The sequence below is a fragment of the Struthio camelus genome, chromosome 12, assembly GCF_040807025.1.
Source record: "Struthio camelus isolate bStrCam1 chromosome 12, bStrCam1.hap1, whole genome shotgun sequence".
Classification (NCBI taxonomy): Eukaryota; Metazoa; Chordata; class Aves; order Struthioniformes; family Struthionidae; genus Struthio; species Struthio camelus.
In genome coordinates this window covers 19,244,543-19,514,796 of record NC_090953.1, presented here as the reverse complement: position 1 = coordinate 19,514,796, position 270,254 = coordinate 19,244,543, and the positions used below count along the sequence as shown (strand labels likewise).

The 270,254-nt window shown below is 38.8% G+C and overlaps 2 protein-coding genes across 5 annotated transcripts; one reads left to right on the top strand and one right to left on the bottom strand.

Moving 5' to 3' along the window:
* Positions 1 to 6,875: 6,875 nt before the first annotated feature.
* Positions 6,876 to 8,436, bottom strand: GCNT3 (glucosaminyl (N-acetyl) transferase 3, mucin type). Its single transcript, XM_009681626.2, has one exon. The coding sequence runs from the start codon at positions 8,330 to 8,332 to the stop codon at positions 7,016 to 7,018; it is 1,317 nt and encodes a 438-aa protein (XP_009679921.2). The 5' UTR covers positions 8,333 to 8,436; the 3' UTR covers positions 6,876 to 7,015.
* A 70,968-nt stretch (positions 8,437 to 79,404) lies between these two features.
* Positions 79,405 to 251,131, top strand: OTUD7A (OTU deubiquitinase 7A). 4 transcript variants are annotated; one of them, XM_068958342.1, is made up of 16 exons: positions 79,405 to 79,710; positions 132,831 to 132,903; positions 133,473 to 133,578; positions 156,026 to 156,162; positions 174,015 to 174,169; positions 198,871 to 199,053; positions 205,637 to 205,855; positions 217,470 to 217,571; positions 219,134 to 219,261; positions 221,171 to 221,283; positions 230,792 to 230,919; positions 232,054 to 232,203; positions 243,260 to 243,374; positions 243,637 to 243,721; positions 246,739 to 248,209; positions 251,008 to 251,131. In XM_068958342.1, the coding sequence occupies exons 5-15, from the start codon at positions 174,019 to 174,021 to the stop codon at positions 248,161 to 248,163; spliced, it is 2,799 nt and encodes a 932-aa protein (XP_068814443.1). In that variant the 5' UTR covers positions 79,405 to 79,710; positions 132,831 to 132,903; positions 133,473 to 133,578; positions 156,026 to 156,162; positions 174,015 to 174,018; the 3' UTR covers positions 248,164 to 248,209; positions 251,008 to 251,131. The 4 variants fall into 4 exon arrangements, with proteins under 4 accessions (XP_068814443.1, XP_068814442.1, XP_068814444.1 ...); XM_068958341.1 differs by lacking the exon at positions 251,008 to 251,131 and having other exon boundaries at positions 246,739 to 248,918; XM_068958343.1 differs by lacking the exons at positions 156,026 to 156,162; positions 251,008 to 251,131 and having other exon boundaries at positions 79,478 to 79,710; positions 246,739 to 248,918.
* Positions 251,132 to 270,254: the final 19,123 nt, after the last annotated feature.

The window sequence follows — 270,254 nt, the reverse complement described above, 5'->3', positions numbered from 1 at the left end:
AACTTTTTGTCTTCTGGAATTGCTCCATTGATGCCTTGGGGGAGTATCTGCTTATGGGACAGAAATGGCTGCTTGCTCACTGCAGAAGAGAAGCTTGCCCGTGTGCCTGAAAGAATTAATTCCTGCAGACCCCACAGTTGGCAACACAAGCTCTGACACTGGCCTGGCAACACACATTCTCCTCTACTCGAATCGTTTTCTGGGACTTTGTTTGTCCAGGCCCTTTCACTGGTGGAAGCTGTTTCAGTTCACCGGAGTAGAGAAGTGAAGAGGGAAGGGAGTCAGTATTCTTATTTTTATTGCTTTATTCCCCTTTGACCTTTTCTTGCCATTTGCTGTTTCTTGCATTTGAATTTCATCTGCTCCCTCCTTGTTCATAAGATTAGTGTACTTTGTGATCTTGGGAGATTTGTTGAACTTAAACCTAAAATCGTTAACTGTATGTGTTATAGAAAGCCATTTTAACAGCCAGCTAAAGATAAGATATTCTCCATGAAAACATGTCAAGCCATCTCACTTGCTACAGCATCAGCATGCTTGCTGCTGCCTATTAGGTTTCTCCTTGCTTGTAGTGTTGTTGAAGTGAATTTATTCATTTATTTGTTGAATTACCTTAGAAAGGCCACAGTGGCACCTACAAGTAGTGGGGAGAAAGTAAAAGACACTTTTGCACCTTGACCTTAAGCTACAATGGATGTGTGTGTTTAGAAAGGACCTTGACAAAAATAGAAAGGGAAGAAAATAAAAGAATAAACCCTGATACAAAAGGTTAACTTTGGCTGTCAGTGACTGCCTGTGTTCAATTATGATTCCGAAAAAAAAAGATTTTGTGAATTCCTTCAGTGGACAAAATAGGATGTTATCTAAAGCAAGCTGTTTGCTCAGTCTAAGTTATGATTATCTCATTTTCAGTGTTATCAGGTGAGACAAATTGCAGGAAAAGGTAGTAGGGTTTAACCGTAAATGCAGAGCAGGAAGAATTTATGATGAGTTCCCAGAATTCTAGGATGTAAATAAGAGAACTAAGAATGTTTAACCAGGATATTAAAGGGTAACTTGACACAATGAAATGGTGAAATGAGGAAGGTGAGAGTTCATGTAAAACAGAGATAAAGCTTTGAGGATCTTCAACGGCTTAAGAAGTAGAATTTCAATTCAAATACTAATGACTTGGATTTGCTATTCCATATTCTAAAAGTTACTGGGGAAAAAAGAAAAAAGAAAAGGAGGAGCAAGGTACAGAGCATTTTAGTTATAAAACTGTATTGAGAGATCTGGACTTTTCCTTTACTGTAATTTAAAGGGTGACCCTTGTTAGGAACCTCTTTGCTCAAAGATATTTTGATGGTCATAGAAAGGTACGTTTACCTTGTAAGTTAGCCACTTGCAGAGTTTGAGTAGTAATATTGCATTATTAGAAACTGTCCTATTTGGTTTTTCATTTTGCACTTACATAAAAGTAGTTAATAAGCAGGTTCCAAATTTGACTACCTCTGCCCCCTCCACCCCCTACAGGTGATATAGCATTTACTCCCTCACTAGCTACTTTTTGTTGGATTTTTGCTCTCAGAATTTTTTAAAACTATGTTATCCCCAGTAGGAACCCCAAAGATGGAGAAACACCCATGATACCTTAGTGTCCCATGAATCTCTGTTGGTACTGCTGTCCCTCACCTGACCCTTCTCGTTCTTTTTCTGGGAATCATGCTAACCTAATTTCTTAGGAGATAAGCCTTCAGCAGTGATGGGGAGTATCTTCCTTCCTCTTCACCAGGAACTTTTTAACAAACTGGCCAGTTCCAGCTAAACTTGATGAAGTTTTAAAAAGTTCCTGTGAGTTCTCCAGAAAGAGATAAGAGGGGAAAGCAAGCAAGCAAGCAAGCGAATAAGCCCCCTCAGAGAACGGTTGTGTGCAAATTCTTCCCTTCCTACAAATCAACAAATCCTTTTTTCCTCTCACAAGCATGAGATTCCAGGCCATAGGAAATCAGAGTCTGTTGATTCTATTGCTCACAAAAATGCCTTTTATTATTTTCTGGAAGAAAGCCTATCCCTAACGTATTTCTGCAGTCAGTACAATGAATTCAAAGGGTCCATACAAAGGATCCCCTGACAAGAGTAGGGGTGAGACCTCCCGATTTTTACAGCTGCATACTGTAGTGAGTGACTGGCAATGTGCAAGTGCCCTTCACAAGGACACAGCTGAAGCTTGCTGGCCATGATTTCCTCAGAAATATGGGATGCAGTGGTTTGCAAAAAAGCTTGCAACTGTGTGGAAGTTAAGTAAATGGTTAGGCTTATTCTGAAAGAGTAGTTGCACTTCAGCTTTGTATCAAGGCTTTGAGTAGGACAAGATTCTTCTTGGGGTTTCACCTGGTGCTGAAAGAACCTGCACCCTATAAGCAAGTGAGAAACAGTTCACCAAGAATCTAGTCTGTGTTTAATGGTCAATGTGCTCTCAATGCTTTTGCAGTCAGAAGAAAATGGAGACTCTAGCACTGTTTCCCAAATCAATTCTACCCCGACTGCCAAGACTTTACTGATATTTGTTCTTGCAGCTCATGCTTGCTTTTAGTTTGTTCAGAATTTATTAGCTGTTTTCCTCTGAATTTATTTCAGTTGACCCATCTCATTATGAGGGTGACAGAGCATTGGATCAGGTTGCCCAGAGAGGTAGTGGAGTCTCCTTCCCTGGAGATATTCAAAAGCCGTCTGGATGTGATCCTGGGCAATATGCTCTAGGTGACCCTGCTTGAACAGGGAGGTTGGTCTAGATGATCTCCAGAGGTCCCTTCCAACCTAAATGATTCTGTGATTCTGTGATTATAGGACATTTCAGAGAAGATCATATGAAGGATAGAAACACAAAAGAAAAAGAAAATAATCCTTACTGACTAGAGTTAAGAAGAGTTGTTCATGGATCCTGTGTTTAAATATCTATTATGCCAGTTTCAGCTTACATATTTTTCCTGTAAAAATAAGGGAGACCCACTTGGAAATAAAATATAAATTGAAGGCCAGGTGAGTTTGGGGGGGGGGGAATCTGTCATTTTGGATTTCAGATTTATAGTTTCACCTTCCTCCTCTGCATATCTTGAAAGGTAAATGGCAAATTTGCAACATATTTTCTCCTAAACAACTGGCAGTTAACTTAAAAGTTCAGGTTATTAGTTAACAACTGATTGTAGACAAAAGTCTCAGAAGTAATTTTCATGCTCTGACTAGACAAAGTTAACAGTAAGATTTCTGATTTGGCTACATTTCCAATTTAGATGGTCCAGAATTTTATTAATGAAGATCATATGAGGTTTGACCTTTTTTTTTTTTTGGAGGTGATCCTATAATCTAAATACATCAATGTTACCTTTGGGCTAGAGCTTGTTCTAGCCCAAAGAGAGATTCTTTTTTTCAGTTCTGCAACTAACCTTGGCAATTTGCATCATTTCTTTGTGCCCCATTGCCAATTTTCTAAGATGATATTGATTTTTATCTCCAAGATGGATGCCTTGAGGAGACTGCCTGGAGAAAAGACAGGAGGAGGAATCTTATCAATGCTTTAAATATCTGAAGGAAGGGTGTCAAGAGGATGGGGCCAGACTCTTTTCAGTGGTGCCCAGTGATCGGATGAGAGGCAATAGGCACAAACTGAAACAGAGGAAGCTCCATCTGAACATAAGGAAAAACTTTTTGACTGTGAGGGTGACTGAGCACTGGAACAGGTTGCCTGGAGAGGTTGTGAAGTCTCCGTCCTTGGAGATATTCAAAAGCTGTCTGGACACAATCCTGGGCAACCTGCTGTAGGTGACCTTGCTTGAGCAGAGGGTAGGACTAGATGATCTGTAAAATTCCCTTTCAGCCTCAACCATTCTGTGACTCTGTGTGGCCTCTGGAATACAAAGTTCTATGAGAGCTGGGTGGTATTATACATTGTACTTTGTAATGGTAAGGAGACATATGATAAGTAGCTCTTTTTTTTTTTATTATTGCTGAATCATTGCTTTGACATATGTGACTAAACTCATAAATCTATTATTTATAATGTCTTTTGAAGTAGAAACGTTGAGAACATTCCTGGGCCAGAATCTTTTTGTCTCATTCACCTTCTGAATTTGGGAGCTGTCTCATGTTCTTTCAGAAGAAATTAAGTCACTTGTGAAAGGAGAGGGTGAGGTGAAAACAAGTTTGCACAAGAGAGGCTTGCTTTTGGAACCAAATAGTCTAGATAAATTGTGAGTAATAAAACCAAGAGAAACTGAACTTTTTCTTTGAATCTTAAAGCAAATTGGTTGTGGAAATTTAGAAGTTGTTTACATCTCCAAATGATAACATGAGACTGCTCATTTGCATAGAAATCAGTGATCACTTTATATGGAGAAAGCTGTTTAAGTTATGTAATTAGGTAACTAGATTTTTCTTAATAAGTGTTACCAAGCTTAAACTATTTCCCCTTACCTTGGAACAGATTTGAAGTAGCTTTCTTTTTTCAGACCTACACAGTTGTCTCTGTCTCTCCCCATCTGTAATATTTTTGTCAGGGCGGTCTCTGTCAATAATATATGAAATGCTTACTGTTATTCAAATAGCCTCTAGAAGGAACACTTTATATATCTGAGAGAAAGAATAGCTGAAAAAGTTAAACATGTTTACAGAGTAACAGGGATTAAAAAAAATACTTAAACAAATCTGTAAGTATACATCTTTCTTTGCAGGTACGTGTGGAAAATAATAGAGGTCCTTCCTTCAAGAACCTTTCAGTCTATTTTGGGCTGAGTTGTTTTTTTTTCCCCTGCAAGCACCTTTTCACTCTTTGTAGGTGCTCAGAAAGGTTGAGAAATAAATTATTTAGACATCATAGACATCCATTCCATGGGATGGTTTTGGTTTTGAAGCAATTCCCTAGAATAGAAAAGTGTGGGTTGTTTCTTCTCTCCATAAATATGCACCTTTGATCTCCATTTTCTGAGGGAAAGGAAGACATACAAAACACCTTCCCATATTCAAACACATTGACTCTGCTCTACCTGATTTAATCCAAAGCCTTGAGCATACCCCACGCCCCCAGTGAACCACTGGCATTAGTCTACTAGTTTGGGCTAGTGAATAGTCATTTACAGTAAATGAAACAGCACAACCAGAATTGGCAGCAATGGTTAGGTTTCAGTCTTCTGTGGTAGGAGATTTGCGTTCATACCCTAAAGCAGCAGATGTACTAAACATGGGTTGATTTGCTATTTAATGCTGAATTGACTACTGAAACCATTTTTAAACTTTAGAATTTAAATTAAGCTTAGCATACGATAACGTAAAACTTTAATCTCTATTGTAACAAACATCTTGTTCACGTAACCTGTAAACAGTTTCCCACAGGCCACACAGGTCAGCAATCATGCTACTTTATTTGCGTTTTTGGGGCAAATAACTACATAATAATGTGGTTGGGCACTTATGGTTAAGGATGAGAGTTGTACTTGTCAGTATTTGAGGGTTTTTTTTTTTTTTGCCTATAACAATGGCTGAGAAATTGTGTGTCACTTTAAAAAACAGCATTTTATTACCAAGTTTATTTTAAAACATCCAACAAAATTGCAACAACGTACCTTTTCAACTTAGTTATTCAATCTCCTATTCCTAATTTAAATCAATGTTTTAAAGAACCGTGTGATTTCAGTCATAAATTAAATGAACTTGATCTAAATGTAGACTGGTGCTGTGGAATAGCTTCAGATGTTCATTGGATAACGCTAGTTTGCCGCAGGAGACTTTGAAATTATAAGGGTAAGAGCGTTTACTGAACAGAAAACGTAAAAATTTTTTTGTTGTACAAAGACAATTGAATTAAGCCCTCAGCGTTATAGGGAGTGAAGAGCTGCTGAGTCTATGGAAAGCAGCTGGCTTTAATACGAGGAGGTGGGTAAAATATAGAAGTTCATCTAAAAGCTGTAGAGAAATGAAATATTCAATACACTCTTTTTATTTAAAAGGCCAAATAACATACTAGATGTGAAAATTATATTTTTGAGAGCACCCCTCTCAATAATCTCTTTGCAGGTAAGGAAAGAGAGAGGGAGATCATTGAAAACTTAGGTTTGCACACTATTAAATATGTAAACATCACTGCCCCTGCATTATAGAGAGAGAAATGGGGTTAAATGGCTTAACTGCTGTGCCTGGGAGTACAGCCAAGTCTCCTCAGAGGGCTGTAGAAGACGTAGAATACCAAGGGGCCATGTGTTTCAGCATTTTTTTTTTTTAATTGAAGCATGGAGATTGTCATGGTTTATGGCTTTTATGGCTTTTGATGGAAATTAACAAGGAACTTGACATGACTAGAGGCAGCCAAATGTCAAGCTGAGCTGTGCAGCAGGTGTCTGCCATGGGTGGCACGGCAGGTGCTTTTTTAGCAAAGCAAATGAAGTACATAAAGTTTCAGCTCCACTTGTACCTGGGTGTGGGTCACCCCGGAGCACAGCCTGGCTCTGCCTGCCTAGGACAGAAAAAAAAATCTTGGAGGTTCCTTCTGAGAACAGACTGTAGATACAGCATGGAAAAAAAATTAAATAATTAAAATACCAGTTCCTTCAGGGTGGTTTGATAGAAAGCTGCCTGGGAGCCCGACCGGGAAGCCAGCCCAGCGGGCTTTACGCAGGCGTCCCCCGGGGCTGAGGCTGGGGCCGCCCGTCCCGACGCGCCGCGCCTCAGCGGACCCTGCGACCGTTACCCCCGCGCGCGCGCGGCCGTTGCGACCGTTACCCCCGCGCGGGCGGCCCCGCCCTCTCGGCCCCCCGCGCGCGGGCCCCCGCCCAGCCGCTTCTCCTCAGGACGCCGCGGGGGCTGCGTGCCCGCCCCGCCTCCCCCCCCCACCTCCACCCCGGGGGCCCCATCGCCAGCGCCGCCGCCCGGCCCCTCCTCACGGCAAGGGTCTGCAGCGCCTCCGCCGCCCCGGAGACGCCGCCTGCGCGGGGAGGCAAGTGCGGGGCTCGGTCTCCTCAGCGCCGCGCCGCGCCGCGCCGCCCCCTCATAGCCCCCGGCCGTAGAGGGCCCTGTGGCGCAGGTGCACCTCGAGGCACTGGATGGCGGCCTCGTCCACCAGGGGGTCGAACTTGTTGGCCAAGAGATGGTGCTGCTGGAGCATCCAGGGCAGGTCGCCGGCGCCGTAGACGCAGACGGCGCGCTGGTGCAGGCCGGTGCAGGGTGGGTAGGGCGCGCCCTTGCTGGTGTCGCCCTCCAGGTACTGCCACTTGACCAGGCGGGCCATGGCGTTCATGTCCGAGAGCTCGAACTTGTCGTTGTGCGGCACAGCCCCCGGCACACCGGGCATGCGGTTGAGGGTGGCCCAGACGTGCTCGTCGGGGCTGTAGGTGTCCTTGGCCCACTCGAGGAACTGCTGCACCGTGGGGCTCTGGAAGACGTGCTCCACAAAGGCCCGCGTGGCCACGATGTACGCGTTGCCCGTGAACATGGGGGAGCCGTGTGGCGGCGGCTCTTTCTGCGTGGTCGTCCGGAAGATGAACTGTGTCACTTTGTGGTGGTACCGCCACCGCTCCTGCTTGAGGGCTGAGGGCCTCTCCGATTCGATGCTGTTCCGCCCCTGCAGCACCTTCAGGGTGCGGACGATCTCGGCGTTGGTCTTAATGGGGAAGTCGGTGCCGCAAGTGTTGAGGAGGTAGCGCCAGGGCACCGGACTCTGGAGCAGGTCCTGCATACAGTTCAGATCAGCCTGCAGCCGGGACCAGGAGGCGTAGACCACGTTCTCCAGGCGGCTGGCCACAAAGACGTTGGGGAAGCAGGCAGCGATGGCTCGCACAGCCTCCTGGAAGGAGGCTGGGGACTTGCTGTCCATGTGGACGCAGTAGAGGTTCTGGGGGGCATAGATGGACCGCAGGAGCCTCTCGAACATCTCGATTTTGTCGTGGATGACCATGGAGTAGGCGATGGGGAACTCGGCCTCCTCCTGGCTCAGCGGGAACTCGATGAACTGCCGCGTCGCCTTGAAGCGGCTGCAGTCCTTCGTCAGGTTCAGGTACTCCTCGGGCGCCGCCAGGGAGACCTTTTTGTTGGCGACCTCCAGCCTGCGGAGGGCGGCCTCCTGGATGGCCGTCGCATCCCCGCGGATGATCCCCGAGCAGTTGATCTTGCTGTCGGAGGAGAGGGTGAGCGCCCGGTAGAGGCGGTCGCGGCAGCGGGGGTGGTCGCCGGCGCCCGGGCGGGTGTCGCGGCAGGGCCCGGCGGCGCCGCGCAGCGCCACGGAGGCGGCCAGCAGCAGGGAGCCCAGCAGCAGCAGCGCCGCCCGGCGGAGTCGCGCCGGCGGCGGCTTCCTGCCGCACAGCTGCATGGCGGCCCCGGCCCGCGGCCCTCGGCCACGTGCAGCCTGCGCTCCCCGCGGATCGGGGCGAGGAGCCGCCCGGCGGACCGGCCCGGCCCGCGCAGCCCCCGCGCTGCCCGCTCTGCCGCCCGCGGTGCCTTTCCTGGCTCTGCCTGCCCGCGCCTCCTGCGCGAACTTTTACCTGGGCACTGCTCAGCCGGTGTGGTGGAAAGAGTAACCTGTCAGTAGGCGTGCTTCTTGGGAACCGGTGAAATCGTGGCAGGGCAATCTCAGCGTAACCACAGGTGATTAGTAAAAGGAAGTCTCCTCCCTCTTCATGGCGTTACTGCGTTTGGTTTTGTCAATACTGTAGGTGCTTGTGTATCTTGGTATGTTGAAAAAAATTATTTCATCTTACCGCTGTCCCTTGTGGAAATGAGCACGGAAAATCCTCTGAAACGCAACTCTGCACAGCACACTTTTAAAAGAGACTTCACTAGCTCACTTTGGGATCTGATTTGTTTTTTTCAGTGCTCAGAGCATGTCATCTTACAGGTCAAATGAGTGACAGCAATAACACACTATTGTTTGTCAGCCTGAGCTGCAACAGGCTTTCTACTGGTCTAGAGCATTTGGAGCCTTGGTCGAGGACTATTGCAAAAGGGTGTTTGCTAACTGGCCAAGGTGGAACCTCTGCTTCTAAAATGGGAGCAGAGGGTGAAATCAGAGGCTATGGCTTAGGAATAATTTGCCACAAGGTGCTCACTTGAAGGAATTAGTGAGAGGATTTCCTTGGAGGGCATCAGGACCTCCTATGGGACCTGCATGCACCTCCTGGCTGAGTGAAAGCAATTTATCAATTACTGGAAAAAAATGGGATGCCTATCAATGACTAAAATACACCTTGTGTTGAGGTGAACAAAGTAATGCCTCTTGGGTTTTGCAGTCATCTTGAGCAACAAAGTAGGTAGCTTTTTTAACAGCAGTCTTTGCTACCTTATTTGTAAAGCAGTGCTTATGTCCTTAGTTTCAATGGTGAGTCGATATCTCCATGCTAACAAAAGTGGGACTGGGAAAGAATTGGAAACTTTGTGTAAGGCTACTGAAAAAATAAGCACATAGGTAGTTAAAATTTCACATTCATAACGGAAAGGAGAAAGGCACAGGTTTGCTAAGATACGTACAGAGGTGGTTTTTTTTTTTTCCTTTGGCTGCAGATGTATCAAGGAATCAAACACACAGAACTTGCAGCTGGACTGAGAACAATTGATTTAAGTGCCCTTCACTGCAGTTTCTGCACTGCAGTTTCACTGCATGGGTTCTCCAAAAGAGCAGTAGTTTTCCCCTAATTTCAAAACTGCTGTTGTTGGTTGAATTATTAGCTTTATGCAATTCAGTAAATGTCTCTTACGTCTGAGGTCCAGCAATTCTAATGGGCATTATGGAAGGCAATAATGTGATATACATAATATTTCCCTTATGCACTGCTCTGGGTTTTCCTGTGCTAAGTACCAAAGTGAATGTGCTTGGGAGGAACACGGGAATCAGATATGGGAAATGCAACCAAGACCCTAGATATTCAAATTGCTTTCTTGTGGCAAGGAAGAAACATGTCCTGTTATATATGTTCTTTGCTCCTGAAATTTATTTGTAAGCTCTTTTAGGCTTGCGGTAGACTTCATCTAGACAATTTGAAAGAGTCAGAAGAAAGATACTTTTGAAGAAAGTCTTGGAACAGGACAAAAGTATTCCTCTCAGTGCGTTTTTCTGCACTTCCAGGTGGCTCTTCCTCTCCGGATCACCTCTGCTAGACTATATCCTTGCCGTGTTGTATGGAGGGATGGCGAGTCTTATATGCTTGGGGTTTTTGTTTGTTTGTTGGTTTGTTTTCCTAAAGTAAGTATCTTTAGATTGATCCCCTACTCTGATTACAGTATTCAAATTTCTTCCTTCATACAGCTATTACTTGTGGACTAGGAAAACAAGAGCATATTGTACGTATTGTATGGCATTGTGGATGATCTTTTCTGCTTTAAGATTCTAGTTGTACTGTACGTGTTGTGCCTTGTAACAGTGTGGTGGGTGGAAGAAATCCTCAAATTCTTAATCCCAGAGGAAATACTGAGAAAGTGGTGACTCCACATGAGAGCTCTTTAATGATCTTTCATAGTTAATTCCTTTATGTCCATTTTTATATGATTTTTCAAAAATTATGGTGATGTAGTTCAGAAACACTATGGAAAGTAGTATCTGAACCAACTTCTCTTTTAAGTGAGATTATTGCTGATCAGGTTACATGGGAACAGAGTGGGATCCCCTCTGAAATATTTGTAGCCCACAATGAACTTACTGGCTGAGAAAAGGATGCAGGAACATGTGGAAAACAGTAGTTCCTTGGGCTGTGTGTAGGCTAATAGGCTACTCCATTTAAAAATACTGCAGTCAGTTAACGCTTGACAGGATAGACGGTCATCTGAGTGTATAGTTTTGCCTTGCTTGGCACTTGGTTCCTGTCTGCGTCTATGCACTCTATGCAAGAAGCCTGCAAAAAATATAGGAGTAGTTCCTTTTCTGATGCCTGACTTTTTTCCCTCAGCAGACTATGTCCTCTCCCAGCCAGCCTGGTCATTCTTTGGTAGCACTTCTGTTCTTGTGAATGATCTAGTTTTTTTTTTTTTTTTGCCTAGCTGCATCCCAGGAACGTTGGAATCTACTTTTTGAAATAAACGTCAGCTCTTTTGGCAGCCCAGTCATTTAGAAATTGCTAGATCTCAGTGCTCCTATGCAGCAAAGCTTCCTCATGAGGTACCTTAGTGAGGAACTGTGAGAGCAACTCAAGGCTTTCTTAGTAGTTGAGGGAATGTTTTTCCTAAGCAGCCAGTTTTAACTGAGGAAAATTTAGCATTACTACTCCAGCTGTTGTTGAAATGGCAGTGTGCCATTAAAACCTAAAGATAAGGTCCTCAGAAAATAATTTAACTTGGCCTGTCTTGAAGAAGGTTACACTGATCAGAGGTATTTTTCAGGAGTTTGAAAAGAAACTGTAACTCTTTAATCACATTTTTACATAAAAAACCAAACATAGTTCTTTTTTAAGAGTCAAGAGTTGATGAGTCTAACTTGAGACTTGAAATATGTATTTTCAATGTTCTCAGGCGTACTCTTAAAGTCAACAGTGTATTTGGTCTCTGAACAGTGCCAAAGGCTAAAAAACAGTGTGTGAAATGACAGACGATTGCTGCAGTGTTTCTTTTCATACTGGCCAATGACAGGCCATATGAATGCACTGGTACGGAATAGGCTGTAGGAGTAACATACTGCTTGGAAATGCTGTTATACCCATTGACAAATATCAGACACATGGAAAATTATCTTTGGACAAGTTATCTTTGTTGATAACTTTATCTGGCAGTAAATATTTTTTTTAAGGAAAGCCTGATACTGAATAAGGAAAAAATGATTTTGCATGAATTTGTCAACACTCTGTGAATTTAGTCACAACTGCATGGATATGAAAATGTTTTGAACAAGGGGAAATTATTTGAATGTTTTTCAGCTTATGCAGCAGGAAGTAGACGATCGCTTAGGTAACTTTATAAGCTGCTGCACCCCTTCTTTATTACAAAAACAACCACCCTGCCTCTGGTCTGCTCTGTACTGCGTCATTCTGCCATCTGTTTTGCTAGTTTAACAGAGCAATGCTTCAAGGGGTTATGTGAGTATTCAGATTCAGATTTGGGTTTAAGGCCTGTTAGTCTTCATGGTTAGTACAATCAGAAAAAGAAAAGAAAAAAAAAAGCATGTGGTTGTTTGCTGATGGTCCCACACCTGATGAAGCAGCTGGTAGGCATTTAGATTGTGGTAACGAGCCTCATAATCTCTACAGGTTCACCTGTACACAGTTAACTTGTAGAAGGAATGGGGTTTTCCCTGGGAAAGCAGTCTCAATAAGGAAGGAAAAGCTGGCTTGGAAGAGTCAGCCTGATGTGATGGTTGCTAAAATGTGTTAAGGAAAGGATTTTTATATTTAGACATAATAGCAGCCTCTTTAGTATGACTGATGTAGAGGTAATGGATTTTGTTAATTTAATCAAGCAGTAATTTGAGGCCAAGCTTGTAAACACTATAAACAATTCTTGTGTGTTATACTCCATTGCTTATATGGGTTGAAAGTTTTTTTTAGCTTCCCGGTCACAAGTGGCTGGATAATATTCTTTTTTTAAAAGTTAGAATTTGTGCATTCTGTTACAGACTAATCTATAGAGAGTTTTGAAGGACTCTGCTTTAAGCATCTCTTTTAAATTATCAGGGCATTGTTGTCTTTATAGTTCTGCTGTTTTAATATTCTATATCCTTTCTGTTTTCAGAAGAGAAACTTGTTTTCTGATGACTAATTTAGAGGCATAATATGCATTGTGGTCTGGGTTCTGTGTGCTGGATGACTGCTTTTAAGCGTTGCTAGCTCACAGTGAACTTCTGTGCCCTGTTGGGGTGTCGTGTCAACAGGAGTAATTTGATATTCACAGTGCAAAGATACCCTTCGTAGGTGATAATTGTTTGTTTTTTGTGTGGTGTATAGATAGCAAAGTTAGGCAGAGGAAAGTACCTGCACGAGCCATAATTGTAGGCCGAAAGCAACTTAAAAATATGTACAATATCAGTGAGGTGAAATGTTAAATAATTGTTTCAATATTTTTATTTTTTTAACGTATGAGCAGGAGATACAGGTTTTCCTCCTCTTTTTTTTGTCTTGCTTGAATGGGAGGCAATACAGGTGGTCTCTCATCAAAAGTACCATTCCTTTGCAGTATGACCCTTCTAGCCTGAAAAGAGTGGGCGCACGGCTGCTTTCCATTTCCTTTTACATTGTACTGTGTCTCATAGAGCAGCTTATTGAGTTGTAGCTCACTGAGACAGCGAGAAGTCTTGTTCCCTGTCCCTTCCACTCTCTCCCCCCGCCCCCCCCTCCTCCCCCCCCCCCCCCACTCCCCAGAGAGACTTCTGATGGAGCTCTGCTTACTGATCCTTTGGCTCTTCAAACTCTGGAGCATCTAACAGACAGGTTCAAAGCTGCTCTTAGATACTTACAGAAAACCTGTTAAGACTAATTAAGACTCTCTGAAATTATATTTTTGGTCAAAATTTGTCCCCTTGCCAGTTATTCACAATCTTCAAGTCCTCAAAGCTAGAGAAAACAAGGTTTCCTGAACCAGTATTGTCCATGGAATGTGCTCTGTTGCTGAGGCAAATTCAGTGCCTCCTGTGAAGGAAGTCTACAAATTCGTTCAGTGTTAACAAACTGGTCACTTCCCTCCCCTTCTTTTGGGAGAGCTCAGTGCTTCTAATTGTTTTAGGCTCTTGTGAAACCGGCAGTGAACTGGACTGGAGAACAGATATTTGACTGAAGGAAAAGAAAACACCAACATCCAAAGTTTTAGCTTTGTATACATATGTTACTTCTTGGTTTGAGTGGTTCTCAAACCAAGTTTCTCTCAGTAAAAGATGATCAAAGCATTCATTTAGCAGAAATGCCTGATTGATGTCTGCATAGGAGTGGAGTGTTAGCATTTATGGACTTCCTGGAGCACAGAAGGATGAATTAGTCATTGCAAGCGAAGGTGTGGCAAGGGATACCAGGAGATCAGCTTCGTGCACCTGAGTAGCAGTTGAGCTGCCATATGTCTCTCAAAAGCCCTAGTAAAAAGATAGTATGTTTCATACATAGTTTTTTCCTGTATGCATTTTTAGCCAGCACTAGATTCTTGAAGCATATAGAATAGTATTCTTGAGTGTATGTATAGTTCTATGTTTTAAAATAGTTCCTGGAATGATATTCCCCAAGGTTTTTGGAATCTTAATTTAGTTTCCTCCTTGATCCTAGAACCCTTGTTCATAAATTGATCCTTTTTTGCTAATGGCTTTTTGGGAGGGAGATCTGTGATAAGGATGTGAGTGATACAAGGAAAAAGAGGGGTGTGTGTATGTATGTATTTACATGTTTGTATAATTTTCTTCTTTTCTTGCTTTTGTCTTCCATTTATTCCGTCTCCCACCATCAGCTGGCGATATATTTGTATAGGGAGGGTGGTGGTTCTAGTCTTGCTGGTGTTCACTGGAAAGTTTTAATACTATAAATTATGATATGTTATAACTTATGATATAGTTCATGCGTCGGAGACACACAGATGATTACAGGCTATCTATAAGCCTAGGTAAGCTTAAAAAAGTGGAGAACTGTCTTGTTCATTGGGTATGTGAGAAACACTTACCTGCATAAGGCCTTAAAACTTATTTTGCAGGTCCACCTAAAAATACTTACAGCCAGCTCTGGTCCTGCTATAACTTTTGGTTAGGTATTAATGTATCATTAAACAAAATGAATGATACTCCCACTGACTGCTAAATTAAGCAAATTAAGCTAAATTAAGCAAAATTGTTCCTAAATGTACTCTATGCATAATTTGCTGTTCTTAAGTACACGCCTTCTGTTAAAATATAGTAGTCGTTGTATTGCAACGCATTATATTCCACTTTCTTCGTGTGCCTTCAGGTAAGGAAATGTCTTATTTACTTTATATGAAATGGGAATGGACATTTCCATATTTTCTGAAAGAACTGTTCTTTTTGTTTTTAAACAATATTCCTTTGAACTATGTTGATAAGAAACTGGATTTCTGTCATCTTAGCTGTCCAGACCTCTTGTTTTTTAACTCACTGCCTTGGTGTTGTGATACTTACTGTGATACTTATCATAGAATCAGGTTTACCTCCATGGCCTTCAAGTTTTAGACTTACTGCCATGTGCTTAGAAAACCGTATAACCTTGCCATCGTATGTCATAAGAGAGCAGAAGTTCAGTGTTGTTTTTATACAGAACATTTGGCATATGTTACTTTTTTAATGAGTGGAAAAACTGAACAAAGGTCTTGAAGTTTCAAAGTGAATATAATTTATATCATATAAATTATATAATATACTTGAACATGATTAACTCTAGATGGACTCATGCAGGTTTAGCTTTTTGGAACTGAAAACTGTAATTATAAACCTTAGCTTGGGTTTTCTTCCATTTAACGTCAACTGAATTATGTGGCTCAGTCCTCTATTCCATGACAGGTTCACCTGTCTCTTTACTAGGTACTAAAACTACGTCCTTTGTAGCATCACCTTTTGTTGTTTCAATAACTAATTAGAGACGAAGTCAATCTTTGAGAAAATTATTGGATGTAAATTTTCTTAAAGTTTTACTTCCCTGCAGTTTTGTGACAAATGGCACTATATGCAATAGCTCTGAGTCCGCCACTACATGGATATGAGGCAGAAAGAACGTGAAAGCAGAGCACAAACTTTAAAAAAAACAAAAAAAAGCAGCATGCGTAGCAGTTTGTTTATTGGAACTGAGCACTGCTGATGTTAATCACCTTACAATTACAGGCTCAGTGCTCCACTGTTTCTGGACCTCTGTGGTGGAAATCTTACTAAAGGGGAAGGATTTCAGCATTCATCCAAGGCAAAATAGCTAGACTGCAAGGAATAAAAGTGAATGTGGCTTTGGAGAAAGTCTAAGGAAACAATTGTAGTCAATATATAGGCAACAGACTATTTTTCACTACTTAATGTTATATACAAAAGATGAACTCTGCTGATAAGGTATAACTAGTTTTCTAAATCGTATGTTGTATATTACAGCAAAGTGGGGGAATAAGTCACTACTCACCTTAGGTAGATTGCTGAAGAGACAGGCAAATTGTGGGAAGGGGCTGGTAAAGGTGTAAAAGCCTTTTCAACCGCTCTTAAAACCGGTACTGTTTCTCACTGCCGTATCCAACACTAGAAACTTGGTGGTTTCCTGCAGGGAATAAAAAACCTGATTTTTTCTTGAAGGATATAACACAAAGAAAACACAGTGATACTGGGGATAATAAATACATTAGCTCATGGCTCATTGTTTCTAGAAAATGATTGCTTCATACAGCATGGGAAATAAAGGCAAAACAGCAAACAACTACTTTAGGCAGAAAAGAAGGGCATTCAGGGCTATAGGAATAAAGAATCAAAAAGAATGACATTAACTTTCTCCATTTGTAACGATGGAGAAGACAAATGATAACTAACTAACAGAGATTATTTCTTAAAGGAGGTCCTGAAATAATCTTATTGAGAAAGAATTTGTGTTTGAACAAAAAAACCCCATAAAAGTATGTTAGCTTTATTCCTTGGTTCCTATTGGCAGCTCTCTAAGGAATATTTTGAACTTTAAGGATTTCCCTTCTGTGGTAGAACTGCGTTAATTTATCAATGATCTGTGTAGTTTGTTTTAGTGATAACTAAAGTATTGGCCATCATGATATCTAAGTACAGAGCAAGGGCTAATATGCAGATAGTGCACAAAATTTCTGTGTAACATAATTTATTTCCTTCATATCTCCGTGGCTGCCTAGAAATAAATCTGCGTGTGGTTAGAACTACAGTTAGTCTGATTGTCTTTCTGTGTCCCGCAGCTGGGTTGGAAACTCTGGGCAAGGACTTTGTCTAATTGTTGAATGGGGTTGTGTTCTTTTGGGCTTCATGAGTGAGGTCAACTTTCTTTGAATGTGTGTTAGATTCATACAGAGCGCTTCTTGCATTCACACTCATAAAATGCAGAATAGGCAAACCCACAGGGGGAAGGTGACTATTAATCTGGAACGGTTGTCATAGGCTAAACTCCATCTGAGGTTCCTGCAGCGTGCTGTCCTTGTTTTGGCTGCTATTTTGTGAAGAACCCCAAGTATTTCATGATAGCTCGACCACCCCTGCCTCCTCCCTATACATGCTGCTACATAGCAGCTATCAAATATAAAGCTTCTCTGTAGGAGGGAAAAAAGAGGTGATGGGGGAGTGTTCTGCTCTTTTTGTCCCTTATTATAGACGATATACTTGTTTCTTATAGAGCTCTCATTCCTTCTTTAAAAATCTCTCTTACATGCTTTGCCCACTTGCTTCCTCTCATGCAAAGCTAGAAGAGAAGTCAGCTGCAGTGAATTCCATGCCTGCAAAAATCCTTATGGCTCCTACTGGTTATTATTTCATTCCCTCCACATCCATGGTGTCTCTCAGTAGTATTTCTGTATCCACAGACACTGTTCCATGCTGCTGTGAACTAACAAAAGGTATGGTACCATAAAATAAATTTTCAGTATGGTAGGTAAGCCACTGAGGTCTAGAGTGTTTGAGCATCCCGCTTAAAAATAGTGGGAAGTTAAGCCCCTGAATATGCTGGACCTGGATTGTGGAACTCTTCTGTACAATTAGTATTAATCAGGCAGGTAGATAATAGATGCCAGAAGAGACATAAAATTGCTATCAGTATCCTCTGTGCTGTCTCTCGCCCCTTCAGAAGGAGCCCAAGACAAGACTAGTTATTTGAGAGTGCTCAGCAGCTATTAATATTCCAGTCTTTCAAAGATAGCTAAAGATTGTGTTTGTCAGTGCTCGCAGGTGAGCATACTGGGGATATCTTTATGTGAACAAATTAATTTATGGTCATGCTAGACATCAGTATTTCCTGACTCATAAATCAAAAAAATAGCATGTGTGTTTTTATTTAGTAAGGTTTTTTTTAAGCTTATGACATATATTTGTGGTATTAAGAAAAACACTTTCTTACAGGTAATAGATTTTTGGCACTTGATTTAGGTCAATAGGCAGCACTGCTTGATTGGAAACATCTTCACAGAATCGTTTAAGTTGGAAGGGACCTCTGGAGATCATCTAGTCCAACCTCCCTGCTCAAGCAGGGTCCTCTAGAGCACACTGCACAGGATCACCTCCAGGCGGGTTTTGAATATCTCCAGGGAAGGAGACGCCACTACCTCTCTGGGCAACCTGTTCCAATGCTCTGTCACCCTCACAGCCAAGAAGTTTTTTCTCAGGTTTAGGTGGAACTTCCTGTGGTTCAGTTTCTGCCCGTTGCCTCTTGTCCTGTTGCTGGGCACCACGGAGAAGAGGCTGGCCTCATCCTCTTGACACTCCCCCTTCAGATACTTTGTACATGTTTATGAGATCGCCTCTCAGTCTTCTCTTCTCCAGGCTGAACAGGCCCAGCTCTTGCAGTCTTTCTTCAGAGGAGAGGTGCTCCAGCCCTCTAATCATCTTTGTGGCCCTCCGCTGGACTCTCTCCAGTAGTGCCATGTCTCTCTTGTCCTGGGGAGCCCAGAACTGGACACAGTACTCCAGGTGAGGCCTCCCCAGGGCTGAGGAGAGGGGCAGGATCACCTCCCTCGACCTGCTGGCAACACTCTGCCTAATGCACCCCAGGAGACCATTGGCCTTCTTGGCCACAAGGGCACACTGCTGGCTCATGGTCAACTTGTTGTCCACCAGCACTCCCAGGTCCTTCTCTGCAGAGCTCCTTTCCAGCAGGTCAACCCCCAGCCTGTACTGGTGCCTGGGATTATTTCTCCCTAGGTGCAGGACCTTGCACTTGCCTTTATTGAACTTCATGAGGTTCCTCTCCGCCCATCTCTCCAGCCTGTCCAGGTCCCTCTGCATGGCAGCACAGTCTTCTGGTGTGTCAGCTACTCCCCCCAGTTTAGTATCATCAGCAAACTTGCTGAGGGTGCACCCTGTGCCTTCATCCACGTCCTCCATGAATACGTTGAACAAGACTGGACCCAGGACCGACCCCTGGGTACAAATTCAAAGGGAGGAGCAAACTCAAAGGGAGTTCATTCTTTAAAAGACATGACGTTAGCATGCACCTATCTTCGTGTTATTTTCTGTTCTAAACTTGAAGAAAGCTCTTTTCTGTGCTTCTGTTTTCAGCAGCAATGGTGTTGCAGAGAGACCTGTATACAAGATAGTGACAATAAATCAGAGTCTCTGTAGAAAAGACTTGGGGTTTCATTAAAATCCTGAATTGAAGGTCTTAAGTTAATAAGGTCTGTGAACTGAAGAGCTCTTTTTCACTGGAGATTTGCAGGGCAGGAGATGTTTTCCTTTTTTACTTTAAACAGAGCAAAATTCAGGGGCTTATGCCTGAACCTCAAGTTCTAGCTTGCTCAATCATAAGTTAGCTAATAAATGCACAGCGTCTCAACTTCTCTTGTTGAAATAGTCCATATAAATAAAAGAAAGAATTGACTAGCTATCTCTGCTGTTTTTAGATCATTTAAATGATTTTAATGTCAGCAATGAACAGTATTTCCAGGTCACTTCACCCATCTATTTCAAACAATTGTGCTGTTGTCATGAGTAGCAATTAATCACTTTATCTCTGGACTGTATCATGGCAAGTCATACTAAAGAGCCAAAGTCTTTGAGATTATTAAAAATATGAGATTATAAAAATATGTATTTCAAAAAGTATTAGCAATTCTAGTTACTAGGCAGCTTGCAGAAGAGTGAGTTGGTATCATAGAATGTGTTTTCAGTTAAAAATCCATTCACATCAGTTAACACTGGCTGGCCACCTAATTAACACCTTAGTCATAATTGAGATGACACTTTATGAGCTGTTTTCAGAGCTACTAAAATAGTTACTTAAACCAACCTCTTTCCCCCTCTTTTTCCTAAGAGATTGCAGTTGAAGATCAGAGGCATATATATTAACGTTTAGAATAGAAAGAATCATTTTGAAATACGTAAGCACCTAGGACATAAGAATGAGGAAGTGTGTGTTTGACCAGTCAGAGAAATTCTTGGGCAATAAAGGCTGGCTTGAGCCAAGGTCTTAAGTTTGTCTTTTTTTTTTCTTTTTTTCTTTTCTTTTTTTTTTCTTTCTTTTTTTTTTTTTTTTTGCTGTGGTTGGAGTTACCAAAAGACCCACCCCACTTTGCAAGGGTATGTTTTAGCAAACAGTAGATTACAAATTGAAACAATGTGTTCTTTAGGAGTAGGAATGTTCCTTTATTCCAGGAAGGTCATGGCTCATGATCTTTTAGAGACTACTTTGAAAATAACATAGCAAAAAGGCCTACAGTGTTCTACATTTAAAATGGTGGGATCGAAACACTATTGTACAAGTGCTGACGAATGCTATGACATGATGCCTTTTGCCATGCTGCTGCAAGACAGAGCTGCTAAAGTACCGGTAGTGTTGTCCATCTGCTGCTGACACACAGTATTAAGCATTGTAAAAGTAGTGCTAAGGACAGGGAGAGATGGAGAGTATCAGCTGTCAACAGCTCTTTGTTCTTATGCACCTTTTTGTGTAGTTTCTTTTAAGAGTGTTAGTGTAATTGAAACCCTAAGTTTAAGTAGTAACACGTTCATGGTTTTACTGTGGAGGCTTGACAGGCATATTTGTGTTTACTAGCATAGATATTGAGTATGTAACAGGAACCTAGAGCAGTAAATGTGCTGTCTGTGATTGTGTTTATTTGAATAAAGATACATATCGCAGACTCATCTCTTTCAAAGGCAAGGAAAAACCTTATCTCACATAAAGGAGGATATGAAGTACTGTCTTAGTATCTGAGGTAGTTTTGCTGTTTTAATAATCTTTTTCTTCCTGGAGCATGTTGTAGATATACGTGATTGTAGCAGAAACTAAAATGACACAATTGTTACCAACCTGTCAGAGCATGAGAAATGTCTTCCTTTTTAGCTGAACTTTTTTAATTTTTTTTTTTTTTAAACTCAATGTGTAGAGGGCTTTTCTTTGTGACCAAATGTAACATTTGTAACAAATGTAATAACAGATGCTTGCCAGAGCCTGGGATAAAGATGCACCAAAAACAGAAAACTGGGATTGAGGAATTTCAGAAGAGACTTTGTGTGTCTGAATGATCAGGTTTTAGGTGGAATATGAATTATGGTGCATGCTTCTAGGCTTTAAGGAGTCACACATGCTTTTAATAACTGTGTGTTCTCACCTCAGGTTGACAGGGAATGATAGGTCACAGTGATGCACTTTTTCCTTTATGATTGCCATATCTGTGCTATTATAACAGCTGAGTATGTTGGTAGTATTAGGGAATGGACCGCAGAAGGTAGCCAGTATTGTGTGCTGTCCCTGAACAGCATCTCCTATTGCTAAGAATAGTGTGTTAGATGGACCATTGATCTGACTCAAACAGACGTTCTTATGTTCTTACATGTCAGTAAATAGCATTTGTGAGTAAATGTAGCTTTAGGACATGTCAAAGCTTAGAAATTGAGGAATGGAAGGCAATTCTTATCATCTTTTGTCAAGCAGTATGCTGCTGTCTCAGAAAAGCAGAAATGTGGGGTAATGCTCACACACGCACACCCCTACTGGTTGCTCAAACTAGACACTGGTGCCTGATTAGAAGTCTTGGGGAGCTGTCCTTCATAGAGTTTTCAGCACCAGAAAGATTTCTCCAGTACAGAGCCCCTTTCCCAGGAAATAGGTAGCAAACGTTTCCATGGCTAGAGAGAATTGGTCCCAGATATGCATTACAGACCCTGTTTCTGTGAGGGAAATTCTCTGAAGGTAGGACTTGCACTAGAAAAAACTCCCTCTGAAGTGTTTAATACAGTGATTCTTTCACATGTCCCTTGCATAAGGAAAAAAACCTCCATGGCAGTGGGAGTGAGATCTCAGAATACAAGTCTAGCTAGCCCAGTTTCTTGTCTGCACAGTTAAGAGTCTTAGTCCTCAGTTCTGGGGGTTCTGGAGATGGTGTTCCTTGATTTAACAGCACAGGATGGATTTTTCTTCAAATAATTCAGTTAACTGGGTTTTTATGTGTGTTTTGGTTGTTTCCTCATTGAAGATTTATTTATTTGGTACATGGCCGAGTTTCACAGTTGAGCTGCATGTTATAGAAAATGGTGTTTTCTTAGTTTTGAATTTGTCACCTGCTAGTTACACCTGGGAACCCTTTGCCCTCGCTTAGTGAGGGCAAAGTGATCAGCCTCTAGTCAAGCAGTAATCAGGAAAATTTGCAACTGGGACTGTACAAGAACATCAGAAGAATATAAAGCAATACACAACAGTTGAACTTTTGAGAAGAGAATATTGCTTAGACACACACTGAGTTTGGAGTATTCTAACATTTCTCTGGTCTTGTCCAGCTTCCTCTTAACACAGTTTCTGTGGGTAGTGATTTCATCAGTGTTTGCTTGCATTGTGCAACTATAGGTGTGTAAGCGGGAGGAATCAAATCCTGCTTTCTTTTGTTTAAACACTAAGCTGAGTCTTCGTGACTGGGATACAGCCCAATAGGATATTGTCTCTGAAAGGAGTTCTAAAGGGAAAAAAAGAGTAACTCGTTATTGGCCCCTTACAGCAAGAAGCCTGTTTTTTGCTGACATGCATTATGGGTTTTTTTTTTACCTTCTTCTGAGATGAACTACATCACTAATATTCTACCACTGGATTTGATAAGTGCCTCTTCATGTGCAATAAATATATATTCACTGGAAAAGCTTATGTTATGAAGGAATGAATTGCAAAAAACCGTGAAGTAGCATGTGTATGCCTTCAGGTACTTGATGTACAAGAAGGGTGCAGCTGAAGAAGGGAAGGATAACGACTATTATGACTATACAAAGTGGTGGAAAAATAAAAATTGTGCGTTTGCTTCTCAGATGGATGATGTTTCTGTGAAAAATTTGAGGGTATTGTGTCGTTCAACTTTTATCAAAGCAGACACTGAAATATGTTATGTTCTTGAGACATCTGTGGTTGGTTGTGTCTTTTTCTTTTTTCTTTTTTTTCTTTTTTTTTTTTTTAAACCTTGCATTTAAAATCTTATTTTTAGCTTGATTATCTTGGAGAAAGCTGATGGAGTGCAAGAAAAGAAACAGAAGTGTCAAGCAGGTATAGTCTGTGAGCGGTATCTTTGAGTGTTTCAGAGTCAGATCAGGCTCTTACACGAGTCCAGAAATGGGACTTTCTTGTTAGAAATCAAACAGTAAAAATGTTTGAGTACAGCTTTCCAAAAAAACTTGACCATGGCTCATACCTCACTTGAGCAATATGAGAGTTCTTGTTTCATGGGATCAGGATGACAGCAGAAGATAGTCAAGAACACTAGAAGTCCGTTCTAATCTGTGTATGTTGCCTACAGATATAGTGAAACGGAACGAGTTGCGAGCAGGTTGATAATCCCATCGATGACAAATATGCCTTCTGGTGGATTCATCTGAAAGAAAACAACACTAAATTGTAACTACAAGTGCTGAAATAGTCACTGAAATCTTTTCTTACTGACTTTCAGTATTAAAAGAGGTTGGATAGGGTGGCCTGTCTGTGTCCGGGCAGGCAAGGGAAAGATTGAAGATTCAGAGCTGGGAGAACAGGAGACTTGCCCTTCCCTATCAGATTTCTATTACGGATGTGCTATTCCTGGCACAAAATGCTATTTCCTCTTATGACATACAGTCCCTATAGGAAGAGTGCTATAGTATAGTCAGCTATTTTCATATTGAGAAAAGCTTCAAAATTCTTCTTTTATGCACATACAGAAACTAAGGTGTGGAGAGGTACTAGTTACAGAGAAATGAGATATAGTTGCATGTGGAAAGATGATCAGATTGCTTATCTATTATTCTCATTACAGCTGTGGTGAGCTGCATGCTAGATTAGGGAAAAAAGGTATTTTTTTTTTTCTTCTGTTTTATTTTTCTTTCAAGTAAGGTACTATAAATACTAAATAGAGTCAGGAATCTACAGTTTTCATGGTAAACTTGAGCATGAGATTTTCTGCTCAAGGACGGTAGCAAAAAGTCTGTTTCTCTCCTTGATTTTCCTCCCCCCCTTTATAGAGGGATCAATGTAAGTTGCTTGTCCAAATATTTAGCTTCCAGGTGTATTTTGAGGTTCCATTAATGAATTATGATTAATCTTGGATTATCTATATGTCATCAGTTTTCTGTTTGCTACCAAATTTTTGTCTGTGTCTAAGGCTGCAGGTGTGGTGAAAACCACTATTAGCTGGAATGCTAGGTTATAAACATGGATTTAAATAATATGTGCAAAGTATATTTGTCGCGCCTTACAACTGTTTCCTTTTTCTCTAGCGTTCTTATCGCAAGGTGAATAAAGCTGAGAGGAGGATATAAATCTTGTTTGCGTTTCCTTTTAACTTTAGGAGCCATGGAAAAACTGGCAGAGTTCCAGCATCAGTGAATAGCTCAGGAACCCTCTACTCCAAATAAATGGGCTTAATTTTGGGATGAACTTGGATAAAGGTGCCTTTGAAGTAGATGCAGCATTTCCACTTTACTGGCTTTATCATCAAACTGCTTCTGTTTGCCAGATGAATTAGGGAATCAGGCAAATCCAATGCATATTGCAGGATCTGCCTCCTAATGTCAATTCCACTGTTAGCGCATACGTTTAATTAAACTGAAGTTAGTTTACAGCTCAGGGAGCTAGCTACCTTCCTTTGACTAGCCCTGTTCTTCAACTTCAGGTAAAGAATTCAACTGTAGTTGAAAACTCTTCTGTTTCCTGGTAGATGATTCAAATAATAAGCATGTGGCATTCTGTTAATTGCTAATTCTGAACTTCAATTAAATAATTTCTCTATTTCTCTGTATATATATTTAATATACAGATAATATGCCTCTTTCAAGCAATGCCGGATATAATAGCCAATAATATTGCACTTGGTAACGGTGAAAAAAACTGGAATCTGATCAGTTAATGCAAATGTAACCTTCCCCCCCCCCCCTTACATTCTGTTGTAGCTGGTAAAGAGTTTCAGTATGCTATTGAATAGCATGAGCGCAAAAGTATTATAAGAGGTAACTTCCATCCGTAGTCAACAAATCCTGTCATCTCTCTCAGTGGATGTTTGAACAAACTAGACGCTTGTCTATACGAGAGAAAATAGGTACAACATAATGTCTGTTCTGTGTTTCTCCTTGAATTTTCCCCCTCAGCTAGGACTGTACTTTCTGTATACACTCACTCTCAGTCCAAATCCATATCCTACTGAGGCACAGGACTTTAGCTAGATAATTGCATGGGGTAATTTCTGAGTTTGAGTTAGTTCTGCTGGAAACAAAATGAAATTGTCTTCATTAGGGGGGAAAAATAAATAATGCCTGGTCATAATAATGACAAAGACTGGTACTGCTGGCTAGACAGAAATAAAAACTTTGTCTCAAAACTCCTCTCAAACTCTACAGATTCTGAATGAATTCATTTGCCTTGTGCACCACTGTTTTTGGAAAAAAAAAATTAAGAAGATTTATTTCTTTTGTTCAAGATAAAAGCTACAGTTAATTGTACACATGTGGCTCTTAAGTGTCCCTAAATCTGCTTGATTTGTTGCTTTTAACAACATCCCCTAACTGTAGAATACACTGTTTTTAATGTAATCTTTCCAAGAAAAGCCAGGTGTATTTTCTATTTTTTGCAGATTTCTGATTCATTCTATGAAACGAGTAGACAAAGCCTGATTAGTTTTTGTCACTTTGCAGGATCATAAAATATTGCAGAACAAATTTTGTGTTTTAAAATATGTGAATACAATGTTCTTGGGCAAATGCCTGTTAGATAATGCTGTAATAACCTTAATTTCTGCTTTTCTGAAGAACACCATGGCTTTTAGAATAGCATTTATCTGGATTAAATAAATCCACTGGATTGTTAATTAAAGCAATTGGTAGAACTCTTGGTTCTCTGTTCTCTTAACTAAGCTAGCAGTGGAAAAGATGGCTGTAACAATAGCAGATTTACCAGAAAATGAGTCAAAATTTCAACCTGGTGAAGAAACCAGTAAGCAGCTATGGACTAAATTCTTCGTGTATTCACTGACCTCTGTATGTCTGTATGACCTGCATTAGATTACTTCAGTCACCTGGAAGTCAAAGACTTGCATGGGATTTTCTCTGCTTTCCAGATGCTTTCTTGCACAATAATGTAACTGAATTTCAGAAAGGAATACTCTAGGAATGCTCTTCCTCATGCGAGCTCATCAGTTCATGCCCAAATCTACTTATAGAATCTTAAAGTTATTCGAACAACTAAAATGAAGTTATTTTGAGACAAATCATACTTTCTTTCAATTCTTTCTTTTTTTCTTATTTTTGTGATAGTTTTATTAACAGCTAAGCAATTTTTGTATTAAAGAAACAAGTTTTGGAGGAGAGAGGTAAGGGAAGCTTTTCAATTGCCTCATCTGATGTCTGTTTAAATAGCAGTTACAATTCCACAGCTGTGATCAGCAAAACACAAGTGTGCTAAAGTCTCAATTTATAACAATAGTCTAAAAGTTGCCTATTTTTCAGTTATAGGGAATATGTTTGCCATTTTTTTTTATAGTGATATTGTCTGATTAATGGTTGACATAAATTTGGGTCATGCCAACTTCCAATTTAGTGTTCTCTGAGATCTGTGGTATATTTGCTTGGAAGCTAGTATTGTGAGGAAGAAGGCGTAGTTTGGGTACAATTTGTGCGTAATTCTGGTATTCCCCGAATACTATTATTCTCTCTAGCAATAAAGAGATAAGGTAAGCAAAAAAAATGTCTTTTTCAGTCTCAGAGAAGACAAGGATGTTCAGAGTGCTAGACTGGGACTTCAGAGAGTAGGATTCAGTTTCATAGTCTGCCACAGACTTTACTGTGGCAGACAGTTAAGTCATTGAAATCAAGTATTTCATTTTTATGCTCCTTCCACTGAACTGATCCTCCATATCTCACAGGACTTTTCTGAAGTTAAATATTTTCACTGTATACTCTCTGATGTTACAGTACAAGATGCCATGCGAGTACCTAAGCCTCAACTGTGAAGATAATCTTCATCATTTTGATCAGCATTTTGGCTACTGAATGTTCTCTGGTACCTGGATTCATCAGGGCTGCAGCTATAAGAGACCTAACTGAAAAACGTGCAGTCATAACTTCTCTGACTGGGGCCTGTGAACCTGATCAGAAGTTTGCAGATGCAGACGTACAAATGCAGACTTTCAAATTATGTCCCTCCTTCAGAACCCCTTGCGATCTGTATTGTGACCCTTCTCCTCCCTTCATTTCTGCCTTCTACAAAGAACAGATTTCCATGAAACTTGCCTCTCATCTGAAGTTTCCTTGGTTGCTTTTGTGTGACACCACACTTCTCAGCAGTGGCCTGTATGTAATGAAGACAGCAGAATTATTATCCTGCTTTATCCTCTGTGTGTGCATGGTTTTTTGGGGGTGTGTGTTTGGGGTAGGATGTCTGGTAGAAGCACAAGTGCTACATTCTGGCCTCCAATCTCTCTTTGGTCTAATATGCTAGATGTAGTTTCCTATCGGTTGACCTGGGGGATCATGAAACAGGTTTTAGTATGGTTTCTGTTAGGTTGCAAGACTAGGTCACAGCTGGATTCATGCTGCTGCCTGGAATGGCCAAAAATAGCACCCTGTCTGTGGTGGGGCACTTTCAAGTTTTGTAAAGTGTAGGCTGATCTTCACAGTGGCAGGCTGCGATTTGAGAACTGCCTGGAGTCGCACTCGTAGTGCAGCAAAGATAACCTCTCACAACAGATTGCAGAGGTCGGCTTGAGCCTGGGCTCCAGAGTGGTCTGGAGTCACCTGCTCCTTCTCTCTTCCTTGATCTCCCACTCCCTGCTCTCAGCGGTGTGGCCCTTGCTGCTGTGAGAATGGGTTGCCCCCCAATGTGTGGAGCAGTTTTAGAACAAAGGAAGGAGGTCTACCTGTAACTAAGTGGCAGCAGCTTTATTAGGAAAGGAAGGAGCCTAATCAGAACTGGGCTCTCATCTAATTTAGCATCGAAAGTATCTAACATCTTACCAAGGACAGATCTTGCTGAGATGGCTTCGCCTCCATCTCAGAGGAAGTGATTTGTACTGAAGTAGGGAGGTGGTTTTTGGCATGCCTTGTAGTACTTCAGGACAAAGATATTGAACGTGGCACTTTGTTACACTATAGTATGTTCTTTAGCTCCCTGAGAGTGGATGACCTAAGCAATGTGACTGCATTTGTGTGAACCTTAGGTAACACTAATTCTTTTCCACAGAGTGATTTAAGTTTAGGCTTGGCCTGGCAAAATCCCCAGGTTGGCAAACCCTCCAGTATAAACATAATTTTGCCAACATAAACATGTGTGACTGTATCAGCTCTGCTTATGATACTTAAGAAGGTAGCATAATAGTTCATTTCAGGATAAATTGTCTCCCAGTACAGGAGTTAGCCAACATCTCTTCTAATTTACAGTGATATGCACCTGTGTGTGTGTATATATATGTGTGTGTGTGTGTGTGTGTGTATATATATAAAAATAAAATAGTGACATAGGCCACTTGCTATGCTGGCAAAGGCCTTGCAGTATAGATATGCCCTCCTTTAATATTTGTATTGTTTTCTGAACATCCTTAAAGGAGAGGTGCTTTTCTACTTAAATCTTAAATACCTAATTCCTAATAAATCCTGTTGCACCTCTCTGAGGTTGCCAGTTCTGTTTCCCCCCGATAATCTGGTAGAGTTACAGGCCTGATAATTGATTTTTAAGAACAGTAAATGCATTTGAAGTAACAAAAGGCATTTGCTTAACGCTGTGTGTGTCCTAAGAGTGTTCTTTCCTGTAGTGCAAGTCACAAGACTGATTCTCCTGCATCCCACTCTGGCACCCTGCCGATATTTCCACCAAAGTTATGCTTAGCTTAGGAGAGGCCCTGTTGTCTACTGGAGGAATTCCATCTGCGTATGTGTCCAGAGTGGTAGGAGCCTTTTCATTTATCTTTGGTTTTCAGGTCTTAGGTATCAATGTATTAGGCACTGTCTCATTTCTTTTTCAAACCTATTTTCTAAACTAGTATTCTTCCTCTCTGTTGTATGTTCTGTAGGGGATTTCTCATAGTTCCTGCAGCAGTTCCTGGTCTGTTTCATACGTGTATGTGTTCCTCAGCAATTTTTTTTCTTTTATGTTCTGGTGGAGGGTAATTATGGCTGGGTGGAGGTTTCTTCCCCGTGAAATGAAGGTGTATGCTTTCTGTGCGTTATCTCGCATACCTTGTTAATTAAATAATCAAAGTTTGACGTCTACTAGCTGCAAGAAAATTTACCTTGTCCACGTGACTTATTTCTAACATTAGCTACCCAAGATTTTACTTTCCTTTTTCTTGTAGGCTAAAATGCACTTTATTCATTACTTTGATTATAATCTGTATACTGATGATCATAGTGTATTTTGGAGTAACAGACACTGCATGCTTCTAGTTCTGCTGGATGTGAGCACAGTAAGCTTAGAACTTCCTATCCCATTCCACTAGCACTGGCAAAATTGCTTTCTTATTTACCTAGTTACTTAAGTTAATTTGTAGTAAATGCTTCCCGGAACTATGATAAATATCTCGACAGAATTATTAAAATAAAAATCCAGCCATGCTTGACCACCAGGATAGGCACAATTAACGAATAAGAAATTTAAGCTGCAGAGTAATATATATGACCCACAAGATTTTCGTCAAAACCCAAAGTTTCAAAAGATGAAAAAGTAGAGCCTAAAAGAAAATGTAGGGGCACAGCAGAAGCATCTCCTGAGTAACTGAGTCTGATCCCCTACAGTAGCAGGTAAGAACCTTCTGAAAGTCATTACAGCTCATTATAAAACTAATCAAGATATGCCTGCCTGTTCAAGGTACTGTAGGCCAAAGGGAAAGTTAATGCCAAGGTCAGCTTTCTGTATGTGTCTGTCAAAGCTCTACTAAAATACATCAGTGCTAGAATATGACATAAAATTCAAATGCATTTATGCTTCCAGCATCCCTTTGAGAGTGCAAGTACTCCAGCATTTTATTTCCAGATGAGAACTGAGGTGCAATGGGGTTAAGAGAGTTGTTATAGGATGTGCCTAGTTAGCCTCTCTAGCAGAAGAGGGAGCTGAATTTGGGTTTCCTGGGTCCAAGAATATTGTTCTTGGTGTCCTGATCTGCAGTGATCAGTCACTGTTGTTCCGTCTTGTTTAAAAGAAGTGTCAAAGAAGGGGAGTGAACTATTATGTCTAAATGAACTAGCCTATTCTGAGAAATATAAATTATAGATGGTAAGTTTGCTTCCTGGGTCTGTGTCTCCAGCTGTGTGTTGTCTCTTGTTGTTGCCAAGTGTGTGTGGTGTAGTTGATTTGGGGGCCGGGGGGTGGGAAGGGAGGGGAGGAAGGAATGGAACACTGTAGATTTGCAAATTACATATGTGCTTGCACCATCTAGTGGTGCAAAAAAGACTATCCAATCATATAATAATGTATAGGTAGATAACATATTGAAATTTTCTTTCAAATTTCAATTGTCTATATAATTAAAAGCAAGTAGCTATGTTAGGGGGACCATAAAAGCATCATCTTTCCCGTAAGGAAGTCTAATGTTAGTGCCTTCTTAATGTCCGTTACATCTCTATTGCAGGTGACATAACTTGGTTTTTGCTTTGCATGAAAGACATTTTCCTATTTGCAGAAAAGGTGGCTTTTCAGGGAAGTAAAAGAAAATTATTTTGTTGTAAAAAAAAAAAATAAAATAAAATAAAATAAAATGCATGCAATAGTGTTCATTCTTATTTCAAATGGTGAAGCATTCTCTTTAAAAGTATGACTTTTAAGAGAAGCTGGATTAGTGTTCCTGAAAAGCAAGAATATTCACTGAATAGATAGGGCAGTGAAAGTGGCATTCTATATTTTTCTGTGTAAAACTACTGATGTGCTTTACATCTGCTCTGGAGAGATTCCAGTAGAAAGTCAACCATGAGCAATCAATACCTTGTTTAGCTCCTACCGCTCAAGGAATCAGCTCAGAAATCATGAGCTTTTAAAAAAGAACAAGACTAAATTTCCTTTATTCTTTCTAGTTTTTCAGCCTGTAGGGTGCACTTGTCTCACATTTTCAGGCTTCTGTTAGGATGCTGGGGAGTGCAAAACTTTTCTTTTAAAATGAATGCTAAATTTCGCAGGCATGATTCCAGCAGCAAAGACTTTAAGAAAAGCACTAAAAATAGTGAGACTCATGATAAAATTGCAAGAGCAGGAAATTTTGCTGCTAGGAGAGAAGTAGGGAGGAATCTCAGTTTGTGTGCGTTTGTTACTTGTCTTCTCTAGTTAGCTGACTTCTTTCAGGATGTTGCATTTTTCATTGCTGAAGGAATTCTAAAAACTATTCACAAGTCACAAGCCAACTCTTTGGCTGAATGCTAATAGATGATTTATAACCAGAACAATTTGCAAGTTGCAATTTATTACTGCAGATCTAACATGTATTTCAGTTTACTTATTACTTACTGGAGGGCTTTGTTTTCGTAGCTAGATTGATGCTGTTAGCATGTTTGACATCTCATGGGTGCTAGTCTCTGTTAGTGATAACCTGGAGGATTGAAAAATATCCATGTGCAAGGACTACAGTATCATTGAAATTAATGATCATACTGGTTTGTCTCCTTTGTAATACCTATAACTGTTTTTTTTAATATGTTATAATAGTATTTGTGTATTGAGAATGCTGGCTCTGTACCTTGCAGAAGGTTCTACTTAAGTGCAGCTATCTATGCTTTCATTTGTTTCATTAACATATAAAAGCTTTATGATCACTGACAGGTGTAATGCGAATAAAATGCAGTTACTTCTCACTTGGAGGGAAGGAGAGCATAGAGGTGCTCAAAACTCTGCAAAACAATGATGTGAGAGAAGATACAGAAACAAATCTGGCCAGCAGCATGTTGATTTGGGGATTTATTCCACCCAGGGACCTTAGATGTGTAAGGCTGAGGACTGAGCCAAGTCCTTTTTGCTCAAGAGCAGGAATGTTTTGATATGATACTTTTTATTTCAGGTTGACAGCCTGGTATGACTTTTAGATTTACATACACCTCATAAAGGCAATACTCTTGAAAGAGAGTAAATGGTTGTTTCAAAGGTTATGATACTGGGTATTCAAACAATAACATGTGATCGACTTTGCTGTTATTGCCAGCTGTTTAGTAACCACGAAAAGAAACTCTTCTGGTTATAATGCATGGAAACTTCTGCTCCAGATCAAAAACAGGCAAGTTATATTTTTAGAACAGCAAAACCATATCCAAATTTCAGTTTTCATTGAAGAGTGATTTGTGGGATGTCAGCTAGAAAGTGTTTTTTCATATTTACCATTGTCCACTTTGATGCGTAACCTTTCATATTCTTACTTCACTGTACAACACAAGAAAGATGGTTCCCAAGGCTATTTTATTTTATTTCCCCTCTCCAGTTTTTTAACTTGATATGGTTTTTACTTCTTGCCTTCATTTTCATTGATACTTATATCTGCTCTTGTTGTCTCGGTAATGGCTATATGTAGAATGCTATCATTTGTCTTAATGTTTGCTAAGTAAATTCTGGCACTAAACTATGGGGCTTAAGTAATGTGACTTTCCTGTTTGCCATATTTCAAATTTTGCTAGCAACTGATGTAGCTTTGCTAGAATTTGTAGTGCAGTGCCTTGTTAGTGGTAAGGTTTTCAAGGAAATTCCTGCCTTTTTCGGCAGGTCCATCCTTTTGTTAGGTAATACTGAGTTTCTGAGTATACTAATCATCACAGTCCTTTCTTTACGCGTCAAAATTACAGTCTTGCTCTTTTAAGTGTTGCAAAACTGATTGGTTAGAGTTATTTTCTTTTCCTTTGTGTACATGAGAGAGACACGCAAGCAAGGAAAAAACAGAATCTAACCAATCACATTTCAAACCTCAAAAAGCAATCCACATAGTGTTGCAATTATATTCAGATTTCTTGAATTATGATTAATTTCTATAACCACCTGATGAAATATTGTCTGTAATTAACATTTCCATTCCCTCTTGATACTAGTTTTGAATTTGATGTGTTACTTATTTGAGTCTTTAAGCAGATGAAAATTCTGTTGCAGTTTGGAAAATTTCTAGCTGCTATACTTTTACAGCAGTCCTTGGAAACCAGACCCCTCTAGTAACAATGGGCATCATACTAGAAAAGTTCCGCTCTGAAAGCAAGTAATGGAATGGAATAGATCATAAAAATCTTTACAGTGTTTCTATTTACCGTTCTTTGGACGAATTTGGATACTCCTCCATCTCTTTCTTTTCCTAGCTTTTTTTCACTCCATATTAGCTGGTTAAGAAGTCAAATAACATTAACCAAATATGTTAGCTATCTAGTGGCATCAGTTTTTCTGAAATAGCATGATCTATTTTGAGTAGACTCCCAGTTACATAAATGATTTGGTGAAGTAATGCAAATTGGACATTCTGTTTCCTAGGGGGTTTCAAGGGAGGAAGCAAAGGAGTTAGGAATGAAAATATTCCTGAAATTGATTGGAAATTGTGAGAAGTGAGAAATTCCAGTGAGAACTGGGTAGCAACATTCAGTTTTCATTTAGTTCTCTGGAATTCAACCAACCCTAACAGTAAAACTATTATTGAGTGGAGGAATGAAACAACCTGAGATTTAGAATTATGGTTTTGCTCTGAGAAATACCAGATTCAGCATCTAGTTTTCTTGTTCTTTATATCTGTCATTTTCAGAGTTGAATGTATGCTTCTACAGCTTCTAGTAATAATGGGAACACCATCTGTTTGTTCAAATGTTTTCTCATAGGTGAAATATGGTAGCTAAATATAGCTTGACAGTTACCTGACATTTTCAAGCAGCATGTTGGAAAACAAGACTTTAATTTGACTGACCATTGTCAGAAACCAATTATATTGCATGTAACATTTTGCAAAACCAAATCCTATGTTCTATGAAGAAATGCTATTCTTACCTTCTAACTTCACTGATAACCTTGTTACTGTAGGTAACTATATGATATAGACCTTTCAAGAAGTTTACCGATAGGGAGTATACAGTATTCATAAATGCTGAAGCACCTGGAACAGCTGGGTTCGGTTTACTTTCAAAAGACACATACCATACACTAATATATCATGTACCCAGTTTTCCCCTGTCACATTTACATGGGTGAAGGAGAAGAGAACTGGGTTCATATTGCAATTATAGTTATATGTTCATCAATTATAGTTGTATGTTCATAGGTCACAGTAAGTCTGCAGATGTCAGAGAACATCAGCCAGCATGAGAGTAAGTTTCAGATGCCAGCACGTCCCCAACTAGCTGCCTGACGTGTACGGTATCTGGTTCAGCATTATTAGGCCTGAAAGAAAGGCACTTTCTAGGAATTTTCAAGGTTACTTAAGTACCCAAACCCAGACTGAGTCAGAGGCAGCTGCAGATGACTGATAACCATTCAAATGCTCAGCCTTATAGAGAGTCAGGATGTTAAATTTTAGCGTGTACTGAACTTGCTTGGAGGTGCGTTAGACTGCATTGCATCTCCATTTGTATAGCAGAAATGTCTTCTCTATGCAAGATGAGTCTAAGTCTCTGCCAGAACACATGGCAAGATAAAGCTGGACTGACCTTCAAATGACTTGCTTTAAACACAGTAGTGGGAAAAAAAGACTATTGTGCCTTTCTTTAAGTTTTCCTGAGTGAGTAACAGTAACTGTAAGTGATAGAGCAACCGTAATTGTGACCACAAGTAAATGTAGTCATTCTGTTTAAGCAGGCAACTCGAAAACCACGATGTCAAGCGCTCAAAGGTCTTAGACTTGAATATGTGTTTTGGTTCTGTTTAATGTACCACTTAAAATGGAGAAAGCTATTTCCTATCTCATTTCTACAGACTTGAGCATTAATAGGGAAGGATGCAGGAGGAGAGAGGAAACGGGATACTTGCTTCATCTTAAACCTTGCTACTGTTTGGCAAGTGGAGTGGTATTATTGAATTGTTCCTGGCTGTATGTTCCTTTTGTTTAAGCTCTAGGGAAATGCTCTTACAAATTGTTAAAGCTTCCTATCACAACAGTACGAATGCTGCTGGTGATGGTCAGCGTAGGCTTTCCTCACTTGTCCTACTTAGTCTTAAGTACATGAGAGAAGGTAAAGGAACAATCTCTAAAGGAATTATAAGATTTCAGGTTCTCAACATGAAAGGAAAGTAAATTAAAATAAGTAGACAGTAGAAGTAAGACACATGAGTCATCAAACTGGCATGCACCACTGGATTTAGCACCCAGTTGTAGTAGGATTTTCTGTAGGAAAACTTGTGATATTTTTAGCTGTTGCTGTCAGTGGCTGTCAGAAAAGTTGGCTTGAGCAAAATGAGGTAAAAAGGAAGATTATAATACAACAGGAAAATTAAAAAATATATATAATCTGCTTAATTAATTGCAGCCTACTTAAGTCTTCATTAACTGCTATTATAAGATTCAATTTTTCTCTGCTTCAAATTCCCATTTTGAAGTTATAAGTTGTAGAACAAAGGAGCTGTTCTTCAGGGACTTCCTGATACTGTGTTTCAAGTTTTGTATCATGTTTGTATGCTTCTGACTTAAGTAGTGTGATACAATTTTAAGTGTCTAAGGAGTTCTGGTGGGAGAAATATGACTGTATGGTGTTTATACAAGGAGAAGCTTAAGAACTGTAGCTGAGACTCATGAAGTCATGATTAAATGGACTTTCTTTGATCCCACTTTTAAAAACAACTGTCCATTTATGAATGACCCTGTAATAGAAACTATTAGAGCTGGCTGGGAGAAGTCAAGACAGAGAATAGTGTGTGTATGTTTCTATGAAGTTTCTTTTTGATTGTCAAATGACATTTTAATTAGTTCTTTTGCTAAATGTTGAAATAACTGTTTCTAAAACTTCTACCCATTTTTCACTGTTTTGGAATACTTAAATAGGTCTCTTATGGCTTGTCAAATTGAGGTAAAGTTCAGATGGCACTTTAGCTTGTCTTTGCAAGCTATAATGCAAAACTCTTACTAAAATAGTATTTTCCTTATTTTATATTGCTTCCTTTGGAAAAAGATCTGTCTTTCATCTACTTTAATGTAGTTGTCCTAACCAATTCCAGTGTTCTCCTGCAGAACATATGCTTAAAAAGCTAGCATAGTATCTGTTAAATGTCTATGCTGTAAACTGCTTAAAGCTTTTTCCTTTAGGATAAAGTAGGATTATTCTATGCTTAGAAAATAAAGATCAGGGTAACAGAGGCCCACATTCCTTTTCCAAGGAAGGCAGAATAGGTGTTTATTTACTTCATCAAGTGCTGTGTATGTGAAGCAGAACAGAAGGTCTATTGAAATATTCACAAATGTTTCCAGACGCCTGAAGAAAAGCTTTTGGCTGGGAAGGACATTCAGGACCTCAAATGCAGTGTATATAGCAACTGTTAGGGTCCTCCATCATTTCATACCAGCACTGGCTGTAATTTGTTGCAACAAAATGCAGCAATGATAAACCTTCATTGGGAAAATAGTCATAAGCTATGTACCTTTTAAAATTTTATGTTCAGTTCCAGTCACTCTTCAATTTCTTATCTGCTGTTACCTACTTCCCCCATAGTTTTTTCCAGCTGAAACATCCTTAGAGTAGAGATGATACAGCAGTCTTCCCCACAGAAGAATATGCAGTTGTTGGCTTATTAGGGAACAGCATGCGCCTGAAGCAACACCAACTGTCAGAACATCTTTCTACTCTTCTTTATCCTGCTTCAGGGAAGTCCTTAATCCTGACAGACAGATATAACTCTGATCACCCATGTTCAAAGCTCTAGTGGCCCCTTGGTGAGCGTGAAACATTTGACCTTTCATCTTGGACAAAACCAACTTGTGTACCTGGTGGCTTATGTGAACTTCCCTCTCAGGTTGTTAAATATCTTTTCTTTCTTCAGTTGCGATGTTGTTGGCTGCCTAACAACTATTGCTTTCCACTTAAGAAATGTTTGCGTATGGTGCTATGAACATATGGTTAGTTATCGTGTGATCATCCCGTTGTCCATATATGAATAACTTTCTTCCTAAACTACTGCTTGTTGCAGGATAATGCCTTCTTTGTATTATTCTGTTCAAGATTCTAAGAACTTCAAAAACTAGGGTGGGAAATATATATCAAGCTAGAATTATGGATGCGCTTAGGAATTGCAGGAGCATCACTGAACAAAAGCGGTTGAATGGAGACTTAGAGTAATCATCTGTATTTCCTTTTTTTTTTTTTAATTTATTGAGTAGACTTACAGGAGAGTAAATTAAAATAAACTGAAGAATGATGCAAAGTTGTTTTTTGGGCAGAGTAATAAGTTATACATGCCAGAAAACAGGGGATTAAAAAAGTAAAATGAACTAACATTCTAATGGCTAGCTTCAGGTGGCTGAAACTTAGCCTAGTTAATACTGCAAGAAAGAATACAATCATAGTAGGAGAAATAGGGAAGGCAGATGATGGAGGGAGTGTCTGCTGCTTTTTGGTGTGTTTTCTCAGTGTAGAAATGGATAGAATTCTGCCTCCTCTTTAAGGCACAGGGGTTTTCTTCTGTTGCATGGCCTTGGAAAGTAGCCTCCCTTCCTTTCAGAAGGAAACAGTTGCTATGGCCTGGTCAAGGCAGTTCTTAGAGTGGGGACATCCCACACTAGAACTCTGACAGTGATCACTTCGGTAAAATCTTTGTGAGTTATTTTCCATCTTTTGCTAAGCACTGATGGGGGTGGTGACAGGCAGCAGCACGCATGCCAGCACAAACCCAGCACTGCAAGCCATAGGAAGAGGAAGTATCTTGTACCTGCCTTTTGAGATCTCTACCAGGAAAAACAATTTTGGAGTTGACAGTGGGGTTAGGCTCTGAAAAAGAGAGAGCTAAGGCATATAGTAATAAAAGGGCTGAAATGGGTGTCCCAGGTCATTTTGGAGACCGCTAGTGGATTTCTCCCCTCAGCATTAGTTAGCATGGACATGTGGCTGAGGTTTCTGGCCTAGGATTAAGGTTCTACACGTGAGATGAGAAGCCCCAAGCATGCAGTAACCGTGGTTCTCAAACTGGGTTGCTAAAGCGAAGTGAGGGCTGCTGCGAGCTCTCTTCTAAGGGCAGATTTTAGCCTGAGGGCTCAGCATTTCCCACTGTGTATGTATTGTGTATTGTGAGGTTTAGGGTTAGGCAAGGCTGATCCTTACGTAAGGAAGAGTGAGCCTAATCTCCACCAGAACCATGTACCTCTGTGACCTGGAAGTTCTGTATCTCTTCTGCGCTAAATGCAGTGGTGCCCATGCCAGTACCTTGACCAGGATAACAGCACAGCAGAAGAGGAAGCATGCACTGAACAGAAAGTACGCTGCTGTACTCCTCTGTGGAGGATCCCTCAGCTAAAAAGTGTGGGAGGTGCCACTTGTTTCGGTTATCAGTGTCTTCCCTATTAGCATTTGATTGCTCTGCAAGACTTTGATCTATTCATTACCTTTAAAGCTGTGGAAGTGCAAAATGTGATTGCTCTGCTTTCTGAGGGAATCATACGGTAAGATGGAGAGGGTCTCTGGTTGGGAAAACATAGTGACTTTCCCAATTCTGCTGTTGACAGAATTCTTCACAGAGCATTTTTGTACTGCTTTTCCATTACGTAACAGGGAACAGCTAGTGATATGCAAACCCGGCTGTGTGTTTTATGAATCTATACAGGAAGAGCTGCCTAAACACCAAGTTTATATTTATGAAGCTAGATTTCTTAGAGGGACCACTTCACACCTGTGTTTCATCTTCATATACTATAAAGGTGTTTCCATCTTAGAATAGGGTTCCACAGTAGCTTATGTAGCTGTCAGTGTGAGTGCTGCAATTCTAGTTTTTCCCGCTCTGTTTTGTATGGACGTTACCATTACTACAATTATCATTAGCTAATTCAAAATGAGCATATCATTCATTGTAAATAAGAAGTATGGTGAAAACCTGATGCGCTTACAGACATGCACAAACATGTGGTATAGAGAAGCTAAGCTTTTCAGAAAGGCTGTTGGTTGTTAATTGTTGCCTTACCTCTATAGTTAGCTTTTCCTCCTTGCTGTCCACGCTTCAAATACACTTCAGCATGTTTTAATTTGTAATGGATGTAGAATGGACAAAATCTATATTCTATGTATGGCAATGAGAGAGCGCACACTTTATATTGTGTTGATGTAAGTTGATGAATAATGAAAATTGGAAATACAGATTCCAATTTAACTTTATGAAGTAAAGGAGTGAGAAATAGTTTTCATGGATTCTTTTTTCTAGTAAGATTTGATTATAAAGGTTGTGATTACACTTCAAACATACTGGATAAATGGAGATACTGTGTGCTATACTGGCAGCTGAAGAAACACCTTTTAGTACAGAAGGATACTGTGTTGATAAGGACTTGTTTGGGGGCCTCTGAAAGGATTTGATTCAGGTTTCCAGCTAAGTTCATGGGAGTCTTTCCCTTTTCTGGACATGGGACACAATTATAATCATAGGCTGAAAGTATATGAAGGAAGACAGGCCAATACTGTTTTAATTTGTGTTGGACCCAGGTGCAAATCATGGCAGTCAGAGTAAATATCCTTGAGTATAGAGCACAGTTTAATAAAACAAACAAACAAAAAACTTTCAAGACTAAAGCCTTTTAAAAAGGCCTGCAATATACTTTAGGGGTTCTGCATGGTTATGGTGGTAGATGAGAAGAGGTTACCCAGCCTGTGTATAGTGGAGGTCAAGGGCAGTCTTGATGCTTTGAAAAATCCAGTATGTGAAAACAGTTATTGATCATGGCAAATGAAGAATAATAGTACTGGGAGGACAGGGAAAAAAAGTAACACAGAAGTTTGTAAAGGGAAGGAATAGAAAGCTCTGCTGCAAATAAGTTAGTGCAGGACTAAAATATCAGAGAGTAGTTTCTCTGTTTGTAATTTTGTCATTATAAAATCAGCTTTGAGTTGACAGTCACTACACAAAAGTATGTTTTGGAACTACTGGCAAATCCTCCCTGATTAGCATGTGATAAGGAACCAGAAAATCCACATAGAAACCAATTTTGAGGATTCTTTCTGGTTTTCATTTCCTCCTTTGAGCACCTTGAGTCACGGAAGGGAAGTTTGGTGTGGAGAATGCTACGTTAATTCCCACACTGCTTCCTGTCTGAAAGCCGCCAGATCAGCCCCTAACATGCCTATGGCTTTATAAAGCTGCCAGCAGGGGCTTTATAAAGCTGCCAGCAGGTGGTTGCATTGCAAGCATGCAAAAGCTTGATTTCAATGCAGCATGATATATGAGCTGAACTCAAAACTCCTTCTTCTAAGAAGCAGGAATATAGTACTAAGTGAACCTGATGATGATTTACTATGAATCTTCAGAAATACTTTCTCCCACTCTTAACTGTTTCTGCAGTGATTGGTGTGCCATTATGAAACTGAAAATTCCCACTGGTCAGATACCTGCTTTCTGATGCAGCAAAGCTTTAAATAAATGAGTTAAAGAACCAAAACTAATCAAGGGCTCTTGAAGTGCTATCTTAAAGAAGAGAATAGAGTGCATCGTAACTGAAATGATTGGCCCAACTATAGCTTTTATATAGAAAAGCATCTCTGATTATTTGTCTATACTAATGAAGAACATCAGGTTGAAGCTCTGAGAATGTTACAAATAGTTTTCTGGCACAGAAACAAGAAGAAATTACTGCGACGCTTTGGGATAGAAGTGAGACTAAGAGGGTGTGCTTAAGAGAATGCATATTATAAAAGGGACACATGGTACAGTTTTAAAATAGGTGATAGATATTACAGCACTAAATTAAAACACTGGGAAGGGGTAGATGTCTAGGTTGGGGAGCTGGTGGTTGGGGGTTGTTGTTTGTGTCAGTTAATCATCTTCTCTGACTGTATGGCTTCCGTAGTATCTCTCCATCTAGCTTTTATACCAGCCTTTGGGTTAGGCTTTTTCATGTTGCTGTCCAGCAGAATTCAACTGTTGGGCTCATATAATTGAGAACCAGATGACTCCTATCATTTTTCTAAGAGTGCTATCAGAGACCTGTTAATGAGCTAGTGGCACAACGTTCTTATTTCTCCAGTCTTATCCCAAGGGCCCTTCATATACAGAGCCCAGTGAAAGGATTGTCCTGTAAGGCATTTCAGAGTTTGATGGGAGAGTTCCCTAACTCCTGTATCAGAAGTGGGTAGTTAAGATTAGCTTTATTGCTAACTAAATGAATATTATCCCATTCGTACAAAGAGATGGGATTTTTAGGGGATCATAGAGAGATGCCTATGCTTATGTATTAATATGTTTTTTGATCTAGGTCTCATTTTGTTGGATAGTCTCTTTTCATAGTGAAACAATACCATTGTACTTTTTTAGCTTAAAATTTGTGGCACAATTTTATTCATTGTCAGTTTCAGTAAATTCTTCAAGCTTTCTTTGACTATTTCACATTACCAGGGAAACTTAATTGAATTTTGTTATTGTCAAAGAATAACATTCCATCAAAAGCAAAAAGAGAAATGAGTGCTGTTGGGACGTGGAGTGTGATTGCCTGTAATCGTTAAAGATGCACATGAAGGTCTATACTTCAAAACTCCAAAGCTTTTGTTCCACGTTGCCTGATTTCAGGTAACTGCAATGACATCTCGCAATGCTTCTAGTACATAACTGTTTCCAAAATTTCTTCTTCCTGCTATCTTGAAACTTAGCACGTAAGAATCCTAGTTCGGACGCTTTTTTTTTTTTTTTGCGGAATTTTCAGAAAGCTTGACAATTTTGGATGTAGAAGTCATTAAATATGAGGAGGCATATAGCATCCTTTCTTCTTCCTAGGTTTAAGATTCTGGGATCTAGTTGGCCATACCAACAGTGGGTTTTCTAAATGGATTCGCTCTAATTATTTTTTTCTATACTCGATCAGAAAAAACATTTTCATAATGTAGTAATTTTGTTCATTACCTGTGGAACTAAGGTCATCTTAGCTTACTTGATGAACTTAGTAATGTCCTTAATATTCCTCGTGTGGTACTGGACTCCTTTTGCTTATATGCTTGAATTCTCAAGCTTCTGGGTGTGTGGTCGTTTCCCCCCCTTCCCTTCCCCCAGTGGTGCAAGCATTAGACGTGAGGTGTAATTGATGAGACAACAGTTGTGGATGGTTTTTTGGGGGGTGAGGGGGTTGCTGGTGGTGGTGCGTTGTGTGTGTGGGTTTTTCTTGTTTTTTTTTTTTTTTTTTGTGCTTGGGATTTACCCTAAGGTGTTAGATAAAATAATGAAACTTTTTTTGTCTTTACTAGCAGAGACCCTCATTGACTCATACTGCTTCCATATGTATTTTCTGTTTGTGAGAATCTGCAACAGGCAGCAGCATGCTCCTGAAGGAAGATGCCAAACGTAAAAGTGTGTTTGCAGATTTTTAATCAGAGCATCTTTCAGGAACGTGAACCATATTTGCAGGTATCTCCTTGCCTGGATAACACTTCAGGGAGCAATTAGGCAGGAAAGGAACAGGTCATCAGCCTGTAACATGCTTTGTTCCATTTTTCACCACAGGTCTGACGAGGACTGTTGAACTCTTTGGGTGTCTAAAGCACTGTCAGAGTAACCTCTTCAAAGGGGAACAAAAAATGTGAAAAGCATGTTGGGCGAGGGCAATTTTCATTAACAAATAGGTATCTTTGCAGACTCTAGATCTGCTGGGCTGGTTTTTGCATTTAGTAGTATAGCTGCTCCCTTTGAATGAAACCAGTCCCAGAGCTTGTGGAGTTTTTTATTATTCTTTTTACAGATGACTCGCTAGACTAGACTGGCAAAGTAGGACCAGCCACATACTCAGAAATCCATCCCCACATCTCAGAAATCAGCCAAAAACTTGCAGTGACTTTTCCATATTATAGTATTTCTCCTTTCAGAATCATGTGGTACTGGAGAATGCATAAAAGCATCGCAGAATTAAACACAAATATCTTACCAATTCAAATATTTTCTAGTCACCTGAAGTGGTCACTCATGTGGTAGGCAAAGATATGGTCCCTTTCTTACTTTATGACACTATTTACCATTGAGATCTAATTCTGCTCACAACAGTAAGTAGAATAATTGCATCAGGGCTTTTTGTACAATTAATAGCTACTTTTCATTTAGTCTGTAGAGGCTGTTGTTGGAATAACATTTATCTTTGAAACTGAGCTTGAATAATCAAATATTCAAACTTATGTCTGAGACAGCCAATAGAAAAACCCATCACCCCATAAAATGAGTTGTGAGACGGTAGTACCAAATTCCATTCAAATCAGTTACTTGTCTGCATTACATAATAGGTCATTATGGTTGTCAGGTGCTTCACATTGTAAAAACAGCTCTCCATGTGCTTACCAGTTTGAAACACTTTGGGCTGAAACACTGCGTTTTTGTGAGGTGCCTCACTTCACCTTTCTGGAAAATTTCAGCAAAAAATAGTATGAAAACCAGATTGTTTCTGCTAGCCCGTCCATTAGAGGCCCTAAGGAGGGAAGGCAAAGGCAATAATACTTTAGCGCAGATTTGAAGACTGGATAAATAGTGTAATTGTTCAATGGATGACAGAGTTAATGTTTTAGATAATCTACTCTTTAGAGTGTGTGTGTTTTCCCAAATGGGTAGATAAGTGTAAGCATATTCCTGGTCTGCTCACTAAATGCTTTGCATTTAGTGTTGTTTCAGGGACTGAGCAGCTCTTTTCCCTTCAGTACAATGTCTAGCAGCATTGTGCCTTAGAAGACAGCATGGCAACCTTGCCCAGGCTGTTCTTTAGTACTCTTGGGAGGCTGCTTGCCTTGCTGGATATTTTTATTGAGGCAGGCAAAATGACTTGTAATTCATCCAGGCTTTGACTGAGAACGAGAGTGAGGTGAAAGATTGCCCTGTCTCTCAAACACACAGAAATCATAGAAAGTTTTCTGTATTCATCAAGAGACAACTTACCATTTATCAACATCACTGCCCCAGGAAGTACATAGCATTTCCAGTAAATCCACTGGAAACCTATGAAATATTATGTTGAGATTTGTAATAGCCAGCAGGCCTAATAAGGTTGGGCTAGAGCTGGAGACGGGCTTGAAAATGCAAAGTTTGGCTCTTTTGTGCTGACCCAAGAAGCAGAACTCAGGACTGTTCACGTCAGAGGCCTGAGTCCTCCAGAGGGAAAATTAAACCATAAACAGAAGACAAGATGGATCCTCTAGGAAGAGTTGGGAGCTATACTGGAAGTAAGATTTTGCCTGTCTGAAGGTTTGTCATTTGTTGGTATTAATATATTAGTGAGGAGATTGAAGAGACAATAAAGTGCCACTTGTCCGAGGCAGAGCTGGTAGGATGCATCACAAAGATTTTTTTAATCATTATTGGCAATTACCAAAAAAAAAGAAAAAAAGCTTTTAAGATGTATTCCAGGCAGTTTAATTCATTTGGCCTCACCTGAGCACATACTTCCTCTAGCATATTTACAAGGCTCATCAGAGTTTGTGCATCTTTCCTCTTGGGAATATTTGTAGCAAGTTTTACCCTGAAGCAGTTACCTTGACATATTGGTCTGAATAGCTTGGTATTGGCAGAGTACTGTCTGTCTAATAATCTACTTGAATTCTAATGGTTCTATTGTTTGCTTTAAATGGTTCTAATATCTGCTTTTTTATCTATTATCTGTTTTAAAACTCAGACCTCGCTCTGGTAAAGTTGCTTTATAATATGTTCAATGCCTCTGGTTTCAACACCAAGACATGGCCAGCCTTGCTGATAAATGTGCAATAGGTTAAATGAGTTTCATGCTGGGATTTCTTCTCTGGATTAAACTTTCAAGATCACTGTGTTACATGGATATATATTCAAATTATTGTTTATTCCGTTGGGCTTGTGCTTCTGCACACTTTAGCAGTTGCCAAAATGTCTACCCTTAGTTAACAACACATTTTTGTGTACTGTATATACACTTGCAGATATATGAGGCTTCTTTTGTATCTGTATCTTCACTGTAGTTGGAGAAAAGGATATTTGCAGCATGTTTGTGAAGACCTAGCGGTTATCTCAATATGATGTGTAGTTATCTAGCAGTCTGCTCTGTGCAGAGAGAGCGCCCTTCTGAAGGAAATATTTGTCTTACCACAGTTCAAATATCTCACTAGGAAGTTGTGTTTTAAAATATGAATATACTGCATATTACTGCATTTAGTTCAATATTAGGATCTGTTTCAGATTGGAACAGTGATGAAAACCAGTATTTTGGGTGGGGGGGGAGATATGCAGAGAATGGGAGTGCCCTACAGGGAGCTTGTAGGGGAACTGCTTTAAAGCTAGAGATAATTAGTGCATCTGTTTTGTACCACAGAAGTACTTGAGAAAACTAGTTAGATATTCTATTATCCTTGATAACGGTGAGTAATTATTTGATTAATGAAAAGTTCAGTATTTCTCTTTTTCATAAAGGTAAATTCGTGTAACATGGAGAAATATTAGGTGGATAGTTGGAAACAAATTGCTTTAAAAGAATGCTGCTTGCTAATGTATTGCTTTGAAGGCTCATTAAATGAGTAAGATGGAGTTACCAGTGATGATTGCTGTGAGAGTAGAGGGAAGCTTATGAGAAACAGTGCAGTTGCCATATCCAGGTGGATGCATTTTTTCAGATGGTGAGCTGTAATAAGTAAATATTAATTCGTTAACTCTTAAACTTCTTATAAGGAGTCAGAATTCATCCGTGCAAGTCTGATTTCTCCCTCACTTTTTTCAGTAATTATTGGGAGAGGAGGAAAAAAAACTCTTTATGAAACACCGTTGTAGTCTTTGCTTTGAGGGTAGGATTTCAGTTGAGTTATGTAATGAAAGCATATATATATATGTATGTATGTATGAGAGGTAATAGTGTACTGTTTTGACCTTTATAATTGCCTAGTAAGTGTTTTATAGCCATTCCAATATTCTGTTCTGTTCAGTGTCATTAAATTGCAGGGGAATAAGGCCAGCCAATTAAGCTATACCCATTAAATACAAGTTTTGTATAGTTTTTTAAAAAATCCATGTTGTAGTACTGCGTTTCTCATCAGTATAGGAAAAATCTGCAGCTGTATTTCCTTTTACAGAGAATATACTCTTTAGAGGGCATCCCCTTGTATGTCTGTCATAAACTCTACCCCTCTTTTCATAAAGTACTTCCTGGTACTGGAAGGGAGTTTGATTCTGTCTTGATCATGGCACTCTTAAAAGTGAATATCCTTTCATTTCTAAGGTCCTTGTTGCCAGCAAATTTCAAAGAAACAATTCAAAGACCTTCCAGCAATATCCTGTACTTCTCTGCAACGTTTCACCAGGAGGCAAAGGGTAAATGTAAGATCAAGCATTTGGAACTTGCAATCGGCTAGATGGGCTTCAAGCATTTTGAGCCAAGAAAGTCAAGATCTGACACAGCTAAGGCTAAAATGCAGTAAGTCAATGGTAAAGTTGCATATATACACCTATGAGCATAATTTCAACTCTTGGTATTGACTGTGGAGCTGGAGACTGAGATGGCTTCAAGTCAGAACCCCCAGCTACTATTGAGTAATGGTTTGGGAAGGGAGAAGGATATAGGTCCTTTCCCCAGCCCTGGACTTTCCTTACAAAACTTCCACAGGGATTACTACCAGTGAAAACGTTTCACTTTATGGTTTTACCCTAGAAAGGAAAAACATTGGTGTAAGCACATGCTTCAATTGCCTTAGAGTCTCTGATAACTTTATCATAATATAAAGCTATCTTATGATAGCTTTGAAGTTAACCCTACTTTGAGCAGGAAGCTGGACTCGTGACCTTCCTTCCAACCTAAACTTTTATGTGCCTCTGTGATTTTTTTGAACATTTTTGAACATTTTTGAACATTTTGAACAGACTTATGTAAAAGAGACTCAGCTTGACAGAAGCAGTTATCTGTATTTATGCCCAGTTAGATTTTAGTTTTATTGCCACAAAGATAGTTTTCAGCAAAAGATTGCTGTTGTGAAACCACTTTTAGATGGGCTAGTGGTTATCTGAAGCCTTGAGCCACTTCTTCTAGAAGATGTGCTGTCTTTCCATAAGGAAACTCAAATAAAAAACTCAGACAAAAAAGTCAAAAGGAGATTTTATTTTAGCACCAGTTTTGCATTATTGAATAGCCCTGATTAACCACTGGAGGCCTGAGGTGCCTAAAAGTGTCATCTTTTACTTATCACAGGCTGAATGAAATATATTCAAATGCAGACTTTGTCTACTAGTAGCTCACAGTTCTGAACTCATTCCAAGAAGAAGCAGAAGCGTGCGCATTCGCCTTTGTTACAAGATCTGTAAACGTAGAGGCAACTTAATGTGATTTTCAGGCTCCTGGCAACATACCATGGGAGGGATCTTTAGGTTCTGTAATGTAGTCAGATATATTATGCAAATACTGTTTATATAGCATGCTCATGTGGGAAAGGAGAAATGGATGATTGTATACCTCTTTTAATCACAGATAATTTTTTTGCCTGTGTGCTGGAGATGCTTGCAATTTATTTTGCCACCTGCTCTGGCACTATACTTTAATTTTAAAGGGCAGTGATCATAAAGAACTTACTAACAAATTAACAGCCCTCTGAAAACGTCTTAGTGTGCCTTACTCTATACAAAGTTGATTTACCAGGAACGCAGCCTGCATAACTAGGTTGGTAGATCATTATAGATTTAGACAAAAAAGCATCAAATTTAGCATCTCTAACCAGCAGGAGCTTGGGAGATTCAGTTGGTATGGCTGCTTAAGCAGCTGAGTTGTAAAACAAACACAGAAAATCTTTACCTGGAACACCCCTCCTCTCTCAAAACAAAATCACAATCAGATAGTATAGCCAAGAAAATACCATTCCCCTCCCCCACAAAGTATTATTTATTTATCAAGTTGATATGCAGTATTTTTTAATGTCACATTGATTGGAGAAAAATGTTAGTGAGACTATATAACACATATAGAGAACAACAAAGGCTCTGCCTCAAGCCAGAGGGCTTAAACATATTGCTGTCCTAGTAAACAATAATAAAAACAAAAATCCAATTCAATGATTTTTTTGGCCATCTGAATCTTACTGCATATCAAAAACCCCACGTGCGTCATTTTATTCTTACGTTATAACAGATAGAACATATTCTCATTTTCTTCCCCCCCATCATTTTCTGGAAGCAACAAAAACTTCTACAGCCCATCTGATGATACCTGTGGGAGTTCAGTTCTGTATTATTTGTCATTTTATGTCAGTGAAACTAGAATTAGCTTTCCAAAAGTCTGAAAAGATCATGAGTAAATAATTATAGTCATATTAAGCAAATGTTTTATTCCAAGAGAAAACTCATTCTAATATAGAGGCTAGCTGTAAAAATCTTTCCTATTACAAGCCGCTTGAGATTCCAGAGTAGTGCAACAGGCAAGTTTCTGATAAGAACTCAGAAGCCTGCACGCTTATTTTGCTTGTGTGGGCCTTCACAGGGTAAATGACTGGGCTAGGAACTTGCAGGTGATTGCCTATTATGGAAGAATTTTCATGTCTCTTATCCAGTAGCAGGAGGAAGAAAATGTAGGTATGCGGAGGACTGAGAATCAATATGGGTGGACTCTAAGGAGCGCTAGAGTTGGAAGGGTTAAGGTCCGTCGTTTTAAGAAAGCTGATCCACTCAAGCTAAATAACTTTCTTATATTCATGGAAATGGCTATTCTAAACCTGTTAAATATAAAGGAGCATGTTAGGCATTTTCATTTCTGATGCTATAAGCACCAGAATATACAGAACAAAATACAACTTGGTTATATTCTTGTGTTTTTGTCCCTAACGCTCTTAGTGACTTCTGCTTTAGTGAGAAGCAATTTGCACTTAATTTGATACTTGTCACCATCAAAGCAATGAAATAAATAATGTTTGTCCAGTGCATCAGCTGTGTGGAGCAGATTGTTTGGATGCCTTCTATAGGATTTGATATTCACACTTTCTGTTCCCTCTGAGATGCAATCATTAAGGAGACAAACGTTATGACACTTGCTGTGCACCTTTAATTAGGCTATTCAAACATTTTGGAGTGAAGTGAGAAAAGAACCTGTTACTGTGGGTCCATTTTTTTCAGTCTCTAGTGTTAGTGGAACACTTTCTGTAGATTTTAGTGAGAATTAGAGAACATTATAATTTTAATGTATTTCTCCTTTTCTTATAAGAAGGCGTTAAAGTCTTATTGGTAATCTTTTTGCTGAGAGAGGGGGGAAGAGGGGATGCAGGTTCAGAAATAAAACATAAATATAACAATGCAGGCAAAAATAATAATAGACAGTTTACACAGCTGCTTACTGTGCAGTTTAATAAGTGCACCTCATGGACTGATGTCATTCTTCCTGCATGGTTCCCAGTTGATATGTGCAGTAGGTGTGTTTTGATACAACTAGTTGTAAACAACGTTGTTTTGTTTTCCTTTTGTTTAGTAACAAACACCTCTTGAGTGAGAGGGAGCCTCTGACCCACTGTACTAGAGTATCATGTAAAGCCCATTTTGTTGTTTCTCCTGTGACATGTGTTGCTTTCTAACCCTCCTCAGGCTCTGAGCAATGTGGAAGTCATTCTCAAAGGAGTTAAGGGTGGCAGTCCTGGACCCAGAAAAGCAAAGCTCAGGAAAGGCAGACTACTCAGCAAGTTGATTTTGTACTATTCTTTTGTGTGCTAACTGTAGTAGAACAGTGATCACAAATAATTAAGTCCCCATGGACAGCTATGACTACATCTCCAAATCTGTGATAGTGATATCTTTGGAATAAGTGTGCAGCATTCTGGCCAGTTCCCTGTGATGCTTTGTGCCAGTGTTGTGCCATGTGTGTTCTGGGACTTGTGCGATATAGCACATTGTGAGAAACTCGCAGTAAGACGGAAGAATTTGAGGGCCTGGGACGAAACCTTTTAAGTAGCTGAGATTTCTCTTTCTTGGAGTCACTCTAAAAGCCTGGATGTGTGCATGTGGAAGCTGTAGTCCCATCCCCCCAAAACTATGAGAAATAGCATTAGCCCCGCTAGCCTGTAGCGGGCTCAGAACTGCAAGCATCTTAGTCAGCATGGGCTAAATGCCGTTCCACGGGACAGAGCTGAGGTATATCCTGCTAATGCAAGTGCCACACACGCTATAATCAGCAGGCTGCTCTAATAGTAGGTAAAAGGGTTGATACATGTGAGAAAGCAATGGCAAAACAACACATTTGTAATATGAAAGGTTTAGTACTTGCTGACAATAATTGTTATAGGTTGGTGAATGAGTGTTCCTATTTTATTGTGGAGTTAAAATAATGGGTAAGGCAACAAAAAGTACTTTTGGCTTACTGTCAGCATAGGCTGGAGATGACCTGGGCAATTACACCGCATGAAATAGCATGCTGCGGACTAGAAGGGGAGAGAGCAATTTGGCTCAATCTTGTAATATTTTGGGCTATTTAACTTAATATTAACAAAATAAAATGACTGGCTCTACCTGAACTCATTTTGAGGAGGCTCAGCTGCAGATCTCACCTCACAGAGAAACAGTTTTCTACTGAACCAGCACAGAGCTGCAGAGTTCTTTTCTCTCTTGGGAGACCTTTCATTTCTGATGGCTGTTATCCAGAGTGCATGTCCAGGGGCGGAACTTGATCACAGCTGTGCCTTGCTGCATATGTGTACAGTAAGTAACATCCTTGCATGATACTGGAGGAGAAAACAAGAAACAGGATGTGCTGTCACTGCCTGGTGTGTGTGTGTGTATTTTGCTGTTGTTTGTTTAATTACAAAATTTTCAGACTTTCAGCCTAAATTCTGGCTGCAATGATAAGCATATGAAAGAACTATTTCTATGTCTATCTATCCATATATATGTCCTTTTTTTGTTGATTTAATTACAAAATTCTCAGGCTTGCCACCCTAAATTCTGGCTGCAGCAATAGCTATCATATGAAAGAACTCTAGCTGATGGCAAAAATATATTTATCAGAAGAAATATTTATTTTAAATGAAGTCAGTCTAAACAGATGTTGGAAAAACTGAAATCATAAAAAAAAAAAAAAAAAAGTCCAATTATATTTCATGGAAACATCATTTGTCCAAGCAGCTCAGTTCTGGCTATGTCTCATACAAATAACAACGCGAATGACTTGAAGTATAATAATACAAACCTGTGGAGGGACAAATAGCTTTTTCTGTAGTAATTAAAGAATTCTAAATGAATACATACAAGAAGTCCATTCATTTGAGAGCTTAATCCTGTGTCGTAGAAGTCCAAGGAAACTTTTCCCATTGACTTTATCAGGGTCAGGATCAGACATATCAATGTGTCGTTGACCCTGCAGATAGCCGCACATAGATTTGCCACTGATGTCTTTAGGTCCTACACTGCACTGACTTTCATGAAATTACTTTTAGTTTGCTTTTCTTTCCTGAGCTACTCTCCCATTTCTGTACCACCATCAGCAGAATGGCAAATGCCAATTTTGGTTTTCGGTACGTGATGGTTTTTACGTGGCTGCTTTAGGAAGGGTCAGATACACTCTTTAGGCTGAGCTGAGCTGCTGTGGGAGGAGAGAAACTTTAGATATGTTGCTGTCCTCTGTGACCACCTGACACCTCGAATATGTCCTGTGTTTCTCCCAGAAAGGTAGTGTTTGTAAAGACTTGGTACGCTTGTTCAGATTTCCAGACTGCTACGGCAGCCTGACTGGAGCCTGACTGGAGCTGGAACCTGGTCTGTACCTCATCTAGGAATATACTACATATTGACTGTGGATGTGCAAATGAAGTCCACAGCTTTGAGAGAAGTGACTCCAAGCCTGTTGAATATCTGCTTGGCAAAATCCCGTGCATTGCAAACACTTCGGAACTACTGCAGTGAGCTTCTCCTCATGTCTTCAAATCCTGGAATGAGATATGGCAACCATCCATCTGCCCAGAGAGTGCTTGTGTGTTCAGAAGTAACATCACTATATTAAGTCATAGCTGAGTGTCCTGGGGTAAATTCCAGTCGTGCAGTGTTCTCTGCTCTTCCTTGAAATTACAAAAGCTACATAAAAGGATAACTGTTGAAAGTCTTATCTACAGAGGCTAAAATCTTTTTTCAGGTTCACAGACCCCATAATACTCTTAGTTAACTATGTCTGCATTATGGATATAAGCAAAATGGACCAGTTCCGTAGTGCCATCATTAAACACTTTTTCTATTGGCAAACCTCTGACGGGACCTAACTCCGTGTTCCTTGCTGGGAAAAGAGCTAACAAACAAACAAACCCCCTATTTAATTAGATCTTTTATAATTTTGGCTGTAGCTGGAATTTTTTTCTGAGACTTTTGTCTAGGTAACACTCCCAGTAAATTCAGGACATTTCCAGTAAATTCTGGTGGCAAAAGCTGCCCTTCTCAGCCCCCATGTATCAACTGTGAAAGGTCTGCAGGATTTGTTTGGATTACACGGTATGGGAAATGAGTCTGATGTGGCGAATGCAGCCCATTCTGTGGAATCCGTAGCTCAGATTAGTCTGTGGATGCCTTTAGTCTGCATATAGCAGGATTAACAACTGAGAAATGTAAGAACAATAAAGACTACAGATTTTTCCACTTACTGCCCAATTTTCAGACTCAGGCAAAAAACTGGAAAGGTGGCTGGTTCGTTTATTAGCTGTATTAGAGTAAGCCCTGCAGCGAAAGGACTGACATTAGAAGGCAGCTTGTCCTTTTTTTTTTTGTTTTAAGATGTGTATCATTGTCTTTGAAAACCAATTCTGCCTCCTTTAAGACCAGGGACTTCCTAATTGTTGTTTCTGTACTTATGCAGTTCTTCCTTTCCTGTCAGGTGGGGAGCATCAGCCCTGTGCTGAACCAGAGCGGTTCAGCTTGTAATCAGGCTTGTAAAGACATAACCCAGGAGGTGTCAGGAACTAAATAGGGGTGCATTAAACTACCTGTTAGTACTGAGTAAGCTTATTATATGCCTAGGAGCAGTAGGAGAGGAGATGACTCTTATGTTCTGATTGGTACGGGGGAGAAAATTGGCAGGGATTTGGGGCAGGGCAGTGAAGCTGCCAATAGCCTACAACTGGACAGACAAGCCAAAGCACCCAAAACATTAATTGATAGCCATCTATAGGGATGGATAGCTGGAGGTGTTGTTCCCTGGCACTATGTCTGCATAAAGGTACTCATCCTGGTCTCCCGATATTGTGAACGATCAATGTTGATAGTAGCAAGTGTGTACTGATATCCATGCTTATTGAGAGGTAAGGAAATGGCTAGGCCTGGTTCCCAATCCAGATCGTTAAGAATCGATATATATTGATGGGGATAGCTTTCTATAGATGTTGTTGCCTAGCCATATATCTGGCAAATGATAGTCATGGAGGCCTGTCCAAACTAAGGATGGTCAATGTTTCAAGTCTGGTGCAAACCAAGAGCAAAACTGCTGGGAGAGTGAAAGCTATAGGTTCCAGGTGAGAGTGAGAAGAATTGCTGCCTATTGATAGGGATCGATATTGATACCGCTGATTGCCACTTACTGTGCCCCCCCCGCCACTCATCATGGCCCTTACCACCTATCATGCCCCTCACCAGTTAACACGCTCCTCTACACCACTTAATATATCCCTGCACTTATTACCCCCCCCCCACACTTATTACAACCTATCGATATTGATTGGAATGGAACTTGGTAGCTAGCGATGCCTCTTCATATAGAGAGCTTTCAGTGTTGATGAACGCTGATGCCTCAGTGAGAGTAAAACTAGTCAAGAGAGCAAAAGCTCTAGATGTGAGCCGAGATGGAGTCATTAGCTATCTATAGGGATGGATAGCTGGATATGTTGTTCCCTGGTGCTAAGTATGCATAGCAGTACTTTTCTCGGTCTCCTGGTATTGCGAATGGTCGATGTTGATAGCGGCCAGTGTGTCCCAAGGGTGAAAGTGGTCCAAAAGGAGAACTCTGGATGCCCCTTGAGATTGAGAATTATGGATGCCTCTAAGTTGGGATTATTCTCGATGGTTCTACATGACTGTTGATACATAGTGATAGCCATGCTTATCGAGAGGTAAGGAAATGGCTAGGCCTTGATCCTAGTCTAGATAATTTTATAAAACTGGGATAAAACTAGAAAATAGCTTTAATTTTTTCAACAGATATTTTTATTAAAAATGCTGATGACAAAGCTGTAATAAATGACTAGAGAAGTAGAACACGGATGCATACTGATATGTAGCTTAGGATGGGGATGATGTTTAATTTACGTGTGTTGGAGGTCATTCTCATAGATCTAGGGGAAATAACGGGATGATGAAAGAGATCCGGAATACCTTCCTTTTTGCTGAGAGCTTTACCCTCCATTTGTGCTCACAGTTTGAGATTGCTTTTGAAGTTTTGCCATATAGTGCTCTTTTAGTGTATGCGCATGATCAGAACAGTGCAAGTGTATCTTAAGCCTCCGCTGGTAAAAGACTTTGAAAAAGGATGAAAACCTTTGTGGAAAACTTGCAAAATCATGCCTATTCGAAGTGGATTTCTTTGTCCCTTCTTAACCTCTTCCTCTTTGTGCTTATTAGTTTCATCTTGGCATTTAAAGTGGTGGCTTTGATTTATAAACTTTAAATGGATTTAGATATTTTTGTGTTAGTGATTTTTCTCAAGATACTGTCACAGTACCCCTGCTAGAACCTACAGGTGCCCTTGGGTTTGCTTAATTCTTGAGTATATTTTCTTAAGAGCACTTTAGTTTGCAGTGCTCTGTCCCCTTCCAATATTGGGGGCCGCACGGTGCGTGGTCAGGTTGGTGAAATGCTCCTGCATTTGTGCAGGTACGCTTGGATGCCGAGATTGCTTCAAGCAGGATTTCTATCAAGTGGAAAATTATGATTTAAAAAATAGTCATGATCGCAGCAGGACTGGTGAGCTGAAATATTTTCTGAACTGCTTTTCAGGGGAAAATATTTTTTATTTTAAAAAGAAGAAAAACTTTTTCTGAAAATCCAATTTCCAGTTAAGAAAAAAAAAACCACCCTGAAAGTAATTGTTTTGGAAAATGGAAAGATTTGTCGAAAGTGGAAGGGGGTGATGAACAGGCATTCTGAAGATTTCTGAAACTTTGTGGAGGGAGGGAGAAGGTAAGGAAAGTAAGGCTTTAACAGTAATAATATATATGGTAATATTTTTGTGTATATCAGTTTGGGAGACTTGTCATGAGGCAGTTGTATACAGCTGAAAGAAGTAGAAGAAAGTTCTCAGACCAAGAAGATCACAGGCCCAGGTTATAGAAATCAGTATTACCCAGACAAACAGAAAGTACTTGTAATGCTGTCACTTGAAAACCTGGTCAGAAAGCATCTGTTTGCTCACACTCTGAGCTACATTGGGATTGAGGGACCTTTGTTTTTGTTCAATTGTTAGACTTTTTTTTTTTTTTTTTTTTGCAATCCATAGGAAATTAAAAATAATTCTCCAGTGAGTGACAATATCTCTTGGCCATGTGTTTCTGGGAACAGGGACAGGTCCAGGAAAAAAGTCTGAATTTCAGTTTGAAGGCTTCTTCAGTCTTTTTTGTATATGCAGAGTTTAGCAGATTTCATTTAATGTGCTGACATCAGGTTGGTTGGTTGGTTAAAATAAGCCATGAGATGGCTGTTAGAGAGATTATCAACTTAAAAGAATTACATGTATTCTTCATCTTAGGTGCTGCTGCAATATAAACACAATAAAAATAATCTACTTATTAAGTTCAAGCAGGTGATCTAAAAGGAAAGGGCACTTTTCCTTCCATCTTCAACAGCTGAACATGTAATTATGCAGACAACTGGGGAGACTGAAGAGGCATTTTGAAGTCCTATGTTCTAGGTAACCAGATTTTATTTTTCTGGGTAGTCTTCTAACTTACTGGTTGCATGACCTGATGTGAATATGAAGGAGTCTTTTCCTGAGGAGAACAGACTTAGCAGAGTGAGTGATCTTCAATTTCCCTATCTGCCTTGTAGCAGAGAGTGGCCTGTCGTGGAAGGATGGTGAGTGGATTTCCTTTCCAAGGTAAATGATGATCTTGCAGTCATTCAAGTTTTGTTACTGAAAATAAATTTCGATTATTCTCCTCTCCACGCAGAATGAACAGCATTGATTTGCTCCTGTCACCCTTGAGGCACAGTAGTTTTGCAAGTAAAGAGGCTGTAGGACTGTTTTCTGCTGTGGCGGGCATTGGCTGTGCTGGGAATGCAGTGGTGGCGGCAGCAGAGCTGAGCTGGCAGCTCTCTGAGCCTGCTTCGTGGTGTTCCCAGAGCTGGGCTGGCAGCTCAGAGCCAAGGGGAAGCCAAAGGTTCGTTGATCACCTAACATCTTCATAGCTGAGAGTGAAAATTTAGTCCAAAATAAATTTAACTGTTGCACATTGCCTGGTAACTTGGGGTTTGCCCCTCCATAACTGATGGGACATTCTGTTTTCCTCAATTAATTTCCAAATTACTTTCTTTCTTGGACGTAAAGTACTTACTTTAATGCTGTTTGTAGTAGTGAAGGTATATGTCATGTTCTTAAATGGATATTAATACTATATGAAATATTTTCATGCCTGAAAATAACTGTAAAACTACAAAGGACAGTGGAACCGTACAATTACTCCTGGGGATCCTGGGGCTGAATTAGTAACTCTTAGTGTTTCATTATAGGCCTGAACTAAATGCAAAGTTTGGGAAGCAATTAATATCAGTTGTTTATTTAAAAAAAAAAAAATTTTTTTTTGCAATACAGTATATTGCACTGACTTAATAAAAATTCATGTGACCAAGAAATTATCTGGTATAAGTAACCATTTCTGTTCTCATTTAAAAATATATTCCTTCCTGCAGTATTCCTTTGGATATTTTTTAGGACTGGTATAAAACTAGCATAGCTTTAATTTTGTCAACAGGTATTGTTATTAAAAATACTTAGGACAAATCTACAATAAATGACTAGAGAAGTAGAAACATGGATGAGGCACAGTTTAAAGTTTTGAAATAAAGCTATAGGAGTTGTGGTTAACTAGAGATTTCCTAAGAGTAATTGTTCTTTTTTTAATGGTTTAAATCTAGCTTAGAAAATGACATGGAAATCCCTTGACCTACAGGTGCAAAAATAAAAGGCATGAGATGTTGTGACAATAAGTTGTGCTTGAATTAGCCAGATTAATGTGCTGGGGTGGGGAGCGGAGGAAGGAACTGGGAGGAGAAGGGAGCCTGAAAAGCAATTGCACCATCTTTGTTAAAGGTGGTCTTTTTCCTGCATGCAGCTAGAAATTCCTATCTTTCTTTTCTTTTTCCTCCTTTTTTCCCCATCTGTTCAGAGGAAAGCTTATGTGATTTGCATTTCTTGAATGCCCATTCTTCCTAATTCATGTCCAGACAATTTGTTCCTACATTATGTAGCTTTGTTTGGAACAATGCTTAGAAGAATATTCAAGAATGAGTACGGAAAATGCTCCACAAAGTGAATGTCAAAGCAGGAACCCCTAAGAATGAATGGTATGTATGTTATATAAAGCTCCTCCATATGCTTGAAGTCTGTATATTGCAACAAGACTTACTACAATCCTATGAGCTAGTAGGTTGAATAAGAAAGGTGATACAACTCGCCTGGCTGGGATGGGAATGTGCATTCAAGCTACTGCATTTTCAGACTTCACCATGACCTTGGTTGCAGTTCTTCCTTATGATTGTCCAGACAGAGGGGTCAACCAGAAGTTACATTGCAAAGAGAGACAATATTTAAGAAATACGGGGGGGGGGGGGATTCCTGTGTGGTTTTTCATGCTGTTCCACAAATTGCAAGCAGAACGAGCCAGAGAGTGATTCTTCTTGAACTGTCGATAAAGAGGGGGTACTTTATTCTTCTGTCTCTTGTAAATCCAGTTTGTTTTTGGAACTGAGATGCTGTTTACCTGCCTAAAAATCTGACGCGGCTTTTCTAGTTGCCATAGGTTTTGCTTGTAAGAACAGAGGACATACTATATACTTTGCCAGGGATGGATCTCCTTGCAACAGAGTGGAAACATACATTAGTGAGACAAAGTCAAGACTTCACACTTCTGTTCTTTCTAGAGCACTTGTGTTTGAGATAAATGACGAACTTCAGGACACCAGTTCTCCTCTTCATTTACACTTTCTCGAGACACTGAGAAAAAGATTCAGGAGCCTAAAAATAGACATCTAATACCATTTTAGGTGCTTTGGGTACCTAAGGCAGTTGTCAGGACTAGCAAGCGTGACAGACAATTTAATGCCCTCGAAAACAGCAGCTGAAAGCCCAGATGGGATACCCTAAGGCATCTAAAAATAGCACCAGATGTCTATGTTTAGGTACCTCAGTTGCTCCCTCGTGCCCCGTTTGTAATGAAGGAAATCAGGTAAAGATGATTTAAACAATTGTATAGATATGTTCATGTGTACACATTTAAAACATTACTTTGCACCTTTAAATTTGGTAGTGGAAGATAGTGATAGAAATAAGATTTAAGCTAAAATCCCTTTTCTGTTAGTCTGAGTTGCTTTAGAAACTTGCTTTTAAGGACAGCCTCTACGCAAACTTGCAGTTGTATAACCAGTGAGGTGGGGACTTTTCTCTTTTAAATAATCAGTTTAAAAAGGTCTGCATCATCACTCATATTAAATCTCGTTTGTATTATTTTAGTCTGAACTACTGAATGTTTATAAGATAACCAGTCACATTCATGTTGCTAGATTCAGATAGATTTCCAGCAATTTGATTAGGAAATGACTATTTTCATTTACCTGGTGCCGTTGTGCAGATAAGAGTGTAGTTTGTGCAGTGCTGTGATTAGGCAGAGCCTTTGACCGCGAGAGCCTTTGGCAGTGAGGTTGTCTCAGTGGCAACGCTCTTGCTTTGCTATTAGAGTGCCTTTGTGTACCCAGACTGGCACCCATGTGCTGCTGTTATCCTTCAGCTTTTATCACAGGAAAAATGCAGGGATTTGGAAGGCGGAGACTGATATTCTGTCTTGTTTTACCCAAGTTCCCTGCTTTTCACCTGCCGCCTCGAGGGCTCTGCCCTGAACACACTGTTAGTTTAGAAGTACTGGCAGCATTTCTTATTTTGAGGTGGTAATGTACATATTTAAATAGGTTCAATAGATGATGTTCTGGAAGTGGTAGCTATCCATGAAGTTCTATGGTCAAAAAGAAGTTTTGAGTATTCCAGCAGTATGTTATGTATTTATGTATTTACATTCTCTGTAGTCAGTGTATGTATAAACAATAAAGCACAGCAGGGAGGATGTTTCAAAGGGATTAAGGCATATGTCAGAGGTATTGTTGGGAATGTGGCTGAAGAGTAAGCTACTTTAGCTACCTGAATGGTACAGTAATCATTTATAAATACATTACCTGAGGTGTCTCATTGCTATTATGAAATGGTAATTTCAAAAAAAAAAAAAAAAAAGTTGCTTTCAATTAACAGGGGATTTTAACAGAAGTTTGGCATTGCTGGTAGCTAGTAAGGAAGTTGCATTTTCGTGCTGCGTTTTGAAGCCGTTTGCTTCACTCATATCGTGTAGCACGCAGGGAGGTCAGAACTACTGAAACCGCAAAGTACACACGCGGCTGTAGTTGGTAGTCCCAATAAGTTTTCCTGTGCATGGTATCCATAAATTATTTCTGGCTTTGCTGAGAACAAATTATGTGCTGTAAAACAGCTAAACTGGCTGAAACCACAGTGCAGTACAAGCCTGGTTTCTTGTTAGAAAGAGTAAAAGCAAGTTGCATTAACAATTTCTTCTAATAGCACTTGACGCTTTCCAGTATGGAGCATCTAGTTAACCAGTGCATTATGACAAGATACAGGAGGAGCACACAGAAGTAGGAGCTGAGTTCTTGTTTCTCTTTTTGTCTAATATGCAGCCACGGTTAGTATGGGACTTCTTTATTTTAAAATATGGAAATGTATATATTCATAGGTTTTAACATCTGTTCTTTTCCAATTGTTTTCTTGCCAGCTACTCTTAAATATTTCAGAAAAAAACCCAAGGGCTTATTAAAATTTTAGTAAGAAAAAAAAATTTTTTTTTTTGGAAGGCAACATCTTGTGTGCCCTGAAAAAAAAAAAAGAACTAGTGAATTACTCCTTTCTTTTGACTGTAATGATTTTATAATTATGCTTTGGCAGAAAGAAGTCTACAAAGGTTCATTGTTTTTCATCTTTTTTTGGGTAAAAGCTCATCTTGCCCTAGAACGTGGACAGATGGAAATAAGCATCATAAGCATTAGTTGCAATGACTTCTGTGCCAAAATCATGGGGGGGGGGGGGGTTATGTTTGTTTTTAACATTGATTAAAAAGCACATCCCACCATGGTTTGGCCCCTCTCTGTGTGGTGGTAACTGGAGAAAAATGATACAGAAAACCTTCGTAAGCCAGAAGTGATGACTGCGTCAATGACATGGACAAAATAGTGTGCCAAATGACAGTTCTCCTGCCACTGTCTCTCTGGGGAGCAGAGAGAGAATAAACTTCTCCAGGTTCTTTGGCAGACATTTTAGTGGTAATTTTTGGTTGTCAGTGGTAATGCAGGTCAGTGTGATGGTAAAAGGGAATAAAGACATAAAGCAGGTGACCACAGAGACACTTAATTTATTTCCTGAGTTACAGAAAAATTTGATGCATTATTTTTTTGTCAAACCATAAAGAGAGAAAGATGGAGGGATCAGGAAAAAGATGTCATGCTTTCCTTTAATTATGTATCTTGGTAAAGGTGCAAGCATCCTTGTAGGTAGCAGCTGGATTTAGCACCAAAGAGGGGGTTGGACAACTTATGCACTGCCCTGGGGCTAAAAATGTTTTCTCATTGGTGTACACAACTAACTGAATCTAGCCGTATCAAAACAAAGGTAAACTTAAAATGAAATATTTCATTGTAACTAGGCTTAGAGAGCAGTAATGCTTGGATAATAACAATGGCAGCCCTTTGTTCCTTTTAGGTGCCTTGGCAATTGATTTCCTTTCCCACCCCCCGCCCCGAGTGATACTGAGATTAATCTTTTCCTGATCACAAGTTGGTGGTTGCTTAATTATCCTACTGGACAGTAACTACAGTGCATATCCTATAACTAAACTTAACACTAAAGCTTTCTCCGCTTGCTGGATTTGTAGTTTGACCTGAATTTTGGGGAGAAAAAAAAAAAAAAGACAGAAGACAGCTAAAGAATCAGGAAAATAACTTTTATTTTTGAGAAGAAATGAAGGTGAATGATTACTGAGCAGATATGTCTGCTTGTTGTTTTGTTGCTACAAGGCAGTGTGTTATGTTGAGGTAGCACATCCTCCATATTTCTGCTTTTAACTTACTTCTGCTGTTAGTGACCCTCTTGGGATTGTTCTCATCTCAAGACTAACAGTGAAGAACTGAAATAACCCTTTTCTTGTCCTGTCACCAGCTGGGTCCTCTGTACCAACATCCAGAGCAGGGATCTTTGCAGCAGACTGGGGGAGACAGAGTCTTATATCTGATCAAACAAAAAATTCCTTCAGAGGGAGAATATTCCTGTGGCTGGACTTGCAAAACCTTTTATTCCTGACTAATTTCGTGTTCCTATCTGGCTCTGTTCCTGACCAGTTCTGTATAGGGACTTTATTCTTGACCAGTCCCATTTAGTTAATTCTCAGTAAAGTCTGGAGCAGGTGTAAGTTGTTATCTGCTAATGGGTGTCAATGACTGGAGCAGTAGCCGGCGGCCTAAATAATAAGGAAGAGAAAAATATACACTTTCATAGAATAAATGCAAATAATGTCGCCCTTTTTCCTCCAGCCTGTCAGACTGGGTTTCTGGCCATCGGAGATGCAAAGCTCCAAAATCTGAACCAGCATAGTCAGCGTATAACAAACAGCTTTAATAATAAAAAAAAAAATCAAAAAAACCACCTTCTTCAAGTTATCCGCTTTTGTGTGTGTGTATGAGTGTGCTCACACTTGCTTATAATTATGAACACTGCAATCTTAACCTGAGTTTGGAGATTTTGAAAAGAAAGCTGTAGCCAGCCTACCAAAATGCTGCATCATTCCCTTTATTAAAGAGGGTCCGTTCCCTTTATATGTTTCTTACCTTTTCAGAGCAGCATGGAAAATCCACGCTATCTGCCCTTCTAGTCCAGATGCATTCTATATTTCTTGTTACCATTGTCTATTTTCTCTACATGAAAGCCTTTCAGATGCGAGAGCTGATTCTTCTATGCAAGCATATACCTTTAGGCCTTATTTTACTTCTGCGTGTGTTTGTTCTAGCCCTTCCTCGTTTAAAGGTCCCTCTCTATATCTTTCACAGTTTCCAGCCCTGCAGCTTACCTTGGGAGTTGAAGCCACTCTGTGCTTGCTACATATGGTCCTTTTTCAATCCTTCCTTACCTGAGGTGATCCTTGGCAGGATCAGTAACTTTAGAACTGCAAAGAATACTTTTGCATTTTTGAAGTCTTTTCTCCATGGATCAATTGAGTCTGTTTAAAGGATTAATGGAAGCAGGATCAGGCACTGAGTATGAACAAGTCACACACCTCCCTGTTCTAACAACGTACACCAACAAAGAAAAGAACTGTCCCTATAAAACGTCAAGTCAACATTAGAGCATGGGATTACTGCTGCATCGTAGAAGGAGAAATAGCAGGAGAGGCTGAGATGGTGTAACCATGAGAGTAGAAGGCTTGGGGGCAGGGGTGGTCATATCGACGTGTATGAATACTTGATGTGTGGGAGTAAAGAAGAGGGGGCCCGACTCTTCTCAGTGGACAGTAAAAGGGCCATAGGGAATGGCCACAAACTGAAGTACAGGAAATTCCACTTAAACATAAGAAAAAACTTTTTTTTACTGTAAGAGTGGTCAAACGCTGGAGCAGGTTGCCCAGAGAGGTTGTGGAGTCTCCCTCCCTGGAGATGCTCAGAACGTGACTGGCCACAGCCCTGGGCAACCTGCTGTAGTTGACTGTGCTCCGAATTGGGTTGCATATTAAGAGAAGAAAATATCCTCTACCCTCAGCTTCGCTGAAAGCATGGAAAGCCCTTTGGTGTTATGTGACTTGTCTAACTTCACGCTGTCAGCCAGTCAGAACCGGGATTAGACAGAATGTACTTCTTGTTCCTACCTGATTCACTAAACTACAGTAACTTTTCAGGCAAATCACAGCTCAGGTCTCCTACTATCTTATTAAACAACTGTCATACAGATGTGGGCCACCTTGTTCTTTCTACTTTTGAAAATCTCCCATACTATTACTACTGCTGGGCTAAAAGTTCGTATCAGATCACTTGCTTAATTTCATCTCTCATTTTCCATTCTGCATGCAACTTAATTGTGTTTTTTCCCTAATTGTATTTGTGATTTGCTAGCAACAATAATTGATGTTAATAACAAATGTATGACTTTATCAGATGTTGATAATGTTGTTGTTAAAATAATGCCCATTCTGACCAATAGTTGTACTAATAATTAATATCAGATAATTTTGATCAGTTTCATCTTTTATCTTCCATCCGTACACAGCCTAGTATTGTTCTTAATCTGTACATAGTCCCTTGGTCTGATATAGCCAATTATTAGATGATGCCTAGTCTCTCGTGCAGGTCATAGGAGTTTAATAAGGAGTTTAAGGAGTTTAATATCAAAAATTTGATCCATTTTCATCTATTATGTAGTTCCTGTAGTATACTCTGATCTTGGCTTGACAAAAACAACTCCTCAGTTTAAATCTGAAGTGTTAATAGTCACAATTATGACTTAGCTACAGAGACTTTCGAGGCTGGTACTAATGTCAACAGAAAAGACTGTAGCTAGGACCTAGTCTGGATTGAATATTTTTGCTGCTTCAGCCTGGTTAGTCTGCAGCCTTTGCTAGTCTGTTCACCAACCTGAGAGCTGAGTGTATAGTAAAATCTGAAAATATGTAAAGTAATTTGCTTGCAGGTGCTCAGATTTTGAAGCCCAGACTCAAATTCTCTCTTCTGATGCCTAAATGCAAAGGTTAAAGCGTTAATTTTTTTTTTTCAGATTATATCATGTGTGTTAGTTATCCTTTTAGTTATTACAGGATGGAAAGCTTGGTTAGGTCCTTGTTATCCCATTCATTATTAAATCAAAGTAGGCAAACTGTTTAAACTGTAAAGAATGAAGGTAGGGACTGATTTAGGGACTGATTACCACTGAATAGCAGTCTTACAGTATCTTTCATCTGAGTCAGGGAAATATGCTAGCATTTTTCATGGTTTTGGGCTGATCTTTTGATTGGCTGTTTGGGGGCAGGGAAACATAAAGGAAGAAAAATACTACATTTATCAACTGGTCTAGAAGTATGCAGTCTCCCTGCAACGCTGCTGGCCCTTGAGCTATCTTTTGCAAAACTTAAGTCAATGTACATCTAATTTTGCACTTTTTACTCAGGGTGCCATCACTTCTTCTGCAACTTTGATGGGAAGAAGAGCAAACCTACTATTCCAGTAGAAGTTGAATTTCTGGCTCCTTATCCATGCTGAGCACCCTTTGCTGGGGCACTACTGAATGTGGAAGTAGGTTCTCTAAGGAGAATCTCAAAATATAATGCACTGAGAAAGCGTCTGACTGCTGCAGTGCATAGTGCTGGAATATGCTGGGATATTAATGAGAAGCTTTCTTAATCCCACAAAATATTGCTAGTCTGTTTAGTAAAACGTAATTACATTCAGATTTCAAAATCTCTGTTCAGAAAGTTTGACTGGGAATTAGTCTTGAAAGAGCTTCCATGGAAACTTCAGGTGGGAGGAAGGGATGAGCCATAAATTAAATACCAGATAGATACATTAAGGTCAGTATTTTAGGCAAATAAGTTGTTTATCCCTCTGTAGATATGGGAAATTTACTCCTTGCTGCCAGTGGTTTAGAGCTGCTTTCCAGAAGCAGTAAGAAAAAGATAAAAACCCTGAAAAACAGTGCATGCTTCATACTCATAGATTCTCTAAGTCTGTACGGATAGGAGTTCATCATGTGAGTCAAAATCTTGTATCATTATATAGAAGACATTTTTTTCTGGCCTCTTATCACCTATTTCTGTGTATTATATGCAGTAATATGCAACAGTTTTTATCCTAAGAGGACAATTTTGCTGTCACATCACTATCCCTTCGTTATGCACATTTTGGAATACACTGTACTTTGTATTTTACAGCAGAATCATGAATCCAGGAAAAAGAAAAGTACTGCTACTGCTCTACTCCAGAAGTCTAAATGCTATATCGAAATGTGGATTATGGTCCTGATAAATTAGTATATATTAATTAATATACCTGCAAAATACATGGTGAAATTAATGGCTAGCTTAAAAGTAGCATAGAACAATGTCGGTCCATACTTTTATCTTATTTTTTCCAAAAATGCTGCATTCATGATATTCACTACTGGTGTGTTCTTGAAGATTAACAGAGGCATTTAAAGCATTTGATGATCCAAAACCTATCCTGTTTGAATAGAAAAAAGAGCCATCATGACTGAAAATGAAAATTAAGTCTAATCACATCTCTTATCATTCTTCAGTAAAGTTTCTGTAGCATTAGCAGGTAATAGCAAGCAATTGTTGAAGAAAAATCCGAGCTGATATCACTTTTTCCTGTAATCTGGCTAGATGTGAGGGAAGACAATGAGTCAAAACAGTTAAAGCTCCCGAAGGAGTTTGACCGGGTTTTTTTGAGGTGGTGGGCAGTGGTGTTTCTTTTGCCTTGTGACAAGATAAGCCAAAATTACATAATGGGGGGAAATTGTATGCAGTCCCCCACCCCGCAAACAAGTTAGGTATATTTTTCTATCCTCTCCATTTTATAGTTATTGTAGAAGTTACTACCTTTTAAATGACATGGAGGGGGACTGCAGTATTTCATCACTGTTGTATGCACACAAATTAGAAATTCTTAGCACTAGAGCTGTCACAGACCTGCATAGGACTAGTTCCGAGTGACACGTGTCCCTCTGCTGCTCCTTAGAAGATTTTTCCACAAGAATATCTTCCTTTTCTTGGATCCAGTCCTGTCACACATGGTGTGATGTACTTGTTGAGGTTTCCCCCAAACTCTAACATGACTGTAGTGCTTCCAAACGGTCATATTTTGCCTCTTAAGTGTGGCTGTGGATGTTAATGGTGGATGTCTCAGAAAGGCTGTGTGTGTGTGTGTGTGTGTGTGTGTGTGTGTATACACATACACACACACATATATATATATATATACACATACATATATATCTTCTGGCATCCTGCCCTTCAGATTTATGAATCTTCTGCCCTTGCTTTAACTCATACCTATGAAATCTGGTGGTGATATTATCTCTGAAGGTAACTTTCAGGGAATTATTCTTCCATTTTCAGTTTTATCTATTGAAAAGGGTGACTTTGGGTAACCTGGATGTCAGTATTGCAGTACTATGATGTTGTGCCATTACTCAAATGGGAAGTAGTATCTGGTTTCCATTTTATATTTTGTCAGAGTTTTTTTCATCTGGAGACTTAGAAAAGAAAGCCTGTATTTCTACTAGAAGTAAAACATAACTGTTTATCTTTAAGCATTTGCAATAGCAATCTGGGCTCCTTAAATACTCGAGAGAGAGAGAGAAAGAAAGAGAGAGAGAGAGAGAAAGAGAAGGATTCGTGAGCTCTCTCAAGGTTCCATTGACTGCATGGGGAGTGCAGGCTCCTAATTGAGACACCTGTAGGAGATGGCACCAGTATTCCCCAGAGAGATTATTTGTGTTTAATCACACGCGTATCTGTGGCAGAAGCTTGGATAAAGTCCAGGTCTTCTCATTCCCAGACCTGTAGTCCGTCCAAGCTCTGAAGGAGAAGTTTCTAGAGTATGGGATTGATCTCTGTAGCCCCTTGTTTCCAAAAACAAGCTTTCACTCTTTTCTGTGCTATGCATTCATGTAGTAGCAGTGTGCACTCTTACGTTCTTCAATGAATCAATGTGTTTAGAACTTCCATTCCATCTATCTAGCATGAAAATCCATTCATCTTTTCCAACAGTGTTCACATAACGGAGCCAGGTTTCCTCTCAATGTGTTTCGTAACCCCATTAATGTTAGTAGGAGTTACATGTGCGTACAGGGAATAATGGTCTCCAACATCCCTATGACAACTGCTAATTCAGTGTGATCATTGCATAATTTATCTATTTCAAGCCATAAGCAGTCTTTGAACCCTTAAGTTAGTCCTACAGCCATGTTCAGGAATTGCTTTGCTGCCAATTCAAATTACAACCTAGCAATTTTAGCAGGATTATATTTAGTTGGTTAAGAAATTAAAAGATCAAGATGGTAGTAAGAAACTGTTTGGATTTCATGTCCCATTTGCAACTCTTGAGTACATGAACTGAATATATGAATCTGAACTAAAGCAAACAGACTGATCAAAACTTTTAGCTTTCATTCCTAAGGCCTGATGGAGACCTATAAAGAATACTAAGCAGTGAAAACTTATGTCTGTGTTCAAAGTTATGACATAAACAATGCTGCACCTTATATTAAACACTTAAGACGGGTGTGCTGGGGAGATGTGAATGGGTTTCTTTTCTTGACAAGAATAACCATGCCAAGTCTTTTAACAGTTTGTAGTGTTTTTCTTTTATGGATGTTTATAATAATTCCTTTTATGAGCCAGTAGATAAAAATATTCCTTAATAATAATAATTTATTTTTATGTACGTTTTGGTGAGAATTGGGTACCTAATGTCAGTAGGCAATTCTGGGAATTGGAGAGCTGGCTGGTTGTCCCATCTTTGTATTAATCTTTGGTCTCAGGTGCGTTGTGAATTTGATTTCCAGTGGTTAATGCTTTGAAAGGGAGTAGGAAGTCTCATTGTTTTAATCTCTGGGGCTCGTTTTAATGGAACATTCCTTTGATTTTCTGTTGTGAGGGTAATAGAAGCCATGATTGACACCAACAACATTTCTTTTAGTGTCTCCTTGCTTCTCCTTTCTATGCTTTTAGTAGTTTTTATTACATGTTTCTGAGTCTCTTTAGTTTTTGCTGTGTTTCTTAGGTGGCCTTCTCGGGCTTAACACAATAGCCTAAAAGAAAGTTTTACCTTGATTTTCAGTGTTGAACTACTACTGACGTTATCTACACCTTCAAGAGACGTAAACATTTTTTTCCTTTGCAAACTTAGAAGAATGTATATCTCCACTTTAAATTTTTTATGAATTTATAACAGCTTTTAGTTATTAGAAGTAGTAGTTTGTTTCTTTTCAAATCGATTGAAATGTCCCAAGGTTACTACTCAGTTCTGTGATTTTTGGAACAGTATTGTTGTGCCTTTGAATATATGTGAAAAATATATTAGCAGCTTGCAATTCAGCAGAAATCAGGAATGCAGTCATGTATTCTTTCATTATTGTTGGTTCATTTGGTAAATGAACATGTTCTGTCTCAGAGCAGTAATGATAACATAAGGGTAATTCCTGCTTGAAGACAGCTCAGAAGAGACTTGCTACAAAATTATTGCCCCCTGTCCAGAATTGACTGTTCCAAGGGCTCATTTTCATTGCTTCATAACCAGTTATCTTCTTGCATGAATTTTAAATTTTATGCTAAAGACTGCCCTTCTGCTCTGTTCGGTAAGATCCCATGGATTAGAAAGGTGAGCCTTGACTCTTTTTTTTTTTTCATTTTCTTTTCTTTTAAGTATGGTTACTCTGCAAATCGGTCAGCTCCTCAAATGTCAGCCAAAAGTATGGTTACTGTCAAAAAGCAAAGCTTTCCCTCTAGGAAACCCTGATTATTATACATCAAGAACCACTACTGTGTCCTTTAGCTATAATAGCACTGATTCTTTTCCCATTCAAACTGATAGCAAATTGGAAAATCGTGTCACCTTAGTCTGTCACAAAAAACTTCCAGGCCTTCTCTACGTGCCATGACGGTTATTTAGAAGTGGGATATATTGCTTTTATGCACAGCTCTGTAAGTGGAGATCTGTACAGTATATGCAACTGTGCCAGGAACACTGTGCATTTATAGGTCTAGGCTGTTCACCAACAGCGTATAGTTTCACAATATTCTGTAATGCCTAACCTTGTCAATAGTAAGAGTATTTTGTTAGTAATGTGCAGCTGCAGTCATGTACTGCTGAAGTGTCCTAAATCAGCTATCCTGAAAGATATTTGAAGTGATCTTGTTTCTCTCCAGAAAGCACCAAAAGCATTGCAGGTTTCCTGTGGATTCCAGTACAGAAGTGTCCTGCCTTTGTGCATTAGCGATTCTGTTGTGTGCCAGTTCTCTACTGCAGAATTACCTCCAAAACATCCATATAAGAAATTTTCTTGCCTGCTGTGTAAAAAATGTGTTGCTAATTGTGTGGGTGGCATTTCTCAGTCTGCCTGGGAGCGCCAGGAACCATATTGTATTATTTTTAAAGTCTCTGCAGGGCTGATAACAATCTGTTCTGTAACTATAAAATAATAATCTGATTGTAATGACAGGAGAAATAAACTTCCCAGCTATCTTGATAGAAAAATGTGTTCTTATTGGGTAGATATTTCCAGAATTAACAAGTAATAAAAGCAATCAAGTGGTAAGAAGCACTGATAATTTCAGTGACATCTAACAAGAACAATTTTTAAAAATCAGTCAGTCAATCAAAGGTTGGAAACAGCCAACCTCTTCTGGGTACAAGACTCCCAGTCCAGAAGAAGGAGGTAGAGGTAACCAGACTGATTTTTCCCATTCTGCACCCCCCTATCCTGTACTGGCCAGCGGTATATATGGTTCAAACAGCATAGGATTCAGAAGTGAAAAGGTTGATGATTTAATCTGTATAAACATAGGTTGAAATTAGAGTTCCTGTGAGGTTGTTGCTTTTATTTTTCCTATTAGCTACAATTACTCGAGAACAGTAAAAAAGTGACTTCCCCTTAGTTCCAGTTCACATAACATCATCTAAGATATTCATGATTTGAGTATGTCCTACTTGTCTTTTCAGCTGGGATGTGTGTGAACCAGTGCTTGTATTCTGCAGAAACTAGTCATTTAATCTGAGCTTTCTTGGAATCAGCTTTCTGTTGGAGGAAAGAAAAGCAATTTGTTAGGGGACCCCAGTAGGAGGTTTGTAAATTTTCAAGGGGAAGGAGTGGAAGAAGGGTTAAGATTCCATTTATGTCTAGAGCTAAAGAAGATTTTTCTAGACTTTCAAGAAAAATCCTGAAACTGTTTCTGTGGATTGTAAATGTTAAATTATTTTGCCCAAATGGAATGGTCAAAAGAGATTTTTCATTAGAAACTCTGCTACAAAATCACCTTCAAAAAATCATTAGGAGCTATTACTCATGCAGCAAACTTGAAAGATGACCTGAGGAATTTTTCTCCTTAGTGATAATTGTCTCTGTCTACACTTACTTTACTAGGCAGAGGTAGAGCTTCTGAAAAGTTTTCTGTTGGTATATAAACATAAATGTCATATTAATATTTGTATGCCAAAATTAACTCAGTGTTGTCTGTCCATTCATATCCAGTCTCCGTAATGACCTCACAGACTGATATTGGCAGTGATAGGAACACTGTAAGTTGTGTTTACCATTTAGATTTAAGGTACATCATAACTTGTTGCTTTTTTTAAAAGACAGATTTATTAGATGGAATCCACTTTATACTACTGTTATATGTTGTTAAAATGGTGGTACATAACTCGTCTTTTATAGCTCTGCCCCAGTTTCCATGTTCTGTGAAGAGGGAGTTTAAATGGAGTGCTTCCTTGTATTAAAGACAAAATACATGGAACAGAAATAAAGTTCTTTTATACAGATGATACATATATGTGTATATATATATATATAATATAGACCAGTAGAGCCCTATTAGATACCTCATCACAATTTCTGTTTTGTCATATCTGTCTTTGTGTTAATTCCAGGATGTCTGTGATCTCTTAAGGAACTGTTTGCAATCAGTGAAGTACAGAAATGTGGACAGGCTGAAGGAAAAAGTGTGACTGATAAAAGAAATATCGCATTCATTCAAGGAGATGAGCATACAGCAAATATTGCACAGGAAATTATTCACTCCTGAAGTTAAAGATTCAACAAACTTTGATGTAAGCACATTTTGTCTACTAAATTGTATGAATTTTACATTTCACTAAATTTCTACAAAATAGCCCTTTTCTGACAAAACTTGTAAGGATTTTATTTGGGCTAGATTTGTGTGACCAGATGTGAGATAGAACTGTGCATCATTCAGCACATAGCACCCATAAAAACATGTTATAGAAAACATTAGAAGGATGATGGGCGGGTTCATTAGGAAGTTTAACCTAGAACCTTCTTTTATTATGCAATCTTTAGTTAGCTCTATGCGATCTTTAGTTAGCTCTTCTTTATAGAATTAAAATAAAGATGGCAGGTTTGGGTGTTTCTGAGAATTTGGTACATTATTGCTTTAACTTTTAATTGACATTAACTCCTTGGATTTCTTGTACCCTTCATACATTTTTTTTAAGGATTGCTTGGACTTCAGCTGCTTGATTTGTAGAATTTTTTTTTGCTATTTAAATGTAGTTATGTCCTACAAACTTTGCTCTACAGACCTTTTTAAGACTGAACTGAGAGTATATGTGAAGTTTGGAGACTTTAGATGTCTTTACAAAGTCATGAATGTCACACTATACTTTTATAAATCTTTTCATTGAAGCATTTAAAAAAAAAAAACCCTGTTGCTGGAGTCTCATAGAAAAAATAATTTTTTGCTCTCGTTTACAGTATGAGAGAGGGAGGAATGATTACTTGTAGAGTTTCATCTGCCAAACTTATTGTTTATCCAGAACTCTTTAAAAACACTCAGAAGGATAAAAGCTTTATTCTTACCTTTTTATGAACTTAACTGTAAGTCTATCTGCACTTGCTTTGAGCGTTCCATCTAGAACTCTTCTAAGTATTCCTTTTGGAATTGCCATAACTGCATGTTGGCTCGGAATGGATTGAGCAGTTGATCTGAAATTAGAGAGGATAGCATGCATTGTGGAGGGCTACTATATGCATTGATTCCTCATCATAAATACTTTTACGCCATAGGACGAGAGAAGATGGTAGTCAAGAAGGAAAGACAGACTTGATTTTCAAAGGACAGTATTTGTTTGTGAGGCTGATAATAAATCCCCAAAGAGGTGAGGCTTGAGGGATTGAGGCAGCTAAAGTCTATAATGGTTATAGCTGGTAATGACTTAGTGGTTGATGTTTCATTGACCATTTACTCCAGGTTTATAACAAGCTTATTATTGAGGGCTATTTTAGTCTCAGGTTTTCCTCTCTCTCTCGGTTTTTTTTTTTTTTTTTTTTACTTTTTCCTTTTAGCTGATCTAGTACTACAAATGGTGAGAGCCACAAGAATATGTACTTTGTTTGCTTGTTTGTTTTAAATACTCAAGAGTGATTTCACTAACTCTCATGGAGTCCTTTTGTCTGTCAGTACCAACAGCAGAATGTGTGAGAGATCATGATGATAGGTGCCGCACAGGCAACTGTGGGTCTCAGGATGGTGCAGCCCATAGAAGAGGGGTTTGCTCTGGGGTGCTCCCCAAGAGTTTAGGAACCCTGGGTGCACCACGGCCAGAGCGACCACGCTGTGGGGTTGCCATGGCCCTGCAGTGACCCCATGAGTGCGGAGCAAACCTAGTCAGCAAAGGAGAGGTGACACGGCAGACTCACACCATAGGCATCTAGGTACTGTGGCATTTTGTATGGGATTATCTGTTGAATATGCGTACTGTTAGCTGTTGAAGAGCTTACTGCAATTTATGTCAATGGAGTGGAAGGGTGGGAATGTGAGGGGATGCTCCCAGCTTCCCCCCCACCCCCCCCAGTCTGGTGCCACTTACAAGCAGTCTGCATTCCTGTGCCTCATACTCCAAAGGGGACTTGAGACTTTGAGATAAGGCCTACTTGGGCGTCAGGACCTTGAGGAACAAAGCCTCCTCTCACTGCTGTGTTAATTATTGCGGTCTGGAATTATCCTCTTCTGTCAGGACCCTGAGAGACAACACCTGCTTTCACTGCTGGGGCGAGTGTTAATCATTGCAGACTGGAATTAACTCCTCCTTCACCACTGCAAGAGTAAAGCAGTCATTAGCAGTCACTCAGCCTCCTCTTTAGTGCTGAAGAGCACTCAAGGCAGCCAACCTGCTGTTGGGAGTGTTTGGCCACCCTCCACCCCACCCTCCCATGACCATGGGTGCAATCGTCATAACAACAACAAAGGAGAGTTGAACCCTCCAGCAGCCAAAAAGCTAAGGACTATGAGTGGGTGAAGAGAACTGCAGTGGGCCTAGCGACTCCACTTTCCCCTGCAGGGTATAAATTGGTCAGCCCAGGAGGCTGTCTTTGGCTCTTGGCAGGTGACAGTGGGCCTGCTAACTTTACGGAGCCCCTTGGGGCAGGGACTCCCTCCTGCAGTTTCTTCCATAGGACTGAGTGTATGTTGGCTGCTGAAGTGCAGTGGGTAAGATCAACCAGAACTGGCTTACCTAGTTCATTCATTTAGGTAATTACAATTAGTATAAATTAGCTAACTTTTTCTATTTGCTAAGGAGTTACTGTTAGCATGATTTTTAGTGCAACTAGAAAATAAGTATTCTAGTTGAGCTAAGTTTCTGTTAATAAGAGTTGTTGCTTTGTACTGTTGTAATTTGTGTAGTAAATTTTGATCTTTGAAACAAGTCATGGAGCCGTGCAGTAAATCTCTGTCTCCCTTTCCTCCCCTCCCTCACACCACACAAACCCCACACGATCTGGGACTCTAAGGTAGTTGGTCATCCTGCGACACATGATAATTCAGATGGGTCAATATCCCTGCTTCAGCTGCTTGAAATGTTTATGATGGATAACATTATTTAGATGCTTATATTTAAATGCTATGTCTGAAGATTTTGTCCAAAAACTTTTTAATAATCATTAGCAGGCCCACTCTTAAATTTCACGTCGTCTTTATGCAGACTGGGAATGAAGTTCCTGTTGTTCAAATTATTTAACCTCTGTGTAATTACTGCATTTCTAAAATTGAAATTATAGAGCTATGTGAGATACAGTTTGCATACATATGTTTGTTGTTATTTTTACAGTACTCTGGGAAAGCAAAATGCTGCACTATAAAGAAACCTTGCTGAGAAAAAGCAACCTGGAGACTTATTCAGCTGCATCATACCAGGGGAAACAAGCATTTTTCCACCTCTGTCAAACTCCGCATTTTGAGAGCCAAAGGTATGTAGCCAAGATAAAATGACTGTGCCTTGAACTAGGGAACAAAGCAAGGTAAAGAGAATCTGGAGCTGAACTAGCAAGATGAGCTTTTTTTATGACTGAATATTGGTGAGTTTGGCCCTATTCCTAATTAAAATATTCCCCCATCTCTATTCTCTTTAAGCATGTGCATAACTCCTGAGTAAGTATTAGATTTTTATCTGAGACTTTTTGTTATTTGGAAGGCAGGAGGGTTGAACTAGTACCATTACAGAAACATACATATATTTTGAATTTAAATATTATAAAAAGAAAAAATGCAAGCTTAGAAAAAGTAAAATAGAGGGTTCATAAATCGTCAGCCATTAATTTTATGATTGTAATATATTTTAGGATAAATGCAAATAAATGAATTGAAATATATAAAATGCTCCCAAAAGGTCTGCATTTTGATTAATGTCAACATAACATGTCTAGTCTATGCTATTGTATGAAAGCAGTCCCCTTTAAAAAGTATTTCTCCTTCAGTTACCACACTGTCATTATTTTAGAGTATGTATATTAGAAAAAAAATTCTTATTTTTATATCCTTTTAATGATAAAAATGTGTTTTGCAGTAGTTTTGGTCAATCCTAGATGCATTTAACTACTGAACTGTAAATAGCTTTATTATCCCATAATGTCTGTGACAATGAAACTGAAAAGTAAACTAAACCTGCAACCCAAATATCATTCCCTTTAAAATAAGTGAAGTTCTGCCTTTAATGGAAACTGGATGTGTGGTTTCTGTGCTTTGGACTGTATTACATTAAAATATCGTAACTGCAAACTCCATAAATCTCTTGAAAGAAACCAGAATGCTGTACGCTAGCTCTTCAAAGTGTCATTCCAGGGTCCTCAGAAGTATAACACAGCTTTTAAGGAAGACTGCACTGCTATTGCTGTTCCATTATGACCTTGTTAGCTGGATTAAAGCTAACTCGGGTATGTCTGCATGTACTGCAGTCACGCTCTTAACTGTGACCTAAGCATACGTCAAATCCTAAATGTATTTGTAGCTGTCAGACTCGTATCTGCAGTTGTTATAATCTTACCATAAGAGAGTGAGTGATATCATCAAGAGGACTGTTTTTTTTTTTTTGTTGCTTTGGATGTTTACGTCTGTGCAAGGTCACCATTACAGCAGTATTTTGTGGACAGTCTGAAAAGCTATAATGATGTCGATCATACCTCACACTTCTTTTGTTTCTGGATTACAAAGCTCAGTACTCACATAATTTGTTTTCTGCTTAGATTCAACTAATCTCAAATCATTGTGCTCTTATCTCTGTCTTTGTTCAGCTAAGTATTCAGTTTTAACAGGAAACTTAACTCGGATGTCCTGTGGACTCATATCAGCTATATGTTTTTAGCAGCAGATAATTTATAGAACTGTATTTGGGTATGTTTTTCCCTCCCCAACTATAACAGCTTTGATTGTTGGAATTCAAGCCGTGCTGTAGAAGTACGTATATATATATGTGTGTGTGTGTGTGTATATATATATATATATAAGTGAAAGATAGGCAGTTGGCAGTTATAAATGCTTATTTAATTACTATTGCAGCATGCTTTCTTTTGACAAAATTTCAATCAAAATCTATGTTATTTGGAATACCATTTCTTTGCTTGAAGAGCACTGGTTACTCTGTGAGGTTACAATGCAAAATGTTCCCATGTTCTCTTTGGGTTTGGTAAGTTTACAACCCCCCTTCAATATATAAGTATTTCATGGGAGATGGACCCTTGGCACACAGTTTTGTTGTCTTTCCTCACTAAACATAGTAGAAAAGGGAAGGAAGGAGCCAGCCATCCTTCGTTCTTTCCTTTTTTAACTAGAAAAAACTGCTTCCTGTTCCATCCCTGCCTCTTTACCCTAAGGGGGTTTTTGTAATATGCTCTTTAACACGCAGTTGCTTGCAGTGTAGCTTTTAATATATCTACAAGTTAGGAATGAGGAATCTAGTCACAGTGAACTTACCTTAGATCCATGAGACTGGATTGTTCCTTTCAACCTTCTGTACAAGTATTTCCACGCATCAAGTTCATAGGACGCACCCAGGATGCTTAGTGGAGATAGGATATTTCCAGTATGATTTTCTTTTTTTTTGTCAGAGTTGTCATTTGCCACAAGAGCCTTCACTATGTGCATTCTGATAATAACACAAGGAAGCTCTTAAGGGATCAAGCTGTTGCAACAAGCTGATTCAGGGTTCTGTTCTTTATCAGATGATGGACAACAGCTCTTATACCCTTCTTATATCTTCCTTTAACTAGCACTCAGGATAATTAAAGGAACACTACCTTTAGTACCCTCCCAAAACCCAGCGTTTTTGAAGACACTTCTCAAGTATACAGCAAAACCCTTGGTCACATTGCATGAGATCACAATAGTGCTGTAAGTAATTTGAAGGCTGGTAGGTCAATAAGAACTCCAGCTGCCAGCTCAGTATGCAAAGAAAGCCAAAGTCTCTCTCTTTCCAAGCAAATGTATAAAACAAAAAAAACAAAAAACAAAACCCCCCCACCAAAATGCACACCAGTGATGTTCCCTGCTGGGATGTTTTGTCAGTATTAGATTAGCAGAAGAAGAATCACTACCACACATGCAGAGGAGTTGTGTTTCTGTATTTACTTACCTGCAAAAATAAGAGACATCTGCTTCCAACATTGGAGGGCAAGAATATATAAGTCAAAATTTTGATCTTACTGGAATATTTTTTTCAGCTCACAATAATTGGCTTAGTTTGTGATCAGTTCTGCCTGTGATCCAGAGCAATGCAAGACAGGTGATGAGAAACAACACTGTCACAATGCTTTGTGTGAACAGACAAGAAGCCAGATCATTTTCACTGTGACAGGAACCTGTCTGCTTATGGAGTCATGTTATGCTGACAGCCACTCAGCTACCAGGATTAATGAACACTGTAGAGCATCAGTTGTGAAAATATTCCCCCTCCTCTCTCCACATCCACGTATGGTCCCAGAAATGAGGCAGGAGATTTTGTAGGAGATGTCACAGTCATATACATTCTTGCCTTCTCTGAAAGCCTGAAAATTCAGGATCTCTGAATGATTTCTGATTTCCTAATCTGTGTGGACTGCTGCATACCTACCTCCTAATTGAAAGGAGAAGAGGGTGTTCAAACGGGAGGATGTACTACTCATTGCATCTCTTTAGACTAAAGAATTTTGGTTTTTGAATCTGTTAAGACTGCTGTTAGTGGAGATGTTACCATTCTCACTGAGGTGTTGAACATAATGTCCCCTAAGTATGTGAACAGTTCATCTAGATTCAGCCTGCCTATATTTTCACTTTTCATCTGGGTCATTGACTGTTGTTTTCCCACAACAGTGGCAGAAAATAAAGTTTTGTTAGTGGCAAGAAAAGGTGGAGAATAAGGGAATTTCAAGCCTCAGTAGAACATCTCACTTCATGTTATTAGACAGCCCTTTTCTTTGCTCAAGTAGAAGTGTCTTCAGTCTCAAAAGCTCTGGAGTAACCATCTGAGAATCTTTTCACGTGTACACAAACAGATTTCCTTCACAAGGTGAATAGGACAGATAGAGCTCTTTAGCAGAGCTCTACCAAAATTCTTGTTTGAACATCTATGTTTTAGCTTTGTAGAGTTTCACTGTTCAGGAATCACCAATAGTAGAAGACATATGGACAGTCACATCAAAGGGGAAAAGGTATTTCATTAACTGTGGTTCTTTTCAAATGTGTTGTCCACATGTTTCACAGTTTATCTTTTTTTTGCCACACACAAAAAAATTCTGGACTTTCCATTGGTGAAGGAACCAAGAAACTGTTCTGCTTATGCCTTTTATGCTTCTGAGAGGAGCTTGAGAGCACAGCTGAGGACTCAGCTGGCCTACAAATTCTTCAGTGATGACTGTGAAGAAATACTGTAAGAGAATGGAGGAGGGAGAGGCGAATAATGAGAGATCATCTTATGCGGGCCTAAAATATAGTACTGGGCAAAGTGGTTAAGTGGTTCTTTGCCTGTTATTGGATCTTTGCCAAAACTAGTAGTCCATTGCATTTGCAGCAAAAGGTTAGATATGGAGGCGTTGGGAAATTTTTTCCTATTGTTTTCATTTTTGTCTTCCTCATTAGCTGCAAAAATAAATGTTTACATTTTTCAAAAGTAAGATTTCTTTTGGGGGTTTCAACAGTATCCTCAATTGATGTTGGGGTTCTAGTAGAGACTTAAAATCTAAGTAATGGATCTGTTATTCATCCCTAACCATCAAACTTCACTTGCTTATGACGTGAAAGTGCTTATCTGCAGAGAAATGCCTTCGCACATGCCACCAGATGTACTGTGTTGGTGCAAAACATTTTATGACATTTCATTTACATCTGATGACTCCTTAAGACTTAGTGCTGCTACATCTGTCACTGATTGCAAGTCACCTGTAGCAGGCTAATTTCAGTTGAGAATTCTCAGTGTTTCTAGAAGAGGAGGCTTTTTCTTGACAGGTATGCCTGTACTTGTGATTTTTTTTTTTTTTTTTTACCCCACTCATTCTGCCTCATGTCTTGGTTTTGCAAGTTTTTGTTTTTCTTTGTGATCTTAAGTGGAAAAAGGGAAATGCTTGGGTCTGTCTGGAGGCATATGCTTTAATCCATTTTCCTTTCTAATCTAGGTGTTACTGGAAGAATGGAAGTGAAAGACAGCTTTGGGGTGCAAGGGCTTGTTTTGACTCAGTGAGATAGAATACACCTGGGTATATACTAGAGTAGCTGGGTACCAGGTTATGTGAGAAGCTGTTGTAGGCTGAAGTAAACTCTGTTGTCTTCCCTTGAGCAAATAATAATAGGAAGCCTCAAAATAGAGGGCATATGAAAAGCAGTAGCTTAGAGGTTAGTGCACAGGACAGGAATGGATGCGGGGCGGGGGAGAGGCACCTCCTTCCCGCCCGGCCCCGTCTCGCAGCTCGGCACAGTCCGCTGCGGAGCGCTCACGCTGCCGGAGGGGCCGCCGGCTGCGCCCGGCCGGCCGGGCCGTTCACCGGCTGGCGGCAGCGGGGCCGCGCCAGCCGACGGGGCGGGCGCGGGTACGGGTACGGCACCCGCCCCGGTGCCGCGGGGGCGGGCGCGGGGCGGAGCGCGGCGCGGCGCGGCGCTCCGGGCCGCTGCGGGCGGCGGAGGGGGGAGGGCCCTGCGGCCGGTGACTTCATGGGAAGAAGGCGGCGGTGGGAGGTGGGTCTCGTTTTCCGTCTCCCGAAGCTGTCTGCAAGGCGGGCGAGAGGCGGCCGCTCCGCCGGGCAGCGCGGGCGGGGAGACAGCGGTGACGGAAAGCAGCAGCTGAGGGCGGCAGCAGCGGCTGGGTTGGCTTCCTCCCCCCGCTCGGAGGAAGATGGAGCTCGGTTAGGAAGGGCTTGCGGGAGGTGCAGCGGGAGCAGGTAAGAGCTGCTTCTCCCTCCTCTTCCTCCTCCTCCGCCTCCTCCTCCTCCGCCTCCCGGCTGGGTGCATGGCAGGGGCGGGTCGGTGCGGCGGGTGGGCTGGTGTCATTGAGCGGGAGGTGGCACAGGTGCTCGCGGCCCGGCCCGCAGCGCTGCCCTTGCCTCCGGCTGCCCTTGCCTCCGGGCCACCCGCTCCGCCCCGGCTGCAGCGGTTCCCGCTGTGCGGGGCTGCGGGCAGCCCGGGAGTAAAGCCCTCAGCCGTAGCTGGTAAAGGCAAGGCCGGACGTTTAGGAACCCCTGCGTCCCGGGTCTTTGTGGCAGGGATTCAGGCAGGTCTCCCGGGTGTGCCCCCGCCCCATCTCCCCCAGCTCATTGATGAGCTCCGGGAAGGGCTTCTGCATTGCAGACTCTCTGCCCGGCTTCGCTCCGGCGTTCACGGCTTTATCTGATAAAAGGAGCCTGCTCTCTGGTTGAGTGGTCTGGTCCTCTTGGGCAGGAGGCTGGTTTGGGCAGATGATTGTTTCTTCCTGCGGTTCCTGGACCTTATCAGGATATCTAGAGGTTCAACCTCGTTCAGATTGATGTTAGATATATGTGTAATATCAGTTTTCTCTCTGAAAGAACTACAAAAGGGAATCCCTGTGAATAAGCATCCTTTAGAGTTTACAGTGTGCAATATTGTGCAGTGAGATATAATTATGCATATAAAACATAATGCAGAGAAGCGCACTACCTTACATAATCTTAATTCGAAAAGCTCATCACCCCTATGCTTACCCTGGAGGGAGGAATGTTTTTTTAAGGCCTTTTTGGAGCTTTGTTAAGTATCCCTATCAGAGCCTCTTATGACAGAGGGCTGAAAATGACAGAATAAAATGTTGACTACTTCTGCTGTAGTTCCGTCGTGATAAGTTCCTCTTCACTGCTCAGTGTCATGCACACACACCATTCTTCCGGCTATGAGGGCATGCACAGCTCCACACTGACAGAGGCAAATGGTCTCTTCTGTTGCCCCTTGGATATGTCTTTAAATTAGCTAACTATAATGATGCCATAATTTAACAGACTCTTGAGCCTCCTCTCCCAAGACCTGAATAGTGCTGTAATTTCTAATATGCTATACAGACATAAATTAGTATAACATGAATGGAAGGAAGCCTTTCCCATTTTTCATTTGACCTTCAGCACTTCAGACAAGTATTTGAAATGCATGATTAGGGCAAGTATTTTGGACTGAGCTGGTGGAAAATACGTTGCTCAACAGAACATGTATGACTTGAATCACATCTAGGATGAAACATAGTCAGTATTCTAAACTCCATATCCGAAGAAAACTAACGTCTGATAAATTTGGCCCACATTTTTATTTTAACTCAATCTTTATAGATGACATTGAACCTAGAAAAGGTTGGTATGGCACAGGTTTAAAGCAAAGCATATTTATATGGAGCTTCTGGAATTGGAAGTGCTATCAGTGGGCAAAGCGTTGTTTTGCTTTTTATGATCCATTATTAAAATACAAACGTGATAACAGTTGAGGCTGTATCTGGCTCCGTTTTCTGCTGTTGGCGTGCACTGACTAAACAGTCTCTCTGCTCCTGTGGATAAAGGCCAGATTTTGCCTAGGCATGCATGTGCTGCTCTCATAGGGATAAGCTGGAGTTTCCCCATGTGAATATGGAATATAGTTGAATAGCACCAGCTACCTTTTTCTGGGATACTTTCTGTTACAGGCCTATATCCTTTTGATAAGGCTGTAACATTGGTCATGGAGTAGAAAATAGAAACAAAATGATAATATAAAACCTTTGGATGATGTGGAATAGAAATGACACTTTCCTGAATCTCCCTCTTTCATGATACTGCATTTCTATGTTTGTAGTTTACAAGAAGCTCAATCATCTTCATGACAGGTTAATCTGTGTATAGTATAATAACTGTTGAGAGTATCAGATTGGTTAAGGATCAGGTGTAATAGACTAATAATTTGCTATGCATATAGCAAAAATAACTGATCGTTCACTAACTCATAATGCAGCATCCATTTTCAAAAAGGTGGGGTTTTTTTGGAGATGGAATCTAGAAGATTTTGGTCTTGGCTTACCAAATAAGAAAGATAACATCTGGATGTTATAGACTTTGAATACGTGTGGAATGAGCAGGTAGAAAGGGCCTTAGTCCTTTCTTAGTAAGCCTGCCTCTGCATCTTTCATCACTCCTGCTAGATCTCCCTGGTAGTCACATTGGCAGGCTCGGCAAAAAGGCAGGGACTTAACAGACTTTCAGTGGGCCTCCAGGTCAGGATTTTTAGTAGAGCCATATATGCGCAGGTGTATGAACATTCATTTGAATCTTACCAATGCAACCAGTGTGCTAATCATTGCCACAGTTTGTCTTGTTGCAATTATGTTATAACAATTAGAGAATCTGTTTTACATAGCCAAAATATTATGTGTAGAAAACATTTAATGCCTGAAAAGCATACCAAAGGCTTGATTTTTGGATTTTAGAAATAGATTTATGATGTAATTGATCATATTCCTCACTGAACTGTTTCTGTTAAATCTAATCACTGTGATGTTTTCCTCTGATTTAGTCTGGTTAGAGTTCTTCGGTATCATATCTTTATTGATTTAGGGTAAAAAATATATTTTTTATATATTTATTTTCTATATTTTCTATATATTTTACTTACCTCAAAGACACACAAGAACTTTTAAACACATCTATCATTTTGTTGTACCATGTTGTAATTTAGCTTATTATTGCCATAAGATGTAGTAACTTCTGTAGCCTTAACAGGTGGAGGAGGACACTATTTCTAGTGAGGCATATGTATTCTTGGAGAGAAAGTTGAAGCTGGAAGAGGGAGAGGATCAAGAGAGAACTTGCAGCATATTTTCACCAGACACTCAGACCACAAGTCTTACAGTGTTTGATAAAGTCGTCTTCTGTTTAATATATTCTACATTCCCAAAAACATACCATGAAATCTGAACCTCCTTTTGATTTGAATTTCATATAATATACTTGGACACATAGTAAGCAAAAATTAAACATAACGTTTTAATTAAGGAAATGGCAAGCTCTTAAAATATCAGATGCAGCTGTTGTTAAATTGAGGGCAGAAAGAAATAGAAAAGGCTTTTTTGGAAGTTTTTGTAGTCTGCTAGTTCATTTATAGTTGATATGCTTCTAGTATGCACTGCACAGCTATGCAAATACATTCATAGATATTTGCACCAAAGCATACAGCTAGATGGTACATGGACTTCCTGGACAAATTAATCAGTGTTGCTCTAATAGGAAATTTGGGCAATTAACCCAGCTATCTAGATAGCCTGCATAGTTAGATATCTGTCCTCTAAGAGCAGAAGTTTATCAGTTTAAGAAGAATACAAATGATGCATAGGTGTTATGCCACATCTCTCTGTATTTCCTTATTGTTGGTTTGGCACAAAACTGAGGAAGACAAATGTCCCCAGGTAAGATGGCAGAATTGTTCTCTACTCCTTGCTAGTAATTATTTTCTTATTTTAAAGGTAGATTAATTAGTATATGCTTGTAACAATACAACTATTTCACCATCAGATGTTTTCTAGTCTTTTTATTTAGCTGTTCTTCCCCAAATGCTGACCCAAGGGAATAGGACTGGAAACCTAATGACCATGCAGATACTGGAGATATAAAAGTTATGACTTGCAGCACTATTTTCCATTGTTCTCATAATGTTATCATATCACTGATGAGTATTTTTGGTTGAGTTTAAAGTATTTTGAAGAGATAAAGCTAATTGTGATGTGCTTCAAGTCTTATTTTTAGTTTGCTTTAGATTCTGGCTCTTCCTTTATGTGATGTAAATACTGTCTATTTTAGGTTATGGTTAAACCAGAGATTTTTAGTCGTAGGGCTTTGCTGTGGTGTTTTAGTGCAGAATACTGTTGATATTATCTGTTGATATTACCTTTTTAGATATTTCTTGGATGGACCCTTGTCAAATCTATTTGGCTGAAGTAGAGGAATGCTTGCATATTGAATTCAGTTCATAAATGCTTTATCTTTAAATAGTGTGTCAATTTAGGTTTTTTTTCATTGCTTTAAATTCAAGGTTTGTTTTTGAAGTAAACAATTCAGTGCTGGATTAACTTACTAGCTTTAATTAAAACTCTATAAATTTATGTAATATTTTATAGTCTCTCAGCATTTGAAATGCATTTTAATTTGAAAAAAAAATCTCAAATCCCAGGAAAAGAGTGTGAATTTACTTTAATATAGTTCAAAAATCAAACTTCTAATGTAATTTACAGAAGATATGGAGGGTTGCCACTTTTTTCACAAGGGATGAGTTTGTGTTTTCCCACCTTTCACTTACAGAATGTTATCAGTCCCCATATATGAAGTCCAGTAAGTCAAAGTGCCAAATATTGGCCCTGGACGTGCTGTCATTTCATTCTCATGGAGTTAAGAATGGCTCACTTTGCTTTTTAATCTGAAATTAGATTCTTTTTTCTCCCTATTTTTATTTCTGTATTTTAGACTAGCTACTTAAACTGTGCTATTGTTAAATACATATTGAAGTCTACCTTTAGCCTTCACTATTGGGTACAGCATTAAATATTGACATAAGAATGCTTTCCCACACCTTGTGCTTCATGACATTTAAGTCTTTCTGCAGTAGATCTTGATTTTAGGATTGGTTATTTTTAAATACAATGTATTTGGCTCAGCTCTTCTCAATGCAGTTAAGCTTGGTGAACTAGTTTACATACCATGTGCCTCACTTAGCTTTGGTTGCTTTAAAAGTTACATACAAAGATAGCAATTCTTCTTTCTTAGTTTAAATCAATCAAAGTTGCTTTTCAGTTTAAAAAGCTTCCCTAAAATCATCAATTATTGCTGTTGTACTCTGCCAGTAATAAACTGGCAAGCAGTTGTTTTAAGGAGTTGAAGTGTAGCGCTGATTACTTAAGGTAGAAAATACAAAAATTTGATTACTGAAAATATTTTTGAATACTTTCTGGGGCTTTTTTTTTCCGAATGAGTGTATCTACAAATAATTCCTGATATATTTAGCAAAATAAGTATGTTTCACATTCTATATTTAAAATTCCATCAGTCAAAATGCTGACTTATGCTCTCTGATCATAATTTCAATATTATATGCAATGCTTCAATGCTGTTTGACCTGTACAGACAATGGAGTATGGTTTCATATATTTATTTATTCATTTAGTTAAAGGGTAAAGTCGCCACTTTTTTTTTTTTTTTTAAATCTTAGTATTTTGCAGATCCTCAGTGCTATACAGTGATTTTTTTTTCCACTTGTATTCTCTTGGGAGCATGGCTATATAGTCGAGCTCTAGTACTATTCTACTAAGCAATAACATGTATTGACTACTTAATCAAAAAAGGGACAAAAGCTGTGTAGAAAGTGAGCAAGCTGTGAAAAAATTTTGATTCTCATTTTTGGTTACATTGGTGGTATTTCTACTATTATTATCAGAATTAAAGTAAGGAACAGTGCATTGCTTTATACCCTTTAAATAGGTGCTTGAAATATCACGTTTCTGATTGTGATGACTGCTGATGCCGTTAGTGACCTCAGTCATATGGAAACTTACAAAGCTGTTACTTCTGTATAGAACCAGGAGATGTAATATATTTCTAAGCCCTTGCTAAGATGTTATCAGAAATGTGTTCTACTGCCTGTGATTAAAATGGCTAGCTGCCATGGTGATAGTACCATAGAAACTGGTAAAATAATCATTGCCTATTAGGAAGTCAGGATGAACAATTTTTTCCTCTTTTTCTCTCTTTTACTTCTCAGCACCTTAGCAGGAATGAAATTCTGCTTATGTTATATTCCTGATGTACAAGCTATTTAATTTAACTTTGCTCTGTGTTACACAGCAGACCAAGCTAAGGCTATTGTATTCGTCCTATCTAAACATTAAACACGTGAGTGATTGAGAATTCGATCATTCCATGGGCTAATACTAGCCTCGGGAACAAGGGCATTGGATTAGAGGCCTTTCTTGCAGCACTGATTGCTGCAAGATTGTTAAGTTGCTTAACTGTAGTTTCTTTCAAAATAATACAGTAAGTATTATTTTACTGCAAAAACACTCTTTCAGCAAAGAAATGCAGTGAGTATGTCCATTAAGCAGTGTCTGTATAGCACTCAGAATAATAAGAGAACTTTAATTGGGGAGCCTGACATTGTGAAAGGGTTGTCTGCCTTGAATTATGCAAATTTTGAACTTAATCTTTCTTCAGTCTATAAAAAGGCTAGAATGTCACAGGAAGCTACTCAGGAAGGCCTAATACTTGGAGATTTTCCTGATTAAACATGTATCAAGGCCCAAGACTGCATAACTTTGTATACCTTTCAGAATTGCCTAGCAAGCCAGGGGATTGCTGGTAAATGCTAATTCTGAGCTGTAACTTGCAATACACTGCAGCTTTCTAAAACCTAAATCTTTATCTGAGATAATTTCTAAAAATGTTAAGATGTATCTTTTGCTTTAAGTCATAGACATGGCAAGCAGATTTGAGGTGAATTGTCAGCCACATCTAAATTATACATGTAGTTTGGAAGCTTCATCCAGCTATAAATGAGCAATGCACACTGTATCTTTCTATTAAATTGAGGAATGCCAACTAAGATCATATAGCAGGTAATATCTTTACTGGATAGGTTTCTAACTTCTCTTGCTCTCAGACCTACCGTAACTTACCAAAAACTTGCCTGTCTCTCACTTCAGAATATTTAGCGTCCCAGTAGCTTCTATTTTAGGTCTTAGAGCTGTTAAGATTGTTAGTTCTACAGAAAAGAAGGATATACACATATATTTAATAACACTGTGGTAATGGAAAGGGAAGATTTTAGTATAAAGAAAGCATTGATTTAGCAAATTATATTCAAGTATGAAGCCATGAAATGACCTAACCACCTCCCATGAATCTCTAAAGAAATCTTTCCATCTTCATCTCAGTAAGGGTTCAGGTGAATTAAAGGAAAGGCACAATTGGGGGGGGAAAAAAAAAAAAGACAGATGAAAATAATTTCAGTACGTGTAATAACAGAATAGGTACCACATAGGTAAAGTTGAAATGTGGGAAAGACTCGGGCAGGATCAAACATTCACTTATTCTACAAATACAGCAGTGCAAGAGTTGGAGAGAAACTTCCCTTCGGCACAAATTGACAGAAGTAGTATATAATGTAGTGGTTCGCAAAACAGAAGTCCATGAGGATAACGTGGAATGAACTCAGGTTGCTAAAAGTTATCTGCAGGTTGATAATTTAACACTGTTTGCTGGTAAAAATGTATCACTGAAAAGTAGTAACTTTTTCATGAGCCATGAGTACCAGGATGCCTGAGCGTTTATGAGTTGAGGATTAAATCCAGAGATTGGGAGGTCAACTTGAAATTTTGAAATGTAAAACAAAAATAACAACAGCTGAGATGCTGTATATGATATGCTATTTTTCTCTGTTTCATACTGTTTTGGTTTTTCAATAACCATAAAAGTGAGACTTCAAACAAAAGCGTGGGAAGGCATGTCAGTGCCAAGTTATTTTGAGGAAGCTTCAGGTCTGAGTGACAGTTTGCCACAATGATCCCAGGTCCTATGAGTTATTCTCACAGGCTCTTATAATATATTGTTTTGATGTCATAAGAGAAGACAAATTGGGTATTCTAACACATGGCTTGGTACAATGTCTCTTCTGTTGAAAGACCTACATGGCTCAAAAATGCGTTTTTGAGCCATGTATTTGTGGATAACTTTTACTGGATGAGGAGCACTTGAAAGGACAGGTCCTTTAGAAGTTGTGTATTTCTTGGCAATAGACAGTTTGTTCCTTCAGGCTGCTTCATATAAATGCACTGTGTTAGGGCCTCAGATGTACAGAACTTGCATATTTCTGTTCGTAATTGAAATTTTCTTCCATGTTTGTGCTATAGTAGAGTTTCTTTTTTTCTATTCATTGCTAAATATTTGGAGGCAGAGTTGCAAATAGGTTTGGAAAAGTTGTTTGTGCTCATATAGCATCCCTGCATACAGAAGACTCCCATAAGTGCTTTACTGATTTTCTCTCATGTTCTTGTATCTATAATCATACTTGCATCTCTCTGTTCTAAGATGTCAAACTGAATTTGCTTAATAGATAAGGATTGTACAACAGTTTTGGGAAGGAAATACATAGATAGATATTCATTAGTGCATAGGCAGACTGTAAATGCTGAGAAGAGAATTTAATCAGGATTAATAAAAGGCTGTCTATTTTTGGCAAGAATGAGGAGGAAACTAAATATTGTGAAAAAAGATGTTCTGTGTAAGCTACATAGGTTTTTTCCTCCTTCATTAAAGAAAGGCCTCTTGAAGAAGTCCCGCATAGAGGTCTGTAGTGCTTCCTGGTTAACATGGTTTACATTTTTTCTCATTCTGCATTATTAAAAATTTCTTACGACATTGATACATTAAAGCGTATAAAGAAGAAGGAGTAACACCATAAAGCCTAGAGTTATGCTATTTGCAATAAGAATCATTATTGTGTTGTCTCTGCCTGGGCTACGTCACCTGACATCCTCTTTCTATCACTGTATCCATCCACAAATAGTTTGCTCTGTTCCTTTACCCTTCAAAGGGAGAAGCTGTGTAACTGGCAAAGGAGGGTGGTTCAAACAGAGGCTGGTAGGTTGGGAGTTGAATCTCAGGACTTGTGACTGGGAGAACTAACAGCATATTTTTGCAGTGGGGTCCAAGTCTGTTTGAACTGCTTTGTTTATGATTATGTACACATGCCACAAATTCTTCAATATTCATTAAGCAAGCTGTCCTTGTGTGTTCTGAAGGCCCTGAGTTAGTGGCATGTGTGCCTCGCTGATATGATGTATTATTTATCTGCAGGCCTGGTAACACTATGACCTCAAAAAGATGATACGGTCATTTCAAGAGATAAACAATATATAGTCATACTGGAAAACCTGATCAATGTGTGTCCAGTTTCTAGATTGGCTGGTCTCCCTCAGTGCTAAAGCAGCTCGGGTGGCTGGACTATGCTATTATGAACAAAAAATGTTGTACTAGTGAAGTGTAGACCTCAATTAACATGGACATATAAATCACTGGCTTTTGCTGATGCAAAAGATAGATATTCATGCCTGAACAGCTCACTTGTAAGTATCTGTAGCTGATGAAATGTTTGCCTGTAGCTGATCATCTCTTGACTTTCTTTGATACAGAATTTGAGAAACGGATCCGCTGTCATTTTCCTTCTTCCAGTTTTGTCTTTTAAATTATAGTTTTAGTGAAAATAGGAGAAATGATTCCTTCAAGAACCATTCAGTTGTTAGCTTTCATTCCACATGTCTCTCATAGTTACTATAAAAATATTTTCCTATTTGTTATAAAAGAGGGGAATGTCCTCATGAAAGAAGATATCTCTGAGGCCAGTTGCCACTAGATCAAAGAAAATCAAAGAAAAATATGGAATATCCTTCTTTGGATTTTATAATAAAGTTTACTTCCCTAAAAAGATGCTTTATTTTTGTGAGGGAAGGTTTGAAGATCACATAATTTTATTCTGCATATTGTATGCCATTGTAGATAGAAAAGATACTGTGACTGTTTTTACCTCAATTATTATCTTACAGAAGTTATAGTGACATATAAAACAACTTGAAGAAGGTTTTGTGCACGTGTTTTTTCTGTGAACTTGTTTTCCTCTATAAAATCTGAGACTAAGCCATGAAGGAGAAAAAGATTCCGTCCATAATTTAAATTTGCCTAAAGAATAATTGACAGAGCTTGAGAATCGTGGTACTGGGGAACAGGAGAACAAGAGGTCTGGAACTTAGAACAAGCAAAACCCCACAGATCTCAATACCCGTCCCATTTGTGGAACAGAAGTTGACCTCCTTTCATAGCAAAGTGATGCTGAGAAGTATCCTTTACTGAGTTGTGGCGTTCTGAGTCTTTGGCAGAAGATATCCCCAGAGGGAATGGTTGTGCTGATAAACTACATTTTCTTGACATTAGTACTGTAGGAGTTGAAGCTGAATTGCTGAAGCAGTGAACGGCCAATAAGTGAGTTTAGCTCTCTACTGCTAGTCTGTTCACATACGGAAGAGCAAGATTTTTTGTTGTCAGAAAGCTTCAGATTAAGTCCCAGGTGTTTTAAAACACTTTTTGTGACAGATGTCTATGAAAAAGGTTTATATTGTGCCGCTTCAAATGATGCGCTATCGGTTTACTCACTTTTTTTTTTAATTTTTTAATTTTTTTTTTATAATTGTGCAAAATGGTTTGCCGTTTTGGGGGATGTTTTATTCTTTCCTGGATATGGCTATGGAAAATACACGTTGTTTAAAGGGAGAAAATAAATGAATAGATTTCTTTTGAACCTCTACCCTTCCCAATATTGCACAGTATATTTCATAGAGGGGGGTAATCTTATAGCTGATTCAGTGCTGGACAATAAAGTGCAGAGATCTAGAAGAAGAATGCCCCAATAAGTGAAACTCAAATTATGGTAACTTGTGGTTAGCTTATTTGTTTTAACCATCACACCATGAAAAATTTAATACAGGGTTAATTATAATTGCGTAATTTGAAATAAAAAAGTGTAACAGATTGTTTATAATTTTTATTTATTCTTTAAATGCGATAGTAAGAACAGGTTTTGCTAGTGTTATGAAGGTTAAACACCAAAGCAAAACCTATTTTCTGTACAGATGTTCATGCAAAGTATGACCTTTATTTGCTCTTCCAGCTTAAATAACAAAATGAAATACAATAACTGTATGCTTATTTTTAGTAGGCAGCTTACAGTGTTTTTGAAAGAAAGGAAAGAGGTTGTTGAAAACATAACTGAGGACTTACAGGCATGTGTTCTAGAAGTGAGTTATTGACAAATAGCAAAAACACTTATTCAAAAAAACTGTTCAAATCATTAAACCTCATACAATTGTTCTGAAGTAGGGATGGACTATTCACTGCTCTCTTGCAAAGAGAGGAACAGAGAGAGAAGTTAAGTGAAGTCTGCTATGTAACGGTTAATGTTCTTTAACGGGGTATGAACCCTGTCCTGTCATAGAAAAAACTACTCATATACCTTTGTTTTGAGAATGGCCAGAGCCTTTTAGAAAAGTGTTTGTTGGGGAGTCTCTTTGAACCCGTTTTTGCTAATTCTACCAGCATTTGCAAGAGAAGAGGTTGTTGTTGTTGTTTGTTTTTCAATTCCTGAGCAGCCAGATAACATACAAGCTTGTGATCTGATTAGTAAAATAACTGGACACAAAGAACTGCTAATAAGACAAGTTTCTTCTATGTTGCTTCTGCATGTTCCCACTGTCTGTGTGGCTGGAATGAAGTGATATTATATATTTATAGATTTAACAGCTCTTCTTTTCTTCAAGCCTTGCGCTGTTAAATTGGGTCACTGCATATAATGCATGTTAAATAAGACAAGAGGCTTTGTGGTATTTACAGAAAAAGTTACTGGCAGGATTTCACAGTATTACAGGAAACATTACAGTTAAGTATAAGCACATTTATTTTAAATATATTGCTAGTAGCTCACAAAGTACTGCGTTCTTCATGAATGTAATGTGTCTTCATATGTATGTAAATATCACAGGATTTGATAAAATTCACCAAATGTAACAGAAAGCAGAATGTAACCCTAAAGGTTCAGTGGTCTGATATGTCTTTGATCAGTGCTTTGTAACAGAACGGTAAAATCTTTTGTGTTAATACTTGGGATAATTCTACTTCTGGGGGGGGGGGGGGGGGCAGAGGGAGAGAGAGAGAGACTCCAGTGAATTATTTTGTAGGATCAATAGCTCATACAGAGCATTGTTTTAAAAGTTTCCAAAGTTCCTTGACTCACTAGAAAAGCAGACTACAGGTACTTAAGAGACTGAATAACTTCTCAGAATAAGATTTAGACTTCTGGGTCCTGTGAAGCGTTTTTTAAAAGTTTACTCTTGTCCTGATGAAACCCCAATTCAAAAGATTGCTTCCATGCCTGAAAAAGCAGAGCTGAACACCAGACCTCAAACCCTTGTTCTTCTGTACTTGCGAGTGTGAGGGGGGAAAGTGTCCTACTGTTAGCCATGTCCGTCTGAATCCAAACCTGCAGTTGTATCATCCTTCAAAAGCTATGGCAAATGCATTTTGCGCTCTCATATCCCTGTTAGGAATTCTTTCTACTGCTTTTTGCCATAGCAGTAGGAACTAAATACGGGAGAAAAAGTTTTATTATTTTTAGGGCATTTGACCAAAAACTGCTGTTCATAAATACATTTTTTAGAAAGAATTCATAAAATGCAAGGTAGCATTTTATGTCGCTCAGATGGCAGCCTAAAGTGACAAACGTTTTTAGCTGAAAGCTCACATGCTATTTGTGGTTTTTCTTTCTGTGGTTCTGAGTATCTTCCCTAGCTTTGAAAAAACGACTGGGTTCTGCAGAAATCCAAAAATGTTCCAAGTCTGGCAATAGTCAGTATTTTCATTAATGACTTAGACTGAGAGTACTTGGGTTACTTGCCCATGAAACTAGGTAGGAGATATTGCAAGAACTGTAGAGAGTAGAAATAGAGTGAAGCATTGTCTTGACAAATTGGATGTGTGTAATCTAAAATAAACAGCTTGTAATTCAGTATCTGTTACACTTTGGTAAGAGTAATAAACATTTATGACTACTAATCTGGGTTCCCTAGTCTGGGTGGGCTAGTTGATCATATGTGATGTTCTGTGATGTCCCTCCTTTTAATTTCGTGCAAGAGAAAATCTTTTGAAAGGCATCTATCATCCTTGCTGTATTTCCATCTATGCTTGTCCGAGAACCCAGTATACTCAGTAAGATTAAATACTCAGAAATATTAAGAGCGTCTATCTTTTCTGTGTGTTCCTGCCCTTTGGGTTTTAAAAATGTTTTGTTTAATAACACCTAACTTGTTTTGCAAATTTGTTTCCCTTTTCCATTCTATGTTAATTACATTTTGGATAATTTATTTACCTGATAATTGTTATATAGCAGAAGTACTTGCTTGGCTACCAGCCACACTTGGTTCTTAATGCTGTGAGTCTAAACCTATTACAGAACTATTATAAATTTATGTTGTCTTACAGATCCCATGCCTCTTTGTCATTGGGTTTACTTTCAATTATGAGTAATGGTCACGCATAGAACAAAGCATTTATTTTCAGCCCCTCTCTACAGATATTTGAAATGAGACTGAACAAAGAATGAGAAAATGCTAGTGAAAATAAAATTTGCTGTAGTGTTCAAAGGACTTAGGCTGAATGTCCAAAAAAGTAGTTTACCTTCTCTAATTGTTCTTATTCCAGAATATAGTTTCTGTATATTAATGAGTAAATTCCTAAGAGACTTTGCATCTCTTTTTGAGTGCAGCGGGGATTTAGTGTTCTGAGGAGATGCCTCAAATGTGATTCATCAGTTTTTCAAGTCAGGTGGGACCTCTGTGAAACTTCATGATCTGATCTCCTGTTATCCCTCAAGCTATAGAATTTTGTTGTGAAGTTTCTGCTTAAAAAATTTGAGCTGTAGTTGAACTACAACATATCCTTTCATAAAGGATACTCAATCATGATTTATAGACTCTTAATTCATTACCTAGATGTCAATCACTAATGCATACAAAGTGGCAGCTTTTGTCACATACCTCATATCTTTGTGATTTAAAGAAGCTCTTTTGTATTCTCTTTATCATGAATAAGAGTGAGGTCGAAATGGACAGCCCCTGTTAAAACGTGGTCAAAAGAACAATTTGCTTGTCCTGAGTGCAGCTGTCATTATACTTCTTAATTAAGTGGTAAATGTATGCAGGCTTCAGAATTTGGGATGAACTGAAACATGCAAAATACATACTATATTTGTAAACTTGGTAATATAGTAACTATGAGATTTATAAATATCTGCATGCTTATTTTGAAAGAAATCATTTTACATATATTTATATTTTGTAGATTTATCATATGAAAGAAAGCTCCTGATGGAACCTACTGACTAATGAGACCATAGGTCACTTCCGAGGCCTGCGTGTATAACTCGTATTAAAGACTCAAGGCTAGGATGAGGAAGCAGCTAGTGCGGTTGTACAAACTGGCACTTAAACTATTTTATATGTCTAGAGTTATGTACAGTGCCCAATGTAGCAAGTGTTTGGAATAAAATTCTTCTTTTGTAGCATCACAGGATAGGACCGTTGTTAAATTTCATGCTTGGCTTCAGAATTTATGTGAGCTCACTAAAGCCAAGTATCTCCCTTAAATAAAGAAGTATGTCATTAATCTTCTGCGAGCTGTTCATGCAGTCTTTGCAAATACACAAGGGTCTTGAGGATGACATAATTTCAACAGCAAAGCCTGGTAGCTCTTGCTGTGTCAGTGTGTTGTTAATTGAAAGCAAATGATAGTGTATTAATAAATATGCATGCTTGCAAGTTGAATTGTCACCAATCTATTTAAGATAGTTGCCATTCTCAGATCTTTACTGACAATTGAATTACCTCCTAAGATTTTGTGTATCTGAAAAGACGCAATAACAGTACCAGAAACTAAATTAATATGGCATGGGAGCTTTCTTAATGAAATTAATATTGCATTTATAACCTTTTTAGGGAGGCTTTTCGCCAATTGCAGCGTAAAATGAACTCCCAAGACACTAAGATGCTCTTTTTTGCCTGAGCTTTTATACTTCTGCCTGCTTCTTTTCATGATACATGAAATGAAAATTATGAGATAAAATAGTATTCTGGGATGCTCTTTCATGGATTCATAATATTTTTGGTATGTGTTATGAATTTTTATTTTAGATTAATGTTTCAGCTTTAATTTTAGTAGGCTGCATTTTGTGCGAGGTAGCAACTAGCACTATGAAATTCATTTTTCCTTTGAAAGAATTTTTCCTTCTTCTACCAAAGTGCTTTTGTGATTGCAACCCTAGTTATTTGAAGCCTGCAGTTATAAAATTTAACTGTGTAAATGTTTTCTGGGTTTTGGCTTTGATTTTATTGTTGTTTTTATGTTGTAAGTAATGAAAAAAGCATACTTAAACCTTGTAAGCAGGTAGTAATCTTTATAAGGTTGATCTCCTTCAGCATGCTGGGGAGATCTAACAGGAAGCTGAGTGTTTCAGTGGTCAAGGGCGAGATGGAGCAAATAGCAATCTGTAGTGGATCTGCATGTTGGGATTTATTTAAGAACCCATGACATTAGAGCTTTTACTCTCATGGATTATTTTGCACTCACTCTCTCACTGTGCCATCAGCACCATGTTTGCTAGGTCTCAACTTGCCCTCCCAGCAGGGAGGTGGCTGCTGATGTGAGAAGACCAGGCAGAAATTTGTGTCAGTTTGTGCTGTGCAGCTACTCATAGTTAGCAGTCTTGCAAGTTACCAGCTGAAGTGCCTGGGCACCCCCGACGATCATCGCCATGCATCTCTCTGATCCCTAGTTCCCCCCTCCCCCCCCAACCCCCTTCCAGGATATTTTCTGCAACCAAGATCTTCCTATTTTTCTTTCTAGGCCCCCTTCTTCTTTCCAAGAGTGCTACTACTTTCTAGGAACGCTTCTTTTCAGCCTCCTCTTCTTTCCAGGCTCCTAAGCCTCTGGTTTTCCCAGTCTAAATAGTCAACACACGACATGTGATCAGCCTCCTAAAAGATTCTGTGGTTCTGTCTCGGGTCTCTTTATTAGTTGGAGGATTCAGGACATGCCACTTCTGTTTAGTCCAGATGTTATCAAAATTTAAAACCAGCCTGTACAGGTTGCAGCTAACAAGTAGCAGGTTTGTACTTGAGAGTTCAAAAGTTCAGTTTTGGACATTCACCCACACAGACACATGCACTCAATTACCTGCTGCCTGTTAGCACTCACAGTTTAAGCTATTACTTTGTCTACAACTAATGTACTTATGCTAAAAGCTGTGGTTGATGCCATTTGGAAAATGTCATATCATCTGTGCTCACCTTGTCATACTCTCTAATCTTGAGTAACACGTGTATAGATAGAGCTTTTGTGTCTTCCTTATAGGAGCTAAATTTGTAAGAATGCTTTAAAAGGAAGGCTTGAATATGAATTGGTCCTGAAACAGGAGGGACAGCATATAACTGTCAGCTTGCAGCTCAAACAGTAATGACAACAACAGTTTCAATGTTTATTTTATTTGGAGGTGTTATATAATGTGCAAACTTTCACATGAGAAATTTGAAGCAGCAGTACCGCCCTTTAGCCAGTCAGGGAGTCCTTTGTGTGATTATGTGGTCAGAAACACACAAATGAAATTTAAAAAAGGAAGGTGGCTTGCATGAATACTTGCAAGAAAATGTCTTTATTCTCATTATGGGTTAAAAAAAAATTTTTTTTTTAACAGTTATCTGCTTTTCTGTTGATGACCTGTTTCCTAGGTTGTTAATGTGAGGGCACCCCTTCGCTGTGTTGGAGTTGTCAGTTTTCGCTGTGTTTGAGTTGTCAGTTTTCCCCTGAATTTTTGGATTCAGCAGTCTAGCAGAAATATTTGGAGGTAATTGACCTCAGAAGCAGAAGGCATTACTCTAATTGGGGGCTCAAGCTTCAAAAGCATTCCTCATGTGCATCTCAGTGTTGTCATCCAGAGGCTTATTTCTATAATTAAAGAGTTTGTATATTTGAAATAAATATTAATGGACTTTCTTAGCTTATGTTGTGGAAGCAGCACAATACTTCCTCCTGTTATTATTTCTGCAATTCATTGTATGTAAAGGAGAAAAGTTTTGGAATATGAAAAAGAGCTTCAGAGATGAGAAAGCGTCATTTCCTTATATCACAGGCCCTTCAAGGAGCATATACTCATCTCGCTTATAGTAGTCTTTTCTTGCACTCTTTCTGCACTTTTGTTTTTGCTGATTTATTTGAACCTGTGGTTTGTCTGCACCTCCAGAGTTCAAGAGGTGACCATTTGGAGGCTGTTTCTTGTCTTGGTTTAACATTCTTTGTGCTTCTGAGTATCTAATTGTGTTGAGAATTTTTTTCAAACAACCCCAAGTACTGTTCTGCTGACTGGCAAAATTTATGCTTTCCACAGTGCTGATTGAAAGGGCCTCTATTGGATTTTGAAGGAAATTCCTAAAGTACTTTTCAAGCAGTATGCTCCATTTCTGTGGCAGAACGAAGAGGGATGTTCTCTGAATGTTTATTTTTAAGAAAATAATGTAATCAATTAGAAAAATGGAGAGGGAACCCTAAGAGAAGTAAAATGTCACTCTTTATGCAAAGAATAAGCTTTCTCTGTATTTGTATTGGAGAGGGGTATTGGCCGCAGAGAGGTTATACGCTGTTAGGATATAATAATAATACAAATATGTGTCTGAATTCATATGCAGAAGGATATACAGATGTGTGTGTGTGTATGCATGCAAACAGGATAGCTTTGCTTTCCATGGTGTTCGTCTTAAGTTTTTTCCATAGGACCTTCCTTTGTCTTTCAAGGCACAAGAGCTATTATGTGAGATGATGCCCAGCTGTGTGTCCTAAGCTTGCAGCAGGGAATGCTGTGGGAACGTTGTGCATGGTTAAGACCTCCTTCTGGCCCTGCTGGCGATGGGACTTCCTGAGGAAAAAGAGATTTGGGAGAGGCGATTTCAGAGAGGATTTAGTGGAGGCAATGAGGTTTTAGGGAGGGAACGATGGTGAGCCTTTTTTATGCCCTTTGCTGTGAGTTTTGTCTGGTTTTGTTCTAGTGCTGTATCATCATTTTTCTTTTTTGCAAAAAACAACGTATGTGTAGAACCACTGTAGTGTTCTGGTATGTGAGTGCCATAATTGCCTTTCAATTTTTTCCCAAACTCTCAAGCCATTTTTGGATGGAATATTTTCAGTGTGGAATATCAGACAGCCAAGCCACAAACAGTCCATTTATTGTTGCAAATAAACGGCCTCTTTGCTGTTAGCACAACACAGCTTTAGCAGCTATCGTACATAGTTTGTCACGGTTGTAGTGATCTAAATGTCTAGGTTTTTATAAATGTTTTGGTGCCAGTGACTCTTTGCTTAGGATTCACATATGGTCTTAGAAACGAAGAAATAGAATCCAGCTGAAAGTTACAGCTGTACCAAAATGTTTTATTGATTTGATGTTCTATCAAGAGAAATCTGAAAATTGTGGGGTATGGTAACAGCTTGTCTAGACTACTACTTCGGTTAAAGAGAATATATTTACAGTAGCTACTTGCTACTGGTGAGTGGAATGCTTTTTAAATTATTTGCATAGTTTAGTACGTTAAACACAATACTAAATGGAAATCAAGCCCCATAATTTTATATTTTCAATAAAAGCTGCTTTCTGTAATGCTGAAAAGGCAAAGAAGCTAAACTGCAACTAATTATTCTCCTGTAAAACTATTTTGTTTTTTTGTAAGATGAGGAGTGACCTTTGCAAATACAAGCATAGGGCACTGAAGTTGTTTTTATAGGTGTGTGTGGGGGGGAGTTTATATCTCTCTTTTTTTTTTCTTGCATTTTACCTTTTCTCTGTGGGGAAAAAAATTCTCGAGAAGTAAGAAAACTATTGAAGTTATAGAACCTATATTCTGATAAAGGTGAGTTTTTCCATCCTTTTAAAATAGGAAAACATACTGTTTATAGGATTTGTTAGCAGTAAGGTCTGTCAATTTAATAAGCTAAAAAAAAATCCTCCTTCCCTCCTTTTTTTTTCATATATACAACCTGGAACGAAAAAACCCCACAGTCGTAAGATGCGATTGATTTATCACAGATTGTTTCATAGAAATAAAGACTAAGAATGGCGTATAACTATAGCAAACCTTGCATTGGAATGAGGATTCTACTCTCAGGTTTCCTGCTGAGCCGCAATGTGTTTATTGGCTTATCCTCTAAGATCTGCCTCATTATTATTAAAATGTTTCCTGCCTCACAAAAAATATTTGTAAAATGATACTACGATAATCACCATCTTGACTGATACATCAGGCGCTGAAGTGTAGACATGTAGTGCTAACAGCCCATCTCTCAGCTTCAGCTGTAGAGGCAGGTTCTGTAGCCAGGATATGTAAAAGGCCCACATCTTCTACAGGCAGATATAACACTGGTTATAATCCACTGGTGGACCAAGGGGTTGTATTTTGATGCGACTAGCAGCAATGGGATAGAAATAAAGTCCACTGATAGATTTCTCACCTAATCATGGATCTCTTCTTTCTAATCTGTCTCTGAGGCTGTTTCTTTCTCACTAGAGAAAGGCAACAAGATGCTTTCTATTTTGTGTTTCTATTAAAAATTTCCCAGAAGACTGAGAAAAGAAAAGAGCAGAGCAAAAGAAATAATAATTTTACTTTAAAATAGGATGCTTTTCTACCCTTTGCAATAGGATACTTTTCTAAATGTCTTCATCCTATTAACCTGTCTTTACATCTTCCTACAATGGCAGTTCTGCAACTTCCAATTATTCTCAAATGTAGTTTACTGAGAATTTGGAGGATTAACACTCAGATTGTGAATTCTACCTTCCTTACTCTTCCCTTGATAGATCACATAATTGGGGAGTGGAGAAGTGAATGGATAAGGGATAATCGACAAACTTATAAAAACTGGAAGAGAATAGCTGCTTAACAGATGCATTAATCTGTTGTGTTACTGTCCATGGTAAATGAAGACTCTTACTTGATAAGCCTGCATAGGCCTGCCCTCTTATTTCTGGAAGGAGGTATTTGATATTGAGAATACTATGCAGGGGGACTGCTGTATCTGAAGCAAAATTTTCAGCTTTGACAAATTTGATGCATGTAGTCCAGAGCATGGCTGAATCTGAAACCTGTGCCCTTAAAGTAAGGTTCTGTATGTAAACACGTAAAGTGATCTGTTTTTTTTTTTTTACACAGCTGAATGAATACTTATGCATTCTCTTAAATTAACTGGAAGATACAGACAGTTGACTGCTTAGATAGTCAATCCACACCTAAATTTAGCCTTTGGACCCCATTTAGAGCTCTGGGTTTGAAAAATTTGGACTGGAACCCAAGAGCTTAACTTTGTCCCTGCTTATATTACCATCACGTCAGATGAGCCTGTCTTCCACTGAAATTAATAGTACTTGTCTCCAGCTAGGTATTGTTGAGAAGTTCTCTAAACGCTTTATTAATTTTTCATTTGATTTATTTCAGAAAGTGCGTATGTTGCAGCTTCAGTAATTAAAATCTAAATCAAATGCAGAATGTGGAGTGTACTGTCTTGTAATCAGAAATTTACAACTGGCCCTCGATAATGAAGCTAACTGTAGATCCGTTCATTTAGTTGTGCCAAAATTTTCAGTGATAAAATAGGTAAAGGTCGGGGAGAATACCAGAAAGGGAAAACATGAATGTGAGATTTTGAGTATAACTGAAAATCCATTAGAATTCTTTCTTTTAGTGCTACCAATTTAAAACAATTTATTTTGATTATTTTAATTTAAAAGGTTATTTTTCCAAGTCAAAAGTTGTTTCAAATCAGGAAATCTTTTTGTTTCTTTTTTTTGTATGTGTCGAAATGATATATACAGATAATTTTGGAACTCTTATGAAATTTAAATCATGGTTAGCAGACCTGTTGTGTGATCACCATTGCCCATTATGAGAAGGAGCTCAGATTCTGAACTGAGAGCAACTGAGTCTGAGGAGGCTGTATAAAATCTGTTTTAGTCCTTAAAAATTTTTGTTGTAACATTTCTAAAACTGAACTGATGCATCTGTGTAGATGGGGCAATTTACTAGATCAAGCTTGATGTTACTGAAGGGAATTTGAATGTCTGATAGAAGTAAGATGTAGCGATTTTTATATTCAAAAGAACATGGGTAATGAAAATTAAAAATATTACCGTACATGCATGATTGCCAATACTCTGCAAAATTCTGAAATGATGCAAAGAAAGGTTACGCATTAGGTTTATTCTGAGTGTATATTTTGAGTTAGCTGTTGTGTTCCTTTTTTTGCTTGGGTCATAAAGTTAAAAAGTAGAGTATGTAGTCAGTCTCTGTGTTCTTAATATCAAGAAAACAGCCCTCAGTGAAAGAGAGAATATCTATCCAGAGGAGAGACTCATAGAAAAATGCATGTATTTTGGAAGGGAAAATACTCTTTTTCTTTTTTTTTATACTAATTTTTACCTGATAGCTCAGCACTGAAAATTGAAAACCAGTTCCAGCGCACGCTGTGCTGGAAAGTATTAAAATCGGAGGAGTGCAGGTGTGTATGAAACCAGTAGTTTTGAACTATATGGACAAATGTCCTTCAGTACAAACTACCAGCCAGCTTTCTGGGGTGGAGTATACCACAGCCGTATACTGAAATGTCCGAAATACATTAGGGATGCTAATCTATTATATGATTTCTAATATACCACAAAAATAGCATTTGAAGTGGCACTGTATTCCTTTAATCACCATCCTTTATTCTCAGCAGCTCAGTGGAACTAAGCTTCAGGTGAGACAACGATGACTAGAAGCAATTTATATAAGCTTTGCTGAAAGCAGCTATCATGAAATGGTCTTTTATTTTTACGTTTAATTTGGGAAGAGGGCAGTGTTATCTTCTTATGCCGTGAAGAAAGTTTCACAAACCATTTCTGTTTCGCATTTCAGTGCTATCCAATAGTAAATATCTGCAAAATCTGTCATCCCTCTTTTTTCCTCTGCTCCCTGAAGCCATAAACAGGCCCAGGAGTCTCAGTTCTTTCAGACATTTCTGTTACTAATGCACTATTTTTTTTATTGTACAAATCAGAGACCATGCAACAACTCTGCATAGCCATTAAGATACAAAAAGCAGTATATAACACAAGATAAAAGTATGTGGCATTTCCTGAGCCTTCTCTTGGGCAAGGCCTCTGATACGTGAAGCAGCAGTCACGTATCAGAAGAATGCAAGTGTAAGTAAGATCATCACAGCCAGCCTTTAGGCACATTGTGATGAACTCCATCGGTATGCGTTTCCCAGATCCTTAGAGAAGCAAGACTGTAAAAAAACATTTTTGTAATTCATGAGGAATAAAACGCTTTTTTTTTCTGATCGATCACTGGTGTAATTTACATTTCTTCCGGAATAGGAAAAGTACTAGAGTTGCTATATGTTCCGTCTTGTTTTCTCTCATACCGTTTTTAGTTTATCGTAATTCTGATGAATATGTTCACCAATCAAAAATAAAATACTTAATTTTTCTACCTTTTAGAAAGTCTGACGACAGGTGACTTACATGATTTGGATGCAACTGTTTATCTAAGGAATACATATTTCCTGTTCTTTTTCTGACCAGAAATACAGTGAGTGGCTACAGCTATTAGATGGCATTGGAAATATCCAACTTGGGTTGTATTCTAGATAAGGGAATAAATACTTATGCAGAAAATTGATTAGGACTAGATAAAAGGAAGGTCACAGTGTACGTTTTTCATCAATTTTATATATTGTGTGGATACATTAAGACTAGGTTCAAATAGTGAAATCTTCATCTTTTTGAATAAGCCAGATTATAAAATCTCAAAGAATCCGAAATACCGAGAATGTGTAAGGTTTTGAATTGGTTGCTGTGTTTTTGTTTTAGGAAGTGTTAACTTGGATGGTGTGTCTTTCTGGAAAAACAACCACCTTTGATGTAGGAAGTTCCATGTAATGAAAAATGAAATCTGCTAGTTAAGAAGGCTCAGAGTTTGAGATGCTGAGGGCTAAAGTGAGAGTTGAATTCAGTAGGTGTCTAAATAAGAAATCTCTAAATCAAACAAACTGCAAAATATGAACCTGACTAAGTTATTTTGTACTGTAATTTTTGAAAGGATGCCATACAAAAATAATTTTAAAATATATTTGTAACAGTGGGACATGGATGCTTCAAATCTGGAAATGCAAATATAAGATTGTATACTTCACCATCTCCTTTTTTATCCTACAGGTTTCAAAAAATATGAGCTCGCTTGATACATCGTCTATTTTTTTTTAAATGAATGTTATCATTCAAATAAGAATATTATTATAAATGACAGTTTAGATTGGGAGTTAGAACTGGACTTTCGGTCTCTATCTACTGGCTATACAATAATCCATAAAACTGGATAGTTAAATGAAAAGATGGTGTACAAATCTGATAATGAAATGATAAGGACTAATTTTAGTAAAAAAGACTGCTCCTCCATCAGAAATGTTTTTTTTTTTCTTTGCATGCATATACATTTTGTCTTCAGTGTTTGTGGGTCGTTTTTCTGTGGGTTTTTGTGAGAATGTGTTTTTGATTGATGAACTAAGCTGTTTTTTTCAGGTACTAAAGCAACTAACTATTGATGCAATACTGTGGAAATTGCTGTTCCTTAAGACAGAGAGGGAGAGAGATTCTGTTCCTACAGGGTGCTCCTGCTGTCTGACATTAAGGTTCGCTTTTGCCGAGCGGCTCTTGCCAAAAAACACATACAGCTTTCCACTCCTGGATCTGTAATTGCAATTTTCTCTCTCCAAAAGGTGAGCTACAACTGTTATCAGTGAAAGATGCACCTAACATTGAACTCAGGAGACTTAAAAATGTGATCTTGAAATTAGTGACTTACTGCCTAAATAAGAATTTATATAAATGCAGTAGCTATTAAGTTAATTCAGTTATTTTATTTAAATTAAAAAATTAATAAAAGAGCCTTCCCTGCTCTGTTTCCTGTATCCCAGAAAGAATATTCATCTTCTCAATAACTGGATTGATTGCACAGAGGTCAAGAAGCTTGTAGGACTTGTATGTTGATAGTTCGGTTTGCCAGCTTATCCTCCAGTAATTTTTTTTTACACCTCTGGCAGTATATTACCAATTGGTTCTACAGGAAGCACTGGCTCAACAAGACAGCAACTTGCTTTTTGTTTGTTTCTCTAGCTACGTTCATGTTAATTTTGGAAGGTGTTTTCTTAGATCTTCAAGCTTGGAACATATTTGGGCAATTAAAATCTCTGTAAAAGAGAAAGCAGACAACAGCTTAGAACATGACAAATAACATTGCTGTAGCACGGTGCAGTGTTTTGTGGAGTATCAAACTCAAAACAGCTTTTGACATGCTAGCTTCCTGAAGTGAAGGAAGAGAGGACTTCTGTTGAAGGATTAAATAACCACTGCTGTATATTTCTAAGGTTTTTGAACAAAGGATAAATTTAGGTATCTGAGTAGTTAAAGGCCTCCTTGTTAATTCCCTTTGCGCTGTCCTATGTATATGCATGCGCAGCCTTCTCAGGGTACAGAGCATTTGTTCTTAATACAAGGCAAAGTAAAGAATTATTTATGCAAGGCGTATCAGAGCTGTGGAGGCTCCATTTGTACCTTGCAGTGCAAACGTATTCATATTTGTAGAAGATTTATCCCATGGCCCAATTATCACTTAAAGAAAAATAATTTAAACCATCACTTCTGTGAGCTATGGTCATTAAACTTAAGTTGGAATACTAAAATATAAGTTTTCCTCCAGGCTGAGTGACAGTTGACTTCACAGCCTCTCCAGGAATCCATGTCTACTAGTAGAGAAATACCTGATTCTTTCAGATACAGGACAGTACACCAACTGTTTTGATACTATTTATGCAGTGGAAAAATCCTTGAACTTAAGTGCTCAGTTTACTGAAAGGCCACCTACTTGGCAAAAATCTTACAGCTTATACAGTGTCTGTGGTATCATGGTAGCAGCCATTTGCCCAATCAGAAGTCGTTCAGTAAGAAAGACCTTTGCAAAAGAGGCAGAAGCTACTATGCCTTCCATTTCACTGACACCCAGGGCATGATTGTTTTATTTCCTCTCACACCTCTGCTCCCGCTGCCTCTCTGTGCTTGTTTCTTCTTGCTAGCACTCAAGCTCCTCATTCTGTTCAGCTCATCTCCCTCCTGCCTGTTCTTGAAAGGGACTTGAAAATAAGGGAGATCAAAGCATTTCTACCTGAAGGTGAAATACTGCTTTCACTAGTTACTTTAAGGTATAAAGTATCTGTATTCAGCATTATATCTGTTGCAGTGCTCCAGCTGATGAGAGCTATTGAGAGCTACAATTTTTCCCCCTCCTTTTGAAGAGGGTGAAAATACACTGTAAAGGATAGCTGCAGCCTACAGCTAGCATTTTGGAGTGGTCAGACTGACTGGGACAGGGACTTGCCATGAGATGTGTATGTGGTGCCAGCTTCTTCAGTAAGTGAAATTCTCCTTGTGTTTTTGTCATCTCTCAGTTTTTGAAAGCCATGTAGCTTCTAGAGCCATGCTATCTTTCTTATACCTTCTGTATGCCAAAGGTTTTCTTTGCAAGTTCAGGATTGCAGCAGTGACGCAGTCGTCGAAAGACCTTTGTCTCTGGCATTGACGTATCTCTTCTAATGACCTCTCCAATTCTTGAAGAATTGGCCAGGGGTTGCTATATTCTGTACAGAAAGTCAGTGACCCTTTTCTCCTTTGTGGAAAGTGGTGGGCAAAATATCTAGGTTGATTTTGTAAGATGTCAGGATACATGCCTACTAGGATAGGTCTGCAGAAACAACTAGACTATACCAGGGTTTTCTTTCTGACACTTTGACTTCAGAGAGAAAAAAACATCCTGGGATCCATTTCATTCTTTGCTGGCCAACACACTACTGAATGTATGGAGCCTTTTTGGCTTCAAAACCCATTAAATGCAGCCCGTTATTAGTTTAAATGCCATTATCAATATAGTCCCTATATTCTAAATAAGACAAACTTTCTAGGGGCTTGGAAGAATCTTTTTTGAGGCCTAAGTATTAGGATATGGTTTTTCATCAAATTTTGTTGTTTTTATTGCAATAAAAACAATGAGAACTAGTTTATCTAGTTTCAGAACGTACACTGATTTTTTTTCATTATCAAGTATGTTTCCAAGGCAATCTGGAATTTTTTGAGTCAGGTTCTGCTGTTTGCCGCTCTTGAAGTTGCGAGGCAAGCCTCTATCATGAAGTAGTACTAATTCTTTGGATAATCAAAAATGAAGATACTAGGCAGATGTCTGCACAGTTAAAAATCCAGGGAGAACAAACTAAGCTCCCTGATTACTTTTTCCGTAGTTCTACTGGAATTTCTTGTGCTAATGATTCCAGTATTACTGGAACTAAATCGTTACTACTTTGGATATATGTATTTCTCCTACTAAAAGAAATGTCATGTGTTCTGCTGATCCCCGCATTTAATAAAGTGCTCTGTTACAAGTTATGTAACAAAATCCAGATGCAGTGCAGCCAGTTCTCCATGATATGTTCTTGTGCAAATTTATGAGCATGGAATAAAACGTTCTAAGAACTTATCACAGAAAATGAGTAAAAATACATTAGCTTAATAAAACCACAGAGCCAACTTGGAGAGCTGATTTTATTTTATATCAATAAATAGTATCACGGGGTGGTCCTAATTCCCTTACAGAACCACGCTGAAGCATATCTTGACGGTTAACTTGGACTGTTTCCTGCTGAAATGAATGCCAGTCCTTAGCAAAGCCTTGCCTTTGTGTCCACACATGTTCTGATCCGTTCCAGCTCTGCGTAGCCTTCAACACTGGATGATGACAGCAAAAGGTGGTGAGGCTGGAAGTCAAAACAGTTACCTCCCAATCTTTAAGTAATATTTTCTGTGAGCATCTGTTAAAGGAGCCCTGTGTAATCACAAAGCACAATCCCATTCTCTTACAGCTGTGGAGCTGAGACTTACCAAAGGGTGTTTTTGTAGTTCTTTTTAAAAAAAAAAAAAAAAAAAAAAAAAAAGCAACCCCCCCCCCCCAAAAAAAAAAAAACACAAAAAACCCCATGTTTTTGTGTGCATTATATTGTTTTAAATACTAGCTTTCTTTTTTCAAAGAGGATCTCTGAAGCAAATGAGGAATTAATTCTGACTGGCTTATTTGATGTGTATATTGTCTTAAAAGTTGTCGAATATATTCTTTGCTTGTTAGTGAGTTTATTTTGTAAAATCAAAGCAAAGATGTTTAAATCCTTTTAGAAGCTGTGAATGTACTAGGAAATATTTATGCTTTATATCCATTTGATACCTTGTTTTTAATAAAATGCATTGCATTGTTGGTAATAGTTTATAATTTCACCTTCTTTCTGGTTTATGAAGTACTGCCTGTCGTTTGCAGGAGCATCTTGTAAATTGTAACGTGACTCTGTGCTATAGTATTACTGTGCTACAATGTATGAAGGGCAGAATACCTAAGATCACCGAGTTCCCTCCTCTGCTGTCATAGACAAAGGTCATGTAATATGTTTCATGGACTTTCAAGTACTCCTGAAAACCAGTGAGTTCTTGTCCTCTTTGTACCTCTATTGAAATGCTGTTGCAGAACCTCACTTCTCTTTCCTGTTTTCCCCCCGCAGTTTAAACATAGACCGTGGATGGTTTTAGCACTGTAAGATAGAATTCAAACTACCTTATGTGGCGCTCTGTTCAGTTGTGCTCATTAACTAGTTCCCTTGTATTCTAAAAGTTTAAAGGTCCACTTCTATTTATCTTTGTATTTAATTAAAACTTGGTTCTTTACAACTAGCTAAATTCAAGAAAACTTTGTACCACCATTTTCTTTAATACTCTTACCGCATATCTAGACCAGCTCTAAAATAATAGTGGTGGTAATTGTTGTTTCAGTGACTTTTTTAACAGAGCCTGTTGTTTGCCATGGTTGGAAGTAATTAGATCTGCACTACCGTGAATAGCAATATAGCCGGATATAGGAAGATTTTTCAGATTGAGACTCTGATTATCAGTCAAAAGTTTGACTGAAAAAGGTATTCACAGTTATACACACAACACAGTATGGACTGTTCTATTGTTTTATAGCATAAAGATGAAAGGGTGCAATTTATTTTTTCTTAAGCAAATGGTACAAAAATCTGTATTTCAAAAACTACATTAGCAGACTATTATTGGATATTCAAGGACTGAGAAGTCAGGAAGTGATAAAAGAAAACATACCTGTAGTTTCATAGCTCAATCCCTTGTGTGTACTTATTACAATGCAGTCTTTTGTAATGAAGTGACTTCTTATTAGGTCCAAATTTCAAGATTATAACTTGAGCGTTTCCAATATCTCAGAAAGGCACTTCCCCAGAAGATTTTTCCCTCTATGTTCTTTAAGATTAATGGACTTCCTGTTTACTCGTTCCTTTTTCACTTCAGTACCTACATTTGTTTGTATTTTGCAGATACTATTTGAAAGTTTTGCTTGTATTATTGGCTTAAATAAGAAGCTACTCCACAACATTACTAGTACCTTAACCTATGAGATTTCTATCTTAGAAAGGTATGTATGCTGATTCACTGAGATCTGTGAAGGCTGACACCCACGCCACCTCCAGAGCCATGCAGATATGTGGAACAGTATTTTGCTGTTTTGGACAGGTCCTTTTTGTATTTATAATTGAAATGTTTCATATCAGCCTTGGGCTGCCCTTTATAAGTGAAAAAGAAATTATATCTTCTTATCAGGTGGATGTACCACTTCCTGGTAAGCAAAATGTCTTCAAATAAAAACCTGTAACTGTGCCTGATGGTCAGTCCACTGGTTAAAATAGACAAGATCAACATGTAACTTCATTTAATTGTGTCTTCAGCTGTCAGTGTGCAAATTACCCTTGAACACTTCAGAAGCAAAAAGAATGATTGCCACATATGACTTACTGGGGTCATCATTCTGAATGCCCAAATGTTCTGTCCTGTCGTGCATGATCTTGTTGACTGTTGCAAGGTGTGACTCCATAAGGATGCAAAAGTGTATTTTTGAAACATAAATGTTTTACTATTTATTTCTGAGATCTAGTTTTTAGTGTAGAAGCAGTGATCTGCAAATATGTGAGATGAGAGCTGAAACAGTAAGATTCTTTAAACTACCCTTACAAGAAGAGTTTTCCAAAACTCAAAATAATCTGTTTACTTTATGCGAAAGGAGGGTAAGAGGAGATTATAATTATAGTCTACAACTATCAGAACAGAAAAGAAGACTCCTGATAAGAGAATGTTGTCAAGTCTAGGGGAGGACTGCGTAATGAGATCCGTAACTTGGAAGCTGAAGCTAGATAAAAATGGACTGGAAGCAAGTCCTCCAAATTTTTATTGTCAGGTCAAATTAGCCATGGAATGGTTAATGGAATCTGATGGGTTAGCCATCAGTTGAAGTCTTTAAATTAGCGCTGATTTTCTTCCCGGAATTAATGATGTAGCTCAAATGTAAGTCATGAGCTTGATGTGGAGATGACAGGTTGAATTTCTTTGGCTTGCCTTACATAGGAGCTAGGTGATCAGAGTGCCCCCTACTGTCCTCCAAATTTTTACAGTCTAGGGAGCTGAAGAAACGGTAAATATTTAAGTTCATTTTTTATATAAGTTCAGCTGTACCTCTGTTCTGGTACAAGTTCAAAAAAAATTCAGAATAATAGTTCAGTATCAGTTCAGGGGAAAAACAATGACTTTTCCAAGTTTTCAATATGAATTCAGTGCAACTCTAGTTACAATTTTTAGTGTTACAGATCTTGGCAACTGAGAAAACAATTTTGCTGCTTTACAGAAATTTGGTATTCCTTTCATTATTACCTTTAATGATAAAATAAGATTGATTAAGAACAAATGCTTTCTCAGCATTCACATCAAGTTCAGTGTGACTAACTGGATAAATAAGGAAATTTGTGGATGTTTTTTTCAGAAGTCTTTATTCTATGATTTTGTACATGTTATGTATGAATCATAAGGTACTATCCTTCAAGGCAGCCCATCTGTATGGAAACCTATGACTACTGGAAGCCTATTACGGGACAATGGCTTTTGTAGTTTTTAAAGCCAATTTGAGAAATTTAATATTTAAAAAGTAGAGAATGTATTATGTATGTTAATTGTCTGGTTTTAACAGTAGTTCAAGGGTTCATTTCAGATCATCGCCGAGAAGCCACTTCAGCAGAACTTTCTTATATGAAATTTTACTGTGCTCACAAGCAGTTTGCTCAACTTAGTATTATCTGACTTGAGGAACTTCACTGTATCTGCATAGGTGAAAACTCCATCCTTTTTCATATGGCATGCTTTTCATTAGCCTAAGCCAAGAGAAGGAAGGAAGTGCAGGGTTGAGAGAAACTCTGTTTTTTTTTTTTTAATTTCTGTCATTTTCTGCTTAATTGTTTGACAAATTACTTGTTTTCCTTAGTTGCAGTATATTAAATTTCTTTAACAGTGGCTTTAGTTTAACCACGTAGTGAATGATCACCAGTTTTCAGGCAGTTGCTTTAGATAACCTGTCCCAGTCAGACAGCATTGCAATATTTAAAATAATGAGTGCTTACAGCCCTCAGCTGGGCCTGACAATTGTTTCCAAGGTCAAGAGAAGCATTGCTCAAGTAGATTCTCAGTCTACAAGCTGTTCTACTTGGCTTCAATTGTCTGTGCATTTGGAATAGTCCATGGGGGACAAGATTGCAATGGGAGTAAAATTCAGGCCTTTCCTTAGAGTGTAAATATTTATGTTATTAAGTATTTGCTATCTATGTTCACTCAGGAGCAAACACCTTGATGCAGCTGCTAGACAGTTCTCTGCTGTTTCATATTTGGTAATCATTTCGAAACATTTGCTTATTATGAAAACAAATTGAGACCCCAAATATACATAAAATGATGAAGTTGTGTGTGCTAGGCTAGACTTTAACAATGTGAGATTTCATTTTTTAGTCAGCTGCTCTAGTGGAAGCCTATAAGAATTCACACTGAACTGTGAGTATCAATCCTGGCTTTTAACCTTATGTTTAAAGTAAATAGTAATAGTTAGCTGAGCCTACTGAGCTATATTTATCCCTAATGAGGTCTGGGTAAGCTCAACGGGTTATACCAAGGATGAATTTGACCAATTTTACTTTGGTTTTTAAAAAAGTCTAACGCAGTGTACACCAACTCAGCAAGTTTAAAATTGTATTCTGTTCCCAAATAGAATTGCTGGCAATAAAATTAGTACAATTTTAATCATTCTTATCATACTTTGATGCCCAGGGATGTTTTGTATCTTAGTCCTTTTTTACTTCTTTTTTTTTTTTTTTTTTTTAAATCACTTTCTGCAGTGAAAGATCAAAACTATCTAAAGTGCCTTGGAGTTCTGTTAGCCATATTCTACTGATGAGCAGTATGTTAGTTTGCTGTTCGCCTGTCTGGTTGAACTTTGAACCAGAATTGTATAAGAGTCCAGGATTTTATAAATAACTCCAGCTATGTGCCGTGAAGAAAACACAATCACATAAAGGACAGAGATTTTCAGGTGGTTTTTTTGGTTGGTTGTTTTTTGTTTTTGTTTGTTTAAGCTCATCTTTTTATGGTTTGCATCAGACTGATTTTAATAAATTTTTTCAATACTGGGCATTAAAAAGCCATAAAAATGCTTTCCTTCTGAAAAAAAGAATGCTTGGTTATCCTTGCCTTGGGGATAGCAGCAGGAGGAATATGGGGATACTCTCTCTGCCCTATCATAGCACGTATAACCGTGTAACTGATTCAGATCACATCACTCATCCTGTGCTTTGTCTGTTGTTAATGTGGTGTTTTTAATGACTAAATATAACAAAAAGCTTCATAACAAAATAAAGAGCACCACTGTATGTGCACGTCAGTAAAATATATTTGCAATTAAACTGTTGTGAATGTCACGTTTCAAGGCAAAAGCACAAATGGTAACGAGAAGACTCTGAGAGGAGAAAAGCCATGGTGCTGAAGGTAAAAGCCTAGAGCATGAAAATGCAGCAGTAGCTCTGCTAAACCTGGTCTTGGCCTTAATAAATTAATTCATAGCAAAAATCTTGTTTCAGATTAGGTTTTTAAAGTTTCTCTCTGGTCACCTGCAGACATTTACATATTCTAGAGAGGAACTGATTACTGTTCAGTTAAATTTCTCCCTAAGCACTTAGTGTATCTTTTCAACACTTGTCCATAAGATAGACCCTTGCTCTTTTTAGGTTACAACAATGAGAGTCAGTGGGTTGGTCTCTTTGGCTTGTCTGATGTGATGCATAATATTTTTGCCCCTATCGACATTTGTATAATTTGAGGTGTTCTTTCTTTTTAACGTCTCAGGTGGAGCACACAATTATGGAAGCAGTGGGTTGGTTTTTTTTTTTTTTTATTGTGACATTTATTAAAAATAGTTGTAAAACCTGTATTACACAGACATAACAAAACCCTAAAGCTAATCTATTCAAGAAATTCTTCATGAAGGATAGTGTAGTTTTTTTTTTTTTTTTTTCTCCCCCTCCTCCAAGAAGTGGTGCCTTCATGTGATTAGGAAATGTTTTTACAAGGAAGAGAGAGAGAAATTTGAACAGGGAATTTGCTCTTTCTTGGGAAATAGTGGCTAATACCTGCTTCAGCAATAAAAAAACTTTTCTAGAGTGAGAATTTATAAAGGAAAACGCTGATTGCATTGTATCATTTATTTTTGAGAATGAAACCGTGTAGGAAAAGCCATTTTATTTTCAACTAATTGGTAAACACGGTTGGGCACAAATTGAAAAACAGCAAATTCCACCTGAATGTAAGAAAACACTTATTCACTCTGAAGGTGGTCAAACACTGGAACAGGTTGCCCAGAGAAGTTATGGAGTCTCCATCCTTGGAGATGTTCAGAAGCTGTCTGGACACAATCCTGGGCAGCCTGCTGTAGATGACCCTGCTTGAGCAGGGAAGTTGGACTCGATGCTCTCCAGAGGTTGGAAGGACCTCAGTAATTCTGTGAAACACACATAAGCTCTAAAGAATTCTATAAAGTTTTCAGTAAATTAAAACCCAATAAAAGCAATATTATAATGTATCAAATTGTCTTCTGTGTTATGAAGGTTTTAAAGTCCCCAGAGAGATACAATTTTCTGTTCTCCACATGTATACATATAAGCTTTTTCACAGCCCTCTGACTATTATAAAGCAGAGAACACAACTCTAGTATCCTTGAAGCTAATATCAGAAAGACTAGCTCTCATGAAGTTCAAGTTCCCCCTAGAAGGGCTGCTATGTTTTTTTTTCATGTTTCAGTGTTGTTTTCTCCGTGATTTTGTGGTGTAGGGTTTTGTTTGCTTGCTTGCTTGTTTGTTAGTTTTATGTCCGTAAATCCTGTCTGGGTGATTTGTGAGGCCTTTGGATGATTGCCTAGGAATTCCTGTAGTAGCTGTAATCAGGCTGGGGGACATTCAGTTGGAGTCATAGTTCCTCTGAAGCTACAGATGCCCAGAAATCCTAGACGTTTTGGCGGTATGTGTTCAGATCAGATGTACCATGTATATGCCACAGCAGTCATTTGCACATGGGTGGTAAATCCAGTTTGCATGAGACAGAGAACTTTGTGTCTTATCTGACCTACATAGCATATATTCTCCTGTCAGGGAAAATCCTAAATGGCAACGTAGGACCCTCTTGTAAAAATTTATTCCCGTGTTCAGTTTCCATTGCAGTAGCTTCTAGAGAATCTGACTGAAAATACAGGGGTTGAGGAAGGAACCATATTGCAGTAGGCAGCACGTGAACCAAGTCAATCTTCTCCTTGGTGACGGTAGGAATAAGACAACAAACGTTAGGGACATAAGCAGATAGATTTGTGAATGTGTAAGGTAACAATGAGGCTGCATCTGCTTGCAGAGGCAAATGGTTATTGGTGGCTGTCCACACATCCAGCCCGGGACCAGCGTCTCTTTTCAGAGAGACGCTCTTTTTTTGTCCGTCAGGTTTTATGGTTTTTAGGCTTTGGAATGCTCTGTTGGCTGAGGCTGAGTTTGGCTATCCTAATTTGTTGCCTTGAGGTTTTATAATGATTCTTGTTCTTTACTAGTTGCTTTGTAAATTTGGGGTTTTGCATTTGTAGGATACATCCATTAGGGATTTTGTAAGTGTGAGAGTATTCAGTAAAAATGATTGTGACTAGGAACTTATTTGATTATGAAAACCCACCCCCCGAAACAACCTCAGCTAAACTTCACCCTGTTACACGAGTAATTGAATTGTATTTTTCTCCCTGAAATTACACGTTAATCTAGAGATCTGTTTTCTCTGAAGAATTTGTGCAGATTTTTGAGAAGTATGGCACAAATTTTTTACACACTTAGGGATTCCTCCTCCTCTTATTTTTATTCTGAAATACTTCTGCTGCACTGAGCAGCACCAGCCATTGGGAGAACGTGGCAATCCTACACAAAGTACACTTTTGCTAGCACTTGGCTGAAGCTATTCATGGCTTCCTTAAATGCTATCCTGCCGATCTTCTATAGCAGGCCCTGAAGGCTGATCAAGAGTTAATAATTATTTCATATAGCGTATTAAAACCTTTTCTGTTCATTTTAAAGCTTTGTGAACCATAACTCGATCTTTAAGATGTGTCTCACATGTGAAGTAGGATATAAAGAAGAGGTTAGGATATGGCATCCCCTTTCTACTGTGTTGTTATTCTGGGATTCTGTCTGTGCTTGACACATTTGATAGATGAAAAATTGATAGAAGAGAGTGAAAGAGAAGAAATAGATTTTGTTTTCCTATCTTCTATTATAGATATCTCATCTTCTTCTTATTGATGTGTTTTTCTGTTTCACTTTATATTTCATCAGGAATTATTATAATAATCTTGTTTCGTAGATGGACCTACTTGAAGATTGGGCCTCATTTTGCAAGAGGCTATATTTGTTTTGTTATGTGGTAGATTATTTTAGAACACGATTGCAGTCTCTTTTGTGCTATTTGGCTTTTGTAAATTCTGAAATACTTGAAACTCTAAATAAATTCAATTATACCATTTTGACTGTAACCTATATCTTAATCTTCAGTAAGTGGCCCTAATATGTTTTCTGATTGCTGAAATTTTATCTGTTTTTCACTGTGCTGCCTAGTGTTGTTCTCCTCAGTAACACAGTTGCTCAGTTGGGGGTTTTAGGCCCTTCTGTTTGTGCCTAGAACTTATCTGAACGTCTGTACTGAGTGTTAGACTATGTAGGCTCTGGGTACCTTTTCATTTTATTTCTGTCAAGACTCTGCTGATGTCATGGAACACCTTCGCCTTTTCTGGAAGGATTACGTATTTGATTGGGTTTACAGATAATAGTCAAGTTATTGTATATGTGACTCTTAATCAAATGATAGTTTACCAAATTTAATTTTCTCCCAATGAAAAGGTGGGATTAATGAAATTTTGGGAATATTTTATCCTTAAGGATAATTCAGTCACTCATAGTCACAGTAAAGGCAATTACATTTTCTCACTCTAGATTATGGTAATATTTCTGTTATAAGGAAACTTTTCCTATCACACTGTTCTTTCTAAACAGCTCATAACTCATCACTCTGACTCTCTTGCTTACAGCGTGTTTCAGAAAGAAAGGATAAACAAAATGAAATCCTTAACAAACTGAAATGCAAAGAAGCTTGTATACCTGTCTTTGCTAATGCACACCATCATATTCAACTTAGTTTCTGATAGATTTCTGCTATTGACAGTTAAGTTGAAAATTCAGCTTGCTTAAGAAGAGGTAATTACAATGTAATTTAATGTTTTTGAAACACTTCAGTCTTTTGAAAAGCTTTTCTGCAAGTGTTCAATGGTCTTTTTGTTTACTACTGTGACTCTTAAGCAACAGTTCCTAGTTTCTTACCTTGCCAAACAATATAGCAGATTACTGAAATATTGTAGCTTGTTACTTGAAAGGCCTGAGTGATGCCAACTCAGGCACTTTAAAAGTGCTTCTATAAAAGACTGGTTCACCTGATGGCAATTACACATTTTGAGTGCAGCTGGCAGTGCAACAAGCCTGTTTGGGATCAGGTTCAAGATACTGGCAGAGTGTGTTGCCTTGCTCCACTCTGCCCATGCAATAAGCGGCAGATTCACTTGAACCACCTGGAATAGTTGGGGAAGTTGGGACTTTAAATTAGAAGAGCAGAAACTCTCGCCTTGGGCCATCTCCACTTCTGTCATGGTATGCTGCGTCTTGTTGTCTTTTAAAAAAATATTAATAATCTCTTAAGATCATACTGGTTAAATAAAAGCATGGAAGTCAATGGTGCTGGAAGGCTTTTGAAAGGACATGGAACATAATCACACTGCAATATATTTTATGGATTATTGCAGTCTGTTCTAGTTGCATTGTTTGTATTTGCTTAATGCTTGTGACATAGAATTAGAAAGAAAGATAGAATTAGAAAGAAATATATCTGCATATCTTCTGTTTTAATTTGACTTCTTTCTGCCAGAGGGTCGACACTAAAGGAAAGTTGTTACCTTTACTTGATGGATAATATGGAGTAATGGATAATTACTTCATGGATAATATGGAATATCCTTTAAAAATTTATTCCTTGCAGCTTTCTGCAACATATGACACCTTAAAAAAATCAGTAAAGCTAATGAACCAATAATGGTTTACTACTTAGGAGAATTTATTGTTGTTTTGTTTGTTTTTAAATTAGTGCCTCTTAATTTTTGGTAGAAATTAATAAAGCAAGGGGCTTTTGTTATATAAACAAGTATCTTTACAACATGTTTTTCACAGTATGTGGGCCTTTATAATAAGTACATTATAATGCTTTCTCTGTAATCTAATTCCCACCTGAAATTGGGGATCCTCTTTATTTTCCTAAAACAGTTTCACCTGAATGGAATGAGCCTATGGATAAGTTGAATGAAATGATACAATTCTGCATTGTCAGATGTCTGTCATCTGCTAGTAAAGACAGTATTATTAAATAAACTCTTCAAGCTCTTCCTGCATGGCTTTCAGTAGGATTACTGACTGTAATATACATCAAGTCCTGTATTTTGAACTGATCCTTTATCCTGAACAAAAAAAGAACATAAAGTGATTGTAGTGTGGTGTATTGTGTAACACCTTTAAAATATATGTGTGTATATATGTATTTAAAATAGATACAGATATTTTAACGTACATGGCCATAAAAACACACACTATTTTTTGGCATTTGTCATATCTCTTTTTTCTAATGCATATTAATTCTAGTTATTAAAATATTTGCTTATTTCTTTGCTTGGTACTTGGTAAGCTGCTCAAAAATAATAGCAGATGGGGGACTGAGAGGTTTTTTCACTCTTAGGAAGGACAGTTGGCAAATATAAATCAACAGTTTTGGGAACTGAAGTAGGCAGTTTTGCTATATGGAATCATATTTTTCTTATTTTCTACAGTAAGAAAATAAGAAATTATAAAAAATTGTATCCATGGAAAACTATTTGTCTTCAGTTGAAGAACATAAATATGCAACAAACTGTTACACAAAAATTTCTGATGTGGCATTTAATTTTTTCAGTATTTGATGAGGTACTTTTATTGTAAATTAGATGTTTCATAATGTTGTCTTTATATTAAACATTGCAAAAGATCAAATTCATTGAAGGAGGCAAAAAATATTTGGAAATTGCAGAATCTAACATATTGCTATTTTCTCTTTATTAATTTCTCCCGAAAGTTTAAGCCATGGAAAAAGAAAATAGAAAATGGAGCTGTTTTTGTGTTGGTTTGGGTGAGTTGTGATACTAACTACTATGTTGGCAAGCACTCTACAGTTAGCTATCAAGTACTCTGTGTTTATGTGCTGTACTACAGGGCAGATTCAAGGAATCTTCTAGTAGGAAAACTTACAAAATATATGATGTGTGTACTGATGGGTTGCACTGATGGACTGTAGATGTATCTGGCATAAATGTTAAGTCTTAAATGAGAGGATTAATAGAACAAGATTTCATTAGAGGGAAGGTTTCCAGAGCTGGGTTGTATGAACAGAAAGTGAATCGATTTCTCTTCTATAGACGTCTGAGTTCTTTTTGAAGATTTGTAGCATTATTCCCATTTTACAGATTGGGAAACTAGTACTGAGAAATGAAGTTACTTGCACAGATTTGTAGGAGCCTTTTGAAATACACATATGGACCCATACAGACTAGAAAGCCAAGAAGGGGCACCAGTCCGATAGTTCAGCTGGAGTGCGGGTCTTGGAGGGGCTGCTGCCCTGATTTAGCATCTCCCCATGATGCGGTTGCAGACAGACAGCTTCAGTCACACTCTTCCTAGGAGAGCTCTGTGTGCCCCAGAATGCGTGTTACATTTTAAAATACAGCTATGCTTTTAACAGTTTGTTCCAATGTATGTTCAGTGTTTGGGTGTACTCTGTTGAATTCTTGTGACTCCCCACTTTCCTCCGTAAGTATAGTTTGACTTTGCCTGCAATGTCTGGAAACACTGAGAGAAAGAGAGAGAGAGAGATTTCAGACAGGTGTTTGGTGTCCCTATGAAATGCATGCTGATTCCTACCATGCCAGGGCATGGAAGCAGGGGGAAGAGCATGCGGAAGCATGTGATCAGAGCTTAGCAACTGTCACTCCCCCCCCCCCCCCCCCCCCGCCCCGGCCCCAACCAAAGAGGCAAAGAAACAATCTGATGTCCTTGTGACCACAGGAAGAAAAAAATGCCACAGAGATGCTAAGCTCGATTACCTGACTTCATAAAATAATTGGCTTTGCTTTCCTCTCTGCTCTACCTGCTTTGATCCAAAAGCTGATATAACATAAGCTCATTTATTTGAAGTGCAAAATATCTAACTTTCTTGTATTTTAATAGCTTCAGAGAGGATTCTTTATTTTTGAGAGCAATGGTGATTTTGCCATTCATCTCAGTAAGTACCTTGAATAACAGTTGGTATATGACATTCAGCTGGAATAGCAGGGAAACATTTCCATCCTTTGATGCTGCTTCTAACACAATCTGTAGTTGAAATTGGAAATGTTACTTCTTCATCCCTTTCTGCATATACACAGGAACTTGCTTAGAGAAGAGTGGAAGTCCCGCATTATTTTACTGCATTGAAATGTACAGATATATTTCCTTTTTTGTTGAACTTCCTGCTTATTCTGCCAGCTTATATGAGAATTTGAATGGGACCCATTAAATGTGCTTGTTGAAGCAGGATTCTCAACTTGCTTCAGTGAGGAGTTTTGGCTCAGTTAGGGTACCTAGACTGGCTGATATTGAAGCATCTGCTATCTGTCTTTTGCTGCTTGTTCACAGAAACATGGGTAAAAGAAAGATGCATGCTTATGGAGCTACTTATGATATGAAAGCTTGTTTGATGTAGGTTAGTGGTACATGAACATATAGTGAAGTCATCGTGGGGTTTACTGAACGTTAATATATGTTGCGATATTTTTAGACTATCTCCATTAAATGGCAACTATCAAGGTAAGTTTAATTATCCTGTATATTAAACCTGAATTTCATACCTCATCAGCACAGCTTGGGAAATGTTTAGAATGTGGTTTTGGCAAACACTGAGAAGGTACTGCATTGTATTGATTACAAACATTACTCAAAGTGAACAGTTAAGGATATTATGAAGAAAATATACATTTAGCTCATGAAAAATTGTGATAACTATTCTCCATTATTATAAATTGTTTAGCATAATGACAAGAGTGGAGGATGAGTGTCAATCTTGGACAGAGACCTAGCGTTATGGAAGAGTGAGAGGAACATGGGTCATTTTGCCACCAAAAGGGTATAACCATGTCAACATAAAACATCAGCCTGTGTCAGATTTTTATCTGAATTGTTAGGCATTGCTCCTTTAAAAGTCTCTGTCTGGGTGATAGCAGAGTTAAGTGTTTTAAAATTTTATTTCTTTTGGTATAAAAATAGGTAAGAACCTTATGTTAACCTAACACTAAAAATAATCAGACAATCCTGTCTTTACTGTAGGAAATAATTTTGTGGTGTAGTTTATTCTCAAATTAGAAAAAAGGCCAGCTGACCACAGAAGGCAGTTGGGGATAGAAATATCTGGTTGTCCAAAGTATATGGGAAAATTTTAAAAAGAAAAAAAAAGGCAAAGAGAGGGGGGGAAAAAAGCAGGCGTCAGAACTTCCGTGGAAGCTCTGTGTTTATGTAAAGTACAGCAGCTGCACTGCAAACTCGCCTCTCTGGATGACCTCAGTCCTGAACAAGACAGACTGTTCAGGGTGCAGGTGTGATTACTGAATTATTTGTTCTGTTTTAGTGTCAGTCAGTTACAGTGAGGTATTCTGGGTAAAATTTGTATCCACTGAATAAAGTGAATTGGTATATTTGGTATTCCACAGTTCACTATGTGCCTTCCTGTTATTGCAGAAATAGTTTATTTTATTCAGTTGAATCACATTAGTTAAATGGAACAGTCAAGAGGAAGTGACTCCAGCAACAATCTTTGAATACATCAGTCAGGCAGGCAGAAAGGCAAAATTGGACTAAGGATAATGCAGGATGCTTTTTTTTTTTTTTTTTTAAAAAAAAAGGAATTTTGACATCCGATATGTGATCTTTTTGAACTCGTTTGTATATACTGATAGAATCAGGAATTTTAAGTTTCTTCTCCAGTGCTTCATGAAAACTAGAGCAGTGAAAAATGCTTAGTTCTAACACAGGTTAATGCATAGCAAATCAGCCTTGGTTTGGGTTTGACTAGTCCTGTGACCCTGTCAGTGGATAGCTGCCGATCACATCGGTCTTTGTTATCTTCTGTGTATCGTATCTCTCCTACCAGTTTTTGAAGTTTTATAGATAGCTGTTTTTCTGTTTTGTTTGTCATGTTCTCTTTTGTTTGTGTTTTGTGCAGACCGCCAAGGAGTAGGACTGGTGTGCTGAAACATGGCTACTTTTCTCACACTGGTTTCCAAACAAGTTCAGTCAGACTTAACTATGGGGATGCCAGGCATTTTAACACCTCAGCTTTTTCTAAGTAGGTAGGTAGGTAGGATGTAGGTTCTCTTTAGCAGCTTGGAGGAACCAACATAATTCTAGATCGCAAAAGAGTAGGGTCTCCTAGAAAGACAAGTGTAGTTTTCTCCAAATAATTCACAAGAAATTGGCTGTCTGCTCTGGCAGCCATTAAGGAGAGAACTCCATTCACCATAAGATGTCCAAAATCAGCAGCAAAGTCCAGTTAACACTATGAGAAGATTCTCCTTTTATCAGTTAAACTGCAGTAGAGGGATGAAGTCTCCCAGATCTATAGGGGTTACAGAGTTTGGTGGCAATAGTATTATTTTTGCATTTGAAATCTCAGTCTTTTCTGCATCCACTATCCTGTTGCTTCTGAGTAAAAATGTGGTAGTGGCATGACTGTTGGTTTCATATGAAAAAGGGAAGAGTGTTAATATAGAAGTGTCTGTGAATTTGATCAAACTATTTTTAAATTGAGAAAGGATTAACAGAAAATATCTACGCAAATAACAGTATACTCCTAAACACTGTTTTGTTATGCTAAATGGCATGCCTTTGTAGTGTATGCTTTATATTATTATTAAATATGAAATAGATGAAAAGTGGAGGGCAGTTTGCTTGGATTGACTGATTTTAAATCCTAGATCTTGTATCTGATCGAGTGCAATTTGTTTAGATGATCTGACTCTAGCTGAAGATATCTATGGAAACATTTCAGATATATCTGAGGATTTAAGAAGCGTTTTGGGCAACTCGATAAGGATTTATTCAAGCTAGCTTGATTGGCTGGTATAATTCAAATGAAAATGTAATCCATTACACTCACAATATAGTACAGTTTTCTTGAGCATAAGAATTGTCTTCTAGCTATTTTTCATTAAAATCATTTGAAATGATTCTACGTTATGAAGTTGGCAACATGTGAATTGGTCAGTGTATTTTCATGGTAGGATCTGGAAGCGCATCATTTTTAATGACAGGATATAGCTGAAGAGGGATTTGGCAGGGCCAAGGACAGCTTGAACACCACCCACTGCAGTTGGTATTAAGAGCGGTGAGACACTGTGGTAAGCAGCTGGCATTGCTCTGAGTCATTCGTTCTGCTGTTCCCCACCTCACTGCTGTGCCGCGGGTGTGTGGGTGGCCAGGTACCTCTCTAAGCAGGGCAGTCTTTACCAGTGGTGTCACAAATAGCAGCCATGTTACAGGGGACGGGATGCGATTGCATCCCTCTCTTGTCCCTAAAGCCTTTGTGCCCTAATCTGCATGATGTCCATGACCATTAGTAAATGGGATAGGGGAGCAACACGGGGTGCTTCACAAGGGTATAATAGCTGATGTCCTTAGTCTCACCTTTCTGTTAGTATGTGAAGTGCTAGGCTACAGACCCGTGTTCAGATGTAGGAGGGGTCTTTCCAGCTAAACAGAACTATGGGAGACTTGGTCTGTGTTTGTCAGCTTTCCAGAGGATAGATGTGGGTTTTAGGTCAATGGAGGTTGATCTGATGCACTGAGGGCCTTGAGGTGTGAGGCACTACAGTTAGGGACACATTGAACTTCAGTAGATAATGTAGCTTATGCTTCAATCTCTGGCCTCCTGACTCCTGTTTAGGAAAACAGAACTGGATAGTCTTGCACCTAGGCTACGTCCCTTGATGAAGGGGATTATCACAAATTAAGTTAGTTTAGAGTTCACGGTGCGCTAGCTGTTCTGCACTTATTGCTCGTGCGGATGTTTTTAGCACCAGCGTTTTGCTTCAGAAGAGGCACTTCCATATAGAAGCTTAGTGCAAAGTTGCTAATTTAGCATGAAGTTACAATAACCTGGAATAATGTTCTGTGTATGTGCTCTTCTGTTAGGTTGTATTAGATACAGCAGAGAGCCATCCTTCTCATTCTAACAGCAACAAATGTGGCACATGTGAGGCTGTGGTGGCCTCCTGAAAAAACATACTGAAATACCCCAGTAAGTGAGGTGGTGCCATTCAGATAAGTCATATATAACTTAAATCAAAATGGTCTCTTTATGACCTTGAACTTTTTTGCATGTTTTTTCTTAATTACACTCATTCAGGTAAGAAGGTGAAGTCTCTAACTACTCAGGGAGAAAAGGGGTCTGAGAGGAAAATGAATTCTGTCTTTGGCAAATAAATATCCAATAACAGTGGGAAACAGAGCTTTTTCAGTTTTAAGATAGTTAGCTGAAGCAGTCTTGACGAACTAAGTTATACCTGAATCTGGAGTTACAAATTCAGAGGAAGGAAATACTTTTCGTATCTTAACCTCTTTATTAACCTCTTTACTAAAAAAGCAAAAAAGGAGAAGTGGTTACTTGTCATTTTTGCATAAAATGTAGTTGCGTTTGATATGCAAATTTAGCACTGTGCTGTATAACCACAGCCTTCTAGGGAGCAAAGGAAGGGCAGAGAAAAATGTATGTGGTGTGAGAATTCAAATGTCACAGAAACGGGGCTCCTGCTCTCTTTCACAATTCAATCCTAAAATCCAATAGGGCAAAAAAAGATCAAATCAGTTGGGACTGTGAGGGCAGGGATTGCCCTACATGATAATGTAGGCTTCGTGTAATACATATGAAAGGTAGCTGAGCTGGCTGAATGTTAAAGCAACTGTAGTGAGCAGTAATAGAACCGAGTGGGTTGTAGCTGAGTGACAGCTCATCATATAATCATCACATTTTCCACTTAAAGCATCTCTGGGGGAAAAAAAAAGTAGGTTTAATTCTTTTTTTCTTCTTTTTTTTTTCTTTTTTCCTTCATTCAACAAGCAGATTTTGAGAAATTATTTCTTGAAAAATCTTAGGGTGACATCTAGGTTATAGATGCATTTTTTTGAGTGACAGAAAGGTTATTGTCTATGTTGCAAAATATATCCTCCCTCCCCTCGCCTCTTTAAATCATACAGAGAGTTTTCCCCAGTAATTTTTCCTCTCCTTAATCATCATCTTTTCTACAGAGGTCAGATTGCTCTACTGGCATTTCACGATGCAGAAACAATCAGCTAGCAAAGCACAGGCTTCTGCATGTTTCAGAGTCTTTTGACGCGCTCCATTCTTTTTCCCACCCACTGCTTACCCTGGGAAGTTGCTGGTAAGAAGCACAGATGAGCAGCAAACGAAGCAGTACACCGAATGCAGGCAGCTGAAGTTACCCTGGCTCAGTTGTACCGTGTCGATGAGGCGGATCGACACCTTCCGCCTCAGAGACTTCCCTTCTTCTATCTCTATCCTGAGTTCTAAGGAGCTGACTGAGGAGAAACAATGCTCCTGTGATTCTCTAAAACAATAGCAGATTCCCAGTTTTTACAGGAAGCTCTCACAAACCTCCCGAGTGTGTGTGTGTGTCTGTCTCACTCTCTTTTTTATTATTTTTTTTGTCAGGAGAGTGGCAACTGGAAAACTTTATTTAGTGAAGTAGGATTTAAAAGAAAAATGGGTCTCAAGAGACAAAGCTAAAATTGATAGGAGAATGTGCTTTCTGCTGTGAATCTTTAGCGATCCCAACGTGCTGCGTGCTCTAGTTTTACATTGCATTTTCTCATCCAGTAGTAATAACCAGAAAGGTCCTATCGTGCCTGTTCACATGCTTTGAAGTAGATGGTAGATTCCTTAGTGGGTTTTGGAGCTTGTCAGCTTTTGTATCTAGAGGTGTGTTTTACAGTTTGTAGTATGATCCTTTAGAAGCTGAAATTGCATTTATTATTTGTTAAGATGAAGCTGTCTCAGTGAAGTTGATAAAATGCTGAAAAGAAGCTTGAAAGGCAAAACTGTACCTGTAGTTTTTTTTCCTTTGCAGTGTGAGAGAGTAATTTGAATTGCTTGTGTTTTGTACTTTTTTAGAAGAGAGTCAGCTCAGTTTCTAATTAAAGAGTCAGCTCAGTTTCTAATTAAAATACATTCTATTTATTTGGTAAAGTTTATACAACTCCCTAGTGACAGGTTTTCCTAGTGTAGCCCAGCACTGAAATGCATATGTGCTTGTAAATTATTCTGATATGCTGAGAGCTTTCAGAGAAAGTTCATAATGTACCTTTATGTTTAGCTACTATTTTGATTTTGTTTTGCATGAGTATAAAATTCAGAAATAGCTTTTTCTTAGATAAGTTAATTAAAAATCATCAGAAATTAAGAAAGTATATTTCAAATAATCATTCATCTTTTACCATGTAGAAGTGAATGAAGGAGATGATTTTAAACTAAATAGTAAAAGGGATAACTTTGTATCCAGGTAATAGAAGGAGTTAGAGTTGTGATTAGAAACTTTGATTTTTCAAAATAAAAAGTGATTAGGCACTAGTCCAAGATCTATCTTATACTGAAGTCTGAGAGGTTGATGGGAAAAGATAATCAGCAACAGGCAAGACAGAAAAATATTCATTAAAAAAAAAAAGAATTGTACAATTGAAATGTTCTGTCATGAATACTATTTTCAAACCACAACAAAATCAGAATCCACAGGTAAAAATCAGTTACTTTTATAATTGTTGAAGCAGGAGACGTAGTGAAACTGTTACTGAATGATCTTCCCCTGAAGTTTTTTTTCTATTTATTTCCTTAGTTACAGAGGTCACAGTATTTAAAGGATTATTATTGAAGAAGTTCATGGCAAACTTTCTTTGACGTCGCTTAACCTAGAATTTCTTCCTGTGTGTTCTAAAAGACCTTTAAAATGTTATCATGTTGGTTACTTTAGTCATGTGAACAGTATATCGATGTCAGTGAAACTACTACTGTGAACAGATATATTTTGGTTTAAGCTCTTCTAAATCCAGGACCTAATAAATGAAAACTGGACTTCAAAAAGTAACCTTTTCTCATTTCCTATCTTAAGCCAAATCATAATTATTTTGAAACCAGTGTCAATGCATTTGCTGTCTCTCTATTATTCACAAAGGAAACTGTATTTTAATGTTCTATGTTAATAGTGATGATGATGCTGGGGAGAAAAAAAGCTTAGAATTGGAATGTAATATTTATAATTTATGGCGCAGTACAATTCTTGATACTTTGTAAGTAAAATATTAATTCACATGCTAACGAAAACCCATGATACATCATGCTGATTCTCAAAATATTCTTTATAAGATTCATATTTTAATTTACAGATAATCTTTATGTGATCTTGTTATATAATTTTTATTTCAGTTTTTCAGAGTGTAAGAGGGAGAGAAAGATTGGATGTCCTATAATTGGCTTATAGAGGGAAAAAAATCAGATTTAGATTATTATGTCTGAGGACTTCTTTTGTGTGTGGAAATGTGGCATCATTTTTATTCCCTGAGACTTATTCTTTTAATGAAAGCAAGGTGCAGCATGAGCTGTTATTAAGCTAATAGTTGAAATCAGACAAATTATGTTTAAAAAAAAAAAAAAAGGCAAAAACCGAACAGCAACAAAAACATTTTCTTCATAAAGTTAAACAGAAGTGATATGTGATTATCAGGTTGGGCTCTCTGAAAATACAATGTAAGCCTTTTTCTCAAGATATTTTCCTAGTATTGGGGGCCCTCTGGTTTCTGTTTTGTAAGATGTTTAGATGCAAGTGTGTATAGATTGTCGTGTAGCCAAGATCTGCTTTTGGGGTGCAGCTGAGATCCATGGCATTTTCACCTTGGAAAAACACCCCTTAAAACAGATTTAACTGAGAATTTCTGTTTTAAGTGGCTGGGGGAAAAAAAGGGCTACTTATTTGATGTGTGGGTTGATTGGTTTGTTTGTTTGTTTTAAATAATATCTTAATCTGCAAATAGTCAAAGTATTGGGGAGATGAAAACAAGTTTTATGATTTTGTGTTTCTCAGTCCTGTTTAGACTTGATGAGAGTAGCTGACTGCGTTTTTGACTGATTACTGATGCACAGCTAGATAGTCAAATGATTTTATCTTCTTACTCTCTGAAAAGTGTTCCTCAGCTATTCAAAAAAAGAATGGTGTTCCAATCCACTGCTGTTGCACCTGCTTTCTAGGAGAGAGAGGCTTGGCGCGATTTCTACAGTATTTGTGAGGTTGCTAAGACATGTGCGGGCATGCATCTGAAAACTCGCTTCGGACTGCAGGCTGTGCACAATGTACAGATAAGGCCTCAGGCCTAAGCCCCAATCCAGCCTCCTTGTCTAGTACTGAAATGTCAAGACTGGTTTTCTAACTGTCACAACCTCGGAAACTTCCTGCACCCCCAAGGCCGGCAGGGTACCAGCGCTGCAGAACAAGCTTCAGTCCTGCAGTTAGCACAGTTGTATTGGGCCAACTCAACCTAGCTGAGTCCGAGTACATTCAAGCTGTAGTTCTACAGAACAGGAGAGTCAGTCTGAAAGGTCACTGGCACTAAAGAAAAGAGATTCTTTACCTCACTGCTTCATTTTGCCTACTTTTTACTGGCTGTGGTGTTTTTAGATGCTTCTGTGAGCTGATTCAATCTAACAAAAAATTCTTCCAGACAAAAACAGAACAGTAACAAGTTTTCTGTTGGATTAGTGAGTTGAAGTAGCCCACCGAGCAGTTAGACAAGCATCAGAGTGAACAGAAAGCAATGAGTAGCATCAAGTCACCTGAAGCATGGTGGCAATGAAGGAAGAAGGATGCCTCAGCCTTTCAGAGCCACTGGATTTTGGCATCATTCTTGGGTAGTCCTGCTGTGAATTTTGCTTCCCTATTTTTGCTGGACGGTAGATCTCAACCTCATCTATACCTTCAATTGTTTCATGAGCTGTCAAATAACTGCATAGGTGGTAATAAATAATTAAATGTCTATAGTTTTTAAAGTAATGTTAAACAAAAATCTTTTCTGGTTGCTGTTCCTGCTGGGCACGCACCCTTTCTGTCACCACAGCTGTCTCTAGCTGCATAATCTCTTACTCTTTGAATTTAGTTGCCAGTCTGTTGATATAACAATTAGTTAAACAAAAGTAGCTGGTAAGCCCATATGTTTTTGCTATGTGTTTAACAAAGCAAAATTTAAAAAGCGTTTGTAAATAACTACCAATACTGTCTGTGACTTTGCTATGTGCTTATAATGGTTAAATGCAAAGAACAGAAGCACTGATGCAGAATACTAAGGTGTGGAGGGGTTTCTTCCCTAACTTTAGGGGAAGTTGCACATTTTTTCCTCTTTTTGCCCTTTGTAAGTTGAATCCCTTCACTACAGGGGCAAATGAGTGCCAGGCCACCTCAGGTTGGCAGAAAGGAAATGAGAAGCTTTGAGGTGGAGGGAAAGGGGAAGCAGAGCCTTTCCTACTCCTGCTTAGACTTCAAGGCATCTACACATTGGATGCTCACCTTTTCCACCTTTTGGCCAGTCAGGTAAAATACGCATTCCTAGGTCATGGTTCGTATGACCTCATTTAGACATCTCCATTAGAATGAAGAGAATCCTGCTCCAGAAGACATTTATTCTCCCAGAGTTTAAAGACAGCACCCATGCAAGCATCTATACTGTAGATGTCTAAAGCTGGGTAATATATCTGAATGCACCTGTGTCACCTAACCAGCTTTGACCGATGCACACATACAGGTTATACACATTTGAAAGTATTTATGACATTTGAGTATCTTTTCTCACTGTCATCAACATGCTCCACTCCTTTGCTGGTGTGTTTTAGTGAACAGGATAAACAGCTCTGTGTGGAGCTTTTATGCACCAAAGAGATTTTGTGTGCATGTGTTTTCAAACTTTGAAAGGCTGCAAAAAAAAGTGAGAAGCTATCATGGCACCAATATTGTAGTTTTGCACTTAGCTGCGTCTGAGCTGCTGGATCACCCTGGATGATTTATCTATGTTAGACACTGTAAAAGGTTACGTAGGACTGTTTTCTCTCATGCCAGATCAGCCTATCTGGTCTCAGTGATGAGGAGTTCTTCTGAAGAGAACAGCTCCTGCGTAATGAAGGACTGTGATGACAGTGAAGTCAGTGAATGCCTACTGTTTGACTTTTCTGATGCTGTTTATTTAGGGATTTACTGTATTCATTATAGGTCTGCTTCCGTTTTGTTCCTGCCTGTTCAAACTGCAATCTTTGAAATACAGTGAGCGGTTCCGTATGTCTGTCAGGCTAACCTCATGCTGCTCTCTGTGCATAGTCCTCCTACATTTTGCTTTCTCTTGTTCCGTGAAACTGTACAAGATGCGTCAGAGGACTGGGGAGAAGGAGGCAAAGTATAATGATCTCAGCCGTGAAAAGTCTTTAGTACGATACTTTTTTGCACTGGTTGTATCAGCAATGAAGCATGTGCTAACTTTCAGCATGTACTCTGTAAGCAGGTGTTTTCCATAATGTGTCCAGGCTGTGAGATAGCGTCCACCCAAGCTGGAAGTGGCTTGGGTTCTATCTTCTTTCTAGGCCAGCTGCAAGACTCTTTCTCTGTCTACCTGCCCCTCTTCCCCACTGCCCTGAAGCACACGCGGCCTCTAAACTGGGGTTACGGTATAGGTACTAGTGGCAATAATAATAACATAGTCTGTTCTCCACCTTGACAGAAGAAGTGAGTCTGATACTACTTTTGTAATTTTTAATATTTGGTGGTGCATTTGGAACGGGTCTGCAAGCAATGTTCATGAATTCCAGATCAAAAAAGTGTAAACAGGACAGGAAACTAAATTCCTGAGGCCTCAGTGAGTTTCTTTTTACATGTGTGAACTCTTACCTCTTTTTTCATGTACTAGAGTAAGGTGATGGGAAAACCATCTCTGCAGACAGGTTGTCCCTATGTATACCTCTTCTGCTTCTCTCTAGAAGTGCAAGTAGATATGTGCAGATTGGGGATAATGCCCGTTGTTTGTTCAGTTCAGATATCTCATAGTGGGTTTTGGCCATTTTATTTCCAAGGACAAATTTAGATGATTGATAAACTTGAAAATTTCGTTTTGGTAACTTTCTAACAGGGACCTGGAAAAGTGCCACTGCTTCATATGAGAAGAAAAGGTGTCTTTAGCTTTGGACCAGTCAAACAAATGCTGTATTTTCTGTGACTTCTTCTGAATGTGTGTGCTGTCACTCTAGAGGTCAAAAGCTAGCAACAGGGAATATAACCAAGAGGTTTATTATGTCTCAAATTAAAGCTTTAGAGAAGAAGACAAACTTGTGCCTCAAAGTGACACATGCTACTAAGAGCTAAAGAAACATACGGCAATCTTTCCAAGATTTTTCTGATACTGTTTCTGTTAGTGTTCAAACACAGTTGCTTGTGCAAAACCACTTATTATCTAATCATGACAAAACTTGAGTTCTACCTAAAGACAAAACCTTAAACTTAGTTAAGAAGGATGGCTACTTCCTGTATATTTATAGTATAGTATTTCATGATAGAACCAATCGGAATAAAATTATTTGCAAAGGTCCTGGTTTGCACTTTGAACTTAGTCTTCAGTATGTATGTTCTTTTGGACCAATTAAAAAGACATGTAACTTCATCATCTGCATTTCTGGAAGAAGTGTCAGTATTTTTATTTTCAGAGACAGAATATAAATCTGACCTTAAGCAGTAATACTATTATTAAATGTGAGATCATACCATAACATAGAGTGTGATCATTTGAAGGTATTACTATACCAAAACCTTCATGAATCATTAATGAGAGATTTTCCCATCTCGATTATGGTATAAAAAAGACACAGATTTAATTTTGAAAGCATTAATTACCTTTAACTTACTGAAAATGTTTGACCTGTTCTTTCCACAAAGACTTTCTTGTGCTTGGTTCCATTTGAACTCAGTAAGTTTTTCTTTACATAATGTTTGAATCAGTTTGAAAGAGCAGTCCAAAACAAAATTCATTTTTTCTGTTTCTTTGGTTGTCCTAGCAGCTCTTCTAACTAATCATCAAATATCTGAATGTGTAATTTAATACTAAGGTCAAACATTGTTTGTATTGCAATTTCAATTTAATTTAAATTTGTAGCTCACAAACAGAGAAAACTATGGCTTTTGTTATGGCCTCTTCATTGAAGGACAATGACTTGTGACTTGTGCTGTTGCATAATTTTCACTCGGTTAATATGAGACCATTTTATTTCCTCTCTTTCCTTTGACCTCTCCGATTATCCAGTGGATGGATGCAAGTGTCCTGGCACGCTCTTAGCGGGAGGCAAAATAACCAGAAGACATTTTTCTTCTCCATCTCTCATTTTTGCTATCCAGAGAGAGACAAACAAGCAGGCATTTGGGACAATGGTATTCTCTGAGTAGTTTTTCTGTATGTGCTATTTCTGGAAGTGTTAACTGAGTTTTCTGAGTATCAAGCAGATCAGCAGGATGTGAGGGCATCCGAATGGTACGATGGGCTTGGGCTCTCTTTTTGTCTCCATCAACAACATTACTGATGCACCATTTGTTCTCAATGATTTTTGTGTGTGACTGCAATGTGTGTCGTGAATGAAATGTTGCTGGTGGAAAGGAATCGGACGAACTCAAAGATGTTGAGCACCATTCTTTGACTACAAGAATTTTAGCAAATTACATGTATTTGTACAATCTGCACATAATGATGTAAACAGTACAGTGAAGTTGAAGCTTTGGTAGTCTTATAACCTAGAAGTCTGAAACAATTTTTTCACTCTTGCCAAGGTCTTTATCTGGACAGTTTCTTAAAAACTTAGCTTAATTTGGCATTTTGGAGTGTTTCTTACAGTGTTGCGAACCAAAGGCATAATGTTATCTTATTCAAAATGTAGGTACGTTTTTGCATATGGACTTCAGTAGAGATTTGTGAAAAATGCGTATGTAAGTGCCTGCATACCTGGAGTTGAATGTTCATTTTGCACACCTAAATGTGGGTTTGCACATTACTTTTGTGACCACCAGTACTTCTAAATACTTTATATATGAGCATGGATGATATTTACTTTTTTCTAGTCATATTCATGCTTTTTTCCCTTCCCCTCCCTTCCCCCTCCTCCCCTAAATTAAGTGTCAAGTTATTGTAGTCTGTTTTCCTATTTCAGTGGAATTTGACTGAAAGTTGAACCTGGACAGTCTTGAAGTGGTGATGGCAGTGGCGGGGGTACTTCTTAACCAGGTGCAAATACAACTGAATACAGAAGATAGACATAGTCTTCTGGGTTTAAAATGACCAGAGAATGGGGGCGATATTGAAATGAAGCTATGGGACAGCATGTGCCAAGAAAACATATACGAAAGAAGAGAAAAGGCAGATGAAAAAAAGATTAACAAATACATATCTGCATGTGTGTATATTAAAAAAATGCAAATGTGTTATTGAGAAGAAAATAAAATGAAAGAATTGGGGGAAAACAAGCGTAAGGATGATAGCCATAAAAAATGTCGCAGGATGTAACGTTTTAAAACCTTGTTAAAGTTGTTCAGTGAAACTTAATTACATAATAGAGCAGAAGACTCTAGTCAGGATCAGAAAGAGCGATATTTGTGCAGAGTATCACTAAACAAACTTTAAAAGCTGAATACACGCTGGCCATTTTTGCTATTGAACAGGTAAACCAGGCAAAATGTTTGATAGAGTGCAGCATGCTCACATATCCAGTATGGTAAGAAAGCATAGCCATATAGCTCATTAGACCACTCGGGTCTATATATCTGTGTTAATTTAGTCAATATTGAGGATCATTTTAAATAGATCTGCAATGCATTAGTTTTTTTTTTTTTAAAAGTCATATAATACTTGTTGAACAAAATCAGTGAAGTCCCACTCTGCAGACAAATGTTCCCTGAGTACAAAGAGACGAAATGTACTGCATCCGCTGGAATTATTTACTCGGCTCTGTCATTGACGTGGAATGTACAATCAGACTTCATGGTTCATTGAAATTTCATGTCACCTTCAAACTGAAGAAAGCCAGTTATGTCCGAACTGCATTTTGAATTTTTGTGTTTGTTTTTTTTCTCTGGACCAAACAGTAAAGAGGCTGCATTCCTGAGAAGCTGTCATATGCTGCACACATCATTGCAGTCGTAAAGCAATTTCAGTCTTGCAGCTTACCATTGGGTTTATCAAGTTATCTTTTAGAGTCCTTATTATCTAAGTTAATCTGTGCCAGTGGTCAGCAACCTTTTCCTCAGAAACTTTCCTTTCTGTTTCTGCATTTGCTAATAAATGTTTCTTTTGTTTGATCTGAATAGGATTGCGCTCTGGCTGGGATTCTTGTAGGAAAAACAGTTGTGACCTCAACAGTGACATAGCAAAGTGATAGTAGCAATGTTGGGAACAGTCACAGCTGGAAGAATAAAAAATTGTTTTTTCCAAAATAGTGCTGCATACAGATCTGTCAGGGTCTGGGTGTGTAATGGGAATGATAAGCAGGTTCAGGACAGGCAGTTGTACTTATACAGTCACTTTCTGAGTCAGTAAAACATTTTATGGTCTTCTCTCCTTTCCCACAGGCCAATGATACTCCAGAGCTTCAAAATCAGAAGTAAAATCAGCTGGACAGTTGCCTCCTGCTTTCGTAAACAGGTAAAAATATTAGAAACAGAAACAGAGGCCCATCTTCCTCATAACTGTGTGTTGCTATGAACAACCCTCCCCCCCCCCAAATTAGCACTTGTCATTTAGTTGTTTTGATAGGCTGAGCATAAGTGCCTTGCAAAGAAAACAAGAATTAAGTGTAGCCAACCAAAGAAACCAACTAAAATTATTAAGAAACTAACAGTATGCCCCTTGCCTGTGGCAACACAGAGCTGGTGGCTGATGCAGTGTTACTTATTAAATGAATCTTTATTTGTTCTTCCTAAAGCTTGGATGCTAAATAAGGTCCTAAAACCATCCATATCATTGCCATGCTAAACTGCTGCAGCAGTTGATCTGTCCCTGGAGCAGCTCTATTTTGGGCTTAGTTCTTTGCTTTCGTATTAGCAGTTTATTCTGTAATAACAAATGGTCTGACCCTTTGTGAGTATTGTGGAAGATCCCCATAGTAATAAGCTCAGTAAGGACAGTGAGCTAAACAGTATTGGTGTTATTTAGCTCATTTTCAATTGCTGTAAATTTTCGTTTGCCTGCTGACTTCTTTGTATTTTCTCTAGGGAGAAAGCAGCGTTACTGGTGTGGATGCCTGCCTCATTTGCTTCACCAGAATGAGATAGGGCATGCAGGAGAGAAGGGATATTTTTGCAAGTAGAAGCTGCCATGGTGAGTTGTATTCTGTCCCTCCTTCTGCTGAAGAGTTTCTCTGTGATGCTAAACACATTGCCTAAACCTAACTTCACACAAACGTTTCTCCTTCTCCAGAAGTGTGTTATGCATAGCATTTTCTTGTAGCAGTGCTGGCTTGAAGTTTTCCCCTACTGCTTCTTCCTCCCCTGCCTCATTGTGTCAACAGAACTCGCTGAGGGGTAACCTGAGATTATGTTGAAAATTAAGCCTATGGGATCTAGGCTTTTCATTTCTGAAGTGCTGAATATCCTAGAAAATTGTAATAATGCCCAGGAACTCAAACTTAGTAGATCTTTTTAAACCTTATCCCCCTCTGTCAGCTCCACCTTTAAAATGGTATAGTAGTTGCACACCTTACAGACACATTATCAGCTAAGCTTATAAATATTTTTTGAGGCATGTGTGTACTGAACTGATAAGAAGCACGTAAAAAAGATACTCCTGTCTTCAAAAGGTGGTTCAAAAGGTTACCATAAGTCAAATTCCTGGGGCCACACTTGTATGATCATATTCAAATGAACCTTTGAATAACTGCTAGTTAAGTGAGCCCTGTTCATTCTGCAAAATCTTTAAAGGCCCCTCCCTTTAAACATTCCTCTTGAATGAGAATACCATGTTGAGGATGTTGTTATAATGCATAAGCACAGAAGAACTGAATGAAAAGTGTGTGTTCCTGCATCTACTAAATTTGATTACAAGAGGTTAAAGTCAGACTATTCTAATGCCTTTGGGTGTGCTGTTGTTGTTAGGAGAACCATAGCCTCTAGCTCATACTACCTTCAGAGTTTAATTCTGTTTCCTTTTTTTGCTAATACTAACAAGGCGTTATAATGCCCTCATATAAATATAATATTTCTTTTCTGTGCATATTTGTGACTTAGGAGGCTTTAATTCTTTTTTTTAATGATCTATCATTACTGTATTTGACATAAAAGGGTTCTGTAACGTTCCCATAAGAAGCACCGGTAATGGTATTGTGTGTCTGGGGAGGGGGAGGTGCTTCATTTTGACTGCTGTGAATGCTAGTGATTTTGTGGGTAAAATGAAATTGGATGCTTAAGGATGTCAGAAAAACAAACTACCTAGGAGAAATAACATTTTCATTACTGCAAAATGTATGTTTCTTATCATTGTTCACTGAGCAGGGAGGACTCCTAACAGAACAAAGGTCCATAGCACTATAACGTGGAAAATATAATAACTGCCTTGGTATCTTCAATTAATGGATTTATTTTGTTTCTAGTTTTTAAGATTAGCATTAGGATTGAAATTCAGTACAAACAACTTGCTCCGAAGGAAGTTGAACTTATGAATAGTTTGCTACAAGTTGTTGCCTTTTTCCGCACTCATGACAATCATTCTGTCCCCCCCAGAGCTTCCCTTCTTCCTTGTCTTCGTTTCCTAAGGTTTTCCTAGACTCTCACCTCTATGCTGTCCCAGTTCTCTCTCTAACTGCCTTCTAAACGTGATGTTTTTGTGCACCAATCAAGCTTCTGGACAGAGGCTTACTACATACTGCACACAGAAATAGGCCTGAGCGCTTCTGCATCTACAGATTTTACAGTCTGAGTTCATTCAGAAATCATCTAAACAAAAGCAAATACTATATCATCTTTTATTATTGTTGTAAAGGCCAGGAATGATTCCTGGAACGGTAAGGGGATGACTTCTTGACCTCTGCTGGTGTGAAATTTGTTATCTTTATCGTGACCAATTTCCATGAAACTTTTCAGCTTTCTCTGTAGTAGACTTGTAACACTGTGTAAGATCACAGAATCACAGAATGGTTTAGGTTGGAAGGGAACCTCTAGACCGCCCTCAACCCCCCTGCTCAAGCAGGGTCACCTACAGCAGGTTGCCCAGGATTGTGTCCAGAGGGCTTTTGAATATCTCCAGCGAAGGAGACTCCACAACCTCTCTGGGCAACCTGTTCCAGTGCTCAGTCACCCTCACAGGAAAGAAGTTTTCCCTCATGTTCAGATGGAGCCTCCTGTATTTCAGTTTGGGCCCGTTGCCTCTTGTCCTGTCACTGGGCACCACTGGGGAGAGTCTGGCCCCATCCTCTTGACACCCTCCCTTTAGATATTTGTACACATTGATGAGATTCCCCCCTGAGTCTTCTCTTCTCCAGGCTAAACTGGCCCAGCTCTCTCAGCTTTTTCTCTTAGGGGCGATGCTCCAATCCCCTCATTATCTTTGTAGCCCTCCGCTGGACTCTCTCCAGGAGTGCCATGTCTCTCTTGTCCTGGGGAGCCCAGAATTGGACCCAGCACTCCAGGCGTGGCCTGCCCAGGGCTGAGCAGAGGGGCAGGATCACCTCCCTCGACCTGCTGGCAATACTCTTCCTGATGCACCCCAGGATCCCATTGGCCTTCTTGGCCACAAGGGCACACTGCTGGCTCATGCTTAACTTGTTGTCCACCAGGAAAAGCTGTAATTTTGTTAACGGAAAGTACAAGTAAAAAGAGGAGTGTCCTAGCTCACTTCATGGCTGGGAGCAGAGTTTCGAAGATGAGCAAGAACTTCTAGCTCTTTCTGGTATCTTTATTACAAGGACTATTTCTCAGCTTAAAGTAGATGAACCTAAATTTCTTTTAGGTGTCTTAATTCACAGTGCACTGTATTAGGAGTTTTGGGGTTTTTTTTGTTTTTTTAACTAATTTTAAATGGCTATTGTCAGCATGATAAAACATATTCAAAATAACTATAATTGCTGCATCAGTGTTGAAACTTCAGCCCTACAGACATCAGGGAATTTGGCAATTTCCCCTGGTTAATTTGATAGCAGCTGTTTTTTCGGTTGGCTTTACAGAAGGGCGTATTAATGGCATGGTTCAGGTGAAAGAGATTCATACCTACCCACTTGCAGTGATACGAGAAAGTAAATTTTTCTATCCGATTATTCTTATGTTTGTTTTTCAAGATTACGTGAATATATAATGCGATAAGTTCCCCATAAAGAATGGATGGAGAGGAAGCTAGGCTCAAAAATATCAAACAGTGCTTCTAGCAAAACTTAGAGGATATTAACAGGACATTATGTTATTCCAAGTGGAAGGGAATCAGAAGAGATGTGGGAGTGCAACAGAAGAAACCTCCAAACTAAACATCTTGAATCTAATTTAATCTTCCCTCCTCTCAAAAGCCTTTTTTAAAATAGTTTTGATGTTTCCTGATCTGTTCTAACTAAAAGTAATTGGCGTAGAGAAGACAGTGAGTAGTTTTCAATCAGTCAAAGAGATTGAGGAGGACCATTGGGTGGCAAATTTTACTGTCTTTTTGCAATTTAAGCCGCCTTTGAAATGATGTATTGTCCTAGTATGCTTCTCCTCTGTTTAAATTGAAGATTGTGCTTTTAAAGCCTGAGCCATGACATTGTTCTAATACTAGCTTTATGGTCTTCAGCAGAAAGACTGTCAGTGACAGTGCTCTGAACTTCTCCAAAGATGGTATTGACCAACCTAAAAACAGATTTTAAAAATAAGATGATTGGAAAAATGTCAATATCCTTCCTCTAGTGAGAAGTTAGCAAAATTCAGGAAAAATAATGGCAAAGATGCTTTGATTAAAAAAAAAAAAAAAACAAGCAAAAAAAAAAAAACCCTACACACAGACTTAAAATTTCAGACATAAAAAAACATAGAATGAGCCTGCATAATTCTGGCTAATTTATTTATCAAATTATGCTAATTCAATTTTGAGAGACGTTCTTCTGTAGAATTCAGTAAAGAATGTGTAAAGTCTTTAAATATAACATTGTATTTCTTCTTGATTTGCCTACATTTTGGTCATCTTAATTTTCATCAAACTTAGCAGAGGAATAACTTAACTTTGAAACAATCTTTTAATTGGATTAAATGTCCTCTGCATATTTTATTTTCATGGTTTAGTTAACCCAACACTAATATGAGATAATAGCAGTTAGCACTGTATATGCCATTAGCTGTTACGTGTCTAATCAGAATTTAATATATATGATGCGTTTAATCTGTGTATCTAAAATATGTAATTCTATAATATACTTTTGTTAGCTTTTGCTTTCACAAGGACGAGGAAATAAGGAAATTAGAGTAGACCAGGGAATCTGCAGATCTGAAGAACAAGGAGGAAGTGACAAATTAATCCATTTTACATTGCCAATCCAAAAATCTTTTAGCAAAACCCTCTTCTAAGCAGTTAGTTGTTTGCTACAAAAACGGATCCTTCTTGGATAATCCTTTTACTAAAATATTATAAAGCTCATTTTTCTCTGTGTTTCCTGATGGAAGAGTTGGAAAAACAAAAGCCTCGCTTAGGTGGCTATAGCTTAAGTTATAAGTGACATTGTGTTGCTTTCTTGAACTATCCCGACCGTGTAGCGGTAGCCTGTGCTGCGCGAGCCCTTCGGTGCCTGCAGAGCACAGACGTGAACGTCTACTTTGACAAGGGATTTTTTTTCTGTGTAGTGAATGACCCGCAGTCTCTCGCACACATTCCCTTCCAACAAAATGCCTGCTCTGGGTGCAACCTCTGCAAAGTAGTAAACATTTTGATAACATTTAGTTTGTTTTGCACTTATGCCTCAGCTCAATTGCTGTTTTCAGGTGCCTACCCTCCCCTGAGGGGCTGATGATGATGCCACCCAAAGCTTAAAAAAATACCACTCCTAAGTTTTTAGGAAATTGCAGTCTTTGGGGTTTAAGGAATATTCCAGGACTTTCTAGTAATGGGAAGATGGCTATCAAGAGAAAACAAATCTCATTTTTAGTTTTCTGATGCAATTAGTATAAGTTGTAGTCAGAGTGATTAGGCAGAAATGTTATTCCGCTGTATTTAAGTCTTGTCTTGGCTATTGATGTAATAGTATTTTTAGAGAAGTATTTTGGCTCAAGATAGAGCAGTCACAGTTGGTTTTGCAAATAAGCAAGCACGTCACCTGTCATTACATGCAACTCTCTCTTAAATTCATCCTGTGGCAGTTTCTAAGGCTAATTTAAGACTATGCACCATTTGGTTGTAGTCTGTTTGAATTTCAACATTGAATTTGTCTTAGGAGTCTTCATTAAGATACAGTTAATAAAGTCTAAGTGGTGTATTGGGATACTCGGGCAGCTCTGCGTAATGTGGGTGGAAGCAGAGGAGTGTTTTAATTACAGGCTGTGTACTGTCATTTTGAGATTTAATTGTTAGTTGGATTGGTTTATTTTAACGAGGGTCTATTGTGAGGCAGTTTTGTTACATAATAACAAAAATGTTATTGTTATTGTAAATCTTGTCCAGGGTACATATTGTCGGTGAGTGTGAACATGTAGCTTTGCTTTTCCAGATGTAGAAAGCAAGCATTCTAGTTGATGCTCTTTGCCTGTGGTATGTGCCCTTACAGGCTGCATTCCTTATTTCATCAGTGTGAACTGGACTCATATACTTATTTGTCATGAAATCAAAAGACGTTTGGTAATTACTAAAAGTAGAGTAAAATACTTATTCTATACTGAGAAATGTGGTACATTTTCTTTTGTACAAACTGTATAAACCATGTTTTCCACCACTGCAAGAAGCCATCTCTGTAAGACAGTAACGTTACATGGTTCTTCAGGCCTCTGTGTCCAGGGAAAATTCATAGGCGGGTTGGTTGAAATTACCCATGCTGATGTTTAGCTAGACCAGAACTAATACTTGTAGATATGCAAAAGATTCCATGACCTTCCTTGCCCATGGCTGTGTCATTTGTAGGTCTTCCATAGCTGAATGCTTTGCTTAATGATGAACGTTTCCTTCAAAAGCCTCATCATTGCTAAGGCCCCCTTTTTAGATACGCAGTGTGGTTACCAACCTCAAGAGATCTTGCCTACTTCCCATTACGGTTAATTTGCTGTTTGTGCTTTTTTGTGATTTCGCAGTATAAATTGACTGCTCTGTACTCTTACTGCTTGAAAACAATTAAGCAATTAAAACAGTGAAACAATTAACAATTTTCAAAGATTTGCTTTGTGATATAATGTCTCTGTCTTCTTTCTGAGGAACTCTTGATTTGGAAGCTCATTTTTGTAATATTTAAAGGCTTTAGCCTGTACAGAAGAATTGAAGGCCTAATGGAAATGGGCATTTTACTTTGATTTTAATGATTCAAAATAGTGGAGAAAGGAGGAGAAATTAACAACTTTTTTTTTCCCCTAAAGACTTTCATACAAGCTCTAATACATTTGTGGGGCTGCTCGAACATCTCCCCCCCTCTGGCTTTCAGTAACTTCTTTCTCAAGTAAATCACCTCCTTTCACATTTCTGCTTGAATTACCTCTATAAATTTCAAGCAAGAAAGGCCTGACACTGTTGGTTTCGCATAGATGTTAGAAATCTTGGTAAACTATATCCAGAGAGAATAAAATCCTTTTGAGTAGCTAATATAAGTTCCAGCGCTAACTAGGCCAGTAAGATTCTAAAAAATCTCTTCTGGAGCAGTTAATTCTTTACGGAGGACTAGAGAATATTTAATATTCTTATAAGCTGAAAAGGCATTTGGCAAGTAGTAGGTATCAGGACTGAAAAGGGGTTAAACAGTTAAGCTCCAGACATCTAATTCCTGGTTTCGTTCTGCTAAACTTGGAACTGAATCAACATCCTTTGCAAAATGTGTATTGCACGTAATAATGTTCCATATATTCCATAATGTTCACTGGAAGCTAGGAGATGTGATCGTTCCCGTTGTGTTCTTAAGTTATTTAGTTCTGCTGTTTGATAAAAATGAATTATGCACTGATGGTGTAATAAACTGACAAATAGAATCTCAAATTATCTGGGTTGAAAACCAATAAATAATAGTTGGATTAATATTTATTGGTAAGGCTTTTTTGTTTTATTAAGGAATAATCTTTTGATTTATGCAGAAATTAGAAAAGTTTGTTTTCTTTTCGGTGATTGTACTTAACAGAGAATGTAATATACACAAAGAAAGTGTTGAGTTAACTGACCTAGTGAATGAAGTCCTTCCCTTGTGTTTGCAGCTACATTATTATTATGCAAATGTTTTTCCTCCTGTGACAAACTCTCTGCAGCCTTCTGGAGCACAGGCTTGCCCCGCTGTTTGTAGCAGTCCAGAAAGCCTTCCTGGTTACCTCTGATGACCAGAAGAAGCTTCTGTCTTTTCTGACATCTGTGGTGCAAGTTTTTCATCATAAAGATAAAATACGCACCCTCTCATTTACTCTTCACCGCTGCCCCAATGTCAGATGTGATAGGTTTGCTATATCCTTAAAAGATAAGTTGTCTTGTTACGTCTTCTATTAGAGTTGTTGTTGTAGTTGTTAAAGTAAACTATACATTTTTTTTTTTAAATTCAAAACAGTCACTGCAAGAACAAATGCTTACAAAACCCTAATAACATTTAAGTAAAGGAATGGAAGGGAAAAAAAGCACTTTAAAGATATATCTACTTTATCAGCTTCTAAGATTAAACCAAGAGAGGTCGGTCGGTCTGTGTGTGTGTGTCTCTGTCTGTGGCGTGCTCAGTCATTCTCGCTCTCTGTCTGTCTCTCTCATGTGTGTGAGTGGTTTGCTACAAATTCTTCTCACGAGGTGTTCAGCATTTTTTAATACCCTAAGTCTCTCTAAGTCCATAATGGTCTCTGATCCATTATGGAGCATTTTTTCCTGATGGAGGATGGTGGATTTTATATTCAATCTCTATTTTCAGTTTGGAACCCTCTAAAGGATTCAAACATTTAATCTTTCTCCCAGATATTTACTTCATTTTGTCTTTATCTGAGATATGGTCTGACAATTCCTTTTATTTAAAAATAAGCATTCCTCAGGGGTGCAAATGCATTTTTATTAGACCAGGTGTAATATTTTGATTAACTACAAGCCCTTTGCCTTCACAAAGGGTAGAGTGTTGCTCTCCCTTCTTGTTTAGTGATTCACTGTCATTTTGCACTGAATGAGCTTTTGTACTCCTAGACCTTATATTCTGTATTGGTCTGCTCAGTTAGAAATATACTTAATACACCCAAACCAGTGGGAGATGTGTAGTTAGCTCCTTATTGGTACTTGCCTGAAACCGATGGTGAAGCAGTGCAGCCCTTTTAGAGTGAAAGTGACTTGGGGTGACTGAGCCCTACGATCTTTCTCCAAAACATACTGTAACATAATACCTGTGGCATAGCAACTGTTGTATCCTAAAGAGAGAGGACGATTTTGACTCCTTAATCATTCAACTATTTTGCTTCTCTATGCTGCAATAATTGTGATGTTGTTCTTCACTTCTGCTAAGATCAGTGCCTGATGTATTTGATTTTACCACTGTTTCAATGGCTGTACTCTCCAATCTAAAGAAGATGTGGCGATTGATAGTGATTGTGTGTCATAGCAGGGGGAAAAAGAAAAGCTTCAAGATATAATTTACACATTGGCCTAAGTAACAAACTAGGTTGAAGGTATGACATTCACTGAGGAAAATCACAGAATGAGAGGTAATGTTTCAAGAAGCAAAGAGACAGACTTTCTACCAACAGTATTTCTCCTGTCCTCCAATGCTTTTTTCAGTTTCTGAAGCCTTGGCTATGAAGTAGTTCTTGGTGATGCTCTTTTCTCTGCACTGGTACAAGTAGATACTGTGCTCTGTGTTAAAAGAGCCACATGAAATAACTGCAGGACTCTAAATGCGGTGGCAATGCTGGCTACATCTGCACAGAAACCAAGAGATTCTGACACCCCAAGTGTAAGGCCTAAAAAATATCTTTCTATCCCTGAATCTTTTGAGTATAAATAGTTAGTAGACAATAGTTGTTTCTTTCCTTCTGTAACCTCTGCACTGTATCACATGAACTGCCTGGAGGAGTTAGGCTGCAGGAGCAAGAGTCTCTGTTCTGCCCTCTGTGGTCTCTTTCCCAATCTGGGTGCTAGGTGCAGGGACTGAGATTAGGGTCAACCTAATCTCAGGGGTAGCCATAAAGGGGAGAGGCCGGGAAGCAGCCTGAAATTAAGTAAGGCACAGGCCAGACTTATGGGAGAGCGTGAGAAAGAAGATAACAGCAGGAGTCTTATTTTCAGTGTCAAGTGAGACTGGGCAGGTCTGCTAGGATTGCAGACCTAGAGTACTCACAAACTCTGCATAGTTGCCATTCAGTCAAGTACTTCAGATGTAAATGCAACCTTGGACTGCTGTAATAGTAAGGAATAGAGGCTTAGAAAGTAGTTTGTATCATATCATGTCACATGGGAATCTGTATTCTGTCATTTAACAGCAGTAAACGCTAACAGCAATGAAGAGGGCTGCAGAGGAGTAAATGTTTCCTTTACTGTCTTATGCAACACAGCATTTATTTTTAGAAACCTTGGGTTCCTAGAGTCAGCGTGTCCACTTTGCATTCAAGTAAAGCTCTGCTCCTTAAACAAGTGCTAATCTTCACTGCTTCTCACCACACCCAGCCCCAGAGGTAGGGAGGTATGAAATGTAACAAATGTTTTGCTGAACTTTCAGCTTTATGCTATAAAATTAATTATGAGGCCAGGACTCATACTACTTTAGAAAACTTCATTTTTACATACGTCTCTGTGCATGCTACTTATTTAACCAGCCACTATATATAACTGTGTAACATCATAAATTATTTTCATTGAGAAGACCAAATCCCAAGCCAGTTCTTTTTAAAAAGAATTTTAAATGTATTTTACTGAACACCTGAGTGATAGCTTGTTTTCTTTTCTTTTCTTCTATGAGATTGATCTTTAAAGAACTGGAGGGTGACTTGAATGCTACTGAGTTAATGACCATTGGGCCATTTGCAGCCAGAATGGATTGAATACAAAAAAATTTAGAGGAAGTATTCAAATAGAGCATACAACACAATAAGTAATTGTTTTTGAAGTCCAAGCAGAATCAGCTTCTACTTTATTTTTAGTGTATTTGCCTTATTTGTCTTTAGATATTCAGAAAAAGAGTAGGCATATATGAAAGAGTTCAGATTTGAGCACTTGCTGTCAAATGTTACAGACCTTCCTGTTAAAAACTGATACAAAATGGAAAGGAAATCATTGACTTCCTGACATGACAGCTCACTGGTGCATGAGAGACCAATGGACTTTCCAACTTGCTAGAGTAGGCAAACAATAATTTTCTTCCTTAGGGGCTGGCCTTCAAAAGGGCTCTCACTTTAGCATGACTGGAATTGCATTTTTTAGTGTACATCCCATCTAGAATGCAACTCTGGTACTATTACCTCAGGCATGAAGCTCTCTCACCCCTCTGCTTGGTTGCTGTGACTTGTTCTCCTTAAGCACTCATTTAAAAACAAGGCTGCATGTGAGTTCCATGTAACCTGAAGCATAATTTACCATTGGAAATGTACCACTGGTTACCTCGCTGGGGCACCAACCTGTGCCTAAAGTTTTCTGTCATACCTTAACCAAGGAGAACGTCTCATGGAGTTAAATGCTTTGATAACAGAATCCAAATATATCAGAAATGGGCAAGCGGCTTGACATGCTTAATCAGTAAAACAAAAGAACAGGCATGAAAGGATATCCTTAATTTACAGCAGTTTCTAGAACAGAAATATTACTGAAATGAATGTCGGCACATTCCTCTTTGTCCTCTCTTTTCTCAGCCAAAAAAATGTGGAGGGAGGAAGATTTGATCCTTATTTGAGATTGTACTTTTCTGCCTTACTGGGTAAGCTGTCTCCCAACACGAAAAATATCCTCTGTGATCTTGCCCAGAGGGTTCATTCAATAACAAGATATTGGGAGCCAGAAAAGATGCAGTACACCCAGTCTTAGGTGTTCCAGAGTTACACAAAGCTCCTGGAAACTCTTAAGTGCTGTTAAGTTTTCTTGCCTTCTTGGGAGGCACTTGGCAAAGGGATCTTCTCAGCCACCCGCTCACCTAACTTACCACAGTCAGTAGAGCCATGCTATGCTCTTTTCTCTCCAGTTTCTCAGGTTGCAATAACAGTATTTCATTGATTCCCAAAGCATCTACTGAATTGCTTGATAATTAGATAGAACATGACAATTGCTGATCTAGTGGCAATAAAGGCATTACCCAGGAAGAATCCGCCAAAGGGTGTGCCAGTTATCTCTTCCATATATCTCTTAGTGGGCCAGGCTATACCAGTTATCAGTTACTGTACCTGTTTATCAAGAGCAGCTTTTTTAGTAGACTATAACAGATTAAAAAAAAAAGTGACATTTGTGTGTTCTTGAATGCCTTCTGACTTATCTACAGTGCTTCTTGTACAATAGTAATACACTGTAAACTGCTGAAGTGTGAACTATGTGTGAGGGCAGTAAGACTCAGTAAAAATAACAAATTTAGATGGCTGTCCAGTTACGTTATCTCGTATATTAAATCTTCTATAGTAGAAGAAGGACAAGCATTGGGGAAATTCCAGGTATACCTCTAAAAATAATTGAAAAATATGTCTTACTTCTAAGAAATAAGAAAAAGGCATAGCATGTTCCAGGATATATGCAGCTGAATTTTGTTTGAAAACTGGAACCAGAGATGTATGCAAAACCGCTTTCTTAAAAGTTCAGGTTCCAGAAGTCCAGCAACAAAAACAAAAAAAGAGATTATAGTCGATTAAGATCGATTAAGTGGTTTTGGTAAAAGTGTGTTGTGGTGAAAAGTGAGATGCAGTGTACCTGCTCATTTCTAGGTCATGTTCTTGAGCCAACAAGACAAAATCTCCAATTTCTCTTGCAGTCAGTGATATACAGATGTAAAAGTCGGCATTTTCGGAAAAAGAAAAGTGATAAAATAACTTCTACTGCACAGGACAAAAAGAGATCTCACTGTGTAGCAGTATAAAAACATGCTAATATATATTTAGTTTTTAATTTTTGGTAGCTATATTTAAATACTGCACTACCTTTTTTGTTATCTCTGTAAATTCGTCCAACTTATTGACGTATGTTGACATATGTTAAGTAGTATGGTAAATTTGATTCCGCTTTTTAAGCGATATATTTAACAGTGTGTTCATACCGTGTGCATCTTCTTGGAGTTCAGAACCTAGACTAAAATAGTTAATGGAGACTCCAGAGGGCAACTACATCTACATCTACATTTGCTAAATGTTCTGGGAGACCTTCAGGTCTCCACTTGCATATAGAATCGTGTGGCTGCAGCCTGCACCATGTTTCTCCATCATTTGATAAGAAGAAAGGCTGTAAAATGGTTAAGTCTTGAACTCTGCCCTTGGGACCTACAAATCCAGGGTTATGCTCAAATGGGAATGAAGTTTTGAAATTGGAAGTTGCTGGATAATGCCCTGCTAGCAAAGTCTCAGGCATGCAGTCTTGCATTGATAGCAAGTGTCATTAGTACGTGAAAGGGAGAATACATTTTTAAGCTGCTTTTCTAATAAATGAGATTTATGCCCATCTATCAATGGGATGTTCTGCCTAGTTCCCCTGAAACCATTGTGCAGTTTCAATCAGACTTGAAAAATAGCTAGAATTCTCAATATTAAATTCTTTAAAAAAAAAAAAAATTGTGAAAGTCTGGGGCTGGTGGAGGAGAGAGACTGCAATTAGAACCCTGCCATTTTCCATAATGTCTGGCCAGTCGAATGCATATATGGTTCTGGGCTGGCTCTGAGATGTGCTATGGACTTGTGTGATTCTCATTTTCCATGTTAGGAAGCAAAGTGATACGTTACTCTAGCAGTTCAGGTCCTTTCCTCAGCCATGCCCCTTCAATGAGAATCTTAATACACTTCAGCCATGCTAGTCTTTAGCTTTTGTTTCCATATGGAAAAGCAGGCTCTTGCTGAGGCCTTCGCTTGCAAAAATGCATCTGTCTTCGGCTCAGTAGAGTTTAGCGGGTGGATGAGTTCATGGGAAGGACAGAGAAAAATGTGAGGAAAACCCTCTCTTTAGTAATTTCTTTTAGCTGTTTGGAACAGGACTGGTAGGTCAGGGAGACTTCCATTTTCTGCTTTCTGTGGTGACCCCGACTAGCATGACAGTCTAACAATATCTGTCTTTTTCAAGGTGTAAATTGTTATGTGAAAATTTACTGCTCATCTGTAATAATTAACAATGGGAATTACAATGTAAATCTGCTGAATATCCTTATGTTTGAGGTCATTTTAGTCAGAGCTTTCAATTCAGTCATTTAAATTACAGAGAAAATTTGGAGCCACATTTTCAGGTCCCCTCCTGGAGGCTGTTTATGTAATTTTGGGCCCTCATTTGGGCCCTTATTTGGCTATGGCTTGACAATCTATTTAAACGGATTTAGATTTGTATATGCAGACTAGATATTCAGTCTCATTAGCTGTGTAAAAAATGGTGGGTCAGAATGAGGATTTTTTGAAGTTACCTGAGAAGTTCTCTACAGCTAAGTCTTTTTAGGATAAAATCTACTTTTGATGGCATTTTTCTTCCTTTTAGTTGAAGCCTGTTGTCTTTACAGATCATAACCATAGAATGCATTAATGTTATACTTAAGAAAATATTAGTTGCTGTGTAGTTTCTTAGTTAATTACATGGCATGACCAGATCTATCTCTGTATTATTTAAAATACAGTAGTGGTGCCAGTTTAGTTTTGATCCATGCTTAAGCATTTGACTAGCTGATCACAGAACCACAGAATGGCCAAGGTTGGAAGGGACCTCTGGAGATCATCTAGTCCAACCCCGCCCTGCTTAAGCAGGGTCACCTGGAGAATGATGGTAATGACATTCTTATTTCCCTGACCACCACTTTTTCTTGGATGCTAGCACTTGAGAACTCAAATTATTATCAGCTAGGTGTAGTTCAACTTGTACCTTTTTTCATTCTGACATCTCATAAATCCCCGCAGATGGTTTACTTTTCTACCTATTCTGACTGCAGCTCTAAAATTAGCTTGTTCTGTCTTTCCTGAAATAGAGAGTACTGGTGATTAATTGACTGGTTTAGCAGAGAGAAAAACGAGATTTTTCCAAATATTTGTAAATAAGAGAAAAGCTGATTCAGATGATGGAATATTGCACAAGTTCACTATCTGGCGGATTGGCTGGTATAGTGTCAAGATGAGTCTAATATAAACAATAAAAACATATTATTTCTTGAAGAGGTTTCTGCAAAATTAAGCAGGGATATGAGAGTTATCCTAGATAGAGCTTCTTTGGTTCTTGCACTTTGGTCTGTCACTTGTTCTGCCACCATTTTAATCAGTGAAATTAGTTACCTTTTTGCAGATGATGGAAGAGCATGGTATCGAGCAAAATCTGAAGTCTTTTCCTTTTTTCTTTTATGTTATTCTTTTATGTTATGTTTACAGTTATGCCAGTTTGCTGGGCACCTGTCTTAATGGATCACTACTGCTCTCTTGTCTTGGAACCAACTCTGTACATCAAATAATAATGGATTTCCTCTGACTTTTTTTTTTCTTCTCAGCTGTTTCATATCTAATATAACACCTTATTAAAATCATAGAATTCCTGATCCACCTCCATATCTTTCTATTTTGAATCAGGAGTAACAAGATCCCTCTTTTTTTTCCTTGCTTTTCTGGCTAATAAGCAGAGCTGCAAGTCAGGAATACCAATTTTGTGTCGTGCTCCTTTGAAAAATTTCTAATAAATTAACAGTATGTGGTGACCAGAGCAATGATGGATGATTTCCAGAAAATAGTTAGCACTAACTTCCAAACAGCTTTGGTATGCATTTAGCTTCAAATCAGCAGCTAAGCAGATGATTTTGATCTGTATGTGTCTTAAAAAAAAATAATAATAAAAAACATTAAATATGAGAAAGTATTTTTATTTTATGAATAATCTATTTCAGTCTTTATACTTTCCAAGGTTATTTTATTATAAAACAGACAAATTTTATAGGTTACAGGCTTGTGTTGTTCAGACTTATGTTGCCATCAGGTTTGTTGACTAAGTCTTGTGGAGAATACAAGTTTGTTCATATTTTTCCCTCCTTTTTCCTCTCCTTTAGTCTACAATTGACAGTTTGTATTTCAGAAGAGATTGTTCTTCTTTCAGGTTTTCGGGCTCGGGTTTTCATAGGTGAATTTAGTACATACCTTAAAAAACAGGCATTGTTGTTATTTTCTTTAACTGCTGCCTGTAGACATTTATCTTCAGTGTGGTGGAGGTTTTTTGTCTCCCCTCATCCTCAGGCTTGTTCTGCAATCAATAGCAATTTCCATTTTGTTTCTGGCTTTCTGAATTTCCTGTTTTGCACGCTGATGTTTAACTCCAACTGTGTCCTCCTTTTCATAGAAGGTAATAATAGATGATTACAATAGTGGCAATTACAACTAATGGTCTACATTTTAGAGAATAAGTATCCACAGTTCCTGTTGAAGTTGGTCAGAGATGTTCCACATCTCTCAAATCAGGCTGCAGTATTTTAACATCAAATGTTGAATGTTAGTTGCTGATGCTTTTTGTTTTGTTTGTTTTTTATTGCATACAATTCTTCTGCACGGTCCCTTTTAATAGCTTCCTTGAATCATCAACTTCCAGCTCTCCTTGTTGAGCTTGAATCAGTATTTCCTGTTAATTGTCTTGTTTTATTTTTACGTTTTCTGAATTACAGCAAGTTTTATAAAAGAAAGAGATTCTCAGGTTTTATGACTGTATGGGTAGCTACAACTTATTTGTAGTGAGAGAAAATTTACAGACTGTTACCAAATCGATTTGACTAAATGAAAGAGATTTTATGTCTGCTTAGGGCATTTTATATTTCCTTTAAGTTTTGATGAAGAGCTGTTCTAAAAACTAGATAACTTCACACTAGAGAGCAGGTCACTACACATTTTGCTTGAAAATGAAGTGAAATTTATAATTTGTTAGTAGGTATAAACATAAGTCTGAAGAGGGATAGCAACATGAAGAGAAAACAGATTCCAAGATTACAATTGCAGAGAATTATAACACTGCAGTATTTATTTTGCCTTATTTTTTAAAAATGAACTGTATCTTTTGCATTTTCACTTGACAAATGAAAGAATCTTTAGTAAGCCAGGACAAACGTACAGATGATTGAGCTTGTTTTTTTGTTTATTTCAGTGAAGGAAGTTGTTTTCACCTCTTCCTATTGTCCCCTCAGGATATCTCTAATTTGGGTGTGAGAGGTCTCTGACAAGGTTTTAAAAATATATTTGCATATGTCTTGTCTTCTCTGATCACTTCTATACTGATGTTTCACAGCAGCATAAGGCTCATTTGTACTCTTCATGTGAACTGGCTTGCATTCCTAACTTGTGTGCAGAGGCTCCTGAACACCAGTCTGACCAGTCTCAGTCAGTTTGAGAGCAGTGTGTGTTCAAACCAGTGAGCTAGCCGTTAACCTGGACCCGCTGCCTGGTGCAGGCTGGCAATGCCTGCCTGCCCAACAGCTCCATTCCCTCCCTCTGGCAAGGGGAAAAGAAACGGCCAGCCTCAGGCAACCTGAAACTTTGCCTCTGCTAGAAGCAGTTTGCTGGCAGCAATAGCATAGCAAATCAGCCTTTTGCAGGCACTGCTTTGTAAGTCAGCCCTGGTATGGTTTTGTCAATTATACCAGTCCTCCAAACAAACGAATTTATACCAGCAGGGATGCTTTTTATCCAGTGTAACTGTAGCTGTATGCAATCATCCGTCATAAAGAATCCCCTCCTCCTCTTTAAGAAACATTTTATATATATATATATATATGTGTGTGTGTGTGTGTGTGTATGAATATATGTATGTAGAAATCTTCCATGTAGACCTGACCTGAGGCCTTCAGCCTGATGCATTTCTTTGACATTGTTCTTCACTTGGTCCAGATACCTGTTTTTCCTTTCCCTAGGAGTCAAAACAGATCTTTTCAGCTGCAATAGGGACCTCTCTTGGCAATTTCTTCAGGACTTAACTCTGGTAGATGTCTGCTTAAACGATTAGGCAAAATTTGCTGCATTTTTCCTTTTCCACCATGCAAAGTAATCTGTTGAGTTAGCAATGACAGCTCCTCCCTTACACCTTCCTGTCTCCACCACCCTGGCAGAAAGTTTTAGAATTAACCCATTATTGAAATATATTGTGCAGCTAAATCACCAGATTAATCTGGTTTCATTGAACATTTATTGGATTAATCATGCTTAGGTCATGCTGTCATGTTTATTCCCCTAACCCTGATGTTAACTTGCAAATTTTTAGCATAAGCAAAGAGTCCAACAATTGGACATAGGTTTATAGGAACTATGCTTTAATCCTGTGACGGTGTCTGCAAGAATGAGTGTCTTCAACGTTTAAACATCAGTTTAAGCATCAGTTAGCACTATTTTTAGCTATATCTCAATTCTTTCTCAGTATCAAATAGGATTAATGACCTTCACTGCACTGCTTTCTGGTACCCTGAGCTGTGAAAGAGTAGAAGATTCAGGCTGTGATCTCCTACATGGCAGGCTGCCACCGCTCAGACACCGGCATAGCTACTGACTTGTTTAATGACCTTTAATACTGCATCTGTGATAGCTTGTTCTGTACAGTTCAGTCAGGGGGAGGGGCGCTTTCCTGCCGGATTTGGATCTGACGCATGGTTTTCAGTTTTCATAATGGGATCCTCACAGGCTGTCAATTACTCGTGTAGTTTAAGTGAAACACACAGAGAGGAGTTGCTATCCTTAAATTATGCATCTTCAAAATGTTGTGAAATTAGTCCTTCCAGATTCTGTCTCACATCTTAATTTTTTTCTCCGTGTCTCTGCTTGTTCTAAAAATGCTGCAGATGACATTAAAGCATAGTGTTAAGTAGGAAACTAATTAAGCCTTCTACCCTTCTTAATTTAGCCTTCCAAACTAAATGCAATAACTAAAGAACTTCAGATTTCACAGAAACAGGGGTGGGAGTTATGGGGCTGGGGGAAATTGCCAGTTCTGTTTCACTGCATAATGTGTCTATGTGTGACTTTTCCTGCTGTAGCTCATTTAGCTGTACATTATGCTATATAGCAGGCTGATATGCTTACCATTGAATTCAGTCAACATTGTGTGAATACCTGGTCAAGCCAGATGCTTAGTATTCTTTCTACATTATACACATCTGAGGACTTCCAGGGTTGCTCTTTGTATGTGGTGTGATTGTCAGTTCTACTCTTTGTGTTTAGGGTACTTACAGGGATGTGCAAGTTCCCCTTCTTATCTGTTATGGAAGCTGTGGGGTGAACCAATCAGTGGGATCAGTATTTTTAAGGGAAGCCTGCAAAAATCACTGTTGTTTGTTTTCCCTTGATATGAGGAACAAAACAAAGCACAGAGCAACAGATAGTTCTGTGTTGAAAATAGCAGCTGCATTGTATACTTCAAGGTCTAAATAGGCTGAAGATTCTACTTTAAAAGACTATACTGAAAGTCTTCAAGCGTAGACTATGCACTTGACATAGAATTAAGCATTTGAGCTTGTTTCTGTTCTCTGGGTACCAGAAGATAATGTATGCTTGGGGAATTGTATCAATAACACTATTCATACAAAGCTCATAATGCTAACGCTTTTGATGCAGTTTGAGCTTCTGCCTCTATATCCCTGTCAGTTCAATCCACTGCACGTGTTTTCTGAGAGTAAAACTAGCAGTATAAGACAAGGGGGGAAAAAATGTTTTCCACTTCTCACATGGAAAAAATGCTAGGCAGGATAATGAAGAGATTTTGATGGGGTTTTTTGTTTGTTTGTTTTATTTTTGTTTGGAATTTAGCGCTATGTGTTTAAAACGTAACCTCAAATTAGAGGAGAAATCTTTTTCTGTATCAGTAACTTGTGATAGACTGTAGAGACTTAGGGAAACGGATGAAGTTAAAGGTGTTTCTCATGCACTGGTTACAAAGAGATTTCAAGAGATGAAGATCCAGTACCTTTTGTTAGAAAAGAAAAACTGTTTGCACTACCACTGCAGACTGTGGTCAAGAACCGGTCGTTTTAAAATTAGATCATCAAAGAGCTACTTTGCTCTGGGGAATAACATAACTGTCAAAAGTGTCTACATCAATATGAAACATTAACTGAAGTTGTCGACCTTTTGTAGGTGAACTGCAGACGGATGCTGTGTTTCAAATCTTTTACCCATTGCCCCTACCACAGTTTGCAACATAGTCATCTGCAAGACATGGCTGAGACACTTTGAATGACAACCAGAATAATCAGTTTGGTGCTTGTCATTTCTCTTTAAAAGGACCTAAATACTAATGGTGGCCAACTTCAGTACAAAAAGTTTTCCCTATGGATGATCTTGTTTTCAGTTCAGGCTTCTGAAATATTGTTACTTCCTTATTATTAGAGAAGTCCCTTTCTCATTCATATGTTGCTTGAGTGAAGGAAAGCTAAATTAAATATTTGCAAAGAACCAGTAAGCAATGTAACTGTTGGTTCTGAATGTAGAACTTGCATTGAAGAAGCCTAGTCTTAACAGAAACTAAACACAAAACTGTTATTATAAAAGGTAGTGCTTTGGTATTGTCTAAAAACTACTCTGAGTTGTGTGCCTGAAGCAAAAGTAATGAAAGTGACTGGATGCTTGAGACTTTGCAGAGAAATGTTGATCCAGGCTCAACGATTATTCCTAGAGAAGGATTTCAGCACTGTGCCTGATCCTAAGCTAAGGAGGAGATTGTAGGAAGAGTGTTCAGTCCAGTGTCAGAAACAGAAAGAGAAAATGGGATCCCTTTGAGTTTGGGACGAGGATTAGGTGAGAGTCTCAGAAGAGAATTAAGGTACCCCTAAAAACTGGGTGAAACCTTCTTGAGCTCCTAGGCTGTGGTTATTTTGAAGTATCAGGAAAAAAATGGGGGAAAACTTGGAAAAGTACTGAGAATATTCATTCCTGCTGAAGAAATTCTCAGTGACCAGGCCTCAGTTGATTTTGCTAAAGACTTTCTTTTTCCCAGAAGACCTGTTTAAGACCAAGTTCTGTGTTTTTGATTTGAAATATTTATCTAACATCTTTAACAACCATGTTTCCTTGTTTTCTTAGAAAACTTCACACACAAATTAGTGCAGGCACCAGACAAAAGTAAAAGGAGAAGTTCTAAATTTGTCCTCAGAATTCCAAAGAAATTGCAGCTGAGATTACTCTATGCCTTGAACCCTTTGATAGTTAACAATAATTTTACTTAATGTATTTATCACAGACCAAATTCTGGTCATATGGGGACCATTCTTCAGTTTATTGGCCTGCTATACAGGGAAATGCAGTGGATGGCGTAATCAGTATCTAAGGTAGATTTTAAAGAGGATATTCGCAAAAGCTAGCCTTAGCCTACGTTTGCTTGGTAGTTGGTGATGAAAGGGAAAGGAAGAGGCCGTTCATAATAACAAAATTAATTTTTCAGTGGATTAGTTAGCCTTTGTGTTTGATTCCTATACGGATTAGGACTATAATCTCTCATACACTGGTCAGGTTAACTGTCTTTTGTAAAAAGAATTGCATTTCCCAGAACAAGTGGAGAACTGACTTGCAGGGATAGCAGTAGCTGCTGTAAGTCTCACTGTAGTTTATGACTAAGTTAGAGATTTTTATACAGTGAATTATCATGTTAAAAGACAGCATTCATTGGAACAGAAAAAGTAATGCAATAAAAGTAATTCTACCAGTGTTGCCGAGGACAGAATCACTAAAGTTAGATTGGAGAAGAGGGGAAGGAAATGGCTAAAAAAGCTAGGCTACATTACATGCATTTCCTTGTGTCCTAGCGATCATAGTATCCATAGTAATCATTTAGATCACTTATTTATGACAACAAACTAAGCAGAATAACTTTTAACATCTGTGCTTTTTTTTTTATTTTTAAGTGCTACATTTTGATTTGCTAAAAAAATGTATATATTGCTAGCATATAGTTTCCCTTTCAGCTGAAGACTTAAGTAGATGGTTCGATGGAAAGGATTGTTTTTTTTCTGTGCTGGTGATGCATTGAACAGAAGAAATATAAAAGTGTTTCAATAGTTGTTTGTTAATATATATTTGAAAAAAGAATATACACTGACTGCTTGATTATTTTCAGGGCAGTGATAAAAGCTATTAGTAATGATTGCTGAAAAAAATCATTTGTTTTAAAGGTAGTGTAACACAATTTTCAGTTATTTCCCCGTATCCAGTAAGAGTTTTATAGTGCAGATGTATCATTTTGTCAACATTGTGTACATGGAAATATTATTAAGGCGTGTTCACATTAGATGGTTATCTTTGTAGTTGAAAGTATCTTTGAAAGTGTTAAAGCTATTAAAAGCTACTTCTGTAAATGTGAATGAGGATTTTCCAGTTTGGATTTCTTAAGTTCTCTGAGGGTGATAAAGATGAGGATCATAGGCACTTGCAGTTTCTGACTGCTACTTATATTTCCTTTGCAATGTATGAGGGTTTTTTTTTTTTTTAATATCAGTCTTAAGTTTAAGATAATCTAAACTTGTGTATGAGGATATCTGTGATGTGGTACATTTATGAATAAGTTTCAACAAAGAATTGAGGTCAGATGCATCATGACTCTTGCATGAAAATGTATCATGGCATATATTAGCTCACAAACACGTTAATTTTTACGGGAAGTTGAGTTGTTGCACAGACAGTTTGGATTTCTTGCATAAAGGAGTATTATCAACTGAGATTCAGTTATTTGTGTATGTATTAGACGAGGAAATAATGTAACATTCTGTTTTTACATCCTCTAGTTCTCACAGGTTCTTAAAAGTTGTGGAATTTATTAAATCTATTCCTGCTTTAAAAGCATCATTGGAAAGAATATTTTCCATGATGAAAAGGCTTGGATAGGTATCTGCTAAATAATGATTTTGATAAGACTGGACTCAGTTGCAGGTATATGAGTTTTATGAATGGATTAAAAAAATAGAGACAGTAAAACTGATCTTAAATGCCTTTTAAAATAATAAGATAAAACTTACAGCAATTGGATTACTGTCTTTTGTACTTGCAAGCCATAGTAATTATACTTTAGAGATAGCATTCACTTTTGCATACAATCTATTTCTATTTCTTAAAAAATAGCCCTTGAAATAAAGTAGTGTTCCTTTTTTGTTTCTTCAAGTGATTGTCCCTTTTTTCCATGCAGAAAATAGCTCTACTAGTTAAGATAAGTGTTCTCCTGGGTAACTCTTTGCTAGTTTATTACCTTAAATCTTGATAGCTTATGAAAAGAGAAACTTGTAAAGTTGTATTTGATGAATCTTTAGAAAGAGAACTGTTTGAGGCATTTTTAATTATGAATTACCATTTTCACCTAGGATAGGAAGGATATTTTTATGCATTCAGAATTTTTTTTTCTTAATTATCTGGGTTGTACTCAAGTAATCTTAATGCAAATTATTGCATACAGTAATTTATCTACGTCAAGAGTAGTGCATTCAGGAGGTTCCTAAGGAGAAGGGTGAAGTTGGTTTTTTTTTTTTTTTTTTTTTTTTTTTAGCAATTATTATTATTAAAATAATGCAGAAGTAGTACAACAATTAATATCCTGCCTTCTTCTTTTCCAGATTTCTCAGGGGATGCAATTTTGCTTATTCATACCTTCTACTGTGGCAAAAATGGATTATTTTCCTCACCAAAAACCAGAGGCATAATGCCCATCTGACACATGCCGCAAGGAAATCTTATTTAAAGTCTGTTGAAAGTAAGTCAAATGAAGAACTTGCTTAAAGGTAGCTTTAATCTGCCGTACAGCTATCTCTGGCTCAGGAGTAAGCAGCCTTAACAAGAGAAGTAAGTCTTAGCAGGCTGGCTTTGCAGCAGCAGCTGTTTGTTCTGTAATGAAAGTATTGGGGGAAATAGTTTGCTGTAAAGCAGAGGTTGAGGTTGAGCTGCTTCCTGAAAACTGCACGCTGATGCGTCATACTTGTCTGCATGCTGTTCCTCTCTCCCGTTAAAAGTTTACTTCAAGAAGTTAAAAATCAAAAAGATCAGGGGTTATGCATGAGAAACATGGTCTAAAAGATTATCTGCATTGTAAATGAAGACTTAGACTCCTGTTACTATGACAATTAATTCTAGAGTTGGCAACGTAGAAGTAGGGTGCTAAATAACTCAAAATACAAGAAACAGCGAGTGGCTAAGCCATTTTTCATTGTTTTGGTTGCTGAGCCACATGCATTTCCTAGTGCGTGATGGCCCTTTTTAATGCAGTACAAACGTAAATTAATGAAACTGCATGTTATATATACATCTTGCTTTTTGAATGCTGAAGTAAACTGTATGCATGCATATTTGCAGAGTATCCAGTATGTGAGATAAAACTCTATAAGATTAGAGTTTTGGCCAGAATACTTTCTTTATCTGGAAGAAGGATAACATATTTGGAGGAATATGTTCAATATTTGTAAGCAATTTCTTTTCTTGCAGCATCTGGAAAAACTTGTAAATGAGGAAAATGAGGGAAAAAATTAGGAAACATTTCTAAATGAGGAAAAAAGCTAGCATGTTCATATTGCTTACATTCTGTTGCACAGGGATATTTTCCATTGTAAAAGATATGTGTAAGTGTTACTTAATGAAATTATCTGTTTAATACTAGGTCTCAGATTAACATTTGAAACCCTAATTATTGTATTTCCAGTACAATAGAATAATATACTGCCTAATTCCTTACCATTCCCCCAAGTAAAAGCATAATTGATACTTGAATTTGGTTTAAAATGGAGGCTCTTCTGTTTTGGGGAAATTCCATTTTCATCAGTGGCTTTACATTTATTTATTTCACTGCTGCTTTTTGCCAGAATGCGATTAGCACGCTATCAGAGCCTTTGTGAATAAAATAAGGGAAAGGCTATCTTATGGTCAGGCTCTTTATCTGTTGTCCAGCATGAAAGCAAAAATATGTTGTCAGTGATCTTGTTTTATCCTGAAGAAATATTGACTGAAGGATGTAGAGGAGGATCCATACCAGGAAAGGATGTCTCCTGTTGATTTATTTCAGCTCTGGACCTCCATTTTCATGGACTTGTCATTTATGCCATTCTTTTCCCTCTTAGAATACAATGATTCTTGAGTAAGAATCAGTGTTACAAAATCTCTCTGAAGCTCCACGAAAAGACAGTTGTGAGAGTGTTGCCGCAGAGCAGTGGGGCAGAAACACCATCTGAACAGCTAAATTCACTCCCTGCATGTGTATCCAGCACAGGGCTGCTGCTGTGCTTTTACCCCTGCTGTCATCAGGGGTGGAGTACTAGTAGAAAACCTCCCAGAGCCCTTGATATCACTGTTTGCAGGTATTTCTAAACATCTTCAGGAGGTTCAGGTATTCTAGGGTATTCGGTGTCTTCAGCTTTCCATGTTTCTTCACTGGGAGCGTGCTATAGCTCTTAAATACAGCACGATCTTTTCAGTCTTTCTTTTCTGCTTTATTTTATTTTAGTCATTAGCCGCTAATATGAGGTTATAACCTCTAGTTCTCAAATACATCTGCTCTCAAAAGATGATTCAGTGGAGTCCTTTATCAATAGTTTTAGCTTCAAAGAATTCAAATAAGTGAGAAAATAGTAAGTGCTTTCAATAAATAGTGTTTCAGAAAACTGAAATGTAGCTATGTTTTAAAAGTCCTCCCCAGCTGATCTCTGCACTTGGGTGATACTCTTCCTAAAACTCGGTTTAAAATAACTGAACACAGTCCTCCTCCTCTTTTGTATAACAGCACTTGTTTGCTGGTTCCCAGGGGGGTTTAAAGTATCAGCTGAAGATTCTTCAGCATAGCTTCCCTCATTCTCTATTTTTTCCACTTCTGTGTCTAATGTATCAGTTCGGGGCTTGTCTACACAGGATACTGAGGAAAATTAACATAACTCAGCTAAATGTAGGAATTTAAAGAGGGCGACTTAAATCCCACCAGGTCCCTGTGTGCACTTTCCCATTCATAATTAAAGTGACCTCCAATGAATTTAGTTTAATTCAGTTTGAAAGCAAAATGAGCTAAACCAAATTAAGGTCTCATTTTATTGCAAATGAAGGTGTCTACAAAGGAACTAAAAGACTTGGACAAATCCAGTTAAATTAATTTAGGTTAATTTTCCTGAGTGCCATTGTGTAGACAATTGTTACCTTAGTAACAGTACCTGACTGGAGTTCTTATTTTCTTCTTCTTGTTCTTCAAATTTTGTTCCTATAATACTGATATTTTACATTGGGAGAATCTTGAGAAGGAAGATGGCCCATAAATGTCCCAGTCACTAAATGCTGTCTTGTCATTTACTCCTCTTTTGAGAGTCAGCATTTTGAAATTCCTATAAAAATACCCCACTTTGCCATCAAGTCCAGTGCATGTTAATTTTTGTTTAGAGAGGACTTACCATTTTGGCTGCTTCAACTAATGCCCTTTAACCTATTGCTGTAACTGCATCTGCTTTCAAGATCTTGCTCATCTAGCAACTTCTTGAAGCATTTTTACAGATTTTGGAGAACTGAGTCATTGTTATTGTATGTAAGTTGTGATCACATGTCCCCTCTATAATGTAATTATGTAATGCCTATTAATGCCTTAATCCGTAATGGAGTGATTTGCCATTCTTCCAGTAGAATTCAGTAAGGTACAGCTAATCTGAATGGAACCAGATTACAGGTGTTTGTCAGAGTTTATTTAAAAGAACATATGATAAGAATATATAAATAACATAATAGTTTAAACAATATATTATGTAATTCTAGTATTTTTTTATATACACACACATATACATATACTTTCTCTCTCTCTCTCTCTCTCTCTCTGGTGTGTGTGTGTGTGTGTGTGTGTGTATATAAAATTTCCTCTACTGTCTCCACTGAAGAAGAGTTGGCCTTCCTTTCACCAGCATTTTGGTGAAATGTATAACAGCTGAAATGGTTGAGTTTGTACCGATGTGTTCCCTGAACAACAACATGTGTCTTTCATTGGAGTTGCGTGCAGCATAGACCCAGTCATACAAAAGAGATTGCAAAATTTAGACCCACTTCTCCTGTGATAAAATTGTCTAATATACATTGAGTTCTACGAGAGATGTTCTTGTGAATATTACGCTAAAAACTGCCTTTTGTATTTGCTTTCTTGGCAGCTAAAACTGGAGGCTATTTGAAGATAAGAGTCTGTTTAAAACAGAATGGGTCTAAGGCTGGCAAAGTCCTCTCTAATTGGAATGGGATGAATACAAAATGTAATACTAAAATACTTAAAAGACATGATCTCTCTTAATTGCCCTTTAAAATTCTGTATTATAGGAGTTTGAGTGTAAATATCTACTCTTAACTTTAACTATCAAGGCCAATGTAATCTGTGAGATCTGTTCTGAGAGGCTCAGTGTTTGCTTAAGGAGCTTCTATGCAGTGTGCGAAGAAGCTACCCTGTGTCTAGTGGTATGAGATTCTTTATCAAATTTGAATTTATGATGGGCTGGATTATCCTTCTGGTAGGCAACTTCAGTGCCATGGGGGTTAGGGCAACAGAAGAGAGATTTTGCAGAAATTGAAAGTCTGGTGTGTCAAAGAATGCTAAAATTACTGCAAAAGTAGCAAGGATGTCCTCAGCAGAGGAACAGTGTGGAATAGTTTTTTCTACAGTTGTACTGTTTATCACTTATCAGCTTGAGAACTACTTTTATTAGGAAGTGGAGTGAGCTTCTATTTGAATATTTGTGTTTAATGAGAGACAGTGTGCCTTTCTAACTAAAGTCATCATGTTCAGGAAAAACAGTTCTTGAAAATTTAAAAAATTTGCTGGAAAAATTTGGTGTTGGAATTGCTCTCCAGTTGTTTGTATTTATGGTCTTGTGCAGTCTTGACAAATGAAGGTAAACATAGAAAAATCCCCAGGTACTGGATCGCCCAGCATTTTAGGTGTGATTCAGGTACTTAAATATGTACCTGATAAGTGTTATAGGTAGAAATAGATAATTCAGGTACCTAAATGTAGCTGTGTAGTGCTATTTTTAGAAGCTCTGTAGTATCTAGCCTGGTAAATATGACACCCTTTTGCAGCAGCAGCTGGAGGCCCAGAAGATACTATGTGCCATCTAAAACAGCACTGCATACCTTCATGTATCTGAATTGATTTCTACATGTTTTATTAGACTGTTGTTTTGTTCTTCTGCCGCCTGTGCCCCTTTGACATAACTTTTGTCCAAATCTCCATGTTTGTTTTTCCTTCTTCTAATTACTGAATGTTCATAACTACAAAAATAACTGAATTAAAAATCTGCACACTTTTCTTCCTACCACTAGGGATGCTGTCAAGTAATTTTTCAAATAATTTCCGCTTTTAAATGTTGGGAGTTGCACTATGTTATATGCAGCTGTCATCAGTCAGGCTGAATTTTATAAGGCTTCACATTATGTAGCTTCTACTTTAGAATTTTTTTGAAGTCAGGTTCTTCCTCCTAGTTACTTTTTAGTCTGTTTGAAAAAAAAAAATATGCAAAATTAAATATACATTTCAATAAAAATTGTATATTTTTTTTTCTAGGAAAGATGGATATTGTTGAAATTTTCCCACTGAGAAGTCAGAATTAGCATATTTCAGTTTTGGCTTAATATAATCACTATGGAAGATTTTTCCAAGGATATGTTTTATAGAAGTAATACATAAATAACAATTATTGATTTGGTGTAATTACTCTAGTAATGTATTGGCTGGGTAATCTACTCATCTGCAGATGACACATGGCTTGTGACAGCCTGAATGCCAAATGCTTGCTACTGAACAAAAAAAACCTTTTGAAATCCCAGATTACAGCAAATCTCTGTTATTAAGTGTAGTTGTCAGTTGCTGGCCCAGTTAAATTCACATGACCAAGAAATATAAGGTATTCTTTCTGCAAGCCTTAGAAGTAATTTAATTATAAGTGTACAAATATATCAGGAAGAGAAGAGGTAAGGGATACAGATTGTGAGTTATGAAGGGTCATCATACAGAGATTTTCATCCATTGCTTTTTCAACAACCAGAGCTCTTAAACAGCCTTCAGGATTAAAGAAATGGGCAAAGAACAGAGAAGCAACTGTCAAAGGTGAGACTAATTCAGAATAATTAACACTTTTATATAAATTTGGAGGGTTTCATGTAAATTAGAACGAACATTTCAGTAAAGAGATATTTCAAGTAGCTTTTATTTAACTCATGAAAAAAGTGTCCTGACAAGAATTACTTCATTTTCATTTGCTGAAAATTTAAAGTACATCATACTTCTATTCTATTGCCAGCAGAGATTTGTTATGAGATGACAAAAACTAAATACACATTGTGGGACAGTTACCAGCATTAACATCAAGGTAGGTATGTAAAAACAAGCCTGTATTGTCAGTGATAGAAGATCATCTTGATGATGTAGTAGGTAGAATAGGCAGTCATGCTGAAACATGATAGATAGTTTAAGAAGTTTAAAGATATTCACAACGGATAACTTCAGAGTGTTAAGACAGTGTTGACTTCAGTAATTCTGGGTCTCATTTGGCTGGTGCATGATCCCAAATGGCCTTTTGTGGCTGACGGGAATCTGCAGTTGCAAATGAAATGTGAAAGGCCAGAAGTGTGTACATAATTTTGAAAGTTTTTCAAGCCAAAATCTGTTCCAATGTTTCAAAAGAAGATAAGAACAAGTCTGGTCATCCGTATCAACAGTTTAAACAGAAATACGCTGGATGTTACAGCAGGATATGATCCTAATGGAAAACAAAGATAAATAACTAGCCAGGTAATAGTGTACTGGAACATGCCTGTTCAGTTCCCTGAGGTGCTAATTTAAGCTTATGGATTGGTTAATTATTTTCACTTACAAATAAAGTCCAACTCACTGTTTAATCACAGCTTAGGAGAACAAGATCTTTGATATTACTAATAGGCTTGCTTTCTGCCACCTTACTAACAGAAGTAAAATATCCTTTTTACCTTCAACTGTCATTCTCTGAGCAGAGTGTAAGAGGAAAAACAGACTTGATTTAGGCTATTCCTTGTTGGTCTGACAGATCTGAACTTTTTCAGACCAGTGAGTATTAGCAGAAAAAAACCTCTGTTTCCAATTTCTCAAAAGAGCATTCTGTAGTCTGTCCTCAGAATATTCTTGCTGACTCTAGGTGCTACCCTGTAAGGTAAGAGCACTTTTGATTTTTTTTTTTTTTTTTTTTGAATCAGAATCATGGAAAAAGATCAAAGACCAAGGAGAGTGTTAGGTATCAAAAACCAAAGGAAACAGATCAAAATGTCGCAAGCTGTGTTGCACCCCCCAGTTAAAAGGATAAAACTGTCTTTAAGAAGCTGGTGTTAAAGTTTGTCCATTGCAAGTTAACCAGCTGCAAAGAGCAGCTGAGTTGGGCACCAGCTGCAGATTCCAAGCAGTGGTTTGGATTGATGGGCAGTGGTGCAGGCTGTGGCAGAACAGGTAGAATTTCTTTACTACAGGGAAATAAGAACAAAATATAAAACCTTCAGTCCTCTGATAGAATACTTAGGATTTGTAAAACTCTTGGATTAATATTAATGCAGCTGATTCAAAGCAATTGGTCCAGCAGTACTGCCTGGCAGCATGAAGGCAGCACAGAGTTTGTTTACCTATGATTTTGGTAGGATTTCAGCATGTGCTTAAAGCTAAACACAAGGTTCTGTGCTTTCCTGAACCAGTGCTACAATAATTTGTATAGAAGTGGTTTAGATGAACGTGCATCAATATACTAAGTTTTTAGCTTATGTCATATTGTTACAATTATATAAAACATCGATGAATTTTTCTCATTACACGTACTTTGCTTAGCTCTGTCACATTCCAATACTCTTTAACCAGCTTCTTTTAGCTATGCCACACGTGGAGGGTGTAATATTTAATATCAATTTTACTCGTTTGAAGATACTTGAGGTTACATGAGATTTTGATTTAGCAGTGACACAGCAATATATGGAAAATATAATACAAGTTTAAGTTACGCTTAGCAGAACATAGCAATTGCAATATATAATTGAGTCACAATATAGATGTGATTCCCATTACTGCCATCATGACATTGGGTGACCACAGTTGCCAGGAAGGAATACATGGGTTGAAACCAGCTCAACCCTGTTACTCTCTTAAAAGTTCTTTCTGTTAGTAGTTCAGTTTTTATATTCATGTTGGGCTGAGCCTCGTATACACACCCCCCCATGCTGGTCTGGCTAACTCGAGGAGACATTAACACTCTTCGGATTAACTCAGGGAAAAACGTTTATACAAACAACTGATCCGCTCAAGTGATGTAGCCGTTTATCTAAAATAAAGGCTTCCCTTTGGTGCCCTTTGTGTTGAGATAAATTCTACTTTCTTTGCAATAGCTGTGGTCAGTCAATCCTGACGTTAATTCCTGAGGTTCATGGGCACATCGCTGCTGCCGGTCCCCTCTGAGCCGCGTTCTCTTGTAGGTGGTTATTGGTCAGTCACAAGCTCCTTGGGGAATTCTGTCTTTTTTTTTTTTTTGCAGTGATTGGTATTTTGAACCAATGTTTCTATTAGAATTTGGAGTCTTAACCTTTTAACGGTTACCCTTATCCTAGTAAAAAGTATTCATTTTTCCTTTTCCTGCCCAAAATCAATAGTAATCTTCTGACAAGGAAAAAAACAAGACATATGTTCTAAAAAATAATGTTGAGTTGCTATAAAGTTCCCTTGAAAGGTAGAGGATTATAGATGTAGCGAAAACTACTACCTTTAACACTTTGATTTATATAAATTTGCCATGCTTGCCTCGTGCCAAAAAACTAAATATGGTTATATTTTTTTTAGCTGAACAGTCAAGTGCTAGTGTTTTTATGTATCTTATTAGATGTGTAAGTACCATCATCTTAGTAAAGATTTATGAGTTCATACAGTTAGTGCTTACATGTATTACCAGAGGAGTATAATTAATTCTTTAAAAAAAAAAAAAAAAGAAGAAGAAGAAGAGGAAACTGTGTAGAGGACTTTCAAATCATTTTTCTATGAATCTTCTCTAATGGGTTTGATTGTTTAATCATGATTTTTTCCATAATAATTTTTATTCTGCATATGAACATTTGGCAGTGTTACTAAGAGTGGAGCAGCTTTAGAAATGTTGTAATAACCAAATAGAAAGCCCTAGCTTACAGTTTCACAGACACTTTAATTTTTTTTTTAGTATGTAAATGTGTTTTACTTGCAAAAAAGAATGAAAAATTTACAGCCCTAGTTCAAAGAATTTAGATGTTTTGCTAACAAAAATGGTTTTATTTGGGCATTGTTTCAATTTAATGATCTCGTCAACATGGTGGAATTGTGTCGTTTACCATCAAACACAGCATGTCAGGAAGAGTTACTTTCAAAGTCTGGAGCTGTGCACAAATAGGGTCTTTCTGCCTTTTTGACCAGAAATCAAAGTAGCATGCAATTTCAACACAAGAGGTAGTGTCCCTCTAAGGATGGCAGTCTGCACCTCATCTGCATGTTACTTAACCAGCTGAGAAGAATCAGTAATGTTAACAGGCATTTAGCCTTGCTACACGAGAGGGGAAAAAGAAAGGAAAACAGGCTTATCGTGGTCAGTGAGCGTCTTTCCTCTAGCTTCCCAGAGCATTGAGATCAGGTATATTATCGATGGTGGTTGTTTCTTCCTTTCTTTGCAGATTATAAAATCAAAGAGGATCTTGATTGCAATTCAGTCACTATGTTTTGCTGAAAGTTTGTCCGTTCTTACTCTGCTTTCTTTCCTTCTTCCTCATGGCTGTTTTTGTCTGCTGTTTACAGTCCTGAGGCGATGGGTCTCATTGTGCCATACTTCTTGCTTTTGTTAGTAGTTAGCAGAGTTAGCATAGTTAGCACTATGAAACTCTTTCTACCTTTTAGGAGTAAAATATTTTCATATTGTTTAACTGGATGAAAGTCTTGGATTATACAGAAGTCAAAATTTGATTCAGACGAAGGCTGTTTTGTTCCAAATATGGCATTTATTTTTTCATTGCCCAAAAATGGAAACATTTAAGGATCAAATTTGTCTTTAAAGTGAATGAATTCCAAGGTCGTCATTTTGTTTTGAGGATCAAGTCGTTTCCATGTACACTCACTACAAAGTACTGTTTATTTATTGTGCAGCATGTGTGACGCTTCTGAAAGGAGAATTGTAATCCTCCGGGGTGAAGTACACTTCCTGGCAGAAGAGTAGTGTAACTTTATACACCAAGACCCTTGCAATAAAGAACACATATGTGTGTGTATGTACTGTTAACCACAAGAGGAGTTCTGTTTATTGAGAGGGAGGTGTAATGCAGGTGACTGTGTTAATTCTGCTCCAAGTTACGCTTTAATTGTAAGTTGCTTGCACTTAATGATTACACGTTGACGCATAGACCAGCCACCAGAAGCGGTGGTGGTGATCGTGGTTTCAAGGGTAGGAAATACTGTGTCCATCCAGTGAAAACAAAAAGTCTGGTAGCCATCTGCGTTCTGAGTTTCTAGTTTGTAGTGAGTCACTGCCTCCTTCCTTACAATTTGGTTTTTTTCTTGCTTAGCAGTCTTTCTTTCCTATTCCATCTGGGTGTGTTTTCACAGCTAATACTAGTATTCTGGCAAAGAGAATTTTTGAAAGACTATTTTTTGTTTAAATCCCAGAGAGCTGAGAAACAGCTCTTTCTGTAAAAAATAGGGATAGTCTAAATTTATGCAGGGAAGGATCTACCAAATCTGATCCCTGCTTTCAGAATATAGTGTATGCATAGTTTAGGCTTTTTGTAGAGGGTGAGGTGGTACAAATAAAGCCGGGCCACCTGCCATCTGTGATAATTATGACTAGAAATGGGAATTAGAGGTGGCTTTTGCCAAATGAAGAAAAAAAACCAGTTCATGTATAATATAGCATTTGCACAGTAGAAGAACTAGTATTTGCTGTTTGGAGGGGATTTTTTTTTTTTAATGATATCTGTTAATATTTGTGGGTTTGGTAGCAGTACATCCAGTTTATAATGTTTCAGGCCTTGTGAGGATGTTGTGAGGCCTTGACAGTTTATGAGGAATAAGTTTAAGCAACAGGTGCTGCTCAGTCGCATGTGTGGCAGAGATTTTAGTTGTTTCCTGTAGTGTTGGATGTGCTTAATTCAGTACTGTCGAAGTTCAGTTTGCCAGGAAATTGTGCAGGAGCAGAGCTCCAGTCAGCACAACTCTGCAGATGTTATTTCATCTTCAGTTAACCTGGCACAGTGAACCAGTGTTACTTCAGGTGATCAGTGGTGGGTTTGTTCTAAGTTTTCTTTCATTTTTAATGTTCATGAACATGTTTTGGCCCTGACCCTTCCATCTTTTCATACACATTTGTCTGAGTGAGTACTGTTAACTCAGACTGTGCTGTTCATCTGGATTTGATGAGTAACAGGAAGAATTAAGTAGCATGGATGTTTTTGTGCAGGTGTTCTAAAGGCAGCTGGAGGACACAGAGCCTGCAGGAGTGCAGACCAGAGTGCAGGGGAATAGAGAGAGCTTGTTCCTCGCGCTGTCATAGGTTGGGCAGGTCTTGACTGGGTATGTTTCCTTGGCACAACAGCAAGGCAGGTGTTCCCTAGCTATAGGGCTATTTATCATTATATAATGTACTAGAACCTGGATAGTATTTCATTTTAAATTATTGTTTTTCAGTTAAAAAAGAAAAAATTAAAAAAGCCTTCTCCCTGGCTCAGTTACATATGGGCTGTGTTTACGTTAGCTGTGAACACAGAGATATGGCCAGTTTTCTATTGGTAGAGAGAATGTTCTGCAGTACCAGAAAGAACTTCCTTTGAAGGAACCGCCCTCGGGGGCAGCCTACGTAACCTGTGTTGTGTTGTAGTGGGTGAGAATGATATGTGTCTGTTGACATACTTACTATATGAGTTCTGATGATCATGTAACCACGAGGTAATACTGGAGTGATGCATGATGTCACAAAGAGACAGAGATTGGTTTTGTCCTCTGCTGGAAGGATACCAATCTTCTCAAAAATGCCTTGCTCTTAGTTAGCTTGCAGTATGGGCTGGGTGGCTCACAGTATCAGCATTACATGAAGTTTTAACTTTCACGTTGTTCTGAATCGCTCTCAAATTGTAGCAGTTCAAAAGCTAGTCATACGGATAAGGATCTGTTCTTAATGGTCTCTGTGGAATTAACTGATAGTCTTAAAGCTATTAGCACGAATGATGATTGTATGCCGTCTCTGTTCTGGGGTCATTGATAAAATATTAATGGAGATTGATTTATCTCTTCTTTTTAGATGTTCCTTTCCCAAAGTAAATGTAGATGTATTGACAGTGAAGGACAGAGAAACCTGTGTGGCTACCTGCAGGAAATAAAATGGCAGTTTCTTCCCTGCTGATTTGTTGCTTGCGACAGACATTAAATTCAGAGCTTGATTAGACCCTCCCCGGTGAATCTAAGTGGAGAAATTTTAAGCCCTTACCATACACGGATGCCCACTTTGCCCTCTGCTGAAGGCAGACCCCAAAGCAGCTGGCAGAACTGACCTGCAAGCCAGCCTCATCCACTTACAAGTAAAGTAACTTGGGTCAACACAGGCAGATTACCTCCGCAGTTTGGACAAAGATGTCTGGCTAATGGTCCTTTGTGGAGTAGTAAGCTGCAGCAGAGCAATCATTTGAGGGCGGAAATTTCTTTACCCCTTCATAAGAGGACATCTGATTGTATCCTAAAACTGTTGAGATCATAACCTCAGAGCTGAACTTTAATATCTCTGCATGCATGTCACCAAACAACAATTTGCTACCTATCCAGCACTGGTTTCCTCTAACAAAGCTTTTTGCATGAACCTAATGGAAGTCGGTGAAAGTCTTTAAACTCATATATAGGGACATTTTGTCCCTCATATTTTGTCTGTGTACATTTTGTAACTATTTTGACTTCATATAAATTTGAATTTTTTTCCCCCTTTTTCATACTTGTCTGTTAAATTACTGTGGATGTGAAAAGCAGGAGAGTAAGAAAAGTGATGACAGTTGTGAATGTATTTCTCAAGGAAATGCTTTGTTGTTTACTTCTGGCTCTGCTGAAAAATCATCAGGTCATTTCTGTAAAAAGTCTGTGCAGATCTCTCATGGAAACCCTATCATCTCTTAGTATGTTATGCATGTTATTGGCAGTTTGCTGCGCACATTGACACCTGGGAATGCAAAAACTGGGAGTAAACCAAGAAATAATTCTCACTATTGCCTCTTCAGCATAAATTGTTATAAATGATAATCTTTTAAGTACTGACATTAAGAATATGGAAATAAAGCTGATACTGAGACAACTGGTGAGTTGACTTCTTCAGACTGATATGTGCTTCAATTTTCCGAATTTATGAGCAGTCTAGCCCCCACTTATGGTGACTGTATTTGAGTGCCCAGCTGGTACATTTTAAATTAGCAATGATTGTACTCCTGAGTCACTTCTGATTAGTACCTGAAGTTCTCTAACGCTTCATATCATTCACCTTCAGCAAATTCTTTTAACTTGATCCGTGTGTTTCCATCCTGCTGGTTCAGATTCATTTTATTCTTTCTCCTAGTCATTAAGGAAATTAGTTGTATCCAGTTCTTGTGCTTTTTTTGCCTTGATGTTAGGTCCTGTTTAGTACAGTGGATCTATGTGTGAGTACCGACACTTGTTAGGACAGTAGTAATAATAGCAGTATTTTTGAGTTCTTGCATTTGTATTGAAACAGAGGAAAAGCTTCAGTTGCTACAGAGCTTAGATGTCAAACTTGATCATAATTCATTGAGGCAGTTATCTCTCCTGAAGTGCCTTCATTCCTGTTTAACTAGCCTGGTCAATATTTCCAGCTTTCCTTCTATTACCATTTCTTTTTCTGCATTAACTTTTAGAAATGTTTCTCTGTGTTCTGGTGTTCCAGAAGTGGTGGTTCTACGTTTCTGAAATTCATGTGAATGCTACGTGAATAATCAAGCATGCTCTGTAACAACTTGATCTGTAAGCATGACTGCTCAGCAGTACTAGATCGCCACCTCCAAGCTTGTACCGATCCAGTTATTGGATGGCATGTGTTGTAACCCAGACCACTGAAATGATTTAGGGTAAAAATAACTATCCAAAATGGAAATGAGTTGTTCGTTACTGTTTTGTTTATAATCCTTTGTATGTGGCTTCTCATATGCAAAAGATCACAGAATCACAGAACAGTTGAGATTGAAAGGGACTCTCTGGAGACTGTCTAGTCCAAACTCCGTGTTGAGAGCAAAGTTAGCTAGAGCAGGTTGCTCAGGACCATGCCCAGCCAGGGTCTGAACATCTGGAAAGATGGAGACTTCAGAACCTTTCTGGGGAACCTGTTCCAATATTTGACCACCGTTTTTTTGTTTTTTGGTTTTTTTTTTACCAAAGTAAAAAATATTTTTCTTATTTTTAAATGGAATTTTCTATATTTCAATGTGTGTTCATTTTCTGTTTTCCTGTTGGCAGGCACCACTGAGAAGAGTCTGGCTCTGCCTTCTTTACTCCCTCCCATCAACTATTTAAACACATTAATAAGATCCCCCTGCCCTGAGCCTTCTCTTCTCCAGGCTGAACCGTCCCAGCCCTCTCAGCCTCTCTTCATATGCCAGATACTCCAGTTCCTTCATCATTTCTGTGGTCCTTCACTGGACTCGCTGCAGTAGGTCCATGTCTTTCTTTTCTGGGAAGCCCAGAAATGGATGCAGCACTCCAGATGTGGCCTCACCAGTGCTGAGTAGATGGGAATGATCACCTTCCTTTACCTATTGGCAATGTTGTTCTTAATGCAGCCCAGATATAATGGTACAGTGGTATAAATGGAATAAATGTGTAAGTGGTATGAAAAATACAATGGTACAGTGGAAAAGCTAGCAAACTGTGAGGTGGATATCAGAATGAAAGACTAGGGTGAGCAACAGTTTAATCTGCTTTGCTACTGAATAACCTGTATTTGTGTGACCATCTCCCAGACGCTTTTAATTTGTTGGAATAAGTTGGATTTTGCAGTCCTCATTTTTGAGGAGAGGAAGAACACCCTTTTCCTGGTGCAGAATGGTCTTTGTATGCTACATGCATACATACTTGCAGAAATAAGCAGTTTCTAAGAAAGCAAAGACATCTAGTTTTTAAGGTGAAATATAATCAGCTAATTGTAAGTGGTTTGAGTTAGCTCATGTGAGCAAGTTAACAACCATCAGCTGGGACACCTCCTATCAGCCTGATCAAAGTGAGGAACAAAATGACCAAAATTAAGTCACATTTTACCCTTCAGTTTTTTAAGATCCTCGAGGTTAATATCCTAATGGCAACGACAGCTATACTCCTCCCCCCCCCCCCCCCCCCCCATCACAAGAGTTAACTTTATGGAAGCCTATTTGACTGACATGACTTACTTCAAACAAATCCGCATACTTGCTGTTTCAGGGCAATATCATTGAAAATAAACATTAGAAGAGGCTGCTTTTTGCATATGGGCATATTAGGGCACACATAAATGTGCTTTTGTACAACAGTGTCTGTGTCTGTCTGTAAATGACCAAAGCATAGATTGTCAAGGGGGAAGTCATGCAGGGATCATTCATGCTGTTTCATGTTACAGCACTGGATGGGGGAGCAGCATGGGAAGGGAGATGGTTTCTGCAGAGTTTGTATGTTTTTCTCTTGTGTATATGAAAGGTAAGAAATAGAGTGAGAAAAGACTGGGTTTCTTTTGGAGGACAGTGAAATCAGCTGGTTTCCAGTTTCTTCTGCAGTTAATTTCTCTGTAGCTATGGTGCAGGCAACAGCCAACCAGTATGATCTGCTTTCGGTGTAGGAAATTTCGGTGTTATTCTTTACCTTTAGGATGTGATAAAGTTGCAACTGAACCTGCAAGGAGGAAATAATAGGAAAGGTGAAATTCATGTTTAAAGGCACACTTTAACCGGTAATGAATAATGGTCATGAAAGCAAAAGTACAGGTCTTACTTACACTGTGCATCATTTATCTTGACTGTTTTCTTTATTTTGCGCTATTTCCACAGCAGTACAGGCAGCAGAGGTGTGTAGAGATACCTTTAGCCTGACTGTATTTTGAATGTCTTAATGTCTAAATAGTGTGTCTAGCACCACCTACTCTTAAAACAACTCTTTTAATTTATTATTTGGAGAGAAAATTATCTGGAAAGATGGATTTCACTTATTTGGGGGAAAAAAATAGGTACAAAATACAGTAAGGTAGATGGTTGTCTGTTAGCCGTGGATTTGGCAAGAGAAACTCCCATAACATCAGTGTGTTATGTATCGCTTGAGGCTAGACTTTCTCCATTTCCTATTCGAGCCCAAGGTGGTTGTGCCATAAGAAAGTACACTGGTAAAATTGCTTCTTCAGACTGTTAAAAACCATAGGAGAAAATTGTACTATATTGGTCATCAAAAAATGCAAAACAACACTTATACGTTACAATTATATCAGCTCCCTGTTCTTCCTCTTCCTCCTAAAAGCAACTTTCTAATCTCATGTAAAGTAGGGCTGTGACTCACAGAAGCTGCCATAGGTGTGATATATAATTCACTTTATTTCTAAATTATTTCATTTGACAAAATAAAAGAGAAATTGTCAGTGACAGAAAACTAAAAAGCCTTCTCTTTTGAGTTTGCTTTAAGTGCATGCACAAGTATGCTTTCCGGAGTACTTTTGAAACTACAATTAAAATATTTTACTGAAGAATTAATTGCACACTTATGTTTAAAAAAAAAACATTATCTGTACAAAAACAAGAACACATTTGCATTTCCTCAGCTATGACTGTGATTCCATTAGCTGCTACATGCTGGTTCTTAGGCCATGAGTCATTGTCACATATTGGTGTGATTGTTGCTTTTCTCAGCAACTGGATGGTACAAACAGCCTACGGTAAGCTGCTGAAGACATAGCGCATCGCTTTGCCTTGGAACAAGCAAATCATTCCGTAAAGGAAACCTGACATCTTCTACTTATGGGAAAAATGTTTGTGTTTGTCTCTTGTGATTAATCTGGTATTAAATAATAACTACTTTAGAAAGCCAAGATAGATGGCTGAATCATTTTTCCTTTGCTGGGGGTAGGTGGGTGGTGGTGATAGTTAAAGGTCTTTATTGTTTTTACTAAATACTTATGTGTACCTTAACTGTATTAACTTGAGCTCTAATTGCATCTCTGAGAAGGAGAATAACAAGTGAAATCATACCAAGCCCTTTCTTTCTGCCTTTCTCAGCTGACCTCAGCTGATCAAGTGTGTATGCTGTGTTATCTATTGCAAGTGTTTGTGGTTTAGTTTGTGGAGGTGATTTCACCAGTGAAAATTCAACAGCAGGATACTGCAATAGAGAAAGCTAGGAGTATGCCGGATATACAGCTGTAGTATTCATTATACTCTGGGAATTATTTGCCTGAAAATTATTTGATTGTTTTTTATTATGCAAGTTGAGACTTCATCTATTAGATAAAATCCAAATAGTTGTAGTAGGCTCTGTGTATGAAAGCCAAGTACTTGATACTGTGCACCTGTATATTGTGTGTTCCATTTAAACTTTTCTTTTTAAAAGGAAATGTACAGCATATATTTTCTGTCAGTCTTGTTGAGATTGAGCAGTGGGGAGATCCAAAACAATACGGGCAAGGTACTGAAAGGTGCTGTTTTGTACAGGGTCCATGTTAATGTGGTGCGTATTTGATTGTGATGCTTCAGAAGTTTTGCAACAATGAGATATGCTGTCATTGCACATCATATAGCTACAGCCAGACTTTGGCTCACAGGCCTCTCCTGAGATGTTATGAGACTGGACTCCTACCAGTTTCAGGAACAATGACGGGCGGCAGTGTAGCCTTTGGGTTGGGAGTGGTTCTTGGTGCCACGCCTCTTGGTGTGATTGTTATCATAATTATTATATGGAAAAGGGACGTGCTGCTGCAGTTTCTCAGGGAGATTTTTAATCACTTCTGTGAAGCAAAAGTTGATATTGAAGCTGAAGAACGTTTGCTGTCCTCATGTGAGGAATGCACCGCTGTTTCAGAAGGGAAGGGAGAAAATGTGGATTCCCTATCCAAAAGTCCCTTAAGGTAGGGCAACTGTAAAGAACAGAAGTGGTATTGACAAGGGAAATAGAAAAACAAATACTACTTTCTGCTGTATATGAATGTGCTAGTGTTAGCAAGTAAGGGCAAAAGAGCTGTGGTCTAGGCAAACGCTTAGCTGCTTGACTTGAGTGTGTGAGCAGTCCTGCCCATACAGTGATAAGATTATTGTGCTTTGCGTGAACGGGCTCGATCAGATTGGATTCTTCCAGTTGCAGAAGCATGGACAAGATGCCCAAAAGAAAAAGGAATAAAAACAGGAAATGTTAAGAAAAACAAAACTCTCCTGAAAGCCTGAGTGATCAACAGCTTCTAGGCTAACGTGGAGGTAGATCACAAATGCTGCTTATTTAAACATTGTAACTTGGATATTTTAGGATTTTAATTAGTCTTGTTTGGGGAAGAAAGAAAACATTTGGTTTCTATCACTTTGGAGTATATTGTAAAATGTGTTTCTTTTTCTCCTTGGCAGATGGATGCCTTCTAGCCAACCAGAGAGTCCTCCTGCTGCTGCATGCCCAGCAGCAGACCTACATGATCATATGACTCTTGATATGGATGCAGTCCTGTCAGACTTTGTTCGGTCCACAGGGGCAGAACCAGGTCTGGCAAGAGACTTACTGGAAGGTAAGCCTTCAAGGCACAAATATTCCCCATGTTCAGTGCTGTCTTAAAGCAAGAGCCAGTAATAGAAAGAAAACTGTTCAGTCTGTGGAAACAGGCATTTCTTAGTATTTCTGCTAGTAAGCCAGCTCTTCTAAAAAGCTGATCTCAGATTATACCAAGTAAGTGTTTTCAGCAAAAGCCCTTAGAAAAGTTCTGAGAGCTAAATACATGCACATCTTTTTTTCTGATTTTTTTTTTTTTTAAATCTTAATATGCTTTAAGTAATGTTGTGCTAAATCTAAGTAACTACTGAATGACCACAGTAGGCTTAAAAATATGCTTGGGGGTATATGTTTCCTTTTTGCAACAGCAGTTTGACTTTATAGTATGTATGCTGAATGATTTTATTTTACTGTAAGTTCTCTTTTCTCTCCTAGTTTCTAAGTAATAAGAGATGATGCGCTATTAACTCAGAGCGCATAGTTTTGCACTGTTTCCAAGATATCTGTGTTACGTAATGCAAAACCTTAGAATAGCTGTGAATATTATAATTGGCTTGCTATATTTAGCAAGGACCTCTGTTTTGTCTGACTGATTTGATAAACCTGTCATTCTAGACTGGCGTCTATCTTGGTCTGTTGATCTTTTTGAAAAAAGAATATGATAATTTTTTTTTTCTCAGCAGTATCAGAACAGATTGTCATTTATTGTGCTGGTAGAGCATTGCCAAAATTTGAAAAAGAGTTCCTACATGTCAGAAGTGTTTCAGAAGTGTGACTTATCTTGCTTTACTTGCTATAAAGGTTAATACTGCCAAATAAATATGGAACAGTAATTCCAAATAAATATAGAACAGTAATTTTGTGTTCGTACCATACATATTAACAAAGATATAGGCAATCAATAATTTTATTGTTTTGAACAGGCTAGTAGACTCATGCATCTAATGCTAATCATCATCTACACAGGAATTTATGAGGGTAAAAAGAATTGTTGCTAGTTCCTGACAAGATGTGCTCACAGGAACATTTCAGTACATGCAGTTAGGGCTGCATTTGGTGTAACAGCTGCTAAAACTGGCTGTGCCTCATGCCAGAAGACATTAATTTATCCAGTGGTTTCTAATGTGTTTGAAAAAGAAGCAGAATGAACTGCCACACTTGCACCATTATGACTGCCATTAGTAGCTGTCGTAGTGTGTAGGTGTAGCAGCATTGAACTGAGACACTCCTGCTTGGTATCCTGTTGTGACGTGGCTAATATTTAAGTACTTTTAAAATATATTGCATTACTATGGAGATAGGTGTAGAGAGTCAGATATTTCCCCAAATAAAATACAGGTAATGTCACAACCTGGTTTAGTTCACTTTGTAGAACACTCCCTAGCCTGCTGTGTTTGCATCCAGTTTGGGGTCAGGACTTCCAGATAATATGCAGGCAATATTGCTGACCTTCCTTTCTCATTTTTGAAATGCACTCTTGCATATCTCCTGCTCTAGATTCTGCAGGCAGTACTGATACCCAAGAAGTGACCTCTTAAAGATAGACGATATTCAGAATAGCAACTCCTTGCACCACGGTGCACAAGGCTGTAGCAAAGGTACTGCACCTGGTCTTGCAATGATGGTACTTGTGTAATATTTTCAATTAAAAATTTGGAAACAGATGTGTAAAATGCTTTTAGGAAGTTTGAGATTTGGGAGTAATTTGTGGCCCCAAAATGACTGTCACAGAGAACTTTGAGCCAAACCAACCTTGCTTGTACAGACCCTCATTTCCATGCAATTACAAGTTTTGGTCAATTCTTCTAGAGCCCCACAGCCTCCCTCTCTTCCAGATCTGCTCACAGATTCTATTTTTAGAGCTTGTTCACATTGAGTGTTCAAACAGTGCTCCTTATGGAGTGTAAGCTTCTTTTTAAGAGGGGTTTCTAATGCCTTTTTCTGTGTGTGATGCGTGTGTGTGGCGCGATGGAGAGGTTGGAATTTTTGAATCCTGCCAGCCTGCAGGCAATCAGGGAAAACACTCTGTTTCCTCATCCAGTGATTTTAATATGTTAATTGTTTTGCTTTGGTTGTCCTGCAGTTGTGCCAAGACAGTATTGTGTGCAGTATGTGGTGTGCTCCCTGGCAAAAAATGTGCAAGTTTAATACACGTTGAGAGTTTGTTGTACGAATAGATTTAAAAAAAAAAAAAAAACCCTGTAATTAAAATTGCATATAGATTTTGTAAAATGCCAGAAGCAGTCCTTCTAAATATTGGTTCTAGTGATGTTTCTATACTGCAAGCCACCACTGCTGCCTGTTCTGCTGGTAAAAACCCTGCAGGTTTTTCTTCTGTTGAGCTTTATATTGAGCAAAATTACTTACCTGACCAAAACATTCCTTTTGTTGTGCTTGAGGCACATATCTTCTAGCAATTCTGGATTTTGAATGAAGATATGAAAGGATTAAGAAACATCATTTCGTATGATGGTTCAGTGGATTTGTTTTAAAAAAAAAAAAAACAACTTTGGCTTAGTTCTAATTTGCATGTGTCTGGTTTTGTTTTTTTGCCAGCTATTAGTATCATGAAATAAATAATGCTATAATTCAATTGCTTTTCTATCTAATTTTAATAAGATAAACATGTGGAGCTCCAAGTCTCACTTTCTGCTGCTTCTTATATATCCTCAAAATTTTCTGTATCCTTCAAATGAATGTATACAGAAATGTGTTGTTTATTTCAGTATACGTCTTTCTGGTGTTACATACAGAGTGGATATTGACTTTTTGCTATTGCTCACGTATGTTGCTGTTTGTCCAGCCTGACGTTTCTGGCTAATTTTACTTCAGTATTGCTCAGGGAGCTTGTGGTCAATTCTGTGCCCACTTCCCATTTCAAAGTTACAAAACAGTTCTAGACTCCAACGCAGGTGCTTAACTGTTCTGGAGTTTAGACTTCACAGAGTTTTGAAATCTTAAAAAGATTAGTTCAGTCATATGTGAAGTTTGCCATGCGCATTAATAATTAGAATTAAAGCTGCATTTGTTTTTCTTAGTTTTGTCTAAGAAATGTTATTTTCATGCCATCACTGTGCCCTTTAAGTACATTTATAAAAGCCTTATAACCATCTAATCAGCCATTCGTTAATAGAAATAATTGCATTAAAATTGTTTAGTTTCATATCTGTCCAAAGCATGATTTGTCTTTTGTTCCTACTTTTCAAATACTACTTACTGAGTCTGAAAGGTCAGTTGCAGGCTATTTACTGTTTGGTACTCTTGTGGTAGAGCTATGGGAACTTACATGTACAAACCTGGAGAAAGTACAAGGAAAGGTGTGTGGAAGCAGAAGGGCCTTAGCACTTGCAACACATCGAGATGCACTAATAGGTCAGCTGTCCTACTATGTGAGTTTTTTCTTTCCCTTGAATATTGTAAAGAATCTTTCTTCCATTACCATTTATTGTGATAATTTGGTAAATTTATAAACAGCTAGTCTCTGCTATTAAGGAAAACTCTTAGGACTGGAGACTGGAGAATACAACCTGATGGGTCATAAAGCTGTGCTGTTATGATTGATTTGGTGATTTTCATTAAACTGTATAGAAATAGTGAAGAAATAAGGCTTTTCTCCAACTGTTCAATGTAACAGTGGTAAGCTTTATGGCTGTTCGGGTTTTGTAAATGCTGCAGCCTTTGTTCTCCTATAAAACACGGAGCTTGGAATGAGTTTGACTGCTCCAAAAGGCTTTGTTTCTCAGACTAAGATTTTCTTGCGAATAAGTGAACTCTACAAGAAGAGAACAGAAAAAGGTAGTTAGACATGGCCATCACCTCCAAACCAAAAGCTTAAAACACACCGGTTAAAAATAGCATATTTGGCCTGGCAATTACTTGCTGGGACTTTGACAACTCTCCTAGGTAGATACAGGGATGAGCTGTAGGAAGAAAAAGGAATCCACAAGACACTGCACTGACTAGTTGTTCTTACGCCTCAAGAACTCTTGCATCAAAAGCCGTGGAACCGCATTGCCACAGTTCTCTGTAGGAGCTGTGGCCTGCCACTAGGAGTTTGCAGTGCATGGATAGCAAGCACCTTTATATCCCTGACTCATGCAGTTCGGAGCATGGTCATGTTTCTCTTCAGGGATGAGATTTGGATTTCTAATGCCAAAGTACAGCCCAAGAAAGGATACCAGTTTTGGTAACAGGATGCTAAACCAAGTTTGTGTGTTCTTGACCCAAAGCTCTGTTGTGGCTGAGAGAGCTCTAGCACAGTGATGGAGCTAAATTCCAATAGCCACTCTCAGCAACCTTGTACATCACAGTGTTGCCTGGAATCACTTGCAAGGAGGCCTTGACATCGTGAAGTGTGTGGTCATAGGCTCAGCAGTTCATTCTCGGTGAGGATTAGATCCAGCGCATCTGCCTTAGGGCTTACTATGTGGTGACAGTTGGCTCTTTCCTGCAAGAAGTTCTGTAAAGGCAACCTTATGGGTTTCCTTTTCATTTCTGCGCTGGGGAGCTTTGCTTGTACTGCACTAACAACTTGGCTCTGGAAGGAGACATCTCAACCTAGGAGGAGATTAGGGAATAGATTAGTGGCATCACCTGAAAGGGTTGGATACCTGCAGCAGAAAGACTGTCCTTATGCTATTGAGACTACAAGAAAAATAAATGGTTAAAAGCTAGCTGTCTGAAGATCAGCCTTACTGACTGGTTATATCAGCTGCCTTGCTGAAAGGTGCTATTTCAAGTTCTCCTAACAGGTTTAATAACATGAGATTTTTGGCTCACACTGGAGTATAATACGCTATATGATATCAGGGCTCTGCTTCTTGGCTCCAGAAGAGACTATTGAACTACTATTACTCCTTTTACTAACTTCTAACTTGGAGACTGCTTATATCCCCCTGTCTTGCCACATCTGAGACCTAAGAAGGCATTGATGTAAAAATCACAGCTGTGACAGGTTTCCTACTTCTACCTCCTGTTAAGACCAGTAGTTCTATGGGAAATTGTGGAAACCACTCCGTGGTAAAAACACTATACTTTGTTCTTTCATATCTTCACAAAGCAATCTGTGCTAATTGGCTTTCCTGACATCAGGTTTTCATCTCTTCACTCATTTCAAAATGCAACAAGCAGCAATTTTGTCAGCTGAAACCTATGAAGAAATAGATGAATCTTCCTTACACTGATTGCCATACAGTACCCGAAGGAGTGTTTGAAAATGCAGCTTGTCTTATATAGTCTAATGTCTTTGGGTTCCTATACATTTCATCAGACTTGCAACTTTTTCACAAACATGTATTCAATTTCTGAGAGTAAGCTTAATCATGAGTGATAATAATTTTGTATTAGTGCCATTATACCATTATCTGGATATTCCTATCAGATTTCTTCATGCCGTGGAAGGCATACTGCAAAACTTCATTTAAATGTGCCTTCCAAGTAACAGGAGCATATAGGCAGAGTTTCTGATTCTATAGGAGAATTTCCTCCCAAGGGCAAGAACTGAAATGGTTCTACACCTGCAAGAAGAACCCAGTTATTTTTTGTGTTATCTCTAGATGGAAGATAAGACCGTTCCATCCTTGAAAGTGTATCTCTACTGAAAAGGCTCTCTACCAGTTTGCACCCATATCTCTCCTCCTATTTTTAAATATGCATAATTGAACTTCAATAATATGATAATTAAAAGCAGTAATTAAATCAGCTGTTATAATTAGCAATTACGCTAATTGACGTCCAAGTGAAAAGAGCTGATGAAATTTTATTTTGAATTTGTTTTCAGCAACTCTACACAACTCTACAGTCAAATGCATGTTGACAGTTTGTTTTTACAATTGCCGCCCTGGTTGACTCTGTGAAATTAAATAAGCATGTAATTACAAGACCAGGTTCTAACTTGAGCCACTTTTGTTAAATTAATAATTAAGCATAGCAAAGAATGTTAGATTTATATTCATGCAGAATTATATAACTGGAATGCTGTAAAGGACAGTTTCTGCACTGTTTTCAAGCAGAGGTTTTGACAGCACAAAATCATTTAACTTCTTACTCATATGCATCTCTTAAGGATATACAGTCATATGAGGAATCAAAGTTTATTCCTCTCTCTGGTGTGCTATGGATGCTTAGTAATTCAGTTTTATGACAGCTTAGAATGTTTTTATACCTTTAAACGCTGAAGACTCTTCTCTCCCCTGCCACTCAGCTTTCTTGCTTTTGAACATCTCAATAACTTTATGCCCACTTGTACGATGAGAGCCTTGAACTAAGTGAGATCATGAGAAAAAACAGGTTGTGGGCATTATGTTCAGCTAACCCAAACAGCACCTTATCTCTGTCGGCTCCCATCCACCCTTCTCTGTAGCAGTATAAATCTTTTTTTGTGTCCTCAGCGTGCCTGCATGCCTGAGCAATAGCTGAGTGAGCTATTTCTGGGCTGAACTCTCCAGATGATCTGTTTCCACGTCAGAATCTGTCTTCCATCAGAAACTGCAGTTCTCTCTGTCTGCTTTATTAGTTTCTGGCAGTGCCTTGTGCATAAAGCACTTCATGCTTTTTTTTATTTTGATTGCTTGTTCCAGTTGCTACCTTTCTGTATTTTTATACTGAAGTATTTTTTTCTTTCTCTACTCAACACGCCTTGCATTCTGTGCCTGAATGCTGCCCTGGACCACCCAGATTACTTTCATTATTATTTTCATTTGAAAGAACAGTTTTCTACCAGTCCTGCCAAAATGCTTTGCTAGAATTATGACTAAATTATTAAAAGCGGAAGCACACTTCTGTCAGCCTGGTTACGATTATAAGACTTCGTGCAGCATTCCTCCGTATTGTTTAGGACTCCAAGGAGGACAGTTCATCGATAGCTATTTACACCTTTGGCTCTACTCTTCTAGAGACTTTGAAGTAAACACCCAATAGGAATTAACATCAAGACTGTGAACATTTAAATGCCCTCAAATTTATGGCATCTCCAAGCAAATCCTAATGCTTTTATGTTAATAATAAAGAGGCAAAATGGACAAAGGATAATGAACATGTCCTTATGGAAATATGAGGACACCAAAAGCTATTTGCTGACTCTGCCAGATAATAAATAAAACCTTGCATTGGGGAGAATGTGTGAGTACTGTATATATCAGCAAATTGTAGAGTGGGCAAAATGAATGTGACAGCTGCTTGGCTCTCCCAAGTAGCATTTGACTCTAGGGACATGGAAGCTGGATCTGACATTATTCATTGTGATGGTTCAGGAGTCGGATATGCTGGAAGCAGACTACTTGGTAGCAACAGAAAGATTTCTAACATCTGCTACAGACATACAGACCTGAGATCTTGTGAACACTCTGCACTTTTATTCAGAGGGAAAAAAGAGGAGTCTGGCTGTCTTTTCAAAAAGACCAATTTATTCAGCCAACTTGCCTCAACACGAGAGCATTCCCATCGCTGTAAATCTCGTGTGTGTGACCTTTCACATAATCCCATGATACAAAGACTTCATTGGACTAGCAGTATGCAGGAGCACAGTGTGAACCCCTATACACTTTATAAGTTTAAAAGTACTTTTTAAAAATTACATTCAAATCTCTCAATGAATCTTGTGCTCCAAGGCATCATTACCATTTTTTTCTCTGTATGTCCTTCCAGAATATGTCGCTCCTCTCAGTACTATTTTTATGCTTATTGATATTGTTATTTTGTCTTTCATGAGGAACTTACTAGCCATAGGAAACTTAATGGTTGAAAGACAATCAAATAACGTCTAAAGTAGAGCACAGTTCATTCTGTATTACTGTAACAGAAGTTTTTCAATTAACGGGAACATTAAATACTTCTGTGTGTTTATTGGGGTCAGCCTCACATGTGAGAATCAGAACTCCAGAAAAGCAGCACGTTCTACAAAGTCCACTTGTATCTTTAAGGTCATAGCAAAGCTCCACATCAGAATGAAGACGTTTGTTTCACTCAATAATCTTCACTTGGGAGAGCTTCTTCTGATACTATTTTGACTGTGTAAGTCTTCGATGCCATTGTTTCAGGTCTTTCTGCTTCTGGTACTCATTTTCCTTTCCTTCCATTTTATTTTTCAGTGATTAATTGTTCAGCTTTTTATTGCTGAAAGTATATACTGAGGCTTTAATCACATTTAAAGATATTTTCCTTATAGGCTGACATACAGCAATATAAATGATATTGCTCTTTAGGAAAAAGCACCAGAGGTTACATTCTTTGAAAATAATTATGTTCCGTATCCATTTTAATAGCCAACATTTTCTGTTAATGCATCTAGTGCAACATAGGAGTAATCCATGGGGTAATTTACCATGGATGTGAGGATGGAGTTTAAAAAAAAAGCAAAGGTAAGAATAAAAAGTCAAATGCAAATATGAAATAAAGATTTAGTCAAGCCCAGTGAATGTGAAAAAATTCAGTGAGTGAATATCCAGCAGCATAAGATAACGCATGTACAGGTAGGTGAAAAATTTTTATCGTACTTCCCTTTTTTTTCTCTGCTTCCAGTTTAGAGCTGTAGAAATCAGTGATATGAAATAGTCTTTTACTTCCAAATAAGGCAAAGAGTATGCTCTTACCTTGTACTATTGATGACCCCCAAAAAAAAAAAAAGGAACTAAAATCATTTTCATGACTTTCTTGTGTAAAAATCTAGTATTGGCCTTCTGTATTTATTAAGATGTTTACAACTATTTTAAGTTAATTGTAAATAAATATTCATGAATGGTATGTATCATTACCTCTCGCAGTGACAAATTAGTGGATTGTACACATTTCCTGAACCATTTGTTTCTTAGAAGGGTTATTATTTTCCAGTTCCAGGTTCTGTATTGGATGATGAACTCTGACTTTCATTTCCTGACTTTCATTTCTGTTTCATTTCCCATAGCAAAGGGTGGTATTACTAATTTTTTTTTTTTTAAACTTCTCCTTTACTGAAAAAGTTGATGTCCCTATCTCTCAACTCTTGTTAATTTACTACTATTTTTCTTTAAATTAAATCAGTTTTGATCTTTCTAATTTGGTCTATTATAAATCATCAAAGACCAAAAGAAGCTTAAAAAAAACCCCAATAACATTTCATTCCACTAATGAATTGCATCCATATAGTTTAGTCCAAGGGGGATAGGTACCTCTTGGTTTGGCCATGTTTACAAATGCCTGAGAAGTTGCTGGCTGAGAAAGTTGTTCTTCCGTCCCCTTGTGGAAATAAAGATGGCATGAATCCCTATGCTTCTGCTAGAGAACTGGAAAATGTTATTTCATATGCTCTTTTTGAGCTCTTGCATGCTACATATGCCACTTACATAGCTTTTGTAAGTTCTGTTTTATGCTTTATATTCTGTAAATGTTTTTTAGATGCACCTGGAATTTTTCCTGAGATTGGGTCTGATTTTTCTGGGACTCATTTGTCATTATTCTTTCATTTGATGACAACAGAGCTTCAAGTTTCAGAAAGATAAACAGGACATACACTTCCAAATTTAAAGCATTAAAGGGAAGTGAGTCAAAAATGAGTCCATTTCCAATCTTTTTTAGAGAATGTAATTACACTTTTTAAAAACTATCCTTTCAGTTGTTGTGCAAAAAAACCAGAGCATTATAATACAAGTAATATCATCATAAATTATGTATAGCTGTCAACAACAACAACTTTCATAGAAAAAGTGGAAATACTTCAGTCATGAGAAGTAGGCCAATATTAAGGTGAGCGTAACAAATGGGAAGACATGAAGAATGGTTTAGTGCTGCTCTTTGCCTTCTTTCCTTAGCACATAAAAATGTGCTAAGTTAAGACCGACTAGATCCCGCAGGATTTCAAGGATAGCTCGAGACATGATACTGCTCTTGGGAGTCATTAATTACCCAGAGATTTGGATCCCAAACCTCAGTTTGGGAGATAAAAGGGGAAAAAAAAACTGCCTTTACTTAAAATCAGACTGAAATGAAAGCCCACACTCAGCTGCTTAATATTGACAGAGTAATTTGACTATAAATGTGGCATAGGTGAAAGGAACAGTCCTGGCAAAATAGTTTAAAAAGCAGCCAGTGTTGGTGGACATGTGCATCCCTGCTTTGTGCAGAATTAAATTAGGATATATGTTACGTTAGTGTTGCAAGGAATGAGCTGAAAGACTCGATGACAAAGATGTCATCTGTGTATATGCATGTTTATTAATGGCAGCCAGACGTAGTGTGCCTTTTAGTTCAGGGGAAAGGCTTGGTGGCGTCAGTAAGCTTTGGAAAATTCATTAAGCATAAATGGATAGGTCTGAATGGTAGAGAATGTACTCCTCTTCAGGTGTTTTGACCTCCAGTTTCTACCATCTCCAGGAATGAGGAAGGCATGTCCCATTTTCCTGTTGGATAATCTAAGTTGACACCTTGCATTTTTTATGTACAGAATAGCAGCCATCTCTGAGTTGTTGTATGACTGACTTAAAACGTGGTCTACGGCAGAGAGAAAACCATTAAAGAAAATAATTGATTCTTTAAATCAGGAAGCAGCAGGAACATAAACAATGGTCACTTGATTGGTGTAGGAAGGACATAGGATCAAGCATGATGTTAAAATGCTAACAGTATAGACAAACATCAAGAGCTGGAGGATTTGTGAAATTTTCAGACAATATTATATTAAAAAAAGAGGCTAAACTGCACCTGAAATAGTATGTTTAGCTGAAAAACTACACTTTATTTAAATGGAGGATACCTGTGTTTTTCTGCTGGAGTGTTGATCCATGAAGTATTTCACCATTATATAAAAAATAATTGCCATTTCTAGCTTAATATAGAGCTTAATCATGGCATGTATAGTTGAGCATTAATAGAAACCGGGAGACTAGCTTTTCAGTCATGAAATGCATATGGTAGAGGAGACTGACCCTGTGCAAAATGACAGAGATGCAGTAGGTAGATGTCTCCATCAAGAACAGCGTACATAAGAATGCGAAGAAAAGCATGTAATTAATGGAAAGGGAGAAAGAAAATTGCAATATTATCATGTGACTGAGTGTGCAAAACTAACTCCTCCCCCGATAGTCTATTTCTTTCCTTTAGACAGTTTCTTTTATAGTTCTCTTGTGTAAAGCTTAGCAAAGGGAGTAAACTTAGCAGTTACTAATGTCTCATTACACAGAGATCAAAATTGTCACTTCTAACCATCAGTTCAGCTTTTAGTAACTACATGCTAGTGAAAATTAAGGAAAACATTAAACTTTCCTTGCAACATTGTTTTGCCTTGAGAAAATGGACCAAAATGAAATCTTATTTTAAAACCGATGCTCTTAACTTTAATGTAGTTTTACATAGAAGTGTCTCAGAAGGCATAAAGCTGGTCTGGAATCCCTCTGGAATCCCTCTTCTTATCTTATGCCTGTTAATATTCACGTTAATCTACATCATATCAGATAGGAAGTGGTTGCGTTTAATTTGAACTTGTGGATTGCCTTATTAGCAGTTGGTTTCTAAGAAGAGAATTCTTTACGTATGAAAGAAGCTAATGGTAGACTTTGTCTTTGAGGAGATTGTAAATGTGAGGGTATTTTTTTCAATGTAATTGATGCACTGGCACACTGGAAAAAAATAAGAACCATTTTAGGTTGATGAAAACTAACAATGTATCAACAGACTTGAAAGAGTCGCTCCTTATCGCTTGTCTGAATGCCTTTCCAGCATGGTCACCTTTTCCCTTTTAGCTCGTAGGTTGAATAAATAGCTCTTATCTAGCAAAATAGCTTCTAGAGTTAACCAATGCTAGCAATAACTGAAGAGCTAAAAAACCTTTTGCTGTTAAAAGGAGTATTCCTTAGCCATTTCTCTTTTCCTGGAATTACTTACTCTTTTTTTTTTTTTTTTTTTAATCACTCTGCCATGTGCCTGTAACCACAATTTTAAATATTTGGAAATAATATTACATTTACAAAGCCCAGCAAAATTGGAAGGATAAAATGCCAGAACTCTTTTAGTTCGTAACAGTTAACTTGTAAATTCATTGGCCACAGTAGAAACTCATGAGCAGCATTTAAAAAATAGAAGCATAGGAGTTGGTCATCATTCAGCCAAGGCATTTAAATAAGGCCTAGATTTATTTGCTGAGAAGATTTGGACAAGATATTAGAATGATTGGACGATGTCTCTTATTGTGTAAAAGTAATAATGTTCTCTTCTGATACTAAGACTTGAGATCTCATAGAAGTTATTGGCAGTTATGAGTTCTCTCAGCCAGCAGCACCTCACAAAACACAATCCTCCTAGACATATGGGTATGTAGGGAGAGTTCCTGTATGAGAATCACAGGGATTCAGAACCACAGAAGTTAATGTTAAACCCAGGCAGGACAAAGTTGAGGTCAATAGGAGAGAGAAGAGCTTCAAAAGGTCTAGATTTGTGCTATGGAGCATTCTGAGGACTTGCCTTGTTCCACTCTAAATGTAAAACTGCGAGTCTTCGTCATTCTTCTCTTAGACTTCTCTTAGATAGTCAACAACTTCAGCTAAGAACTCTTTCCTATCTTCTTGGAAGGAAGAAATAATGAGGTAGAGATTCATATTATTTTACTTTTTAAATGTGGATAACTGTTCAAAATCTAAACTGAGGGGTGGCACAGAAGAACACAGATGGAATAAGAGCTCTGGATTTTGTTTTTAGAAGTGTATTAAATAGCCTGCCAAATACTGGATGATTTGTAAACATCTATAAGGATTGTACATCCTTACAGGTAGCTTTTCACCCTTAAGGGGAAGGCCTACATGAATCAGACATTTCTGCTGAAAGTTGCTGCGCCTGTTTAACGTACTTGTTATAGAGCCACAGTAGAGACTCATGTAAAATGCTGATTCAGTGTAATGGGCTATAGGAGGAGATAATGTGTCTGCCACCAAACAGCTGAGGCATTGCATTTGCCTGTGGGACAGCTGTTATTCCAAGAACACCTTTGCATACAGCAGCGTAGAGTAGTTGAGTCACAGAGACAGGTTCTCTATAGTAGTTTTTGAGGGAGTTAAAATGATTGGGTTGATATTGAAAACATAATAAGTTTTGTCTTACACCGAGACTTTTCCTGTTCTGTGGGCAGGAAGGCTCTGTTAGATATACATATATATATTTTTTTTAGTAGTGAGAGATTTTTTTGTGTGGCAACTTTGAATTAGGATAAGGAACACTGGAATTGTAATATGTTTCAATTCACAAGCAAAAATATGGAGAATGATAATAAAATATTTAAGATATAGTACCAAAAGCCATGAAATTGGTGTTGGTCTCCTATTCGGTTTTTTTTTCTGTAATATTTTTTCAAATGGTATTGTATTGAGTGTGAGTTTCATTAACGATGAAAAATGGCATTGAAGTGTGGTTCTATAGAGCTCAGTTTTATTTTCTTAAATATTTCATTCTGAAATCTTTTTCAATTTGTTTTCTCTCTGAGCTGTGTAGCGTTTTGGCTTCATTTGTCCTTTATTGTTTTGTAAAAGTTTCACATTCATTCTTACTGGATATTTTTATGATGCCTGCTGGTCTTTATATTCTTAGATATTTACACTAGCAGTTCATGAGCTGTCAACACAGGCTGCATCCTAATTTGTTTAATTATTCCTAACCTCTTCCTTACATTCCCTCATCCTTTTCATATATATTTTTGATCCTGTTTAGCTTTATGCAGCATTAGCATTAGTTTAGCTTTTTCCTGACCTTTTAAAAATTTCCTTTGCTCAAGTTCTACACATATGTTATTGTTACAGGTTGGCCTTCACTGTGGTCCCTACTACTTAGCTCTTTCCTACTTCTCATCTCAGATTACATCCTCTCTCGCATGTTGTTTATCACCAAATCAAGAATTGCTGGTGACCTTTCAAGTGTTCTTTTTAACATATTGGAGTAGGTGGATTTTTGAAAACTGTGGGTGGGGCTTTGTGGTTGCACACTGGCTATTCCCACTAATTAACAGTAAGTGTCGTCTAGTTTTATGATATCCGTTTTAAGAATTAAAAGAGAATGAATTTATTGACTGTTGCAACCCTACTAAGCTACACGGTTTAAGCAAAAACAGAAAAAAGTAAAAAGCCTAAATAACAGCATGTGACTTACACCTCGCTACCTGAATGTTATCTGCCTATTAACTGGAAAATATAAAATCTAGTATCAGTAGAGCATTGGCTGCTCAACATGTACCTGATTTTTGTTATCAAAGAATATGAGGGGTGACCTGATAAAGCATATGACTAACTTCAGGCAAGCAAGAATTACTCATGCATTGCATGGTATTAAGGGCTCTCTCTCTCTCTCTCCTCACAACATAACCAAGTTGAAGATTCAACTAGAGAAAGACTAGCTTCAGAAAAAGATGGATTCCTACTCTCTAATCCTGCTTTTGGGGGTAATTTTTTATTGCAGAAAAACGGGTGAATGCAGGTGTCTAAGCACTGGGACAACTGTTGTAAAATATGAGTGGTGTTAGCCTTGCTACACTTATGTGTGAGCAAGGGAGAGTGCTTTTCCCTTCTAAAAAATTAGGATACATGATAGATGTGAAGCGAACTTTTTAATGCAGAAGTCCAAAGTTTCTAATGCTTTTTTCTTTCAGATTTCAGCTTTCAAGCTGATCAGCTCATTGAAATGAAGAGTGAGTTGGAAATATTTTTTTTAAAAGAAAGGAATCAAGACTTTGTCAGAAGGTCACTCTAAAACTTTTCTAAGAGAGTTTCTAAATTTATCAGCTAAAAAAAAGAAGCAGCACTCTTTAGCTGAATTTTTTTTAACAATCTATACAAAAGACTATTTTACTTAAAATCTAAAAAAGTGTTTATATTTGAAAATAATACCTGGGTAAACCTTTGGTTATCTGATAGTGTAGAATTTCTGGTTCAGCTCAGGAAAAAATAATTATGTAAATCTACTGTACTATAGATCGTGTATGTAGTGCACAGATCCATTGTGATAGATGCTGTAGCCCACATGCAGCTTGGGGCAGAATGAGATCTGTGAAGGCCTGGCTGCAGAAGAATTTCTTGTCCTGGGAAGTTTCCTTTTATTTGGCTTGAACTTTTGGTTGTCATGCGCTGGTCTTAACCGCAATTTCCTTACTGCAGAATAACAATGTTTTATTCCTAATTTCTGACTAACCTATTGGCTCAGTAGCTTGCCCATCTAGTCTTGTCTCTGATTTGGTTTTCTTGCTAGTGTGCCTCAAGAAGAAAACAGAAGTAGTCAAGGCTGATATCAAAATTTAAGTCATGGACTTCATTTATTGAATATTTTATAAGGAGAAGTGTCCACAGGGAGAGGAGTCCATAAGGAAGGTGTCCACAGGTAGAAACAGATAAGAAGGGGAGCTGGGAAGGCTGAGAAAGGTGAGGGAATAAGGTGACTTCTGTGACCGCAGTGCAGTCAGTCCTAATGAAGTTACTTCAACCTTTCTCTCCCCCAAAAGCTAGATTTGATAAGCAAGCAAAAAACAACCTGCAAAAAACCTGCAAAAAACAAGTGTCCAATGGTGCCTCCTCTGCTGACTTACACAGTAGCAATACTAAGGTTTGCACTCATCCTTTGGATATTCCCCTCATTTTCATCCCTCCCCCTGCAACTGCCTTCTTTACCTTACTTCTCCAGGTGCAGCAGGCTGTTGCTGCCATAGCGCTGTCACTGAAGCTGCTTGGGTCTCCTAGAACATCCATCAAATCTAAGGTGGTTCTGGAGTGATGCCTAGTGAATCCTGTTCTTCCATCCTACCACATGCTCAGGAAGCTGACAGTGATTTTCCCTTGAAAGAATTAAATCCTTTTAGAGTACAACAACAGAAAATTAAATTTATTGCTGCCTTTGAAGAAAGAAATATATATTATTTCATGCAGACATATTAGCCTATTGAATAGCAAATGTTAGCTGTTAGGTGCTTTGATCTATCATCCATTCTGGAACGAGGCCATGTATGCTTTACAACTGCGTGCAAAATCCTCTGGTGGGCAAACTAAACCTGAACCTGTCCCAAAGTCCTACTAGATCGTCTGTGTATATGTGGGTAGATGCATATGCATGACTGCACATGTGACTGCACTGTCCACTACAGAAGTCTTTCTGAATGTTCCTCAGGCTTGAATTCTGACTTTTCAGCGTCAGCAGATATACTGTTTTACGCATCCGTTACTAGATGTAGTCTTGGAATAACTGGGACTGGATATCCAGTACTTTTGAGGGGAAATCAGAGTAGGTCAAGACAGGTAATAAAGGAATGTTTAATTGGAAGCAATAACTTCATTTATGGGATACAGTTAAAGAACAGCTTGTACCATTCATCTTAATGCAGAAGATTACGGTATGTAGGGAATGCTAAATGTGCCAGTAAGGTGAAGAATACTTTGAGGATTCTGGTAAAATTCTGGGGATGTGAAGTACCTCAAATATGAAAAAAAAAATACAATTCTTCATTTTTCTGAGACAGAGGCAAACAGGTTTTCTTCTCTATAGGCATCTGAACGCTTTGGGGCATTTGTGGCTCCTGGTAATACACTCATTTTTAGTTTGGTCAGTAAAATCCAAAATTAGATTATTTTCAGCTTAGCTAAAATGCCTCTCTCTGTTGTTAAAGACTACAGCTCATCTGTGATTGTCAGAAGCTCAATACATATTTCTTCATAGGGCGTTGTTTGAGCTGACAGTCTTGCATCCTTTGTGTTCAAGATGCACTGAAGTATTTCTGCATCTGCTGAACTGCTATTAAAAGGTTAGGACTTCATTAGGGTTACTGTGAGATAACGGAACAACTTTAACTCAACTGGTTTAACTCTAGTGTGCTGGTGTTTTGTCCAACACAATTGTATTCTTTCAAAATGTTCTTCATTAGTTCGCATAAAGGCCAGTTTTTGATCACAACGCATAATGTAATGTCAGATTGCTTTCTTTGCAGGCGTTATGAACATAAATATCCTAGGATACTGGTCCATTTCCAAAGCCATATTACGGGTGCTATACAGCAGGTACTACAAAACAACTTCTGTAAACTTTCCAAAACCATTGTCTCGAAATAGTTTGTTCTTCTGTTCTTCGGTAATCTTTCTCTCCCAGTGTTGACCAAGTGGTTAGTCAGGTTTTACTAATGTGCTTAGAAGTCTTCCCATGCAGGCAACAAGTTTGTCTTGATTCATCTTTACTCAGCTACAGTGGACAGCGCACATAACGAGTGTTACTGGAGAAGATATGATACTCTTGTTCCCCCAGCCAACCTTTTCTACTTTTTGATTCCCACATCCTGAACGTGCTCCGCTACCTTTGTATTCTAACCAGCTGTCTTTGTGCTCGTCCCCACGTTGACTGATATTTTCTTTCTTATTGAAATAAGAGCGAGTTTTCAGAAAGAATGACTGTCGTCTCTGGCGTTTGTTGAAGTGAGGAGAAAGATGTTCAGTCATCAGTTGATTCTGCACCCATCTCATTCTTCACTTTCCGTTGTTAGCCCCATCTTATGCCTTCCAACTTCTGATCTATTACTTTTGTAACTCCAGCTGGTACAGGCATATTGATAACTCCTAAAGCTAACTCCTAGCTCTCAAACCCATTCTGCTCTTTTAGTATCTTGTCCTCTCCTGAGTGTCTCATCACCGTTTCTGCAGTTCAGATTCCTTCTATCCAAAATGGAATTTACCTCTGCCTAGTCATTTTTGTTCTCTGACCGTTAGAAACTCATTCTTCCATATAAAACCACTGTGTACTGCTTTGGCAAGATTCAGTTGGTATAGCTTACGTGATGCTGTCAATGACTTGTCAGCTGATGTGATTGTGTGTACTGAGATAATGTTGTTATGGCTGACTGTGAAATATCTTTTCAAATGCAATAGTAGGTTATGTAAACAAAGAAGTTAGCAGTCGGTATACAGTAGGATACATCAAATGAGTAGCATTTAAAAAAAAAAGATAGCAGATAATATTTAAAAAGTCTTGTATTGGTTCTTTTTCCTTTAAATTCAAACAAAAGTTCTTACTTGACTTAATTTAGTTACTGAAACTGTGTAAAATAGAATTACCTGTTACTTCTCCTTCAGCCTTGTGATGAAGGATATGTCAGCGTATATCCTGTGTGTGCATATCCTGTGTGTACACGGCGCACGGCTTAGCAGTATTACATTCCTGTGTTATGTTCCTTTAGAAGCTTGTGGCTAAGCAATAGGGAAAGAGGCTGCCTGAATGATGTGCTGTAGGTCAGGTGGAGCCCTTGTGGCATGGTAAAGGTTGCTCCTATTGGTTGAGGTCCTGTGCAAGACATGACCATTAAATAAAGAAAAGATGTGATGGAGCAGGGGCTTGTATGAGGAGCAAGATGTGGGAGATTTCAGAGAAGGACAGGGAACAGACATACAGAGAAAACGTAGATAAGACTTTTGCTAGGGATGCCAAGGGACTATGTGTGTTTTGCTCCAAACCAGAAGGGTGCCGAGACTTATTGGACAGGTAGCAAGACTGGAAGGAAGGACCTACCCTGTAAGACATTGGGGAATAAGTATGATTTCAGTTTTTTTTTTTTTAATTTATTTTAGTCTATCTGACCGAGCAGACCTTGAAGTTTTTACTTCTTTCAAAATTTAACCTTGCTCTAGTTTGGAATGTAATAAAATACAGCTTTAGAAGTTCAAGACGTTTTTGGTATGCTAAGTTTAAAGGAAGAGGTATTGGCAGAGTCAGCTGTATACTTCTCCACTGTCGTAAGCCCCACTGATTTCTTGAATAACTTACAGCTTTTTCCAGTTTACCTACTGAAATTTTCTCTTGCTCCATGCCACACTCAAGAATTCTTGTTTGGGTCATCTGCTCTGGGCATCTCTCATTTTTATAACTTTTCTGACTTGTTCTCAGCTTGTCCGTTGCTTCTGCAGTCCATTTCTGTGGTCCTCGTTGCACCACTCTTTCTATGTGTACTTCTTTCCTTGTTTTGCACTGCATTATATTTTTGTATTGGTTCTCATCTCTAACACATAATCTCTCTAATAAATGCCTCTATTCTTTTTCTGTCCCCTGCCCTTTTCCCTAATTCTCTTTTGCTGCCTCCAGTTTCCTCTACTTTCAACTCTGATCATCACTCTCTCCCATCATCCTCCCAAGCTGATGAATTCTCCTGCTCTTTATGAGCAACAAGAAAAACAAAAGGTCTGTTGTTGTATTTGCTTGACAAAATAAGAACCCAAGAGAGGAAGCCCTGGCAAAGGGGACAAGCTTACATATTTCCAGTACAGACTGTGAAGGGGTGGCTGAACATGCTTTTGCAAGCCAGTTGGCTGACTAATATTCTAAAACGCTATTTCATGGAGCTGGAAAGGTGCTTACTATGCTATCTTATTTGGTTGAATTTTTTTCTTGCATTCTAATGCCTGGAGGCTCCAGGAAATTTGGGGAAAATGAGTTAATTTGGGGATAATTGTTTCCTATGTGGGTTCTCTGAAGTTTCATGCTTTGGTGCTGATTGGTGCTTTTGCTCAGAAGATGGGGCAACTCCAGGGAGATGAAGAGACTTAAAAAGAAAGTCTTTTATTCTCTCTAAGATATGTTTAGATACAGAAATTTTATTTTATGTATAGCCTCAAGTTTCTATTAGAAGTTCAGTTGCTACATTGAGCCATGGAGCATAACTCAGACTCACTATGCAGTTTAGATTTTAAGTGCAACACACTGAGCCTAACTTCTGAAAGCTGACTATATTTATTATGATAGAGCTTGTATACAGGATGATTGTCTTTAGCCTAAAACCAAGGACAGCAGGATTTATGGTTACTCTGCTAATTTTCTGCTTTTCTGTTACATACATCCAAGGTGTCACACAGCAGTCTCTTATAGCGCTTAAACACTGATTTTGTTAGATTTCAGAACTTAAACATGAAACTATCTTGAATAGGAGACTGTAAGGAACGCTATAGTATGGGAGGAATGCTATCTGTGTTCCCGTTCCCTGCTGTTTGTTGCTTCCGAGTCTGTACTGAATAAATCCAGTTTGCTATTGGGAGCTGCATCATGCTAGATTTGTAGTGTTGCCAGTACTCAGATTATAGTGTTTCCGTTAAACCTGTATCTTGCAGAATTATATTTACTGTGCGTATCACTTTGTTTTAAAGTTTCACTCTACTGCCTTCATGGTTGAGAGGGAGATCTAAAGAGCATGTCAGAGTACCTCCTTATGACATAAGCATGTCATAAGATATGAAAAAAAATAATAATAATAAAAATGACAAAAAACAGCACTTACGATCTTACCAATTTCAGGAACCTGACTACTGAATGTCTGAGTGTGGAAACCTCATTCAGATGATGTATAGAGGTAGAACCAGAGCCCTAACTGGTTTATAACCACTGATTCTACATGGAATTTTTAGAAAACACATAATGGCAGTAACTTGAGTGTCTGTTGTAAGATCTCCAATAATTTCCTATTAAATATACAATTTATCCTATAGGCCCTGTAAGAAAGGATTACTGCATAACACGTATAATCACTCCAGATCACTGAAGTAATGGTTTATATTATGTTCTGAAGTTCTTCAGGATAAGTGTAACATTCCTGCTAGGTGATATTAATTCTCACTTTACAATTCTTCTTAGTACTTCAGAACCTGAGATAGTTCGGTGCAACCCTGTAGATAACAGCTTTTTTTGAAAGCATATGCTGAAATTGTGCTGTTTCTTCCTATTTCGGTTAGGCTTTTGTTCTTTAAAGAAGCGATTGTAACAGTAAAAAGCCTTTTATCTGTATAAAAATGCTTTCAGCTATTTTTAGCTTGTTCTTCTTTGGATGACCAAATAAGTTATACTGAACCGCTACCCAGATAGTGCAGCTTCTCAAAGTACATAACTGACACAACCTTTTATGGTGTAATAAATCCTATATTAATCAAGAAAAAACAGGTTACTTTTGAATTCCTGGAAAAATGCTCCATCAGTGCTGTGAAGGTCTCTCATAATTGGTGGGGGGGTTTTTCTTACTATTAAATACTTGTAATTTGCCTGGTAAAAGATAGTTCTCAGAGAATGCTAAGAAATCATGCATTTTAACTTAGCAGGGCTGTTTTGAAAATAGCATACAAACATCTCAACGTTTCTTTTTTTGTTTATGGAGCATGACAAGTGCCATTTGTCTAGCTGTACTAAGCAGACTTGTTTATCTTCAGGTATTAGCCCATACTCTGTCATTGCTGGTCATAGCAGTATGAAGAAGTGGTAGCTTGGAGGTAAATCTTCTTTTGGAGGATTCTGTGTTGGCAGATTTCACAAGCAGCTCACATAGACGTGGAACCACTTTGACTGAATCCTCTCACTGCATGTTTTGTTACAAAATACTGTTCTGTATTATCTGCTTCCTAAAAGACTTCGAAAATCCCTGTGAGAGCAAATTCTCTCTGATATGTAAGATAAGGGGACATAAAGTGTTTTGCATTGGCATTCTAGCTGCTCTGGGAAAAGAAAGATAAGGAAGTTTGAGTCTTGTGCTATAACACTGAGGGTCATGGCTTTCCATTATTGCTGGTGTTATCTATTTCTTACACAATTGTACAGATGTGAAGTATTGCTGCCTCTTGTTATTTTTTAGGATTTAGTGTTTATCTTAGTCTCAGTTCTTGGAATGATTTGACTGGGATCAAAGCAAGACCAGAGCAAGGGAAGTCCTGACTCTGCCTTCTATGCTGAGATGTCTGGATCTGTGGATGAGGGAGAGCTGTGGATGCCACTTACTTCAGCTTTAGCAAGGCATTTGACGCTGTCTCCCACAGTGTTCTTATGTCCAGGTTAGGACATTATGGTCTGGATGGGTGGACAACTAGATGGATAAATAACTGTTTGAATGATTGAGATCAGAGGGTAGTGGTTAATGGATTGCACTCTACCTGAAAGCTGAAAACAAGTGATGTACCTCAGGGGTCTACTCCTCTTTAAAATCTTTATCAGTGAGGCAACAGAGTGCTCTCTCATCAAGTTTGCAGATGACACCAAACTGGGGGAAACGGTCAGTATGTTCAAGGGCAGGGCTGCCATTCGAGGGGACTTAGGCAGAGCAAGGGAATGGGCCAACAGGAACCTGATGAAATTCATATGGACAAATTTAGAGTCGTGCACCTGGGAAGAAAGAACCCCCTGCAATGATACAGGCTGGGGCCTGAGTGCCTGGGGAGATGCTCTGCGGAAAAAGGCTCTGGTAGTCTTGGTAGCCAGCAAGCCACACGAGCCAGCTGTATGCTCTGGCAGCAAAGAAACCCAAAAGTATCCTGAGTTACATCAGCAGGAGCATAGTCTGTAGATAGAGGAACGTGATCATCCCTCTCTACTCAGCACTCTTTAGATCACATCTGGAATATTGTATCTAGTTTTGGTCCCCTCTGTACAAGAAAGACATTGATAAACTAGATTAAGTTCAGCCGCGAGCCACCAGGATGGTTGGGGGCTGGAACACAGGTCCTGTGAGGAGGGGCTGAGAGAGCAGGACTTGCTTCTCAGCCTGGAGAAGGGAAGGCTTTAGGGGAACCTAACAGCAGTCCCCCCCCCCAGTGCCTATGAGGAGGTTATCAAGAAGATGGAGCCAGGCTCTTCACGGTGGTGTATGACAGGAGGACAAAGAGCAATGGGCATTAAGAGAGAGATTCAGACTGGATCCAAGTCCCATGAGGACGGCTTGCACAGAGAGGTTTTGTGCTCTCCATCCTTGGAGTTTTCAAGACCAAACTGAATAAAGCCCTAGGCAACACGATCTGATCTCATAGCTGACTCTGCTTTAAGTAAGAGGTTGTAAAAGAGCTCTCCTGAGGCCTCTTCCAACCTGAGTTATCCTGAGATTCTATGGCAGATAGGACAGACACTAAATGCTGCAAATATTCTAAGGAGGCAGGCTGTCATTGCTGCTGCGGCCGCTCCGAATGCACATGAAGTTGCAGAAGTGCATGGAAAGGCTTCATGGAGCTGTGAGCAGAGGGAGACTTTGGATAAGCAGAGGTAAAATGAAGGGAAATAAGAGGATGATGCTTTATGCTCCAAAGTGAGCTTTTTGGCCTCTGTCTGTAGAAGGATCTATGTTTTCCATACATATTTCTAAAGTAGTATTTTACTGTGTGTCTGTCTGTGCTATGTCCATGCTTCCTGTTGTGGCATACACAAACGTCTGTTGTGTTTTGAGATGTAAGGTTAGAGGAATGTTTGTGTAGTTAAATTCTAGAAGTACTACAGAGCTAAGGAACTATTAACCTTCTTCATCAGATAGCATTTTGGCCCTGATAGAACATCGCAGGAAAATACACTTCTCTGGTGTCAAGGTTTTACATAACTGTGTTTGCTTATAAAATGTAAAAGATGCACTGCATCACTGGTTAGTCTTAACACCCACACAGCAAATGTCATCAGTTTTGTATGGTGGCTTTTATGTAGGTTAATAGAAATAGCGTAACCCTTTGGATGGATACAATGAGTTTGTTGTATGCTGTGTGAAAAGATTAATTTCTTGATTTCTTTCTTTGATTTCTTTCCTTTTGGAACAGCTAGTGTTGTGGAGGTTGTGTAAATACTATTGTTAAACGTTTGATACTGACTTGAATGTCTAGTCTCTGTGGTTTTTTTAATGGGCAATAAGTTACATAAAGAGCAAAAGTCTGATTTAGATATGAACAACCAAGTCTGAGTGATGTTATTCACAAAATCACGGAATAGTTAAGGTTGGAGGGAGATTGTCCAGTCTAATCCCCCTGCTCAAACAGGATCACCTGTTTGAGAGTCCTGCCCTTCTTGAAGATGGGAGTGACGTTTGCTTTCTTCCAGTCTGATGCACCTCTCCCAGTTGTCATGGCCTTTCAAAGATGATTGAGAGTGGCCTTGCAATGACGTCGGCCAGCTCCCGCAGCACTCCTGGGTACGTCCCATCAGGGCCCGTGAACTTGTGTATGCCCAGTTTGTTCAAATATTCCCTACCCTAAAATTGTATTTTGTATTTTTTTCTACTAGTCTTACATCAAGAATAGAATAAAAAGCATAGTGTTATTTTTATAGATATAAAGGCTCATCGGAATGTATGGAGCGTCTATCAGTGTCAAGTCAAGACAAAACAATGTTCACAGCAGAAGCTCAGTTAGGAAAACGTAAGAGGATTTTTTGGAGGTTGGTCGGTGAAATAAAAGTTAAGAAAGTTTTAACAGATTATTTTAAATAAACAATCTTAATTCCTGTTTAAGTTGTCTATATGCAATATTTCACTTCCTTCTGTAGAGATTTTGTTAGTTTCTTCAGTAACACAGACAAATGTCTTTTTAAATGGGAAATTTTTAGTAGCAATAAACTATAAAGAATAACTATTCACTGATGTGACACAACTGAGGGACTGTATGTCTGAATGCAGTTAGTGCATTAGGGGGAAGCATGAGGTCATACCACCTTCTGAAAATGGAAATGCTGAAACATTGAAGTAAATTGAAGCAAATGTACAGCTGTGGGTGGGTGCAGAAGCCTGCTGGTTCTGTCCCTGTCTTTGCCCGTTCGGTGTGTACTCTCCAGGTGTTTATCAGCTGGGCATTTTTGTTGCGGTGGGGTGGGGGGCTGTAGAACGTTTCATGAAGAGAATCTCTGTTTCCTTCCTGATCCTTTAGTCAGCGTGATTTCTCTACTGAAGTTTATATTTTACGTGCATGTAATAAAGATGACTTTGGGGTTCCCAGCCTGGTCACGTACAGACATCAGCAGAATGTCCCTCTTGCTGTTTGGCAGGCAAAAACTGGGACTTGACAGCAGCGCTGAGCGACTATGAGCAGCTCCGGCAGGTGTCCACCGCCAACCTGCCGCAGGTGTTTAACGAGGGCAAGTGCCCCAAGCAGCAGGAAGCCGAGCAGCCCCCCGAGGTGACAAAGGCCGAACGGCCCTGCCTGCAGAGGCAGGATGATGTTGCTCAAGGTAAGAACTCTTCTCCGGGCCCCCTTTTGTGGGCAAACCGCTTTCTAGGTAGTCGGCCTGCGCTCTCTGGGGAGCTGCAACTCGTTCTCCGTTGCCCGTGAGCTGTGTCATTGGGATGGGCTTCACACAGCTGTTGCCAGCCTGGGCCCTACCTTTCCCATGTTTCAGCTGGCGTGAGCTTTGCCTCGACTGTACATGTTTTTATTTGTTTGTTTTTAGTATGTTATTGAAATATGAAAATACTGTCCTCGAGCAGTCCTGTGGTACTCATAGAAGCAATTGTAAGACCAAACAGCAACAACGGAAAACCCACCCATATTTCAGTCTTCACAGTCTTACTTATACTAAGTTAAAAGGGTGCATGAAATGTCTAAATAACTTTTAGCTTTAAAATTTGGTTCTTTTATAGTTCTACAGAAGAACCGCTCCCCCCTCCAGTTGAATTTATATTTCAAGAATTGAAACCTGAAGAGTAAAAAAAAATCAGCTACCTCTAACAATTGATTTCCAGCAGAGAATAATAAGCATGAGGATTTACATTTTTGTATTCAGCTCTTTTATAGGTTTAATTTCAGATCACTGTCTCTCTCAGACTGTTGGAATAAATTCCTTTTTTGTTTTAATTTAGCAAGAAAGTGTAGTTTGCACAAAAATAAATCCACAGGCTTGACAGCGTCTCACCTAGAGAGGTAATAGCGCGAGCTTGGTGATTTCAGCAGGGTTTTCTATGCAGTCTTTAAAAGGAACAGAAAGACTTCCCTCTTCCTGCTGACCCTTCCCTCCTACTAAACAGGAAATGGCATCTTAGATCTTAAGAGCATCAGCATAGCTTTTTTTTTTTTAATTGGTAACTTACCTCAGTGGGAAAATAACTGTGGTGCATCTTATAACTCCTCCTAAAAGCACTGGATCAATACCAGGTGAAAGGCGGAAGAGTAGCACACTGTAGTTAATAAAACTGTATCACTTCATCCTCATTAGAATATGGCTCGTACCCTAAAAATCTAAGTTATTAAACTGTGAGTAGTAATATTTGATGAATATAAATTCTAAATAGCTACAAAATATTTGAGGGGAGTTTAAAAATATAAACAGGAGTACAGGGCAGAACCTGAACAAAGAAAAACTTCCCATGAGCGTGTGAGGAAATGCTGTAGCAGTGGTTTCTGCATCACTGTGAAATGATATCCCAAAATAGTGGGTTGCAGCTTGAACAGGTGATGAAAGAAACGTGCTGGTAGTAGGATAGCGCACCGGCTCAATCAGCAGAGACTTTTGAAGTCTCACATGAGGACTTCAGAGTAATACGAAAGTCCTTAAATACGCAATTTGATGTTGTTGGACAGAGCATGTAGCAAAAGAAGGAAAAGGCTTGCATCGCGCAGTTTACGAACTGCTTCTGTTTTTACTTTTGGATTTCACTTCCTCATCCAAAAATTAGACTGGTAAAAGCCTGTTTCACAGAAACTTAACATATTTAATGCAAGTAAAGCAACTTTTTTTTCGCTTCATGAATTGCCATGAGTTTATGCATATCAGCTAACAAAGCAGACATTAACTGAAGGCATTCCTCCATGCATAACCAGCAGAAGATGCATTCTTAAAAAAAAAAAAAAAAAAAAAAAGCTATTGCTCACAATTACTGACTTACGTGCTTTTACTTGATAGATATGTTGGAAAATATTCTGCTTATTTTATGAAGAAGGATAATCTACAGGTTACAGTTAATCTTACAATGTTGTAAAATAAGAATTGAATATGAGAATTAGCAGTTCAAGTCAAAATATAATCTCATCGAGATTGACTTTTTTTGCTAGGCAGTTTTGGCTATTTCAGACAGATGTGGGAAATTACGATTGATTTGTGTTTAAGAGAAGTTCTTCCTAAAGTCAAGTGATAAGTATTTGGGCCACTTTCTGAAAGAAATGTAATTAATTCAATGCCCTTAAAAATGGTATTACACAGCTTATAAGTTTTTATTGATATAAACAGAGCTAATCCATTTGATGTTACCGAACCCTTGGTGTCTGTGGTATTTTATGAGTCTCATAGTTTGCTTATATTCCAAGTTTTAAAATATCTCTATCAATTTTAACTGAATTATTTGTGGTTTAAGTATTTGGACAGTACTAATCTAGTGTCTGAGTTTCTTTTCTGTTACCCATTTGCTGATACATTTTATTCTGATATTTATTTCATTTCTTTACCCAAGAATTCCAGTCTGTTTAATTCTTTCCTACAGAGGTATCCTTCCTGCTAATTTTTATATTTATCTATTATTTCTGGACTTGTTCTTTTGGAGACCAGCACTGAGGACATAAAGTAAAAAGGAATGACGTGATATTGTTAGTCATATTTTCTCCTTTTTTTTTTTTTTTTTAATGTTCTAATGCTTATTTTGCTTTAATGACCCTACTGGCCATTCAGCAGACCTTTTTTTTACTGGGATGCGTAAATCATTGCCCAGATCTATTCTAACACTTCCAGTATTCATAAATAATTCAAATTGTAGTCTTTAGTGTGCCTGACAGGGTATTTATCCACAGAGAATTTCAATACAGACTTGGAGTATAATAAAACATTAGCTCCATAGTTTTTTTTCTTTATAAAATAATATGTTCTTTTAAAGCAGACTTGTTAATTTCTTCATTCTTTTTGAACTATGTGTTAGTTTTTGTGCACATGTGTTTTTAAAATCCTAATCCAAAGAACGAATCTATCTTAAGTTAGCATTAACATTGCTTTTGGGTAGATTGTTCTGAGGTTAAAGTAGTGTGGCATGTTTGGTGTAAAATTATCGTGGTTCAAAAAATTCAGCATTCTACAAGTCAACTAAATTTTAGCGTTTGAAGCATTCATTGATTGTCATCGGTCTACCAGTAAGAGTTTCTTCCAATGCATCTTTGGAAACATAAAATAGTTTTCTAAATACAATTTTATAAAAATACTTCTCTTTCACATGTCTTTACTTTAATTGTTTATCTGTTATACAAGAGGCAGAGTGAAGGTCATCTGTAACTTGCCTTAGGGATCCATGGTAAAAACTAAACAATCATTTACCTTAGGAAAATGCCCACAAAAAGGTAGTAAACAAGGAGAGGAATAAATTCCTAGGTGGCTTGAATGGGGATTCACCAGGCTTGAGGTATGGGGTGGTGGAGTAACATTAAATAATAATATAATACAAAAACAAATAATATATGCAATTAATAATATATGCACAGTATATAAATATATAGTATATAATGTATATTATATTGTATATATTAAATAATATGTAGTGCACAATATATAATATGCTGTATAATATAGATAACATTGCCTATGAAATATCATATAGATAATGCAGAGAGGCCTGGGCTAACAGTTAGCTCTCTTGCAGAAGGCGTGCTGTGGTTAATCAGTTGTATTGCCAGGTAAAGGAAATACGGGAGGAAGTCAGTAGGCTGCATAGCATCTGAGAAGACGAGCAAGAGACAGAGAGGGTATTCTCAGAGACCATGCAGCTCCAGGAGTCCCCACCCCCCACAGCAGTGGAGTTGCCGAAGGGCTCTGTACTGTGTGAAACAGTACATCATAACACTGTTGAAGAAGGCTGGAAACTGGTCACTTCTCATAGGAGGAGAAAGGCTCTTGCTCCTCCTCAAGACTTGCCTTTGAGGAACAAGTTCAGTGCCCTCCAGGCTGAGGAGAGGCCTGGGCATGTCTTCAAGGGAAGCTACTGGCCTGACAGATCCCATCATCCAGAAGAAGCAACAAGTAATTGTTGTGGGTGACTCCCTGCTGCAGGGGACAGAGGCACCTATCTGCCAACCTGACCTCTTGTCCAGAGAGGTTTGCTGCCTACCAGGGACTTGAATAAGAGATGTCCTGGAAAGACTGCCAAGGCTTGTCCATGCATCAGACTATTACCCTCTGCTGCTCTTCCATGTGGGCACTAATGACACCAAGGGCAAATTGGATACCATCAAACAGGATTTCAGAGCTCTGGGGATGGTGGTCAAGGGTCTGGGAGCCCAGGTCATTTTCTCCTCAGTCCTGCCTGTGAGGGGAAAGGACAGGAGGAGGAGTAGACGGATATTCCAAGTTAACAACTGGCTGTGCCGCTGGTGTTGGCAGCAGGGTTTTGATTTCTATGACCATGGGACCATGTTTGAAGATCAGCAGCTAATGGAGAGAGATGGGATCCACCTCACTAAGTGGGGCATGCATCTCTGCCAGGCTAGTCTGGTAAGGAGGGCTTTAAACTAGGCAAGATGGGGGAAGGGGAATGTTATAGAGACAGGGTAGTCAGTAAAACACTACTCAGGTTAGGGTGTTTCCCATGGGTGCATGCAGCCAGGGGAGTCAGCATGGAACATGGCTATGGAGGATCCTCTTGCACCTCTCCTGAGAAGCCTGCACGCTCAGTTGGCTCTCTGAAATGCCTGTACACCAGTGCGCGCAGTATGGGGAATAAGCAGGAAGAGTTAGAGATCTGTGTGCGGTCGCAGGGCCGTGATCTCATTGCGGTTGCAGAGACATAGTGGGATAGCTCACATGACTGGAATGCTGTCATGGATGGCTATGCGGTTTTTGGGAAAGACAGGCCAGGAAAGCGAGGTGGTGGAGTTGCTCTTTATGTGAGGGAGCAACTAGAATGTATGGAGCTCTGCCTCGGGGTGGATGAAGAGCAAGTTGAGAGCTGACGGGTAAGGATTAAAGGGCAGGCTAAAATGGGCGACACTCTTGTGGGAGTTGAATGTGGCTGAATGGGGTGGGTGCCCTGGTAATGAAGAATACCGAGAAGGCAGAGTTGCTGAATGCCTTCTTTGCTTCAGTCTTTACTGCTAAGGCCAGTCCTCAGGAATTCCAGACCCTGGGGACAAGAGAGAAAGTCTGGAGAAAGGAAGACTCTCCCTTGGTGGAGGAGGATCGGGTTAGAGATCATCCAGGCAAACCTGACATCCACAAATCCATGGGCCCTGATGGGATGCACCCACGAGTGCTGAGGGAGCTAGCGGATGTTACTGCTAGGCCACTCTCCATCATCTTTGAAAGGTCCTGGAGAACAGGGGAGGTGCCTGAGGATCAGAAGAAAGCCAGTGTCACTCCAGTCTTCAAAAAGGGCAAGGAGGAGGAGCCAGGAAACTCCAGGCCTGTCAGCCTCACCTCCATCCCTGGAAAGCTGATGGAACAGCTCCTCCTGGAGGTCATCTCTAAGCATCTGGAGGACAAGAAGGTGATCAGGAGTAGTCAGCACAGGTTCACCAAAGGGAAATCATGTTTGACCAGTCTGATAGCCTTCTGTGACGGGATGACTGGCTGGGTAGAGGAGGGCAGAGCAGTGGATGTTGTCTCCCTGGACTTCAGCAAGGCTTTCGACACTGTCTCCCGTAACATCCTCCTAGGCAACCTCAGGAAGTGTGGGTTGGATGAGTGGCCAGTGAGGTGGATTGAGACCTGGCTGAATGGCAGAGCTCCGAGGGTTGTGGTCAGTGGTGCAGAGTGCAGTTGGAGGCCTGTAGCTAGCAGTGTCCCCCAGGGGTCGGTCCTGGGTCCAGTCTTGTTCAACGTATTCATGGAGGACGTGGATGAAGGCAAAGAGTACACTCTCAGCAAGTTTGCTGAGGATACCAAACTGGGGGGAGTAGCTGACACACCAGAAGGTTGTGCTGCCATGCAGAGGGACCTGGACAGGCTGGAGAGATGGGCAGAGAGGAACTTCATGAAATTCAACAAAGGCAAGTACAGGGTCCTGCACCTAGGCAGGAATAACCCCATGGCCCAGGACAGGTTGGGGGTTGACCTGCTGGCAAGCAGCTCTGCAGAGAAGGACCTGGGAGTGCTGGTGGACAACAAGTTAAGCATGAGCCAGCAGTGTGCCCTTGTGGCCAAGAAGGCCAATGGGATCCTTGGCTGCATCAGGAAGAGTATTGCCAGCAGGTCGAGGGAGGTGATCCTGCCCCTCTACTCAGCCCTGGGCAGGCCACGCCTGGAGTGCTGGGTCCAATTCTGGGCTCCCCAGCACAAGAGAGACATGGCACTCCTGGAGAGAGTCCAGCAGAGGGCTACAAAGATAATGAGGGGATTGGAGCATCTCTCCTATGAGGAAAGGCTGAGAGAGCTGGGCCTGTTCAGCCTGGAGAAGAGACGACTGAGAGGTGATCTCATCAACGTGTACAAATATCTAAAGGGAGGGTGTCAAGAGGATGGGGCCAGCCTCTTCTCCGTGGTGCCCAGTGACAGGACAAGAGGCAACGGGCCCACACCGAAACACAGGAAGTTCCATCTGAACCTGGGGAAAAACTTCTTGGCTGTGAGGGTGACAGAGCATTGGAACAGGTTGCCCAGAGAGGTAGTGGCGTCTCCTTCGCTGGAGATATTCAAAACCCGCCTGGAGGTGATCCTGTGCAGTGTGCTCTAGATGACCCTGCTTGAGCAGGAGGGTTGGACTAGATGATCTCCAGAGGTCCCTTCCAACCGCAAGCATTCTGGGATTCTGTGATTTTTCTTTTATTAAGTGGAAGAACTCTTTGACTTGAAGTATTGACTGGTCTTTGATGTAGTCTTATGGTCTATGATGTCTCTGATTTTTCTACAGAAAAGCGGCTTTCCAGAGGTATCTCTCATGCCAGCTCAGCCATAGTCTCTCTTGCTCGATCACATGTAGCAAATGAATGCAGCAATGAACAGTTTCCTTTGGAGATGCCTGTCTACACATTCCAACTACCTGATCTTAGTGTATACAGTGAAGATTTCAGAAGCTTCATTGAACGTGACTTAATTGAGCAGGCAACAATGGTTGCTTTGGAGCAAGCAGGTGAGTAAATATTTCGCATGTCAGCAGCCGGGCAACCTGACATTTGGTTTGACGTTTTTTAATCACGCTTCATTTCTGGAGTTTGCGCATCATGCATGGGAAAATAAATGCTAGAGGGTAAAAGCAAATATACTCTTTGCAGAATGACACATAGCCTAATGCTCTATTTCTTTTAAAACTTTATAGAGAAAACTGACATGTTTACTTAGTAAAACAAAGAAATTGAAGGCAGAAGGAAAGGGGTACAAATGGGGAAGTCATGCATAGAAAATGCCCTGAGTCTGTATGGGTCAGGATGTTGATCTGAAGAAAGAAAAGTGTATCCTATTTAATGCTATTAATAGATTAGGCTTTTCTCCATATTTTATTTTCTCCAGTTATGAAATGGTCACTTTTATTATAAAGTTCTTTGAGACCTATCAACTGTGTAACATCTAAACATTTTTATTTTATTGGTTAGGGGCCAATAATATTTACCATAAAAATTTCATATTCTACACAATGTACATTATTTTTTTAAAAAATTAAGCAGAATACAGTACAAACTTGTGTTTTTTATAAACAGGTATCTAAGAGGTTGCAGGCCTTATACATACTTGCTCATGAGGCAATTCAGATTTTTCCTGTTCTTCCTGTGTCTCAGGTGTTCCTTGCTAGGTTACACCCTTACACTTCTCATATGGTTAGGTCTTCCTGGTAATCAGGTGTACTAGCTGTATTTGTATTTTAAGCCAAGAGCAACTTACTGAGGATGCTTGTTGTTTTGGTGCTTATGTTGAATGTTCAGGTGAGTCTTGGTTCAACACCCATCACATGCATGTATGCAAAATTTCTGGCCACTGCGCTCTTTAAGAAGAGGCTTAAGTACTGTTAGGCATTGTCCCAGCACTGGCACTGGAGCACTAAAGGTTCCTGATAAGTATCAAACAGGTCTTTTCTGGTGGGTTTAATGGCACCTTCTGACTATAGTTGCAGAAGCTGCTGGTGCATCATGCTCTGGATACAAATTGGCAGATAAAGAGTGTGGACTTGCTATGGGAGGAAACATGAATAAGCATCCTTGTATTCTGAGTTCTCCTGTGGTGATTGCTGAAGCTATTGCATCAGAGAATGCAACTCAATGCAGTTTCAGATCATCCTCATTTGGTACTGGAGGTTGTGTCAGCTCTGGGGTAGACAGGTCAGACAAGCTTGTGAACAAGCAACCCCTTTTCAGATGCTGCATTGGCACAGGAGTTCTTCCGTAATATGCATGCAAGAGCATTTTGCGCTGTAGTTCCTAATTGCGTTGCAGAAAAAGCCTAAGAGTATTTGTGTGTTTTACAGTTGTCCCTTACTTTCCAGTGGCAAAGATCTGTATTTTTTGGAAGAGAGATAGTGTTTATGTCCTGACTTTACAGTTGTATGTTTAAAACCTTACTAAAGACAAAAAATAAATATCTGTATTTGTATATATCTGTACACACACAGATATTTGTTATGCTTATTTAAATTTGTTATAAAACATGAGCAGCACTTCTCAAGAAAAAAGACTCTTTTGTATACAAATGTTTGTTGCAATATTTGCACTATAATCATACTTATTGCTGTAAGTGGCAGAACATCACACCACCCACCTGTCCATTCCCCAAGCCTCCAGCAGACATAGCAAAGCCTGTGTTCTGAGGTGTTTTTATAGATGTCTTACACGGAAGAAAAATGTGTTAGCCAAGCAAGAATCATCCATCTCTGTGTAGACTTTCATCAAATTAAAGCTTTATTTGTGCAAGACTGAACTTTCTTCTCCCCAATAAATATTTTAAGGGAAAATGATTGACAATTGCACAAAAAAAAATCATATCTCATAATATATACGTTGGTTTTTTTCCTGTAATTCCTGCAAAACTTTGTCCGTTGAGCTGGTTTATCGCCAGAAATTTAAAGGACGTTTTCTCATGTACAGTCAGTTCATGCGATACTTTATCTTTCTCCCTTCCTCCCTATGAAAATCCTGTCACCTTTGATCTGCTTGTAACTCATTTTAAAAGTGTAATAGGAATGGTGACACATCCTGTAAAAACTTCTTGGGAAGCCATTTGTTAAGAAAATCACATGACACTATATTCTAACATGTATATCGAGAAAAACTCTTTGAAAAATAAATAAGCTTTTTTGAACCTCCACTAGGAGCATTCTCTTGTCAACACAGGATGGAGTATCATGTAGTGCATGTGTTCTTTCTGTGCAATGTCCTGAAGGGACTGTGACCTCTTGACTCTGACCCATTGCTTTCCATTGGGTGGGCTAGTGCCCTTAGTTTTCTGTTGCTCTCCTGCTGCTCCAATGGCTGAGCTGCTTGTGAAGCAACTCATACACACCACACTTAAGAAATACCTTGTTCTTTGTTTCTCACACCTTTTACACTTCCAAGTCTCGAGCATGGAAGACCCAAAGCGATGCAAGTCTGGACACTTCTTTGTGGAGCATCAGGTCCATGTCTAATTCTTTTCGATGATTTGTGTAGCTGTGTAGTGCAATTTATTCATACAATTGAGTTGTTCTCATGAGGAAATTACATTGCAATGACTAAAAAAGGAAACTTCTTCAAATTTTGTTGCAGCTTGAGAAAAGAATTTTTATAGATTTTTTTCATGCATCGATTATTATTTTTCTAATAAGAAGCTGAAGACTTTTAAAGTAATACTTCATTATTGCCGTGAAAAGAGGGAAGAAATTAATTTCAATTCATATTTATTAATGGTTTAAAGTTTTAAGTCAGCCTTGAAAGATGTGGAGAAATGTATTTAATATCATCTGTGCTTTATGAAACAAGTTTCTTAATGAACCATTAAATGAACACATCTGTATTGTGAAATTTTAGTATATGCGCTGAAATATTGACTTATCTTTTAAGTTGATATAGTCAGTGCTTAGTAAATTAATCTAAGCCTGAAAGAATGAAGCTTGCATTCATTCTCACATTGCATATGGGAAAAAAACACAGTTTTAGAGGGTGGAGGCAGTGATGAAGGTGTACAAGACGCTTGAGGGCTTGAGAGGCAGATGCATTGGGCCAAAAAATAAAGCTCGTTTGCATGAGTATGGTAAGACTGGAATCCCAGCATGGGTGCACCCACCTTGCATGCTAGGAGATAGAAGAATGGCTTTACAAGTATGGAATACTTGTAAAGGAGATAGAACAAAAGGAGATAGAAAGGATGGGATTAGTATTCTGCTCTGGAGCCTGCATTAAGTGCTGGCTTGCCTCAAAACATTGGACTCTAAACTGCAGCTGTTCAAAGTTTGCTTCATAAGCAGCTCAGTCATTTAATTCAGAAAAGGCATGGAAGGAAATGGGGATCAGCAGTCTCATCTCCCATTCATAAGTTCACAGTCACTGCAAGATGTAAAAGAGTGCGTTTACTACATTATAGAGCACCGAAAAAGTCATTTCACTGCAGACCTAAGGCTTGCAAGTGATTTCAGTTTCCTCATTATATAGATCTTACAGAATCTCTTTGTCCAACCCTGGTAATACAAAGGAGCTGTAAAGCCAGATTTCTTGACTAGTGCTAAATAATCCAGCAGTGACTTTTGCTGTTTCCTGTTAATGACTACTTTGGCTTGTGCAATGCTGTGTATTCATCCAGGATTTCATTCTCAAAATTTGGTGAATAGTTATACTGTGTCTGTTCTAACTGGTAAAGTGTTGCTTGTTATTGACCAGGGTTCACAGTCCCAGCGTGTAGGCAGGACCTCAGCTAATCTGGTGTCACACTATGTAACTGTCATGTATTATCACCTGCTCTTTTTTTGACTTGGTAAGTAATGTATTTGAAAAGCAAGAGATACTTGGATAATAGCATCAAACATTAAATACTGTAAAAATCGAGCGGTATTCAGAAGGCCTTTTTCTGAAAAAACTACTGGCAGAGCTGTGAAGCAGCTGTGAAGAAGGAAAATTCTGAGTTTCCTATCAAAAAATGCATCTAATTTCTCTAGGAACCAGCTAACACAAGCAGGGCACGGAAAAAGCAGGAGATGGCTATTTCCTCCAGCAAGTCAGTCAAACACTCCTAATTCCATAGAACTATCAGAAAACACCCTGTTACAATGTAATTGTTTCCCTAGGTGTTGTACTGAAATTGCAGCTCTTAAGTCAGTTACACAGGACTACAGACTTAGAGGATCATGGTGTTTTTCTGACCTTAAATTCAGGGAATATTTGAATTTAGAGCTGACATCATCTTCTAAGTCATCCAGAGCTGGCTGGCTTTGAACTTGAAACAGGGTTGCTGAAACTACTGAAAACGATCTGCCTCTGAGTATTCCTCTCTCAAATCTCTCCGCAAATTAGAATAAATCATTTATTCTGTTCTTCATGTTACTTTAATTAGGGCAATAACTTGACCCACACTGGAAAAGTACCTCTGTTTTACCCTTATAAAATATTATGAAAGTAGGAAAAATGAGTAACTGTTTCACTCTTGACACTGGTTAGCGTTCTCAGTGAAGACTGCCAGTCCTCCCATTATTTGCCTTGTGAAGGTAGCAGGAGTGTTTCCTCCCCAGAGCCTCCTAGATCCTGAAAAGGAGGGGTTTTGAGAATTTTAAGTTCTTGTGCTTTTGATCACAGGTATTCTTATAGCCTGTGTAGACTTAGTTTGTTTATGTGAGCTTTCCATTCAAATACGTTGGAACTTCCTGGAAAACAGTTCTTCAGTTCAAGTAAGTTAAACAGATTAGACAGTGAATTTAAAAAAAAAAAAAAAAAAAAAAAACATTTAGGGTTTCACGTAAACTGACCTTTTGACTATCTCTGTTTAAGACATACACATACTCAGTTTCTTTTATTCCCTGCTTGTCATAATAGGCATATTGTTGTCTGAAGTGAGGAGAGTGAATTAATATGAAGTCATTTAGCCCTAGACATCTCATTGCCACTTACCAACAGAGGGCCCAGTTTGACTGTGCTTTGATTGCTGATATCAAAATTAACGGATATGGTGCGTTCTGTGCCCCAAAAGGCCTAAAATCTATTAAAACAAACAAACAAAAAAGAAAAAAAAAACCCAGGGCAGTAGTTTCTGTAGCTGAGGTTGGGGATGTTGTTAAAGGAAACGAGAGGAGCGTGTGTTTGAGTCTGGGTTTAATGGCATGAATTTCAAGAGAAGGAAACAATTGGTCGATCAAGAGAAAGAGGAACTTTTTTTAGGAAAAGAGCAGCTACTACTCACAAAAAGTAGACTGGGAGAGCAAAATTATCAGTAATAGGCTGCATCCTATGTTCTCTGAAGTGCCCATGCGAGCTGGATGCCTATAAAAGCCTGTAAGGTTTTTATATGCTCTTAACTTGCTTAGACGCTTACTCTCATTACATCTTTATGTAGAGGGATGTTTGAGTTATATCCTACCTGTGCAGAAACTCAGAGCGAAATTCTTGTCGCACTCAGTAATGCTGCATCAGATATTAAAGGAAAGACCCAAATAAAGGCAGTACTCTCTACTCACTCTCTGCTGCTGGAATGCATCCTTTACTATACGTATCATTGCTTTCTGAATAATGCTCTTAGGCAGAAACAGTTCCTTAGGCATTAGGATTCACCAAGCACTCATAAAAGGGTTTTGGATTTTTGTGCATCTTATAAACTCAGCTGCTCTTTATTGCCTGAATGGGGATGAGGTCGGCTTACAAGTATTGTGCAGATGAATCTTTGAATCCTGTAACAGTGCTCAGTGTGGTTCTTTAGTGGAAGATGGCTCAGATAGTGATAATATTAACCGAGAACTGTGTGAAAGAAGTTTTATAATTCTAAATGTTATATGGTAGCAAGTGGGGTTTTGAGTAGAGACACATGTTCCCCTGTATGCACTTAATGTATAGTATGACGGAGAGAGAGAGAAAGGTTATGAAAGCTAGGAAAATCCTTTTTTGTTTTTTACAGGATCACTACTTGGCTGGATTTGAGTCACTAATGAAGCAAAAAACTGCTGTAGCAAAAGGCTCAAAAAAACATAACAAAGGCAGCAGTGTGGCTACAATCAGTGGTCTCACACAGTGCTTTTACTGAACAGAAAAAAAAAAAGTATTGCAGAGCCAAAGTATAAATCAATGTAACAATTAAAATCAAAACTGTATGAACCTTCAAGAATATTGCTTTCCTAAATTTTTCTTTCCATACTTGGGCCTGTATTTTTTTAGACATTTAATACAGCTGTAGGCGAAGTAAGCAGTAACACATTGTTATGCCTGGGCTTCACATCTCCAAAAACAATGCCCAGAAAATTCTGGAAATGCTTGATTGCAAACGTTTAAAAATTAAGCTTCGTTTTAAAAAAAAAGTCCTGCTTTTTTTTTGGGCTGTAGAAACATTTTCCTATCCCAGACTTTGTGAACAGATTTTAACAGAATATACATAGAGTGCCAGAATAGCAACCATTATAATTACAAGAGAACTGCATTCATTTCCTGAGTTCCAAACTAGAAATGTGTGTTTGTGTAATTCAGTTCTAATATGAATGACGAATACTGTATCATAAGAGTAAGGTGGAATGCCAAAATGTTATAGAAAAACATGCGTCTCAATTTGTGAAAGAAAAAAAATGAAGAAAACTGGTAAGACTGGACTGGAACTCAGTATCAGTTGTCTGCAGCCATTTTAGCCAGGTTATACGTTCCTGTGCCATCTTATTTTATGACCTTTCTCCTTTGATTTGCGTTCTGGTCAGTAGTTTCTGTGACAGTATTGGTGTTGCTTATGCATCAGACCAAAGAGAAGCATTGATTAGATTGCTCAGTTTTACTTATTTATTCATGCATGACTCAACATTGCATTTCAAGGACATAAGTAAATGATGAATAGCCTTGAAGATGCTACTGGGAAGCTGATTTCATCCACCTAGACTAGAGCAGAGAGAGCTCTTTTGGAAGGTCCTTTCTTTGGAGAACAGAAACTGTATTGCTGGATGCTTTTTTTATTTTAAAAAGTTACCAGTCCCTGAATGATTAATGTGAGAGTATTTTTAAAAGCTGTTCTTGTATTTTTCTTCGTGTCAATGCTTGTAAGCAAACATTTATGGTATGAAGAGACTGAATCCAAAAATAAATAAATAAATTCTTTCAGCAAGTCATGTAAGAAAGGAATACAAAAATCTTAAAAACTGTGGAAGTAGCTCTGCTGAAATCTGGATTCAAGGTTCCTGCACACATTGCAAGTTTTCTGACTTTGAATGGGCTGAGTAATCCTCTATTGGTTTAACTAGTCAGTACTGTACAGACCTCTAGGCAGTACAGTAACTAGCTGGGCGGTTATTGCTGTTGTATTTGGTGGGAGTTTAGGGTGGCTTTTGAGAATAAATGGGGTATCCAGCGTTAGACTTGCTTTGGAAGTTGAAAATGTTATTTTGTGACTCACTTATTTGGGGAGTGTGAAAGATGGACTTATGGGAATATAATCTACTTAAGAAATGAAAGAAAGGGAGCTTTTAGCCTAGTGTCTTAAGGAACCTGAGCTTATGTCACCAAGCTGCTCTTAGGATGTCATTGTACCACTGCGCAGGGAACTACTTGTTTTTCTTGGTGAGAGGTCTCCTCCAGCAGTACTTTTGGGGAGTTGGCCTAAGACTGATTTGCCTAGCTGTATTTTGAATAGCAGAGGAAGGAGGTACGTTAGAAGACAATCACAGTCAATCTGAGGTAAAGCTGTACAAGCTGTGACAAGACACTTTGCACTTTTTCCTGCCTTTCTTCATCTTTGGTTTTCTCTGAATGTGGATTCTGTTTTTCTGCAAGGATTCTGCTTTATTTTTCTTACTAGTGGCTTTGCCCATCAGAAGCTAACCGTTTGTCTTTGAGTCAGTGATATGCCATCTAGCTTTGCAGTGAAACCTCAGTGACACTCAATTGTTTAGAGCTTGAGAGGGCTCATCCTGTGTAGGACCTCCTTCACCCCATCAAGAAAGAGAATTATTAAGTGTCTGTTCATTAAGTCCTGGCAAGCTTTTGATTGTTAATTCTGCGAAGAAACAAGGCTGCCTTGTTTATTAGTAGATTAAACCAGAAAAAAGAAAATATATGCTGGAGAAAAGGAAGAAGGGGCAAAAGAGTTATGCAGGAGTTCCACAGAAGTTCTTCAGTATTACATAAGATAGTGTTTGCTTTGAATTAGTTTGGCTTTTATGTGTACCAGCAACCTTGCAAACATTTAGGCAATGAATACTCTATAATGGACGTTAGTAGACTGGAAAGCAGCACCCTCTGAGCATTTTTATGGGATAGTCAGAAACCAGAATAAATTCTATTGCCTATTTTTATCTTCTTGCTTGCACTGTTAATGGGATTTTGCATAGAGGACATCGTGCTGAATGCGTTCTTACCTTATATGGCATATCTGCATGTAAGGCATCGGGGCTGACACTGAAAGCCAAACCTGGCTCCTATTAATACTTGAAATGCATTCTGTGTTCTCTGCTGTCTTCATTTTGAGCCGTTCAGGTCATGTAACTATCTACGGTCCTCTTTGGCAATTTCTTCTGGTAAGTCATGGAGCAAGAAGTGATACACCTGTGGCTTGAAATAAAATATGCAGTCTTATAAAAATATCATTTAAACCTGTCTAGTGTCTATTCCTAATACTCCAACATTGTAAACATTGTTGGGCAAAGGCCATATTTTAAAATATATGTCCAAGAAATGTTCCTTATTTACTTTTCCTCAAATACTAATTTTTTCAATCTAACAGTTGCTCAAGGCCAGCTTACGTTCATGCCTATGGTTGCACTGGGTTTACAAGAGGGCAGCTTTTGAGGTTTGCATCTTGTTCTGGGAGTCATCAGATACTGTGTTGTAAAATGATGATACGCAGAAATGTAAGAAAGCATCTTTTTCTCTTATTTGAAAGCTTGAAATACTTTCCCTGAGGTTCAATGTACTTTCTTTGTATAATATACTATACATATACACACACACACACACACACACACACATACATATATGTATGTATATCAGATGATTACATATCAGATCAATCATTCTGTATCAGAATGATTGTATCTTGTTGTGCCCTGCATGTAGGGAGTGATGCTGTTCCTCTCCAAGGAGAGTCAATACATGGTTTATGTTATGTGAAGTCTGATATATACTATGTGATGCAGGAGTAGTACAACATGGGAATACAAAAATAGTTATTAGTCTTTTCAGTAATGGGGATACCAGATTCTGTTGACAGTTGCTTTTGAATTTGCACCTAAAGTCTAAGTATCTTGCACAGAAGGGGCAGTATTGTGTGTTTCTGTCAGCCTCTCTGATTGTATGTTGCTAGATTGCAAGCCTGGTTAGGACTTTCAATCTTGCTATAAAATTTAGATCAAGTTTTCTTGTACTAGAATATGGCTGTATTAATTCTCAGTGCTTTTGCTGTAAAAGAACGGATCAGTTTCTTGAAACAGTGTTTTTTAAGATTAAATAGATTTGGTGAAAAAGTAAGGAGCAAAATTAAGTGTAGAGACTAATGGGGAGAGGGAGAAGTGGGTCTAGTTTGTCCATAAATATTGTCTTCCAAAACAGATAGAAATAAGCCTCAAATGCAACTGTTTTCATTTTGGGCCACATTTAAGCTCCACTTTCCTCTTGGTCCCTAAGGGGATTTGCTGTCGCCACTGCATTGGAAAAATAAAAATGCACTACTCCTTTGTTATAATCCAGTGTATTTCTGCTAATTTTTAGTAAGCTACAAGCTTTTCAAAGTTAACTAAGCCCACATTTGTGTTTGGCGTAATCTACTTGAAATAAGATCACTTTCATAGGAACCTTCTCAGCTCTTTAAAAGGTTCATAAACACTGGCCTTTGAGATTCATTTTCAACAGTTACTAGTTCATCTGCAAAGCATATCACTCAGTATGCCCTTAAGTAATTTCCAAGATTGGTCTGCTTTGGGTTTTGTAACTGTACTTTATGCGGCACCCTGGTTTAACTTATTACTGAATATGATATCACCAAAATCTTCTGTCAAAGACAGGTGGCAAGTTGTTATTTCACAGCCCACAGACACAGGAGTTGCTAAAAATGGTGACTTGTTATTTCAGATTTATGTTTCCCAAAGGCTGTCCAACACTTTAAATTAAGCTTCTTTAATGCATATTAAATTTAGACTTTAATAAGACTAGTCTGAGATGTTAGGCGTTTGCAAACTAGCTGCTGAAATCATGAGGATTACCAAGTGTGCTTAGTAATTGATCTGCAAAGCATTTTCACCTTTATAGCGCAGTAACTCTCAACCCATGCTGACTAAATGAAATTTTAATGACATAGTTCTTGTTCAGTACTATATCCTGAAACAAGTAATCAGGGGCACATGTTAAAGTATCTTTAAACTATTTTTTGCACATTATTATCTGCTATTAGAAACAAACCAGTATCATTTTTAATGAAAGAATACTAATGGAGAAAAGTTTTCTCATTGCCTTGCACTTAACATTTCTGTTTTAGAGATTTAACCATAAACCATATATAATTTCTTCTCGGCTTGCAAGTAAAGGACTTGGGGGAGAAAAATTCTGAAAAAGAGTGCAAACAAAGAAATTGATTCACCACAGACTATTTATTGCGTTATTCACTGTATCAACTGCACATTGCTTAAAGCCTTTCAGAAAGTCTTGGGAAACACACCAGGTGTACTAATCATTGTTAATCATCTGCTTCTCCTTATCCCCAAAGGTGTTACATAATCAGTCTCGTTCTCCTTCTTTGTACTAAAAATTTTCACATAATCATTGAACCAAGACTTAGCATTCCACTAAGCTACCACACAGGAATCTATGAGCCAAGAATGATGTACTTCCAGTTTTGTCTTCGATGTTGATACTCTTCATGGCTTCATTTGTTTCATCCCGATACCTCTGAATATTTGTACTCTTGTAAGTCTGTTTCATAATCCATCTCTGTTGTATAATCTGTAAAATGTACTTCATATAGCAAGGATGCATAAATGGATCTCTTAAGTCGTATTCTCAAAGGGAAAAGTTATGTACTATCCTAGACCTTGGGCTGGCCTTGTGGTCTCCTCTTTAGTTCATCTCTGGTGGTGTAGCTGTTGATTTCAGTAGATCTAATCATGATTTACACTACGGTAAGTGGGAGGAGAATCAGTGCTGGAAGCAATCCATCCTATTCAAACAATAGAACTCTGATAAATTTACCTCATGTTAATGTTTCCTGATTAACACATACACACAATACTTTTGTCTTCTGAAACTTTATTGCAATGATGTAATCTGTGATCTGTGTATAGGAGGCCAATGGCCATTATATTTGGAAACTGATACCCAGACCCATAAGGGTTTTTAGACAATGAACTCCTTGGAAATCTATTCCTGAATGAAGTATTTGAGAATGGAAGATGCAAATTAGTTGAAGGTGCTCTCATCTTATTCAAAACACATTTAGAGAATAGTTATGGTATATGTGCCTCTTATTTCTAATCCTTTTCAGTTTCTACTTCTGGCATTACATTTAAGCATATTTAACATATTTGGCAACCTTCAGCATTATTCAACATCACTCTGTATGTGCATATACTCTGTATTCAACCTGTTTTAGCGTCCACTCAGCCATTTTAATGGGTGCGTTCTTTTCAGGACGACTGAATTGGTGGTCCACAGTGTGTACAAGCTGCAAACGTCTTCTTCCCTTGGCTACAACAGGTGATGGAAACTGCCTCTTGCACGCTGCCTCATTAGGTAAGGGAACGTCTACCCAAGAAATCTTTTACCAAAAATATTAACGCTCTTCGCTATCCCCATAAAAAGCTCAGACACATGGGGTGCAAAGACTTTCATTAAAAGCCTGATTCTAGAGCAGCATATTCTTCTTCAACTTTCACTTACAGAAGTGTTTGCTGTAGGCGTGCTTGAGGGATGAAGCTGCAGGTTTTATCAGGTTGATATCAGAAGTATAACTGGAACAGTATCATAAAGCTTACATCATAGATGCCAGTGACTCACATTTTCCATACTGTACCCAATCTAACAGTCCTGGTACAGGCGAAACCCTAGCTGCTTCTGGAGGATTGTCTATATTGTTGGTGAGAAATTACATTCATTCTCCTCTGGCTTTTATTAAACAGTTTTCCTGCTATCTTCAAGAATACAGTATGTGTTTATTATCTCCATTGACTCCTTCGAGAGGTTAATTATATGGGGGAGAGAGTTTGAGGTGAAGAATTAAAAAATAAATTCCAATTCATTAATCATTAATACAAGACCTTTGAAAGCTTTCTTCAAATGCTATCAAATAAATAAAAGCCTCTGAAGCTGAAAATCTGTAATAAGTCTTGCATGTCATAATTATTTTGAGGAAATTCCTTTTTTTGTTAAATTCCTTTTTTTGTTACTGTCATTAAAATCTTGCACTAGTAGAACTCACAAAAGGTGACTTTTTAAAAACATTGGGATTTATGATCATTGGAAGAGACTTCTTTTTTGAGAGAAGTAACAAGAAAAACAGGTTTATTGTTTCTGAGGACCATTTTATCTATGCTCACTCCATTTTCAGCTTCAAGGAATTGTATATTGTTTCTAGCAAATGCTTGGAATATTGTGTCTTGCAAAGTTTGGAATAAACACATTTAATGCCAGAAGCTGACAATACAATAATTGAAACATGGCTGCCTATAGACACGTGTCTTGGTGAGAGCTCTGCTCCCTTTTATCATAGGATACTGTTTTCAAGTACATGAAGACGTTTTATTATCTTAGAAGGATCTTGAAAGCCTGTGGCTGCTTGCGTTTTTAAACTTCCAATCGTCATGAATGGTCATCTCTTCATCAGGAGGTAGAAGCCAAAGAAAGTTTATCATCATGCTGCCTAAGAGCAGAGTCTTATGGGTGTATCATCATTTGAGATGCACAAAACTGCCTGTAGTTGTCAGTAGCATTTTAAGTCTGCAAGCTCTCTTGGTATCTACAGCTAAAATCGTAAACCTGTGCACTGAATATTCCATTACTCACAGCAAAAGTTGAAGTCACATGGAAACAAATACTGAAACAACTTAAATCCTTAGTCAGTCTTTAATCAATCTGTAAAATTTGTTAGCATTCCTTACTGTTGTTTATTAGGTTATCTATGTTGACCACTTTGTTGGGAAACCTTAAAAATTAGTGAATTTTTTGCTACTAAGAAGAATCTTAATTAATGAATAAGCCATGCTCTTTTTGCTTTAGAGCAATATTAATTGTATTAGAACTTACTGTTTCTATTTCACTGTAGCTTCTTTAAAACTGAGTGCCTTCTTCTGCTTTAGGGATGTGGGGATTTCATGACCGGGACCTTGTCTTACGTAAAGCACTCTACACTATGATAAGAACTGGAGCTGAAAGAGAGGCACTGAAAAGAAGATGGAGATGGCAGCAGACCCAGCAGAATAAGGAGGTCTGTATGGCCTAAACACAGTTGTGTTAACGTCATATAGGGTGAAAAGCATTCTTCTGAAGCTTAGTGTGAAAGTTTTAATTGCTGCCAAATTCCCTGTGTTTCAATTTTGCATGTGAAAAGAGATATTTGTATTTAGAACTTGAGCATCAAAATGCAAATATGGTTTTGGCTTTATAGGCAGAAGTATACAGTTTCATATCCACTAAGTTCTAAGATGGGTTTGGAACCAGTAGAAAATTTTCATCTCCAAAATTAAATGTAGACTAGATGATCTTCAGATATCCCTTCCAACCTCAACTGTTCTGTATAATTTAGCTGTCACGAGCATTCTGAAATGCGAGGATGAAATACACAAAAGAAAAGAGAATTTCTTTTAAAAAAGAGCTCCCAGAGTGGCAAATTAGTTTTCTTAGAGCTGTGACCAAATATTGAGAGCATTTTTTTCTTTTAACTAAAATCATCTGTAGATTTGTTTTAACTATAGATTTAAAGCTGAGCTGTGTAATGTATTTCTTTTCCTGAGGAGGTGTGTGCCTAAACGGTGGTTAGAAAAGCCGATTTCAGGACTAATCCTCATCCCAAAGTTATAGAAGACTTTATCCGTTTTCATTTTGTACTGGAGTCAGATTGTTGAAATTTAATAGAGGTTAGAGCTGTTTTTCCAGGAAAGGCTCAGAAGCTGCAGGGTGTGTATTTTGATGTAATAACTGCCAAAGAAGTAGTCTTCCATCAGATGTTTATCCTGAGTGCAAACCTGTTATCTCCCTATAAACATCTTCCAAGGAATCACTTCCCTGGATGGCTTCATTGTGTTTGCCTGCTTGTGTGGGTCTGTTTTCCTGCCTGCAGTGAGTTATATGAGCAGTTCCTTCAATATTTCTCTTTTAACTCTAATCCTGGAGACATTTGTTTTTCTGAAGACCAAAAAACCTTGCAAGAGCATAATGAAACTGTTGTTTGGTTAAGTGATAATTTTTTTGTCACATCCAAAATTATAGCCAAAAATGCTCTTTCATTTAAACAAAGTTGTTATACACGTGTTTCCTTTATGTGAATGTTAATGGAGAGCTGCTGGGTTACTTTGTTGTCTGGAAAGCAGAGAGGAGAACCACCATGTGTTTTCAGTGACGCTACAAAAAAGAATTAATAGATTCAGTGGAAATATGAGCAGCAACATCTCTGAATGCTGCAGTAGCTGAGCTACAGCTTGTTCCTCCATTCTCTTGATGTGGGAATTTATACTTCCGACAATTTTTAGATACCATGAGAAATCAGATAACGTAATTTTAAAAACTCCAGCATGAATGGTGACCAACCTCAGTCAAGCGAACATGGTCAAATGTTTGTGGCGTATTTGTAATCTGCTGGTGTTTGGCAGCAGTCAGCGTGAAGACAGCTGAGCTGTCACTGGCTCAGCATTCTTCAGGCTACCTGAGAACATAGGGGCATGGAAACATTTAGTTACCTGTTCTGCTCTTGAATGTCTTTCCTCCTCTCCCCAGTGAAGGAGGGAGAAAGCATCACCTGTCTGCCAAGGAGGGCATTCATAGTAGTTTCCTATTTTGCGGAGGAAAGCCAAGTTCCAGAAATGGGCAGTAACGCAAGCTAACCATTTTTGCAAGGAATTCACAAGGGTATGAGTAACTGCATCTCAAAAAGTGAAGCGTTGTGTTTGCAGGAGCAGACTGATAAACGTAATCCAGCATATAGTGAGTGTCGTAGGTCTGTTTTAATCAGTTGATATGCTTTTCACCTGAATAGGAATGTAGAACCACTAGTAGTCCAATATACTAAACCATATCATGTATGAAACTCAAATACATTAGTTTGTTGTAAATACTACTGCAGAACTCTAGTTACATTTTATACCAGCATAATCTTAAAGGTATTTCATTCTTTCCCTTAGTCGGGCTTAGTATATACAGAGGAGGAGTGGGAACGGGAATGGAATGAACTGCTTAAGCTGGCATCAAGTGAGCCTCGCACACATTTCGGCAAAAATGGAGGCACTGGTGGTGGGTAAGTTTGGAGTATAATAAAATCTTTTAGTTTTTGCTCTCAGTAGGAGTAGGAAAACAAGACAGTACAAATTGATGAAGACATTTATAGCGCTGGCAAACTGCCTTTTCAACTGATTGGGTTTTTTTGGCATGGAAGAATATGTCTAACAATTCCATAATAGTATTTAGCATTTTGACTGAGTTTCCTTGTACAGTTACCACACTCACTTGAGGCAAATTCGGATCCAGAAGAGTCTGTTTTTCATAAACCCTAGTTTTCTAGTTTCTGGGACAAGCACAGAGTTGGTAGCTTCAGGGAAATGCAGTTTCTGCTGCTTCTCACTGAGCATGTAACTTCTTGTTTTAGTAAGACTTAGCAGAAAGATAACCACTGTTCAGATATTGTCACTGAAGCATGGAATGAAAGAATAACATCACATCTTTTAATAACGTTCTAGAGGATAGTAGTTTGTTCCCCAAAATCTTGTTTTCTGGTTCAGCACAATTTTACTGCTAGATTCTCATTCTTGTACATTTATTTCAGTCCTTTCTTGCTTTGTAGTTCAAATATAGCAAATATTCATGGAGATCTGTTGTTGGGGCAGATCTTCATGTAACATTTTTTTACCTTTAAATTGCTGTTAACCCTAAGCATAGAGGAAGAAAAATCATATTTCTGGTGTTAAAGCTAAACAGTAAATATCTGGATGCACTGTATTTTTAAGCATAAAGCAGAATATTTAGTTATACTTGGTAGTCTCATGAAACCCTTCTGAAAAACCAGTATGCTACTTTGATCTTTGAACAGTTACCCAAAATTTGACTAAAATTGCAATAATTTATATTGTGCTGATAGGAACAGTTGCCCTTTCTTTGACTATTCAAATTTTTATTACTCTCATGTAGTATAAATAGTAATCTCAAAAGCAAGGATTATTTAGATATTGAGGTTTTTTGAAATTGAAATTGCTTCACTATTCACCCTGATAAAGTTTATAGTGTTGCTGGAATGAGCATAAGGTCCTGCAAAAGTCTCTATTTGTAAGAAGAGCTTCAGATTTTTTTTCATACCTAATTTTATATCTGTTTATCTGGATGGATTCTACAAGAATATGACTGATTGCAGTTACTTGGATTAAGCTCTGTAGAGTTACAATTTTTTCCAGTCACTCACTCAGTATTAACAGGCAAGAAAGGAAAAAGGATGTTTTCTTAAAGATCAGCTTAGTTTGTATGTTTGATTTTGTATAATATGCCCTTAGAAGCATTTTAGTCCATTAGATTTTTATAGAATTTACCAGAGAATTTGGTAGTTGGGATAAACCCAGTACAGTCTTTTTTACTGCCAGTATGCATTTTAGTTTAGATGTATAGAAGCTGTTGGACAAAACAGGGGGGGGGAGGAGCAAAAACCATACCTCACTGGAACAGTGCAGTTTTTCCAAAAGAGTATGATTATTGACCAGCCTTAAGAATGCAGGAACTTTAGTTTTTGTATCTAGTGTTTATAGCTAAAAATATTTAGTGCTTGCTGGATAAAATTGCATGGGATAAGTAAATTGACCAAATGGGACATAGAACACAATGAGAATAAAAAATCTTCTGTGTTCTTTGAAAGAATATTATATTACATTTTCCTTTAACCCTTTGCTATCAAGGACAGGGAATTCCCCTAATGCAGAAGGAAGGTGTTTTGCAAATTGTCAGTCACGATGTGTGTCTCATTTTCATGTGTTCTGAAACTTAAAAAATAGATTGTTTTTTATTTTACTCTTAATTTTTCCTCTCTATTTCAAGATACTTTCCTGTAGATATGCTTTAGTCTTCTGATGTAGTTCAGTTCAGTTCAATTCATATTTTAACCATTCACCACCAGTCCTTCATGGCCTCGTTCTGTCTGTTTGATTTTGTACGTGTTTCATACAGTGCGTAGTTCTATGTACTCCAATTAGAGATGTCCCAAAATGGAGATTTTGCATTTGCCAGCCAATCAACCATCTCTAACTTTAGTTCTCAGATACTTAAAAAGAGAGTATCGCTCTGTTAAATAAAGGATTAATTAAAATTTTTTTCATATTTTCAGGGTTTGCATTTCTCTTTTGGCAAATGGGAATGTAGTAAGGTTAAACAGGCAACAGTTAATTTTTCCAGTTAAATAGTTACTTTTTAAAAGAATAGAGAAAGCAACGAAGAATTGCCAAGAAACTTAGCCTATTAAAAATGTGAATACGTAATTCTCACTGCAATCATTCCAAAGAATAGTGGCATAATGAATCGTTTTCTCAGTGTAATATACCCAAAGTTCAAAGTAATAGAGCCCTTGAGAAGGAAAAGGACTGTCAAAATAGTATTTTTCAGATGTGATCATGGCATTTGCTATTTAGGTACTGTATTAAGAAAGTTTGCAAATTAGCCTTTGAATTATAACTGAGGCATTCTCCTTTGGTGTCAGAACTAGCTCACGCCGCAGAAGTTGCATCTACTTCAAAAGAATGCGGTGACAACATGGATTTGGAATTATGCTGCCTCGTTCACCTGCAAGTTTGTTTTATTTATTTTTGAGAGTTAAGTGCTTATAAAGGAGATCAGCAATTGTCACTGAATCTCTAGGGTTTTCTTTTTTGAGAACCTTCTCTTTTTGAGAGCTGGAAGTTGGAGACAAAGATGAAGGGAACAGAGACACATCTTGTTCTTAAGTTCTGGCTTCCAACACATGGAATCCTTCAAGCGGTTTAAACAGGCTTACCAGCTGTGAAGCAGAGTCTTGCTTTGAAACTGATTTGCACATCTTTCTGTAAATGTAAACACAAATTTCAGATTATCATAATTGTTTCATTTATCTCTGTTTACAAGCAAAAGCAGGGCTACTGAATTGAAGCAAGTACTTTGAAAAAGGAAAATATCTTGCACTCTTTTTGTTAAAACCCTGACTATTGCAATCCCGCTAAAGAGAAAAAATTCCAAACCCTTCATTCATTTTGCAGACTATTTTCAGTCAGGGATTTGAAAGCCTGATCTAGCAGTAAGTTGAATATCACTGTTGTTATTCCACTTCTTGGAAAGCTGCTAGGGCCGACAGCTAGATGTCATGTAGTGTCCTGGTAAAAGCTAAGACAGATTTTGAATGTGGATCGTCTTCTTACATACTATTAAGTGGAAGCTTCTAGGTAGCTGTCTCATATTCTTGATACAGTTGGCGCTGTCTTATTAAGCCAAGTGATTTTAGAAAGGGAAGAAGGGAGGGAAGATTGTTGTAATCTTTCCATGTGGCATTAGAGTTATAGTTAAGGCAGCAAAAACTGACCAATTAAACAGGGAGTAGCTTCCAAATGTGTGTAACATCTCAGTTTTCAGACTTGGTTATGTATTCAGAATATTTCAACATACAATCCAAACTATTGTAAAAAATTGAAATGTGATTACTGGCATTCCTGTAAATCTAGGAAGTGTAGTAAAAGATGTTCTTGCACATTCTCATATAAGAGAAGAATTTAGTCAGTTAATCACTTAAGGAAGACATTGCTTTAAAACTGTTGTTTGCGCTCATTGTCTGTTACAGGAGTGCTGTTCCTCTTTAACTATTTCAGTGTAATTATAAGGACACTGATAGAAAAAGGTTCAGTAAAGCAAACAGTAGATTTGCCATATTAGCTGAAGTGTCTGATGGATATAGAATCTTTTTATCTGACTTATTTTTCAATTGTAAGCTGTGCTTAAGCCTAATGTAACTTGGAAATGCTGGTATTATTGTGATGGTTTAAATATGCTAGTTCAGACAGCCCTTCTGATCTGTCCCACAGACTCAAGAGAAGAGATCGAATTCAAGGCAAAGATGGGGTTAGAATTATGTTAGGCATTAAGAATAGTACAGATACAGTGAATGTGCTTTGCCTTACTTAGCAGGTTTCTGCGGCATTCTAGATGTTTCATAACTGACAGATGTTTGTATCTCACATGCCACAAAAGATGTGTTACACAAAAGTATGTGTTCCCACACAATTAAATGCAGAATAACATTCAAATCAAAGTAGTGAAAGCTGATTTAGGTCTTCAACCTTCTCTTTTGTTATGTGCCTTGAAAATCACTTCTTATATATTTTTTTTCTATGCTCAAAAGCTATTGATACTTTTAAAGAAGAGTAAATAAAAGTAGGAACTTGAAACATTCACGTTCTGGATCTGCTTTAGTCAATGCAGTGTACCAGTTTTTTCTCAGAAGAGGAGGAGGAGGAAGTTGTACCACTACTGTGTGGTTTCCATGATTGAGTTAAAGGTCATTGCTGATGTACCATGCAAGGGAAACAAAGGACAAGTCCCTAAAGTTATCTACAGCAGCAATTTGTGCTTGCTAGTGAGCTGCAGCTTTGGCATGCAGTGTTTGTAATTTGGGGATCCCTAAGCAAGGAAGGAAGAGGTTTCACAGGTGGAATGGTGGCAGGTCCAGAGGTATGAATTCAGGTTGCCTTTTGGTCTCGTGCTTGTGCCTGGTCACCAGGCTGAAGAACTTGATATAACTCATGTTGTTTCAGTGCAGCTCCGCTGTCTGCAGGTGTTGGTCTGCCTTACTGGGAGTACTGCTGATGGCTCTCCCAGGCTCTGCATGAGTCTTGGTGTGGAAACTCAGAATAGCTGTTAGGAGACTGTTGGACAAACTGTGAGAATCTAGAGCATATGCTTGGGAAAGAAAAGCAAGGTTACCATAGAGAGCCATGTGGAAGGAAATCCAAGGACGTGAAAACAGAGCACTCACGCAGAGATTACAGGCAGAAGAGAGGAGCAGACAGCAGGTAGCAAGGTGGAACAGCAGGATAGGTCACTTTGCTTTTTCTGGCTTTTGAATTTTTTTTCCTCCTTACTGACAGCAGTATAAATTGAGTTTTCCATAAGTGAGGGACTCTCTAAGTGCTAAGCATCCTGTTCAGAGTTGAGACAACAGCGTTCCTGTAAGCTAGATTGAGATTTAAAAAAAAAAAAAAATTACTTTTTTGTTAATTTTTTCTTATAATTAATATAAAATATTTGGTCAGAGTGCCCTGGCTGAGCAGGATGCTGTACTGTAGAACTATATACTGTTACGTTTGTGGATTTTATTATTTAAAACTGAGAATTTTTCATTCTCATTAACCTTTATGAGAATTCCTACTGAATGCTTAGCAGTGATACTGAAATACTGTAATATAGTCTGGGTAAATTATGGGCAATGATTAAACAAAACTGAACATAGAAAATGAGAAATGGAAAACGTGTAATAGAAGAGAGGCATTTGAAATGCGTGAACGCAACCGTTAATATTGAATCAAGCAACTAGGTGGTATTGAAGAATAGAGAAGCTCAGTGGAATTTTGGACTTCATGTGCAGTCAGGCATGACATCAATTAACCAAAGGGATAAAGGTCCTTCTGATACAGCTGTATCTAGACTATGACTTTCCCATCTAGAATCATCATTAATTAGGAGAAAAACTTTTGGAAAGAATAGAGCCTGGAAATATTTTATCAGAAAATAAAATCTTCATAGCATATTGTCTTGCCAATAACACGATTCTTCTAACTTCCTTTTGGCTAAGAAATTGCTATTAGGGTGACGTAACTGACTGCAAATGTTGGAAAGCTGTGACAGCCAAGGATGGAGAAGAATTCAGTAAGGAATGTGAGAGGAAATTACAAAACAGGGAGTTCAGTTTGAATATCGGGAAAAAATTTCCTAACTAGTGTAGGAAAGGGGGAAGGGGACCAGGACCAGGGAAGGACAGGTGTCTCGTTGTTCAAGTAGAGAATTTGTATCCTACATCAGCCGGTTATTAATAGCTTATATTCTACTGTGGAACAGCTCCTGCATTTGGCCCAGATGTTCTAGAGCAGTGCCTGTACAGTTATATTCAGTGATTATTTGTCACAAATCTCGTATAATGAAAATTAATGCTTGAATTACACGCAGCCGTTTCTAGTTTGAGTCAGGTGTCTTTATCACTGTATAGAGATTGTTAGGTTTGGCTTTCCCCTGGAAAGAAATGACTGAGTGGGAGTCAAGCATGAGTTGGTCGTGAGTGAGGAGTAAGCTCTGTTGTCCTGGATACTGTCTTACATAGCAGATGTGTTTCAGCGTAGCTGTGGATGGAGCGTTTCATAATATTTTTGTTTGTGTCATTTTTTGTGTTTTATTTCTATAGATTATCCTCTTTTCATTCTGTTACAAAATTTTTCCTAATGTTTATTTAAAATGTAGTTGAATCCAAAAGAAACATGGCCTTGAAATAGTGGCTCACGTTTAGTTCAGTTCTCCTTGGGTTTTACGGTGAAGTCATTTACTAATAACTTACATTAACGGGTTTTGTGGGAAAGTACTATACTTGGCAGAGATTTTTTTTTTTTTATCCCTCTGATGTCAAATCACTTTGTTTTATGAACTCCAGCTCTGTCTGTTGGTCTCTTCTGTGGCATGCTAGCCAATCCTTATCAAAGCCTTTGTTTTCTAGTCTGTGGCTTCCCAATCTCTTATAACAAGTTAGAATAGCAGTTATTTGCCTAGGAATAAAATAATCAAAATGCATAACCACAAAGTTGGATAGAAGAATCTAACCACAATAGATAATTGTTCTCCTTTCTGATAGAAAGAAATCTTTGTTTTTGAGACTTGCTAATTAACAGTAATTCCTTCTGAGTCTATTTTATGAAAATATGTAATCTATAACCTTTGTTTGAAAGAGGGAATAAATGTCTAAAATGCCTGTATCTGATTTAACTGAACTAATCATGCACAAATAAAGGAATTTCTGGCCTAGAAATCCATTTGACTTTTGTCTCATCCTTTTGGAATTGCTTCATTGGTGTCTGTAAAAACGCAAATCAAAACAAGCAAACAAAAAACCCTACAATATACTCCAAAATACCTATCCAGGCTTTTAACACGGCGTGTGTTTGACATATGTGTTGGTGAAAACTTTCAGATATAATTTGGCTTTTGTACTGTTTGTTTTATTTAGCATGTGACTAGGGTGTCTGTGTGCACCAAGAACACCCGCAGTAACAAGTGCAGAGTTGAAGAGCAGGTTCCCATGGTACCAAGTCATTTCAGTTGACTAAAGACACCTCTTATCATGGGTTCAAACAACTTTCTGTAAATTTCTGAACAATTACATTTTGTATTTTGCATTTCTTCAAAATGGAAGGTGTTCTGTAGAAACTTTTTTTCTTAGCTGCAGTGTATGAACTGCAAGAAAAATATGTGAACTGTATGTAAACCTATATTGAGTCAGTTATCCTACACATTATAAGCTTATGATTTTTTTATTTCTGAACTCTTGTACCTTTTCCCACATTGGTACATGGGGAAGTTCACTGTTTAAAATGATTCGGTTTTTAGATCAGTTGTTTACATGTGTCTTATGGTTGCCTGATTATGTTTCCATCTCTGTATGCTAAGATCAGTGCATTTATCTATCTTTATTCAATAAGTACTATTAGTATTAAAGTCTGTATTTTCATGACTTTTCTGGTGAAAGAGAGAGAGCCTTTGTACTTAATTCAGGACAATAATTAACACTGACCTCATCTAAGGAGAGGAGTACATTGTGTGCGGACAAGATGAATACGTGAGGATAGAAAAGGCCCTTGAAATATTGCTATGGAGAGGTAAACCCATCAATTTTACAGATAGATTTGTGAATGCAGGTCCTCAAAGATACTTCTGAATGTCAGAAGTTCTCTGCGTGCAGAGCAGTGAGAGGACCATCTCTGCCTTCCTTGGAGAGTGCACCTCGGGTGTGTTGTTCACCTTGATTTGTCACGTCTTACAGAAGCTGTGCTCTGCGCATCTTACCTTTTAAGTGGCACTCAACTGTGAATGACCTTCATTACTTTTGACTCCTTCCCACAACCCTACCATATTTCAGTCTTCTTCCCTGCAGCATATTTTTTCTGTCTTCCACTGTAACAGAGGTAACACAGGCAAAGCTTTAAAAGGTCCTAGTGACATGAACGGACTAGAAAAATAGGAAAGGAAAAAACAGAAACTTTAAAATTCTATAAAATACTTTTGAAGTTATAGAATGGCTCAGAAGTGTTTAGCTAGAGAAACATAATTATTCTTGCAGTTCGGATGAATGAAAGATCTGTTTCATAAATGATTGACTTCATAGGTTAGCTTTTCAAACATGTTGGGCATTTCCATTTCCTGGAATATTGTGTGTCTGAGCCAAAGCACACTGATGCTGATTGGAAGACTTTTCTTTTTTTTTTTTTTCCTCCTCTTCATTGAATTTTAAATCAGGTTTTCAGTGCTACTTTTTTGATGGAAAAGTACTGTATAGCATTTAGTGATCAGTAGTGTAACCCTCGAAGTTATTAGCACTTATTCTTTAAGATAAAGTTTCCATATTCTTGCTGTCAGAAATTTTGAGCCACAAAACACTTGTAACTTTGCGTACTTTGTAAGCTTTTCAGTAAAATAGAACATTTAAAGCAAGCTTAGCAATTATATGCGTTTGTTCAGGTATGAATACTTTTTTTTTTGGTACACATTTGGAAAATAAGACTAATCAATTTTCTTCAGATGAATAAGATAGCACAGATACCTCATTTTAAAGACGTCGAGAGTTTTAGTCCATAAATTACATTTTAAGGAATTATTTCTCTCTGTATACGTGATGGTTTAGTACTATTAATTTGTGTTGTTAAATTTGTATTTGTGACACTTGATGCTTGTTGAATATAGGTATATATGCCTTAGATGAATTTGGCAGGTACTGGTACCCTGGGTGCCTTATTGATTTAAAGTACTGACATGAAGAAATTACAGATCTCACTCTACGTACCATACGCATTTTTGACTTTCCTAGATATCTTATCTCTATATTCTTCTTGGTGACGGTAATTATGTAATTTAACATGAGTTTTCACTGATACTCCTGTCACATTCACATATATTTTTCTATTTTCATCCTGTCATTCTATTTTTCTCTATTCTGTCGTGGCTTGCGCCTTCCAGACATCAGATTATGAATAGAATAGACACTGTCCAAAGATCATCCCAGATAGGACTGCATTTTCTTATATTCTGTGTACTTGTCTCTGTCAAATTCTTTTAGTAGGTAATTTACTCATTTTGGCCACCTCTGTAGTTTAGAATTTAGGACTAATTGTGGATGATTTGACAAAAATATGTACCTTTTCACTGTAGGGTCTCTGTGTTGCGTGAAATAATGATTTCAGTGACAGAAGCAGCTATATGCTAGGAGCTTTGCTAAGAATTACCTTTTTATTCCCATTAGGCCACCAGACAATATCAGAAGGTAATGATATAGAATGACTACTAAACTAGCTTGGAGTTTGCAAGTGAAAACATTCTCTTTGTTGCTAATATTCTCATTGTTTCCAAAAATATATTACCCTTTACTGTTTTTTTCTTTTGTTATCTATTTCAGTACTTGGAATATGCATTTCACAGGAGTGGGAATATGAGTGACGAGGAAGGGGAAATAGCTGCTGTGGTGTGTTGATTCACTAAAGTTTCAATGCTCTGTCTTCCAGAGTTGATAATTCAGAAGATCCAGTGTATGAGAGCTTAGAAGAGTTCCATGTTTTTGTCTTAGCCCATATTTTGAGAAGACCTATTGTTGTAGTAGCAGACACAATGTTACGAGACTCAGGGGGAGAAGGTAAGAGCTTTTCATTGGAGATTTGTCCACCTATTTAAATTGAATCAGTGGTAACCTATCATAACTAAAAGTCACAGATGGAACGTATCTGAGCATTTCTGAGGCTACTGCTGCCTTTTTCTGCAAAAAAGAACAGAACGATATTAGACCCATCTCTATTAGGTCAAAGTGAAAAATACAGGATAGTTATGTGCATCTTACTGAAGGACACTGACAACCTGTTTACCTTAGATATTTACTATTAACTTACTATCCAATGAGTTACAGAACACAACACATTTCTTATAAATTCCATAATATTCTTTAAACAAATACTGGTGCAGGTCTGAAATATTTTGGTATGTGAAGTACATTAGCTCTCATTTGTGTAGAGTCATGTAACTAAAATTATATGAAACGGTATGAATATTCAGGCTCTTTCTTATAAATACTGAAAGTCAGGGAATACGAAAGAGTTTTCTTCAGATCACTGGTCTCTGTTAAGAAAGTTCTGATTTTACTGTATCCGTTTCATTCCATCTGCGTTGTTCATCTAGAAATGTTTGTGCTTCTTTTGTCATTAAACATATTTTCCCTTTAGAGTTTATTGGAACAATGGATTTCAGGGGGATTTGGATCAAATTTTTCCGTTGGATAACTCAGTCAACCGTGGAGATGTTATGCTTGTTATGCTTACAGGAAAGATAAAGCACATTTTTCAATTCATATTATATAGTTTGGATACCCATGCAAAATAGTGAATTGCAAAAGATGCCACCAAATAAAATAGCTTATAAAGCAAATCATATATGATAACGATAACTAAAAGTATTCCAGGCAGGTACAAATCTACACACGTGAGAGTCACAGAAGATCTTTTTATAAGACGTTAATATCTTTGTCAGTAAACAGAGCAAGGGAAAATGTATGTGTTAAGGCAAAATGTTTTTCATTCATAGTTCATAGTGTATTTCCTGACCTTTTTATAATGAAATTTCACCCGCTCTTATGACTGTGTTCAACATTGCTTTCTCCTCTTTTACGCTGCCTACTGATATGATACCTCTTGGAGCACAATTGTTGCATGCTGCAGATTCAACATTATTGTCTGTTCTTCGACACAGTTAAGGGATCCCATTTTTCTTTTCTTTGCAGCGTTTGCACCTATACCATTTGGAGGAATTTATTTGCCACTTGAAGTTCTACCAAACAGATGTCATTGCTCACCTCTTGTTCTAGCCTATGATCAGGCACATTTCTCTGCTCTTGTTTCCATGGAACAAAAAGATCAACAGAGAGAACAAGGTATGCTATGAGCATAGCAACTCAATGTTACGTGCTGTATACGTATGTGTTTTCATCCACCTCTAAGTGTATTTTTGTATCAGAAAGGAAGCAATATCCACTGGGTTTTATTGCTACATTCTTAGGAGTATAAGCCTTACTGGCCTGGTCACAACACTGGGAGCCGAGAATGCTTCAGTTCTAAGCCTTGTGCTGCCACTGACTGTCTTTTGCTTTTAAACCTTTTGTGTCAGTTCCACATATGTAAATACAGACAGTCTTCGTTACCTGCTTTAATTCTGGGTTCGTGAAGTTATTTGTTCCTGAAGGTGTTTGTTAATTAGGGTTAGTAAAGTGTTTAGAAGATGAAGTGAGAGTTAGATTACTATTGAAAACTTGTGTAATGGAAAATAACCCTTCTGTTGTGTGTTAAATGCACTTTTTTCATTTAAGAATATTCAAAGTGTTTCATTTCATCGTCTTGATGTTTTAGAGTGTTTTAACACTTGGGTGTTCCTCGATAGACTAAACCTACAATCCTACATATCCAAGTTATTGCCAGTCTTCTAGTCCACAAAGAAGTGGGTCTAGAGTGAGATTTTAGCCATATAAATGGCATTCTGAGGAGTGTTTGGTCACAGAATAATGCTGCCAGGTTGTCAGTGAAGACCTGATGCAGGAGCATCAGAAATATGCAGGAGCATAAGAAGAAATGTCCCTGTTTAAAAAAAAAAAAAATGGGGGAAGAAAAAACCTAGCGGTTTGTGGAGCATCATGGTCATGCAACAGTTATTTCAATTAGTGCATATTTATACTTTTAAAGATTGCTTCAGTGCTCTTATGGCTTTTTTGTTATTAGTGTGCAGGTTAGCTAGGCTAAGGATAACGTAGGTGTGCCTACCTGAAATGTAGTCACATCTTTAGAATATATTGTAAGTATATCCTAAGTGATTGTTCCACCAACCTAAAATTTCAATAATCAGCTTTATGCCAAGTGATGTTTGATTCCAGTGAGCTGTACAAGAAACTAAAAATGATATTGCATTGGAAACAGGAGTCTGCGACACCTAATATCAGGGCATGGAGTTAAATTTATGTGCAAAGCCTTCATTTTGTCATTTTTTTTAGTTGTTTAATGCTCCAAATATACTCATTTTGCAGTGGCGCCATGTAACGTTTTTATGTTTAAGATTATGGGCCAGATTCTGGCCCCAAATCCGCATGCTTTTTGACTATCCCTCTGTCATAGAGAGCCATTTTTCTCCCTTTTTCCAGTGTTAGGTTTTTCTATGTCAAATACTTCTAGAAGTCTACAGAGCTGCCAAAGTTCTGAGGTACCAAGGCGCTTTAGCTCTTTCCCCCCTTTTTTTTTTTTAAATGAGCATGCTCAATGGAATAAAGGCTTTATTAGCCTCTAAATAAAGGCTTTATTAGAGCACAAAAAATAATAAACTAGAACAAGATAACTTTTTAAGAAGAGAATACAGGTCTGCTGGGTAGGATAAGAGCAGAACATTTGAAAACAAATGTTCCCTAAATGCAGTGTGAAAGAGCAGACACCTTTTCCTTTACTGCTCTCCTGTTAGCCAACAAACCTTCTGGGATTCTTGGTTTGATTAAATTTTGCACAGCTCATTGAATGTCCTTGGGAAAGTCCCTCCACTTCCGTTATCCCCAGGATGTGACATGGGTTCTGCACCCTTACACAGACAGGCCTTTTTTATCTCAGGGACTTCCTTGTGCTTGTGCTTTGTGTGGTTTTCAGAAAACGTACTGAATTATTAGGAAGAGTTTTGCCAGCAGATCGAGGGAGGTGATGATCCCCCCCACCTCTACTCAGCCCTGGTGAGGCCACGTCTAGAGTACTGGGTCCAGTTCTGGGCCTCCCCAGTACTAGAGTGACATGGCACTACTGGAGAGAGTCCAGCGGAGGGCTGCAAAGATAATGAGGGGATTGGAGCATCTCTCCTATGAGGAAAGGCTGAGAGAGCTGGGCCTGTTCAGCCTGGAGAAGAGAAGACTGAGAGACGATCTGATCAATTAGTTGTTTACTCCTAAAACTTCATTCATGAATTTACCAGTTCAAAGGTAAAAGTGACTTTTCTTAAAAAGACCAATTTCCCGTAAACTGATAAAAGTACTGCCTGCATTTCATCTACCCATCATCTCTTATCTCAAAGCACCAATTGATCTAAATAGTGCAACAAGAAAATATGAAGCAAATGGTCATTTTACGAACCATAGAAACTCTATGGCACCTTTTCCGGGTTGAGATGACGGGCGGCCCGTCCGCCCTTGTCAAAATTAGTGGTCATTAGTGGTCACAGTCCCAAAGGTAAAGCTCAACCACACAGGGAGCTGGGCAATAGCAAAATTCAGCAGGTACAGAAGACAGAGCAAGCTCAGTCGTCTGTGTGAAGAATTTTACTGTTGCCTTTCCGAAGAAGGCATAAGAATTAGTCACAATAAAACTATAATTGACACATCTTACCTTTGCTAGCAAAGATGTGCAGTCAAGGCCGCGATTTTCCCTACCTTGACTCCACAGCATGGACATGCTGGATGTTCGTCAGGGATCTTAACAACCGGCGTACGGTCAGTTGCTCCCCCCCCCCAGAGTCAAGGATAGGGGTCACCAAAGCCGGTAGGATTGCTTTACCAGAGGGAGACTCCAGACCCACTCCTGCCGCCACCTCCCCCCGGGCTTCATCAGCCCGGGATACCGGGGGCGAAACGACAGGGGATTCCAGAGCCTCATAAACCTCTGGCAGATCTTTCACGCAATCAAAACTTGGTCTGGGAATACTCCCATTCCAAGGGTCATAATCTGAGTTATAAAATGTCAAATTCTGGAACACAGCAGGCCACCCATTCGATGTTAAAGTCACCGGCCTGACAGCCGTGACATCGACAGGGAACTCACCTGTCTGGGTGCCCACTGACACGAAGTTGACAACCCAAGGTCTTACTAGGTTGTCGAACATGACTGTGGGGGTTCGGTATACACCAGAAGAACCAATCTCCCCAAGTTCAACTGGTATGCCTGAAAGAAGCCCCTAGGCCAAGGGCTCTGGACTGCAAGTAGGCCAATTACTTAGCAGTCGAAGTTTTGATTCATCTCGAGAAACTATCGAGTGGTCGGTGAAGCCAGTCGATAGGGAGGAAGCAACTATAACACCGCACACTGGGGCAGAGGCAAACTTGGTTACCCACGAATGGGCATCCAGCGGGACCACGAGGAGGTGTTGCCTCCACAGCTCAGCCCAGTTAGTAACTATGGTCCCGTCTTAAGAGAGTCATAGTTACTCCCGCCAATTGATCACCAGTTGATGTAAATAGTGCAACAAGAAAATATGAAGCAAATGGTTACTATACCTGTGTGTTGCTTACTCCCCACAAAGTTCTCGGATCTCTTTAGAAAGATTAGTTGTTCGTTACTCGCTAGTGTCTAGTGACCGTTAAGGAAGTGAGAGGTGGGCAGTTTATATTAACGATTTGTGATTTGTTAACACTACTTACTGCTATAATTATTTGGGTTTCATTTTTTTTGAAAGATTTATAGTTATATTTATTTGTCAATAATAATTCAGCAAACCAGATAGCCACCCGAAATCACACTTCTAAACCAGTAGTTGAGCCTTGTCCTGGCAAGAATGTATATGCATACATACATGCACCTTACGTATATATAGTTTATATAGAAACATGTACATGATCTTACATACAAAAGTGTCAAACAAGTAAAAGCTTTAATGTAAAAGTTTAAACTTCAGTCATAATGCTCTTAAAATATTCTAGATTAAACTGTCAAGTTGTTACTGCTGCTGCTTTGCTAGAAAAGTGTATCCTTTCTGAAATTCCTCTTGTATCTAATTTAGTTCTGCTGCATTGATTCTATATATATTTGCCACTGCTCTCAGTTTTAGCAAATTCTGAAAAATGAGCACTCCAGTAGACAGCTGCATCTCATTGATTAGTGTAATCAGCTCTGTGTTAGCTCCTCTGAATATGTATTAGATTAAAGGGAGGCCTGCCATGGCTCATCCCCTTTCATTCCTTCTCTCTGTTCCTCCTTTTGCAAGTACCTCATGCACTTACAGAGCAGGGTCAAACACTGGCAGAATTTAGAGGTATCTGTGACCTTTTCAATTAAAATGAAAAATCAAAAAAAGCCCACCAAAAAACACTAACCAACGCCCTCTCCATTTTTAACACAAGCAATTAAGAAGAAAAAATCATGGAAAAAACCTAGTAAATCCAAAATCAGAGGAACTACTTACAGTTTTAGGCCATTAAAACCAGATTATTTAATTGTTCGTAAGTACTATACTTTAAAAATTGGTTGTTCAGCCTGCCATGAGATTTTGGCATTATGATACTGTCCCTATGTGCAGTAGTAGTTTATGCTACTAATGTTGTGAAGTGCAAAGCTAGTAGTCCCACAGTTTGTGACTGATTGAAAGCCAGCTGTATGGATTTACATATAAGTTTGAAGGAACACAAGCTCAAAAGTGGGTAGACAGTTGGTAACCAGGCTTCTATTTTCGATACTACCCTGTTCTTTTGCAGATGAACAATATAACCACTCTTCACAGTTTATCAGTCTGCACAACTGGGACAATACTGCTTACTTCCATGTCCTCCATTGAGTTGAAGCACAATTAATTTAAGGGAGATCTTTAAGATTCTTGAGCAATAATGCAAATTATCATTAGATAACATATACTTCCATAAACGATTTTAAATTTTTCCAGTCCTTTCATATCAAAAAGTTATATTTTGATAATTTTAAATTACCTTTCACTGTTGCCATTTCTTAAATACTACTGTTCTGTATGCTGAAGATTTCCATACACAGGGAGCTGTCTACGGTTTTAAAAGCTGCATCATACTGCAAAGCTTATTTAAATTTATGTAAATATGGATATAAATTGAACTCATCTAGCTGTCTTCTACAAATTGCTGTGCCACAACCTGCAGCACAGAAAAGGTGTACACATGTGGATTTCTTTTATCTCAGATCAAACTTTCTAAGTCTAGCCTGCTATGAATAAGTCATGTGCAATTAAGTTTCTAGTTCTGCTTTCACGATATTCAAAGCTAATAGAAAATGTTTCAAGAAAGGTAGAACTCAAATGAATGCAAGTCTGTCTTTTCTCCTATTGCAGTGAAGGGAAAACTGTTTTGCCAAAGACATGGTGAGGCTTTAAGAAAAATGAAGTCAAGAAAAGTTTTGCAGATAGGTATAAGTCCTCCCTATTTTTCACCTAATGAAATCACAAAGATGGTTTAAACCCTTAATGAATGCATATACTTGTGATGTAAATACTGAAGTGTGTACTGGTTGTTGAGATCTCCTAAATAAATTTCATTTAGTCCATCCCCATAGAGAGTGGTTTAGAGGCAACTAAACATTCTCCATTTAATTCCATAACCCTATGTTTATTTCATTTGATTTTAGATGAATTAGGCTTTTTCCATGCTTTTGAGACAGTAAGCATGCTGCAGCTATGCAGAGTTGTCTCTAGAGAGAAAGATGTTCATTACATTGATGAAAAAGAGGAAAGAAATTCTTGAACAACAGAAGTTTTCTAAATGTCTTTGTGCAAGAATTTAACATCCAGGAAGTCATCCTTCTTGGAAGGAACTGAGATTGTTTTAGGTGAGATTGTGCGAGATGGGCAATGCTCTGCATCGGGTTGCATGTGGTATTGCCAAGCTTGGTGAAGATGGGACTGAATTATAACACAGAAATGAAAAAAGACTGATCTAAATATCAGACATCTGATGGGAAAATCAACTGCATCAAACTTAGCCTTCAGTGGAACATAGCTGTTTCAGGGATTTGCAGGTAGGTGCTTGGCAATAGGTCTGGTCTTTGCATTATGTGTAATGGGACATTGCAAATGCTTTCCAGCCCTCAAATGTCTATGGAGAACACTTTTCACATAGGAAACATTTCCTAAACTGTACACTGAGGTACAATGTGAAACACCCTATAAGAGAGGAAAGTCTGCAAAGCAAATTCATACCATTTCAATGAAATAATATATGAATGAAAACAGGAGTTCTGAATAGCCCTTTAAGGATACTGTTTCATAGTTGATGATCATAGCAGGTATCTTGCATCCAGGGCTGTGGTGTCAACATGCTGTTAGCAACTCCTGCTATATGTATGTGTTGTACAAATTGTAGAGCTATTGTCTGGGTGTAGAACATGCCTCCATGTCATTCAGTTTTCATCTTTTGTGGTTCCAAATTCTGTTGGTGGTGAAGCAAGACAATTTCTGGAGTAGGTGGAATCTGTTTCTTCCTTGCTAACCACTGGGGCCATGATCATATCAGTAGAGTGAGAGTGATGCCATATTTTTCAGGCAGGTCTTTCTGTCTTTGTGCAATACTTGATTATCACAGGACAAGAACTGATGTGCCTAAATAATTGAACTGAACATATAAAACTTAACTACCTCACTGGGATATTGTAATACTTCTTGCAGACAGGGTAACCCTGCCGCTCCCCAAATATTTTGTCGCTGTGGCATCCCCTAAGTGATATGATTGCCAAAAGATAGGGAATGCTACTGTTCAGCTACTCATCCTGTCTCTTGGTGTGTGTTACAGCATTCAGTGGTACACATGGGTGCCACCTATTGAAGTACCGCTAATGTTACAACCCATGTGTTCCTGTTACTTACGTGCTGACAGGAAATTTTAGTTTTGATAACAAGGTCGCATATTTGATTTCTCTCACGAGAGCTAGCAGTAATGTTAGATTTTCTTCTTGTGGGTAGACACAATCTTTCTGTGGGCTGTTCCTAGAAATGTAGTCACTCGGGAAAGGTGCTAGGAGAGAAAAGCTACCAAAGATCCATCAAGTCGTCAGTAACATTAAATACTGACTTTGTTTATATAAAAGTAATACTGACTTTGTTTATATAAAAGTTCAGCCAGGTGTTTGTTTTGTATGGTGTGATTTTAGGCGTTACGGCAATTCTGAAGGGGACTTGAATGCACAAGCTCCAATTCTGTGGAGCAGCGAAGAGCACTTGTCGTCAATCTGGGATGCAGGGAATGCTTTACCTGTCAGCTGCCAAACTGATTGCTGTTAGGGGCTGCAGCAGTCCAACAGCTGGTGCAGCTTTTCAGTTGTCCTTTAAAATGCTGTGACAGGAAGTACATTGGCACAAGGATGCTCCAATAATGTCTTATTATATTTATTCACTCATTTTACCTTGCTCCCCTATGTTGGCAGCGGGGTCATGGAGGAAAGAAGAGCCACAAATTTCCAGGGGTCAGAAAGCAATGGCACAAGTGCCGCAGATTGCAGGTGGCCAGATTTTGAATTGTCAGAATGAAATTGAGAGCTTGGAGCTACCACTTCTTAAAAGAGCATCTCCGACAGCCAGGTTATTCGTTACTTAGTCGTACTATTTATGAGAGAGACTTCGTGTTACCGGGTGTCAGGAGCAGCATCTGAAGCTGTCTGAACTACTTCACATAACATACATATGTGTTTATGCTGTTGAGAAGCTGCCTTGTGGAGGAGATGGTGTGTCCACTATTTGTAAAATACATGCGGTCAGATAAGTGCTGACGTGAATGTTTGAAGTTGCAATTTGGCATGCATTCATGTAGCAGATCATTTAGGAGCACTATTATAAATGTATATAAAGAGAGAAACATGCTGATAACCTTGCAGGGTCTCCAGTAACATCCTGTTGTCTGACGAGGACTTAAAACACATTTTGACGTGTCTTCTGGTTACTCACTTTGCCTAGTGCATAGCTGGCACTCTGACAGTCACTGAAGGCTCTCTTGTTCTGAACTCTACAGCATTGGATTAGACTAGACACCTGTCAATCCTTTTGTCTTCGTACAGGCTATTTATGCAAGTGTTTTTTTATCTTTGTTTATGTACTAAGGAAAATAAAGGGCAGTTCTTGACCATCCCTGAGACTGCTTCGTGGAAGTTAGAGCTTCCCACACACTCATGCTTGTCAGCCAGTCAGCAGTGAGACGGCTCCCTCCCTGCAGGCAGGCTGCGGTCACAAGTGACATAGGTGTGACACTGGTTTTTAACAGCAGTATGTCAGCATCTGTGTCAGCATTTTATTTGATTAGTGTCTTTAGAAATAGCTAAACTGTTGTTCTTTATAGAAGATTAATAAGGATGCTTGTGGCATGAGGATGAATACGAGGAAAACCTGTGACTTCACAGCCTGGGAGGTAAAATACCAAACTGAGGAACAGAGCAAAGGTCCCCACCATGTGTTGTAAGACTGACATGGACGAAATAGCTGCTCTTAGTTTTGATGTGTGCGCCCTGTTAGGGTTAGGACTTGAAGACTGTTTTGAACAGAGTGTTTTCAGCTAGAGAGCATCCAAAATCAAGTTTAACCACAGTAATGCAGCAAAGTTGCAAAATCTTTGATTTAGCCTGCGCAGGAAGATTTTATAATCTGTCAGATTAGTTTTAAAAATGAGTGTGATGGATCTTGCTTGCTGTCCTGAACATACTTTGCCTGTTAGGAACTTGGGGCAACTCTATAAGCGACCCACTACTATTGAACAGAAATCCCTGAAAGAGAGGGAATCTCTTGCAGCAAAGGCAGAATTTTAAAACTCAGTGAGTTTAGCAGCTGCCTGCTTCATGAAGAAGATGATAGTGCTTCATACCAACCTCAGACTATCCATGAGAGTGAGGATAGGGTTTACGTTCAACTCGGAGTCTAAAAAAATGATAGTTAACAGGTATTTCTGTGGAAAGATGGAGACAGTACAGTCATAATGTATTAAGACAGACAGTAGAGTGACACTGTGTAGGCAATCAGCTCTAAGCTTTGTTTTGTAATTGGAGATTAAGATTTTAACAAAATAGGTATTCGTAAACATTTTAATAGATGTATTTTCAGTATCGGTAGAAACAGCCAGCTTTTAAGGGTTCCTTTAAAATTGCTTATGAAAAGTGATTGTTTATTGACTTAAATGAAAACTAGTTAGTCTCAAGTTATTCTTAAAAACAAAAGAAATGCAGATTTACATTTTGAGTTTTATATCCCAAAGAGTGAGATACACCTCTATGGCAGTTCTTAGGTCCAGGCTTCCCAGCGTTGCCTGCTTCAGGGACCACGTCCGCAGTTCTCTGCCAGTCTGTAGCTGTAAGAGAAGGCGACACGCTACCAGAAGTAGGACTGCTCTGTTGTAAACTTTTAGTGCAGTTCTTTTCTAAGGTGCTTTCTTCCTTTAAATGGTTGATACATTGCATTATGAGGCCCTTTGTAAATCCAATCAGTACCTACTATCTGCTTAATTAAAAGTTAATTGTCAGAATATGAATGTTAGCAAGTTTTCCTTTGGAAATAGGATTAGTTAATTGTGTTCCCACTTATTTCATCACAGCCCCTTGTTGATATAATTTCCTAGAATTCGGCAGGGTGAGCCCTCAGATTACAACCGTGAGTGCAATAAAAAGTGTATTCAGTTGCCACCTCTGCTGTACTTTTCTTATGTTCTTACGCTTCGGGAACTTGTTTTACAGTGCATTTTGAATTGTAGAATTGGACAAATCTGTTCTGATTATTCCCACTGAGTTTCCTCAAGGAGCTAAATTCTCTTACAACGTTCATTTCCATACTTGCATCTTAAGCAGTGTCTGGAGCTAAAGTTGATTAATCTCCAGCTGTTCTATACTTTATTTGCAGTTAACATGGGGAAAATATTTCAAGAATTACAAACTGTAAGCAGTAGGGGGCAACATTTCCATGAAATTTGTAGAGTTTTGACTTTTTATTTCCAATCTTTAGAGCAGAAAATGAAAAACTTTTTTTTTGCAGTTGTTGTCAAGCTGTCTGAACCAAATACTGACTTCACCATATTAAAAATGCAGATTTTATTTCCTGTATTCTGCTCAGTGAGAAACAATATTTAACTATAAATGCTGTACCTTTGTGCTGACAACATATGCTTTCTGAACTGCAGAAAATACTCTAAACAACATATAACCAATAAATGCAATAAACTTTCAATAATTCACTGCCTTGAGGTTGAGTGGTTTCTCCAGGTTTCTTTGCCCTTTGGCTTTGTTGGAATGAATACGTAGGCTAAGTCGTTAAGGTTTCTGGTATAGAAAATTAAATTCCTTGATTGGTTGTCAGAGGGACAGCAATGACCTGCACAATTCTGAGAATCCCACTCAGTTCCTCAACAGCTTTAACTTTGTTTTCTAATGAAATGGAAGCAAATTGCTGGCTCTAATTAAAGCTGAACAGTGCTTTTCTCTTAGTTTATTGTGGTTGATGAGTGATAGCCACTTATTTTATAAAATGTGTCACAGTGTATTCTGTGCATGCTGAATATAAAGCAGAGTCATTAAGATACATGTGAGAAGGCAGAGCCCCCCGGCAAAGAGGGGAGAGGACAGAAAAGGAAGAAGCAGCTACATGGTAATGCTGGGATGTAACAAAAGTAATGATCTTTCTGTTAGATTTGAGACAGTCCTTAAACTGACCTCTTAAATCATATAGATGTTGATCTTGGCTTCTCAGTTATAAATTCATAGTTTGAGTCCAAAATCTCCATAATTGCTTTTTGCGACATTTCTTCACGCTATTATCAATATATTTTTATTTATTTGGCAGTGGAAAGTGAAAAAGAGTAATACCAACCCGAAAAGGCAAAGAAGAAGAAAAAAAAAAGTGTGCCCATCTGTGTGAAAGACAGGGAGGAATATTTCAACATTTTATCGCTTTCTGCTATTCTAATACTCTGTCTCCTGGGATTTTGTGTGTGTGTGTGTGCATTACAAAATGGCAGTGTTCTCCCAGAGGGCTCCCCTCCTCCACTGTGACTGTCTCACTCCAGGAGCAATCAGTGCGTTCCCCTCTCCCTCTCCTCCTCTTCTCTCACACCTCAAAACAGGGAAGTGGAGCCTGGTGTAAATCATTTGTGGTACTCTGGTTAAAGGGTAAGACACTTCTGCAGCACGTTTGGCTTCCGGCTTTTTTCTTTAGCCTGCTATTTTTTAACCACTTTTCACAGCTAATTTTTTTTTTGTCTCCTTGTTTCTTCTGTACTTCAGCGGTGATCCCCCTGACTGACTCTGAACACAAGCTGCTGCCTCTGCACTTTGCGGTCGATCCTGGGAAAGACTGGGAGTGGGGAAAAGATGATAATGATAACACCAGACTGGCCAAGTAAGACCTTTCTGTAACTTTAATATTAAGCAGTAAAGTGTCCTGAGCCATACCTGACCTAAGTCCTGGGACACCTGCTAACAGTGAGAGCTTTGTTCATGTTCCCTTGTCACAGGGATGAAGAGATGGGTGGGTCTGCAGCCCACAGTCACAACTCAGGCTGTTGTTACGCTCAGTGGTATAGCCTCTCTCTGTTGAGAAGTATTGCTTTTTCTTTCAGGGTGTTTGTAACTGGTTTGTTCCCTTCTTTTTTCATCCTCAGTTTGATTCTGTCTCTTGAGGCAAAGCTTAACCTTCTGCACAGCTATATGAATGTAACGTGGATACGCATACCATCTGAAACACGGGTAAGGTAAACTTCCCCCTCAGTCTAAACAAGATGAGCATCACAAGCCGTGCCAGGGTGTTGTGCAGGGCAGGCTGCGCGGTCCGGCCAGCTGCCTGGAGCCACGCAAGTGCGCTGCTAGCAGAGAGACGAGTCACTCATGGCTTGTTGCCATTGCGGTCAGGCTTATAATTTTTCTAGTTATTAGTTTTAAAAACACAGTTGCTTGTATATTTTTTGCAATTTATACTCCATTCTGAAATGTATTTTCTAGTCTAATCTTTCTGTTATTTATTTCAGTACTCCCTGTAGTTTAGAAAAACCTTAACATAGAGCTTTTCTCACCATTGTTTCCTCAGGAATTTGGCTCGCTCCCCTAATAAATTGGTTAGGTCACCAATTCCAAGTCCTTTCTTTTTTATGAGAAAACATTTGGACCCCTGGATAGTTCCCAGTTCAGAGAGCAGCTGACAAAAGGCCACAGACTGCCACTGAACTGGAGCCTGGTTCTTTGGGAAAGCTATTGCAGAACCATGCCCAGCTGGCACCTCATCCGCTGGAAATTTCTCTGCAAATTACATTGAATAGATTGAGAGGTTAGTCTGGAGGCAAAAGGTTGCTAGGAGAGGATGGAGGTGATTTAGGCGGCCTACACAGATGGGATTTGAAAGGAGGAATGGAATACAAAGGGAAAAAGCTTAAGAAGCTGCAAGAGGAAGAAAAAAATCTATTTTTCTTCAGTTTTACCCTAAAGTGGTAGCTACCACAGCAGAAGAAGGAGAGGCAGAATGATCCTGCAGCTGTAAGCTGTGAGCCTGAAAACTAGTGTGACCTGGACTGCCTTTCCCTGCGCAGACTTCCCGCACGAGTACAGTCAGGTCACTTCCGCACTCCTTTCCTCCTCTGCCAAGAGGGTGCCAGCTCTGCTCACAGCAGGGTGATGGGGTGCACAGGACTCCAGGGACAGAGGCCATTTAAGTACACAGAGGAGGTAGACATGCAAACACCTTTCTGTAGGCAGAAATACATACACCTGCAGAATTCTTTGACTCATTACGGTTAGTTAAATGTTTGATATTTAGCTTTAGCAGATTGTGGCTTCATGGTTCCTGAATACATTAGCCATTGCAGCATGTGGGTATACTCAAGCTTTTCATTATTGCACCAGATTGGCCTCCTTTACTAGAAGGAAGTAAAGTTTTGGACTATGTTTTAGACATTGCTTAAAAAAAATAAAATAACAAATAAGCTTTATCGATTGCTGCTGTCCATAACTGAAATGAGTTTCCAGATTTGGTTTATGTCCTGCTGCAGAGGTCCTTTACATTTTAGTTTGATTTGCAGCATCCAGAATAGCTAAGTGTTTCCAATCATTGACAAGATGCATTAGGGTTTTCTCAGTCACTTAACTCTTTTGTCGTAGCCCTCTGCGGTGCTTTTAATGTCTCAGTACCACTATCCATTCACATAATTAAAGATGTCAATACTGCTGTCTCTTGAGAAAGAAGGATTAATGTAATGTAATGGTAATATTAACCACTAGATTTCATTGGGATTAGATACAATTTACTTGCTTGCTTCCTCTGCTAAGTTCTAAACTGACCAGTCACATACAGAGCTCTCAAGGTTATAAAAAAACAGAAAACAATTAAAAAAAATGTTTTAAGGTCAAAATCAAATATCGTTTTTACAAAACAAAACTTTTCTTGAACATTGTTATTCTTTCACACTCACAACTTCTTTATTTAGGCAAAATATATATAATTGATAGCTGTTAATGGTATCTTCTTCATATATATGTATTTCACAAAACTTTCAGGGTGCCTTATGGACTGATGAAATATAAATTCTTCCACATTTGCACCTATATTTCCAATATTTTGTGGTTGTAATGAACTTGCAGATATTTTATCAAAATCAAAGTTCAAATACCACCTTCTCTGTGAAAAGAATATCTTTTCTACTTCTATTATGTCAGACTACCAAGACTACCAAGTCTGAATCTTCCCTGGCCTTGCAGGATCCTAATTCCACTACTGCAGTTACAGAAAACCTTCTTGCATTCAACCTTATCTGTGAAATTTCACAGACTGGGTAAACAGGCAATGTCTGAGAAAAATTGCAAGGTTTTGTTAAGCATCAGTAGTGCACTTCAGATTAAAACTGACTGTAAACTGATGCAGTCATGCAAAACTGCCAGGGAGAAACAGCTTTGGTGTGAAGTCTGTTTTGCAAGACTCCATGGACAGAGCCAAATTTTATAGTATCCTAGGATCCTTTTAGTTACGTTTTCATGGAAGATGCTTTATGACCTTACCTAAAGTATAAGTAGGAACTTGGGTGTTTGATGTCAGTTTTATCTACCCTTTATTTCTGATAACAATCTTTGTATTCCTCAATGCACTTAAGATAGATACTCAGTATTTCAGGCAGGATGTTTAGCTCTGATGTGTTGTAACTTTGATTTCTACGCATTGGAGACCACGGACAATAAAGAGATCAATTTAAATAAGTTGTTTTGTGAACATCATAACTTCTGAAATATTACTATGTACAGATTTGTGCTCTGCATCCTCCTTCCAGCAGAACATCGTTTCCCTTCCATCACGATAACAGCAGTTTCTTTCCATGCTCCATGCCTTCCCCTGACTGAGAGGCAACTTGTTTTGTGGCTAGTTCCAAATGAACGGCCAGTCGGCTGGTCAACACGGCCATGGAGGTCATGCTGTGGCCTCCCCCTGCACAACCGTGGGGCTCTCTGTTTTTCAGACACTGATTTTCACAGAGCGTCTGAATGAGCTCTGCTCTGCAAGTGGGCTTGAGATGAGCCAAAAGCTACCGTAGGAAGAAGCAAGATACACACTCGCCCCAGCCAAATAAGCTTTATTTTGTGAAGAAACCAGTAAGCATGTCAGTGTGTAAATTAAAAAGTACACATAAAATCAGTGTCAAAATCTACATTAGATTTGTTTACTTGCACCAAGGCTTTGTGTGAAACTGACTTTGCTGTATCTAATTATAACTAATTTTCCATAACAGGCCCCTTTGGCTCAACCAGAATCCCCTACAGCATCAACAGGGGAAGATGTTCAGTCTCTGGCTGATTCAATGGACTCAGACCGGGAATCCATCTGTAGTAATTCCAATGGCAATAATGGCAAAAACAGTAAAGAAAAAGAAAAGGACAAACAGAGGAAAGATAAAGACAAAAACAGGACGGATTCAGTTGCCAATAAAATTGGAAGCCTCAGTAAAACGCTGGGAATTAAGCTGAAAAAGAATATGGGTGGTCTTGGAGGCCTGGTGCACGGCAAAATGAGCAGAGCCAATTCAGGGAATGGGAAAAATGGTGATGCTGTAGAGAAAGTCAAAGAGAAGAAGTCTAAGTCTCGAAAAGGGAGCAAAGAGGAGACTGGACAGTCTGCAAGCAGTCCTCCATCTGAAAAGACCACTCCATCTCCTACTGACAAAGCTGGCAACTCACCTATTGAAAAGATGAACACTAAATCCTTCTCTGACAAGCAGCCTGACCCATGGAAGTACAGCACTGATGTGAAACTCAGCCTCAATATTTTGAGAGCTGCCATGCAAGGTGAACGCAAGTTTATTTTTGCTGGCCTTCTTTTGACCAGCCATAGGCATCAGTTCCATGAGGAGATGATAGGCTATTACCTGACCAGTGCACAAGAGCGTTTCAATGCAGAGCAGGAACAGAAGAGAAAGGATGCTGAGAAAAAGGCTGCACTGAATGGGTCATCTGGTAGGAAATTGGAGCAAGAAGCATATTCAAAAGAAAAGTTAGAAACATCTCCTCAGGACAGGGCATCACCAATCTTGCCTCAAAGCCATACAACTCAACTGGTTTTAAAATTTAAAGATCGCACTAGTCCCACTCCAGGGTCATTTTCTTCACCTAGTAATGGTGCTAAGAAAAGTGGACCCATTCCGGTATCTGCCCACTATAGCCATACACCACCTGTTCAAAGGCAAAGTGTCATCCATTTGCATGATGTCAACTCCAAGCCGTCGAGCTTCCAAGATGATACCTATAAGCCAGTGGTTGGCACCTTAAAAACCTGTGCCACCTATCCCCAACAAAACAGATCCCTGTCTTCACAGAGCTATAGCCCAGCCCGGATATCTGGTATCCGTACAGTGAACACGGTGGAATCGCTGAGCTATGCCATGCCTGCTGAACACAAGTCTCAGACATATACAAATGGGTTTAATACTGGCGATATCAGAGACAGCTTAGAATATGTTGATGACGATGCTCCTCAAACCTGGTTGAACAATGATAAAAATCAAGGCAAAAGCACAGTTTGCCCAATATATTCCATCCAGCAGAACCGCTGTAGGAAGGAGAACTGTTCCTTTTATGGTCGTCCTGAGACTGAAAATTACTGTTCGTACTGCTACAAAGAAGAGTTAAAGCGCCGGGAAAGTAAGGGACACAGGCATTGAGGATTCTTCTGTGACTACTTAGTTCCATCATTTTCTTACTTACAAAGTAAGCAGCGTTGATTTGCAGTAGAAGGAATCCTTAAAAGAACAAAAAAGCATTGATGAGTGAAGAGTGTCCAGCTTTTCGCTTTTCTGGGGCAATGAGGAAATGAGGGTTAATTTATCATAAAAATTTGTTGTTTTCCATTTTGTCAGTGTCTTTTTTACGTATACTGGTAAGCTGAAGGGTTATTTACTCCTTTGTCAGTGCTGTGTATATGTTTGGTCAAAAATTTACTAATGGTGCCTGAATTTACACTGACATCACTCAGGTAGTAGAATGATAGGGGAAGGTATAATACTGGAGATGTGGTGTTGCAGTGGGGTAGTGTCTGCCTTGTAGACATTTGAAATTCTATAGCTATTATGAGAGTATTTTTTCCTCGGTAAAAACTAAATTTTTCATAGCTTCCCCCCCCCCCCCCCCTTTTTAGAAGGGTTGTGATTTTGCATACTGCACATTCTTAACATAGCAGCATACTGCATCACTATTAATATTTGTACTCACTTAAGTCTGAAATGCAGTGCCTCCAGGAAAATGGGAGTGAAGGTCTGAATTCATGAGGTCAGTAGCTCATCCCAATTGTGTGTTCTTATCAGTTATTTCTGCATTTCAATAAAAAGGTAGATTTGAGCCATTCTTCTTTGTTCTGAATTTTTAAACAGGTTTTATAAAAAATATATTATGGCTTGCAAGACTTTATGTCTGAAGAAAACCCCCACAGAATACAATTTTGGGTACCTGAATTTCAGTAGCGTTTTCATTGCTGTTAAAATGGAGAAAAACATTAAAATTAGATGTTGCAAAGATAATTACTTCTAAGCACTGCTTGAAGACTGTTGGCTCCGCCTATTTCTGAGTCTTCTCCTAGAGTGACTTGCGTACCCACCAAGAGGTTGCAGGATGGCTGTAAAATACCTCCAGCACGCGTGTTACTGCTAGCACAGATTTGTACGAGTCTTGTTATCCATGGAGTTGCATAAGTATGTGCAGTACTTTCAAAAATAACTCTCCTCATAGAAACACTTCTGTAAAGCAAATACCAGAAATACTGTTAAAGTAGACGTATGAGATTAGCAGGTTTTCTTAAATGTAGTATTTGCATTTTTTACGCTTCTCCATCATCAACCAGCATAATGTAATGAGAACAGATTTTTAGTGTTGTTACATTTGTAGGTAATGGTTATTTACTCTCTACCTACATTGTTGAAAAAGAGCTCGTTCTCCACAAATAGGTGAAGTACTGCCTTCAAGACTTCTTACTGTCTGACACCTAAAGGAACAAGCCACGAGTGGCTTCTGTTCCGTCATGTTCACGATGGAATAGCACTTTTCTGGCCCACACAAAATAGAGTGTGATTCTTTTCTGCCATTTCTTGACATGTGTGACAGCATTTAACTTGAGTACAGTTAATCCTTGTTAGCCTTGAAGCCGAGAGCAAATTAGTCTGTGCAGCAAGATACACACGCTCATGCAGATGTGTACTAACTTTCAGGAAAAGCACATAAGCGTTTGCTAATGTCCCACTGAAATCTGTGGAACTGGGCACATGCTTAAAGTTGCCCGTGTGTTTAAGTTTTCTGCTGAATGGAAGATTAAAAGCATAGTTTCAAAATAAGTCCCATTAGCCAATCCAAGAAAGTCATGATCTTTGCTGTGTTAGCTATTTCATGAATCCAGACCTGCACTTCCTATTTCTTGCTGTATACTGAGCATACAGTGAATGTCACTGAATTTTGCATTCATTCATAGAAGAGAAATATTGGCAAGCTTAATGGCAAGTTAAAACTGCATGTAACTTCTGTCTTTAAGGTAATCAGACTCTGAAAACCATGTCTCCAGTTGTGTACACCGGTATGCAGTTTCCTTTTTTGGTTAACAGTTGTGATTACGTATATGTTCTCATTGCCAAAGAAACCTGTGATTTCAGATCATGTTGAAACAAAACAGATTATGTTAAAACAAATCAAACATCATACTTGATTGTATTTGTTACTGAGATGGAGAAAACTGACAGGATGAAACTTCATGAAATGAAGAAACATTAAAGAATTCTTCGAGCATTAGAGTAGCAGTAGCCTCTGATGCTCTGGGAAATGCTTCTGTATAAAGTTGTGCTTAAGAAATATTTAATTAGCAGCAAGGTACGCCAGCCCATGTATTGGAGTCAGTTGTATCCTTTTTAAATAAGGAAAAAAATAACAGCACATATGTAAAAACAAACAATTACCAAGAGATTTTACTGGTTCCCGTTCTTAAAAGGAGTTATTCCTATAATATGTTTTTAAGAGGTACTATGCGAAAAAGAAAGTTTACAGAAGGTCAATATGTAGATGAATAATGACTCTGTTCTAAATTATTTAATAGAATATGACTGTTTACTAGATTATTTGGAAAAATTAATTGGTCTTCTGAATATTAACAAGGCTTGTCTGAATAGGCTAGCAAGTTTCGTACTGTTCAATGTCATCCTTAATGCACTCAAATATTTTCATAATTGTTTACCATTGCTAGTTTGCTCATTTTTAAAAATGTACTGTATGAAATAACGATAGAACACTTTTTAGTTGGGTCTGTTTCCTCAGATCCTTTTCTTGGTAACTCCTTAAACAACTTACTTAATATTATTACTTGCTTATAGAACTCTTTTCTATTCTGTTGTTATTTAACGTTTGAAATTGGAAAGAAGTTTCAGGCCTACAAGGCAATATGACAACTAAAACCGTACCCATGTGTTCCTAGTAGTTGTCCTCTTTTTCCTCAGGCATATTACTATAACTTTTTCTTTCTTGTTTCTAAGCAGATGTATCACTATTTGTGGCTGCTGTTTAATGGTGAAACCATATTTGGCATTAGACAGTCTAAACATGCAGAAACGGTGCCTACCCCTGAAGACGCTTACTACATACTGTGTAATGAATGTCCCGTGTAATGAAGAGTCTAGCTGTAAGAGGAAATTTTCTATCTATTTTTTCAGAGATAATTAGCAACTGTTCCTGACTTGCATTCACCAGCAATGAAAGAAATCATATCATTCCTTAGCTAGGTGTGAGATGGAATAACCTTCAAATTTTTTTTTGCTATTGTACTGTTTGACTGTTCTTTTGTTTTATTTTTTGTTACATTGAAAACATATGTAGCCCACAGGTCACTATGCCTTTTGTTGTGCTTGATCCATAAGAGAGCTGTATGCGTATTAGAGCTTGACAGAATTACCACTTAGCCCCAGTTGTATAGACTTGAGTTTTGGTTTGGAGGCTCCTGTTTTTTTCATTTTTTAGCTCCAGTGGCTGCAATATGCATGCAAGTTCTCACATTTTTATGTGCTTTTTTTCTCTCTCCTTGATAGTGATTCAGCACTGTTGTCCACTTTTGAAAGGTACAGCCTTTTTTCGTAGGTAGGCTGCATTTGTCCAAAGCAGATCCAAAATCATCAGAAGATACTTAGTTTGGAGGAAGTTGGGATTCTTTAAATACATGAATGTGCAATTTTTCTAGTTTAAAAAAATCTTAAACCAATTATGCAATTTTTTTTACTTTGTTCATAAACTCTGATACGAAGGTCTATTCATAACAGAGGAGGCCTGTAATACATAAAGGGTTTCGTTTCAGTCACACTTTATATTAAAGTTCCATTTAAAATGCTGTTAAGAGTTAATAAACAATCACTAGACTTTACAAGTACTTTTTCAGACGTGGGAATCAGTTTTAACAGAGAGCTAACAAGGAACTCGTTCAGAAGAAGCTGGTGTAGATTATCACAAGCCACTCTTGTTATTTTGGATTTTAAAATGATTAAGCATTTATTGATATAGTTCATTAAGCTTTTTAAATGCGATGGTACTATAGCATGTTACCAAGCTTTCTTTAACAATTAGGTCCTTCTTCCTAAGTCGAATGTAACATCGAAAGGATCAGTGAAAGAAAGATGCTGTATTTAGAAAGTTTTTTGTTGATTGTTTCTTAAGAAGTTTGAATAGGCCAAGTGAAGTCTTTGAAGTTTTCTTCTCTAAAATAGCAAAACTCATCTTGTGAGCAGTATTTCATGATACAGAAAGCACTGAGGAGAGATGCTTAAAATAGATTTGCACACCATTTGACTGCAGATCAAACCAGTCTGCTTGAGGCAATATCAGTCTTTGTACATATAGGCATATTCAGGGTAATCTACTTTTAGTGCAATGAATGTTTAGATATCAAAAAATGCGCAGCACAGATCTGGCAAAATACTGCCCTCCAACTTTTTGATTCTGCAAACAGTTGCACTGGTGCTCAACTTCGCCAACATATTTGGTCTCCCTGACAGCAAGGAGACTGCTTATTTGCAGAAGCTTAACATAAATGTTTGCGGGATCAAGGCCTGAGCTTTTAGCCAGGGTTTGTTCCCCTCAGGCTGCCTGTTGTTCCTCTTCTTGGACAGACCTCCGTTAGATGTAGTGAGGATTTTGCCTGAGGAGCAGAGGAAAGCTGTGGATCTCTTCGCGCTAAATCTGCTGCCCGCTGACCTCTGAGGGCAGAGTGCTATTAGTAGTTGGGGGCCTTAAATCAGGTGCTTTGTGGGCACACAAAATATTTGCAAGGCTAATATGGAAGCAGAGTACAAGTGGAGTAAGGGAGTAAGGTCTTCATAACACTGGAAGTGTTTCACACAGTGTTTCAAACCCTTATGTTGATAGAAATCATGATAATTTCAAACCAACGAAGGCCCAGAGAAGCAAAATAACCAATGCTGATTGTAGATGGCTTTTCAGCTTAGCGTATTTTAAGTCTCTGTCTGTATATTTGAAGAGTGTTTGTTTTAAGGTATGGCAACTTACACAGAGGATCACCAAATAGTATGCAGCCTACAACTTAAATTATTTCAGTAGTAAACACTAGTATATATTTTAATTTGCACATTAATTTCCAGTGTATATGACTAAAAAAAATACTATATTGTTAAAAAATGAAAGAAAACATAAAGGTGTTTGTAAGTGTGTTCTGTTTGTAGACTTAAGGCTATATTATGTTGGAATTTTACAAGCCAAGTTTAAATTGTAATATAGAAATTATTTTTATAATTTTCAAAATATGCTGCAGAGCAATATTTTGCGCCTTTATTATAAACAGGGTCATCATTTTAGTAGGTAACATTCAGAAATGCTGGTAGAAATTAACCATGAAAAGAAAGCTTTGTAAATGTACTTGTTATTTCTAACTGCTCTGTCTGTTGTGCACATCTATGTCTAATCGAGTTGAATATACAATTTGTTTTTAATTGAAAAGCTTTAAAATTTTCTTTATATATTTTGGTATAAACCCTAATCCTCCCTATCTCCTTCCGCTCTTCCTTCCAGTCCCCATCAATAGCCAATTTTATAAGCTGCTTCTGAATAAACAGTCATTATGGAAAGTTTTCCTACCCAAGTGAAACATTTCTGCACAGGTATTGACTTGGGACATTCATAAAACACCCAGAATCCACTGAAGTAGGTTTACTTTGCTTTGTGAAAACCGGGGTTGTGGATTTATTATTCCTTCAAAATGAAAATCAAGAATGAATAATCAGTGCAATGACTGCGGGAAGAAAATCACTCTAGCTTATAGAAATATCAGCCCCTAATTGGTAGATACATTGTATCTTAATATATATCAAATATGCATTCGTTTCTTGCAGAATAAAGTTCAGTTTTTATTTCATAGTTCTTTGTACTGTACTATCAGTATCTGACAAACTGCAAAAAAGACTGTGAAAACTAATGCATATGTTAAGTTACCAGTCAGTCTAGTTTTTAAATTCCATAACTTTTGTGATTTGTGGGGGGGGAGAGGGTTGGGCTGGGTTGGTTTGGTTTGGTTTTGCTTTTAAGAATTTTCTTTTAAGGCATGTATTGCAACAAAAACTTTAAAATCTGGATGCCTAACATGAGGATCCTGCATCTAGGTTTCACCTAATAAATAGATTGGTTTTAAGAGGTACAGAGCATCAATTTCTGTGGTGCAAGAACTCTTTCTTGGTTTCAGATAATCAGGTGAACGTTTCTGCAACACGTATTCAGGGCTTTTCTCCATTATTCTATACTTCTTTTAGTCAATGGAAATTACAATTTATCTTCAGCAATTTTCCATATATAAACAAATAATTGCACTTATTCATAAAGCGATGGCTTGAATATGGAGAGACTTGCCTTGTACCAAGGGCTAGTGTTTCCCTGACTCTGGGGGTTATAAGTCTTTATTTTATTTTATTTTTTTAATATCGTGTGATCACCCTGTTTTGTTTCTCTCCTCTGAAGTCAATATGCTGTTTTAATTGATGTTTTCTCTCCCATTACCTGAATGCATGTACTGTACCAAGAGGATTGAAATGGCTGATGCACATTTGCACTGTGGAACACGCGATATGGGTAAAAGCCACCACGTTCCAAACAGCCTTAAAATTATGACTCTCTGGGGACTGAGAGTCACTTAACTGGAGGCAGCCTCTGTCCCCACTTCCTCATTTAACCATAACCGTAAAACGTTCTAGCATGCTGTCATCTACGTAATAATGTGTTTCTATAAAACTATCTGCATATTCATTTGAATAACCTGTAGTTTTTAAATGCGTTTTTCTTAATAATAATAGCAATTCTTTGATAAGTGGGAGTGTGTCAGATCAGAAAGAACAGATAAGGGGAAAAAAAACAGATAAATGGTGGGTAACTTTGTAACCATGGTACCAAAATAATAAAAAAGGGAAAAATAGTTAAGATGTGTCAAAAACTATTTTCTGACTAGACTGTAAGTTTTGTGGAAGTTTCCGTCTTCTAGGAAAGCAGAGGAAAACTGCTTTGCCATTCATCTCTACATCTAATGTATTTTTTTACTTTGTTGCAGAGGTTCATGATTAGGGAAGGAGGATGAGAAAAATGCAAAGTTTTCTTCCCTTCTTAAACAAAGTGAATTCCACTGTAACGGTAGCATCATCTGAAATTGCAAAGAAGAAACTTAGAACTAAACAGTGCCTAAGACGCTCCTGTGTGCGAGTTGTGTATTTTTCCCCCTTTCAAATGCTGTTGTTTTTTTTTTTTTAAGGAAGGTTAAAAAAAAGTTTGTGTGATAGTGACCCAGTTCTTCCTTTGTTCGCATGCGAGATCAATATAAACCTGAAAGTGGAGTGTCACTGGAGCTACACTTCCCCTCTCAGGCAGCTGAGAGGTGAAAGCTATCTTTTAGGCGTATCTTATGCAAGTGCTTTGTCACAAAGTAAAATTAGACTCCTTTGGCATTCAAACTTTGCCTGATGAAGCCTAACATAGTATGTCAGGAGCCTGAGAGCTGTGGCCAACCTAGCCAAAACAGAGCAAGTCCAGCCATTCTTGCCTTTAATGCAGATGGATGCAGTTCATTCTGGCCCATGGTGTCTGAACAGTATCTGTAGTAAAGATGAAGTGGAGCACTGCCTTGTTGTTTGCCTCCAGGTATAAGTAATGCAAAGCCTCTTCCCCATGCTTTTTGTTAAATATGCAGGAGATGTAGCAGCAAAACGTGGCATCTCGGGCTCAGAGAGCGCCCTAAGTCTCCTTCTAATGGGCTTGAAATCAAGTATGAACTGAAACACAGCCATGTGTTTCATGATAGGAGCGCTCGTCTCTAAACTTTGCAAATTGTATGCACTTATGTTTTAATACTAATAGAAATTAAGCAATGATTTTATTTTTTAGTTGCTCAAGATTCTGAATACTGTAAATACAGTCTTTGTATTATGCACATACAGTGCATGTACAGTGCAGAAAATGCTTTAATGCTTTTTCTTTGGAGCCTCTCAAGGAGCTTTGCAGGAACATGATATAAATCGCAGTTCATTCAGCATAGGCCAAGGAGAACAAATAGTATTTAAGCCTAGATTAAATGATGAATGGAACTAGCCACAGAGACCTTTAGTAGTTAGGCTTTCCAAACCATAGCTGTGTTCCAGGCCAACTTTGTCAGTTTTGTAGAAAACTCTGTCCAAATGATCTAGATTATGTCCATACTCTCCCCTGGGAAGGAGCAGTTCCTTCCACATCATTCCCAAGCCCATTGCTCTTGCCCTGGTAACTCCCCTTTGCATTCATAATGTGCCATTCTTGGCATAATTTTGTTACAAAACTGTTTTCAAAACTGCATACAGCTCCTGTGTTCTTACTAGAATCAGTCTAGAGCTTAATTTTGTGTTCAATTCTTGAGAAGTAGAATACTGTTATAAACATTTCAGAATCTCTTGAAGTTGACTGTTGCATGGCTGAAAGATTTTGTTCTCCTTGGAAGGCCTCCTTCCTCCTCATTGAGTCTTGTGACTGTAACTTTTTTGTATGGAAAAAGTTCAATGAAACATTGAAAATACCAATGCAGTTTACATTTATTTTTGACATTCAGTTTACTTTGTGGTTATTGTTGTTGCTGCACACCTCTGTATTGTTATACTGATGCCTCTCAGATAAGGGCAAATCCTGTAGGACAGACTGAATTGTTATACACAAAAGGTATGTACAACTAATTGATCATAACTTTACTGTTACTATTGTGAAATGTGCCCTCTCCAAATTGTTTGTACATCTGTTTTGTTTCTGCTAATACCTTTCTTTTTCGGTTCTAATTTCTTAGACAAGTCCTAAAGCTCTCTGTCCTCGTTCACACACGTTTTTTTTTTTTTAAAGCCTGTGGTAGATTTTTCAGTAAAGAAGACTTGGCCTTCTCTGTTCAGTTTGCATATGGAGTGGCTTGCCTGCACAAACAAGAGGTGAAATAACAGGGATGTCGTGCCCTTAGTTTACAGGAGTTAATTTACTCATTAACTGATGGTCTCCGTTCAATTATAACCAAAGCTGACTCTCTAAAGTTTAAAAAATCAGGACGAGTAATGTGACTCTTTCTAATAACCTAGAAAACTCAGCATTTTTAAAACTGTATAAATGTACAATAAATATATTTGTACTTGAAGTCCATATTTCAAAGAGAAGATTGTAGTTGGCTCTCACCAATGTTTAAGTAAATGTTAGTAAGGAATAAAGCAAGCCTCACTGATTTTTGTTGGGTAAGAATTCAACTTCTTGGTAGTCGGACCATCCTTCTCATTTTCCAGAGCTTGAGCTTGAGTTTATTGTTGTCTTCTATAAATTTATAGAATTATTTTAACAGAGATTGATTCACAATTTTAAAAAATATTATAATAGATATATCAAAAATTTACTTAAAGCCGAAGTGATTTTTTCAGGTTTCACTGTATTTGATCACTTTCATGTAATTTTTTATCCCATGTGAAAAAAGTTAATTTATCTTCTCCCATTCCTTTCCCTATTTGTAAGTTAAAATGTGATTGGTTGCGGTTACTTTCGTCTGCAAAACGTCTGCATTTGAGCATTTTTAAGCTGACTGCCATATTATGTTTAAATCCATTGTTCAGAAGAAACAAGAGCATTAAATAATGTTAAAAGATAATGAATATTTTCGTTTGTGGAAAGTGTGAGTTCTTGAGAACCTTTTCTACATGCAGTTTTCATTCTAACTCAGTTTAAATGTTACTTTTAATCTGATCCATTCTTTGACAAAGATGATGTGTAAGAGCTGTTTTTAGCAGTTGGATTGTTACTTTGTAAAGTATTAAAGCACTAAACCAATTTTTGCAATAGGTAGTAAAATTTGCTTTTGTTTCAAAAAACTTCCAGTTATAACTGTTGCACTTTTTATAGCAGAACTGTATTTAATTTCTTTCTTTTATGAAAGATTAAGTAACTGATAGTTCTGTAACCTGTGTGAATTGGCTTCTCCATTATTTGAAACAGAGAGAAGCTATAATGCCTAGTCAATAAAATTAACTTATTTCTAAAGTATCTGTTTGCTTGAATTCTTGTTCTTGGTTTTTGTGTACTCTCCTCAGTGTTAGGCTGGGGCAGTGCTGCTGCCTAGAAGAGAAACGGGCATGGGACGTGCTGTAAGTCAGTAGGGCTTTAACTGGCTCCTCACAAGACCTCATTCTGCTGCCATAAAAGTTGCTAAGTTTCATTTCCAGATTATTTTGCGTAAATTGGATAGTTCTGACAATCTGATTCAAAAGCCAGAAATCAAGCATTGCCAGGCCTGTTTAGCTTTAGTTTTTACACAGTATTCATAGATCCTAGACTCTAAAGGCCGAAGACCTTTAGAGGAGGTCTTCCTGTAGAGCCCCCATGCCAGGAGGGGCAGTGCCACAACAGCGTTGCGCTGCGGTAGTACGCGCCAGGCGGTCGGAGTTATTGTCTGGCGGAAATCGATGCCTAGAAAGAAATCTATGCCTCACCTGTGTAATCAGGTGACAGATAAGGTATGTGTGAAACAAATACTTTTGAACTAGAACATTCCTTTTAGAGAAGTCCCCCCCAGCTGAAGAAGCCTTATTAACCTCTGGTAAGTTCTTCCAATGGTTAAAGTAGTCATTTGTTTAAAAAAAAAAAAAAAAAAAAAACCTATCATGTTTATAACTTGGATTTGCCTAACTCCCAACTTCTGCCTTTGGATCTCATTTCACTTCTGTCTGATTGAAGAGGTGTCTCTTGCCCTTGGGACGCTGGTCACCTGTTATGGGGCCATGCCATCACCTTTTCTGTGTCAAGACTGAGTAGACTGAGCTTTCCAAGTGTGTCACGAAGGCCTGTTTCCAGTTCTGTAACCTCTCTCATGCCTGTGCATCATGCTCCTTCAGCTTTTTAGTATGTCCCTTGATTTGTAGATACCTGAATTAGACTGAAAGCTTTTGTGAAATATACTCTGATTTCAACAAGAAGTAGTTCAGGCAAAACCTGCTGCAGGCTGTATTAGTCAGGAGATGAGTCTGTCATCCCAGCCTCTCTTCCGGAAGTAGTCTCCGATTCTCTGTAAGAATTGGTAGTGTCTTAGTTACTGTGCCAGTTTCTCTCCTGACTGAGATTATTGTATGTTTTTATACACAAATGCATTTTTAGTCTTTCTGGCCACAAGATGTGCAAGGAACTCGCATTCAGCTGCTTTTTTCCACCTAGTGTTTTTCAGAGCCCTTGCTTCCTGAGCTGGAGTCTTCCTTCTGGTGAGTATAACCAAGTTCCACCCCCCCCCCCCCCCCCAAAGTCTGACTTAATTTTGATTGTATTAAACAAACATTATTTGTTTTCACCTAGTATATCAAGCAATCCAGATTACCCTATATTTGTATCCCATCATGAAATCCCTTAATTTTATCAATAATTATTTTATGTATTTTTCCCCAGTGATTGATCAGACTATTTGTTAGTGTAGGGCTGGCTTTCACTTGCAGCAGTGGATTGGTGATTAAATGTAATCTAAAAAGGCCTGAAAAGGACTATTTTTTAATACAATGAAACTTTTTTAGTTTTACCCTTCTTTCATTCTTGATTCAAGTTCCATATCAACCATTTGATTATTTTGCCTGTGTTCACAGAGCCTCTACCTACAATAGTTGCTTTTTGACAGCCTCTTGAATGTGAATTGGGGATAAGTCAGATAGTAAAATAGTTTGGAACAAGAAAAGAAAAAGTCTTTGAACACATCTACCTGTTCTGCACGTCTCACAGGTTTACATCTTTTTCGATCTACTAATGAGCCGGCCTGCTGTTAGCATTTCCTATATTCCTAGCGCAAATATACTGGAGTGTAGAAGAGCGGAGGCAGAAGAGAACCTGACGGGTCAGAATACCCAAGTCAGTGGGGGTTATGGCCCCGCTTAAACGAGTTTTCTCGATGGATGTGACAGAGCTAACTGCTTGCTGAGTGTTGTAGAGGAAACGGCCTAGGAGGTCACTAATACTGTTCAAAGTCTGTTGCTCTTACCAGAGATGGTGAGTGAAATTTTCTGACATACAGCAGCCTTATGTCTATCCCCAGCTTCTGACTGGGGAAACCCTGCTACCAAACGGGAGTCATGTGGATACGGAAGAATGATGCCAATTTCAGGGCTGTCAAAAGAAGATATCCAGGGCAACCAGGAGAACTGCAGATTGGGAGAACTAAAGCAGGAAGAGAGATTCCCATATGTCAAGCAGCGTAATTCCTCCTAACCGGTATTTTTTGTAAGGTTAGATTTCTGTCAGTTTGACTTCTTAAACCAGCTCATCACCCCCGAGATGACGTGAATACCAGTGCGGGCGCCCAGGAAGCATCTGCTGTGCATGGCGAGGGGAGGAGAGCTGCAGCACTGCCTCCCAGTCAGCGAGCGGGTTCAGCCCTGTTACAAAACATCCCTTCAGGTGGGGAGAAGACCGAATAGCTGCCAGAGAAGGAAGAGGGCAGGGCAGAAGCTTTGGTTTCTGTCTGTCAGCCCCAATGCAAGCTGAAAGTGAGTACCTAAACTTCCTTAGAAAAAGATTAGGCTTTCCAAAGGTAGTTACTAAAATCTCAGTCTGAGTGTAACATTTCTAAAGCACTTCACAAATCTGTTTCTTAAGCAAAATAGGTTGTTATCTGAACTTGAAATATTCTGAAATATAAAGCCCTGGTGTATTTAGTAAAGCTATTTGTAGATGTCCCTTTAAATGCTAGTTTCTTGGAAAACGCTTCTTACATACAAGGATGTTGCAATATTTATCTCATCTCCCTGGCTGATTGATACTGGAATTGTGTTACCGTGGTGCTTGGTTGCCGTGGTGCTTGAAATAATTCTTGTGTACTCTTTTTGTATTGAATTAAAGGCCACCGTTACGCAACTTATTCAATGTGATCAGATTCCTGCATCCTTCTAAAGCTATATCAGCGCCAGCAGGGCTCCAGAAACACCAGTGCCGACGCATTTGCAGAACTGGAATTTACACTCAAGAAACGTTTTGGGATTTCCCTGAGTGAAGGACATTAGAGTAACATAAGGCTTTACTTACTGAAACCTAGCACTGGTTTGCCTCCCTGATCAACATCCTAGCCAAAATCCAAACCGTCAGAGGACCTCAGCTTGTTTTGGAGGTTTGTTTCTGTGTGCTCAGAACAGTCGTGGATGACTGTCAATCCAGAAGTTTTGAAAACAGCATTTAATTAATGCTGCTTGTCTCTTATCTCTTTTATAAGAAGTTTTAAAGAGGGAAAAACAATGTTAGTACACAAAGGTTTCTTCTGGGTCATCCTACCAGATGGCCGTGTTTTGGGTGAACGTTTTCTGCCGGCTTGCTCCCTGCATTGCCTGCCTGCTCTGGAAACCACAGAGTCCCTGCTGGGTCGCTGTCTCCAGCTAACCACCGCTGATTCCCTGCTCTGGGAATGCAGGAAGCAGTGTTGGTATCACATACCACCACATTTAAAATTGGTGATAGATGCTTGTTTTTAATAGCATATGTTGAAAGTTTGATTCCTTATGGAAGGAGAGGAAATAGGCCCCATCTGCAGAGTGCTGATAAAATGGAATTCTCCCTTTGTGATAAGTGATTCCAATTTACTTTTGCAGCATTTTTTTCTCACCAGAATAACAGCATTCATAGTTGGATTATAGTAACTTCAAATCCTATCAAAAAGTGACATAATTTACTAGTAGTGTTATTTAAATGTAGAAGTCACCTTTGCTATAGGACAACTTTTTTGATTTTTGTTTTATTTCTATTTGTTTGATTTGTACATAGATGACTCAGTTAAATGGAAAACATTTCTAAAAAGCAGCTTTTTTTGGAGTGCCTACGTGATTCATGCTGCTAAACCTTGCCATTTATGAGATCTATAAATTGCAAGGAAAATCACCGATTGGGTATAACCCTGGAACCACAGGGCAACTCTTTAGCCAGAACTGTTAAATAGCATATAATATATGGGTTATCTGAGCGGATTCTAGTAATGCATATAGTTCAGCAAATAACTAGTTTGGAAACAAAAGGGTTTTATGAAGTTACTAAATGTAAGTACAAACTTGATTTTATTTGCTATATAGCTGTATTCAAAAACACAGTTTTCTTCACAGTGTCAGGTGGTACTTTGCAGCTGAACTCTTCCCCAGCGATACAGTAATTGGCTGTTCTACCTCGCAGTGAGCTTTTTCACCCTTTCTTATTCACTTCTAGCTTTTTGCCAGTCATTTCTGAGTAATTCTTCATCGCTCACAGTTGTGGTCTTCAGCATTTACATCTATTCTGGCAAGATTTCCCCAGGCTCACTTCCTCGTGCGTTCTGCTTCCTGTGGTTGCATCTACGGTACCGTTCTGAGGTGTCACCCCATCTGAAAGACTCTCTCTACTTATTGCACAGTTGCAATGTTTATCTTTGTGTAACCTCATTTGCAAGAAAAGGCAGGGATTCAGAGCGCAGTTTAAAAGAAGGATTTGAGTATCTTTTCCCAAAACTCAACCTGTCTTGAAAGGCTGGCCCAAATAAAGCTGCTAATATGGTTAGCTCAGCGGAAATGAAATGAAAGTCGTTCAAGCAACCCAACATAGCTGTAAAACGTAGCTATAAAACACAGCTCCAAGTGAGAACCAGTCATGGCAAAAATTCAGTTTCTCCTCCCTGTTGTAGGGATTGATTCTCTTTCCTCTTATGTCAGTGTAAATGGGAACAGCGACGATGGAGTTGCACCACTGAAAAGCATCGGTTGGTATCACAGTTAGCAGCCCGGAGGAGCGAGTCACAGCGCAGGGGCGTGCGGGAAAGGGAGAGCTCACTGCGGCTGTCACCCCTGCGGGTCTGCAAGCTCGGCGCAAGGCCAGAGGCGGCAGCGCATCTCCGAGGAGGCGCCCTGAAGGCGTCAGGGAGAATTGGGAGGCCTTAGGGGGCCGCACCTGGAGCTGATAACGATGGTTTACAAGACTCAGTAAAGAGTTAATGAAAACTTGCAAAATGAGGTGAATCTAAGACAAGAAATGAACAAAAATATGATCGTTACTACCTTGACCCAGCATTTTCCCAAATATCTAGCTACATGCAGCAAAAGGACTCACAGAAATGATGGTTGATGAACTAAAGGCTGAGGGAGTTACCTGAACTCCTGGGGCTGGAGATAATCCTCAGTGATTCCCGGCCTCCTCTGCTACGCCCCATTTTACACTTGCAGTGTAAAACGAGACAAGCAGTTACAGCTTGTAAATACTGTTTTTCTGTGCTGCAAAGTGTTAAGTCACTCTGTTCACTCAGGTATCTTACAGAACCACCTGAACGCAAAGCCCATGTCTCTCAGTGCTGTGCAGAATAACAGTGGATTTAATTTCGTCCTTCCACAGCAAATCATCTTCAGGATGCCAGAGAGAGACCAAGGGCTGGGAATCGTTGGAGCGACTGGAACGAAGGTCAGGCAGACGCACGAAGCTGCACGAACCTTTCATGCAAGATCCAAGAACGTGTAAGTTGTGATATATTCAAGTTGTTTTGAAATGTTAAATCGTGCACATATGAATTCATCTGCCCATTCTAATTAAAAAAAAAAAAAAAAAGAGTAGTCATTGAATTGGAATGAGTAGGAAGGAGGAGAGGCAAATGGCAATGGCTAATATAGGACCTAGTTATTAATACATTTCAATTAGTACGCATGTGAATAGAATTGCTATGGGAAGACCAGAGAGAACTGCCTACATAATGCCCTACCGGTGTGGGATGCGTCAGGGCGGCAAGGAAGCTCTTCGACACCGTTACAGAGAGTGCATCCAGTCCGGCCCCCTGAAACACGCTGTTAAACCTCTCTGAATACGCTCTCCCTCTCCTGTTTCTTGACTGGGCTCCACGAGTCGGTGTCTGTGCTGTCTGAAATTGTGTTTCACTGAGCCTCACTCTTCCCCAGGCAAAAGTCGCTGTCAGCTAAGTATCTGTCATCTGCTCTGTCCCGGCCGGCTTTTCAGTTGCGCGAGCTGGCCCAACAAGTCATCCGAGGCTCCTGCCCCCATAGCGAATGTGCCCTCAAAGTGACACCTTGAGAAGTTATGATTTCTTCACAATTTGCGTTTTACGGGTGCTTTCTATTGTCTGTACATGCGACCAGCACAGTAGTTGTGGTGCAGAGAGAAAACAATACTAAAAAGTCCAGTTGGATTTAAAGTCCTGTATCTGGTCTCCAGCCCCAGGAATCAGGAAGAGTTTTGATTCCTCAGCTCTACAACTGAATTTGGAGGGAAGTACAAAATATTGGAATTAATAAGCTGTGAGGGTGTAATTGCAGGGGAAAACTTTGTATCTCTCTTTGCAGTGCTCGTAAATAATTCTCTGATTAAAATGATTGTTTATGTGAACAGAAGAAGAACCACGAGTTCAATCTGGTATCAGAGAGAAGTTATTGACTTCTTGCCTTCTGCGGTATTCCAGGAAAACCAAACGCTTTGGTAAATGTACCATCTAGGAGATTTTAAGTGTTGCTAAGGGATTTGCCTCAAAATGTTTACTTTTCTTCAAAGAAAGCTTTTGATTGAAAAAATTAAAAAGAATAAAAGTCATTTCCAGATATGAACGCAGATTATGGATGTGTGGCTATATAAAATAGCCAGCTAGTCCCTCCCTTTTTCACCAAAGTTCAAACAGCTCTGCAGCCTCTTCTTTTTGAAAAGCTGGCCCTTCACCTGTTGATAATTTCACACCCTCTCCAGAATGTCCAGGTTCCAGCTGGGACTGAATGCGGTAACCACCACTTTGCAGAAGGCTGGTCAATATGTTATTGAAAATGCTACAAATTGACTGTCAGGACCAGAGAATTTCCAGGGCTTGGGGGTGAGGAGGAGGCGAGCTCTAGAGCAGGCCGGGTTTGTAGGGCAGGCTACGGACAGCAGCAGTTCCAGCTCTCCTTGCTCCAGCATCCCGGTCTTTCAGCCCAACACGGAGGAAAGCGCCTACTCTGTGTTCACATTTTTGTGTGATACTCCTCAAAGCAACCAGGCAACTCTCTTAAGGCGCACCTAAAAGGGAGGCACGGCTGTCGATGTGCCTCCCTCCGACACGCTCCCCGGCTGCTTGATGTTTCAGGCCAACGTTCCCGCAGGGTCAGGAATTTAGAGGCCGGGTCCTGGCCGAGCTGAGGTGACCCTGCAGCAGGAAACCTTTCCACTGTGCTTCTGCCGAGTGTGTAACATGAAAGCAGGTAGCAGCTGGATAATATAGTTCTCCTTGGGGGAGGGAGAAAATACTGTTCATGCCGGTATCGAGTGTGAGGTGCCGTACAGGCAGACGCTGAGCGGGCGGCGCAAAGCCCCTGCCCTGGAGAAGTTTCTGTTCTGAGCTAGGTGGGACGCGAAGGCACACGTGGAAGGCGTGAGCCTTAGTGCACTCTTTTCTTTCTTCTACAGGCAATGGTGACATGAGCGCTGATTGGAGACCGTGACAGAGGCACTGAGGGACGTGAACCTAAACCATTGTTATCAGCAAAATAATAACTGCATTTTAAAAGCATTGCACACGTTGTTCCATCAGGTTGGAGCTTCCCATGTCGAAGAGGGGTTTTTTTGGTTTTCTCCAAGAACCTCCCGTCTTTGTTTATAAACTGATTTTCTAGCTTTAATGATAGGCTAGAACTTCAGGCAAATTATTTTAAGGATCTGCTTTTTGGTGTTTAAAAAAATACTGCTATGTTTCATAAAATAATGCGATCACAGTGAGCTGGGTGACTCTCAGCATTTTCTAGTAGATGGTTAAGGGTTATGTAACTTGACGGTGGGGCTTTTTTCTTACTGAACAACACATTGCAGAGAAGCGGCTAGAGCTTGAGCCAGCTGCTCTGGAGGTCGCGCCACCCCTCGCCAGGAAGCCGTAACGTGCCGACGCCAGGCTCTCCGCACAGCTGGGATCGGACGGAGACAAAGCGGGAGCACAGCCGTACGTTGAAGACGGGCGTCCAGCCGTTCCTTCGCTCCTGTTTAATAACAGGTAGGTGGTGAAGTGCCGTCTTGTTGAAATTCTTCCCCTCTCTTAGCAAACACCATGTAGCATACAGTTTGTACAGTGATTTCTAGAGTATTTTTACTCCTGAAATATAGCCCTTCCTTTTTAGCCTCCTTAATCATAGTGATTTAGTGGAGAATAGCAAACTTTCCGTTCTTGGACTTAAAGCTTTACTTTTTCCTTCCTTTTTTCCTTCTGCATTAATTATCCCTCCTAAACACAGAGAGGTGGAGTCCCAAAGTACCCCACGATCCTTCAGAGCAGCCCAGGGCGCGGGCGGCCCCGGGCACGGGGGCCACAGGCGGCCCCTCGGCCAGGCTCCCGGCGGCGTCAGCAGAGGGACGGCCGATCCCGAGCAAAACTCCCTTCTTCCTGCCAAATCATCCTGTTGCTCCCGGCGGGCTGCAGGTTGCAGTTTGTATGGCAGCCCCACGGTGGGAAAATTCATAATTTTGTACTACTTCCAGGGTCAACAAAGTGGTTGCGTTTCAAACCAAACCCGTAAGGCCTGTGACTTCGCGGGACCTTACCGCCTGCAGGTCTGGGATAGCTCTCAGCATCGCAACAGGGGCTAAAGAAAGCAAATGAGTGAATACCCTCAGCCAGGCTGCGCGTGGTGCTGCACGAGCCGGGTGAGCGCGGGCCGGGGGCCGGCGGCGGCGGGAGAGCCCCCTCGCCGGAGCCGGCGGCGCCGACTCTCACGCGCGTTAGACAGAGGCGCTTGGGGACGCGGCGTTTCGGGAGGGTGCCGGGCCGACATCTGCTTTGCAGGGGGTGGGAATGACGCCTGAGGGAGAAATGCAGGGTCTCTGAAGTGAACAGCCTTGGAGGGCAAAAAAGCTAGCAAATCCCTGTTGCGGTTTGCTGTCTGCGGAAAATCGGGAAGGTAGGATACGTAATGGAAGAAACAGGGCAAAACATTTACAAGTGGCGCATTGGGGAAGCGCGGCTGTTGCGCTGGTGGGAGGCGGGGAGGTGGCCCCGCTCGCAGGAGCGCGTGGCGGGGGCCCCGCCGCCGCCGGCCCCTCCGTCCCTCCCTGCCCTGCCCCTCGCTCCCGGCGGCCGGCCGGGAGGGATTTCTCTCTTCCTGTTGCTATTGTGTTTTGTTTTGTTTTGCGTCTGTTCAGTTTGTTTCCAGGATCAGAGACATGACTCAGTGAGTTATCTCCGCAATAGGAGAGCATGGGAAAATACAAACATCGGCCTCTTAAAGACGCCGGGTCCTGGCTGCCGAGGCCGGCGGTGCCTTACCCGCCAGGCCCCCCCCTCCGGACCCCCTCTTGCCTCGCGCCGCGGGCCGGGCGGTCCGGCCTCTCCTCTCCTCTCCTCTCCTCTCTACAGCAGGATTTAAAATTGCCCCCCCCGTGCTTCTTTCTCATTCTTCCAGACTCATCTCCCCCCGACTTCAGCTCATCTGCACCGTTTCTTTTCCTCTCTTTTTCCCACGTTTTTTCGCCTCGTTGCTCCCCGGCTGCCGCGTGCCTGAGAGCCCCTCCCCAGCCGCCACCTCTCGCCCTTGGGCTGCGCCGGCGCCCGGGGATCGGCAGGGCGCCCCTTCCCTCCGGGACGCGTCCGGCGGCAAGGCGGCCGCGGGCGGCCCCGAGGCAGCGCGGGCGGCCCCGGGCCGGGGGGAGCGCGATTGCGCCGGCACGGGGCTCGGCCCGGACGGGGCAGCGGCGGGCTGTTTTCTAGCGTACCAAGACAGCCAAAACCGCCCCTGGGGCTACCTTGGACGTCCAGACATAACCCGGGTTGAATTCAGCTGGCCGCAGGCAGGGAGCGTACGCCCTTGTCTGTAGTTGCAGAGCGCTACTGGCGTTGCTGATGGCAGGTTTGGTCCTTTATTTACAATTACGCTGAAGCAGCAGTTAGGCTATGGAGCTGCTTTCTCCTGGTGAGGCAGAGCTGTCAAGAAGCTGCTGCTGTTCGGGTTTTGTTCGCAGTGTTCGTAGACCTTTGGGGCCTGTTCCTGTCCAAAACCCCACTCGCTTTTTCCCAGATCTGCTTTCTTCACCCTTTTTTTCCTGCAGACTTGTTGAGTCTAACCCTGCTCTCTGGCTTGCCCAAGGCGGGAACCTGGCTCCAAGCAACCGTGTTCGTTCACGCTTCCCCCTCCGCTCTTGCTCCTCGATGTCGGGCGCCCAGACTCCCCCCCGGCTGGTGCAGGCCTGGAGAAATGTGTTACAACATCCCTCCTGCTCCCTGTCTGCTTGCAGCCAGGCGCAGCTGCCCTGCCGCTGGCTGGACACACGTGCTCTCCTGCTTGGGTTACGGCTTGACGCCGGCGCCCCCTCGACCGCTCTCGGTGGGAGCGAAGCCCCGGGTGCGCGTCGGTGCCGCACGGGCCCTCCTAGTCCGCTGCTAGGAGCGCTCGGCCCCTCTGAAACGCTTGTTTTTCGTGTTTGCCTCCTGTTTTCTAGTTCAACCTCTGTCTTCTCTCTGTTTCTATTGACTGTTTATTTATATTTATCTCACTTTAATTAATCTCTTGTGATCAACTGGCAAAGTACGTCACGGGTGTGTTTCCTTGAAAACCTGTGGCAATGAACCTAAAGGTGGACTGTTCTGAAGCCGGAAGTGAAACACAGGTAAATGTAAAGAGGAAAATCCCATCGTAACTCTCGCAGCGCTGTCTCTTATCCCACGAAGCGATGGGCACGTGCCAAGTCTAGGAGCAGCAGCTGGCGAGTGCTGAGTCACAGGCAGGGCAGAAACCCGTGCGTTTAGCAACCCGAGAGCAGCAGTTTCTTTTGCTGATGAGAATGTGTTAACAAACCCATCTCATTGTGTGGGTGTCTGGGTGGGGAGGCACGTAACATCACTGTACCATGGCAACAACCCCATACTTGCACTGAGAATCATGTTTTATATCTGCGTTTCGGGCAGCTAGTACCGTCCCAAGTAATTCCTTTTAAAAATGATTTATTTCTCTTCTCATTCTTCTATAAAGTTTAAAAAACAAGCTTTGTCTGCCCCTCTGTTATCAAACGCTGGATATCCAAGTGGATCCTTCACTTAGGAAGGCTTCAGAAATGCTTTGGGGACGATCTTCACGAACAAACAGTACCTGGAAGTGCTGTATAACCTGTATTTTCAGGAAACTTCCAACTCATTCCTCCATAGAGAAGAGGCGCAGGAATCCGTATCTCTGCTTTCTCCAGCATTAGTGAAAGAAGGACACTTGACCACCTTTCCCTCTAGTGCAAACAGTGAATTCAGGCAGAGAGAGAGGCCAGAAAACTGGATAGGGGCAGAAGTCAGACACGGGCCGATACACGAGGTCTGCTGGGAACCTCAGCTCCTTTGGTATTAGATGGATTTACCTGGATTTTTGCTTATGGACTCTCACATCCCTAGCGCATCAGAGTGCTCTGCTGGTAACTTCCTGGCTGTACCACAGAGACTGGAAAGAAGCAGAGAGAAGCCGCATCGTGCTAATGCTTGTAGAGAAGCATGAAACAAGCTGATGTGGTTTTCCGGGTCTGCCAGATACTGGCATTTTTTCTTCTGCTCCAGAGAGGCTCGCTAATGAGGAGTCGAGGCTATCCACTGCACGCCCAAAGAGTATGTTACTCCCAGATAACAAGCCTTTAAATAGTGCATTAACGGTTTAAAGCATTTATGTGATTTAGCCAGTTCCTTTGTGTAAGCTATAAACCAGCAGTTGATCGTAGACACATACAGATGTCCAGGCTCACTGGTGTGTGGTCAGAGATAATGAATAGCACTGGCAGTTCAACACTGCAATAAACACACAGGGAAACCTGCTATTAAAGATAATGGCTCCCCAAGTTACTTGCTCTGAACAATTTTCATGACTTCTGCGCAAGAAAATGTGTTCATTTTAAAGTTATTCCCACAATTGCCCCTACCTTAGTAAGGGTATTTTAGTACTTCTCTTTCAGTAGTAGTCCACTCTTTTAAATGATTTTTGCAATTAGTTATAATGTTCCCTAGAGAGTTATTCACTATAGGGCATGAAATTGCTTTCCTGAGGGAGTGGTGATATTTTCAAAGGACAATGGCAAACGTCTGCCATAGCCTCACGTCTTTGAGCAAGTCACTCAATTCTTGTGCTTCCATTTCCTCACCTTTAACAAGGAGGAAAGAATATCTCAAGGGGCTGAGATTAAATTTACTGTTCCTACAGGACATTGACGCTTGCAGAGACGATATTAGAAATGTGCAAGGATTGGGCTTTTAAAGGTGGTTGGCTCTCTGACCTTAAACTCATGCACATTAATCTCATAAGCATCTTGG

Bases quoted from the DNA above. Each gene is read 5' to 3' on its own strand.
- GCNT3 (XM_009681626.2), bottom strand. From the start codon at position 8,332: ATGCAGCTGTGCGGCAGGAAGCCGCCGCCGGCGCGACTCCGCCGGGCG.
- OTUD7A (XM_068958342.1), top strand. From the start codon at position 174,019: ATGCCTTCTAGCCAACCAGAGAGTCCTCCTGCTGCTGCATGCCCAGCA. The intron at 174,170-198,870 runs GTAAGCCTTCAA...GCTGTTTGGCAG, and splicing joins GGCAAGAGACTTACTGGAAG to GCAAAAACTGGGACTTGACA. The intron at 230,920-232,053 runs GTAAGAGCTTTT...TTTTCTTTGCAG, and splicing joins ACGAGACTCAGGGGGAGAAG to CGTTTGCACCTATACCATTT.